This window comes from Marmota monax, unplaced genomic scaffold (genome assembly GCF_021218885.2).
Source record: "Marmota monax isolate L192 unplaced genomic scaffold, Marmota_monax_Labrador192_F-V1.1 WCK01_AAM20220418_F8-fsc00015, whole genome shotgun sequence".
NCBI classification, from domain to species: Eukaryota; Metazoa; Chordata; class Mammalia; order Rodentia; family Sciuridae; genus Marmota; species Marmota monax.
The window spans coordinates 7,176,130-7,464,487 of record NW_026692194.1 but is presented as its reverse complement, the minus strand read 5'-3'; the positions used below and the strand labels follow the sequence as shown (position 1 = coordinate 7,464,487).

The window sequence follows — 288,358 nt, the reverse complement described above, 5'->3', positions numbered from 1 at the left end:
GAAACATCTGAAAGAATGTGAGGGCAGGTGTTAACTTTATCTGTCTCAACCACAAAAAGTACCTGAATATAGAACAGAATTTATCAGCCCTGGCGCATATCAGAAGCACCTGGATGCCTGAGACCTATCCACAGCGGGTGTGATTAATATGGTCTGGGGAGACACACAGGCACAGGCATTTTTAAAAGCTCACCAGATTGGGTTGAGAAATCCTAATATGTTTGCCTTGGGGCAAGATGAATCTGGAGGAAAGATTTTTTTTTTTTAACAATACAAAACACCTATTCCCAGATTGGATCTCTCAAGTATTATTGGCCAAATTAGTTTCTTGCTATTCTTTAGAGTAGTGGTTTTCAAATGTCAGTATGAATCAGAATCACGTGGAAGTCTGGTTAAAGCAGATCAATGGGCCCACCCCTAGAGTGTCTAAGCCAGCATCAGGGGTGGCCTGAGAATTTGCATTTCTAATGAATTCCCACTCATGCAGACATCTCTGGCCCCTGGTGGTAGTTGCTTTGCCATTAAGATCTTAACTGCAATGTAGAGAAGGAAGCCTGTGTTTCATATTTTTTACTTTGTATTACCTCCCCACTCCCTCACCCCATGGAGGAAAAAAACAAAACAAAACTGAAAACATTAATAATGCAATAATAACCACAAAACAACTTTTTCCCAATACAGTAGATACATAAGTATACATATTTCCTTTCAGAAATTATAATAGTTATATGAAGAACATCTTTGGCACCTAGAAAAATATTTATACAATATTCAAGTATACAATAACTTTTTTTTATTATATTGAGGTGAAAGACCTAAGTAATCTCATTCTGCTTGGGACCTCATTTTGCTCTTAAACTTAACCTCTGACCTACTGTAGTCCTAAAGTCAGGAAAATACTACAGAAAAGCTCTGTGGAAACAGTTCTCGGAAAAGCCGAAGATGGTGATCACCAAAGATAGGCCAAGATAACCACATATCTGAAATTCCAGATGGCCCCCACCTAGGTGGGGTGACCAGTATCTAAACTAGAAGCCCTGCAGTTTGGCATGTACCCCCCTTGCGACATCCTCACGATTTAAACCAATCAATTTTAAGTGCGGCAACCCCTTGAACTAACCAATAATTCTTTCCAGATTCTTTCCTGCCACTTGATATACTAATCATGTTTTAGAGTTGTTATTTGATTTTCCCCCGGTGTGTGATGATTTTCTAAGAGATGCTATGATGTATGTGGGGGTCCCTGCCTTCTCCAAAGAATGTATAAACTGCTGCAAACCCTGAGCTCTGGGCCTCTTAGCGTCACCTGTTGCTGTGTGTGTGCGCGCGGAGGACCGAGCTAGCTCTCAATAAACACCTCTTTGCTGTTTACATCCATCTTGGTCTCTGGTGGTCTTTTGGGGGTCCCGAATTCGAGCATAACAGAGGATTGAACTCAGGGGTTCTTTACCACTTTATTTGTTTATGTATTACCAGGAATTGAACGCAGAGACACTCAACCACTGAGCCATATCCCAGGTCCTTTTTATTTTTTACTTTGAGACAGGGTCTCGCTAAGTTGCCCAGGCTCATCTCCAACTTGTAACTGATCCTCCTGCATCAGCCTCCTGAGTTCTTAGGATTATAGGCACATACCACCATGCCTAACTTATACAATAAATTTTGTTTTGAGCAAGAAAAATAAATAAAATAAAATAGAATGACTAAGGCATTCTTTTGATAATATTAAATATTATGTAATTAAAATAGCTTTCAGAAAACTAGACCTATTAAAATCAACTTAAAGAGGCTACAGTCCTGTTAAAATACTATTGAGGTTAAATTCTAGAGACATTATTTGGGTCAAGTCTCTGAAGAAGTGTTGAAAGTATAGTATCTCTATCAAGCTACATAGCTTGGCCCATAAGTGTTTTCTGTTTATGAAATCAGAACAGTGATTGAGAAATACAAAAGGTTCTTGGTGTTTATACCCCTTTTCCCAAGTGGGTTAAGCAAAGATTAAGAGTGGCATGTACTCAGAATTTGCTCATCTCTCACATGAGAAACAAAAGTTAGAAAACCAGCCCACACTACCTATCAGATGACGGCACAGCCATGGGATGTAGTTGTGCAGTGTGTGAACTAAAGAGTCATATGTTAAAAGGAAGACAGTAAAGAATTAAAATAACAACAACTGCCAGGCATGGTGGCACACACCAGTAATCCCAGCAACTCTAGAGCCTGAGGCAGGAGGATCTCAAGTTCGAGGCCACTCTCAGAAATTTCTCAAAGCCCTGAGCAACTTCGTGAGTCCCTGTCTCAAAATGAAAATTAAAAAGAGCTGGGGATGTGGCTCAGGGTGTTCAATCCCCAATACCAAACACAACAATTAGGCCACTACGGTAAAACACACAAAGAAAACATTCACACGGGGCAAGGCAAATAAAAATTACTAAACGCTGCTGTAACCATTTTGATAAGTGAGCTTGAAATTAATCTCAGGAATTGCTCCTTAAAAAGAGGTTGTTACAGGCTGGGGACTCCAGTGATAAGTCTTTGATTGGTGTTCCCAGGAAAGAAACTTGTCCTCACACTCAAAAGTGTGAACACAGGCAGGGGATTTAGCTCAGTTGGTAGAGTGTTTGCCTTGCATGCACAAGGCCTCTGGGTTCAATCTCCAGCACCACATACACACACAAAAAAACTGGCAAATCTTACTGTATGTTAATTGTACCTCAATAAAATTGGCAACAAAAATTGTTAAAAAAAAAAAAAAAGTGTGAACACCTGGGACATTCCTGCCCCTGGGCATTGGCCACAGGGTTCTTGAGCCTTCTTCTCTCCAAAATACAGCCCTGCTCCCCCAGCACCTTGAGGCACATCCAGCAGTGTCCATCCACACAGCCCTAGAGCCCCCCTCCTGGAGGGAAAGGTACCCACAGGTAGAGTGCAGTATTCTCAGTCCCAGCTGTCCTCCTGACAATGCCCAGGCTAGGAGCCCTGCCCCAGGGATTGGTCTGGACTGGAATCTAGGCAGCAGTTTTGTTTTTAATTGAAGTGAATACATAACCTGAAAAAGTGAATAAATTGTGTGCAGAGCCCAGTGAATTATCACAAAATGCATATTTTTAAAATATCTGTATAACAATCATTGAGGTAAACACATTCTCTGCAACCGCTCTATCCCAGGCAGATTGAGTTTTGGGCAATCCTGAAGAAAATACATAGGGCCATAGAGATCTCTGACATGCTTAATTCAATGGGTGGACAATTCACACAGCAGAAAGTCCAGGTTAGTTTATATGCTAAGTCAGTAGGGTGCCAAGCGTACCACAGGCTACATAAGATACACTGTTGTTCCTGACCTACAGAAAACATCTCAGTCACTGCTTCCCAGGTATCCTGGTGAGCTGACCAACTCCATTTTCCTTATGTTTCACCCCTTCAGGGTTCCTCCCCATACAATCTACGTGAAAGATGTCTTCTGCAAAGGTCCCTTGGTGAGGAGGACACAGCCCTGCACCCAAAATCCACAACAACAAGATCTCCTTGTGACACCATGCACAACCTGCAAATTTCCTGGCCAGGAAATGGGATACAGATCTTCAAGGGCACTTTTGTAAAGACAATATGTGGTACAACAGCAAATCACTAATACACCATGGGGTAGTCAGGGTAGCCCACCATTCTTATAGGGGTCTCCTGTTAAACACTCTACTTTTAGTAGAGTTTCAATGGCTAGGATTTGCAGCACCTGGCTCACATTATAGCTTCATTGAGGGTCAACCATATTTCATGTTTGCAACAAAGTCCAGTTAGAGGTTATTGCTGGATCAATTCATCGTGTAGGCCATTTGCAACACTCAGCCACAGCTGAGTGCATACCCAACATGCAGATGGATCGGCAATAGTGGATTGACCAGCACATTGGCCCACACACACCTAGGGGCAAAAAGATGAGGCAGTTACAGGTTTAAAAAGGCAAGTCCCATCCATCTGGGAGATGCGTGCCAGGTTTGAGTCTCGGGCAAAGCACAGTTACTGCCTGTGGTGGTTTCCCTGAGCAGTGGTACCACACTCATTCAGCTTGAGCCTGTCTCTTATCAGGCTCTGTGTGTACCGCACCAGGGAACTCAAAATTCACTAAAAGGAAATTACAAAAGTGCCCTTGAAGATCTGTGTCCCATCTGTAGGACCTGGCCAGGAAATGTGTACCCAGGGGGGCCATTCCCAGGTTACCCATGGTGTCACAAGGAGATCGCATTCCAAACTTATCCCCCATGGACAAATAGAACCACCCATTGGGGATGTACTTTATTGTCCAGAGCCATGTTCAAGCTACAGCTTCTCCTGATTGAATCCAGTGAGAGTGGGCAAGAGAACATTCCCTTGCTGCCTGAACCCAGGCGTAAGTATAATGTCCTTTGTTGTATTGGGACTGCTGTGCAGTGCAGCAAAGCCTCCCCAGGAGCTGGTCCCCCTCATTGGGGATGCTCATTAAGAGCTCACACGATTGTCCACAGATGCGGTGCCCACCCCTTCCTAGAAGTTGGTCTGGCCTCCACAGACACCAATGCCCTACCATTCCAATTATCTACCTACCACGTGGTAATCCACAAGGTTAACCCCTTAAAGACAGCCCAGTTGTCCATGCAGATGGTCAAGGGCTCTGGCTCCTGTAGCACTACCATCCACATGGTACATAACTCTTTGTCCACTGGTTCCTTATCTACATGGCTGCTCTGTCCCATCCCAGCCTGGGACAAGGGACTAATGGACAAAGCACTCCCATGTTCCAAATACACCCCCCACTTTGCTAGGGTAGGCATCTGGCCCACACCTATTCTTGGGGCAATTGCCTAATCCCGTACCCATCTCACCACAGGATGATTGGTGCACACCAATATTTCAGCAGTGCCTTCAATGGCCTCCTAGGCCATTAGAGTTGCATACACAGCTGCAAACTGCTTCTCTATTGGATACTTTTGCACCCTTCCAGGACTGTGACCAGAAGCCTCTGCAGCCACTTATGCTGCTGCCAAAGGGTCCAGCCAAAACCCTTCTTAGGTTATGTGCACATCTAATTCACAAGGTTATGCAGGGTCAATAACATGTAGCACATGGGGTCTCTTGGCCCCTAAGAGCTCTTGGCAGCCCTGGGGTCTCTTGGCCCCTTTAAATTCCTCCATGGCATTGACTATTTTGCAACCTCTGCTGTAAGAAGGGATGCTAACCTCACCATTTTTTAAAGCACTACACATAATGTTATCCACCCCTAAATCGCACAGGCATAACAACAAAGTGACCAGGGGTTCTCCTGGCCTCTGTCTAAACCACTTTCCCAAGTCCACCAACTCCACTTGAACATAGTGGAACATGGTGAACTCCAGTCCTGGGCCAGCCCTACCAGCTGCCCTGTGAGAGCCAATGGCTGCTGTCGTTGCATTTTCTGAATGACCATTGGTTGGGCTTGCGGGTGTTGATTCCCTTCCTCCGCCTCTTCTGACTCCATCAGCACTACAGTGAGACACAGGGGTGCTTTCAAGGTACAGAGATCCTCCTCTAGTAAGCATTCTAAGGCCTCTTCTTTATCTTGCAACTCCCTCACCTTGGCAGTCTCTCATAAAGCAGCATCAGTTTCTGCTCTAGGGGCTGTAAGAAACACCCACCCACAGCCCCAGGAGCCCACAGGCACCGTACTTTGCTTTCTTTTTTCTTTTCTTTTTTTTAAAAATATTTTTGGTTGTAGATGGACACAATACCTTTACTTTATTTCTTTCTTATTTTATGTGGTGCTGAGTATCGAACCCAGTGCCTCACATATGCTATGCAAGCGCTGTACCACTGAGCTACGACCCCAGCACTGCACTATGCTTTTCTAGACCCTCTCCCACTTGGCACACCTTTTCCAAATTCATGGGGGTACCACCAACCCCTGCCCATTCCTGGGGAGGAGCCCAGGTGGCTGGGAGGCTCGCAATCTTATACTACATACTCATGATTGGCCACCCCTCCATACCATACCAGGCTGCTGTGTATCCTGCCTCTATGCCAACTGTTCTGCAATCTCTATCCCAGGCAGGTTGACTCAAAATTTGGGCAACCTGAAGAAAATATGTGGGGCCATAGGGAGATCCAACATGTCTTTATTTAGTCCCAGTCAATTCGTATTCTAAATTGAAAGAAAGCCTGCCTCATGCACATATCACAAGTTACATGAGAGAGTGCACGCACTGCTATTCCTGACCTACAGATACAGAAAACATTGTAGTCATTGCTTCCCAGACATCTGGGTAAGGGAGCCTGACCAACTCCATCCGCCCCCCCCCCCATACACACACACACACAAAATGACAGCAACCAAGAAACCTTCTTTTGACTTCTCTATGTCTACCCCATTCCTTCTTCTCCACAGGTAATCTGTGTTCTGGGTTCTAGTACCCTAGGGTTTATGATTTTCCTGATTTGATATCTCGTGTTTTGATGAAAATCTTTTATGTCAGGTTTCTTTCACTGAATATGGTATCAGTGAGATTCAGCTATGTTGGCTGAATCTCCAGCATTGTAGCCATAGTTTGCAAATTTTCAATACTGTTCATTACATGGATATACCACAATTTATTTATTTATTGTTTTATTTTGTGGTGCTGATGATTGAGTCCAGGAAAGCATGCCAAGCATACCCTCCACCACTGAGCAACTTCCCAGCCACTATTTCTCTATTCTGTTAATGGACATTTGAGTTATTTCCAGTTGAGTAATTACAAATGACACAAACATTTTTTTGTGATGTCTTTTGGTGCACATGAGCATACATTCCTCTTGGGTATGAAATATAGGAGTGGAATTACTGAATTTCAGGGTAGATATTGGTTCAACTTTAATAGATGCTGCCAACTGCTTTCTGAAGCAACGTTGGTAAACTCTAGTTGTTCCACATCCTCGTAGGAGAGCAGTATTTGCAAAAAGCTCTCTAAGACATTCTAATGTTGAGAACTACCAGTGCCACCATATGTCATACACTTTGAAAATGGTGCAAATTCTCACATGTGGCTGGAGTTCTGGATAGACGGGGCATACAGTGTGATGTTTTCACAACCATTCAAGAAACAAACAGGGAAGATATTTTTATTCACCATTTGCTAATGAGGACTCTAAGTTAATTGACTTCCCAGGAATAACAGAGCCATATAGCAGCAGTCAGAATTAAAAACCATGATTCTTGATTCCCATTCTTTGCTTATTCAGACACACAACCTTAATCATTAGATGTCCAATATATAGAGATTTGGGGGAAACCAGATGTCAAGGCACCTTCTCTGTTGTTTGAGATTTCATGTCCCATGGCTTAAGAAAAATGATTCAGTCTTTTCCTTCTACCAACATCTCTGGTAATGGTTATGACAAGTGCACAGACCCTTCTTTTAGGCAAGGATGTAAGACAGTAAATGTGCCCCTTCATGGTAACTGCACACTCCACAACCAAAAAAGTGGTAGACACTCCCAGAAGCAGTATGACTCAAGCTGGGCTCAGATTCCCACCTTTTTCTTGTTCCTTAAACTTGCTACATAAACTTGGACACATAGCTCAATTTCCTCACCAGTAAAATGGAAATGATAATCTATATCTTATATTCTAAGAAACGAGTATTATCTGAAAAAGCAAACTTAATATTCAGCAGATATTCAATACAATGTAGACACTCTTAAACTCTTAGTATTACCAGAGGAAGCCACCCATTAGCCCTGCATCTTCTCCCCCCCCCCCACTCCCTACTGGACCTTTTCTATTAATAGACAAAGGCATTTATTTCTCCTATATTTAAAAAAAAAAAAAAACTCTTTCAATCCTTCTTCCTCTTCCAGTTGGACCACAATTTCTCTCTTCTACTTTACAGTCAATGGCCTTCAAAGAATTGTTTCAAATTCTTCCATTTGTTCTCTTTTTTTCATTCTCCAGCCTTTCTATTGAGATTGCACCCTTACCACTTCACTAGCACACCTCTTTACGTGGTCAACAATGACTTTGACTTTGCTGAAGATGACAGTTAAGTTTCAGCCCTCCTCTTCCTTGCTCTATCTATCAGCACTGGACATAGCAACCCTCTCTTTGATTTGTCTTCCTGGCCTGGCTTCCAGGACTCCACAGTGTCCTTATTCTCCTATCTCACTGTCTGGCCCTCTGGTCTTTTTTAATGTTCTCCTCTGCTCCCCAACCATAAACTCTAGACTACTCCAGGACTCAGCCTTGGACCTCTCTTTTCCATCTACTATCATTTCTTCAAAAATACCGTCTCTACCCTTTAAATGCTGTCTGCTCATTGAAGACTTCCTGAGATTTATCTCCAGCCCTGACCTCTCCTGAGTTCCCAACGCATTTATCTGAAGACTCGTGGCCTTTCCACTGGGATGTCTACCAGGGATTTAGAATGTAAATTGCCATCACTGGATTCCTAATCTTCCCCCAAACCTGGACCCCTGAACTCTTCCTTTTCAGTTCATAGCGACACCCTTTTTCTGGTTGCTCAGGTGAAAAACCTCGATGTTCTATTTGACTTCTTTCTTTTTCTCATAATCTGCAACCAATTCATTAGCACAACTTTTTCTACTCTGTTTCCAAATATGTCCAGAATCTCACCACTCCTCACCATCTCAATCACTACTACCCTGGTTTTACATACTTTCTTGGCTTCCCAGGATTACTGCAATATTCTCCCAACTGGTCTTGCCCTTGTCCTTCACAGTTTATTCTGAACACAGCAGCCAGAGTGATCCTATTAAAATGCAAATCAGATCCTGTCATTCCTCTGCTGAAATCCTACAGTTGCTTCCCATCTGCCCAAAATGAATCCAAGTCCTAACAAAAGACCTCCATGGTTCTGTTACCGTTGTTGACCGGTGACGAGTCCTTGCTTCCCCAATGTTGAAGAAGCAAGCTGAGGCAAGTTTGGAGTGGAAAATAGAAGTTTATTAAAGGACAGCAGAAAAGACTTCTCCCGGAGGAAGAAGGGGACCCAAGAGGTGGAATCCGTGGAAGTGCGGTTGTTTCCCCTTTTTATAGTTCTTTCAGTGATGGAATGTAGGTGGGAAGGCCCGAGGGGTGGGACACAGGTGGGCCAAAGAAGTAATCTGGGCAGGACAGACTTCATTAACACATCTTTGGGATGGACTTTGGGCCTAGGGCTTTTCTTGGGACTTCATTAACATTTCAAGAGTTGCTCAACTTTTCCGGAAATTCATTCTCAACATGGCCTCCATTTTAGATTTCACTCGATATTAGACCCGATTTACCTAACTACACTGACTACTTAATTTTAAATCTGGCTTCAGTTCCACACCCACCCACCTACATTCTTTTGTCCTCATCTTCTTCAACTCTTCCCATGTTCATCCTGTTCTTGATTTAGTCACATTGGCCTATGTATTGATCCCTAAGTTTGTCAGGCATGCTCCTGCCTCTGGGCTTTTCATTTGTAGTCTTTTGTGCTGAGAATGCTACTCCCTAGTATCCAAACCCCTTCTTCTCCCCATTCTTTATTTAAATGCCATCTTGGGGCGGGGAGAGGGGTTGTGGGGGGAGGCATTGGGGTTGAGGCTCAGCAGTAGATTGCTCACCTATTAGGCCCCAGGTTCAATCCTCAGCACTTCATAAAAATAAATAAATAAAATAAATGTATTGTGTCCAACTACAACCAAAAAATATATATTTTTTAAAAATTCCATCTTCTCTGATGACAGAGTGGCCTTCCCTGACCACTCTTTACTGTACCTTTATTTTCTCTTTAGCACTTTTCACCACCTAAATTCACACACATACACACACACACACACACACTTCTGTACACACAATTGTTGTTGTTATTTGTCTTGTTTATTGCTGTTTCCCCAGTGAAATGAACAGGGCATGAAAGCAAGGCTTTTTCATTGCAGTTGATTCCATTTTCCCCAGCACCTGAAGCAGTACTTGCTTATAATACAAGTTCAGGAAATGTTGGTTTATTGAATGAATTAGTCTTTCCTCACAAATTAAAAACAAAACAAACATCCTTGGAGAAAAAGAAATCCTGGGGAAAATCCCCAAGAGCTCTTTGGACTGAGAGAAACACAATTTATCTGAAGGGGGAAATAGTTCTGGTTTTCCCCTTCATTTCTGAAAGTTCCATTTAACAAAGACCAGCCATGCCTGGGTCCAGTAATCCCTTCCTAATCCTTAACGCATCTTCATGAGAACACAGAAAAGAATGGCAAATAGAAACCTGGGAGAAAGGGTAAGGAAAGGGGAAAGAGAAGAAAAGACAAATGAAGGTCAAGAGTTCCTTAGAACAGTTATCCACAGGAACCGGACTTGCCCTGGGTCTTTCCTGCCTCAGTTAGGTTCTGAAGCCGTTTTTCCACCTGTCTCTGTTCTCTGGTCCCTCCCAGATTCGTAATTTCTCGTATTAAAAAATCCTTCTACCTGGTCGCTTATTTTAGGTTGTATCATAGCATCCCCACCAAAAATTTCCATCAGCCAATAACTTGTCTCAAGAAAGAATACACTATTTCCAGCTAGTGTAAATACCATGTTTCCCATCAAAAGTGGGAGAAGGTGGAGGGAGTACTGGGTACCACAGTGTCTGATATTGAAGGGACAGTTTCTTTTCTTCATTTATATGCAGTAGTGACAATGGAATGACCAATCAGTTCTCTGGCCAGGACCAACTAACTGGCAAGGCACATGAGGCCGTCACTCATCTGGTGATTTGAAGGTCACCAAAGACTCTGTGTCACCACTCACCAGCCCAATATTTGCTATGCTCCAATCAAGACTGCTCTTCCATGGGTTAAAGTGCTGTATCCACTGGAAATCACCCACCAAAGCCCCAGATGTCCTTGTGGAAGGTAAAAAGTCTAATCCAAAATAGTTACTTCCACTTGCCAAGGTGAAGGTTCAAATGGTGGCCTACAAAATATGTGTCTGAATATTTGAATTTATAATCAAGCCAACAAACTTATAAAATACATTCTCCTCCCATGACAACCACCTGGAAGTCTGGGTTCAAACTGAGAATTCTCAAATTCCTTAGGCTTCTCTGCTAGAAGTGGTGGCACCTGGAGAGCCATTTCCTGCCCACATCCAGCCTCCCTTCTCCTCTAACCTTGGTTCCCCCTGATCCACACACACTGTAGGGGCCTCCTGCACATGTATGTGGACACCCAGTCAGCACCTCCAAAATGTACAGCTGCCTCTTTACCACCCTGGGCTTCCAGGTGTACACACCAGGAACAGAGTCTGCCCTTAAGAGGACCAACATGGTGAACACTCCTATAAAAAGCACTGGAGCTATTTGGGTCTCAGGTTCCCAGAATATAATTATAAAGAATAGTATAAGCTCAAGATGAGGAAGGGGACACATTCCTTGGAGAAAGGCTTGGCAAGAATAGAGACCTCTGAAGTTCAAGGCTCAGGCAAAGTTACCTCTGAGTTGGGCCTAGGGTCAGTGCTTGCCAGTTCTAGGGCATGAAACAGAGGGCAGAGAGGTATCAGGAGGGAAGAAGGAAGAAATGTGTGGACAGCATAGGATCATGACCCGGGGGAAGGGGCCCACAGCGGAAAGTCCCTAAGGAGATACACAAGCGTGGGTGAAAGGAAAATTAGGAAAACAGGAATGGGAAATAACCCTACTTGATAGCTAGATAACTAATCTCTCTCTCTCTCTCTCTCTCTCTCTCTCTCTCTCTCTCTCTGTGTGTGTGTGTGTATGTGTGTCTGTGCATATCTATCTAGATATTCCCCACTGCCCCCAGTGCTGGGGATTGAACCCAGGGCCTTGCATATGCTAGGCAGACACTCTACCACTGAGCTATATTCCAAAACTTTTTAAATTTAATTTTTAAACAGAATCTCACTAAGTTGCCCAGGCTGGTCTCAGAACTTGCAATCCTCCTATCTCAGCCTCCTGAGTAGCTAGGATTACTGGCATGCACTACTATGCCAAGCTTCCTTACATGTTTTATTACACAGGTTTGATGCTGTATTTTCAATTGAACAATTAATTCCTACTTACCCAGTTTATGGAATATTTTGTCATCATTATTATATCTTTGAGTGGTAAAAGGCCACTCTTTTTATGTATTTACTTTCTTCCATTTCCATTCCCCAGGTCTTACTCGCCTCCCCATCTCCATGGGTAACAATTGTAACATATTATTACATATATACCTAGGAGCCATTCTGATTGCCCTCCCTTCATTTCTAGATAGAGTAGCCCTGTCTGAACCAAGAGACCACTCCTGAGGATAGACCTATTATTTTTCTTTAAGGTGGTCATATGTTTACTATATTCAGTATGGGATATAGCTGGCTCTATCCTAGGCCTCACAGGAAGACTAGAACCACTTTTAAACTTAACAAGGCCCTATTAACCTTAGAATGGACTTTTGCAAAGATCACTCTGTCACTTCCTTTGGATCCCATACAAAGAAAGGGCCAAAATCTCATTAGAAATTATTTTATTCTATATGTAAGTTTCTGCCACATTTTGCTATGTTGTCTTGAAGCCTATTCTATTCTATCATCATATTTTATCTGCTAAAAATAGAGTTTGGGCCTGACACAGTGACACATGCCTATAATCCCAGGGGCTCAGGAGACTAAAACAGGAGGATTGTGAGTTCGAAGCCAGCCTCAGCAAAGGCGAGGCGCTAAGCAACTCAGTGAGACCCTGTCTCTAAATAAAATACAAAATAGGGCTGGGGATGTTGTTCAGTGGTTGAGTGAGTTCACTCCTGACAGGAGTAAACATCAAGGATGAACAAACAACATGAATCAGCAAAAGGACTTGTTTTGGACTTGTTTTGGACTTTGCAGTGACTAAGTGACTTTTTAGTTGTAAACATGTTTTTGGTTATAGGATGACTAGATAGTATGCCCATGTTAGATAAGTTGATGATGTAACTAGGTAGTGTGCTTATGTTAGATAAGTTAGACACAAACAAGTTTGTTGTAAACATATAGAGTATATAAGCGCGAGGGAAACTCCATGTATTTGCTCACAATCAACTCTCATCGCCTGAGAGTAAGATCGTGCAGTGTGAGCCAGTCACCTCGTGTATTGCTTTGTGTGGTGTGCGAATAAACCAGCATTTCAAAAGGCAATCGAGTTCGTGCTTGGTGTTCGCGTACGTCGCGGTCCGGGGTCCAGTGCAGATATCCGGAAGGGAACTCCTGGTAACCAGACAAGGCTGAGAAGCTGCTCGTGACAGTTGGCGTAGTCGGCAGGATACGGAAGAAGAGCTCCGGAGCAGGTAAATATAACCCACATGGCAATGCACAATTTCTTCTACTGAAAACCTAGAATGACCGTGATCGTCCGGCGTCTAGGCTGAAGGTGGAATGAAAGGGGAGTGCCCCCACCAAAATCCTTAGGAGGACGGTGGTCCCCGTGCATGGGGTGGCTTAAGGAAAGGATAGAAAATTGGGCACTATATAGCTGGCATCAGGGAATAAGTCAGATACCTTATAAGATAGAAACAAACGGGTTTATTGCTTGGAAAATTCATATAGCTAAACTGAGGATCCTCTTAAAAATAGCAACATGGGCTTCAAGGAAGTAATAAAAAGATTTAGGCAGAAATGTAGAATAGGAGAACTAAAGCTCGAGCAAAAAGAATTAAAATCTCAATCGCCATGGCGAGGTATTGAAAGAATTGTTCAGGCAAAGATGCCTGAGTTCCAGAAAGGAACCACAGTTGAGGTAACATTAAGTAATCCTCAGATCGTCAAGCCCATAATGGAACGGGCTGACAAGAAAGAAATCCCGGGAATATTATGTAAAATTATAGATGATATAGATGATGACAGGCTAAGAGGCAAAAGGTTAGTAAAAGAAGCCCTTAAAAATGGAAGTAATAACCCATTTTTGAAAGATATATTGAACCAACTGGAAGCTCCTGATAAGGCCAGCATGCCAGTTTCAGTAATTAAAACATCCACACCCGGACGGGGACGCCCAGATGGGTTGGAACAAGTTATTGAAACTAGGGACTTAACTAGACCTGAAATGGTTCAGTTAAGGCAAGATTTTTCACAGAAAGGTCAGACCGACGGAGACTTTTTGTTTACAATTCATAGTAAGGGAGGCGAGTCTATAAGACTCGCAGGCAAGGAGATGCAGGTGGTTAATATCCAGATAGACAATCCGAGTGTTGCGGACACTTTAGCAAAGATTATACAAAAGGAACCTGACAGGGTACGCACACTTTGGGATTGGATTGCAATAGCCTGGGCAGAGGCCATCCCACATATAGATTGGGGTGCCTTTGAAGGCCAGGTACAGTGGAAGAATCCCAGTGAAGGGATTAAGATAGTAAAGAAGTTAGCTATTTTTAGCAAAATTTATAATCAGTTTCAAGGATCCCCTTTAAGTGCTCACTTAACAGCCGCGCTTAGGAGAATAATTATAAAAGGGGCACCAGAACAGCATAGAATGATGTTGGCAACCATGCTAGCTGGAGCCAACACCCTATGGGATGTAGTTGAGTTCTTAAAGCAACATCGAGAATTACAACAAGAGCACAAAATGTCATTTCAAGCTGCAATGACATTTCAAGCTAAAGCCCGAAACCCAGTCTGTTTTCCAACAAATGGTAACGGAAATATTAAATGTTACCAGACAAAAAACTTCCGTTTGGGAGGCCCGCCTGGCCAGCGGAGCCTCCCAAGAAACAGAAATATGTTGGGAAATGGCAAAGACTGGAGAAAGGTGCGACCAGGACAAGCCTGGACACAAGGAAATGTTGCTGTAAACAACAGACAGATAGGAAGGAGAATGAACCCACAAAGGCCGGTACCGCGAGGAAGTCAGGTGCAGGGCCAAAGAAGAAGGTTTGGTTTAACAATGCAGAGGTTTGGAACACCCAGATGGCAAAACGGCCAGACACCCGGCCGTTCATACAATTAAAATTTATAGTTGATAATCAAGAATATACAGACTCCTTCCTGATAGATACGGGAAGCGAGGTAACAATAGTCAGAGATGATTTTGTAAATAATAAACCAGCTAAGGAAAAAGTTATAGTACAAGGAGTATCTGGACATAGTGCAGAAATGAGAAAAGAATGGGTAACATTTAAAATATATGATTTGGATTATACAATACAAGTATTGGTAGGCAAAGTTCCACATGGAGTATTAGGAATTCAGGAACTCAGGTTATTATATGGTGAATGGTTACCTTTGAAGAGATTGAAGTGTTTTGAAACAAAAATTTTAAGTCAAGTAAAGATTGATCCAGTAAAATTGCCCCATACTCCACCAGTATTTACTAAACAGTATCCTATTAAAGGAGGACATGAAGAGATTAGCACCACAATAAAGGAAATGTTGGAAAAAGATATAATAGAAAAGGCATCATCATTTAAATATAACAGTCCAGTATGGCCTGTTATGAAACCTAATGGCAAGTGGAGATTGACGGTAGACTATAGGAATATAAATAAAGTAACCCCCTCTATGCCAGGTACTCTCCCAGATGTAGAGTCCATTTATGCTCAAATTAGAAATTTTTCACCTACTTGTTTTTGTGCTATAGATTTGAGTGATATGTTTTTCGCTATCCCATTAGATATTAAGAGTAGAGAATTGACTACATTCACTTGGGAATCAGTACAATATAGGTTTAAGAGGTTACCACAAGGATATAAAAATAGCCCAATTATAGCACATGTAACTTTACAAGAAACGTTAAAGGATTTTCAAGATAAAGGAACTACTAAGTTATGGTCATATGTAGATGATATATTAATTGCTGGGAAAGATATGACCGAGTTAAATAAGGTAAAGGACGAGGTAGTTACATTATTGAAGTCAAAAGGATGGTCCATCAATCCTGATAAAATTCAGGGTCCAGCCACGTCAGTTAAGTATCTGGGGGTGGTGTGGACTACAGAAGGACCTAAGGTTCCGGATGCAGTGATAAATAAGATTTTGGCTTTACAGTCACCAAAAACCAAGACAGAGGCTCAGCAGGTGATGGGCATTTTGGGATATTGGAGATTACATATTCCATATTTGCAAATGATTCTGGCTCCAATACACAGGGTATGCAGGAAAGCTGCGGACTTTGTATGGGGACCGGAACAGAAAAAGTCATTAGAATTAGCTAAGGAATATGTTCAGACATATACCCAATTGTATGTACCTCAACCTGGTGAAGAAATTATAATTGATATAATATATGCCAATGACTTTGGAAATTGGGGCATATATACTAAAAGTAATAGTCAGACTAAACCAGTTGGGTTTTACTCCAAAAGATTTCCTTTTTCCGAAAACAAGTACTCTTTCTTTGAAAAAACAGTGTGGACAGCTTATACGGCGGTACAGAGTCTAGGTTTTGTTTTAACTAATAGAGTAGTTACATTAAGAACTCAGATACCAATTTTGGATTGGGTACGAACTAAGGAGGAAGATTTTAGAGGTTTACCCATGGAACAAAAAGTGTTGAAATGGAAATGGTATTTGTTAACTATAATTAATGATGCAACAGTGTCAGGGAATAATAAGACATTAAGGTTATCAGAATTAGTTTTTGCTCAGCCTATGGTAGAAGTACCGGTAGAGGTTAAACAACCAAAGACACAACCTATTGGAAGATGGGGGGCAGTTGCTTCTCATAAAAATGCATGGTTCACAGATGGATCAAGTAAAGTAGTAGGAAATATCACTAAATGGAAAGCTGTGGCATATCGACCAAGTGATAATAAGATCTTAGTGAAGGAAGGCTCGGATGCCTCAGCACAGTTAGCAGAACTCTGTGCAGTAAAATTGGCCGTTGAACAATCTATCCATGAAAAGAAAAAGTATATACACGTTTTTTCGGACTCATGGGCAGTTTGTAATGGTATTGCCATATGGTCTGCAAAGTGGAAGGAATCTGATTATAAAATTAATGGAAAAGATGTATGGGGAATACATATTTGGAAATTTCTTGCGGAGGCACCTATACATGTAAAGATAGCGCACGTTGATGCTCACACAGGACGTACAGATGAAATATCTAAATTTAATGATGTGGCAGACAAATTGAGTAAATTTGATTCCGAAGGGCTAAAATTGGTGAATAAGGCCCCTTGGAAAATATTAGATAAAACAGATACAAAGATTCGGTTGAAACGTGACCCAAATTGGCATATAAAACTTCCTGAATTGAATGCTGATATTTCGGAGGATGAGATCCGACAATTGCATAAGGAATTAGGACATATTGGAACACATGGAATGTTCCAGTGGTTTCAGGGCAGAAATATAAAAGTTACCTGGGGAGCATGTAAGCGTGCGATATCTGGATGTGAACTATGTGCATCCTCGGTGCAACGTTTCCGGAGAGATCCACCCCACAATAGACCATCCCCTAGAGGATTTAATGAGAAGGTACAAATTGATTATATTGGTCCTTTGCAGAATGGAAAATATGTGTGTACTATGGTAGATTGTAGTACCGGATTGGGACATGCATGTGCAAGTAGACATGCAGATCAAAGCTCTACTATGAAAACTATTTGGAGCTGGTGTGCAGCATATGGATGTCCTTGGAATGTGACTTCCGATCAGGGTTCTCATTTTACTGGTAGAAATGTTCAGAAATTAGCTGACGTTTTAGGAATTAATTGGGATTTTCATTTGGCCTATAATCCACAAGCAGCAGGAAATATTGAAAGGTTCAATGGATTATTAAAGACTAAATTGTGGCAGATAGGACAAGATGTGCCGTTTGACAAGGCAATACTGATTGCAGTTTTTGAACTTAATTCTAGGCAAAGACTGCACAGGAGATCACCCTTTGAGGAAACATTCCAAAAGGACATCGATGTGCAGGCAGACGGGGACCCAAACCCAGATAATATAAGACCATATAAGGTGTGGATACGTAACAGAAAAGATAACTCTGTGATTAAAGGTGAGATTGTATCACACGGACAAGGAAATACCCTATGGGTATCAACTGGAAAAGGGGACCTCAGATTAGTAAAAAGCCAAGATGTTGTCACTAGGTAAACGTTTGTGTGTTTGGTTTAACATATGCTTTATTATCCTGATTGTATATTCTTGCTTGTTTTTGGGTGGATATTTTTATTGTAACGAATGGCAGACAGCTCTTTTGAATGGTTCTACTTGTTTTATTAACGTGAATCATAAATTGTTGGCACGGGAGTTGCTACCCTGTTATGTACTTAATTATACACTGTGTTTCTGGTAATGGCACCTAGGACTTTGTTACTTTTGCTATTTTTGCTACTTTTGATAGCCCTGCAGTTCTATTCAGTAATGGGAAATCAAACTACAACTCCCACTACTTTTACTACTACAACTCCATATTATTTTGGTATCAGGAACATTAACCTGACCAAGCATTCTTACAAAGATTGGATCTTCAATTATATTAATTTCACTCATTCACTTCAAGAGTGTAATAATTCTTGTGCAGTAATACCACAATATTGGAGAAGTAACAAATTCCTACAAAATTTTACTGCTATTAGATACTTGTTTTATCATAATTATGCATTTTGCCACCATTATAACAAATACTCCGCACCTAAGGGGTGTGACCATTTTTGGGACATCAATACAGTTGGGGTATATAGCCCAATGTTTAGATCTAGTGCGGATGGAGGATATTCTAATAAATATGAAACTAACCCCCTCCGATGTCACCTGGTACCTGGGATTATGGATATGTGGTCTTATAAGCCACATTTTGTGTATTATTATAGGAAACTTGGAGGCAAACCTTTAGTTAAGAGCTATAATGCTACAGCAGCAGTGCTTAATAATCCAAACCTTACTGTATATACTTTTGAGGAGTCTACAGAAGAGAATGACTTTACATGTATAGAAGCAGCAGAAAAGGATGTTGCATCACTGCCTTTTCAGGTTTGGGTGTCCAACAAACAGAATGATTATAATTTATTCGATTATGAATATGAAGAATATGACTATTCTTCATATGATGATGGAGAGGAAGAAGGTTCTGATGAATTTACAACTACAACCCCACGAACAACTACGTTGGGGATAAATTTGTTGCCATATAATGATTCTAAGAAAATGTTGGATGAGTGGAAAGGATTGCCTAGACATTTACAAGGAGCTAGGCCATTGCCTAGATGGCCGCAAGTTTTAGTTGAACCCTACGGGACATGGTGTCCAAAAGAGTTACAGCAGTATCTAGATTCCATGAGCACTAAACAAAGGAATATGTCTATATATATTGAAGATGTGCAAAGCAGAACTCATTTGAATTATACCCATTATGTATCTTGTGTAGCGGATTTTCCTAATTTACCTATATATGGAAAGTTCGAGATTCTACAGAATCCTGATAGATCCTTAGAAATACGGAACCAATCTTATCTTACTATAGATAATTGGTGGAAAGTCAATACCTTAGGTACCGCCACTTGGCGATCACCTGTTGTGTTGACCGACCCTTTACCACAGCCATTTACCCATAACTTGGTTAAACCCGTGGCCACGCCTCCTAAAATAAAGGATAAAATCGGGTATGTTTGTATCCGTAGCATTTTTGGAGATATGCTTAACCGAACACAGGGACAAGCATTTATTGGTAGAGTTTGCTTCCCTGTTGATTCAACCTTCCTTAAGTGGTGCCAATATAGATATTATTATAAAATTGGTAATTATTCATCTGTAACTTATAAGATTCACACACAGGCCTGTAGGCTGGGTCCAGTTTACAGGACGACTGGGGTATTACATCCTGAATTTGGAATGTTTAATCACTCTGGATGGCTATTATTTGAAAACAAAACAAGGAGGTATGTCTTTAAAAATGCCAACAATGAATGGGACCTCTCAGAGATTGTGGATGGCCCGAAATTGGGACAGAGAGTGCATAGTCCAGGGTTACATGATTATAAATTCACCGTGGACGAATACATTGTTAACCAGACAGTGTGGAAAAACTACACACAATATTATAATATATTTAATTGGACATGGTGTTATAATTTTAGCAGACAAAATTGTGTACAGAATCCTCTTCATGCTGTATATTTGAATGCCTCTCATATGCATCTTGAGGTGAATAATACGTGGCATAGGTTTGATAATCAGTCCTGGCAACCTGTATTGGTTGTCACACCTAAGGATATTTTGGAAAAACACTTTTATAATGTTACATTTCTGCAGGTAGATTATACTTATAATGGATCCAAAGGAGAATCTTCAAAGTGGCCTTATTATAAATGCGAAGACTGTACCTTTAAGTTTTATGATAATTTCTTTGGGACTTTGATTCCCGTGTTTAATTTGAGTGATGACAAAATCAGAGTGAATGTCCATAATATGTCAATCCCGATGGGAGTTGATTCTAATTATGTGGACACTAAAAATGTTAGTTTAGCTATGGAAAGATCTATTTGCAGATGGTTTCCACATTCATGGCAATATGTGATTGGTATTCATAGGTCTATTATGCATAATGATTCCACGTACTATGATATTCCTCTTGATGTAAATATAACTGGAAATGTTTCCAAACATTATGAAGGTGGTAATGTTGTATTAGGCAATGAGGAAAAACAAACGAGGGATTATACTTTACATCCAACAGTATATTCTCTTGCATTTGTACCACCAGATTTGGATGAAGTTACTTTAGTGAATTACAAAACAGAAACTTACCTGGTAAATGCTGATGACTACTGGTCATTGAAGACTGGGTGCCCTAGAGCACAGCTCTGGGATACTATAATTAGATACCATGTGGATGTAGCAGATAGAAGAACTCTGAAATGGTGGTTGACACAAGGAATGGATTTCTCTACTTGGCCTAGTAAAATATATCCAGGAAAATTACCTTATTACTGGTATATGTTATTACCAGGAAGTGAAAATGAATGGAATCTTTATGATATTGTAACACATGATGTTTTACATAATAATACTGATGTGTTTGATGCACATGCAGGTAATCATATTATATATAGTACAAAGATGGATATGCAGAAATGCTACATGGAACCGACCTCTTTGAATCCTTGCTTAATTGATAGAGGAGGATTTAATGAAACCAAGGGATGGGTTACTGCCCATTTCCCAAGAGCGGTCCTCTTCCCACGCAAGGAAAAGGACGGTAATTTTATGAAGACTTTAGAGGCTCCAGGATTTTTACCTTTACTACATCAGCCAGTTAGATTTTTGATACAACCACAAGTACAGCCAATTGTGTTACGATTGTCTGTTAGTGATTTGTTGAAAGGTGAAACTGTATGTCCTTCTTTTGAGTCTACTGTGTTGCCAGATTTGTTTTATTCAGTTCAAAGAAATGCAGCAGGACGGAGACCTTTGCAGTTCGCAGCGATTGGCGCTTTCCTGGCCGGAGCAGCTTTGGGGGCAGCAATCGCTGGAGCAATGACGGAGGAACTTCGAGTGGAAATTTCAGCTCTGCGAGGACTTCAGAATAAACAGAACTTTGTTATCTCACAATTATCTAAAAATCTGCACTCCGCGTCCTTGCTTATGGAAAGACTTTCTGCAGAACAGGAACTTTTGAAACATCATGTTGATTCATTAAGTAAGGTGATCGAGACTATGGATGCATCGTGGAATGTACGCATGAAACAATTGGAGGCAACTCAGGAGTGTGAACATCTGCAGGCAATGATCACCGCGGGATTAGAAGAAATAAGACTGTTATTTAGAACTGGCATAGGCATGGAAACTGCATCAGCTATAACCATATTAGATCCTACAAAGGATTCTTGGTGTGAAACTGGTGTTTGCATGATTAATTTATGGCAAATGTCGACATCTAAGGTTGTAATAGGATATCCAACTAAGGCTATACCGAAGAAAATTGGTAAAGATTGGATAATACCATTTGATAAGTTTTATTGGTTGAAATGGAACAATATGTCATATTATGTGCCTAGTGAAGCCACTTATGCGATAGGTAAAACAACTGTTATAGCCTATGATCTTTTCTCAGATGAACCTAGGACTTCTGATATAACTATATCTATGCCTCAGGCTACTTTGTTAGATCTTGGGAATTTTAATATGTTGTCTTGTTATCCTGAACCGTACATGGTTCAACGATGGCAAAACATTTCTTATAGTGATTCTTTGAGTCTGAATGCTGGTTGCCATATACATACTAATGTCATGATGATGGAACATATGAATTTGACCGTTCAGAAACATCTGTTTAGGAGTTTGAATTTTACTAACACGAGAAATGTACGAGTCCTGACTCAGGTGGTTTATTTGTCTAATCATACTTTTGGGTTACATACTTTTGTGCCCCAGCCACCTCTGTCGGAAGAATATAAACATATGATGAAGGCGACGGAGGCAGCTAAGTCCATTTATGCTTCATTGGGAAAGGAAATTGAGACAGTACATAATCAAACTACTGAACTTCTCCAAAGATTCTCAGGAGAAACTCATAAAGTTAAAATGTTGGTTGATTCCGGATACTTGATTCCGCGTGACTTTCAGTATACTTATGATTGTAGTTTTGTAGGTTTCTTTAGAAAATTGGTTCATGCAGATGTTAGTTGCATTATGAGATGGAACCCTTTCCATTGGCTTAAGGAAGGATTGCTATATGTATGTTGTTTTGTATTATTTGTATTATGTATTAAGGTTTGTTTAAAGATCAATAAGTCTGCAGGAAAGAAAACTTACATTAAAATGGATAAACTTCAACATTACAGGGACCATGAAACGAAAGGCACTAAGAAAATCAAATCCAAGAAGGAGAAGGACGGAAAGATCGAGGAATTATTCTGAACAGTTGCACTATGCAAATTGTCATCTTTGCATCGAATTTCATGTAAATACATGGTTTTTATATAGTGCATATACACTGTTTGGGCAGGAACGTTTTTCTCTTTTATGTAGACTAGTAACCTTACGCAGTGGACCATGGTGTCCACTGGATAGGACCTTGGAAGGCCAAGTGCCCTCTTTGTGTGTGTTTTTGAATCATGTTTGGAATTGTATTTCTGATAATAATTTGCATTGTGATGTTTATTGTAGATATAATATACATTTGTGTGTTAAGACTTTATTTGGATTGTTCACTGAAGTGATGAAGTCTGATCATGATTTATTAACCTTACACTCTAATGCAGGTACTTTTTATGTTAATGGACTTATTTCACTTAACTATAATAGATCATTATTATTTGGTGATGCTGTATTGTGTAGAATCAATTCGCAATGCAGACAAAGGAATACATATGTTCCTAGATCTTTATTTGACATATGTTTAAGAAACATTTGTAAGCCTTACTTTATTAAATTATGGACTTATGTGGATTGTCATCAACACTTACCTAAGATTGGTTAATATTGTAGAATTTCTTGAGGAACTATGTCTGTGGACCAGATAATCATCAAACGGATATTAGGACGCAAGCTGAGGAACGACCTATTATTCAGGAAGGACCGGATGACTCCAATTCCGATGTTCTCTGAAAAAGATGTTAATTATCCATTTATGATAGTTCACAATTTGGTGATAGATTTGGATCTAGTAAAGGATTTGGATTTGGACCTTTATTTACGATTGAAACAACTTTTCGTTCCAAGAGTGAAAGCTCCCTTCTGCTGTGAGTTTCGTGCTATGCTTCAGCCTTTTCTGCACTCCTGTGTGGTCGGTGGCTGCATGGATGCCGTGGATTGCATCTTCCAATCTGAAGATTGGTTTGCAGGGCCGCGACAGCCCATACGTTTCCCCGAGGACGGGCAACTTCCGAATGGACGACCTAAGACAGGGGACCGTACTTGTCGCTTTGATACATCGGCACCATCAGTACCATCGGCGCCTCCGTATCAAGGGGGTGGAATGACAGGAGTAAACATCAAGGATGAACAAACAACATGAATCAGCAAAAGGACTTGTTTTGGACTTGTTTTGGACTTTGCAGTGACTAAGTGACTTTTTAGTTGTAAACATGTTTTTGGTTATAGGATGACTAGATAGTATGCCCATGTTAGATAAGTTGATGATGTAACTAGGTAGTGTGCTTATGTTAGATAAGTTAGACACAAACAAGTTTGTTGTAAACATATAGAGTATATAAGCGCGAGGGAAACTCCATGTATTTGCTCACAATCAACTCTCATCGCCTGAGAGTAAGATCGTGCAGTGTGAGCCAGTCACCTCGTGTATTGCTTTGTGTGGTGTGCGAATAAACCAGCATTTCAAAAGGCAATCGAGTTCGTGCTTGGTGTTCGCGTACGTCGCGGTCCGGGGTCCAGTGCAGATATCCGGAAGGGAACTCCTGGTAACCAGACAAGGCTGAGAAGCTGCTCGTGACAACTCCCCAGTACCCAAAAAAACTATAATAATAATAGGGTTTGGCATAAATATTATGTGGTTGATGGAATAATATGTCCATACAATTTTTTTTCTCAGACAACAGTCTTAAGTTTCTGGCTACCACATGCATTGTAATTTTGATTTTCGTATCTTCTCCTTCATATTGCAGTTATCTTTTAATCATTTCCTGATAATAAATCATTATATTTGTAATTTCAGTTACCTTTAAACACTAGAAAATGGGGAGAATTTTACGAACTCTATGGTGAAGTAATTGACTCCTGTAGCTATCTGGGTTCTGGCTGTTTGGTAAGGCTGTGTGTGTATGTGTTTAAAAAAATAATTTACATAGCTAAATTATCCTAAGGTCAATTTAAAATAAATTTTTAGCATCAATCCTGGTTTTTTTTTTCCTTCAGTAACACATTTAAATCCTAATGTAAAATGTGCTTTGGAAGTAATATAAGGCTTTATTTTTGAAAATTTGATTAATATTGCAAGAAAACAAATAACCTTAAGAAAACAAATACTGGGCTGGGGATGTGGCTCAAGCGGTAGAGCGCTCGCCTGGCATGCGTGTGGCCCGGGTTCGATCCTCAGCACCACATACAAACAAAGATGTTGTGTCCGCCGAAAACTAAAAAATAAATATTAAAAAATTCTCTCTCTCTCTCTCTCTCTCTCTCTCACTCTCTCTTTAAAAAAAAAAGAAAAGAAAACAAATACTAAGGGATCTATGAGATACTTAGAAAAATTACCCAACAATTTCTTCCTGGTTCATTTATTTTGGTTTTCCAGACATGTGAGCTTACAATAAATGGTTTAGGAACTTGGAAGAGGGTGGTGTCAGCAAGGGGAAGCTTATCATTAAAAATTTTCTAGTGGTGATATTTCTATGATCTCGTAGTTGGAAGTTATTTAAAAAGGTGGGATATTGTAAGTAAGAATTCAATCCATGGTTATAAAAACTGCCTGAAGACCAGCTCTTAGAGAAGATGGGCTCTGAGAATAGTGAGGGGAAAGAGACCACTAATTGGTCCAGGGAGACACTCTTCCATCCTGAGTCAGGGCTGCTGTTGCCATTGAAGTCACCTCACCATGAATCTAAAGGATGAGATCCTAGGGAGCTAATGGATTGTCACTAAGGGAGGGTTAAGACCATTGGATTCTGGCCATTTTCACCAGATTAGGACTTAAATACTTAGTCAGTTGGTGCTCAAATAATTAGGGCCTGCCAAAAAAATACAGGAATACAGGGAAATGTTTAAAGTGAAAAAACACTGACATTGCCTCTGCCCTTAATAGCCTTGGAAGCTTTTCTCTGAACTCAGAGCCAGGAGCTCTCGGTTTTGCAGATAACTGTGATCTACTCTCATTTATCCCCTATTTTGTGTGCCAAATCTTTCCCATTCAGGGCTGTGGTGAGTTCACACTATATCTTTGTGCAGATGAGGGAAAAGTATTTCAGACAGGTATTCACCCAAGGCACCTGGCCTGCAGCACAGGTCCTGGGACAAGTGCCCCCTTGAACCTTTCCAAACAAAGTCTGCTTTTCCTTCCCCATCAGTTTCCAAATAAGCATTAATCTCCCTCATTCTTTAAAAACCGTCTTCCAGGACACCACATGGACTTCCATCAATTACCCTAAAGCTCAGTTCCCCTTCCTGCTCTTCAATGAGATCACCAGTGGTTCCAGGTGGCTACACCCTAGGAATGCTTTTTGTTCTTCGTATGGCGCGCCCACAGAAGAAACCCTGACCCTGCTGATCACTCTCTCCTTCAAATGGTGTTCCCCTGGCCTCTGTGACACTAGACACTCCTGGATCCTTCCTCCCACTCTCTTGCCTCTCTTCTCAGTTTCTTTGGCTGGGGCTTCCTCCTTGAAACCAAGTTTAATGCGAGCTTTCTTCAAATCTCAGTCCTGACTTTCCTCTTTCTTATTCTGGACTTTTCCATTGACCTCAAATACTCTCCACACAGCCAGGGAAAGTGGATTCTTCCATCCTTGCGTCTATTCCAGGAGGGAATGGTCCTAGAGCACCTGCCCTGGTCATCTCTCCTTTCCTGGCTTACCACTCTTCTCCAAAGACAAAGTAAATGAGCCTGATGGGGGACATTGGGGGAGGCTGCACAGCTCTAGGGAGCCAAACTGGCCCACACATGTGGACCAGACTAGACCCTGCCTCTGTTGAGGGGGCCTTCAACTGGGCTTGGGAGATTCAATTCAGAGGGGGAGGTATTTAAAAATCCAGGGGTGGCTGCAGACTCCCAGCTCCTTTCCAGTTTCACTTTATCAGCAATGAAGTTGATATTTCGATCCCTATATTTCTCATTTTGTTTACACTCAGTGGAGGGTAGATGGTTTGTATCTCTACCACCACCCTCAAAAACCCCTGGGGTTGTGGCTCAGCAGTAGAGCGCTCACCTAGCAAGTGTGAGGTGCTGGTTTGATCCTCAGCACCACATAAAAATAAACAAGTAAAATAAAGGTAGGTATTGTGTCCAACAACACCATATATATATATATATATTTTTTTTTTCCACCCATGGCCCACAAAACAGGCACAAGGACAGGGCTTAGGGACTTAAGATCTGCCAAGAAAAATATGTTTCAGGGATAGCTGGGGCAGGAGGTCCCTGAACTTTAATAAGCACAGGACTTCCAGGTGTCAACTTCTTTAGCATAGAGCATTTTTTCTTTTCTTTTTAAGTTTGTTCTAATTAGTTATACACAACAGTAGAATGCATTTTGACCCATTGTATACAAATGGAGCACTTCTTCCTCTGGCTGAACATTGTGTAGAGTCACACCAGTAGTGTCATCATACATGTATATAGGGTAATAATGTCCATCTCATTCCACCATCCTTCCCAATTCCACACCCCCTACTCTCCCTTCACTCCCCTCCGCACAATCCAAAGTTCCTTCATTCTTCCCCAGCCCACCCCCATTATGGATTAGTATCCGATTATCAGAGAAAACATTCAGCCTTTGGTTTTTTAGGTTTGGCTTAGTTCACTTAGCATCATATTCCCCAGCTCCATCCATTTACATGCAAATGCCATAATTTCATTTTTCTTTAAGCCTGAGTAATATTCTATTGTTTATATGTACCAAGTTTTTTTCATCCATTCATATGTTGAATGGCATCTAGGTTGGTTCCATAGTTTAGCTATTGTGAATCGAGCTGCTATAAACATTGATGTGCCTGCATCACTGTAGTATGCTGTTTTTAAGTCCTTTAAGTATAAACCAAGGAATGGGATAATTGGGTCTAATGGTGATTCCATTCCAAATTTTCTGAGGAATCTCCATACTGTTTTCCATTTTAATAAGACTGATGTCACAGGAGCGTGGCAAACCCAAGCTTTTGCAACCTCAGTGTACTCAGGCCATACAGACTTTTGCAACTGATAAATCTAAGCAGGTATACCCAATATGGTGACACCCTTAAAATAGAATTTCTGTGATCAAGTTCTTTAAGTATTCGTGGTTGGGATCATTTTTTTACTGTTCCCACCATGTTTCTCAGGCAGGAAAAGGTCAAAGGAAACTACACTTCATGTGGGTTAGAATGGTGGTTTTTCAAATCCTAACATGTATTATAATCACCCAGTGAGCCTATTATAATATCCTGGGTTTCTACTTCTAAGTCAGTAGGTCTGGGTTAAAGCCTATGAATTTGAATTTCTAACAAGTCACCAAGTGATGCTGATGCTGTTGGTTTGAGGACTGTTTGAGAAAACTGGGTAAGAGTATACTAGCACGTGAGGTTCTAGCCTTAGGTGCATTAAGTCAACTGCCTCAAATTCTCTTCTTTATGCCATGATGAACTGTTTTAGGGCCAAGGAGAGACCCATGGTGGAATCAACCCCTGACTCCATATGACTTACCTACAGAGTCCTAGAATCATGCTCAATCTCGACCACATATATGCAAGTCCTCTCCTAAATTTGTTACTCAAACCAGGCCATGGTTTTAATCAGAGACTCTGATTTGGAGGTTCAGTCACAGAGGGTGGTAGATTTTTATCAGTGAACAGAAAGAAGAATAGGGACACCCCCCCACCCCCCCCCACCCCCCACACCCCCGCCGCTTTTTTGTGGTACTGGGAATTAAACCCAGAGCCTTGTGCATGCTAAGCAAGCACTCTACCAACTGAGCTATATCCCCAGCCAGAGACCTTTATTTTTATAGGTGGCAGGTCACCTTTTGGGGCACAATGAAACTATTAGTAAAATTGAAGACTAAGAAGGATAAAAAAAGGCCTGTGCCAGGAATGTGCTGTCTGTAGGAATCAAGAGGAGGTGGGTTGGTTTAGAAACTTTGAACTTGGAGATAGAATAAGAGCAGATAAAGAAGAAATAAATAAAGAAGCTGAGTTGGGATTGATAATGGGGGAAGGGAGGACAGCAAAGGAAGCTTGGGTTCAGCCAGAGACAAGTGCTGGTTGTTTGCAGCCAGTGTCTGATCTGGTTGGCTAGCAGTGGGCCTTACCACCACTGCTGTGGGGAGAGTAGGGTTTCCCTGGGAGAAAGGTTTTGCTGTTATTGTTTTTGTCTTGTTGTGCTTCTTTCAGTGGTTGGGATCAAACCCAAGGTCTCATACATACTAGGAAAGTTCTCTACCACTGAGCTATACCTCTAGCTCCAGGAGAAAGCTTTTGATCCTGGAGGTCAAGCTAGGCCCATGTGAAAGGACTAGGGAGAAGAGAAGGGAGATGTGCTTGGAGCTGACCACTCTCAAAGAAGGTACTAGAAACTCATTTGTTGTAGCTATTACTAGATCAGAAAGGCTGAGTGAAGTCCAAAGGGCTCTAGTAGAGGGAGGAGGAATTTCAAAGAACAGACCAGAGTAATCTACACACCCTCTCCCCATGCAACCAAGGAGTGTATTTCCAGGAAGCTCTTGAGAAGTGCCCTCTTAAAAGGTCAGACAATAGGTTTAATTGGGGGAATCACCCTTTAAAGACCATGACAGTTATACCAGGTAGTCACACAATCTCGGCCTAATTTGAGGCAGGATGTCTGGAAAGATGAGCATAGAACATTTCTAGTATTACCAGTGAGTTTCTAGGTGGCTCCATGATTACAGGTCAGAACACAGGCATGGCAGATGCCTTGAGGAAACATACCTGGTGAACTTGTGGAGGGGATTTTTCAGGGAAGGCAAAGCTTTGAAATGAGCTACAGGTGACCAGGCAGGACAGTGATAGAATCCAGGCCTGGTTCAATATTAGCCCAATACGACAACATCAAGCAGAAAAGAAAAAGGAGTATAAAATTTCTTTCACCAGCCATGTGTTTTGTCAGGCTCAAAATTTTATTTCATGGTGTTCACTGTGGTGGACCCCACAAGATAGATTCTAAGGTGTTTATCAGAAAAGCAATCATCTTGGCTAGAAAGGGAAATAAAAAGAAAAACACTACTAGTTACAATTAACAGTGTGGATTGACATGTGATGAAGAAGGAAATGATAAACTCAAGAAGCAAGGTAAGCCAGGCACAGTGGCACTTGCCTGTAATCCCAGTAGCTCAGGAGGCTGAGGCAGAAGAATCGTGAGTTCAAAGCCAACCTCAGCAAAAGTGAGGCCCTAAGCAACTCAGTGGGACCCTACCTCTAAATAAAATACAAAATAGGGCTGGGGAATGTGGCTCAGTGGTTGAGTGCACCTGAGTTCAATTCCCAGTGCCTAAAAATAAAAAAGAAGTAAGGTAAAATGTTAGAAACTTGGTTGAGTTTCCAGAAAAGAGAAGTGGAACAACAGGGACAAATAGATGATCAGAAGCAGGTTCCACTTCCCTGATAAACACAGGACATTAAGGAAACCTTTAATGCCAAGGCAGAGAAAGGCATTGCCCCGTGGATGGGCATATGAAAAAGGTGTTGGTCCTCACCAGGCTCCAGGGAAGAGCCTTAGAACCACCACCAAGACAAAGAGGTACTCGGGGGTCTTCCATGTGCCAGATAGTGTTCTAAGCACTGGGAATACAGCCATGAACAAATCAGAGGACTCTTCCCTAATGGAACATTATTCATTCTCCAGATTAAAGAACTGAGACAACTGCTTCAGGAGACAGATGTTACCAGCCTAAGAAATTCTAGGCAAAATATGATGTTTGCAGAGACCCAAAAGAGGCAATAAATGTTCAGAGATTTTTGCAAGTCACAACTTTGGCAGCTTGAAATCTTCCACCATGGGAATTGGCAAATGGTACAAATCATGACTAAAGAGAGCCAATTTACCAGCATACCAACTGTAATGGTGATTCACAAGAGGATGTGGGGATGTGTCCTTGACTTGACGGGGATATAGGGTGCTATGGTTTTGACTATGTCCCTGCAATTTTCATGTGTTGGAAATTTAACCCCCAAAGTTATATGTTACTGGTACTTGAGAGGTGGGACATTTAGGGGATAATTGGGTCATGAGGATTCTGCCCTCATGAATGAATTAACCCATTCATGGATTAATGGATGGATGAGTTATTACTGGAATGGTTTTGTTATAAAGGTGAGCTCCTCTGGCAAGCTTATTCTGTCTCACCATGTAATTCCCTGTGCCACCTTGCGACTCTGCCGAGTGTTCCCCACCAGCAAGAAGGCCCTTACCCAAAGTAGCCCCTCAACTTTGGGATTTGCCAGCTAAAGAACTGTAAAATATAAATTTCTCTTTATAAATTATACAGTCTGTGCTATTCAGTTATATAGCAATAGAAAACAGACTAAGAAATGGAAATTAAAGGATTTTAAATATACAGAATAGAAAAGCAGGGAGTCTTCAGTAAGATCTGGAACACCATTGAAAATTTCTCAATTTTGCAAGAGAATAGGAGGATTTCAATTTCCAGGTGTGATATGGTAAACTTAGGCAATAATTAACCTCTTAATGAAAGACTTCTTCCAACACAGTATAAAGTTCATAGGTCAAGAACTATGAAAAACCAACACAGATGATATCTTTCTTTTCTTTTCCCTTCCTTCCTTCCTTCCCTCCCTCCCTCCCTCCCTCCCTCCCTCCCTCCCTCCCTCCTTCCTTCCTTCCTTCCTTCCTTCCTTCCTTCCTTCCTTCCTTCCTCTTCTCCTTCCTTCAGATACTCCTGGGCTTCTGCTAGGGTCATTAGCTGGTGCCAGCACTATATGTACATTCTGAGATTTTGAGGACTTTGTTTTGATTGGTAAATTGGACATTCATGTGAGTTTTGTCTGTCCACCAACTAAACCTCTGCCCACTCCTTAAGAGTCTTTGTGTGAGGCAGAGATTGCCTCCTTTTATGGAAGCAAAAAATGTCACTCATTTTCCCAACTTCCCTTGCAGCCATGTGATCACGAGGCAGCCATGTGATCACGAGGCAGCCATGTGACCAAGGCTCAGCCAGTGAGATGAACCCACTCTCAACTGTGAGTCAGGAGTCAGGCCCAACGAGAACCTTTCATGATGGTGAGTCCACAGCTCAGGTCCCAACAGCAGTGTCTTCTCCAGCCTAATTTATAGGTCACACCACTCAAAGCCAGGGGTTCCAGTCTTCCCTGTAATTTCCCACTTACCTAGTGGGCTATGCATAAATTCCTTCTTTGCCTAACTCAATGGCTTCTGCAGTTCACAATCTAGAATCAGGACTGACACAACTGGTTTAACTGCTGTGAGGAGCAGCAGATTTGCTTAAGCTTTTAAGTTTCTTGGGTGTGAGGCTGGTGCTGGGATAATTATCCACATCCTGTTAACCCTTTGGGCTCTAAAAGTGGAATACACAGGAGACTTTGGCTGCAATCACTGCAAGAACCTCACTTTTCCCAGACACTGAGTGAAGACACTAGATTGTGATTAATTAGGATGGGAGTTTGTGCAGGAGATAATGGTGGACTATAATGTCTGTGGTCTTTACCGTATAAAAGTAAGGGAATTTTTGGTTTGGGAAGAATTCCTCATTGGATATGTAATACTGTATTTCACAACATCTAACATAGTACCAATAAGGGGAATAAAAGCTAACTAAACTTTGACAAGGTGATTTTCTTTGCCACCTAAAATGTTTATTTTATACTTAGTCAACAAGATTTTTTTGACTTAGTAGCAACAGATTTTCAATCACATGTTGATCTTCTACATCCATAAAAAGGAAAATATAAGCAAAACAACCTAAAATACTCTTAGAAGCTCTTTATATTAAAAATTCAAACATTCCGAATCATCTTTGCTTTCAAAATTGGAAAAATTTTTTATTGAATATCATTTTTCCTCACTAAGAAAGAGCTCACACAAGTCTATAACTACTCTGAATACAGATTTTTCTATACAAAACCTCAAGTTTGGATGGTATTCCCCAAAAGTATTTAATTTTTTAATGTGTTTTTAATACCTTTATTTTGTTTATTTATTTTTATGTGGTGCTGAGATTAAACCCAGTGCCTCACACGTGCGAGGCAAGCACTCTACTGCTGAGCTACAACCCCAGCCCCATTTGTTAAATTTTTTATTTTGAAATCATTTTAGAGGCAGATAAGTTGCAAAAATAGTAGAGTTCTCTATCAATAGTTCTTTCTTAAGTAGCTCTGAACTCAGAAGGTAAGATTTATTCACTGGTCCCTTTAAATCATAAATAGCTTCCCTTTATGTTCTTAATCCCTTTTTAAAAATTTGAGATATAATTCACCTACCATAAAATTTGCCCTTTTAAAGCAAAATAATTCAATGGTTTTTAGTGTATTTATAAAGTTATACAACCATCACTGCTACCTATCTCAGGACATTTCTATCACCCCCCACAAAGAAACCCAGTATCCAGTAGCTGCCACTCCCCCTTCCACTGCTCCTACTCCCTCAGCGCCTGCAACCACTAATTTACTTTCTGTGTCTATGACAAACTCACTTTTTAACTCAGAATGGACTGTGTGAATCTCAAATAGTGTCATCCTCTGTATCACCCAGAGCACTGGTGACAAAGCATTTTATAACAGTGCTCTGCCTATAGGACTTTCTTCCATGTTGCTGGTACCCATTGTGCCAGTTTTTATGCACATGCATGGGCAATGACAACTCTGTCGGAACTGCAGCTTGGCTAAGGAGACTGGAATATGAACCCCAATTTCAGAAAGGTTAAGGTGTGAAAGGGAACAAAAATCTATGCCTTAGAAACAGTGAACACTCTAATGAAAGGTTATTTGTGACATTTCAGTTTTATGGGCATCGTATCATTATCAAACATCATATCATCATACATTTCTATATCATCTGATCCCATTGCATATCTTCTGATGAGCCAGTTGAATAATACAGTTGAGAAAATGTGAGCTTATGAAATAGAATAGTACTGAGTTTCCATTCCAGGGCGCAGCAAACACTGATCATTTAATTAAAGAATTGTTTGGTTACTATTTCAGAGTCATCTTGGAGCAAAGGCTAATCTACCCAGTAGTAGTTGAAGGATGAACTCAAAGGAAGAGTTGATGTGAGGTGGAGGTGAGCTTCATAAAGGCAGGAGCAAGGCAGCATCCTTACCTCAAAGATGCTCACTGCCAAGACAGTAGAACCACACCTCTTGCCCTCTCCTCTAACCCCTGCCCATCTTGGTTATTTTCTGGTGGCCCATTTTCCACCCTTGTACCCTCGGATGACTGCTGCCAATGCATTCCTTGGTTGATACAGTCCTCTGGCTTCTAATGGGTTTGGTCAATGGGAGGAGTTCAGAAATGGAAAAAATGAGTAGGTAGGAATTTATCCCCCATCCTGCCGAACAGTGAGGGCCACAGTTTGGGCACTGGATTCTTTCCTCTGCCTCCTCACTGTCAGGCAGTGCCTCCGCCTCATCCACAGTTCTGGTAACAGCTCCCTCCCTTTGTTCCTACTGGAACCTCCCAGTACCTAGTTCCTGGATGCATTTACGTCCCTTGTTGGTAGCTTTGACCTTGCCCATAACTCTGCAAATCATCCCTGTGCTAACCTCTCATCAATTACAGCTTTAACTGCACCTGTTTCCTGCTAGAATCCATCATCCTTCTGACAGGGGTGACTCACTGACAGCTTGGGTACCTTTCCCTCCTTCTCTGGACCAGTGTCCTCTGGAGCAACACCCAGTTCTCCCTCCTACACCATGAACTCCGTTCTGAAATAAGCAGGGAGGTCTGAAATTTGGGGGCCAATAAGTGAAATTCAGGAAAAAAAGATTGAAAAGCTCAACTTTGTCTACAGATCAAAGCCATATTCCACACATCCAGTTTACACAATAAAGAAGTTGAGATTTTGATCCCTTAAGGACAGTATTTATTTTTCAATTGCCTCTGAACTCAGAAGGTAAGGAGATTTATTCACTGGTCCCTTCGAATCACAATAACCACCCTTAGATTTATATCTCCAGTTTCAGAGAGCCCTCTTGCCGTTTCGCTAGTTGCTCAGATTGAACATACTCATACCAAACTCATAATCTTCCTCTTTCTACTGCCAAACCTGGGGCTATTCCAGTGTTCCATATTTTGTTCCATGGTCCCACTCTCCACCCAGGTACTGATGGCAGAAACCTGAAAGCCATTCTTAACACTGTCTTCTTCACCCTTATATTCACAAATTTTCCAATACTGTAGATCTTGTCAAGAAGAAGAGATCATTAATCTACTTACTTCTCTCCATTAGCATGGCTAAACCTTGTACCAGTCACCTTCAGCTCTTGCCTGGATAATTGTTATAGCTTCAAGACATATGGCTTTACCTCACTTTTGCCCTGCTCTCTAAATCATTTGTTACTTAGCATCCAAGACTTTTTATGTTTTGAAATCAAATCAGATCATGATATTCTCCTGCATAGAAGCAATTAGGGGTCCTGGTATTCTTAGGACAAATTCCAAATCTCACCATGGTTTAAAAGGTCCTACAAGATCTGACCCCAGCTTGTCCTTTCTACCTTATCAAGAACTAAACTGTAGGGGGCTGGGGATATAGCTCAATTGGTAGAGTGCTTGCCTAGCATGCACAAGGCCCTGGGTTCAATCCCAACACCACCAAAAACAGAACTAAACTGTTGGCACACATGGCATTCCAAATATATTGACCTTCTCTGTGTTCCTTGAAAATGCTTTGATCTGCTCCATCTCAGAACATTGAACATTTGGTTCCATCTGCCCAAAGTGATCCTTCAGGCCCCACAGCTCCAGTCCAGCCTCTTCACTCTGTCTTTTCTTGCCCAGGGCCCAGCCCAGTGTGGCTTCTTCCAATGTGAACATGACTCTATAATATAAAGCACTGCTTTGTTTTAAGTCACCCAGCTTGAGGTACTTTGTTACAGAAGCCGCATAGAAACCAATACATCAACCTTCAAGAATTTATTCCTTTTAGAGGTTGGCCAACTATGATCCATAGGCCAAATACAGCCTGCTATTTGTTTTATATGACCCATGAGCTAAGAATTTTTTTAAGAAGGACATTTACAATCAATTTAATGATAGGGAATACTAACTTTGGATTTCAATTAAGCAAAATGTTATCTCCTAAAAAAAGAATTCCATTCTTCTCATGAGAAGACCTGTATTGTAAAAAAAAAAAAAAAAATGGTACTCAGTTATTATGGGGTATTTTTAATTCCATTAATTAACATCGTGCAAAAATTTATTCTTTCTTGGTATATGAATACCTATACCTATATAATGAATGCAATTCTGACTTTTAATCAACAAAGCCTAAAATTTTGTCTATCTGACCTATTATAGGAAAAGTTTGCTGAAGTCTGCTTTAGAAGAATCTCAGCATCACATTCTCTTTTTTACAAGGGAATTTCTAAGTATTGGTGAAAACATCTTAATTATGATAAAGAGGCTTAAGTTTTATCTGTTTTCATCTTACTTACACTTTTTCCCCATGTTATTTCTTTTCTAACAGCTTTATTTAGGAAATTGTATGATACAGCGTTCACATTTCACATGATTTACCCCTTTAAAGTATGATGCAATGGTTTTTGTTTTGTTTTTATGGTACTGGGGATCAAACACACAGACATTCTTCCACTCTACCACCAGTCCTTTTAATTTTTTTATTTTGAGATAGGGTCTCACTAAGTTGCCTAGGTTGTTCTGGAACTTGGATTTTCCTGTCTTGACCTACCAGTAGCTGGGGTTACAAGCATATGCTACCACACCTACTGTGCAGTGGTTCTTAATACAGGTTGAGTATCTCTTATCGGAAATTCTTGAGATCAGAAGTGTTTTGAATTTTGATTTTTTATATTGGGAATGTTTACATATTCATAATGATATCTTGGGGATGGGACCAAAGTCTAAATGTGAAATTTATTGTTTTATGTGTGTATTCTATATATGTGTATTCTATATATTACCTTCATATATATATGAAGGTAATTTTATAAAATATTTTTACTATCCCTCTGTTTTGACATGCGGCCAGGTGTGAAATTTTCACCTGTGGCAACAACCCAATGCTCAAAAGTTTCAGAATTTGGACCGTTTTGGATTTGGGATCTTCATATTAGGGATGCTCAACCCATCTACTTGGTTTTGCAACCATTACTTACAATCAATTTTAGAGGATTTTCAGCATTCCCTAAAGAAATCCTATACTCATGTTACTCATCAGTACCAATCCCTATGTGACCTCCAGTCCTAGGCAACCTCTAATCTGCTTCCTGTCTTTGTTAATTTTTCCTACTCTGAACATTTCATATGTGTTTTCCATGTTACTATTTTGCATTTTGTTTTGTTGATCTTTAAATTTTTTAATGTTTTTTTCAACACTTTAAAACAGAATGGGAAGAATTAATATGATAAGTGCAAGTCTTAGGAGCCTTTAACTTCTCTGACATCCATCTTTACCATCCTAAAATTTAGCCCACAGATTTGGCCAGACTGGCTATGTTTCCCTTTCAGAAATGTTAAATGACTGAATATCCTAAGGCAAACAAACTGGTCCCCAGTTCATATAAGTCTTAAACCTCCCAGTTTGGGGCTTTTTGAATTTTGAGATATGACATGTCAGGAATCAGCCCAAATATCTGTTGTAGTTTGTTGGTAAGATAAAATAGGAAGAAGCAGTGGTAAAAAGAAAATTATTCATACAAATTATCTCCGAGAAATATGACATCACATTTGAACATTTCATTTTAACTAACCATGTTTTAAAAACCATCCTGGACTCACCAACTAATTATTTGCTTTTATTATTGTCAATGGGTCCTCTGTCTGGAACCATCAATTCACCTTTCTTTGTCATAGTAATTAGATATAATGGCTTCTAATGGGCCCTTAGTTTCTTACTCTGCCTAATAAAGAATCACAGCATTTAAATCACCTCATCTATTTGTTCCAGTTAGCCATTGCTGCATAACAAACCACCCCAAAGCATACTGGATAAAAAGCAACAGTCCTTTTATGATCTCTTGTAATTTCTGTGGGTCAAGAATGCAGGAAGAGCTGTTGTGGATGTTTCTGGCTTAGGATCTCTTACGCAGTTGCAGCCAGCCAGTGGCAGGAAATGGAAGAGAAGCACTGGGAAAACATGGGGATGACTAGGCAACTCCCTTTTCCCAGGTCTACATGGATTAGTTGTGCTTCCTCACAGCATGGGGGTCTCAGGGTAGTAATGCTTCTTACACAGTGGCTCAAGGCTCTAAAGCAGGGTCTAGACAATGAGGGAGAATCTGTACCACTTTTTATAACCTGGCCTGGAAAAATCTCATAGCATCACTTCTGCCTTGATCTACAGGTCAGTCACTATAGTTTGTCCTAGGTTAAAAGAGAGGAGCCACAGAATTCATCTTGTCATAGGAGAACAGTCAAGGAATTTTCAGAAATGTTTTAAAACTGTCACTACCTGTACAGATGGTATTCTTTGGTTTGTGTAATAATTACTCCAGTAAGAAATATTATTGACTTCCTTTGTTTTCTCCCTCTCTCATGATCCCCATTAAATGTTTACAAATGGGAGATTTCAGTTCGGAATATTGTTTAGTATTATATGTTCTGTAGCTAGACAATTTTTTTGCAATAGGCTCAAATATTTCTGGCTGCTCTGCCTACTTCCTGTTTGGTTGACTTTTATTTCCTGTACTCTGTCAAGGGGCTTTGTCAAAGTTGTAAACTTCCATCATGACCTAAGCACTATGTCTTAGGTCTACCAGTTGTCTTGAGCAACAACAGGCATGAAGTAACAGTTAAATATAAAAAAGGAAGTGACTATTAAGATTTTATGGCTTAGCACGCCTATAATCCCAGTGGCTTGGGAGGCTGAGACAGAAGGATTGCAAGTTCAAAGACAGCCTCAGCAAAAGTGAGGCACTAAGAACTCAGCGAGACCCTGTCTCTAAATAAAATACAAAATAGTGCAAGGGATGCAGCTCAGTGGTTGAGTGCCCCTGAGTTCAATCCCCAGTACCAAAAAAAAAAAAAAAAAAAAAAGAAAAATAAATTTTATGCCTTAATATTGATAGAATTAAATGGCCAGTTTATAATAACACATAGTGGACACCATTTTCTAAGAGTTCAGATCTCAATCAGTTCACCTTCTCATGGTAAACTGCTCTGGGTCATTGGTTGGACCACTGAAAATCCAGTCCCCAAGGTCTTATTTCCAAGTGGCTATAGGCCTGGATAGGAATTTTAGGGATAGTCCTGTTCTGTATCTCTTGTTTTGGTATACATATAACAGGAACCTCACCTGGATTGAATCATATAGAAACATTTATTACCATAAAACAAGAAATCTCAGGCGAAATGGTCCCAGCTCAGCAACTAACTTTGCCCATCAAAAACTCAGATTCCTTCTAGATCTTTCTGCTCTGAGGTCATCAGCTCTAAGGTCATCACATGATCTTAAAATTGTGTCTACAGTTTACTTGTCACATGTAGACACAACAAAGTCCAATGAATTATTGGTTGTCTTTTTTTATGAGTGAAAAAAAAACTATCTTCCTCTGTGCTATTAGAATTAACTATCTGAGACAAGGTTTAAATATCTAAACAGAAATTTATTTTCTCCTAGTTATAGATGCCAGCTGGCATCTGGTGAGGGTCATCTTCTCCATTTTCATCTGGCAGAAGCTAAAAGGGCAACCTTAAGCCTTTTGAAAGTGTTTTAATCCCATCCACAAAGAGTTCCACCCCATGCTTAATCACCCTTTAAAGACCCCACCTCTTAACATTATCTTAACATTATTTTAATTAGATTCCAATACATGAAGTTTGGGGGACACATTCAAATCATAGAAAAAAATCTATTCCAGAAGCTCTACAGTAAATTTCACTTCATGTCTCATTTGTCCATTCCTAAACCAACTTCCAGCTCAAGAATGGGGTTAGCATGATTGACTTAGAGACATAAATGACATATGGCATTTATAGCAGGAAAAATTACTCAAACAAAATCAAGCTTCCATTAAAAAAAAAGAAAGAAAGGGAGAAAGAATAATAAGATATCTTGTAATACTCAAATTTACTCCAATGTAAAGGGAGAAATCCCTCAATTCTGGAATTCCTACATCACAGAATGTCACCACAGTCAAATACAACTGCCCAAAGAAGAAATCCAGAAGTTCTCTTTACCTTTTTCCCCAAGTACCTATTCCTCAAAGCAACCCTCTAAATGTAAGTAATTATATCTTCTCTCCCCTTCATTATTGCAATTATTTTCCCTACTAGTCAGCCTGTCTCTACTCTTGCTCTTCTCCCAATACATGTTCCACGCTGTTGAGAGGGTGAACTTTCTTTAATGGATTATCAGGATGTTCTCCTTAGGGTCAGATCCTGGAAAAAAGGAGTTAAGTATCACTATTACTGCTCTCCTTCATCTAGCATGAGTTAATTACATGGACAATAGTGATAAAGTGTGGAAGAGTTCTGGTGCAAGAAGCATTCAAGAGACAGATGGGACTTAGAGAGAACCTGTCTCAAAATAAAAATAAAAAGGGATAGGGATGTGACTCAGTGGTTAAGTGACTGACCCTGGGTTCAATCCCTGGTTCCAGAAAAATGTATTCAAAATATACCTTATAATATGTAAGTATAATTTTATCATTTATACTATCACTTTAAACACAGCACTAACTTAAAAATAAATGTGCATATGTTTACTGTGAAAATGAAAATGTTTTGCCTGGAATATCCAAAATTAGGTTTAATATATTCTGAAGCTCAGAGTTTTTGATAGTTTGCTTTGAATATTATTCTTGGATGAAAGTTATGCTTGTCCTCAATTTCAGTTGTTTGATATCTAAATATAAGCCTTTCCTTTTTATGCAATAACAGAAAATCCAACCTTCTGCTCATTGTTTCTTATTTTTCCAATTTTTCTACTTCATGGTCACACAAAATCTTTAATCTGATTAGGACCCACAAACCTTGAAACAATTCCCAGTTTCCTCACATATCCATTCACCAGGCAACTTTCTTCCTTAGAGAGCTTAGAATGAAATCCATGTGGCAACATGGCAAAAACACAAGATACCACATAGAGAAAAAAAGGGGGTCTATCAAATTTTATATAAACATGTATTCATGACTAGAGCTAAGTAAAATAGGCAATAAGTTACATGAGGATATACTCTAAATCATTACTGTTTGATATTTTTGGCACGGGAGGAGTAGGGGTGAGGTCACTTTAGTTGACTCATTTGACTTGCTTTCTCTGCTTTAATATTTTACCAGGATCAAGAAAGAACAGAAGAAATAAATCAAAGCCTACAGATGAAAAAGTTCTGGAAGGGAACAGATACACCCACACTTAGGCATGCGTGTAGATGATATCTGTATTAGGTAAAAATATAGGTGACTTTTACATGTGTATTTTTAGGATTTAAATTTAAAATAACTAACAATATCAGCAAAAAATTAATTATTCTAAACATTATTAAAGAAGTTGGTAACTAGTTGGCCCAAGTCACTTTCATGATATTTAATCCATGATTTCAGTTCTCACCTTTGTATAATTGCTATTTCACCCTCTGCAGGAATAGTCACAACTTTGGGCAGGAGTTAAGCCTTATGTCTCTTATTTTCTGTTTTATTTTATTTTTTGCAGGTTAGGGATCTAACTCAGAGTCTCCCACATGCTAGGCAAGTGCTCTCACACTGAGCTACATTCCGGCCCAGGCTTCTTTTCAACTCTTTGTTTTTCCTTAGTGGAAAATAATGCTGACACATTATCATTCAGATCAATAATGGTGCGATTCAATATGTAATAATTTATATTTCATTAGACACCTACTATACCAGGGCACTATAATCACTCTAAGGAATTAAGAGTGGATAAGATACACCCAATGTATTTCCTTTAAAAAGCAAAAGTTTTAAAGCCAAGCCTGGTGGCACACACCTGTAATCCCAGCTATTCAGGAGGCTGTGGCAGAAGGATCACAAGTTCAAGGCCAGCCTGGGCAATTGAGCGAGACTCTATCTCAAAATAAAAACAAAATTTTTTAAAATGGCTGGGGATGTAGCTCATTGGTAGAGTGTCCCTGGTTCGATCACTAGTACCAGATACGTGGAGAGATAAAAACTTTGAATTTTACTGTTCCTACAGAGGTGTTGAGTTGAGAATTTTGGGGGAAAGACCATGAGAGTCTTAAAAGATATAGTCCTTTTCAATGACACCAAGCCTCATATGTTCTCTTTTTTATAAGTAAGATTACAATGACTATCTTCTGACAAAGGATTAATATCCAGAATATATGGGCTGGGATGTGGCTCAAGCGGTAGCGCGCTTGCCTGGCATGCATGCGGCCCGGGTTCAATCCTCAGCACCACATACAAAGATGTTGTGTCCGCCGATAACTAAAAAATAAATATTAAAAAAAAATATCCAGAATATATAAAGAGCACAAAAAACTTTACATGAAAAAAATCAAATAGCTCAATTAATAAATGATCTAAACAGACACTTCTCAAAAGAAGAAACATAAATGGCCAACAAATATGTGAAAAAATGTTCTACATCATTAGTAATTAGGGAAATGCAAATCAAAACTACACTGATATTTTACCTCACACCAGTCAGAATGGCAATCATCAAGAATGTAAATAATAATAAATGCTGGAGAGGAGGTAAAGAAGTAGAAACACTTTTACACTGTTGGTGGGACTATACGACTACGGAAATCAGTTTGGAGGCTCCTCAAAAGAGTAGGCATGGAACCACCATATGACCCAGCTATACCACTTCTCAGTATTTACCCAGAAGTAAAGTCATCTTACTACAGTGATACATGCATACCCATATTGAGCTGATACAGAAGGAATTCCTGTCAAGAAAATGGAACTATAGGGGCTGGAGATGTGGCTCAAGCGGTGGCGCGCTCACCGGGCATGCGTGTGGCCTGGGTTCGATCCTCAGCACCACATACAAACAAAGATGTTGTGACCACCAAATACTAAAAAATAAATATTAAAAAAATGGAACTATATAGACTAATCTCAAAAATTCATAAATAATTTGCAGTGTGGCCCCAAAGGCAGATCCTGTCAGCAATTTTATCTTTTCACCCTACCATCCAACATGAGCCTCTATTACAGCTCAATTCACAATAGCCAAACTATGGAACCAGCCTGGGTGTCCATCAACAAATGAATGGATAAAGAAAATGTGGTATATATACATGTGGAATTTTATTCAGCTATAAATAAAAATGAAATCTTAGCATTTGCAGGAAAATGGATAGAACTAGAGACCATTGTGTTAAGTGAAATAAGTCAAACTCAGAAAGAAGGTTAAGGTCTTATGTTTTCTCTAATGTGCTACAGAGGAAAAAGGAAAACAAATGTGTGGGTAGATCTCCTAAAAATCAAAGGGAGATCAGTAGAAGGGATGAAGGGGTAGGAGACAAGGAGAGAGGGGAAATGCTGGGGAGTGATATTGGCCAAATTATATTGTTATATTGTTATATTGTGTGCTTGTACAAATATGTAACAATAAATCCCATCAACTATAATGCACCAATAAAAATGTGGAAAGAAAAGATTACTACTGCTAGTTAGCTAACAAATAATTTTATATTGCTTTTTGTTGTAGGTCATATTTTGAAAGGCAATTGTGAAATAGTGGAAACAGATCCAAGAATCTGGAAGTCTGGTTTCAAGTTCCACTCAGTAACTATCTGCATAGACATGGGCAAAGCGCCTAAAATCTTCAGTGCTTGTGTCCGCAAGTGTGAAGTGAGAATGTGATTTACAGAGTTCTTTCCAACCTAAACCTTCAGCTATTTTCTTTTGACACATATTAGAGACATCATATGACTTTAGGTAATAATGACTTTGTTACAACTTCTGAAAATGCTAATTCTAAATCTGAACAAGTAATTATTGGATCTCATGCTTGTGTCATACTTCCAAGAAGTGCTGTATATGCAAAACTAAGATATAATTCTATAAGGCCTGCCGATCATAAACATAAAAGAGAGAAGCTGTTTAAGAATGAATATTCTATGACTTCATTTTGAAGCTCTCATGTACTAAGATTTCATTTCTCTGGGAGTTCACTTACCCTACGTTTCAGTTCCTCATAAAGTGGGTGAGTGGGGCAGGTTTCTTTAGAGCTCTTCTTATTTTAGGGACTATCCCTTCCCCCTAGTTTGCTTTAAAAATGGCGGCATGCACACTCGCATTGGATGGTAGGGTGAAAAGACAAAATTGTTGACAGGATCTGCCTTTGGGGCCATACTGCAAATTATTTATGAATTTTTGAAGTTAGTCTATAGAGTTCCATTTTCTTGACAGGAATTCCTTCTGTATCAGAGCATTTTGGTTTAGAAACCAAAACTTGTCTTTGATTCCTGGTTCTCCTAAATCCAATTGGTCATCAAGGCCTGCAATATCTCTGTGATGTTTCTTGAATGTATTCCTTTCACTTTATTTTTACTTCATTTTCAGACTCCATATCCTGGTCTATTTGAGGCTCACATTTGTTTCACTGCAAAAACCTCTTAGTAGAAATATTTTGAGTGGTTCTGGTCTCATTTTCCTTGAACAGCCCCCACTACAACTCTCCCTAGTTTAAGAACTTGCCATGTTTTTCTCCATTGACTATGAGATAAACCAAAATACTCCACCTGGCGTTCTGACCCCCTACTACCAAATTATTTTCCTTTATGTCTTATGAATATCCACATTAGTTAATTAATATTAGCTGCTATAACAAATGCAATGACTTAAAAAAAAATCCAATGACTTAATTCATTTCTTAATCATCTGCATTCCCGGCCAATCTGTGCAGTCACTCAGGTTGCTTCCATCTTGTTTTGCAGCCATAAGCTCTAGGGTATTATCCTCAACAGTAGAGTTGAATATGGATCAGGGACTGGGAGACAGAGTGCAGTTGAGCAACCATCTGTCAGGCTACAATTAATAAAAGAAAAGAAGAGAAGTGAGCTGGACCTGTCATATGCCCTCCACTTTGATTGCCCTTGTCTCTCCAGCTCTCATTTTTTAAGTTGTTGTAATTAGTTGTACATGACGGTAGAATACATTTTGACACTGGAGTATAATTCCTCATTTGTCTGGTTGTCCATGATGTAGAGTTACACAGGTTATATAATCATATATGCATATAGGGTAATAATGTTCAATTCATTCTACTATCATTCTTACCCCCATACCCCCTCCTTTCCCTTTACTCCCCTCTGTTTAATCCAAAATACCACTATTCTCCCACCACCCTTATTGTGAATTAGCTTCTGAATAACAGAGGAAACATTCTGTCTTTGGTTCTTTGGGATTAGTTTATTTTGCTTAGCATAATATTCTCCAGTTCCATCCATTTACTGACAAATTCCATACTTTTGTTCTTCTATAAGGCCAAGTAACATTCTATTTTATATATATATATATATCACAGTTTCTTTATCCATTCATCTGTTGAAGGGCACCTAGGCTGATTCCATAGTTTAGCTATTGTGAATTGAGCTGATATAAACATTGATGTGGCTGCATGCGACAATCATTTTTTATTTCTCTCTTTCCTCTCCTTCTGTCCACTTAAACAAATGGCATCCATCATAAAGTGTTACCTCCTTCAGCTAGCATTGCAGACATTTTCAAAGACTATTTCTGTGTGTTCAAGAAAGTGGAAATGGTTCCAAGAGTGTAGAAAGACCTGAATTCCCATTCTTTTATTTTTTTTACTTTATTTTATTTAGTTATTTATTTTTATGTGGTGCTGAGGATGGAACCCAGTGCCTCACATATGCGAGGCACTCTATTCTGAGCCACAACCCCAGCCCTGAATTCCCATTCTTTATGAGGTATCCACCTTCCTTCTCTTACTTTTGTCTTTTACATCTCTTAAATTCATGGGAGTAAATTTCAGAGATCTCAAACAATATTCATGTAGCAAGTAAGTAAACAGGACAGCAGGAATAGGGGTGGTAAATGGCACAAATCCAGTAGTGGTGGTTGAGTCTGGCTACTGCAGTTATTTGTCCTGAGTAGTGGAGGGAACACAACAGCCAGTTGGGCAATACTTATAGAACTCCAATTGTTACCAAAGTGTAATTCTGATAAAGCCTTTTTTTTTCATATAAGAAACTTGTGGTTTAAATTGATGTAAAATATCTGCATAAAACTGAGTAACAAAGTTAACCCAGATGAAGAATGCATGAAAGAGAGGTAATGTGGCAGTGTCTATCTATAATGCTTTGAGGCAGAGACACAATAAATCTGATGAAAAGAATGAATTATTAGTGAAATGTAAGAATAACTATCTATACATGCTGAAATATTTAGGAGACAGTGTCCCAGTGTCTCCAATTAATTTTTAAATATATTTTTTAAAATCAGAGAGGTGAATTTGGTGGACAGAGTTGGAAAAATGACTAAGTGGGTGATAAGGTAAGTGTGGCAAAATATTAATGGTAGAATATAGTTGGTAGATACACAGATATTCCCAGCAAAATTCTTTCAATTTGGTTGAATGTTTGAAAATGTTTATAATAAAACAGAAAAAGAAAACACTACTAATATTTTTTAGTGCTTTTCATGTATTGGGCACTTTGCATTTGTGGTCTCATTCTTGTGATCACAATCTTGTGAAGTAAGTATTATTATTATTACTCCAAGTTTATACCTGGAGAGGGCAGGTGACTTTCCTACAGTAATTGTCCCACAGGTAATAATCTCAGCTGAGCTGAGATTGAAAGCCCGCTCTGTGTATTTGTAAAGCCCTTAGTTATGGGCCACAGGGATAATTCAACAGACTTTTTTTTCTACAACCTCCATTGAATATTATTCAAGACTCTCTTACTGTGCCTGACTATTTATTCAGAAACAACTTGCACAACAGGCTCAGTGGATAAACTACTTATTCTGTGTGCACGCACGTGTGCATACACACACAAAAGAGCCTCTGATCAGACATCAAAGGTGTGCTTGGTTCTCAACCCATAGTGAAAGATAGATGTCATCTGGTCGGGATGTCATGAAGGGTACCATTTCCTCTCTACTCTGCTGTCCATTTGGACTCGATAGGCTATGATTAACCTGGGGCTCCCTGTCACCTCAAGTACTTTCCCTAAACTCACTATTCACTATATTTTCTTTTCTTTTTCTTTCTTTTTTTTTTAGAGAGAGAGAGAGAGAGAGAGAGAGAGAGAGAGAGAGAGAATTTTTTTAATATTTATTTACTTTTTTTAAATTATCGGTGGACACAACGTCTTTGTTTGTATGTGGTGCTGAGGATCGAACCCGGGCCGCACGCATGCCAGGCAAGCGCGCTACCGCTTGAGCCACATCCCCAGCCCAATTCACTATATTTTCTGACCCTTGTCTTTTACTCTTCATTATCCCAATTTCCACTTATGTTTAAAATTTTTCTTCTGTGTTGTGTAGTTATTAGAGTGGCAAAAATTTACTCAATAGTATCATTACAATTCTCAACTACTAATAGAATTTTTTTGCCCTTGTCCAAAAGTGACAGCAATAAAATGTACTGCAATACTGCTGCTATAATTTTTATGGGCTTAAAACATAAATATACTAAACAAATAGCTCTAAATATAAAACTTCTTAAGAGTAAATTGGTCTCTGTTGAGATTATTTAGTATGGTAAGTTGAGAGTCATGGCTATAGTCTAGAGCAAAGCTTGTCAAGGTGAATTCTGAAGGATAGAACTCCTAGAGTAGTCAAAGAAAAAAATGTAGTGTTTTAGTCAACTTTTGTTTCGCTGTGACCAAAATAGCTGACAACAACAACTTAGAGGAGGAAAAGTTTATGTGGGGCTCACAGTTTCAGAGGTCTCAGTCCATCGACTGCTGACTCCATTGCTCTGGACCCAAGGTGAGGCAGCACATCATGGGGGAACTGCATGCCAGAAGGAATTTGCTCAGCTGGTAGCAGCATAGAAGCAGAGAGAGAGGAGGGTGGGACAGAGGCCCCAGGGAAGATACACCCTTCTATGGCATGCCCCAGTGACCCACCTCCTACAGCCATGCCCATCTGTCTACAGTTACCACTCAGTCTATTCAAACTAGGATGGAATGATTAGGTTACAGTTCTCATAATCTAATCATTTTACTTTTGATTATTCCTGCATTAACAGGAGGTTTGGGGGAACACCTCATATCCATTCTGTAAATGTAGATTCTAAGCCAGCCCCCTACATCTGATTCAGAATTCCTGAAAGAGAGGCCAAGAAATCTGCATTCCCAAATTATCACCCAAACTTAAGAACAACTGTTTCAAAACCGGATTATTTTGGAAATCTGTGACCACATTGGCTGGCACAATAATATGGGGGCACCACTAGCATTTACAGCTGGGGTGGTGAGGGATACTAGATGTCCTGCAAGGGATAATTCAGCAGAGTCAAAAACTGCCCCATTCTCACGATTTTCCCGTTTCACTATTTCCTTTCATCTAGGTAGAAAGCCTTTTATAATAATACAAGCCTGGAATAACACAACTTTCTTTTATACATAAACATAATATATTTTTGTGTATGGGTTTAATATAGACTGAATTTACCAGGAATGCAAATACTGTATTAAGTAAGGGAAGAAAATTTTTAAAAAAAAAAAAAATTTAAGAAAGAAAAAATCACAACTGATAGGTCACCAATACAACACAATAGTATCAGCCTGCAAATACATTACAGTTATTCTATATGTGGATGTAAACATCTGACAACTTCATTATGTCTTTTAATGTAGTCATGCCCAAGTATTTACATATTGAAGGCAATGTTGTCTTTTATAAATTGTTTTCTTTTTATTTCTTCTTCCTCTTCTTTTTTTTTGTTTGTACCAGGAATTAAACCCAGGGGCATTCAATCACTGAGCCACATCTCTAGCCCTTTTTATTTTTTGAGACAGGGTCTCACTAAATTGCATAGGGCCACACTAAGTTGCTGAGGCTGGCTTTGAACTCCTTGATCTTCCTGCTTCAGCCTCCCAAGCTGCTAGGATTACAGGCATGCACTACCACGCCCAGCTTTATTTCTTCTTGATATTGCTATTAGAATATTATTTGTATTTATTAGAATATATACATGTGTGTCTATATATATATATATAGAGAGAGAGAGAGAGACACACACACACACACACATATGTAAGTTAGGTTACATTTGTGAATTTCACTTTAGGCTAGTAAATAATGTTATACACATGTTACAAAACAGGGGGTACAGAAATAATAAGGTAGAGAAAGACTGCTTTCAAAATTATTATTATTATTACTTTTTACTTGTAGATAGACACAATACCTTTATTTATTTATTTTTATGTGGTGCTGAGAATTTAACCCAGTGCCTCACAGGTATTAGGCAAGAGCTCTATCACTGAGCTACAATCCCAGTCCCAAACTACTGCTTTTGATACTGAGGAAAATTTAAACAAATAAATTTCTTATCTTTTCTTTTTTTTTTTTTAGTAATGCAGCAATAAAGAAGTCACAATCATTCATAAAACTAAAAACCTGGACTAGCAAATTGATGCTTCCTGGGTCTATATTCCCAGAAAAATATGAGAAATTGAGAGTAAGAGATAAAAAGTAAAATTGCCCCAAGAGACTTTTGTTATTGAAAGAAGACATGCCTGTCATTAAACGGAATAGATGTTACAACAAAGTTTCAGAATAAAATTAAACATGATAATCCCCCCAAAGCTCAGAAGAGCCATCCAAATGCAAGGTATACAGTATACCAGACACTAAAGATCAGACATGGTGGGACATTAATAAACTAACCAGCCCTAAAGAACAAAGGTATTGATCTCGTGTCAGGTTAAATCTTTCAACCAATATTGAGCATCCCAGCCACTGGGAACAAGAGTTCCCCTGCTTTCAAGGACTTAAGTGGTTTAATTTAGTAGGTGAGTGAAGCACACGACCAGCTACCACAATGCAGTGTGTTAAGCAGGATAATAGACAATTTGCTGACTATTATGTTGCACAGAGAAGGAGCAGTCTACCTAGTCAGGGCAATCTATTAAGGCTTCCTGTAAATTGAGTAATAATGAACCTAGGGAAGAGGTGTGCTTTTAGGAGATAGAAAAAATGTAGGTAGGGAGCTGCACCTCAAAGTGAGTGGCCCTAGTCTTAAAGATCTTTCCAAACTTTTAAAAAATTATCTTAAAGTTCACAAGTCTTTGTACACTAGTAGAGCTCAATTAAGTCTTAAATATATGTAAACCATGTCAAAAACAAAGCCAGACACTAGTTAAAATAGTAACGACAGACTACTCAGTAACAACTATAGGAAAGAAAGCCCAGTGAAAGCTGAGCTCAACTTTGATTTATGCAGAGGTGACAAGGCATTTTAAATGGAGACTGAGGGAGTAGGGAGGGGGAACAGCAGTCAGGAGAGTAGAAATTTACAAATGTGGTTAGAGGAGTTGGTCAATGTGACTGGGCCAACTGGGTTTGTAGGGTCCTCCCCTCCTATATAGAGGGGTGGGAGGACGACTGGGTCCTGTCTTTAGATGTTGGCAGGAACAAACTACTTCCTTCTGGTAGCCTTGGGCTTTCCTGGGAAGGGACTTAAGAGGCCCTAAGTCATGGTCCTAGAGATGTGGTATTGAGCTGTGAGAAACTATTCCAGCATTGTTTGTGTCTCTTAGTAGGATGGGTGCAGTGAAATCATTTGTGCTCAGAGTCTGCAGTTGTTATAGGACAAGGCTGAGGCATGGCTGAGAAGAGACCTTAGAGGAGCCTGATCAAAGATAATAGTCTTTGTAACTCATCACCTATATCAAGATATATAAAGAACATTTCCAGCAACTCAAGAGGCTGGTCTATTGAACAACAGGTACTCAATATTCTGATCTATCTTACAGAATAAGTTATATCTGGTTTTGAATTGATATAAGTGAACTCATGCAGTATGTACTCTTTTTGTATAGTTTTTTCACTTTACCTGTACAAAGACAGGTGTGGCAATAATATATTATTATTGGGAGAAATCCATTGTAGGAATTTAGCCATTCTATTGTTGATGAATATTTAGATGTTTCCAATTTAGGGACAATATGAATAAAGATGTCTTAAGTAGTCTTGTTCATATTTTGGCAGATATAAGCAATTATTTATATTAAACAAATACCCCAAAGTAGTATGCTGGGTCATAGGTGTGTATTTCAGTTTTAGTAAGTTGTGCCAATTTTCCCAGATTGTTGGTCCAAATTATACAGCCACAAACAAATTTAAGAATTCCATTTTTTATACATCCTTACCAACACTCTATATTGTCCTTTTGAGTTTAGCCAACTCCTGATGGAATAGTAGCAATATCTCATTGTGGTTTTTATATACATTTCCCTGATAACTAGTAATGCTGAATGCTTTTTAAAATGCTTATTATTTGGCTAGTCCCCCTTGAAAAGTACCAGTTTGTCTTTTGCCTGTTTTAAAAAACTGGATTGTCCACATTTTTCTTACTGATCTATAGACATTCTTTATATATTCTGGATATGAGTGTACCAGTTGGGTCCTCCAGGAAGCAGATAACAGTATGAAGTTAACAGTGTACAAACTTTATTGGGGTAACACCTATGAAAGATAAAAGGTAAAGAAAGAAAGAATAGGCAGGGAAACTGTTAAGATGCAGGTCTGATACCCATGACAAGAAAGTTGGGAGAAAAGGAGAATTGAGTAGAAAGAGCATCAGACTGGAGTGTATCTCTGAGACAGTCTTAGCCAGTCCAGTGGGGTCTGACACAAACCTCGCACATAGAGAAGTCCTGTGCGGGCTGGAGATAGTGAGTCCTTGTGTCCCAGATGTGCTATAAGGAATTGTGTGGCTTTGCCTTGAAAGCTGAGGCAGGTCCTCTCTAGAAGACATCTGAGCAGAGTACCACATGGATGCTACAGAGTTCTTTATCAGATATATGTATTGTATTTTTCTCCCACTATGTGACTTGCCTTTTCATTATCTTAGGGGCATTTTTACCTAATTAAGTACAATTTTTCTTTCTTTTTTTTTTTTTTTTGCATAATGTTCAAGAACTCTTTGCCTATCCCAAGGTATGTTTTCTTCTATAAGTTTTATTAGTTTACTTTCACATTTAGGTTTATATGGTGTGAAGTTGGGGTCAGATTTCATTATTTTCCATATAGATATCAAATTTTTTCCAGAAATAGTTCTTTAAAATAGACATCTTCTTCCCCCGCCCCCTTATTGCAGTGGAGACTGTTGTAAACAAGTGACTATATGTGTGTGGGCCTATTTCTGCAATCTCTAACTCAGCCCATCATTCCATTTGTATAACTTTGTACCAATACCACACAATCTCAATTTCTGTAGTTTTATAACATATTTGGATGTCTGGTAGTATAGATTCTTGGCTTTATTCTTCAATATTTCCAGGGCTATTTGAGAACATTTGCATTTTTATATATACTTAATAATCACTCCCTTATATTTCACCAATAATACACTGTGATTTCAATTGGAATTCATTAGATCAACAGATCAGTTTGGAAAAACCTGACAATTTAATAATATTAAATCTTTTGATACACAAGCATGGCATGTCTCTGGGAAGGAGCATTCTAGGAAAAGGCAGAGAGACAAAAAAAAGACCTGCTTTTATAGATACGAGGAGCTCTGAAGCAGTTCAGCAAGGGGTAAAGTGCAAAGTGTGGAGTGCAAGAGGAGGCTGAGGAAAGGTAGTGGCCAGATTTTGGGGAGTAGTTTGTAGTTCATGTGTAAGTGAACTGGGCGCAACTGATGGTTTTAAGGCATAAGAGTGGTATGGCCTGATAAGCATTCATAAAGATGACTCTAGAAGCAATAAGTCTTAATGGTTTTTAAAGGGGACAAACTATAGATAGGCACAATAGTTAGGAGCCCATTCCAGTAATTTAGATGAATTATAATGAAGAGTTAACCAAGGGCAGTGGATGTCAAATGAAGAAGAGGGCTGGGGTGTAGCTCAGAGGTAGAATGGGTACTTATTTGATTGGCAAGATCAACAGGATATGGTGATTGGATGTTGTGGGACAGTGAGAAAGAGAATCAAAGATGGATCTCAAGTTTCTAGCCTGTGTCTGGATATATAGTGGTACAGAGAAATTGAGAGTAATATTAAATGTGGGAGAGAAGTTTTTATGTAGGTTAAGTCTGGGATGCTTAGGATGTCCCACTAGAGGTGGCTAGCAGACAACTAGATATATAAGTCTGAAGTCCTGTGAAAGATCCAAGCTAAATATGACCCTGGGATCATTGATAAAATAATGTGAATAGATGGGCTCATCCAGGAGGCTTAACAGATATTATGAATCTTTCCTGAACACTCTCATACTTAAATTTTATTAGATTATCTTCTTTTTAAGGATAGTATGGCCCATTGATATCCTTTGGCTAAAACCATATCAGAAATACTGTTTACTAGTCAACATTTTTGTGTAGGCCACAAATTTCATATAGGCAATCAGTCTAGTTGGATAAACCTTCTAAATTCTCTACTCTCAGATCTTGTCTTCAGTTTCTCCTCTTCCTCAAACCTTCTATTCCCTCTTCATCATCTACTCTCAGGTGGACTTTACTTCACTAAAAGCATTACAAAATGACAACTGATCACCTCATCTCTACCATCAAATCCACCAGGCTTGCTCCATCTACTCTGCCTTCCTTCTTGTTATTATTGAGATATCCCTATTCCAGTCTATGACCAACCCCACTGCTCTGGAGTCCTACCTTTCTCCCTTCTTCATTTGTATACTTACTCCCTTCTCTCCATTATCAATTTCTCCTTCACCACAGAGTTAGATATGTTAGATATGCCTTACTATCACCCCTCTAAAAATAAAAATTTTACGCAAGAAATTGCTAGTGTTCACTGATATCCATTTTTGTCTTTTTCTTGGTCGCACAGCTAAATCACATTTCTCAAATTATATTTCTCAGCCCCCCTTTGGAGGTCCTGTGAAAAACAGTCTGTGTTCAGAGGAATGTATTCCACCTTTAGGCCTGGTTCATACAAATCTCTTATTAGTGATGTACTCTTTCCCTTTGCAAGGCAGCTTGAAAGATGCTGGGGTCCCTGAGTCACTCCTGGAAGAAAACCATCCAGCTCACACTGGACTGTGAATCTATGTTAACCTGTTGCGATTGAGGTTCTTAGTGACAGCCCTTAGCATAATACAAATCCACATCCTCCTCCAGCTTTTGCCCCATTTCTTGTTTCCTTTAACACTCTTGAAAAAGTTGTTTATACTCATCATTTCCATCCATTTTTTTTTCTCTCAACCTGCTCCAATTCAGCTTTCATCTTCTCCCTTATACTGATGTGGTTCTTATCAAGGTCACTAATGACTTCCATTTTGCCAAATTCAAGGTCATGTTTTATACTCATCTTTTTCAATTTCATCTGAAAGTTCTCTCACCAAAATCTCACTGTATCTGACCCCCTTTTATCTTCTCTTCACGAAAACACTAGTCCAAACCTTTACTTCTCTGTCAGCAGCTTCCTAGCTGCTCTGTCTTTACTCCTGCCTTTAGTGAGCACATACTAACAGTTTAACACATCAGCCAGAATAAACATATTGTACCCATACATCAATTACTCACTTAAAAATTTCCGACAGGGTTCCAATGTGCAACTGAAATAAAATTCAATCCTGTGTACCATGCCCTGTAAGGCCCTTCATGATCTGGCCCCTACTTCCCTTTTCCATTTCATTCAGACTACTGTAGCCCTACTGCCTTCTTCCAGTCCCTCAGAAAGAGTGGTGCTTATTGTTTCCCTCCATTGGCATGTTCTTTGCCTGCATCTTCCTGTGGAGGCCTCTTTCTTACTGCTTGGATCTCAGCTCAAATGTCACCTCTAAAGTGCATCTATCTTCTTGACTTCTTACCCCCACCTCCTTATTTTCTTTATAGTAATAAAGTAACAAAATATTTTAATAATAGTATTTAAAATGGTCTTATTTGCTAATATACTTTATGTCTTTCATGTAGGACACAGCTACAGGAAGGCCATTTTTTTATCATGTTCATCTAATGTATACATCCACAACCTAGAAGGGCATCTGGCAAAGTAGATATTTGTTGAAGAAACACATCAAAGACTATAAGCCCTCAAGGAAAAATAACATGTGCCATTCTTCTCTATATAAACTGCAATGACCAGCTATTAGCTATAGAATAATAAACATTTTTTCCCAGTCTAAACCTTAAAAAAATCTCTAGGAGTTTTAAGCCTTGGCTCTTGGCTCCAAGATGTAACTTCCTATTTTATTTCTCTTGGATAAAGACAATCAACATTATTTTAACGGATTATTATTAAGGTTTGAGGTTTTCTATTTTTTTTTTTTTTGGTCTTTGCCATCTCTTTAGTGGATCAACTATGATGTGCACCACAATATGATTTAATTACCCAATTATAGAACTGTTACCTTTTCTGTACATTGTACATTTTTGTGGAGAGCTATTTGGGGAATGGCAAGGTTTTATTTCTAATGATTTCTTCCAGGGAGTCCTCCGGTTTGGGCCACTCATAAAGCAGGTTAATATTCCCCATTCCTTTCCTCTCCAAATAGTTATTTTTGGCACCACGGGACCAGAGAAAAGGCGTGGAGACTTGGAATCAGATAACTTTGGGTTTAAACTGTTTTCCCTTTAACCAGCGTTCTGAAGTACTTAATTTCTCCAAATCCTTATTAACTCGTTTACAAAATGAAGATATCAACACATACTAGACAAGGCAACAGGTGTTTATTAGCAAATGAAAAAAATAAAGTTATAATGGATCCTTTAATGCACTAAATGCTCGTTTCAGCGTCCCCTTCCTCATGGGTATCTGTCAAATCTCAAGATATAGTGTCCACTCACTGCGTAACGAGGAACTCGCAGTGCAGACCTTTTGAGTTTAAAAGGTTTTAGTACATAAAATACGTAGTTAACCAAGCCCTCAAAATGTAGATATAAAGAAGGAAAATCAGACTGCGGGGGTCCCCTATGCAAATACACGAATTACAAACGAACCTCGCCGACGGCCGCTTCCGCACTTCCCCTCGAGGGCACGCCGGGACGCCCGCGCTCCAACGCGCCCCGGCGCGGGGGTGGAGATTTGCATGTGCGAAATCGGGAAGAGGGGGAACTACCTATCGAAAACCCCGGGCCGTTCTCCACACCCCACCCCCCCCAGCCAGGAGGCCGCCCGGCCCGCCTCCAGGTGCTCCCGGGCGACCGACCCTCTCGACGTCACCTCACCCTCCCACCAGCTCCTGAACTTTAAACCACACTCCGAAGGACAACCCGGAGGAGGGGGATTTCTCGGGAGCCGGCGGCCTTCTCACGCTCAGAGCCGTCACCTCCGAGCTGCCGGAGCTCTTTACCGTCCCCACACTCCCGCAGACCCCGCGCTGCAGCATCTGCACCCGGACCCAATCACGCAGCAATTCTAGGGCGCGCGCGCGGGGGCGGGGAGCGCGCGGGGGCGGGGCCGGGACCGGGGCGGGTCGCGGGCTGCTCAGTGCGGGTGCGCGCGCCAGCCTCGAGAACGCTCCGCCCCCCGCCCCCGGGAAAGGCGATGGGGAGCGCTACGTCAGCCGCGGGAAATTCCCCTCCCTCCGGGCTGCCAGCTTCTTGGCCGGGCTAGCGCTCGGCTCTCGTCCCGCTCCGCCCCCTGCTCCTGTCTCCCGCTCGCTGGACGGGCGACAGTGGTGACCCTGAGCGCGAGAATTCAGGGGGTGGGAAGGTGTGAGCCGCAAGCCAAGGGGAGGGCGGGAAAGAGGAGGAGGCCCGGGGGTGGTCAGGGGGACTGGGGTCCCGACGGCAAAGGTCCCGCGGCCTCCTGACTTGACTGGCGGCTGTCTGGCTGACGGCCTCGGGCCCCGACGTTTGGAGCTGCCGGCCCGACTGCGCGGAGAGCGGAGCCATGGCCTCCGGTGAGTGCGCCCATCGCGGCTGGACGGGGAAGGAGCTCTTCTGCGGGGTGGTGCTGCCCTGGGATTCGGGATCTGTTTTGATGGCACATTCTGGCTTTGAAATCGCCTCACCTGGCAAATTGTCAGAAAAAGTTACCTGCTTGAAGGTTTGCGTGCGAAATCAAAGCCGCGCTGTGTAATCTGATGCTCTTGTAATAGCCGGAACTTTAGAAATTCCCAACAACTTGATTTGGGGATTAGGGAAGTAATTAAATAAGGGAGGACGAAGAGTTCTTGTATTTAAAGGTTGAATTGTATTGAAATGGTGGTTTTGTATTTTTGGACGAGAATGAGGAAGCTTCAGACCTCGGGCGAACTCTCTCCCTGTTTAGATTAATTTCATCAAGTTCCAAGTTCTTGTGCTGACAGTTGTGTAAAATGTGGCGCTGCCGTAAAGTTTCTTAGTGTTATTTTAACAGGTATTAAGTGGAAACGAAGTGGATGACTTTTACTGGGAACTCAAGCGCAGACTTTTCTAACTTACCGAGTAGAGACGTCGAGTTCCAAGTCCCCCTCTTGTTAGCAGCAACGGGGAAAGGATTTTGAAACTATTTGTGCTTTAAAATAATGGCTAGGCATGAAAACAACGGAATCCCCTAATGTAAATATTTCTTTTCGTCTATAAATGGTTGGATTTGTTGCTTTGCAGGGAAACAAGTTAAGAAACAGCTTGCAGGGAAAGGGCGGAAGAGTTGTATAGATAGCCATGATGTAGGGCTGCCTGTAACTCAAAGCGGGTAAGTCAAGTAGTCTAGGTTGGATCATTACCGGGATTTTGGCGGGGTGAGGGTGGGGGTGCTGCAGTTGCACTGCCCCAGCACCGGGTGCAGAGCAAGCAAAAGCCGGAAGCCTAAAATGACACCTTAAGGCTGTAGTAGGAGGCTGAATGAAGAAGGGTCTTGTTTATTCTTGACCCGCATGCTTCCTACTGCCTCCTGTAGTGACCCTCGGTAGAAAGCTGATGTCTGGTAGAGAAGAGGAAGTAGAAAGCAAAAAGAACCTCTTTAAAGGGTTGAGCAGAACAATACCATAGCTACTGCTGTAAGCTGAAAAGGAAATTGGGGTGTTTCACATGACATTTGATTTCAGTTTGTCTGTGGTTTTCGTGTGAGAAGACAAGTGTAGTTTAAAATATTTCAACTTTCCCTTTACTCACTTAAATGACCCCAGACTTTCAGAGAATCTTGAAAATATCAATTCAATAGATGTTTAGATTAAAAGTACAAGGATGACATCAAATGTTTAGTTTATTGGTTATCAGGAAGAGATGTTGTATGAAAGAACTAATGAATGGTGAGCATTTTAAGTAAAAAAAAAGTCCACTGTTGGCTATTTGACCAGACTAATCTTTCATATATGTAATACTTAAAACTTTTCTAAAATAGAAAAAAAAAAACAATCGTTTCTACATAGAGTATTGTAAGACCTACCTGATTTTAAAATGTGATGCAACTTAAACTTGTTTAATGACAGTATATTTTTGTTATGAGGACTGAGTCTCTAAATTGAAAGGGAAGTGTAAAGAAACTGAAAGTTCAAAGATTTGGAAGTTGTAGGGTGGTTATCTTTTTTGGTCTTTTCTAAAAAGTTGCATTAAATGGAACTATTTAAAATACAACAAGTTATTTAAATTGTAATTCAGTTATTTGCAACTACTAGGTAAAAAAAAAAACAAAAAAAATGTTTAAAGAAGTCAGGTTATACTTTTTTTTAATCAGATGTAAAGACCTTAAAGAGAGAAAAAGATTCATTAAATTATAAATTCCCATTCTGATTTGGAACTAATTTAGCTGAAAGAGTGACAGGAAAAAATTTGTTTAATGAGTTTATTATTTACTTTAGATTCTGTTTGTAGTAAGATAGTATTAAAAACCTCAAAAAGTACTTTTATTGATTACCAAGCATTTAAGACTATTTCTTCATTTCTCACCAGATGTTATATGTAAATAGGTATGTGTAGTTGAAGAGATGATCCCTATAATGTAAAAGTAACATAAGAGCATAATCATCATCAAAATTATATAAATTATATAAATGCTATGAGTAGCTGGTATTTTATATAATGATTCTAAATGTTGTAATATAAATTGACAGATTAGTTATTTAGGGTTTCATAACTTGGTCATTGTTTTTCATTGCCTCCCCCCTTTAAACAATACTCTTGATTCTAATTTCTTGACACAATTAATTAGAATAGGCAAAGTGAAAAAAATGTGTTCCCAAACCTATCAAAGCTGCATAGTTAAGTAGACATTACCTTTGTATATTTATAATTCTATTCTATTTAATGTAAGTATTTTATGTCTAAATTGGAAACTTTTCAGTAAAAAAAGCAAAATGTTCTTGTGTGGTATGTGACTATGTTTACTAATAATTAGTACTCTCTTTGGTTAAGTTATCTTAAAATTTAGATAATTTCTTTTTATGCACATTTTTCTGTAGTATGACTCTGCTATGTAACAGAATAGAAAGTACACAAAAAATTGTTTTTGTGAACCACAATACTTAACCACCTCTTTGTAGTATGAATTTCAAGAGAACTATTTTTCTCTTGAGTAAGGAGAAAAAAATGGATGTAAGTATATGGCAACTTACTCTTTAATAATAGAACTGGAAGTTAGGATGGATAGCTAAAGCAAATGACTTTTTTAAGTAAAAGATTGCACACAAACATGAATGTTCTTGAAAAAGAGATAACAGTGGTATAAAAATTGACGTGATATATAATAAACATAAGGAGAATGAGTGAATGAAATGAATCATAAGTAGCAACATCTAGGGGTATGTCCTATTGTTCTTTAATATAACAAGTCACTCAAATTTCTTTTGTTCCAACTCCTTCCCATTTGTGTTCTCTGTACATGATTGCGTTTGTAGGCACATGACCCAAATATTATATAGGATAGATTTACACTAAAAAAATTATTTGTTTACTTGAAATTCATATTTAACTCGCCCTCCTGTATTTTTAAGTCTAGAAATCTTAACAGATGATTTGGCCCTGCCATGTATGTTTTTTTTTTTTAAATTTAAATACCTGTATAATCTGGGACAGATTTTAAACGTTTCTCTACTTTTTCACCCGGTAGGTCAAAAGTTTTTCTCCCACCTCTATAGCAGTGGAATCTCTATTGCCAAAATCTATAATATCCTTTTTACCTTGTGGTGCATACATCAGTTGACTACTCATTTGAAAATTCCATTACCTGGATTCTTAAGGCCAATTCAAAGTCAATCTGTTGTATTGCAGTAAACTTTGATAGATCTTTTGGAGGAAAAAAGAATAGATCCTATTTTCTTTTCTTCCACCACGAGTAGAGGTGATATTTGGAAAAGTATGTATTCTTAGCCCCTTTTGCTCCTTTGGGTCCCAGGCAAAATGTCATCTAGGAGCTCTATGAGAGAGAGAGGCACTCTAGTCAGCTTTCTTAACTGTGGTGTTTTGACACATTGGCATTTCAAATATTTGTGTATTGTACTGCAAGAAGTATGTTAGAATATTTATTTTGTAAATGGTTTATTTTTAAAACAAATTAGAGCAGTTGAAGGCTATCCCTTTGTCTTTTTCTCTTGCTTACATTTTGAATAATCTGTTTTGATCAGGAGAGAAAAAGGAGTTACAACTAGTCAGAATTGCTCTGCCTTATTTATCCAGGAAGCAGACCTGAATTTGGGATTGCTGCTTCAGATATGTGCATCATTGTTTCTACTTCTTCAAGTTTTAGGGCTGTGGTTCTTGAATTAGGAATGTGTTAAACTGGCTTGAAAGGCTCTTTCAGAAACAGCTTTACCCTTGAAGAGTACTTCCTGTTGGGCTCTGAGATGGGGTCAGGGCATGTCCAATGTTTTGGAAAAGCTACTTAGGTGTTTCTGATGTACATCTCCAGTACAAACTTTGTTCTAAAGATTTTATTGACTCTTACACTTGCTTATACAAAGATGAATTATTTTATTAAACTACTTGCTTATACCAAGATGAATTATTTTATTAAACTAGAATATATTTATTTTAGATTGCAGGTATTTTTTTTAAAATGTGCTGAATCAGTTATTGTAATTTTACCCCTAGCTGCTTTTTATGTTTGTTGTTTCTTAAGTTTGGTATCCTGGAATCTGAGCTGTCACTGTAGCTAATGTCATTCATAATTTTTTTTCTCATTACTTTATTTAATTTTAAATTTTATAGTTTTATCACCCGTAAAATGGGATAAGTTCTTTCTTTATGAAGATTAAAGTTAGGATCAAATATATACAAAGTGCTTTAAAATTATATTAAATGTAATTAATATTTTTCACTGTATACTTAATACTGATTCCTAATGCTAGCAATAAGATTTTAATGAATATGGAACTGGTTATGTAGCTTGGTGGTAGAGCTCTTGCCTTGCATGTGCAAGGCCCTAGATTCAATCCCCAACACCACTGGGGGAAAAAAAAAAAGATTTTAGTGAATGTGTGTATTTCTGACAATTGGTAATCTATTTTTATCTTTTACTTCAATGTAATTTCTTTTTTTAATCAAAAACTAATACTTTATTGTGTGATTTTTATATAGCACTCTTTTTTTCCTTAGTGCAAATAAATCATAAATATACATTGCAAAAATTTGGGCTATATTTCAGATGTTCTGGTCTGCATTAGCATTTTACAATACTGTTCAAAACATAGGGACAATCCTAGTTTTACGCAGTATTGGTTAAAGAAAAATACAGTAATCAAATTGTTTAGAACTCATTTTGAAGACATTTCAGTGCTTTTCAAAACTGTAGTGACATTCAGTAATCTTAGTTAAGACTACTCATTTTTCCCTACAATTCCCTGATTTATATTTTACCTTCTTCTACTCCATATGTGACTACATTTCAGCACTTTTTATCTGTGGGAAGAGTGGCATTTGCAAAACCGTCCTGAGGAAGGAAATAACTGTTGCATTGTACTGATATATAATATAAATTATTTATAGCTAGGAAGTTTTAAAAATCACAGCCACAGATAAATAAATCAGCATATGAATGGGTGTGAGGAAGTAGGAAGGTATGGCAATTCTAGTACCTACAAAGCACTGCTTTTTTCATCATAGCAGAATATAATGAAGAAGATCTATTAATCATTAATGTAGTCCTTTCATGTTTGAGTAACTTGCACAAACAAAATATCTTCAGATTTTAAATCATTCACCCAATAGATATTTACTTAATATTTGTATATAAGGCACTTATGAATAATGTAATTTCTGCCTTCAAGTATCTAAAAGAAATAAAGCAGGTAGCTTTATTTCAAGAACAAATAAAATGAATCCTCCCTGAATTAAAGTTATTTGGAATAATTATTATAAACAAAAGTACTATTTTTATTTACAGGAAGAGGAAATTATTTTCAGCTGGGGAGGTATAGAATATTACAAAAAATTTGGTTACTTGGTTGTTAGTGAAACTTTTTACCAATTAAGAACTTCCGTAATAGAAAAAGTAAACTTCAAGAACTTTTCAGTACACAATATTATATGATAACTAATATTTATGTCATTTTCAGCATTTAAAAAAACTTTTAAAAAGTATTCTATTTAATCTTTTCAACAATTGCTTTTCTGTTCTTTTGTCTATAGACTTACTTCATTAACACACTAGATAGTTTTTTAAAATGTCAATAAATCACTGCTCACTTTGCTCACAATGAGCCTAGAATTTTTATTTATACTCCTCCTCCTCCAAAGAAGCTAACAGTTTACTATCAATGATGTAATTCTGTATCAGTTTCCCACCAAGACACCTTAAAGTAGTGTGCAGGGATTTATTTGACCTTTTGTTCAACCACATAAATTATTTAAGATGTCACTGAAAAATACTGTTGATTTTAACTATTGAGAGGGAAATGTACTTCTTTTAGATATACCTACAAGAATGTATAAAGATAGGAAATATTCAAAATTGTAATGTGATTTTGAAATATACAACGACATAAATTGTGGAAATATTCAAAATTGTAATGTGATTTTGAAATATACAACGACATAAATTGTGAAATACTCATTTGTATGCTTGCCTTGTGGTTTTTCAGTAAAATTGAAAAAAAGAGTTATGAACTTGATTGAGTTAGTTTTTCCTGGCCCTTTGTGTTTTGAATAAACAAATAGGTAGTAGCTTCAATACAAGAAGTCTGATTTAAGCTGAATAAAATTGAAGATAACAGTAGCAATTTATTCAGTGACCCAAAGTAGAAATGTGGTGTCATCAATACTTCTTTTAATTTTTCTTTTGATGCCTAATGCCTAGGCACCCCAAATACTGGCAGTTTTATCTTTTAAATGAACCTGGATTCCTATTATCACTGCCTTATTTTAGACACATGCTCATCATTGCCCACCTGACAGTAGTCTCCACTTATCCACAGTTTTGGTGTTGATAATTCAGTTACTTGTGGTCAGCCATAGTCCAAAAATAATAAGTGAAAATTTCCAGAAATAAGTAATAAGTTTTCAATAACTATTGTTAGAATATATCGTTCTATTTTTTTATTGTTGTTAATCTCTTATTGTGCCTAATTTATAAATTAAACTTTAGCATATATAGGTATGTATGTATAGGACAAACATGGTATATATAAAGTTCAGCACTGTCTGTAAAGTTTCAGGAACCCACTGGGGGGTCTTGGAACATATCCCCCATGGATAAGGGGGGAACTGTTGTATTTTAATGGACTCTAAATTGATCACCTTGCTTTTTACTTTCAATATGTCCAGTACCACCAGAGTTCTTATTCTCGAATGCTATTCTGATCTTATGATTTCCCTGCATAAAAATAATGATTCCTCATAACACATAAAATGAAATCTGTATTACTTTGTGTGCTCTGAGTTTTGGTTCTCTAAGAGTAGAAACATACTCTACTTCCATTGGTGATACCTAAATAAACTCTTCTATGGACACACTCTTCTTCCTTCTCCCTAGAATGCTTACCTTTTTTCTTTCCTCCTCTTTTCACCATGTCATATGTATAACAGTAAGAATTTTAACACATGTGATGTCTGATCCTCACACCAACACTATGAGGTAGTGCTGTTATGATTATCATTCCCATTTTACAGAGGAGACTAAGAGATTTTAATAACATTTCCAGGGACTTACTGTTAAAAAATGGCTAGGTGGGATTCAAAAGGCCTCTTCTTATACTTACCTAATAAGACCCACTGTTTTATCTTTTCTGAAATTGCTTGCATTCTAACAGGATAACCTCAGTGAAATGGATTTATAATTGTGGGAATTTAGAAATCACTAAATGGATTGGGGGAGAGTCTTTTTTTTTTTTTTTTTCTTTTTTGAATGGAAGATGTCTTCATACCCCTGAAATGAAAACACATTGTTAATTACCCCTTTTAAGCACAATTGAGTATCTTTATTGAACTTTTATTTCCATGATTTGGATAATAAGAAAGGGTAAAGATACATATGTTTTAAACAGCCTTATTAATGTATAATTAATGTATAACAAATTACACATTCTTAAAGTACACAATTTGGTAAGTTTTGACCTATGTGTACAACCTAAATCATCACCACAATCAAAATATTTAACATGTCCATCATCCCCTAAACTTTATCCCATTTTAGGCAACTAGTGATCTGCTTTCTTTCATTATAGTTTACTTAGTCTAGAGTTAGCTCTAAATGGACTTATACCATATGTGCTCTTTTGGTCTGGCTTTGTTCACTCAGCATAATTATTTTAAGAGTCATTCATTAAGTATGTGTATCAGTAGCTTATCCTACAGGTGCAATTTTGAATAATATTGCTATATAAAACAAATAGTTGCGGTTTCTTTTCCTCCATAGTGTCTTATATTGTAGAAAAAGTTTAGATGGGACTGCTTGAAAATTCTTTTGAGCCTGAAGTCTCTTCTGGGGCTTGTTTTAGTATACAATGTACAACATTGTATAACATTCCAAACTTATGCTTTTGCAAGAGTTTAAATTATTTTCATTTTTAGGGAATGATCTTTTCACCTACTTCCAAGAATCCAGTGTTAAGCCAAACAGTTAAATATGTTTACTCTCTTGGGAAGTATAATGTACTGCTGAATACTATCTTCTTCATCATTCTGGGGCATCTTGGGGAAAACCCTTCTGCTTGATCTCATGTGGAAAGTGAATATTTATGAAGTGGTTATTTTAGAACTTGATATTGGCATTAGCTGTGGATATTAAGCAATAAAGCATTAATTAATCAGTTGATTTGTATGACTTGTGTTAATACTATGAGCTCAATTTGAATGGGAACAAAAGATGTGTCTTCCAATCAATCTTGGATAATTACATTACAACCTTGTTAATGTTGGGAGGGAGAATCTTTGTTTTAGTCTGTTGTTTAAAAAAAAAAAAACCCAAATTGTTAGAAATCTATTATGATCCTATTGTAATCTCACTGAACCCTTCCCTTTTAAAATTTTCAGGTGGGTATAACCCATATATAAAGATAATTGAACAACCCAGGCAGAGGGGAATGCGTTTTAGGTACAAATGTGAAGGGCGATCAGCTGGCAGCATTCCAGGAGAGCACAGCACTGAGAACAATCGAACATTCCCATCTATCCAGGTAATAGATCCTTCTGTGTCTTTCTCACTTTTGGTTGATTGATATTTTAGCTATTGCAGTTATATTAAAGGCTCATTTTCTTTAATTACCTCCATAGTCTTTTTCCTTTATTCCCTTTTTTCTTTTAAATTAATCTGTATTAGATGGTAGAGACATTTCTTAATTATAATACAGTCTTCCCTGATGTAGATAATTACAATTATTTGTATATTAATCTATGTAGAGAGAATCACAGTGCTAAGTGTACATTGGCAGCTTTTGGATTATGATCCCTTTCATGGAACACAAAGCATTTAATGAGGAAAAAGTATTATGTTCATGTAGAGGTGAGGAAAATTACTGTGTAGATGAAACATGATTTTGAGAACTGAATCAGAATTCTTCCTGTAATGTCTTAGTCTAGGGCTTATCAAAAAGGAGAAGAACATTTTTTTTCCTTTTTCCTGATCTTTATTGCCTGCATCTGATACTCTGCATCATTGGCATCATTTAAAATAGTATAATTTTTAAAATATGGCTTTTTTCATATTAGCATAAGTTTCAAAAGTAGTTTTTAATTGACAATGACTTTGATAAATATACCAGTTTATTTTTATTTTTATTTTTTAGTTGCAGATGTACAAATTTATTTATTTATTTAATTTTTTAAAAGATTTTTACCATTCACTATTTAATACTGTCCAAAGTATTAAAAGCAAAATCATTCTTTAAAAAATAGAAAATCAATAATAATGAATTTGACACAGAGAAGAAAATAATTCTGAAAACTCAGCCCAGTTTCTTATCAGAATACAAATTCCTAAATTCCAATTCCAGCAAGTATCATAAAATAGCTTAAAAATTCTAATGTGGGAAACAATCACCTCTTTGCCATAAAATACAGCTGCAGAAATGATTCTACAGTTCTTCTCATTTAAGACATAATGGGTGGGAAAGAATAAGAGACATGGAACATGGAACAGAGTTCAGCTTTTGCAGCTCATAAAGGACAATTTTGATTCAACCTCCCACAGCTTCGTTTGCAATGCTTTCAAGACATCTTCCATCTGTTTTAGAGACTTTTCTATTTCAACTCGGCTTTATTTTTATGTGGTGTCGAGGATCGAACTCAGTGCCTCACATGTGCTAGGCAAGCGATCTACCACTGAGCCACAACCCCAGCCCCTGTACCAGTTTATTTTTGTAAATTATATTTCACTTACCTTTTAATTTTTTATCCTTTAAATGCCAATTTAAAAGCTTAATAGCAAGCTGGGCATAGTAGCACATGCTGTAGTCTCAGCTACTTGGGATACTGAGACAGGAGGATCACTTGAATCCTGAAGTTCAAGACCAGTCTGAGCAAATTAGCAGGATCTCATCTCAAAAAACAAAACAACAAAAACCTAATAGCAAATTGAATTTTGAAAAGTGGTATTTAATTTTTTTATCAACAGATCTTTATTCACTATTTTGGGGGAGGGGAGTACCAAGGATTGAATTCAGGGGCACTCAACCACTGAGCCACATCCCCAGCCCTATTTTGTATTCTATTTAGAGACAAGGTTTCACTGCGTAGCTTAGCACCTAGCTTTTGCTGAGTCTGGCTTTGAATTCGCAATTCTTCTGCCTCAGCCTCCTGAGCTGCTAGGATATCAGGCATACACCACTGTGCCCAGCTTAATTCACTATTTTATAACTGCTCTACTTACAGAGTTTATTCTGTTGAATTTAAAGAGAATTGTTAAATTATAGAATAAGGTAATGCCAACATTTTGTATTGAATTCCAAATTCCTATTTTCATTTATTTAACTAATACATAAAAACATAAAAATTATATATATGAATGGCATACCATGTAATGTTTGATATATGTATGCACTATATAAACTTTAAATAATGTTAAACATACTTATCTCCTCAAACATTTACCATGTCTATATGGTGAAATATTCAAACTCCTTTCTTCTAGCTTTTTTTTTTCTTGGTATGTGCTGATGATTGAACTCAGGGCCTTGTGCATGCAAGGCAAGCACTCTACTAACTGCTGAGCTGTATCCCTAGCCCTTTTCTAGCTTTTAAAATATACAGTACGTTATTGTTATATCTAATCACTATACTGTGCAATATTATACCAGAGCTTCTTGCTCCCATCTAACTGTAGCAACTTTCTAATTTTAAGTCACATTTTTGGTACAGTATGGATTTGGTTTATCCAAATCCTTTTATTTAAATGTTAAAGGTAAAACATAATAAGTAAATTTTAAAAATTCTATTTTCCAATCCTTTGAGTTAATTTTTTCTTCTCCATAATTCTATTTATTCATTATGTCTCTAAAATATTTCTATGATCTGTATCCTTACCATTCCAGAAGGTCCTAAACGCTTTCCAGCTTGAGTTCTATCTACTGTAAGCCTGTCCTAGAGTCTTGAGTGGTTACCTCTCTTCCACCCAGAAAGGCAACATATACTTCATGGTTACTGTTTAAATTATGTTTAAATTCAGATTTATGGATTTTAGTGCCCTCTACCTGGTACGCCACTCAGTCTACTTAACTACCTTACTCCCTTAGGGTATGCTGTTTTTTTTATCCCCTGCTCATTCGTGCAAATTTGCTAGCTTTGAAAGTAAACATTAGTTTCTCTCCATCTCATAGTGTCCTCCTGCCTCTCCCATGCTTACTCTCCTTTGTACTGGGAATGTTCCAGATTTGAGTGAAATTTCATATTATTAAACTCAGCTAGATTTACTGCTTATTACACCGGGAACACTTGAGATTTGTTTATATTATTTAATATAACTGATTAACGGTTACTTTGTGAAATTAAATCTTGCATGTTAAGTAAAATTATATTTATGTGCTATTATTTTGAGTGTGGTTTAACTATATATTTTCAAGGGATATTTATGGTATGATAGTACATCTAAGATAAAGGATTTAGTGTTCTAACATTTTAGTTCTTTCTCATGCTCTGTGATAAAAATTAAAGTGTAATATTACTTGTTTTAAAAGGAAATAAATAATCAGATGATATGATCAGTTGAAATTAGGGCAGAAAATAATATGTCCAGCAGCTGAGAGGTAAGTTCTTTCCTACTGGTATTCTCTGGAAAGTTTCATCTCTACTGCAGTTTCTGGTCAGTTGAACTTTATTTATTTAGAGCTAATTACATTATATAAATTGAACTGTCAATTTAGTAAATCAGTTCTTAATAAAATATATTTATGAATCATATATTTAATCCCCCCTTTTTCCAGATTATGAACTACTATGGAAAAGGAAAAGTAAGAATTACATTAGTTACAAAAAATGACCCCTATAAACCTCATCCTCATGATTTAGTTGGAAAAGACTGCAGAGATGGCTACTATGAAGCAGAATTTGGTCAAGAACGCAGGCCTTTATTGTAAGTACATAGTCACAAACATCTTTTTTTAATATATATATTTTTGTAATTGTAGATGGACAGAATGCCTTTATTTTAAAACAGAGTGGCAGGATCAAACCTAGTACCTATGCATGCTAGGCAAGCGCTCTGCCACTGAGCTACAGCCCCAGCCAATAGTCAAAAACATCTTTAGGAATAGGACAAGTATAGGATGTTCTATTTCCTGTCCATGATCATCTGTTACTTTTTAGCAGAATAAATTAATTTGTCATACTATTTACTATGTGTATACTTAAATTTTCTTACTATTTGCGTTAGAACTACATTTTCATTCTTCATTAGAACACACAGCACATCACATGATGGTTAGCATGAATATTTCTTTTAATCAGTAAAGGTAAAAACAAACTTTATGTTGTGATTTTCTTTCTCAGTTTGAACAATTCCTGAAATTTTTATTCTATTTTTTCATGTAGTTAACTTTTTAAAAAATGCCACATATGAGAAAATAAGTTGGAAAACTAGAATTTATTAAGAAAGTGGCAGATTACAAAATTAACATACAACAAAAGTTCTAAGATAAAAAAATTATGTAATAAGTTCATATGTTGGTGAGGCTACCAGAAGATGAGCCTGTTTAGTTAGTATAAGTTAATGAAAGCTTTCTGATAGGCAATTTAACAGCTACATAGCAAAAGCCTAAAAACTATGAAAGCACCTTGAGCCAGCAATTCTACTTCTAGGAATTTATTCCCAGGAAACTATTAAGCATTTTCAGACATTTAATGATGTTTACTGTAACTTTGTAATGGCAAAAAGTTATAAACAAGAAAGGATACAAGTTAAATAAAGTGGTACATTCACTTAGTGTACTTCTGAATAGTCATAAAACTAACATTGCAAATATGTCTGTTGATAAATAAAGAGATTCATAATAAGCTAGATAAATAAAATAGATTTTAAAACAAGGTATGTTTTAAAACAAGATATGAAGAATAATCTTATTTTTGTTTAAAAAGTTTATACATATACATGGTAGTATATATGCTAAGGTATTAATAGTGGTTGTTTTGGGATGGGTAGAATTGTAAGGTTTCTTTTTTCCTAACTTGTTCATTTTTGTAATGAGCATGTATTGCTCTTGGGGAAAAATGAAACTAATGACAACAGAAATATTAGTAGTTTCCTTATATATTGATAATAACTATTCAGAAAATGCGTCCTCTTATTAATAATAACAACACAAAACACAAAATGTTTGGTAATATACACTTTGCAAGAAATAAATCCTGTCTGTATTATTTGACTTTCCCAATAGCATTTTGAACCTGACCTCTCCTGTCTGGAAATATTCTCTTTTCTTAATTTCTATGAGAACAAACGTATTTTACTTCCTTCTTTTCTGGCCATTCCTTCTTTCTTATTGTAGCAGTTAAATTTTTGGATTACTTCATTTATCCCAGGAATGACCTTTGTGGTTGCCCAGTCTTTATCCCCAATCCAGGATCCCATTAAGGATTACTCATTATATTTAGGATTATATTTAACATGAGAAACATAACATGTTTCATGAAACACTGGGCAAGAAATCTACAGAGGTGATCCCTTCAGGACACATGTGATCTCAGTTTTTTCTTTTTATTCTTGGTGATATTAATTGGCATTCTATTGTAAAGAAAGGATCTTTCCTTCTTTCCCTTCCCCATTTAAAAAGTGTCACTGTCAACTTATATTCTTATAACAATGGTATTATAGACCATTAGTGGCATTATTTTGATTTTCAAATTGACCCAGATTTGATCAAAACAAACCCCTTCATACTGTCTCCTATATCCTTTCAGTATGTCCCCATGTTTCTTCATACACTTCTTCACTTTCTGATACAACAATGTGTTCAAGACTTGAACTTTTCTTGATTCAGACCTTATATCATCATTTTTTTTCCCAAGGATCCCTAGTTCTTTTCACTAGGGAATGGTATTTAGTCTGATTGCTCTTAATGTTCTTTTAAATGTCTCAAAAAAACCCCAATAGAATATGCCCCAAACCATGATCTTAACCATGATCACAGCTCTTTTCCCTCAAAATTGTTCTCCTTTCACTGTACCTTGTCTTAGTGGTTTCTATAAAACCCCCATAGACCCCTCACATGTGTGTGAATCATTAAGATACCTCCTAAATAGCTCTTGAATCTATCCATGTCATCTAGTGAACTCCCATGAACTACCTCAACAGTTTTAAATTGGAGTTGCTGGGATAGCCTTAACCCTGGTGGTCTTGCATCAACTCTTTTTTTGATCTCCTCCCCTTAGTTTTCCTTCACTTTAGCCAGAGATATCTTTTAAAATACAAATTGAATATTTCCCTGCTTAAGACATTTTAATGGCTTTCTGTGGCTCTTGGAATAGGGACAGCATTCCTTCTGTGGCCTACCAGCCCCCATAGTCCACTTGTTCTAGCCTTCTGTTGGATTGTGCTTCCTCTGCCTTATCTCTATGCTTTCATCACAAAAGCCTTCCTTTGGTTTCCTCTGCTCACAAGGTTCTTCTGTAGGGGCCATTGCATGGAAGTCTCTTTCCTCTCCTCTTCCCTTAGTTCAGTTCTATTCATATTAAGAATCACTTCCTTACAGGGGGCCTGTGTCCACCCTGAATTGATTGACTCTCCCATCATAGACTTCCATAAATCATGTATATCTCCTTCATAAAACTTGTCATGATTTCAGTTTAGCATTTTTTGTGTGATTATTTAATAGCTATCAGATTATCCAGAGTAGAGGTTAGCAGACTTTTTCTGTAAAAAGCTAGATAGTAAAGATTTTAGGCTTCGCAGGCTCTAGGGTCTGTGTTGCAATTACTGAACTCTAATGTTGCAGCTTGAAATTCATGAGTATGACTGTTCTGTTATAAACTTAATTTACAAAACCAGGCAGTATGCTGGATATGGCCAGGAGTTATAGTTTGCCAACTCTTGTATGCAACTATAAACTCCATGAAGGGAAGATTGTATGTCCTCATTACTTTCCAGAATTTTTTTTTTAATATTTATTTTTTAGTTCTCGGCGGACACAACATCTTTGTTTGTATGTGGTGCTGAGGATCGAACCCGGGCCGCACGCATGCCAGGCGAGTGTGCTACCGCTTGAGCCACATCCCCAGCCCCACTTTCCAGAATTTTTAAGGGATACTGGGAACTTCTAAACTTGTTGAATGTGAATGAACAAATTAATAATTGATTCATATAATCTTTGTAATCTTTGGTTTCTGCGTATCAGAAATTTCCTTTTCTTATTCTTTTGCCTTGCTGGGGATCAGACTCAGGGCCTTATACAAATATAGAAAGTGCTCTACCACTGAGCTACACCCTCAACCTTCAGAATTTCAGAAATCTTCATTACTTCTAATATTCTTAGCAATCATTATTCAGATGAAACAAAATCATGTAGTATAAAAGTATGAAGAATTCTTAAAGATCTTTTGTCAATGAAAAATTAAGAATCAAACAAAAAATATTTCACAGTGAAGGACTACTTTTGAGGAAGAGGATTGTAATTATAGAATTTTAAGAAAGGATTAAGAATTCATGACTTATGTTTTAGTATTGGAAGTAGAGGAATAAAATGCCAAAGATAATTTAGATTTTAACAATCAGAAGTCTGAATGTGCAGAGCATGAACATGAGACAGTAGAAGCATGGGGAGAGAGAAAAACAAGGCAGCCTCTGGTTGCAAGTGTCATATGAAGTTTGAATAAATGGTAATGTTACTATAATTGAGTTTTGCTTCCTTATTCACACCCACCCAACTTTAATGATGTCATGGTTTTTCCATGCGGGAACAAGTATGACTGAGTGGTGGTGGGGGAGTTCCCCTGACCATCATCTGTACTACACATATGCAAATTAGTAATATTTGTAGCTATTGAGAAGTTTTCCATAAATGACATTTTGAAACTTTTGTTAAATATTGTTGTTAGTATTAAACCTCTTTCTAATAAAATACATTTTAATACTTTTTTTTTTCAATACTTTCTTACAGTAACATCATGTAATATGGCACAAAACATTCTACTGGCAGGGCTGCGCAGCCAGCATAAATGAATGGAGCTGATTGTGTTTAAGAGGACTAGTAGGCATTACAGCAAACTGTAGAGTTCTGCATAAATGAGGTCCCCGATGCTCAGTCCCTACCAGTTGTTTCTGTGCCAACTTACATTACCAAACCTCTAAAATATTAAAGAGAATTCAGAATTTCCAATGTTTATATGCAGTTACTTGATTTTAAATGTAGACAACATTCCTACATCTAAAACAAACACACCTGTGGACTTGAGGCTGTGGGCATCTTTTTATACCTTTTCCTTTATATGATCAAATACATAGATTTTACTGATTTGATCATGAATTTGGGAAGCAACGTTTTGCTTTTTGGTGTTCCTTTCCAGTGAATCTGTGTCTACTTTGGTAAATTTGACATAGGCATATTGGTAAGGTATAATTATAATATATAAAAATTCTATATGTACATTTTTCTTGTAGCAGTTCTTTTAGAAATATAACACTACTCTTCAAAATTCTCCCATTTTGCGGCTGGGGATGTGGCTCAAGCGGTAGCGCGCTCACCTGGCATGCGTGCGGCCCGGGTTCGATCCTCAGCACCACATACAAAACAAAGATATTGTGTCCGATGATAACTAAAAAATAAATATTAAAAATTCTCTCTCTCTCTCTCTCTTTTAAAAAAAAAATTCTCCCATTTTTATCATAGCAATTAGAAATACAATTCATGCTTTAATATCTCCAGCCAACAAAATAATGTCTCCTCAGTGTGGGATATATGCTTGGTTTCTATAGTTTTTCTTTTTGTTAACTAGAATGCAGTTTTGAAAGTTTATTCTTTTCCTTCTAGTTTTCAAAATTTGGGTATCCGATGTGTTAAGAAAAAAGAAGTAAAGGAAGCCATTATTTCAAGAATAAGTTCAGGAATCAATCCTTTCAATGGTAAGTATCATTTCAATTATCAGTGGAGAATGTCATTTTTTTTCTGTAAGAAAACTGGTTCTCTTTAAATGTGGCCTTCCTTATGCCACTCTTCCAACAGACAATATACATTGTGAATGTTAGTAGGTAAGGTATTGGAGGTATAGTAGGGTTATAAGATATTGGAGTGCATTTAATTCATAGGCATAGACCACAGCAAAACTCATTCCCAAGCGTAGAAGTAGTAGTACATAAATGGGAAAATCCCACAAGACATTTTCATAGTATATTTGTTTATATTCCTACATATTTACTATTCAGTGGATTTTATTTAGATAGCATTTATTAAGCATTTATACTTATAGCATTATCCTGTTGTGGCTCCTGGTACTTTTTAGCACTCTATATTGTTTGAATGGGTAAATGGGTTTTGAACTAGATATTGGTTTCTATAATAATGGTATTCTTCCTTCTAACATGTTCTGCAGCTACTTAAATAGGCATGTCAGGAATTGAATGACTATACAATTTATGATAAATAGATATATTTGTCATATTTAAGACATACCTATATTGTTGGTTTGTTTTTCCTGAATGTGTAAAAATAATTTAAAGGAAATAATGATAATTTAAGGAATGTGCTTACAGACAAGTACTATTTTTATGGACCATAGGATGTGCATCTCTTTTGTTGTTGTTTGTTTGTTTTTAATAATTTTTTTTAGTTGTACATGGACACAATACCTTTATTTTATTTATTTATTTTTATGTGGTGCCAGGGATCAAACTCAATGCCTCACACATGATAGGCAAGCATTCTACCACAGAGCCACAGCCCAGCCTGTGCATTTCTTTTTTTCTAGGTCTTAAATTTTCATACTATTTAGTATAAAGGTGAAAGCAAAATCCCCCTACCTCTCCTTTTGTCTCACTTGCCAGAGAAGGCTACTATTAAGTTTGATGTATATTTTTTTAGAATTTCCTTTATACATGTATAGGCATAAACAGATGTACATTTTTATGTAAAGGGAGCGTTCTGTGCTTCATATTCTACTGCTTTAGTTTTTTCTACACAAGATTATATCTTAAACATCTTGTCAGTACTTACAGATCTATTTTTTTAACAGATTATTCTTTTGTTTGAATGGACTGTAATTTGTTTACCTAGTAATTGTAATGAACTTCTAGGTTATTTTCATTTCACTTAGAAACTCCATCAAATAGGCACTTTGAGCTCTTGTGTGAATATTTCCTTAGCATAAAATTTTCAGAACTGGTAAATTTATGGGTCAAGAGTATGCTCACTTAAAGCTTCAATTCAATGTCAAATTAAAAAACCAGATTTTTAAATTAAAGAGGCCATTCAAGTCTAGATGCAGTATAAAACAGGGAGATTGTTAATAGCTGTCATGTATTAAGGCCTTTTTGTATGTCAGGGAATAAATGTCATGAGCTTTATATACACTGTTTTATTGAATCATTAAAGCAACACTGCTTTAAAGAAGAGAAAACTAAAGCCTTGGTCATATAACTGTCCCAAATCATGCAGAAATTTATCTGCTACTTCTGTGGAAGGTTTTCTTTTGTTTGTTGGCAGTCCAGAACCAGGCATTATATTAATAACATTTGATAATGCTTAAAGTAATTCCTGATATAGTAAGTGCTTTACATATTTTACTTCATCTAATTCTTGTGACAACCTATGAGGTAGGTGTTATTCATCTCTCCTTTGTGTAAACAAGAAAATGGATGCATAGAAAAACTAATTTGCTCCAGGTCATATAAATAATGAGTGGTAAAGGCAAAATTTGAATACAGGTAGCCTGGCTCCAAGATTTATGGTCTTAACAAGTCTGTATAGATTTGGAAAAGGAATAATCCTGCAGTTGGTTTTTCACAGTATTTATGTTTTCTGTTGTTTAGATTGTTTTTTGTTTATGTGGTGTTAGGGATCTAACCCAGGGCATTGCACATGATGTGTAAGTGCTCTACTTCTAAGCTATAGCCCCAGCTACTTTTTGTTTTAACATCCATTCTTTCCTCCAGCCCTTTTGCCACTTCCCTTGTTTAGGAACTCATCATTTCATAATTTGAGTTGTAGCAGTTTTCCCCCAATCAAGTCACAGGTCTTTAGAATAATACTATGATATAAATCTTATAATGGCTTCTTATATAGTTTAAAAATTAAATGGCCCCTACATTCAAAGTCACCTACATAAAGCTCTGACATCTTTTCTATCTTCTCGTCAACTGCTTCTCTTCATGAACCCTTAACAATTCCAGAAAAACTATTTGTTTAGTTTACTCACTTTGACCATCTCAGTCCAGTGTCTCCAGTCTTTTCACTGACATTGTAGGAATGTAAGCTTACATCGTTTTTAATCTTGACAGTTGTTGACAGCCTCTGAACTTGCATTCTCACCTTTATCCTTGATATCCTTCTAAACATCCAAAAGATCCTCCTAAAATCACTATGATCATTTCAGAACTCTGCTAATTATCCTTCAGTGCCACTTCTGCAGTGGTTTTCAACTTGAATATTCACAGGAATCCCATAGTACTTGTTTAAAATACAGATTCCATGGAATTATCATTTGACCCAGCTATCCCACTCCTCAGTTTATACACAAAGGACTTAAAAACAGCATACTACAGTGACACAGCCACATCAATGTTTATAGCAGCACAATTCACAATAGCAGCACAATTCCACAATGTGGAACCAACCTAGATGCCCTTCAGTAGATGAATGGATAAAGAAACTGTGGTATATGTACACAATGGAATATTACTCAGCATTAAAAGAGAATAAAATCATGGCATTTGCAGGTAAATGGATGGAGCTGGAGAATATCATGCTAAGTGAAGTAAGCTAGTTCCAAAAAACCAAAGGCCAAATATTTTCTTAATATGTAGATGCTGATCCATAATGGGAGTAGCGGGGACATAGGAGGAATGGAGGAACTTTATAGATAGGGCAAAGGAGAGGGAGCAGGGCAAAGGGGAGGGAGCAGAAAGGAGGTGGCATGGGGGTAGGAAAGATGGTGGAATGAGATGGACATCATTACCCTAGGTACATGTATGAAGACACAAATGGTATGACTTTGTGTACACCCGGAGACATGAAAAATTGTGCTGTAAATGTATACTATGAATTGAAATGCATTCTGCTGTCAGGTATAACAAATTAGAATAAATAAATAAATTTAAAAAAATAAAATGTAGATTCAAGACCACATTTCTGGGTCTGGTGTGGGTCCTGGGAATCTGCATTTTAAAAGCACATTTAGGGGCTGGGGATGTGGCTCAAGCGGTAGCGCGCTCGCCTGGCATGCGTGCGGCCCGGGTTCGATCCTCAGCACCACATACAAACAAAGATGTTGTGTCCGCCAAATACTAAAAAATAAATATTTAAAAAAAAAAAAAAAATTCTCTCTCTCTACCTCTCTCTCACTCTCTCTTTTAAAAAAAAAAAAAAAAAAAAAAAAAGCACATTTAGTTCAATGTTTCTTCTTTGTGATTCACAGTAAGAAAGAGATTTTATTTCTCCACTCTTAATACATATACAAACATATGCAATACAATACATATGCAAACTCCACACCTTTACTACAGTACCCTTAATATAAGCATTAATGCTCCCTTCCTCTTTCCCTCCCTCCCTTCCTTCATTCCTATCTATGCTTGCCTGCCTTCCAGAAACTGCCTTTTCAATTTACTAAATTAATTTCAGTAGGTCCCAAACTACAATTAGACAATTTCTGCTCCTAAGTGATTCTGGTATGGGTAAACCATAACCACATTTTGAGAAACTAATCTGCTTGCTGAATTCAGCTTCTCAAGCATGACATTTGAAGCCCTTCATGATCCAGTTCTTTTTTCCATTCCACCTTTCCCCCTCTCTCCACTTCCTGCCCTTCTTTCCCTACCACTGATTGTACACATTTGCACTTTGGCTTTCCCATTCTGACCTGTTTGTACTATTGGGAGAGCCATATTCTTTCTTGCAACTAAACTGTTATATGTGCAGTTCCCTTGCATGGATTGCCTGATTTGCTTGATGAATTCTTCCTGGTCAGCCTTCATATTTAAGTGTAAAGATCACCCTCTTTAAACCTTTCCTACCTTCACTGACAGAGCTAAATATTCCCCCTGTTTGCAACAGGTTTTTTTTTTTCTTTTTTTTGAACCGGGGGTTGAACCCAGGGGTGCTTATCCACTGAGCTACATCCCAGCCCTTTTAAAATATTTTATTAGAGACAGGGTCTCACTTGGTTGCTAAGTGCCTCACTGATTTGCTGAGGATGGCTTTGAACTAACTTGCTATCCTCCTGCTGCAACCTCCTGAGCCTCTGGGATTACAGGAGTGTGCCACTGTGCCTGGCTCCAAAGTTCTTGTATATATTTCTAATATGGTTTGCTATAACTTTGTTTACATGTTTCTCCTTCACTAAATGGTGAAACTCTGGAGGATGGGGACTGTCTTCTGTATATTTCTGCCACCTGTTCTAGTGTCTGGCACATATAGTGACTTAATTAAAACTTCTTGAAAGACTAAATGAATAAATGAATGAGTAAACAGGACTTGTTTATACCTGTCTACCCAATATCTTCAAGTTGTTTTTCTTACCTGAAATCCCCTGAAAGCCTTCTCAGTTCTTTTAGGCCCAGGGTAATAGTCTGTTAATTATATAATTTGCTCAGCAGATTGAGTATAATTCCAAACAATCTCTTCTCTTCTCTTGCCTTTTTTTTTCCAGAATGCCAACCCTGAAACATGCTAGGCAAGTGTTTTACCACTGAGCTGCACCTTCCCATATCTTGACCCTCTGACTCTTCGTGATCTTGTTAGCTCTCTGATACCTTTAGAAGAATTTTGTTTCATATGTTATCCACCTTTTTTAGTTCTTACAGTAGAGTTGATTCCACTTACATGTCATCTGCCATTACCAAAAATAGAATCTCTTTTGTTAGCTTTTACTTAATAGTTTTCTTAAGCAGGTTATAAGATATCTAAATGATTATTCAACAAATTTTCAGTCATTCATTGAGGAAATGTGTAATATCCATTGAATGTAAACTACTATGTTCTCTGTTCTCTGTCAAGTGAAAATTTAAGGATGTTTCAGACACCTATTCTGACTCCTTGGAACTTTGTCGAATAGGATAAAAGAGGCATGCATAAATGATTATTATGTAAGAAAACTTTAACTGCATAAAAAAGCTAGAGGTCAACTACTGAGTTAGAATGAGTTTAGACTTTATAGAAGGAAGCTCTGAGCTGGGTCTTCATCCTCACACCAAATCCTATGTTGGGTAAAAACAAGTATTACTCATGATTCCTGTCAGTTGTTTTTAACCATTTTGTGCAGAAATGAAGTAATTTTGATGAAATAACTGTATTTGCACATATGGAGTAAAATTCAAAGCAAAATGGTATAGTGATCTTTTGAGATATAGGTATAATTTCTTCCCTTTGATAGAACCCAGTACATGATTAAATGTTTTTAATGTTTTTGTTTTGTTAACTAGTTTATTTTTTATATAGCATTTTAAAATATTTTAAGTAAACTTTATTGAGATATGAAATCCACTTAAATATATTCTCCCATGTAACCTCAAAATATAACCTCTCCATTATCCCCCAAAGTATCCTTCATCCCTTTCTCAGTTCCCTCCCCAGACTCTGGCCCAGTCACCTACTAATCTTCTCTGTCACCATATATTAAGTGTTTCTACAGTTTCATGCAAATTGAACCATGTAGTCTATTGCTCTTTCTTGTCTGGTTCTTCTTGCTCAGCATGGTGTTTTTGAAATATATCCAAGTTGGGGCAAAAATCCATAGTTGGTTCCTTTTTATTGCTGAGCATTACTGCATTGCATGGTTATGCCATAGTTTATTTATCCATTCGTATAGATTTGTTTTTAAACTTGTCAGGAGCACCTAGCTACAGATTATATGCGTGTGCATGTGTGTGTGTGTGTGTGTGAGTGTGTGTGTACTGATTACTCATCTTTGAAACTGAGAGACAGTGAGATCTTGAACTCCAAATTTACAATGCTATAAAACTTGGTTTTGAAGAAGGAAACCTCTTATTGCCTCCTTAATTAAGATGCCAGAAGAGTGTGCTACTATAATACATGTGTTGGCATCACAGCATTTTGACTTTTTATTATACAACTGTGTTCTTATAGACTCAAATGTTAGAGTCTATAAGACTCTAGCTTGAGAATGATGATATTGAGACAAATTTAAATGTTGTGATAATTACTGAGACTGTGTGAGTACAAATAAATTAAAACAGTATAAAACTGTTTTTATTAGTTATTGCCTGTAGTACTAAGGAATTTTTTTTCAAGGAATGTTTTTTCAAACTTAGTATTTTACATTTTAATATTTTATACAGTAAGTGTTAAAATATAAAATTTGTAAAATTTAATATATATATTTAAGCATTTAAAAATATAGCTGAATTGTTTATGATTTGTTATAGCTTATGGTATTCTTTGAAAATGCAGTAATATTTTTTTGTTGGAACTGGGTTTCTTTTCAAACATCAATATAAAAAACTGTTCTTACATTTTATTTTGTCATGAGTTTTTATTTTTTTCAGAACTGCAAAATTTTCCTACTGTAGGGTTTTTTGTTTTTGAGCAGACTTAATTTACAAATGAAGTATCTTATAGAAACTAGCTATCTTATATCATTTGGTATCTTCTTGGCACTTCATCCCTAAAATATAGATCTCAATTTTAATAGATATTCCTGTGTGTATGTCATTTTCATGTGGACTGTAAGTAAAATTTTCTAGTAGAGTTTAATTTTTAAAAGCATAAGCTCTGGAGTCAATGGCCTGGGTTCAGATTCCCACCCTACCACTTCCTAGTTGTAAAACTTTGGACAAATAATTTTGTCTCTTTAAAACTGGGGAAATAATTCCTGGAAGATTTAGAAGATAACTTAAACTAAACCAAATACAGATTTGTTGAATGAATATCTCTTCTCTGTTATGTATAACTTGCATCCATTTAAAAAAAAATCAAATTGTTATTAATTTCATTTTGGGGTTCTATTCTAAGTGTCAGCTTACTAGAATAGTTACTTCCTAAAAAGGCTATAATTTATCAAATACTGTTAGATAGTGACTACTTGATAATAATAAAAGGCATTCTTGAGACTGGGTACATTCTGTTTTTGTTAGTACAGATTTGGTTGCTATTCAAGCTTATTGGATATAATGGATGGGGAGTAAGACATAACAGGATTTTAGCTCTGTGTGACTATTCTGCATTTAAAAAAATATGTTTATACTTGTTCAGTCCCTGAGCAACAGCTGCTTGATATTGAAGATTGTGATCTCAATGTGGTGAGACTGTGTTTTCAAGTTTTCCTCCCTGATGAACTTGGTAATTTGACAACTGCTCTTCCTCCTGTTGTCTCTAACCCAATTTATGACAACCGTAAGTGCTTTATTTCCTTGTATTTGTAGTCTTAGCTTGTTTTTGTTTTTAAAGACTAGTTTAATTATTAAAAAATTTTTGGTATTTGGGAAAATAGTATATTCATCATAAGAAAAATTCAAATACTATAAAATACACAAAGAGTAAATCTCCTGCAATTTTATCCTCCAAAGATAATCACTGTCCTCAAACACATATTTTACCAGTTTTTTCTTTATACCAACAAATAAATCATCATCAGTCATATACACAATATAGTTTAAAAATATCATCATTGATCTTTCTAAAAACTTAATTTCTTTCTTAGTAATTTATCTTGAACCTCTTTTCCTCTTGGTTACATTATTCTTTCAATAACTGCATATTTCATGACATGCCTATATTGTAATTTTTTTATCTTTATTATTTTTATGTGGTGCTGAGGATCGAACCCAGTGCTTCACATGTGCGAGGCGTGTGCTCTACCACTGAGCTACAGCCCTAGCCCCCTATATTGTAATTTTATTAAATCATTATCCTTTCATGGGACATTTGGGTTTTTCTTTTCTTCTCATAGTTTTCCTTTTGCCCTAACAAATTTAATTGTGATAAGTATCCTTATATGTGAATATCTTGTATAAATATTACCCTGGCGTAAATTTTCAGAAGTAGAATGTTGACAGATGCTAGAACAAAAGATACAGAAATTTATCATTTGAAAAGACTGTGATGCTGCCGTCAAATATTTTAGCTGCACACACACAAAAAATATTTATTTACCAATGGTGTCTTATTATTACCTGTTTTGCATGTAGGTTAGTGAAACCTAGGTCTGTAAACGTAGATAATAGTATCCTTCTCATACAGAGCAGTGAATGTCAGCAAGAACTATTTAGTCATATTGTCCACATAAAAGAAAACATGGAAATTGTATTGCCCTAGGGACATGGATGAGATTTAAGATTAATCTAGCTGGCACAGTAGCACACACCTATAATCTTAGCAACTTAACAAGACTCTCAGCATTTAGCAAGACTCTATCTCAAGATAAAAAATAAGGGGACTAGGGATATAGCTCAGTGGTAAAGCACCTATGGGTTCAATGCCCAGTACCAGGAAAAAAAAATTAATCTGGTAACAGTATATAGGATGTATTGGAAGAATCAGAATTTAGAAGCAGGGAGATTTATTTAGAGAAAATGTCATTGCCCAGAAATGAGTCATTTGGCTCTAAACCAGATTATTTAAAGCAGCTAAAAAGAAAGGGACAGGTGTGAATGGTTAATGTATTTATTGTCATCTATCTGTACATACAAACTTTTATCTATTTTGTAAATGATTTCCCTCAAATCCTTCCCCTTACAACAGAATAATATGTATTATTAAGGTAGAGACACATTTTTAACAAATCCTTTATATTTAGGTGCCCCAAATACTGCAGAATTAAGGATTTGTCGTGTAAACAAGAACTGTGGAAGTGTCAGGGGAGGAGATGAAATATTTCTACTTTGTGACAAAGTTCAGAAAGGTATTTACTTATTTTGTTTCATTGAATTCAGAATGTATTTTAAATTAATAGATAAAATTTACTTTGTTTTTTCATTGTTGTTATTCATTTGGTTTCTTATTAACTAGATGACATAGAAGTTCGTTTTGTGTTGAATGATTGGGAAGCAAAGGGTAACTTTTCACAAGCTGATGTACACCGTCAAGTAGCCATTGTTTTTAAGACTCCTCCATATTGTAAAGCTATAACAGAACCAGTAACAGTAAAAATGCAGCTGCGGAGACCCTCTGACCAGGAAGTTAGTGAATCTATGGATTTTAGGTATCTGCCAGATGAAAAAGGTATGATACTTTGGTGTGGTATTGCTTTATATATGTCTTAATGTTGATCCTGCTACATGGTAAGATACATTTAGTCATTATATATATTCATAATTTATATATGTTTTCTGAACGTTTTCATTTTTTCCTTATGCTCTTTGCATCTCTTTCTTAGGAAGGTTTGATTAATCTGAAATAATTTCATATCATCTAAACTATTTATCAACATTTCTGTTTTAGCCAGGCATGGTGGTCCCCACCTACAATCCCAGTGACTAGGGAGGCTGAGGCAAGTTTGAACCCAGCCTCAACAATTTAAGTAACTTAGTAAGACCTTGTCTCAAGATATAAGAAAAATTGCTGGTGATATGGCTCAGTGGTAAAGTGCCCCTGATTTCAATCCCCTGTACACACATACAAACAAAAAAAAGACTTGGGATGTAGCTCAGTGGTAAAGAGCCCATGGGTTGAAGCCCCAGTACCAATACAAACAAATTATTTTTGATTTCGGAGTATCTATTTTTGTTCTTAGTATGCCCTTTTTATAGATGGAAAATTCACCACTTAGAAAGTGTTTGCTATTTTGATCCTTATCAGACCTTTCGTTAGTTGATATTGACTTACAGGTATTATAATGTACTTATTAAATCCAGATGCATATCTAGATGTAACAGATGTAAAATGTACGTCTATTTAAAGCTTTTTGTTTATTAATGGAGAGGAAATATAATTCCTTGATGATTCACCTACTTTCCTGGTTTCTTTTTAATCAGACACTTATGGCAATAAATCAAAGAAACAAAAAACAACTCTACTGTTCCAGAAACTGTGGCAGGATTGTGGTAAGAATATTTTGTATGATTCATATTTAAATAGATCTTGTTATTTGCTTTATTCAGTTTTTCAAGTTTTAATTGATAAATTATTTTTCAAATTGCATTTAATAATGGAAAAACTTTATCATAGCAGTCAATTTTCCTGAGAGACCAAGATCTGGTCCGGTAGGGTCAATCGAAGAAGGAAGATTCATCAAAAAAGGTATTTTATCCCCTGTGGAGTATTCCTTGCACAATGTAGTAGAATTCCATTTTTAAGAATAAGCCTTTCTTTGATATTTTCCTCTCCTATAAATTTTTTCAATATTTCAACATTGGATAATTTAGTTCTGCTTCTGTAGATTGTGTTGGAAACTGATTATGTTTGAAAAACTATATTTTTTTCATACAGTAGTAATTTTCCTAATTATAGTGTGTCATGGAAGAAATGGTTTAGGTCTGGCTAGTCACCTTTCTTATAAGTAAAGTTTTATTGGAACATAGCCATGCTCAGTTGATGACTTATCATCTCTGACTACCTCCCCTTCTCCACCCTGCCAGTACTAAACATCAACCCAGGGCCTCACGTATGCCAGGCAAGTGATCTATCACTGAGATAACATCTCCAGCCGCAGTTGCCTTTTCTATTTTTTTTTTTAAAACTACAACAGAAATTGGATGATTTTTAGCAGAGGTTATGTAGCTCACAAAGCATAAAATAAAATGCTATCTGGCCCTTTAGAGAAAAAAAATTGACAACTCCTTGGTTTATATAATTCAGCCAATGGTTAATTAGAATTTCTCTTATCTTTTTTTTTAATATTTTTTAGTTGTAGTTGGACACAATACCTTTGTTTTATTTATTTATTTTTATATGGTACTGAGGGTCAAACCCAGTGCCTTGCATGTGCTAGGTGAGCACTCTACTGCTGAGCCACAACCCCAGCTCCTTCTCTTACATCTTTTTTAAAAAAATTTATTTATTTTTATTTATATATAACAGCGGAATGTATCACAATTCTTATTACATATACAGAGCTCAATTTTTCATATTTCTGGTTGTATACATAGTATACTTATATTAGTACCTTTCAAAAACTGGACTGGAATTATATATCCCAAAATAACTTTAAAATTCATCTTAAATCCATTTATTAAAGTTACATGTTATAGAATTCAGTTTTGGACTTGTATAATAATTTTAGTGCTTTGAAAAACATTTTATTTAAAATGTTAAATCAGTTCTCTTGAAATTTCTCTTTAAGAATGTGTTTTTTATATTTTAATTTTGCAATAATGATTTTTATAACTTTGTTCATTTTAATTTTGTTAAATACATTTTCCCCCCACAGAATCAAACTTGTTTTCTCATGGTACAGTTTTGTCAGAAATGTCCAGATCTTCAGGAGTTTCTAGTCAAGGAGAATCCTACTATTCCTCATCTGTATCCATCTCCAGTGGATTGTCACATCATGCTTCAGCCATACCTTCAATGGTGCCTCAGCCTCCTTCAAGTTGGTCATCAATGGCCCATCCTACCTCACGTTCAGTCAATACAAATCCACTGAGTAGTTTTTCAACAGGGACACTTTCTGCTAATTCTCAAGGTGTATCATCATTCCTGGACATGTCTGTTGGTGATTTAAATGCTTCTAATGCTTGCATTTATAACAGTACTGATGACATAGGCAGAATGGAAACATCATCCATATCACCAGCTGACTTATATGGTATTTCTGATGCCAACATGCTGCCAAATTGCCCTGTGAATATGATGACAACCAGCAGTGATAGCATGGGGGAAACTGATAATCCAAGACTTGTGAGCATGAATCTTGAAAACCCCTCATGTAATTCAGTGTTAGATCCAAGAGACTTGAGACAGCTCCATCAGATGTCTTCTTCCAGTATGTCAGCAGGCACCAGTTCTAGTACTGTTTTTGTTTCACAATCAAATGCATTTGAGCGATCCGACTTCAGTTGTGCAGATAACAACCTGATAAATGAATCAGGACCATCAAATGGTACTAATCCGAACAATCATAATTTTGTTCAAAGTAGTCAGTATTCAAGCATTGGCACAATGCAAAATGAACAATTGAGTGACTCCTTTGCATATGATTTTTTTTAAGTTTATATTTCTTTTATGACATTATTAATGTATTCTTAAAAGAATTAACTAATATTTGCTTTCAAGCAAATATAAGGTAAAACCTGTAATGACTATGTCATTGGAAAAATATATTCTTGATTATTTTTGATGCCCATGGGCCAAAGTGACCCCTATGGGGTTTTCTGAAACTTCTTGAAGTTTCTTAAATTTATATGTACAGCAAAACTTCTTTAAAATGTTAAATTGGAGAAGCCAGTTGAAGTAAGCTTTCAAGGTATGGGAGGTTTTCTACCTTTTATAAGATTTACATCCATATCTTTAAAGTGACTTTCAATTTTAGTTCTACACCCATACTTTCAAGAGGAAGAAGTTTCCTTGGACCTTGCTTTTTTCCTTAGGTATCTTTATTCCATGTGATCTCAATAACTGCCTGTTTAACAGCTTTATCTATAAATTAATTAAAACTCAAACTCAACATATCCAAACCTGAGTTCTTGATTTTCCCTCCCAGACTTGCTTCTCCTTCAGTCTTCCCCAACTCAGTAAATGGCAATGCCATGCTTCTGGTTGCTCAGGCCAAAACCTTGGAATCATCCTTATCTTCTACTGTTAGCACCCTATTTCTAGCTGTCCTCATTGCTTGCCTGGATTAAAGCTGTAGCCTCCCAAACCTTCCTTACATCCTTGTTCCCCAGTAGCCTGTTGTCCATAAAGTAGTCAGAGTAATTATTTTTAAAACAAGTCAAATCATATTTGTCTGCTCAAAACCATCCAGTGGTTCCCCATCTCAAGAGAAGGGGTCCTAGTGCTTAAAATTAGCAGACCTGTGCACCCTTTCCTAACCCATGTATTACCATTTCCCCCTCTTCATGCAGCTCCAGGCACTCTGACCTTAATTCTCCTCCTCAGAGTACCAGGTACATTCCTGCCTGATATACTTTGTACTTGGTATTACTCTGCCTTAAATGTTCTCTCACTGTCACTGTCTAACTACTGAGCATTTGTTTACTATTTGTTTTCTTTACTAGTACGTAAGCTCCAGGAGGAGAGAAATTTTTGTATTTTGTTTACTGTTGAATCTCCAGTTTGTAGAACAGTCTGCCTCACATTAAGCACTCAGTAATATTTATTGAACATTTAGTGTATTCTTAGAACTTTTGTTTTTTGAAATAGCTTTTAATTTTACTAGATTTTTATAGTTTTTACATCTTGTTTGATGTTACATTGGGTTTTTATTAGAATCACTGAAGTCCAGTGTTAATAATGATATTCCAAATTGCTTAAAAGCAAAATAATCCCAATGGCAAAATGGTGACAGAATTTGGCCATTAATCTCAATTGTGATGGAATTACCATGATGCTAAGTAATTAATGTATTAAAGATCTAGTTTATCTTATAGCTAGGACCTACCCTAAATATTGAACATATTCCCATCTGGAAAGTGTGTATAATTTCACTTGTACAAAGTACAACCAAACCTTAAATTTAACATAAATTAATTCCATCAAAATGGGGTATGTGTGAATGACATATAAATAAAATTCTCAGTTGACTATTACTGGAAAATTGCCAGAAGAGCAAGGTGAGATTAGGGTCAGAATAGTCCAGAAAGCAAAATAAAAAGATTAGAAACCCATAAATACAATTAATATTTCTCAAGTTTTGATTTTAAAAGAAAATATTTGTCATATGATATAAATTCAAAAATCATAAGCACATAATAGTAGAAAATAAAATTTCTTTTCTGTTCAGAATATGAACCCAGGGTATCTCCAGATGGTGATTGTTAAGTGGTGATTTTTTTAAAAAAAAAATACAGTATCTTAATGTACAGTATTTTAGTGTATTAATTAGCACTGATCATTTTAAATACTTGACTGTTAGCTCAGTGAGTTTTAACCAAAAAAGCATTGAGTTGTTTTGCAGCTTTTTCCATTAAAAACTGAATTAGGGTACTTACTGCCTGCCACATCTATGTTTAGAGTATTCCAATTTTTCATTTTTCAAGTGCTTTTTACTGATCATAGAATTTGTAATTTAAAATGCATTTGGCTATAAGTTTCTTCTACTAAATGTGTTTGTACTTTGACCTTAGTTTTGTGGAGAAGGTACTCTTCTTATCTAATCTCCATTTGTTACACTGGATCCCTCTTCCTCTCTACTTCCCATCCCATTTCCTGTATCCTCACATCACCATTTAGTTCTTTTCTTTGTATATACATGGCAGGTGTCTTCTCCAGCCTAAAAATAAAAACCCCAAAAAACAAAATAGCAAAAACCTTTCCTACCACCCTGATATTCCTTCCCTCTTGATTTCAAAACTGTTTGCCTTTCCATTTCCTCACTTCAGTCTTTCCTTGTGTATCAATCTGTCTTTAGCTCCTACTATTTTCTGTGATATTCTGGGAAATGTGACCAGAGAGTAACCCCCTTGCCAAATCTAATGTCTTTTTAGCAGTCATTACTCTGCATATCCTTTTTTACAACTTACCTATTGACCATTCCTGCTATGGATACTCCTCTGGCATTTCTGTGGTGGACAGGATTTCTCTCTGAGGTCTGTTTTTTCCTTAGAGCCCCATCCCTAGTCTTCAGATGGTGCTGGTTTTTCCTCTGTGTAGTCTTAGTGCCCACAGCTTCAGCTTTCGATAACTGCCTGAATGCCCTTATAAACTGGTGTCTCCTCTTGCATTCTCTGCTTTTCTTAATGGCATTACCATTTACCCAATCACAAAAGCACATATTTCTTTTCTCTCTTACACTCATATTTAATCGAGTTCCTTTGAATATGCTATTGATGCAATTGTTTTCAATTGTTAAAATGCTTTTGATTGTACAGAATGTTTACCTTTGTAATAACTTTGTATACACTGATTTTTTTTCCTTCATAATAAAATGGAAAAAATTCTAAAACCCTTGCTAAAATTTTGTCATTTGACTTTAAAAAATATCATATTTTCTTAGTATTTATAGCATTTTCCGTACAGGGAAAGGTAATCTGGTTGCTTGGAAACTTTTGGCATTTTTATGAAATGCTCTAGCTAGATATTCTTCCATTTGTAACTATTCTTTGAAATTAGAATTTGGTAGAATACTAAGAGACCTGTCTTCCTGGCTTGCAGATGACTGCATTCTCTGTTCTCACGAGTGGGGGCCAGGAAGGAGGGAAAATAAGAGGAGGAGGTAGGGGAGGAACTGGGTCTCAATCAAAGTCTCTGGGACAGCTTTTTTAAAACTTTTTTAAAAACATTGACATGAAATTTTTATCCTTTTACCAATTTCTCTCCAAACCCCGCTGCTCCTAAGCCCAAGTAACCACTTCCATCCTCTGAGTTTTACCTTTTTCAGACCCCACATGTGAGTGAGATCATGTGTTATTTTCTTTTCTGTGCCTGACATATTCCATCTAATCTAAGTGTCCTCCAGGTTCATCCATGTTGTTGTGAATGATAGGATTTCTACCTTTTCTGTGGATGAATGCTCTTCCATTGTGTAGATGTATCACATTTTCTTTATTCATTGAGGTATACTGGATTCCTTTTACTGGCTGTTGTAAATGCTGCAATGAACATGGTAGTGTATATCTGAGTGCCTGCTTAGCATGTGTGAGGCTCTGAGTTCAATCACCAGCATTTAAAAAAAAAAGAAAAAGAAAAAAGGTAGCCACAAGTTCCCACAGTGAGAAATAAATTGAAAGGGAATACCAACCAATAAATGTATAGTACAAGTAATGATGGAATTTGAAAATCAGTATTTGGCAATCAGTGTGGTAATTATTGATTCAATTGAAAATCTTCAATGGATGCTAAAACTAATGAGTGAAAATTTGATGATCTCTTTATAAGATACTTAATTACAAAGGGAAAAAAGTTACTATAAAAGTGAAAGTTTGGTGAACCATACCATAATCAATTGATCAAAGCCCAGCCATCAGTAACTGGATATATAAAAACTGTTTGACACCTTAGATAATATAAGAACAATATATCTCTTCTGTGATTTCTTATCAAAAAACATAATGTGAATCTTAAGAGGTAAATTCAAAATAAAACAGTCCACAAAATAACTGGCCTGAAGTCTTCAAAACTCTTGAAATAATGAATGTCAAGGAACTTTCAGATTGGTAAGACATTAAGAGACAGTATGATCACTTGAAAAATACCAGTGTGATAGTAATGCAGTCAACATTTATAGCAGCTCAATTCACAATAGCTACACTGTGGAACCAACCTAGATGCCCTTCAATAGATGAATGGATAAAGAAACTGTGGTATATATATATACGTAATGGAATATTACTCAGCATTAAAAGAATAAAATCATGGCATTTGCAGGTAAATGGATGGAGTTTGAGAATATCATGCTAAGTAAGTATAAGCCAATCCCAAAAAACCAAAGGCCAAATGTTCTGATAAGTGGATGGTGATCCACAACAGGAGGGGTTCGGGGAGGGCATGGGAAGAGGGGGCATGGGAGCAGAAAAGATGGTGGAATGAGATGGACATCACTACCCTAGGTATACTTATTACTGCACATCACTACCCTAGGTATATTTATTACTGCACATATGGTGTGATGCTACATCATTTATAACCAGAGAAATGAAAAGTTGTGCTGCAACTGTGTACAATGAATCAAAATGCAATCTGCTGTCATATACCTAATTAAAATAAATTAATTAAAAAAAAAATTTAAATACTGGTGTGACAAATAGTGGCACTTGAATGGGGTCTTTGGATTAGACAATAGCAATCAGCAGTGTTAACTTCCTGATTTGGGTATTTGTATTGTGGTTAAGTATGTCTTTCTAGGAATTATATATCAATATATTTGAGTTTGAGAGGTGTAACTGGTTTAATGATTCAGGAAAGAGGGCCCTTTGTTCTGTTCTTCTACTTTCCTGTAAGTTTCATAATAAAATGGGTAGCACCATTTAAAAAAATTCAGACATTAAATCTCACATGTGTACTTAAAAATCAAAGAATAAAGCAACAAAAGAAAAGATCTGCTAAGGTAAAATTTTTTCTTTTATGAAGTGGAAATTTAGTTTCTGAATTTACTTCACTTAACTTGCAAATGTAACCAGTTATCTTACTTGAAAATTTTTCATTTTACGAATTCTATTTTTTCTTGACTCTTCCAGGTATTAAGAGTTGATGGTTTCCCTAAAACAAATCACATACTATATATGGGAAAGAGATATCAAGAAGAACAAAGCCCCCTTTAAATGTTATTTAAAAGATTTCTAATTTAAATAAAATTTAAAGAATGAAATAACTAATTTTAAAATATTTTATATAGGCCAAGATGGAAACTATAATATTCTCATTACTTCATGTACCCAGTTCTGCCTTAACAGACCTACATTAATTTTTAACAACTTGCCTCAAAATTATATGAACACATGGAGTAAGTATTTACAGCTAATGTTTATTCTGCTTGAAATTTTGCAAATTTAAGAAACGGAAACCTTCTAATTTAAATTCGTTAAGAAGGCTCTTGATTCTTCCAAATTGCCAATCCACTGGATTCAAAACTGAACCAAAAGTAACTAGCAAAAGACTTTTCCCTAAATTTAAATCTTTTTGAAGTCAAATTTCCCCAGAAACTGAGAAACATCCACACAAATGCTTTTTTTTATCAAAGTTTATTTCTGTGATCCTTTTCTCATTTTTTGGCATTGAGAATAGTGAAACATATACTTGCTACTATTCACATATGAGTAAATACATGGTTTCAAAGTGGTAGTCTTACTTTTTCATGTCAAAACCATTTTCCTGATATCTAAAGTGAATCTTGGTATCTATGAACTATGTTTAGTATAGAGATAAGAAACAGTCATACTGTCCAAGTCCTTAAAGCTCAAATCGTTAAATCAGGTGATGGAAATTACACTTAAATCTGAAATTTTAATGAGCTTCCTTTCTGAAACTATTAATGAGCCATCCATTTTCTTTAGGATGATTATATGGGACTATATGATATATATTTGGGCCATTTTTTGGTAAGTTTCTTGATTTGGTATCTAAATTCCAAAAGTCAGTTCTTACGGTTACATGAATTTATTTGGTACTCTCAGATGTCTCCTTCATAAAATAGGTGATAGATTAACAGGGTTTAATTATGAAAGACCCTAGGGACTAAGATACTTCAGTTCTAGTGTTGGATATCAAAGTAAAAATTTTAGATAAGTCATTTATTTAACTTTTATTCTTTGGTTTCCATAATTAAAAAATTAGAGGCAATATCCTATCTACCTTATTAAAATGTTTGAAATTGGATAATATATTGAAGAACTTTGAAATAGTATCAGTTTACTTTTAGCAATCTCAATTTTTCAAATTGTTAACCCTGGGATTGAAGTTATTAAAGGCACTTGTTTCTCTTTATTTAAAAGGTCTGTGAAAATCTCTTACCATGGTGTGCCTCAATTCCTAAAGTTTCACTTTCCTTCCACAGGGGACATGCACTAACAATTTTAGATTGTCAAAATAGTAATTTGAGGTCATTATGATTTGTCACAAATTACACCCAAAAGTACTTCCATTGATAATAGCTTGCTTGAGGCCTCCCAGGAAAAATATTAATGATGTCATATTTGCATTGATATCTTAGAATATTATAGGATACTATGCTGCATAAATCCAGTAGAACTTTTGTTCAGATAATTTAAAAATTTAGAACATGATTTTAAAGGTGACATGTCTCCTGCAGAAGAAATCTTGCTGAAAGAAATTACAGCTTCTTGAATTAACAGTTTTTCCTGTTTGTGCGCCTCTCTGAATGAAAGAATTAGGAAGAAGAATGGTTTCACTGTTCATAGTTTCACTGGGGAGAGTGAGAGAGGGAATGAGAAAAGTCATAAGACATTCTTAGAACAACTGAACACAAAATATACACACAGATCCTGAGATGTTATAACAAATTTAAAAATAGATCAACATGATCCAAATGGTTTCCAAGACACCGTTATGGTGAGTAAACAGCCATTTTACAGGGTATGTTGCATGGATGTCCACATCATGCCAAGAAAACCCTACTCTTTATCTCCAAATCTAAAAGCTAGTCATCCAGAGCAGGTGGCCAGTCAACGTCTACAGACTAAAAGGGAGAAAACAAGTTATTACTACAGATACTACTTTTCTGATAAGCATTTGCAGTAATAGTTTTAATATAATATAGAAGAAATAACATTTGAAGGAAAAGAGCAATTGAATACCAAAGTCTACTCTGGGGATTCTTAGGTCCAAAGTCTGTTTCTGAATTAACTGAATAGCAGTATTTGGTTACTTGGCTGGTTTATAATTGTACCTTTTGATGCATAAGACAAAAAAATTAAATTTAAAAATGTTTATGAGTGGGCTGGGGTTGTGGCTCAGCGATAGAGCACTCGCCTAGCACATGCAAGGCCCTGGGTTTGATCCTCAGCACCACATAAAAGTAAATAAAATAAACATATTGTGCCCAACTACAACTAAAAAACAAATATTTTTTAAAAAGTTTATGAGTAAAGTAGCAAACAAATTCAAATCCAGGTGGTTACACTAGTTTTCCCTCAAAAAGTCTCAGCAACTTTTATTCTTCTGATCATATTCATTCTGCCATCTTACATTTAATAGAATTACGTGTAGCTGAACTGTGGGGCCACATTCTAAATAAGAAATGCATCATTAGGTGATTTTGTCATCATGCAAATATCATAGAGTATATTTACTCAGACTAATACATCTATGATGTCACTAAGTGATACAATCTATGGGACTACCATCATATTTGCTGGCAATCACTACTTAGGTCACTGTACTGCACTCAAGTACTTGTCTATAAACTTATAGCCTTGTTTGTAATTTAGCAACTAGATGTGAAGTAAATAAATAGGAAAGATCACCTGGAACTAGGAAAAAATTAAGGATCTTTTTGTTTTACTTCACCAGAACTTATTTCTTTCAAAATCCAATTCATCTCTATCAACTTGCCTTCACTTTGCTCTTCTAGAACACCAACTCTGGCATTCTGGTAAGCAAAATATTTTGTCTCCACATAAACAATCACATTCCAGAAGTACAAAATACATCTTAATTACCCTAGAGGACCTATTTTTTAAAAAGGCTTTTTAAAAATCCATTATAACCATGTTTCTTTATTGACAAAGCTTAAAGTCTGAAATCATTTACTGAAAATTTTTTCATTAATTTTTGAGTCACTTCATATTCCAGATTCTAAAAAATTATTAGAAAAGCCCAAATAACTATTGTGTTTTTCCAAATCTCAAAAAGACATTTTGATAGTGCTTCAGAATATAGCCATAGTTTTTCAAACTGAAAATTAAAGATCACTGATCACAATTGTGTGTGTTGAGGGCAGAGAAGGGTAGGAATGCTGTAGTGTTGAAAAAGCTTCATGGGTGATTCCAATAGGCACTCAGGGCTAAGAAACCTGGAGCTATGGCTCTTGACACTCTTCAGCTGTTCTAAGAACAGTTGGCATTTTCTTTAACAAATGTTGTCTTTCTTAAAATGACAGCCCCTTTAAAGAGGCTCCCTGCAATCTTGAAGGGTGTCTCTGGCTGGTGTGTAGGAGATCTATAGAATTTAATCTGAGAGCACTTGAGAGGATTGCTGTAAGGTAATAATGATCATTTGATTACCATGCCAGGCAATATACCCACTTTTTAAAAAAAAATAACTTTGATTTTATTCTCAAATGCAAAATTCTAACCACTTCCTAGGATTTGGGGGGTGGGGTAGATGGGGTATGGTGGGAGGTAAAGAGGGACACTAATCCTAATTAAATTCTCATCAAGGAGCACAACTTGTGGCTCAAGTTCTATTGATGCTCAAATGAAAAAGAAAACGTTTGTGAAGAATTTCCTGAAAAATCCATTCTTGTAATTATTTTAGAATTTAACCTTGTTTCAATTACTATAAGAGTAGAGAATTACCTCATAGGTGTCCCTTATAGAACCACTTTTGAACCATATCACAGGAATCCCTTAGAGAATTATTTTTGTTAGTAACCATTGGCTCATCCCATTTTCTATCCCTGTCCTAAATATAGTTTCCAAACACTCTGCCTTAAAGTCTTTATAAATGAAACTGGTATAGGAAATAAACCCTGAGTCCCTAAGGACATTTGAAGGTCACTTATAATTTTATTCTCTCGTTTAAGAGTTTAATCTCATGCCAAATGTAAAGCACAGTTAGTAAATTAACTATATATCAGCCTCATATTTATAAAAATTCAGAAGATAGTCCCTTCTCTACTGTGAGGTTTTGCCACTTCCAAATAATTATGAAGGTGAGAAGTGCTATTTGGTTTAATGCCAAAAGGCATAACTTTGGCTGAATTCAATTTGCATGTATGCAAATGTTCCACAATAAACGGTTTACCTCCACATCCAGCTCAAGAATGTCAGCAGTCACATTCATCAGAGAGCCAATGTTTGGCCTGGTTCTCCCAAAGTCTCCATGTACAAACTCTTTAATGTAGCTGGAGTCTGTTTAAGGAAAAAATGAGGATAGCCATGCAATATCAACTGGTAAGATTTCACAGGTGAAAAGGAAATAATAAAAGTAGAAATGTTACAAAGGAGAGATCAGTCCTGGCTCTAACTTTAGATGTGTGTCTTAGGACAATTGATTCCTACTGGCATAGCAGCCAACATAAGTACCTGAGACCTGTGTTTACAACAAACTTAGCAGAAGTCATGACTTTCTTTTTTCTTTATAGCTCATCTCAAATTGCCAAGGTTTGAGAATGGATTTTTAAAATTAATTATAATTCAGTGCTTTTTAAAAAATATTTTTCGGGGCCGGGGATGTGGCTCAAGCAGTAGTGTGCTCGCCTGGCATGCGCAGGTTGCTGGATTCAATCCTTAGCACTACATAAAAATAAAATAAAGATGTTGTGTCCACCGAAAACTAAAAAATAAATATTAAAAAAACTTATCTCTCTTTCTCCCTCTCTCTTTTTTAAAAAAAAAATTTTTTTCTTTGCCAAAATTTTGACTCCCACCTTCCTGGTCCCATTTTTCAATAATGGCAACTGGCATCTGCCCAGACAGTAGGTTCCACAGAATCACACATACAATGACCTCAATGATGGATTTTCTTGTAACATGATCCAGTTATGGCAATATGATAGAAGAGACAGTGAAAATACCTAATCTTGATACAGATCCTTCATGAGAATTATGGAAGGCCTAGTTGTCTGCTAATATGGTTATTAGCAAAAAATTAAGTTTTGTTTTGTTTTTGTTTTAGAAATGACTTTGTATTTTTCCTTCATAAGTCTTTAAATTTGAAAGGCAATGACAAAATTCTGGAATTTGATCTTGGTAAGATTACATTAACGTTCCTCACACAGGACTCTACAGTAGCCTTGAAAATATTTATCTTTGAAAGATACAAGTTTATATCAGTGTTCAGTAAAAACCCAGCATCATGCTGAGTTATAGAAAGCAGTATTTAGGGCAAACCATTTAATAGAATTTGAACAGGAAAAACACATTTATTCTTAGAAGATAAATAAATCAATACTATAACATGCTGATATTATGTCCTCATTTCCTCAAAGCTTATTCACTCTTCCTTCACTTGAGTGTTTTGACTCATGTAAGACTTGTAATTATCTAGTGATGGCCATTTTTGCTAAACTCAACAATTGCCATTCTCTTTCTTTCATTTTCTTCAAAAAATCGCTATTTCTGATAGAAATAAGGAGATGACCAAAAAGCCCCAAAATAACCAGTTAAAAGATCGAGAGAGGTTATATTCACAGCCAGAAGAACGACATTTAAAGCAAACAAACTAGCTCAGTATACTGAGCAATATATGTACACAGAGTATACACAAAATAAATTTAGTACGTGGATAGCCATATGGTATCTAAAGCTTTGCTAGTCTTTCTTGGCAATGCCTTAAATACACGTATGTGGCTGGTTCTAAAAATATTTTAATAGGATTGAAAAGACATTAGTTTCTCCAAGACATTGCATTTCTCCTTGGCACCCAAAAACTAAAGCCAGAATTAGGTAGTAAGACTTTTTTTTTTTTTTTTTTTTAATCTGTGGTCGGAGGCAAAACTCAATGATGAAATAAGTGTGTGCTAACTGTGAGAAGCTCTGGGTTCAATACCCAGAATCAAAACATAAATAAAATGTAAACACCTGTGATTTCTTTGAAATTCCATCCACAATAGGGAAGTGTCCTCCAAACAACAAAGATACAAAGATCTACCCACTGCACCTAAATAAATCATCCCTACATCCAAATTGTAAACTTTATAAGATATTTGGAATAGACAACCTATCCCTGATTTGGCCAAGTAAATCCAGATCACTCCTGGAGCAGAGGTGAAGAGGTTGGTAGGAAAAGAGAAGCAGAGTAGTTAAAGCAGCAATGTAGTCAAAGTGCTATTTGATATATTTGTTATATACATGTTATTACTTTTATACCAGTTAAAAGGCATTTTATCACTTCATGCTATTGGATCACAAGGCTAGGACCACAGGAGCTCCCTGATACATGTGAATCACCACCTCAGTTCTGATACAAAAACACATAAGTCAGATTAAGTTATATAAAAAAATGACCAGCCCTGGACTGTGGAAATTTAAACTGAATTTCAACCTTTACTATTTATAACAGTCAAACTTTTAGGAGTCTGAAAATGGTGCTAAGTGCCAGCACAGCATTCCTGTCGACAAAGTTTATGTGGCTCAAATAAATGACATGTAATCTGAAATGCTTTGTTTTTGTTTTTTCACAAGACATGAAGAAAAAGAATATTTCTGTTGTTCTGGGCCAGCACCCAAATAAAGATCAATATGTGAAGTGTCACCTGGCATGATGGCACATGCCTGTTGTCCGAGCACTTTGAAGGGAGTCTAAGGCAGAAGGATTGCTTGAGTCCAGGAGTTCAAGACATGCCTGGGAAACATAGTGAGTGAGATTCTGTCTCTTAAAAAAAAAAAAAAAGTAAAGTAGCACTACCACTATGTTTAATCATCTGGGACAAATGCTTGAAATGCTAAAAAGACCCCAAAATGGTCATGAATACATTACTTGAAAAATATGTACAGACAGCAAATGAATCAATCAAAAGTATTTTCCAACTATTTACCATGTGCTAACCACTATGTAATACACTGTAATTAACTGAAATATAAAACTAACATTGGACTGCTACCTCATAGTTTAAAATATCCTCTTGAGAAATAAATTTAATGGGGGAAAAACCCCTCAAACAAAAAAATAATGAATTTCTTCCCAATGTAATACTTTCCCTAATGCCTCCCAGACCAAGCTAAACCTATTTTCTAGGGCAGCATAAACTCTCGTGGGGTTTTGACTAGATTATTGCAATACACAGGTGAAAGGATACGTTCCAGCTTGAGTCTTCAGATAAAGGCGGAAATGATGTTCATCCACATAGTGTGTCTCCATAGAGTGGATGACACGAGTTCTCAAAGCCAAGGGTCTTCGGTGAAGGACCCGTAGAGGGGTTTTCTGGTCAATCTTTAGGTCCTAAAGGAAGACAACACAATCACAGTGAAGCCTGTCCTAGCAATTCCTTTGTTACCCACAGCTCACCACAGTTGTTTCTTTGGAGGATTCCATCTATCATTGTCAAGAGTAAGAGGTAATCAAAACTGGAAAAAATTATGTCCCTTCTGGGACATATGCAGCATGTCTTATATCCTAGTTCATAATTACTCATTTTCTGGGCCCAACAACCCTCACCATAAAAAAGACTTGGGGACTGGTAGAGCACTAGCCTAGCATGCGTGAGGCCCTGGGTTCGATCCCCAGCATCACAACAAAACAAAAAAAGTGGGGTTTGGAAGTAAATGATCCTCCAGGTCTCTTCTGCTCTGAAATTTAACAAACTGATAGGACCCTGGAGTTTTATCCTGCCTTTTACTTCAGTAGGGCTCTTCTACAGGGCAATGTTGTTACAATAGTTTTCTTTTTCTTTCTTCTTCTTCTTCTTCTTCTTCTTCTTCTTTTTTTTTGTTTGTTGTTGTTACTTACTCTTTCTTCCTCCTCCCCTCCCCTCCCCTCCTCTTAATTTTATTTTTACAATTGTTTTCTAACCCAGTCAAGCAAGTGAGGATTTCAGTTGGGGTACAAAATGGTTGGTTGCAGAAGGCTGCAAATCAATGCACCTGTGTGTACGGGCAATGTGCATTCTTTAGGGAGAACCATATACAAATTTTCAGGGTTTTCTGTTTTGTTGGTTTGTTACACAAAAGTCTATAATTTGTAAGAGCTGAGTTATCATTTAGTGTGACATTTCAATATAGTAATTACAAATAAATATGTACAACAGAACAAGTCTGTTAATATTTATTAGCCCAGCTTGAGAAAAACAATATTTATGTCTATTAACAATTCAGACTTTCTTTAGAGACATAGGCTTACTTTTCTCATAATTAGTTCAAATTAGAGACTTTCCTTTATGTAAACATACAAATTAAGATGCAGACGTTAATACCATAAAAGGTCAACTAATTCCAAGTTTTAAAAATTTATTTATTGATTCTAATTTATTATACATGACACCAGAATGCATTTCAAAAGCACAATTTTTCATGTCTCTGTTTTTATATTTTTTTCCAATATATGTTGTACACAAAGTAGAGTCACACCATTTGTGTCTTCATACATATAGTTAGTGTAATGGTGCCTATCTCACTTCACTATCTTTCCTACTCCCTGCCACCTCCCTTCCCCTTTCTCCCTTTTGCTCTATTTAAAGTTCCTCCATTCTTCCCATGCTTCCTCCCCACCATTCTGGATCAGCATCTTTCCACATATCAGAGAAAACATTCTGCCTTTGGGTTTTTGGGATTGGCTTACTTCACTTAGCATGATATTCCCCAATTCCATCCATTTACCTGCAAATGCCATGATTTTATTCTCTTTTAATTTCATAGAAATAGAAAAAGCTGAGTAATATTTCACTGTGTACATATACCACAGTTTCTTTATCCATTCATCTATTGAAGCACATCTAGGTTGGTTCTACAATTAGCTATTGTGAACTGTGCTGCTATAAATATTGATGTGGCTGCATCACCATAGTATGCTGTTTTTAAGTCCTTTGGGTATAAATTGAGGAATGGGATAGCTGGTTCAAATGGTGGTTCCATTCCAAGTTTTCCAAGTAATCTCCACACCGCTTTCCAGATTGGTTGCACCAATTTGCAGTCCCACCAACAATGTATGAGTGTGCCTTTTTCCCCCAAATCCTTGGCTTTGTTATTCAATAAGTGTATTGTATATCATCTTCTAAGGACTGTCTGTCTAGTTCCTTGGCCAATTTAGTGATTGGGTTATTTGGGTTTTTTTTTTTTTTTTTTGGTGTTAAGATTTTTGAGTTCTGGGGCTGGGGTTGTGGCTCAGGGGTAGAACACTCGCCTGGTGCATGCAAGGCCCTGGGTTCGATTCTTAGCACCACATAAAAATAAATAAGTAAAAATAAAGGCATTGTGTACAACTAAAAGAAATATTTAAAAAAAAGATTTTTGAGTTCTTTATATATCCTAGAGATTAGTGCTCTGATGTGAGTGTGGTAAAAATTTGCTCCCATTCTGTAGGCTCTCTATTTACCTCACTGATTGTTTCTTTTGCTGAGAAGAAGCTTTTTAGTTTGAATCCATCCCATTTATTGATTCTTGATTTTACTTCTTGAGCTATAGGAGTCTTATTAAGGGGCCTAATCCGACATGATGGAGATTTGGGCCCACTTTTTCTTCTATTAGGAACAGAGTCTCTGATTTAATTCCTAGGTCCTTGATCCACTTTGAGTTTTGTGCATGGTGAGAGATAGGGGCTTAATTTCATTTTGATGCATATGGATTTCCAGTTTTCCCAGAACCATTTGTTGAAGAGGCTATCTTTTTTTTTTTTCCAATATATGTTTTTGGTGCCTTTGTCTAATATAAGATAACTGTATTTATGTGGGTTTGTCTCTAGTGTCCTCTATCCTGTACCATCAGTCTACAAGTCTATTTTGGTGCCAATACCAAGCTGGTTTTGTTACTTTTGCTCTGTAGTATAGTTTAAGGTGTGGTATAGCAATGCTACCTGCTTCACTCTTCTTACTAAGGATTGCTTTGGCTATTCTGGGTCTCTTATTTTTCCAGATGAATTTCATGATGCTTTTTCTATTTCTATGAGGAATGTCATTAGGATTTTGATTGGAATTGCATTAAATTTGTATAGTGTTTTTGGTAGTATGATCATTTTGACAATGTTAATTCTGCCAATTCAAGAACAAGGGTGATCTTTCCATCTTCTAAGGTCTTCTTTAATTTCTTTCTTTAGCATTCTATAGTTTTCATTGTAGAGGTCTTTCACCTGTCTCATTAAGTTGATTCCCAAGTATTTCTTCCTTTTTTTTTTTTTTTGAGGCTATTATAAATGGGGGTAGTTTTCCTAGTTTCTCTTTCAGAGGATTTGTCACTGATGTACAGCAATGCCTTTGATTTATGGGTGTTGATTTTATATCCTGCTACTTTGCTAAATTCATTTATTAGTTCTAGAAGTTTTCTGGTGGATTTTTTTTTTGATCCTCTAAGAATAGAATCATGTCATCGGCACATAGTGATAGTTTGAGTTCTTCTTTTCCTATCGGTAACCCTTTAATTTCTTTCATCTAATTGCTCTGGCTAGAGTTTCAAGAACTAGGTTACTAGAAGTTGTGAAACATGGCATCCCTGTCTTGTTCCAGTTTTTAGAGGGAATACTTTCAATTTTTCTCCATTTAGATTGATATTGGGGCTTAGCACCAATAGCTTTTACAATGTTGAGGTATGTTCCTGTTATCACTAGTTTTTCTAGTGTTTTAAACATGAAGGGGTGCTGTATTTTGTTGAATGCCTTTTCTGCATCTATAGAGATAATCATATGATTCTTATCTTTAAGTCTATTGATGTGATGAATTACATTTATTGATTTCCATATGTTGATCCAACCTTGCATCCCTAGGATGAACCCCACTTGTTCATGGTGCACTATCGTTTTTGTGTTTCTGTATTCAATTTGTCAGAATTTTATTGAGAGTTTTTGCATCTATGATCATTAGAGATATTGGTCTGAAGTTTTCTTGCTTTGATGTGTCTTTGTCTGGTTTTGGAATCAGGGTGATATTGGCCTCATAGAATGAGTTTGAAAGTGTTCCTTTTTTATATTTCATGAAACAATTTGAGGAATATTGGTATTAGTTCTTCTTTGAAGGTCTACAGAACTCACTGTATATCCATCTATCTTGGTCCTGAGCTTAGGCTTCTGATGGAATCTTCCTATTTCATTGCTTGAAATTGATCTGTTTAACTTGTGTATATCATCCTGATTCAGTTTGGGCAAATCATATGACTCTAGAAATTGTTCAATGCTTTTGATGTTTTCTATTTTATTGGAGTACAAATTTTCAAAATAATTTCTAATTATCTTCTGTACTTCTGTAGTATCCATCGTGATACTTCCTTTTTCATCATGGATGTTAGTAATTAAGTTTTCTCTCTCCTTCTCTTCATTAGCATGGCTAACGGTTTATCAATTTTGTTTATTTTTTCAAAGAATCAACTTTTTGTTTTGTCAATTTTTTCAATTATTTTTGTTTCAATTTCATTGATTTCAGCTCTGATTTTAATTATTTCCTGTCTTCTGCTGCTTTTGGTATTGATTTGTTCTTTTTCTAGGGCTTTGAGATGTAATGTTAAGTCATTTATTTGTTGACTTTTTTTCCTTCTAAGGAATGAACTCTAGGCAATGAACTTTCCTCTTAGAACTGCTTTCATAGTGTCCCAGAGATTTCGATACATTGTATCTGTGTTCTCACTCACCTCTAAAAATTCTTTAATCTCCTCCTTAACGTCTTCTGCAACCCATTGTTCATTCAGTAGCATATTATTTAGTGTCCAGGTTTTGGAGTGGATTTTATTTATTTTATCGTTGATTTCTAATTTCATTCCATTATGATCTGACAGAATGCAGGGTAGTATCTCTACTTTTCTATATTTGCTAAGAGTTGCTTTGTGGCATAGTATATGGTATATTTTAGAGAACGATCCATGTGCTGCTGAGAAGTGTATTCACTCATTGGATGAAATATTCTATATATGTCTGTTAAGTCTAAGTTATTGATAGTTATTGAGTTCTATAATTACTTTGTTCAGCTGTTGTTTGGAAGATCTATCCAGTGGTGAAAGAGGTGTATTAAAGTCACCCAGAATTATTGTGTTATGATATATTTGACTCTTAAACTTGAGAAGAGTTTGTTTGATGAACGCAGATGCTCCATTTGGAGCATATATATTTATAATTGTTAAGTCTTGTTGATGTATGGTTCCTTAAGCAGTATGAAATGTCCTTATCCCTTTTGATTAACTTTGGCTTGAAGTCTATTATAAGTGATATGAGGATGGAAACCCCATATTTGTTTTCACAGTCCATGTGAGTGGACTTGTATTTGCTTTCTTATATCATTCTTTAATTCATAGAACATTTTAATTATGTACATCCTGAACTACTTCTCTTTTTTTTCCCAACCTTTCACCTTCAGTCTGTGGATGTCTTTTCCTATAAGATGAGTCTCTTGAAGGCAGCATACTGTTGGGTCTTTTTTTTTTTTTAATCCAATCTACCAGTCTATGTCTTTTGATTGGTGAGTTTAAGCCATTACCATTCAAGGTTATTATTGAGAAATAATTTGTATTCCCGGTCATATTTGTTTATTTTTGGTATTTAACTTGACTTGGTTTCTCCTTTGACTGGTTTTTCCTTCAGTGTAATACTTTCCTTTGCTGATTTTCATTATTGTTTTTTATTTTCTCATGATAGAATATTTTGCCAAGGATGTTCTCTAGTGCAGGATTTTTAGTTGTAAATTCTTTTAACTTTTGTTTATCATGGAAGGTTTTTACTTCCTCATCCTATCTAAAGCTTAATTTTGCTGGATATAAGATTCTTGGTTGGTATCCATTTTCTTTCAGAGCTTGGTATATATATTGTTGTAGATTTTCTGACTTTCAGGGTCTGAGTTGAAAAATCTGCAGATATTCTAATTGGTTTCTCCCTGTATGTAATCTAATCCCTTTCTCTTGTGGCTTTTAAAATTTCTCTCCTTATTCTGTATGCTAGGCATTTTCATTGTAATGTGCCTTGGTGTGGATCTGTTGTGATTTTGTACATTTGGTGTCCTGTGAGCCTCCTGTATTTGATTTTCCAATTCATTCTTCACGTACGGAAAATTTTTCTGATATTGTTTCATTAAACAGATTGTTCATTCCTTTGGTTTGTAACTCTATGCCTTCCTCTATCCCAATAATTCTTAAATTTGATCTTTTTATGTTATCCCATAATTTTTGAATGTTCTGCTCATGGTTTCTTATTTTCACTGTGTGGTCAACATTCTTTTCAAAATTAAATGTTTTGTCTTCATTGTCTGAGGTTCTGTCTTCTAATCTGGTGGTGGTTGTTTCTATTGAGTTTTTAATTGGTTTACTGTTTCTTTCAGTTCAAAGATTTATTTTTTTTTTTTTCAGAACCTCTACCTCCTTATTGGAAGTACTAATCTTTTGCTTCCTTATTTGCTTATGTAGCTCTTTATAAAAATGATCTTTTGTTGCTTGTATTTGCTTTCTTATATCATTCTTTAATTCATAGAACATTTTAATTATGTACATCCTGAACTACTTCTCTGTAATTTCTTCTGTTGTGCTGGCCACGGATTCTAATAATGTAGTATCCCGATTCTTTCTTCCCTTGCTTTTTCATGTTGCTCATGTGTCTTCCCTTCTAGCACTGCAGATCTGAGGCTTTAATTTTTACACTATAGGCTTATAGTGAGTGACCCTGCAGGTTTACAATACCTTTCCTTTAGGGGGGAGAACAATATCAACAGATCCCAAAACAAACAATACACAACCTTAAACCAAATAGCTGCTATTAAGATGTTTGTGGTTTTGTCATAATATACAGAAATGGTGAGTTCAATTATTATCTACAATATAAACAGTAGGTTTGCAAAAGGATCTATAGTTTCTGATGGTGGGCAAATAGAGAATTGGGAGTGAGGTGTAGGATGACATGTTAAAGGGGTAGGAGGTGAGCATATAGTTATTAGATCTTAGAAAGTATGAAAGAGGTATCTAAAGATGGTTAATAGCAGAAGAGAAAGTGATTTTGGAGAGACAAGTAAGTGGGAAGACAATAGAGAGAGTACAAAAAACAAATATTAAGAAAAATAAAAATGTAAAAATAGGAGATAAAAGAATATACAACACATATGTAATATATTATTCAGACATCCCAGTCCTCGATAGCCTAATTCATGAAAAGCACTTGGTTTCACAAGTGTTGGGGATGTGAGGACAGGAGAAGAGAGAGCAAGAAAAGAGAGGCTGGGATTGTGGCTCAGCAGTAGAGCGCTCGCCTAGCATGGGCGCGACCTGGGTTCAATTCTCAGCACCACATAAAAATAAAGGCATTGTGTTGTGTCCATCTACAAAAAAAAAAAAGATATTCTCTCTCTCTCTCTCAAAAACAAACTAAAACAATATTATTAAAAAAAAAAAAAAAAGAAAAGAGGAAAAAAATCTCAAAGGAAGATACAAGGATTGATTTTGTTGGAGATCAGTATCTTTCCTGCTTCCCTTCTCATCCAATAGCTGGGGTTGTCTGTTGTTTGCTGGTATCTCCACCCTCAGGATGGTGAAGTTTATTAGGGTGGGATGGTCTTGGGAGCGGAGTTCCTGGAGGTGGGGTATTGCACTTACCTAACCCAATGGGAGATTGCACCCCAAGGATCTCCTTTGGGGCCCACTCGTGTGATGTGAGCATCCAGTCTTACCTCCTTATATCACCTGTAGACCTCACAATTCCTGGTCTTTAATTTAGTCTCTAAACTGTATCTCACTCACCCGCTCCCTTTGTTCTTCCCAATCAGGAACCTCTCTCTCCAGAGGTCTTGTGGGCTGTTCTCTGGGGACTGCACACTGGCTGCAGAGAGCTGTTTTGTATCAGGCAGTTCAGGACCAGCTGCATATCCGCAAGCACTGTGCCGGGACAGTAGCTTCCAGGGAGAGGGAAACTGGCGACTATAAGTACTTTGATATTGCTTTTAAGCCCCAGCAGGTGTTCCAAGCTGGGAGTAGCCCCAACTAAAATGGTAACAAAGGTGTCCCAAGATGGAGGCGGCTGCTTTCAGTGATGGGGTGTCGAGTTGGGTAGTACTGGGTGGTAGCATTGGGCAGCTATTCAGAAATGCAGTTCTGTGGCATGCAGTGTTGTGGTTGGCGCCTGTCTCCAGACCCTGTGCAGTATCCCCAGGTGGAGGCTACTGCATATAGGGTACTATGGTAGTGGCTGCAGTGTCCCAAGATAGAGGCGACTAGGGGAGCCCCACGTTGATAGACGGGGATCCACATGGGAGTAGCGGCTAGAGGTCCTGCATCTGGGTAGCAGCCGGGTGTCCTGTGTGGGAGCAGTAGCTGGGATTCGCAGGGATGCTGATGCCAGTGGTCCTGCTTGGGCATAGCAGCCACAGGTCCTGCGTGGGCAAGTGACTGGGAGTACTGCACTGACACTGAGGCCTAGAGACCTGCACAGCACAGCAGCTGTGATTCCTTGCAGGAGCAGCTGTTGGGGGTCCTCTAATCACTTGCAGAGAAATAGTATTCCCACCACTTGAATCCCAGGTCACAGAGTGACATAGAATGCAGACTCCCTCTAGCCTGCCATCTTGAAGCCCCCTTCCCTCAACTAATTCCAAGTTTTAAAAGCAGATATTTGAGCCAGGCATGGTGGCACATGCCTATAATCCCAGTGGCTTGGGAGGCTGAGACAGGAGGATCATGAGTTCAAAGCCAGCCTCAGCAATGGTGAGGCACTAAGAAACTCAGTAAGACCTGTCTCTAAATAAAATACAAAATAGGGATGGGGATGTGGCTTAGTGGTTGAGTCCCCTGAGTTTAATCCTCAGTACCACCCCACTCAAAAAAAGTAGATATTAGAATAAATGAAAATGTAGGTTCAGAAAAACATTCTCTGAGTTATCTTGTTGGAACAACTGCTCCAAATTTACATGATTAGTGTGGGCCTGAAGCCCTGCTAAAAAAAGAAAGGTTCCTGCCTGGCGTCCTCTCTATCAAGTTTTCTACCAAGAAAAAGCAAGCAAGTTCTGACAAAGACCACATTTAAAGGGTGTGAGCGCTTCTATCAGAGCAGTGAGTCAATGGTCCCTCCTAACACTGTGCATTTTAAGATTCTATAATTCTTTGCTTTCATAAGATTTTTGTTCTGATGAAATATTTCCATAAAGTTTGACTTTTCTCTAGTCAAAAGACCAAACAAGTAAAGGATAAGGCTGAAATGTTAACAAGTCTATAAAGATAGAGCCTCTGCTTCAGAGACAGAAACATCTAGCCTTTAAATCAGCAACTATCTAATGAGTGCTCTTCTCCTCTACTTCCTTTAACTTTCCAGTCACTCCCACTACTTTGGCCATAAGCCAGACAATTGAAACAACCAACAGAGCTGGTAGACCCACCACTCTTCCAACATAACATTCATGTTAACACAGGCTCAAGTGTCTCTTTTGGTCTGTTTTCAGTTGACAAAAGGAAAACACTTCACTTACTCTAATGTTGCACACCATTATCCAATGCTACTGAATTTTCAGAAACATGCACTTTTTTTCTTATAAGTTGCCCTTTAGAAAGGGACACAGGGCTGGGGTTGTGGCTCAGCAGTAGAGCACTTGCCTAACACTTGCCAGGCGCTACGTTCGATCCTCAGCACCACATAAAATAAATAAATAAGTAAATAATGAAGGTATTGTGTCCAACTACAAGAAAATATTCAAATAAATAAATAAAAGGGGAGGAAGGGACACAGGCAGGGGATGCAGCTCAGTGCACTGGATGTAGCTAGAGCACTTGCCTAGCAAGCCCTGGGTTTGATTCCCGGCACTTAAAAAAAAAAAAAATTTAAATAAATAAGTCAAAATAAAAAGAAGGGAAAAGTAGTAAATCTGATGTGACTTTTCTCAGAATGAGGAAGCACTCAGTGCTTATTATTTTTATGCCAATAGGAATAGTAGTCACATCAGTCTACTTGGGTGATAGACGATTAAAATAAAATCTTTCACCACTTAATCTGGACCTATAAAATCACTGTCAGCATTATTTCTGATTTAGCTAGATTGCCCCACACTATGAATCCCCAGGGTCTTGTGCATGCCGGCCCTGAATCTATCTTTTTAAATGAATTTATTTTTCCCACAGCATTCTGAATGACTTGTATACATGTGAAGGAATACAAAAGTTTAGAACTGAGCATGATGGTGCACACCAATAATCCCAGTGACTTGGAAGGCTGAGGCAGGAGTATTAACAAGGTTTTTTGTTTGTTTTCTTTTTGAGTACTGGGGATTGAACAAGGGCACTTGACCATTAAGCCACATCTCCAGCCCTATTTTATTTAGAGACAAGGTCTCATTGAGTTGCTTAGCATCTTATTTTTGCTGAGGCTGGCTCTGAACTCGCAATCCTCCTGCCTTAGCCTCCTGAGCCGCTGGGATTATAGGCGTGTGCCACCACGGCTGGCTGTATTACAAATTTAAAGCCAGTCTAAGCAACTTAGTGAGACCCTGCCTCAAAAAAGAAAAATGGCTGGGAATATGGCTCAGTGGTTTAAAAAACACACCACCACTGGGTTCAATCCCCCAGTACCAAAAAAAAAAAAAAAAAAGTTTAGAAATCTGTTTGGCAATCTTAAAAATAAAATATCTGTCTATATTACCTACTAACCTAAAGACCCTAGGTAGTAAGGCCAAAAGCCAAAGGGACTTAGATACAGAATTATAGAACCTGAGAATTTGAGTGGCCATTAGAGGTGATTCCAGAAGCCTATCCTCTTGTTTTATGGGTCAGCTTCTCTCAGTAAGTGAATGATACATGTTTTCAATAAAACCACTCACACTACAAACACTACTCTGCATTTCACTTTTTTTTTCCATAATGTCATGGGTGCTTCTACAAGTCATAGATCCAGATGTACTTTTATCTTTTTCCCCAACATTTTTAGGCATGTATACACACACACTAACTTAAATTAAATGGAAACATGTTGGTTTTGTTCTTTAATGGCTACATAATATTCCAATTTATCCCACCACTTTCAGTTTTATTATTGCTGATTTTACCACTCTGAAAAAAATCAGTAAACTTCCTCATGCACATATCTTCATGTGCTGGAGTTTCATTTCTATAAAAGATTGTCAGTAGAAGATGTTCTGGGTAGAAAACCAGTGTATTTTTAGTTTTTACAGTCATTTCCATGTTGCTTTCCAAAAAGGTTGAATACTTTACATTTTCACTAACAATATATGCAACTATTCTTCTCCTCAACCTACTGTTTCATGCTATTAGTTTAATGAGAATAAAGTGATGTCCTACTGTGACTTCATCCTGGAGACAGAGCATCTTTTCAAATGATTCTTGGCATTTGGAGTTGCTCTTTTCTTTAGCTGCTCTTTCCTTCTATTTCCTTCTATTTTTTTTTTAATGATTAAGTTTAAATCCTGTTTATGGTATCTTTTACCATATAATTTATTTCCTGTGTAGTCATATATAGACAAACACACACATTTGTGTGTGCCCAAATCACAATGTACCATATTATCTTATACCTTTTTTCCCCTTAACACTTATCAGGAACATTGTCCTATGCTAATAAATATCTACCACATAATTTTTTATATCCGGAGAGAAATAGAGTAATAGTTCATTATACAAAAAAGCCATAGTATTAAACCAGTCTCCTCTAGCAGGTCATGTATATTGTTACAAACTACTGCCCATTTAAACAATGTCCTGATTTTTTTTTTTTGGGGGGGGGGTGGGTACTGGGGATTGAACCCACAGGTGCTTTACCACTGGGTTACATCACTAGTCAATTTTATTTTTTATTTTGAGACAGGGTCTTGGTATTTCCCAGGCTGGCCTGGAATTTACAATCCTCCTACTTCAGCTACCTGAGTTGCTGGGATTATAGGAGTGTGCAACTGCACCTGTACTATATACTTCTTTGAGTCTATTTGTGCTCATTCCTTGCATTTGAAAGCCAATTATCTTCAAGGAAGAGGTGGGAGAAGGTGGAAAGAAATATTAAAAAGAACAGGGAGACCCTCTATTAGTGACATGCCCTTGAAGTTTTGTGTCAAAATGTATGTGCTTCACATATAGCTATATCCCCAGTCCTCATGTACTTAATCTTAATTATTAGTTCTGTTAGATATTTTTATTTCATGTAATCAAATACAAATAATAGCATTATTGAGCATTTTCTACATGCTAGGTACAATTCTGAGTTTTATATGATTAAATTCATTTAATTATTTAACTAATTTTACAGATGAAGAAATTGAAGCATGAGCTTAGGTAACTTGTCCAAAATCACACTAAGAAATGCAGATCAGGGTTTCACCCAAGAGATCTGTCTTCTGAGCAGGGCTCTTAATCGCTAGCAACAATGTCTATCCAACAGGTTAGATGAAGTGCCAAGTCATTCAGATAGTAAGTGGATTCAAAGCCAGGATTTGAATCCAGGTCTCACAGACCTCAAAGCCCATGCTCTATGACTTTCTGGTTATAAACTAGAAGACAACAGACAGTATATAGACAGTAGAAAAACAAAAGAACAGAACACTTAAACTACCTTTATATCATTCAGAAATTCGATGTCTTTCTTCTGTATTACTTTATTTGTCCATATTAAGGCACTATAGGTCTTAGTCTTTTCTTCTTCACCTTCTTTCATATGTCCTATTGCCTCTCTGAACAAAAACAATAAAAGAAAGTTTGCCTGAATATATATTGTACACACAAGCCTTGCCCCAAATTCCTCTTTTTAAAAATAGCTTTATTAAGATACAATTTCTGTACAATTCCCTTAGATTAACTGTACAAATTCAATGATTTTTAATATCTTTACAGAGTTGTGTGGCTACCACCACCTGCTAATTCTACAATGCAATCATCATCCCCCAAAAGAAATCACATACCCATTAGCAGGCACTTCCTATTCTTCCTCCACCTCAGCCCTAGGAAACTATTAATTGATTTTCTGTCTTATATAGAGTTCCCTATTCTGAACCTTTCATATAAAATGAAACCCTACAATATGTGGTGTTTGGTGACTACCTTCTTTCACTTCATAGTGCTATCAAGGCAGCTATGTTTCACACGTGTCAGTCTTTCATTCCTTTTTACTACTTAATAATATTCCATTATATGACATACAGTAGTCCCCCCTTATCTATGATTTCCCTTTTTCGCAGTTTCAGGTAAATTTTGGGCTGAAAATAATAAATGGAAAAATCCCAGAAATAAACAATTCACATTTTAAATAACTTATATTACACTATAAAGTTATAATTGTCCATTTTATTATTAGTTGTTATTGTTAATCTCTATTGTGCCTAATGTAGAAATGGCACACTTACAATTCTACCAGCAATGTAGGCTATAGTTTTTCTATATTCTTATCAACACTTGTTTGTTTGTTTTTTGTTTTTTGTTTTGTTTTTTTAAATAGTCAATCTAGTGAGTGTAAAGTAGGATTTCATTGTGGTTTTGATTTGCATTTCCCTAACAACTAATGATGTTGAGCATTTTTTCATTTTTCATTGACTATTCATATATTCTTCTTGGAGAAAAGTCTACTTAACCATTTGTCCATTTTTAATTAGAGTACATTATATATTCTGGATATAATTCCTTTTTCAGACATATAATTCACAACAAAAACTTCCCTTTTGAAATCATCTCCAGTAAGCCTACCCTTACCTTGAAACAAGCTGCAAGTCACGTACTTGGATTTTGTTAGATGACTTATTAATTTTCTATAGTAGCAGAAAAAGAAAAACAATGAGCAACTCTAGTTCAGTTACAGAGTTACAGAAACATGACGATTTCCATGTTATTAAGTGGTTTACCTGCTGAAGTTCCTTAATTTCTTGTGAAGTGAAATGTACTCTATGAGGATTCACCAGCTCAATTGCAAAGGGCCTTCCTGGCAGCACACACCCCGTCATGAAACAGAAACGTGTTGATGGAGTTAACATTTGGGCTAATGCAAGAGGGTTAGGAGGTGTGAAAAACAGGTTGAGTACTAGAGGACTGAAAGTTTAGTGACATGACTATATCTGGGGGAGGGAAAGAATGTGTGAAAAGAATCAAGGGGCTTTTGAGGGGGTGAGGGCTGCTAAACTCCAGCAGAGGCATTATGTGAAAATGACTGCTTTCCCGAAGGTCCACAAACAAGGCTGTGTTAATCACAAAATAAAATTCAAACAACCACTACTTAAATTGGTTACTCTAGCATAATGTTTTCACATGCAGGAATGCTCAAGTATACCAAGTTGAAATTCACTCTCCCAGCCTAATCCACTAGGGAAATACAAAAGCTATGATTCCATGAGACAAAAGGACTACAGATCTAAATTTGGGATTAATACTCATCATTTTTCTTCTAATTCAACAAGATAAAATGAAAAAAAAAAGGAAAGTCTACGATAGCAGAATCATTTTTTAAGTGAAGATGATCATTTTTGAAAACTACTGCTGATTCTGAAGCATTTTTACGTGGAATAACTAATAATCAAATTTAGGGGAGAAAAAATCAGGTACCTTCTTTTTAATGCACATAAAAGTCCCTTACAACCTACAGGTATGAAATAAGGATGGGCCCTGAAGAAATGATTCCTGTAAAGACATACATAATATAATTTACAAAGGCTGCTCCATAATCCACAAGGCTTCCCCCCTTGGAGAAGCTCTGAGCTCTGCCCACTTTGGTTCTGACTAAGTGACTATGGAAAGCCTGCTGTTTGGGAAGGCTGACCATAGAAAAGTTACTTTTAATCAGGTGATGCTGATGCAATCTTACCATTTCCTAATGTTCTCACATCTACATCTTCTCTTCCAGAGGATGAGAAATTAAAACCTTTGGAAAGCATATCAAGAAAAAAATATCAGAGACATAATAACCCTGAGACATTCATTTCCAACCTCTAGTAGAAATCCAATTTAAGCTCCTGAACAGTGGTACTAGATAGTTATCATCCCATCTCTAACCCCAATCTCTGTTGAAAATAGTAATGATAATAACAAGCAACACTTATTGAGCACATTTAATATCATTATTAAATGCCAGGCACCAGGGTAAAAATCATGCACACATTATTATATTTAATCTTTATAACTTTATAAAGTAAGCAGTAAATAAATAAAAAGAACACCAAGCTTTAAAAATTCAGGTAATTTCCCCAAGTCACACAATTAAATTGCAGAGCTAGGTCAAAAACCCATGGGAAAGCCAAACACAGAGCACTATTTGAAGGAAGGCCCCACCACCTTCCTGGTGACCAGCTTATGGTAAAACTTCTATCATGTTTTTTTACTTTCCTTAAAATAAATACATTTATTTAAGAATTAAACTCTAAGAGGTGGCAAGGGGAGGTTTAACTCTTTAAAAAATTCATTATATAATGAAACCTAGGCTGAAACCATGATAAAACTAGCATACATTCTTCAATTAAGTAGATCATTGTAGACTAAAAGCCATAAATACTGGATGGGGAAATGGCGCTTTTTTTTTTTTTTAAGATAGAGAACTGATAAATTATTTAATAAGTTGCTACCAATTTGCTACCAACCCAGTAGCAAATACTACCATTGAGAAGGCATTATTCTAAATGCTTTGTGCATGTTAACACTGTCATTATCATCATTTTACTTATGAGGAAGGTGAGACAGAGACATGATGCTTAAGGTCCTATCATTCTAAGAATTGCAGATCCATTGGCAGGGTTAAGTATGAAACAGGTAATCTGGCACCCATTTCTTAACCACCCAACAATAACTGCATCACCAAAGACATGGCCAGAGGAACTCAGACTTGTACTCAGGGGGACAGAAAGGACCAGTCATCTTTGACCAAGGACTAGGAAAGGTTGGGATATTTAGTCAAAAAAGTGGTAAAGTTTAAGGTCTCTGAACACAGAGGTTGAAGGCTAGGAGAACTTTATTCATTTAGTAAACAAATACCTATAGAGTACCTACAATGTACAAGGCCCTGTGCTTGATGCAGAGAGATAAACACAGTCCTAGTTACTATTGGTGGAGGGATATGTACTATAATATGGAAAAGTAAGCATGGGACAGGATATGCACAGGAACATTATTACACTAAGAGCACAATTTTAATATATGTTATGAGAGTTTGAATTTATTCCTCAATATTCCAGTCACTTTGGGGAGCACAAGATGAGGAAGAACAAGACTTCTAAGAAGAGTAGATAGGGAAAATAGGAGGGGAAGAAGAACTGTATCCTTTATTTATTTATTTATTTTTTGGTTCTTTTTAGCTATACATAAGATTCATTTTGACATAATTATAAAAGCACGAAATGTAATTTGTTCTAATTCAGTACTTAGTAGTTCTCCTTTCCTTTTCCTGCTCCATTCCCTCTACTCTACTGATCTTTCTGCTCTTTATATATATTTTTAAATTTATTGTATGTAGATACACATGATGGTAAGTTCACTGTGGTATATTCATATATGTACATAGGAAATTCAGGTCAGATTCATTCTACTGTCTTTCCCTATCCTATCCTTCCTCCCTTCCCCTTCATTCCACTTTGTTTACTCCAGCGACCTTTCTTCTCTTTTTCTTTTATCCTCCCCACCTTAATTTGGATTACCTTCCACATATCAGAGAAAACATTATACCTTTGATTTCTGGGGACTGGCTTATTTCACTTAGCATGATAGTTTCCAGTTCCATCCATTTACCAGCAAATGTCATAAAGTCATTCTTCTTTATGGCTGAGTAATACTCAATTGTGTATATATACCACAATTTATCTATTCATCTGTTGATGGGCACCAAATTGGCTCCCTAGCTTGGCTATTGTTAATTGTGCTGCTATAAACACTGATGTGGCTACATCACTATAGTATGCTGATTTTAAGTTCTTAATATATACTGAGGAGTGGGATAGCTGGGTCAGGTCATACATTGGTTCCATTCCTTGTTTTCTGAGGAATCTCCATACTGCTTTCCAGAGTGATTGCATTAATTTGCAGTCTCACCAATAATGTATGAGTGTACTTTTCCCCCACATCCTCACCAACATTTATTGTTACTTGTATTCTTGATAATTGCCATTCTAACTAGAGTGAGATGAAATCTCAGTATAGTTTTTTAAAAATATTTTTTAAATAATGTTATTGGGGCTGGGGTTATAGCTCAGCGGTAGAGCGCCTGCCTCACACACATGAGGCAAGATAAATAAATAAATAGGCAGATAAATAAATAAATATATTGTGTTAATCTTTAAAAAATAATGCTATTGTATTTTTTATGCCTTTATATTATTTATTTATTTTTATGTGGTGCAGAGGATCGAACCCAGTGCCTTACATGTGCTGGACAAGCACTCTACCACTGGGCCACAACCACAGCCCCTAGTATAGTTTTAATTTGCATTTCTCTAATTGCTAGAAATGTTGAACACTTATTCATACATCTGTTGACCACTGTATTTCTTCTTTTGAGAAGTTTCTCTTTAGTTCCTTTTCCATTTATTGATCGGGCTGTTTTTTGGTGTTACGTTTTGAGGGGTTTTGGTTTTTGGTTTTTGTTTTTTTTGGTATATCCTGGATATTAATGCTCTGAGGAACAGGTGGCAAACATTTTTTACAATTCTGTAGGCCCTCTCTTCATGCTTGTTTTCTTTGTTGTGAAGAAGCTTTTTAATTTGATGCCATATCACTTATTGATTTTTAATTTTACTTCTTGTATTTTAGGAGTTTTGTTAAAGATGTCAGTTCCTGAGCTGACATGCTGGATTGTTGGGCCTACATTTTCTTCTAGCAGTTGCAAGTTTTCTGGTCTAACTCTTAAGTCTCTGATCCACTTTGAGTTGACTTCTGTGCAGGGTGAGTGATAAGGGTCTAGTTTCATTCTTCTACATATGGATAATCAATATTCCCAGCACCATTTGTTTAAAAGGCTATCTTTTCTCCAACATATGATCTTGGCACTTTTGTCAAGTATCAGATAACTGTAATGTATGTGGGTTTGTCTCTATGTCTTCTATTTCATTGATCTTCATGCCTTTTTTGGTGTCAGGACTATGCTGTTTTTGTTACTATAGCTCTGTAGTTCAATATTGTGATACCACCTGCTTGACTTTTCTTACTAAGGATTGCTTTGGCTATTGCGAGTCTCATTTTTCCAAATAAATTTCATAACTGCTTTTTCTAGATCTGTGAACATAAGAATTGCATTGAATCTGTATAGTGCTTTTGGTAGTATGGTCATTTTGACAATATTCATTCTGTCTATCCAAGTACATGGGAGGTCTTTCCATCTTCTAAGGTCTTCTTCAATTTCTTTCTTTAGTGTTCTATAGTTTTCACTGTAGACGTCCTTCACCTCTTCTGTTAGATTGATTCCCAGATTTATTTGTTTGTTTGTTTTTTAAAGACTACTGTGAATGGGATTGTTTTCCTAATTTCTTTTGAGAAGATTCATCATTGGAGTGTAGCAACATGATTTATTATTGAATGTTATTCTTGCTACACTGCTGAATTAATTTATTAGCTCTAGAAGTCTTCTGGTAGAGGTTTGTGGGTCTTCTAAACATAGGATCATGTAAACAGTAAACACAGATAACTTAAGCTCTTCTGAAAAGAAGGAGAAAACTATTTGAATCCCTTTAATCCCCTTTTCTTGCCTGATTGCTCTGTATATAGTTTCAAGGACTATGTTGAAAGTGGGCATCCTTGTCTTGTTCCTGTTTTTAGAGGAAATGCTTTCAGTTTTTTTCCTAGAGTAACGATGCTTTAGGTTTGTCATATACAGCCTTCACAATGTTGAAGTAAGTTCCTTCTACCCCTAGTTTTTACAGTGTTTTAAACATAAATGGGTGCTATACTTGGTCAAATGCTTTTTTCTTTTTACATCTATTGAGATAATAATATGATTCTTGTCCTTAAGCCTATTTATGTGGTGAATTACATCTGTACTTGAAACCCACTTGATCATAGTACACTATCTCTTTAGTGTGTTTTTGTAGGTGGTTTTCCAATATTTTATTAAGAATTTTTACATCTATATTTATCAAGGATGTTGGTCTGAAGTTTTCTTTCCTTGACATGTTCTTGTCTCTTTTGATAACAGAGTGATACTGGCTTCGTAAAATAAGTTTGGCAGTGTTCCCTCCTTTTCTATTTCATGGAATAATTTGAGGAGGATTGGTATTCTTTTTTTAAAAATATTTATTTTTTAGTTTTAGGTGGACACACAATATCTTTATTTTTTATGTGGTGTTGAGGATCGAACCCAGAGCCCCGCGCATGCCAGGTGAGCACACTATTACTTGAGCCACATCCCCAGCCCTGGTATTAATTCTTCTTAATGGTCTAGTAGAACTTGGGCTGAGAATCCATTTGGTCCTGGGCTTTTCTTTGTTGGAAGGCTTTTTTTTTTTTTTTTAAGAGAGAGAGAGAGAGAATTTTTAATATTTATTTTTTAGTTTTCGGCGGACTCAACATCTTTGTTTGTATGTGGTGCTGAGGATCGAACCCGGGCCGCACGCGTGCTAGGCCAGCGCACTACCGCTTGAGCCACATCCCCAGCCCTGTTGGAAGGCTTTTGATAACTGCTTCAATTTCATTACATGAAATTGATCTGTTTAAGTTTTCTATGTCCTCATGGTTCAATTTGGGTAGGTCATATGTCTCTAGGAATTTGTCAGTATCCTCAAGATTTTCTAGCTTGTTAGAGTATAAATTTTCAAAATAGTTTCTGGTGATCCTCTGGATTTCAGTAGCATCTGTGGTAATATTTCCTTTTTCATCTTGGATTTTGATAATTTGAGTTTTTCCCTCTGTTTTGGTTAGTTTGGCTAAGGGTTTATCAACTTTAAACTTTCAAAAACACCAACTGTTTCATTGATCTCTTGTATTTTTAAAATCTCAATTTCATTAATTTTAGCTCTGATTTTAATTACTTCCCCTCTTCTACTTACTTGGGTGTTGGTTTATTCTTCTTTTTCTAAGGCTTTCAGATGTAATATTAGATTATTTATTTGATAGCTTTCTATTCTTGTAATGTATGAGTTCAATGCTATGAATTTTCCTTTTAGAACTGCCTTCATACTGTCCTAGAGATTTTGATATGTTGAATCACCTTATTTACCTCTAAGAATTTGTGTGTGTGATTTTTTTTCTGCTATCCATTCATCATTCAAAAGTGTATTATCTAACCTCCAAGTGTTACAGTAGTTTCTGTTTTGTAACCTATTGTTGATTTCTAATTTCATTCCATTATGATCTGATAGAATACAAGGTATTATCTCTATATTTTTGTATTTGCTAAGATTTGCTTTGTAACTTAAAATATGATCTATTGTAGAAAATGTTCCATGTACTGCTGAGAAGAAAGTGAATTCCGTTGTTGATGTATTAAATATTCTATATCTTTCTGTTAGGTCCATATTATTAATTGTATTTTTAGTTCTGTAGAGTATTTACTTAGTTTTTAATTGGATGATCTATCCAGTTGTGAGAGAGGTATGTTAAAGTCACACAGTGTTACTGTATTATGGTCTGTTTGATTCTTCATATGAAGAAGGGTTTTTGTGATGTACATAGATACTCCATTGTTTGGGGCATAAATATTTACAATCATTATATCTTGTTGATGTATTATTTATCCCTTATGCATTATGAAGTAATCTTTGTCTCTTCGGATTAATCTTGGCTTGAAGTCTACTTTATCTGATATAAGACTAGTTAACATTGCATGTTTAAAAGTCCCATGGTATGTTTTTTCCCGTCCTTTCACCTTCAGTCTGGGAATGTCTTTGCTTATGAGGTGAGTCTCTTAGAAAGCATATTGTTGGGTCTTGTTTTTTAACCTGCCAGCCTATGTCTTTTAACTGAAAAGTTCAGACCATTTATATTCAATGTTATTATTGAGATTATTTTTTTCCTGCCATTTTATTTCTTCCATTTAAATTGCATTTTATTCACTTTAATTGACTACTCTTCTAGTGTAACTCCTCCCTATTCTGATTTTCATTTTTATTTTTCATTTCTTCTTCATGAAATATTTTATCAAGTATGTTTTATAGTGTAGGTATTCTAGCTCTAAATTCTTTTAGCTTCTGTTTATCATGGAAGGTTTTTATTTCATTTTCAATTCTGAAGCTTAGTTTTTCTAGGTTTAGTATTCTTGGTTGGTATCCATTTTCTTTCAAATCTTGGTATATATTATCCCAAGCCCTCCTCACTTTTAGTGTCTTGGTTGAGAAATCACTTGAAATCCTCTGAGTTGGGTTATCTGTAAATGTGACCAGTCATTTTTCTCTTGCAGCTTTAAAATTCTAACCTTATTTTCTGTGTTAGGCATTTTCATTATAATGTGCCTTGAAATGGTTAAAATGGATCTATTGTAATTTTATATATTTGGAGTCCTATATGCCTCTTGTATTTGAATTTCCATCTCATTCTTAAGGTTTGGAAATTTTTCTGATATTATTTCATTGAAAAGATTGTACATTTCTTTAACTTATATTTCAGAGCTTTACCTATCCCAATGAATTTTTTAATAATATTGTTGTAGTTATAGATCAACATGATACCTTCATTTATTTTTATGTGGTGTTGAGGATCAAATCTAGGGCTTTACACATGCAAGGCGAGTGCTCTACCACTGAGCCACAACCCCAGCCCTCAACGAATCTTAAATTTGGTCTTTTAATGTTATCCCAGATTTCCTGAATATTTTCATGGTCTAGTAATATCTTTTCTTTATGGTTGACTTTATTTTCAAATCATATACTTTGTCTTCAAGGCCTGGAAATCTATCTTCAAAGTGTTCTAATCAATTTGTGATAATTTCCATAGAATTTTTAATTTGGTTTATTTATTCTTTCATTTCCAGGATTTCCATTTGGTTCTTTTTCAGAATCTTAACCTCTTTATTGAAATGATCATTCACTACCTGTATTTTCCCTCTGACTTCATACCTTATATACTTTATTTTAGCTCATATAACATTTTAACTATGAATTTTTCTGACTTCCTTCACTAACATTTCCTCCACTGCAGAATCAATGGAGTCAGTTGCTAAAGCATTATGGGCTGTTTAGGATGGTTTGTTTCCATGCTTTTGGTATTATTTGCATATCTACTCATCTATCGTTGCATAGTTCTCACTTTTCCTTTTAAGCAAAGGACTACTTTGCGGGCTTCTTTCTCTTGAGGGTCCACTCACTAGCTTTCAGGGTACCTGGTGTTCTCCCTAAGGATCTTCCAGCACTTGAATGGCAAGCAACCTGGGCCTCCTGAGAACAGGAGAGGGACAAGATATGCAGGACTATATCATTTTGATAAGCATTTTCTCTCAGGAAGGATTTTATATGCAAAGTTTTCATGCAAATTTTAGAAAAAGGAAAGTTAATGGTAATTTTCTATAAGCCCAGCTTTCAGGAAGTAGAGGCAGGAGGATCTCTTGAATCTAGGCAACATAGGGATACCCTGTCTTTTAAAAAGAGAAAAAAAAAAAAAAAAGAAAACAGAAGCCAGAAGTTTAAAAAGTCCCATGAAAACAACAATGAAGATTAGCCCTCCTTTCTGGGATGTTTAGCTATACAGAAAGTAAGATTTTTTTCTTCCCTTCCCTTTAAAAAATTCCTTTAGCCATCCAAGGCCAACACCTTTTTGGAAACAGGCTCTGGGCTGTTGTATGTGCCATGTAGCACCTGGTAAAGTGGATTTCTCCTGACCCACAAGACCCAAAGCTGTGCGTTCAACCTGCAGCTATTTGGATAAGGTCTAGATATCAAAGGCAGGTCTACAATTCAAGCTGCTTGCAAGGCTCAGAAGTCTAGGTGACCTGCGGTTTGCTAACACCTGAGGTCAGGCCAAGTGGGCATCCTTAAGAGGCATGAGGTCCGGTTCTTTTCCAGGTGAAGAAAGTAGACAGGGAGTAGGATTCTGTATACATGTCAGGGAATCAAGGGGTACACAGCAACTGAATCAGAACTCAAGACTAGCAGGGGTGGAAAGAATGAACAGGACTCAGAGATAAGTCCAACAGTTACTGCTAACTCAGAACGGAAATTATAGATTCATATGTCATCCCATAACACTTCCCACAAACTCAAGAAGAAAGGATGTGTAGAAAGCTAGGCTCTTGAGAAGGCCAGAGAAGCATTAAATCCAGAACAAAGGAGAAGTATATATATTATAGTTTTTTGAAAATATTTCAAAATTGAGAACTAAGAAAATATTGTTGGACTCTAGACTGGGAGAAACTTGTACAGACAAACCCTGAAACTTTATTAGTGTACAATCAGAAATAATAGCTAACAAAAAAGGAAAGGGAGCCACTGCCTTAAGTATTAAAAAATACATACTAAGACTTAGTTGAGCTTTCTAAACTCACATTATGCCTTGCTTTATCCCCCTAATTCTGTGGGTTTTGTCTTCTGCTCAAAGGAAAGAATGTTAAAAAAAAATCAATAGCAAAAATGATCAGGAGCTATAAATAGTTCAACTAATCTGTAATGGTCTTCATAACCAGGGACAGACAGACAAGACTGAAAGATAGGCAGAAGCCAGCTAATGAAGGCCTTGGAACATTAAGTTAAATAGTTTGAAACTAAGCTTTATCTTAAAGCTCATCACTGACCAGTTTTCAGCAGGGAGCTGACATGACAAATATTTATTCAATAAGTAAGGTAATAAGTATAGTACTGGGGAAAACTGCTTAGACTCTGAATTTAAGAGCATGTCAAAATTTATTACTCATTACCTAGGGAATTAGCAAGCAGATAACGGCACATGCCAGTTGGAAGTGAAGGAACAAGTTTGTGTATCCCACATAGGAGTAAGAACTATCATGTGAATAGCTAGGGTGCCCCATGTAATACCAGTTTAATTCATAGAACTATAAAACTTAGGGTTACAACAATTAGAATCATCTTTTCAGATATGAACCATTAATCAGAAATAACAGGTAATATAGCTTAGAAATTGATTAATTTAGAAAACTGATGCTATTTATCAGGGATTTCAAACAACAAGGTTTTATCCCCTAACAAGGAGCCATCAGCACAGAGGTCCAGAGGTCTGCTTTTTCTCATATGGCTCTTAATAAAGTTCTTCAACACTCTGAACACACAATTCGCTTTACTTTCAGTCTGGGGGTAATAGTTCCTCCTTCAAATAGAAAATGACAACAAATCACCTTCATAAAAACTGAGGGGGGAAAGCACAGCTGTTTCAGAGCTCTCCAACAGCCCTAAGGATGACAGAGGTTTCCTTGGGACCTAAGTAATTAGAACTGAAGATTTCTTAAATCTTTTTACAGAAAGGGAATAAGGTAGCTCTCAAAAGTGTTGAAGACATTTAATGCTAAGTTTTATTTTCACTTTTTCATTACTTTGTAAATCTTATGAGATAACCAGTTGTAAATATTAAATTAATAGGTAAAAGCTTATGGCAATAGCCCAGAGTTTTTTACTCCTAAGATTTTGGAAAATATTAGATCACTGGGATACTTTCTTCTCCATTCAGTAAAAAAATTCTTAAAGAGCCTTAAAAAAAAAGGAAGGTGCCCAACCAACCTGACAGGCAACAAATTATAAGAAGGATATGGTTTGAAATGCTTCATTTTCTTCTTAACAAATTAGAGCTAGAAGGGACAACTGTACCTTATCTAGATCATCTGCCTTCCTTCTCAAAGCACATTCTTCTTAGATTTTTCAGAGAGAAAAACAGATATCTAGCTGGTTCCTGATAAAAAGGTCTTCTACTCAGGCTAGGAGCCCCATTCTAAAAAGTTACATTCTAAAAAGTGACATAACTCATTGCCTGCAGTTTTTCCTGACATGTAACATGATTTCCTGTGATTGAAATCTTACTCCTTGTTCTCTTATCTAACCCCAGGGTGAAATCACAGGACTTCATGCTGCCTTTGACCTGACAGACTTGTTGAGACAAGGATAACATAAGCCTAACAGGATCTGACTCATTCCACACACTTTGGGTACACTAATATTTAAGAAATTAAAACAATACACTGCCATGAAGTCCTTGTAAAATGGCTACTGTTGATCTATTTTCTCAAGGCCTCAACTTCATCCCAACATACTTTATAGGTTAATATAGAAGCCAGATATTTGCCAATGACAACTCTTGAACAAGCACTGGATGTGGAAGCTGTGTTTTAATTTCCTCATATTCCCCAAAAGAAGCTAAGGCTAAGGTATGCTGAGGCCAGGGCTTAACTGCATTCATTGAAAAGTAGTTTCATCTGTTTTGAGTTTCCCAGAAGGGAGCAGTGATTTTGAGAAGGAAGAGCCCTGGACATAACAATCCCTGTTCATGGGAAGCCCAGAGCCAAGAGGACCAGACCCGGTAATGATAAATAAAATTTAGAAATCTTTCCTGCCGCTCCCAAGAAATCTATTCATAAATAACAATGTGTTTAAAATAATAATATCATAACACTTACTCTCTGCTTTGAATACTGTCAGCAGATGATCTGAAATTAATTCTTCCACTGAAGATTCCAGCTTCCTTTCTCCATCAATTATCCAAGGAGTTTGTGGTAGATTCCTGGAATATTTATTGTATCTCCCTGCCAAAGAAATATCAGGTAGCCTCAATGGAACAGTGTGATGAACACAATAGGATAAAGAGAAGCAACAACTACTTACTGAGTGCCAATATCCTAGGTACTATGATGCAGAACAAGGCCTAGCCTTTAACTAATTCACTTGTTTTCCATGTATTGGGGGGCCAGCACACAGAAATGAAGATAATTAAAAATATTTAAAGTAACAATAGAGTAGACTGCTAAAGACATGATATGAATGGTGTATTAAGTAAGTTTGAAAGGAATGCTCAGTATATTTTATAATATGACTGGCTGATTGAACAAGTTATATAATATTATGGAACATACCAAGGATCATTAAGAAAAGAAAAATTATTGCTTTTATATGTGACTAATAATACTTTCAAAATAATAGTCACTGGTGACAACATATTCCAAAGAACTCAAATATAGGAAATTTTGAAGTTTTTCTAAGTTAAAACAAAAAACAAAACACCCCAACAGAGTATGACTCACTGTTTTATGAATAAAGCTATACTAAGCCGGTAGATTTTACTGCCCTAGGGCAGGCTAAGAGCAATTTCATTTCACCTATTACTATGAAGGAGCTATAACTGACTTTCTCTTTTTCTCTCTTTCTTTCTTCCTTTTTTCTCGGTACTGGAGATGTAACCCAGGGGTACTCTAACACTGAGCTACATCTGCAGTCCTTTCTACTTTTTATTTTGAGACAGGATCTCACTAAGTTGCCCAGGTAGGCCTTGAATTTGTGATCCTCCTGCCTTAGCCTCCTGAGTATGTGGGAATATAGGTGTGAATCATCGAAGCAGTTAAAACTGTCTGCTATCTAACCACTTGGGAAAGTCAATACAACAATTATTTTTTCAGGTGAAGGCCAAGTGTTTGGTCATTTGGACATAATAATATCATTTTTTCAAGTTTGCTTTCCATGTTATAAAATATCTTCAATGCTGTAGTCTTTGATCACTTTGGGTCTCCACATCTGTCTATATTTCTACCCACCTATGATGTAAACTACTAAAACCTGGAAAGTTGTCACTTCCATTTGGCATAACATTTGAAATAACAGCTCTCCTAAGGATTTTTTTAAACTATATTCCCTAAGGATCTTTAGGACAGCCTACAGAATCTAAAAAAAAGATTGGGTATTAGTGTTACATATCAAAAGAGTAAACTAACCAGAACATCATAACAACAATAAAAATAAAACAGAAAAGGAGTCAACTGAGTTGTTCAGAAAGGACAACAGTAGGTTGACAGTATACATATATTCTAGACAAAATATTTTACCAGCCACAAAAACAGCACCATGAGCACATTCAATTTCAAGAACAGTGCAAACAGCCTTTGGTGAGTTTGGAGGACAAGGAAACTGCCTGTAAAACAAAATAAATTTTACAGCTACTATTTTCCAGACATGATATTGAATTACAAAACTAAGATGAATCAGCATTGTCTGAGACACAAACAGAACCTGAGGTTCTCAAGGACTATACACCTCTCCCTAACTTTTAGTTTTGAAACAATAAAGTTATTTTAGGCCTCTGGAGTAACACTTCTAATTTATGAGAGTGGCACTAAGTTTATGAGAGTTCTGATGCTACCTTTTATGCTCAGGAGGTCTCATTTTCCCAAATGAATTTCACAGCCTTGAGATTTGGGGATGGGGGAATCCATATCTATGAAGTGGAAGCCTCTCCAGGCTCTTCAATCGTTTTGCTCTCCCTGTCACTTGCTGCTGGCTTACCTACATGATACTCAGTTATTTGGATAAAGCTAATATGCAGTAAGTGGTCCCACTTACGAAGTGCATCCCACCTGTGGGAAATAAGTCCCAACTGTCGGGGAGGGCGCTTGACCACTTTTCCTTTTGCTTTCTTCTCATTCCAAATAGACCTTGGGAATTAGATTACATGGGGGGGGGGGGGGATGTGGTTGACACTGTCCTCTTAGCTAAGAAACTTTAAACCTACTGAGGACAGACAGGAAAAAACAACATATAGCTTTATTCTCTATCCATCGTCTAGAAATTTGCAAGTTCAAAACTGGAAACTACCTGTAAATAAGATATAGATTTAACCCCCAAATGCATGGTTTGGAAATTTCCTGTGTATAAAGTAAAATTTACTCTCTAAAATTTAATAAAAATATTTTCCATTCTGAGACTCTGTCAGAGATATAAAACCCTCCTTATAATATCATTGCTTGAAATTTATTCAAGTATCTTCTGGAAGAATAACCACAATAATATTTTATTTATAAATACACTGAGAATTATAATGTAAGGTTTATTGTATTTTAGCATATTTTAACAATTTATATTTTAGAAGAGGGCACTGATTTCCAAAGAGCTGGTTGACTTGCCTAAGATTTCAACTGGGGAAACAGAGTGGACTTGATTAAAATCAAGTTTCCTGACTTCCTAGTCAGTGCTATTCCCATTACAAGTAAGAAAATTCCCCAGTCTTCTCCCTCCTCTGGAGATGGGCCAAGCTAGGACATATAGGATTAGTTAAGTAATAGAAATGGCACTGGGCCTGAGGTCCACCCTTTGTTACCCAGTTGAAAACATAAGCAAGTCAATTCCTCTTCGGATCTCAATATCCTCTTCTAAAATATAAAGAAGTTAGACTTGACTCATAATTTAAATATTAGCTTAACAAACATTTACTGAACACCACTACATGCCAGTTACTATATCAGGAACTGGGAATATAAAGATGACTAAAATGCAGTCCTGGTCCCTGAAATACATCCAGTCTTGTCTTAGAGATAATCTGAATTATCTCTAACATTCCCTTTATTCTAAAATTCCATGATACTTCTACTTACTTGCGGAAATCCTCTTCTTTTATCTTATTCAAAGCTTTCATAACTGCCATTCTAGTGAATACCGACTATATAGGGTAAAAGGAAAATTTTAAAAGACATTTTATTACCTAGACAAAAAAAAAAATCAGAGCTGAAACACAGAACATAATTGGAGAAATTATGTCATTTTACATACATAAAGGGGAAAATACTTACTATTTTCAAGAAAATAAGTAAAACTTAAGCAGTCATAATGTCAGTTCTGAAACTGGTATACCTCTACTCTTCTCTTCAATTTGATCTATTTCTGCACTACAAGGCAGACCAACAAAACATGTGTTTTTGATGGCACTGTCTCACTCCTCTCAAAATATGGCATTCTTCAAATATAAAAATGACAACATTGTAGGAAATGTTGCTTGATTTTTTTCCCCCCAAACCTCAATTCCATTTGTTAATCTCGAGGTATTGAATCAACATGGTAAAGCTCCAGGTGTGAGGGACTGGGGTTGTGGCTCAGTGGTAGAGCACTTGCCTACCATGTGTGAGGCACAGGGTTCGATCCTTAGCACTACATAAAAATAAACAAAGGTATTCTGACCATCTACAACTAAAAAAAAAAAAAAAAAAAAAGTTTAGATTGTTTCCCTCTAAAAAAAGAAAAGTAAGGAGACAATGCTTTAGACTTACTCTGCATTTCTAATTATTTCCATACACAGTATTTGACAAGTTATTAACTTCTTCCCCTAGTTCTAAATAAGCCAATTAGTAGTCAAATCAAGAAGAAAGACCCAGATATCTTTGAAAATAAACATATTATTTTTAACAACCACAGAACAAAATGGATGTTAGTAAAATTGTAGGAATGCTTAACTACAAAATACCAGCTAAGTAATGGGAGCATGAAAGATTGCCCCAACAGCATGCCATGCTATCCTATCCTGGCATAATATGAACTAAAAGAATATGATAACTAATTTGTTCACTGACATGAAAACCAGCTAACATTAGACAACAAAGGAGAATCTGAATAAAATATCCTTTTTGCGAATGTGGCCTGAAATATCTACAAAGGTTGAGTATCTCTAATCTGAAAATCTAAATTCCAGGTTAGGGATGCCTAACCAGTAAAGTATACACAAATATTCTGAAATTCAAACAATTTCCAAATCTGAAACATTTATGAACTAAGCACTGTTGAATAAGGTACACTCAATCTGTATTAATTTATGACTATCCTAATAAATAAAATAACTTAGCTTGGATTAGATTTTTTTTAAAACTAATTTCTGGAAAGTATGTATTAGACAAAAGTTTGGGACACTGCTGATACTTGCCATGGATTTTCCCTGATGGTGTAATTTGGTGGATTAAAAACTGAAAGCTGTATTTCCCCAAATGGTTAATAATAATATCATTGAAATACTGGTTCTAAATTTAAGGAACCAGTGGAACAACCCAGACGCAGGCACAAATATGGATATGTATGTGCAATGACTTCACAGATGAAGACAAAGGTGCTAAGAATTGAAAAAACTAAATGTAGCAAATGAAAATATTTAAAGATTAATTTTGGCATAAGAGAGTTGCCACATTTCCAATGCATTTTCATTTTATTGTTACCTTCATATTCAGCTCAAAAGAATCCTTACCTGCTTATTTTTGGCTGGCTTGAAACAGTCTGGTAAAATTTTACCTCTGAAATAAAATTCAAGTGAATATAAAAAGTTAATTAGTTTATTTGGGGGTAGATATAAGTCAATTAAATACATTTTACACAACATGATTGTTAAACTCAAGATATCAGAAGTAGACAAAATTAATCTCTTACATGAGCTACCCTGGTTTACCTAGAAACCTTAAGTTAGAAGGCACACTTTTAATGTACTAAAATATGACAAGTTCTGAAATGTTAATTAGAAAGAGAAACATTACTATTTCAATGAAAACCAAAAGCATTAACAATTTTACAAAATTTGACACTGTCGTTTACATGGCAACTTACAGGAAGTGGCAATCCCCAACTGTTTCTGGGTGAGCAAAGACCACACTCACTTCAAACAAGCTCTAAAAATTATAAAGACAGTTTTAAAATGAGCAAAAGGAAACTAACATCTTACAACTTATGACTGGATATAGAAATTAACTCTCAAAGATTGGCCCAGAAAAAGTGACAAGGAAAACTAGAAATATTACTACTACTCTCAAATCAGCTTGTTCACAGGGCAGCTGTAAAGGAAAATTTTAGATTGTATTTTTGTTGTTGTTCTTTCTTTTTTTTTAAACTTGTAAACCTCAGTCACTAGAGATACTACCAAGAAAGTTTTAAAGTAAAATCAAAACAAATTTGTGTAATTTTTTAGACAAATATACAAACTAGGTACAAAGATGAATCGGAATTCAATCAGAATTCAGGGAACCAGAAAGAGAGAATAACTAAAAGAAACAACTTATTCTGTCAATACTATGATTAGAATTATTAATAGGGCAAAACACATTTTATTTGCATCTTTAAAAATTCTGTATGAAGTATACATATATATGTATGTGGATATATATATAGAGAGAGAGAGTGTGTGTGTGTGTGTGTATATATATACATACATATATATATATATATATTGTGTGTGTGTGTGTTTGTGTGTGTGTGGTGCTGGGGATTGAACTCAAGGCCTTGTGCATGCAAGACAAGCACTCTACCAACAGAGCTATATCCCCAGCCCTTGTATGAAGCATATTTTAAGTGCTCAAATTTCTAATGGATTTGAGATAGATAGATCTTAATTTTTTTGTATTGTTACAAAAGTAACACCTACAAATTATAAAATAATCAAATACAGGATGGTTTTTCACTTCCACTCCACAGAAATAGAACTATTAACAATTTAATTTGTTTCTAGACATATTTGTGAATATAAACATATATATGTACATTTTAAAATATTAAACATGCTTTTGGAAAATTGCTTTATTTAATCTATTTTTCATAAACATTTTTGAATTTTAAGTGTCAGACATTTAAGTTATAGAAAATTATTCTAAAATTTAAAAAATGCTATATTCTTTTACATGCACATCTTGTACATAAAACAGCACAATTTCATATTCTATATACTTTTATCTCCACAGAGAATATATAAAATTTCACATTAAAAAAGATATGTTATACTTTGTTACAATTTGTCTTTTTTACTGAGTTACAATTTCTTGTTTTTTTATTTAGTTCTGTATTTACTGATTTCTATATGTACTAAGTTCATTGGATTGCTAATAAGCCTATTAGTTACTCTAGAATTACAATAATGAAAGAACTTTTTTTGCTCCTTATCCAAATAAAATTAAATTGAACCACGTTTTCTATTAAAGAAAATTTCACTCAGTCTGACTCTATTAAAACATTATTACATCTTTTGTTTTTTATTTTCTGTTTTCACTGATTCAACATGTAAAAGTATTTGTGCTCCCAAACTGAAATTCGAGATAAAAATATTTTGCATTCATGACTTCTCTTTATCTCATTTCCTCTTCATACTATTTATGGTTTTATTTTCTGTTCTCTCAGTATTCAGTTTAAAGGACAGTCATATGTGTTCTAATAGAAGCATAAACAGTATATAATTTAGGATTTTTTTTTTTAAAAAAACTAGCTTTGTAAGATGGTTTTGTGATTTTATCTGAATAGGGGTGTATCTGATATTCCAGGAATTTCCTTCAAGCAAAATGATGATGCAATAAAGCTATACTATTAAAATCTAATTTAAGATGAGCTAGGAATATGTTCTGTTTTCACATCCAGAAACCTATCAGGCTCTTCTCTGAAATTCAGTATTCCAGAGATTGAGGCAGTCTTCTCTGAAATTATCAAAAAGGTGACAAAGGGCTCTCAATTCAAAAGCAGCCTCTGTCTCAAAATAAACAGAAGGAACTGAATGCCAACAAAGTGGGATAGATTGAGCCCAAGCTCACTATAGTTGAATCAGTACTGCCTGTATATTTGGAGACAATATTAGCCACAGATTAACCAAAATTAAATAGTCTAGAGTTGACTCAGTACTTGTCAGTTATTTATATATTGCTTAATATCAGTAAATCTGCCCCACTCCCATGAAACTATGAATACATCAGAGGAAAAGATTCATTTCTAACTTTTTAAGGTCAATTAAGGTACATATTACTTGTTATACTCATAAGTGTCTTGGATCACAAAGAACTCTTTAGGGAATAAAAACAAAAGAGGCTTTATCTTCAATGTATGACTGTTAGAAATCAACATTTTTAAATGCTTGGAAATCCTTTACTGAATTATTTAAGCAGAAAATTCCTCTGGCTAATCCAAACCCTGCCACAGAATAAAGTAAAACTAATAAAACCACAGAATGAAATTAACAATGCTGATGACCCCGATACCTTTCCATCAATGGGAACACCCAGTTCCTCTGAAAACAGGGGGTATGTTATCCATTTGTAGGCTTCTTTTAGCTGAACTATATCATTTCTTCCCAGTGACAGACTCTGTTTTCTGAGAAATAAAAAATAATTCACTGACATCAAAAACTTCACTTTTTCTGTTAAAGGCAAGTATTTATATAATTATACTTACTATATTACACATTATATAGAAAGCAGAGAATAAAGTGAACAAAAATTCCTTACCTCATGCAACTATATTCTAGTGAAATAAAGGAAGCAATTTTTAAAGCTTTATTGACAAAAGTACACTAATCTGTTTTTCTGGGCTGGAATTGCCAGATTCTAGGATTTATACATTCTGGAAAGGTAGAAAAGAGATGATTGTTTACTGCTCATATCCCTGTTTAAAAATACTTGCATCTAGCTAGGCATGGAGGTTAACACTTGTGATCCCAGAGACTTGGGAAATTGAGGCAGAAGGATTTCAAGTTCTAGGCCAGCCTCAGCAATTTAGTGAGGCCCTGAGTGACTTAGCGAGACTCTGTCTCAAAATTTAAAAAAGGGACTGGGGATATGACTTAGTGATAAAGTACCCTGTGTTCAATCCTCAGTACTAAAACAAAAACAAAAACAAAAAAGCTTGCATCTTCTGTCTTGCTAAAAATGGGACTTAATTTTGGGAAATCAATGTAAAATCTCTCCTATTTTTCTTTGCTACTGAAAATATTAAATCCTGAAGTATTAATGTTCTGAAATGCTCATCAATGTACTTCCAGATTCTTGTCTGAAAAAAAACTTCACATTCCCCCCAAATTGACTCATGAGTCAAAAGAGATGTTCAGAGGAACTTGTGAATCATCCCTTTTAATGTCTAATTTTCAGTGATAAAAATTAGATTTATATCCATTGCAATATCCATTGTATTTTAATTCTGTAAGAATTAAAGACATTACTAACTGCAGGTAGGAAACAAAAGTAATTTAGCTAATGGTTAAACTGAATTTATCAGGGTGGGGGAAGAATATAAAGACACCACTGTTTTCTAAAAATACAAATTAAAAAATAATCTATCTACTCATTCTGTACCTAGCAGAGATTCTAACTGGTTACAGAAATGTTTTAATATGCTTTGGGATTATGGTTTAAATACCCAGATAAGCCCTATGACAATTAATCAAATTACTCCTCTACATTCAAGGATTTATTCAAATATGAAGCTTCACAAACTGTTTCTAATTCTTTGAATATCAAAAACATTCAGGCATTTAAAAGACTATCTTGATACTGTATCAACAGTTTAATGATATATACATAAACTAACATCACAGCTGAAAGTGTGTAATTAATGTGTGTGGATACATTTTTAAGAATACAATTTAAAGGATAAAATATGTAACAAAAACACAAGAATGGCTATTTTAAAAATTATTTAGATTCCAATTATTTAAAGTGCAAAGGGTTGCAGTAATTTAAGTCAATCCTAAAAATGAGTTAAAACATTATTCATTACATATTTAAGAAAATTGTTTTTTAAATCCTTCACAATACTTTGAAATATATTTAGAGCATCTTAGTTAGTCCAGTGGAGAAAATTGTCTCAAATTTTAAAACTTAAAAGGGACTAAGTATGTAGCTCAGTGGTAAAGCCCTAGCCTAGAATGTATGAGGCTCTGGGTTCAATCCCCAATATCATTAAAAAACACAAACAAACCAACCCACTCAGTTGGCAATCACATTCCAACTGGAACACAAGACTATTTACTTTGCTTACCAAGCTTAGTGTGAATATTCTTGTTTATTGAAGAAATATTAATGTTTGATTATATAGTACCACCCCAAGAAAGGAGTGTATTATATATTATATTTAGCACTGAATTTCCTCCCTAATATCCAAAAATTCTAAAACTCCAATACATTTGGTCTCTAAGAATTTCAAAAAAAGACTGTACAGGGCTGGGGCTATAGCTCAGTGGTGGAGTGCCTACCTTGCACGTGTGAGGCACTGGGTTCGTTCCTCAGCACCGTATAAAAATAAATAAAGATACTGTGTCTATCTACAACTACAAAAACTTTTTTAAAAAAAGGCTGTACACTTATGTTTTCTATGTGTTAGCAGTGTATAAATTCATTCTGACTTAGCTAGAATTTTACAATTTATTTTTTATGTCCTAGTTTTATAATTTATTTTCTAAGACCAACATAAAAGTTATTATTTTAATTTCCCAAATTACATAAGTGCCTAATACATATAAAATATGTATTTATGTATATACATTCACATTAATATACACATACAAAAAATAAACCTACTTTAATAGATTACTAATAGGCTATGCAAGTAAACTAACTAAATAAGGTTGATATAATAAAAAATTGCTTCTTTGTGCCAATTTCCCACTCTTAAAGAAAGAGAGAGAGAGAGGCAGTAGCAGTAAAAGTATTTAAGAATTGGATAGCTTGTATTTAAACGGTGGTTAAAAACTCCCTACCTAAATTACTTACCCCATTTCCTGTTTTACCAGCAACCATGCAGCATGCTGTAGGCAATTTAGTCACACCCAGAAAGAAGAGAAAAGGGGAAAAGTTAAGAAATTAAGTTCCAATATCATTACTGAAGTGCTTAACTAATTTGCTAATCTAACTTCCCTTGTTAGGAGAGGAGTTGAGTTTAAAAATTTTGCAGTGACCTCAGTCTTGTTTAAAATCAGAAATGGGGTAAGATTTCTTTGCAGTGCTGAGCTGCTGTGGCCTATGAATTCAGGGGTATCCCCCTCCTTTTACATGTTTCTATTTCTCATTAATGAAGTATGAGTGATTTTTAACATGGGTAGATTACATTTTTTCTTAAAATACCTTATTATTTCATGGGAGAAAGCTCAAAGGGACTGAATACATAGTTCCCAAAACACAGAACTGAAGGTTCCAGTTTTTTGTTTTTGTTTGTTCAGTTAAGGAAAACATTTTTAACTCTATCTACTTCATGATAGTCACACTTATATGTTCAGGAGTTAAATGTAGTAACGTCTGCAACTCACTAAGAAATACAACAAAAACTAAGATGGATTTATGGGTAGATAAATGGATGGCCAGATATATAATAAAGCAAATATATATAAAAAAGTAACAATTGTAGAATCCAATTGGCCTTGGGATGTTAACAATTCTTTAAACTTTTCTATACATTTAAAAATTCTCATAATAAAGTGTTAGGCGAATGTTCTAGGAAGGATTAATAAAAAAAAAACTGAAAAAACTGTTAAAAATGAAGATAACATTTATAACCACTGAAGTTATAAGGAGTAAATAAAATTCATGTAAAATGCTTTGCATAGTAAATATGTGCCACTGAGATTTCCCAGTTTTCCGTTAGATTCCCACAGCTTTCACTTCAGTAAAAGGTAATGACATGGCCTGCCCACAGTGTATGGCATCTTGTGAACAAGTCAATAATATTAATACCATAGTCTCTGCTTTCACAGGTCACAAAAATGGCCAGTCATTAGCATTCACATTTACTTCATGACATGGCAATACACACACACACACACACACACACAGATACATATGTACAGCCCCTCTCCTTTTCAATAAACAGGTCTTCCCTCAAATGACTGGAAGAACACCAGACACTTCTAAAGACCTGTGATCATTGAAAATATGAGGTACATTAATACGTTCAGACTTGAGTCAAGGAGAATGAACTAATCACCAGCTAAGTAAGAACTCTTCCCAGTGCCTGATTTATTGTTTTTACTCTGCATGCTACCTCAGCCTAATACCATTTAAAGTACTACAAGACCCCTTATTTCCTTCCATTTATTGAACCCCTATTTCAAAGTGTATGGGCATATACAACTCCTAGATTACTAGGAATTAGAAAACCTAGTTTTATGCTCCACTTAATTTCTGGAATTCAATTTCCTAACATGTAAAATTATAGAGTTGGACTAAGATTATTAAAATTTAAACTTTTCTGAAGGGGCTGAATGTTATCATTAGTAGACATCAGTTAATATACTGCTTTATAGTAAATGCTATTAAGATTGATAGGATTGTGAACCAGGCATGGTAGTGCACACCTGTAATCTCAGTGGCTCATGAGATTAAGGCAGGAGGATCAAAAGTTCAAAGCTAGCCTCAGTAATTTAGCAAGGCCCTAAGTAACTTAGTAAGACCCTGTCTCTAAATACAAGATTTTTAAAGAGTTGGGGATATGGCTCAATGGTTAAGCATCCCTAGGTTCGAGCCCTGGCAAAAAGAGGGGGGAGAGGAAGGGGGGAAGGAAGGAAGGAAGGAAGAAAGAAAAGAAGGAAGGACTGATAGGATTTTAAGATTTTTAAGATGATAGAAAAAAATAAATGGTCTCCAAAACTGAAATCATGTTGTCTCACACTTCCTCCAGCCTCGTACTTTAAGAGATCAATAAACAATTATTTCTTCATCTATTCAGGGATATTAATAATTCCTTTGCAGGAATATTGTGAGAATTCAATGAAATCATGTATGGAAATTACCAAAGATTCCTATCATGTACTTATTAAATGGTAACTATTATTGTTGTTAAAATGAAAACTCATCTCTAATTTGTAAATATAACTCTTTTACCCCTTAAAAGATTTATAGAATTAGGTCTCATTCCTTCATCTCCCCAAACTGCAATAGATAGTTCTAGAATCTCTCTCATCAATGAAATCTACAGAGAACCATCTGTTTCTTTCTGAAGGTATATCAGACTCCTCTGTTCTTTTTAGTAACCTTTTTGTCTCTTCTTTTGAGACAAATTTTGTTCTCTACACTCCCTTTCCAGGTGATGACAAGTGTGCAATGTATCCTGCCATCCTCTGATTATAAAGTAGGGCAGAACTGGAGGTTGCCAAGGGAAACCATATAACCATGTGTAATGTGAAATTAAATCAAATGTCTTTAGTACCTGAGACTTGCTAAAGGGTTTTTCCTTTCTAATCCTCTGCAGGCTCCCTGCTCAAGCACGCCAGCAGGTTGGACAGAACTAATCACACAGCAGAGGCTAAAAGGCTGAATCCCAAAGAAGTCAGTATTGCCCAATTATTCAATTTTTACCACATGCTAAAAATGCCCTGGACGTGCTTCTGTTAAGGAAAAAGAAGTACATTTCTCCCTTTCAGGTCACAAAGATAATCTTAATAAATGTTCTATTCCTTAGTCAGTGGGGAAAAAATCCATTCTCTAGAGTAAGCAATTAAATTCTTTCTCCCCAATAGAACCAAATGGCATTAAAGTTATCAAGTTTAATCAAATTGATACCAGAGGCAGTATGTCATTGCCTGAAAATTCAGGAACTACACAATTTAATCCTGGAATCCAACTTTATGCAAGAATTCTAGGTAAGTCCTAAACGGAGCAGTTGAATGACCATCTGCTAAAGTGCTTATGTGTGCTCTGGTAAAACACACACATATGCGTGTACATGCAACATTCTATGCCCAGGAATGGCACTTGAGTTTAGAGTTCTGTGCTGAGGTTTATCTAGCACCAAACAGAATGGATGACAGTGAGACCAGGGATTGAGGTTGATTTAACCACAGTTGGCAGGAAGGAAGGACAGATGGGGAAGCATTAAAAAAGGCATGTTGGGGAAATATAATTCAGTAAAGTTGAAGTTTAATATATGAACATGTGTGCAAAATTGAGGGAAGAGGTTCAATGATTAGAGATGTAACTGGAACAGTCAGAATGTTTTGAGTATCACACAAGGGCATGAACCCAAAGACCAAAACCATGCCATACGAAATGCGATATCTGGGCTGGGGATGTAGCTCTACTACTGTAGAATATCTGCCTAATATGTAGGAAGCCCTAAGTTCAATACCCAGCACCATACCACAAAGCAAAGACACATTTATGTATATATAAAGTCCTGTGGTAGCAGAGAGAAAGTATATTTGATCCTTGAATCTTCTATAATTCATCACACAATAGAGCCATTTTCATACTATTGTTTTTCTTATGTGGTAGTTTAAGAGGAAAATAAAGAATTACTTATACCAAAACATTTTTTTATACATGGTAAAACATTGTAGGAGAGTCATGTGTTCCAGAAAAAATGAAGAGGATAAGAAGAGTTCACTTTTCACATTTTTATTACCTATTTGAATCTTATAAACACATCTGAGTCAGTAATTCCTGATAAAGGGAAACCAACACTTGATCAAAAGGTAAGTTCTGCCCTTTTATATATAATCTCTTGCAAGGTGGCTTATCTCTGTAGGCCTTGGTTTCTCAACCATAAGATGAAGGGATTCAATATTTAAATATTTGGGGGGTACCTCCTATGTGGTGAAATCTTTACTAAGAATAAAGAGAGGAAAGGCCAGTCTCAGACCATGAGCAAACCCATGAACTAAGAGGGAAAACTTATAATAAGCACTAATAATATTAGTAATTAATAACATCCATGAAAATAATTAAAATACAAAGTAGTAGGAGCTATGACAGGGATACAGTTGAGGGAACATGGAAAGGAATCTTAGTCTTATAGGGAAAAGAAATGACACTTATTCTGAGCTTTGAAGGATCAATTGCTCAGAATTAACTGGGGAAAGTATATTCCAAATAAAAAATTCCTAAAATGCAAAGGTCAGAGAATGCTAGGAAGGTTCTGGGAACTAACTACAAAAAGCTAAGGATGGGGCTGGGGATGTGGCTCAAGCGGTAGTGCGCTTGCCTGCCATGCGTGTGGCCTGGGTTCAATCCTCAGCACCACATACAAATAAAGATGTTGTGTCTGCCAAAAACTAAAAATAAATATTAAAATTCTCTCTCTCTCAAAAAAAAAATTAACTAATTTAAAAAAAAAGTTAAGGATGTGTGGCTGGATAATGCAAAGAAAGAAGCAGGAATGCAGATTATAGAGACATCAAATCCATATTAAGAAGTTTACATTTTACACTTAAGGCATTATGGTGCTTAGGATTTTAATCAGTGGAGTGGCACAAACCTATTTGTCTTCAGGAATGTTCACTCTGGTTGAGAATATGAGGAGGAGGATGGGAACTAAGGAATGAAGACACTTGATAAAGTAAAGCAGTGATTCAAGCAAGAAGTAGTACATTGTGGCAAAGTGGGCACAGTGGCATGTCTGTTATTCCAGTTATCAGAGAAGCTAAGGCTCCAGGATAGATGAAACAAAACAGACATGCTTCAGTCTTGACTTCCAGTGTCATAGGATAATGAGTAATAACCCACCAACTGAATTTCAGGTAGCTCTAGAGCTAATCCAACAGTGAAGCAAAAATTTCTCAATTAACATCTATATTTCCCCCTTAAGTCTGATTTTAGAAAACCAGTACCCTCACAGAACATTCATAGTGTCCAGACCTTTGTACAATGAAGTCTCAGCCTAGGAGTGCTTCTGAATTGCTGCCTGGGGCACAATATAGATTTCAAGAAATCCAGTGCCCCATCATAGAATGAGGCTGGCCTATAACAACAACTTCCTTGGAGAAACCCCGATTCTTCATGCCTAGGGATACAGAACTCTATGACTTTCATTCAGGTTTATCATCAGAAGTCCACTAACTCACACATGCAAAGCACTAGGCCTACCGATAAAAATCAGCCACAAGAACGATCCCAAGAACCAAGTTTATAGGCCAATGTTTCCATACAAGTTGCAGTTATGCTCATAAACACAAACATAATATGTATTTTACAATAAATATGTAAAAACAAAATGCAGTCACATATGTAGGTATATATGCAAATGCATATAAATCATGGTCAGTAGAATATTCTATATTAAAAAGTTTGAAGAACTTTTTAGAAGATGAATCCGTGAACCTTCAAATAAATTAAATTGTTATATCTAGATCAGTAGTTCTTCAATAGTTTAGTAAAGGAACTGTTACGTTCTTTAAAACTTTTGATATAAGAATGGGGAGTTATATTCCATGAATGTATAATATGTCAAAATATATTCTATTATCATGTATATCTAAAAAAGAACAAATTTTTAAAAATATTAATTAAAAAATTTTTTCAGGACCCCAAGTACCTTTTATTTACACTAGTTACAGCTATCAATATTTAACATATTCACAAAATAAAAACAATAAAATTTGAAAATACAACAAAACTTTAAGAAACATCTTTGTTGTTAAATTTTTCTGAGTACATAAAGTTGGTAAATCTCACAATCCATTCCATAAGGTTTACATTATCTAACTGCATAATTCAATACTCAAACTAAACATGTATATGTAATGAATATCCTAAGTAAAATATTAACAAGTCAAATTTTAAATTTAATTAAATGAGACTGAAAAGGATTTATCTCAGGAAAACAACAAAAGTTCAACAAATGGAAAATTATTAATTTACTCGACTACAAAATAGTTCAAAAGAGAAAATGATTACAAATGTCCATTTCTGATTTAAAATACACACATAACACACAAAACTAGGAATCCAAGCAAATTTCTTTAAACAGTAAAAAGGTATCTATTAAAAAGAACTTAACAATATACTCAGAGTATATGTGTGTGATGCATATAAAATATAAAATAATAGAAAAGACAAAATTATCACTACTTACAAATAAAGTAACTGTATATCCAGAAAATTGGCTAACCTTAATAACAGAGACTAGTCAGTTATAAGATAAATAGTAAGCACACACACATTCATATTGCTTTCCTACAGGAAATTAAAAAATTGAAAACATATACCTACACATAGAAATAAATATACAAAAATTGAGACCTAAACAAAAAATGGAAGAAACATGGAGAAATTTATTTCTAAATGAAAAGCTCCATAAAAATTAGAAATTATATTTGTTGGATGACCATAAACAAAGGTAAACGATGAGTGACAGACTAGAAGAAATAACACAAAAGATTAATAACCATTATGTCCAAAGAGCTCTTGCTAATTAATTTTTAAAAGTCAGATGAAAAGATAAAATTGATAAAAAATCTAATCATTATTAAACAAAGATATAAAACTTCACTCAAAAATCAAACAAATGCAAATTAAAATAAGATAACTTTTGCAGATAGATTAGAATATTTAAGAGTATGATAATTCCCTCTTTGGCAAAAGATTGGGGTTGCAATACACTGTTTTAAACTTGAACCACCTTTTGGGAGGGCAATTTGTGAACATCTATCACAAATTGAAATGCATATTCCATTCAATTCAGCATTTCCAATTATAAGAATTTATTGAACAAAAATATAGATATATTAGCTCTATATACAAAAATGTTCATTGCAAATTTCACTTGTAATAAAAACTGAAGGTGATATAACTACTCATCAATTGGTTACATGAATTAAGAAAACATGATTTAACTATCATGTGAGTTCTATTAAGTTCAAACATTGAAGAGTGTCCATCACATGTTGTTTCAAGAAAAAAAGTTTTTAGAACATGTATGACCCATCAAAACCCAAACCATGTGCAGTACACGTTATGTATCTGTTTAACTGTATACCACCAAAAGGCCTAGAACAAGATATAGTAAAATGTTACTCTAGAAAATGAGACGTAAGAAAAAGTAGAGAAAGAAACTAGTTTTAACTTTATGTTACACTTTTAAGTTATTTGGTTTTGGTTCAATCAGTATGTACTACTTTTATAATCTAAAAAAGAAAAAATTTAATGTAATCTTGTTAATCTTTTCCAGAAATTTAATAATTATTTTATGAACTCATTACCAATCATCTAAGTTATCTTTTGTATAGCAGTAAGTTTCCTAAAATGAATTACATGTCAAATTATCAATTTGCTAAACAAGAAATTAAAAATAACACTAGATTATAAAATGTTTAAGTGTTATATAGTATATTTGCTTGTATGATATTAGAATTTTTTAAATTAAATTATATTTATTTATCTATTTATTTATTTATTTTGGTGCTAGGGATTGAACCCAAGGGCACTCAACAACTGAGCCACATCCCCAGCCCTTTTCATATTTTATTTCTGAGACAGGGTCTTGCTAAGTTGTTTAGAGTCTAAGTTGCTGAGGCTGGCTTTGAACTTGTTATCCTCATACTTCAGCCTCCCAAACCCCTGGGATTATAGGTGTATGCCACCATATCAAGCAAAATTAAGTTTATTTTTAACTAATATCTAAAAATACAAAAATTGCACATATTAATGTTATAATTAGAATAATCAATTTAATTACTATCTAATAGGTTGTGATTTATTTTATTTTAAAACACATTATATTTCTTTTTTTGGTACTGGGGATTGAACCGCAGGGCACTTTACTACTGAGATACACCCCCAATTCTTTTTTATATTTTGAGACAGGGTCTCACTAAGTTGCTGAGGGCCTTATTAAGTAGCTGAGGCTGGCCTGGAACTTCGAAATCCTCCTGCCTCAGCCTCCTGAGCTGCTGGGATTATAGGTGTGAGCCACTGTGTCCAGCCAAATATACTGTATTTCTAGGAAACTTGTTTCACTATTACTTGACTCATAGCAATGAGAGAGAATGAGAGAGAGAAAGAGAAATAGTATAGTTTCCATCTTTGAACTGAGAATAAATTTTTATTTTAGAAAAAAATTGTAGGCTTTTTGAGATCTAATGTTTCTATGGGGAACTTGTGCTAAATATATTTCTTGGGTTTTTATTCTCTTCCTCTTTATTCTTCAGTGCCTTGTTTGGATGGAGCCACAACTAGGATATTAACTCTAGATTGTGTCTACAATCCTTTAGAAATATGCCAGAGGATTAGAACACCTGTTGCAGGAGAAACCAGACTTTTGCAATAAAAATGTTATTTGTGCTTTTATTTGCATCAAGGAAACCAAATGAAAATCCATTAATTCAGAATATGTAATGTTTCAAGTAAGAATTGAGGGACCTTACCTTTACTTTTTATTATTAATACATATTAATGGAGTTCAATGTGATATTCCCATATATGCATTAGTGTGCATTGATCAAATTCAACCTCCTTTTTTTAATCTCCTACCCCAAAAACCCTTTCAAAGAAATTTATCTTTCTTGAGCAAATGTTTCCTTCATAGATAGAATAATCACACAAACCAGACTTTTAGGGGCAATGTTTTAAAGATATACGAAAACAGTTTTAAAGGACTCTCAAGTACATTTAAAAAGACTACATAATTAATATGCTAATTACAAATTTGGTTTTAACTATTCATTAAAAGATATCCCTAAGGATTCTTTCAAGCTACAATTTGAAAGAAGAATATGTTGACCTAGTTTAAAATCACTGCATGTATTTCAAGGCAAAAAAGCAGATGGAAATTAAAAATATCATACATTTTATTTCAACTCAAAGATAACGGTTACCAATTATTTGAATATAAACTTCATTTCCCATAACTGCAGTAGCTTACTTTGTTGTTTGGGGTTTTTTGTTGTTGTTGTTGTTGTTTTTGTGTTTGGGGTTTTTCTTTTTTTGGGGGGGAGGGGTACTAAGGATTGAACCCAGGGGCACTTTACCACTAAGCCACTTCCCCAGCCCTTTTTATTTTTTATTTTGAGACAGGGTCTCACTAAGTTGATTAGGGCCTCACCAAGTTGCTGAGGCTGGCTTTGAAGTTGTGATCCTGTCTCAGCCTCCCGAGTGCTGGTATTACAGGTGTGCACCACACACCCAGCTGTAATAGCCAACTTTAGAGGTAGTGTGATCAGAGAATGAATGTTTTCTACACTAAAATGCATACCACTCCCACTTATCTTGATCTTATTTTTAAAGAAAGTCCTCCAAATTAGTGAATTTTATTATAATGTGAGAATAGGTTATGTCAAACTACTGATATTTTAGTCTTTCCAAATTTAATAAGGCAACGTACTAAAAACTTCAAACAAAATCTTTTCAATATAAATGATAAATTTTCTAGTCTGTTAAGGTTTAGTGTGCCTTTCTTTCCAGGAACTTGCCTAAATAATATCAAAACCAGGAAGTCATAAACTATCTTGGAAAAGCATGTGATTCCCAAACAGAAAATAACCAAGCTCAAGTTCTGTTTCCTACTTTAGCAGCAAGTGATTTGGGGCAAATTAATTGCCCTCTTGGTACTTCCTTCCTCTTCTATAAAACAGGGAGGATGAGGATTCTTGTATGATTGAAGGTTATAAATGAAACTGTCTACAAAAATGTTAATTGTTACAGGGACATAGCCACATCAATGTTAACAGCAGCACAATTCACAATAGCTAAACTGTGGAACCCACCTAGGTGCCCTTCAATAGGTGAATGGATTTAAAAAAATGTGGCATATATGTGTGTGTGTGTGTGTGTGTACACACACACAATGGAATATTACTCAGCAATAAAAGAGAATAAAATCATGGCATTTTCAGGTTAATGGATGGAGTTAGAGAAGATAATACTAAGTGTGCTCTGCATGTGTAATAAGAATTGTAATGCATTTTGCTGTCATATATAAATTTTTAAAAAAAGAATCAAGGTGAAATAAAGACATCTTCAGATAGAAAAATATGTTAATTGTTTTTATAATACAGGTCTACTGACTAATAACTCAAAATTAAATCAAGCTGCTTCTTGAAGCACATTAAATTTTAACAAGGGGATTTCCTTAAGGTTTGTCCCTAACCAAACCTTCAGTTCTAGTTTTAGTCTAAAACTTTAGGGAAGATGATATTTATTAAATTTTGACATGAGTCTGAGAATGGAACAGCATCTGCAGTGGGCTAGTTTCTAGCTATGAATGCTTGTTAGCAGGTGCACAAGACATAAAGGCAAATGACAAAAGCAAGTCTAACCACACCCTCAACAACAAAATACAATAAGACATTAAGAAAGGTAGAAACGTAGGGGCCATGAACCTTAAATTTGGTCTAGTTAACATCTACCCATATCTTAATTGGAAACCTTGATGTAATATTTTGAAGGGAAAAAAAAGGAAGGGAAGGGAGGGAGGGAAGAGAAAGAAAATGAGAGAAAGTGAGAGAGAGAAGGAAGAAGAAAAAGAAAGAAAGAAAAAACCCCACAGATTCCTAAGAATAATTTGGTGAAGACCTGTCTAAAGGCAAGGTCTAAAGACAGAACTCTGGTGTGTGGAAATTTTAAGTACATTTCTGGAGAATGGAAATATGATGAGCTATTCATACATCACTACTAATTCTGTACAATATGATATAAAAGTGGTAAAGTGACCCTTTTTGGGGCTCAAAAAAAGTAAGGTAAAATAACTAAACAAAAATTTCAAAAGGCCTAGACTCATAGGATGTCAAAAGTGATTAAATTAAATAATTAGTAGTAAAATATTTTTGTATCTTTCTCTTCCATCCAGCACTCCTCCATTACATAACCTTAAAAGTTGTAAATATTCTAAGGGTCATGACTGGTGTAAATTCCATCAACTCCCAAAAAGAATACAAACTCTAAATAAATTTTTCACATTTTCTCTTCATATTGCTAAAATAATTAATTTCTAATATAAAAACTAGAGTCATCTCCTGTAAATAGAGAACAGAATAGTGCTTGCCAGAGTTGAGGAAGATAGAGGGAAGAGGAGATGGAAAGAGGCTGGTCAGTGGGTACTAAGTTATAGTTAAGAAGAATAAATTTTAACGTTCTATTGCACAAAAGGATGAATACAGGTAACAGTAATATATATTTCAAAATAGCTAGGAGGATTTAAAATATTTTTACCAGAAAAAAATGATAAATGTTTGAGGTGATATATATGCTAAGTACACTGATTTGCTCATTAAACATGTATACATGTAATCAAAACATCACATTCTGCCTGATAAATATGTACAATTATGTGTCAATTGAAAATAAACTGAAAAAAGAAAACAGCACAAAATTGAGTGTTTATGAGTTTAAAACCTAGGTTGAAGGCTGGGGTTGTGGCTCAGTGGTAGAGCACCTGCCTAGCATGTGTGAGGCACTGGGTTCAATTCTCAGCACCACATAAAAATAAATAAATAAAGTAAAGGTCTATCAACAATTAAAAAAAAAAACAAGGTTGATAGATTTCTAGTAGGGCTGATATAATGCAAGAAAGTATTTCTAACCTCACAAATAAAAGAAACAAGACTTTGTAATTTGTTTTAATTAAGTAAATAAAAATAATGTAATTATAAATAAATATTAAAACGAGACAAATGCAAAATATTAGGTACTAGAAGTCAACAAATATATTTGGACCTCTTGGTGAAGAGAGATAATCAAACTCAAGCATACACTTTTGCTAATCCTCTAAAGCATGAGTGAAGAGATTTTTTAGAAGTGCCTAAAATCCAAGGGGATGATGGGAACAGGGAAAGTGTAGGAAAGAACAACAATTTGAAAACTGAATAGCAGATGAAAAATGGTAAAGGGCTTAGCAGAACTCCAAAAATCAAAATTCTAAATTGACAGCAGGGAAACATACTTCACAATCAGCAAAAGTTTAAGCAATAAATAACGCCAAGGAATTCTGGAAAGCGGGTGGGGGGGATAATAAGTAAGAGTGACTGAAACTCTGTTTTCAAAAAAGGCAGATCTTCAGATCACCTATCCTACTCCATATAGTTAAGGGAAAGTCACCCCCCCCCCCCCCCCCCCCGTCCCCCAGTACTAGGGATTGAATCCAGGGCTCTAGGCAAGTTAGGCAAGAGCTCTAACACTGAGATACAGCCCATTCCGAAAGCCTCTCTTTACCCTAATGAAAGACCATAGCTTTATTTTCTGGAGATGGCAAAGTGAGGGTCTTTTGATTAAGAGTCATGTAATAGTTAACTGAGTAAACAGAGACACAAAGATGATGACATATATCCACAATCCCTCTCTATACCCAGTTTCTATACCCTGGGCAGATCTCTGGATGCAAGATGATTGCATCTTCTATGAGGAATGTCACCTGCTCAAGAGGAAAGACCTAAAAATAATGATATGGAAGAAAGATTACTCACTGTTCAGTAAAATTCACAGTCAATTATCCTTATTTACCCAATTGTATCTTATTTTATATTCTTAAATCTGACCAGTCAACCAGGGATGAGCAGGCAACTGAGGAAAGCCTCCAACACAGAAGAAGCGTAACAAATAAACTAAAAAAAAAGCAACTTTAAGAAACTAGAGACAAGGGGCTGGGATTGTGGCTTGGAGGTAGCACACTTGCCTAGCATGCATGAGGCACTGGGTTGAATTCTCAGCACCATATACAAATAAATAAAATAAAGGTTCATCGACAACTAGAAAATATTAAAAAACACTAGAAACAAGAAAAATTTTCAATCACAGCAACATATACAAATTTCTCAGATAAACAAAATATGTTTATCAAACCAGAATACAATCCTATTTTTCTAAAACACACATATCTAAAATGGGAAAACAGAAAAAGATCTTGGAAATTAATTAAATTAATTAAATGTTATATATGAAAAGCTCGACAAAAATGTTGGAAAACAAAGAAATTTTGTTACTAGTAGGCCAATCTTCCGGTTTAGGACAATGAGAAAATTTAGACAATTAAGTCTGCTTGAGCCAGGTGTGGTGGCACAACTATAATCCCAGCAACACAGAGGTTGAGGCAGAAGATCATGAGTTCAAAGGCAGCCTCAGCGAAAGCGAGGCACTAAGTAACTCAGTGAGATCTTGTCTCTACATAAAATACAAAATAGAGCTGGGGATGTGGGTGAGTGCCCTGAGTTCTATCCCCGGTACTGGGAAAAAAAGGCACCAGAAAATTAAGGCAGCAAAGAATAACAAGGCCAAAATCCCTAAGAAGGATACCAGAGATGAACCAGGCATTCTGAGCAGCCTTTCCCCATGGAGCACTTGTCAATCAAGAGAAGGTAACTGAGCACTTCAAGATGATCAAAAATTAAGAGAGTCTACCAACAAAAGGGGGCAATCCTGATAAACCCTACACTTTCACTTACACCAGAAGGATTATAATCTAGAAGTAAGGGTAAATAGGAAATATAACAGCCATTAAAAATGCTGAAGATCAGTTTCAAATCACTGCAATCTCTGTAATTAGATTAATGAGATTCAGAATTGCTAATGCCCCTAGCCAGAACCTAGAAGAAAATAAAAAACCTCTCTGGAGGAGAACTTTAGTCTAGGCTTCGAAAGATTATTTTCATGCTCAGTGTCCCACCATTTTAAAAAATAAGGTAAATAAGGAGATAAGAGGTAATTTTTAAATAAGCAATAGAAACAAATTCACAGGTAATCTAGAGAATGAAGTTATTTGGTACAAACTGTTGAGAGCCATAGCCAAGTCGGGGTGGCACCTGGCATTTTGCCAGAGGGAGTGGTTGAGAGGTGAGCCATTGAGATGATGATGGTTAAGTTAAGCTGTGTATTCAGTTTTATATAGACCTTTGCTGTCCGGCAACAGGGTGGCTCCTGATGCTTCAGGCACCCGCTACTTTGGAGTTCTCGTTGCGTTCTCGTGGGGTTCCGAGAGAGTGCGCGCAGAGCCCAGTGGAGGGTGAGAGTGTTCCCGGGGAGCATGTGTGGAGTGCCAGTGAGAGTTCAGGAATACAGAGTTGCTGTTTGAACCTACAAGTGCTTCGTGTGGCGGCTCAGTTATTTGTGTCCAGCCAGACTGCCGCAACAAACTTTAAAATTTAAGCAATGCTAAATATATACAGGAAAAATAACAGAATATTGAACACTTTGGCAGAGAACTATTAATGGAAACTGCATAAATCAAACAAATGAAAAAACTAAACAACTGCAGCCAGGTGTGGTAGCGCACACCTGTAACCCCAGTAACTCAGGAGGCTGAGGCAGAAGGATCACAAGTTCGAGGCCAGCCTCAGCAACTTTGTGAGGCCCTAAGCAACTCAGCAAGACCCTGTCTCAAAAAAAAAAAAAAAAAAAAAAAAAAAGGTTGAGGAATGTAGCTCAGTGGTAAAGTCCCCTGGGTTCAATCCCCAGTACCAAAAACAAAACAAAACAATTGTGATTACAAACACAGTAGACAGGGAATGATACTGGCCAAATTATATTCTTGTATTGTGTACATGTATAATATGTAAAAACAGATTCCCACCATTATATATAATTATAATGCACACACACACACACAAAAAAAAATCACAACTCAGTACTTAGGATTAATAGCATATTATATACAGCTGAAAAGATAATCAATGAACTGGAAGATAGGTTAAAGATAATATACAGCACGATGCATAGTATCAAAAGGATGACACAAGAGGGGAGAGGAAGGAAAGAAAAGGAAGAATCATAGTAGATTTAGTGGAAGGCCTAAGATGTGTAATTAAAATCTCAGGAGGTGAGAAAAGACAGAATAGATGAGAAACATATTTGAAGATGCAATAAGTGAAAATTTTCTAAAACTGGGGAAATTGAAGCAGAGTTGAGAAATCTTATGAATTCAAGCAGTATAAATATAAAGAAAACATACTTAGTTACCTCAGGATAAAGTTGCTTGAAAATAAAAACAAAGAGATCTCAAATATAGCAAGAGAAAAAGGGCAGCTTATCTTCAAAGGAGACAAACACCAATTTCTCAAGAACCAAAAAATAAAATAAAATTAAGTGCTGAAAAAAAGTATCAAATTAGATCATTATTATCTAATGAAAATATTCTTTAAGAATAAAGATGAAGCTGAGTGATTCACACTTATATCTCAGCAACTGAGGTGGCTGAAGCAGGAGGATTAAAAATTTGAGGTCAACCTGGGCAACTTAGCAAGACCCCGTCTTAAAATAGAAACAATAGGGCTGGGGTTGTAGCTCAGTGGTAGAACACTTGCCTAGCATATGTGAGGCACTGAGTTTGATCAAACTCAGTGCCTCACATATGCTAGGCAAGTGTTTATAAAAATAAATAAATAAAATAGAGGTATTATGTTGTCTATCTACAAATAAACATACTTATAAAAAAAATAAAAACAATTAAGCAGTGGAATGTAGTGCAGTGGGATGTAGCTCACTGGTAGACCAACCCTGGGTTCAATCCCCACTACCACACACACATACACACACAAAAAGAATAAAAATGAAATTAAGAGATTTTTCACAAATGATAACTGAGAGAATATCCTGTTAGCAGGGAAAGAAAGAAAGGAAGGAAGGAAGGAAGGAAGGAAGGGAGGGAAGGAGGAAGGGAGGGAGGGAGAAAATATATTTATCACATAAAAGAAAATAATCCCAGATGACAGCTAAAATGAAGGATGATATGCTGGATAAATATATGGGTAAATATAAATGAATACTGACTGAATGTATAGAATACTGTCAGCATAAATAATAATAATGTCATATTGAATTTAAATATGTATAAAATTAAAATACACACAATGGCATATAAATAAAGAAGGCATAAATAGAGTGTAAGTATGCTGGGATGCCTTCATTCTCTGGGAAAGGTAAATGTAGCAATTTAATCAGACATTAAATCAAGGGTAATTACTAAAGGAAAAAAATTTAAATGCATAATTTCTAAGCTAATGATGGGTGGGGTGAGATGAAATTAAACACAAACAATGTAAAAGAATGCTCATTATGTACAATTCTACTCAATATTGTACTGGAGATCTTAGTAATTGCAATAAGGCAAGAGAAAGAAATAAATGTTATAAAGACTGGGGAATCAAAAGACATTGTGCACAGACCATATGATCTTAAATTTCATGGGGATAAAGGAGACTTCCATAAAGTCAGACCATTAAAAAGTAACTGAAATATCAGCTGTTTCATGCCATCTAAGAAACAAGATTACAGATCAAACCCAGGCAAGTTAACAGCCTAGAACCATAAAACAACAATCAGAACAACAAAACAGATTCCAGATTTGCTAAATATATTATATGAGATCAACCAAAAATTACTAGGCATGCAAAGAAATAGGAGAATAACTCATTTTCAAGAAACATCAAAGAAACTAATTTTGGGTCCAAAAATTCAATTTAGCAGACAGAGGTGGCAAAACAGCTATAAACAAACAAAAATAACAAAAAATACTTGAAAACAGCCAGAGAAAACATGTTACATAAAGGAGAACAACAATACAATTAATAAGCTTCACATCGGAAGAAAACAAAGACAATAGATATTGCAACAACATATTCAAAGGATCAAAAAAAATTGTCAACCTAAGATTCTATATCCAGTGAAATTATATATAAAATTGAAAAAAAAAAAGACATTTCAAAGAAGCAAAAACTGAGATAATTCATTACCACCATCAGATCTAGCTTTTAAAAAACTGTTTTTCTTCAGACTAAAGGGAAGCAATGCCTGGTGACACGTAGGATCTATAGGAAAGAATGAAAGAGTACTAGAAATAGTAAAATTTGGGGTAAAAACAAGGGACATATATATTATTTTCTTCTCTTTAAAATAGGCTTAGGACTTTTTAGAGCAAATATTACAACACTGTATTATTGGTTATAACATACAAATACAAAATATAACAACAATTATTACACTAAGGGAAGTAAAAAAATTATTCCAAGATTATTATATTTTACCTAATTTACAATAAAGATGCTTATTATAGTTTTTGAAGCAGGAATTAGTAAATTTTTTTCTGTAAAGGTCAAAATAGTATATATATCTTAGGCTTTGTAAGTCAGAAGGTCTTTATCACAGCTACTCAAATTTGCTATTTTAGTGCAAAAAAAGAAAAAAGTCTCAAGTAAACAGATCTAAATTCCCTATTAAGAAAATTTTTAAAAAGAGAAAATTAAAGCCAAAATAAAAAAAAGGAAGGAAATAATAAAGAATAGAAATCAATGAAATACAGAAAAAAAAAACCACATCCAAGGTAAATCAGAGAAACCAAATGCTGGTTCTTTGAAAAGACTGTAAGTAACATTGCTAAACCTTCAGCTAGACTGATCACAGCAAAAAAGAAGACACAAATTAACAGTATCAGAGATTAAGATATAAAGCATAATTAAAGAATATTATGAAAAACTCCACATCCGTAAATTTGACAACTTCGATGAAATAAATTCCTTAAAAGGCACAAATTAGCAAAATTGACACAAGAAGCAATAGAAAATTTGAATAACCCAACATCAACCTCAAGAAATTGAAATTGTAATTTAAAATATGATCATGTAAAAAAATCTAAGGAATCTACAAGTGCTGTATCATAAAAATACATTTAGTAAGACTATAAATTAGAAGTTTATAAAAATCAACCATATTTCTATAGATGAGCAATGAAAAATTGGGAAATAAAATACAATTCTATTTACAATAGCACTCAAAACATGCAATTCTTAACTTAACAAAATAGGTGTGAGACCTATACCATGAAAACTATAAGCCATTACTGTAAGAAATTTAAGAAAATCAAAATAAGTGAAGAAATGTACCTCAGTTATGGAGTGGAAAATACAATTATTGTCAAAATATTAATCCTTTTCAAGTTGAATTATAAAAATTCAGTGTAATCCCAGTCAAATTTTAAGCAAGTTTATTTTGTTTTAGAAATTGATAAGCTGATTCTAAAATGTATATGAAGATATAAAGGACCTAAAATAGCCAAGAAGAATTTTGAAAGAACAAAGTTCAAAGACTTATGCTTCCTGTTTTGGGGACTTATTATGATGCTACAGTAATTAAGATGATGCAGCATTTATATTAAAAAAATGGGTAAATATGTTAATGCAAAAGCAAAGGGAGTATAGACAAATATACATGCATATAGTCCATTTATTAACATTTTATTTAAAACTGTTTAATTTTGACATGATTTTATAAATAATAATTCAGAGAACTACGGATGAACTACTACATAAATGAATTTACTAAGGTTGCTAGATACAAAGCATTATTTTCTAAAATAATTACATTTTGATACATAATCAATAGATAGAAAATGAAATTTTAAAGAGATACAATATACAACAGCATAAACACCTACAAATTCTTAGAAATGAACCAGATGAATAATGACAATTTCTTAAGTAAAAACTTATGAACAAAAAAAATCAGTAAAGATTCAAATAAGGAATATATCATGTTTCATAGATAGAAACATTCAATGCTGTAAAGATGTCAGATTTCTCTAAGTTGATCAATAAATCCAAAGCAATCCAAATCAAAAATTTCATTGCTTTTTAAAATGCAAATTGACAAACTAAAATGTATAAATCAAAGGTAAACTTGAAGAACAAGAAAGACAGTTCTTGTACTGATATCAAGACTTAGTATAAAGCTATAGTGATTAAGACAGTTGCACAAGTAATTAAGGAAAATTAGCAACTCATGAAAAAGAAGAGTCTATAATAAGACCAACACTGACTAATTTTTCTTCTTCCTGAATCCACCTCTGTTCATCTCCACCTCTAAATGTTCATCTCTTTCCTGACTCATTTTCCTTTAACATAGACTTTATTAGTCTTAATCCTCTACTAGTGTAATCTCCTAAAGAGAAAGAAACAAATCTATTATTCTTTATAGACAGTAAATGCTAACTGCCTTTATAATTTCACTCACAGAAAGGAGGCCCTGTAGAGAACTTTTTAGATGTGATCCAACTCCCACATCTTATTAGAAAGCAAACTTCAACACAGAAAGATGGAGAGACTTGGTAGACTACAAATAGAATAAAATATCTAATTAATTAACCAGAGGAACCAAGGAATCAAACCTAGAATCTAGGTAAGAAAAATTCTGAGTCAGGAAATTATTTTCTTCTTCTTCTTCTTCTTCTTTTTTTTTTTTTTTTTTTTTTTGTCTTTTTTTGGTACTGGGAATTGAAATCAAGGTGTGCTTTACCACTAAGCTACATCCCCAGACCTTTTTATTTTTTTACTTTAAGACAGGGTCTAAGTTGCCAGCAAACTTGTTATCTTCCTACCTCAGCCTCCTGAGTCACAAAAAATGGAATTCTACACATCAATAAAAGGAATTACTGATAGAGGCTGGATGCAGATGTGGCTCAGCGGTAAAGTACTCACCTAGCACGTGTGAGGCACGTTGGTTGGATCCTCAGTTGGATCCACAAATAAATAAATAAATAAATATGTTGTGTCCAGCTACAATTAAAAAAAAAAACCTGGGAAAAAAGGAATTACTGATATACATAACAACATGAATGGATTTTAAGTCATGCTGTGTGAAAGAAGACAGAAAAGGATATGAAATGTATAATTCCACTTGCATGAAGTTCCATAAAAACACAGACTAATCTATAATAACTGATATCAGATTAGCAGTCTGCTAGTCTAGGAGTGGAAAAACTGTGGGAGGCACAATAAATGTTTGAAGGTAATAAAATTTTCTATTATTTTTAAATTAAAATTGTCACACATATTAATTATACAAATTGCAGGGAGTGGTAGTGCACACCTGTAATTCCAGCAACTCAGGAACCCAAAACAGGAGGATTATAAATTCAAGGTTAGCCTCAGCAACTTAGGGAGGCTCTAAGCAACTCAGCAAGACCCTATCTCAAAAATAAAAAGGCCCAGTGGTTAAGCACCCTTGAGTTCAAACCCACCCCCCAAATTGTATAAATTAATAGGTTTCACTGCAGCATTTCCACACATGCATATATCAAGCTAAATAAATCATGATATATATCACATATACCATGTTCCTCCTCCTTCTACCCTTCCCCTACACACTTCCCCCTGGTGCCCTTTCCAGATCCTAATAGTTCCTTTTCTAAATGTTCTATATCTTGATCACAGTAATGGTTATTTGGGCATTAAGTGTTCATCAAAACTCAATACAAACCTTGAAATGATACAGTTGATAAATTGTGACTTATGAAGTTAAAATACAATGAGATACTAAAATTAAGAAGACTGTCAATATTAAGAGTCAGTGATGATGTCAAATAGCTACAACTCTCATACACAGCCAAAGGGAATATAAACTGGTCCAATCACTGGAAAACACTTTGGCATAATCAAATGAAGTTGAAGAATTATATTCCTTAGGACTCAGCAATTCTACTCTTAAGTATAAAAGCTAGGTAAACTCAAGTACATGTGTACTAGGATGCAACTTATAAGAATGTCTATGGCTTTCCTGTTGAAAGGATGGTTCCATTTTTATATAAAGTTCAAATCAGGCCCATCTAAATTCTAGTCTTAGAAGTAAAGATAACAATTACCTATGAGAAGGAAGAAGTTTTCTGTTAATGAGTATAAAAATTAAAACTTATTTAAAAGAAAATGAAGGTATTTCTATTCTAGGATAGATTCCAACTTCAAGGATTCACATTATATTATCTGTGTTTTCTTTTATAAGAAAGTTAACTAAAATGTAAGAAATATGAAGGATTAAACATTGACTTTACCTAAATGTCCAACAAACTAAACAAGAGATAGACTGAATCACAAACTCACCAAAAAGAAATGTTTGTCAGCTAATGGAATATTGTTTATTTGAACACTCATAGTGAGAGTTATTAAAAGCTCTTCAGAAAATGTATATGGTGCATCTTATTTGCAAAATTATCTGGGTTAAATCATAAATACAATTTATTCAACAGAAGTTTCCTGTATATATATCTGCATTAAAAAAACTCTTTTTGGGGGGGGGGGAAGGAAGATGGCAGCGAGGGGAGTGCATTACCCCCGTGTGCTGCTTCACTGTGTGGGAGTATGACAAGTCAGGACGGCTAAAGGATATCTTATTAGGAATTTCCAGCAATAGTGGGGTGCGCCGGAACCTGGAGGAAGGATTTCCATCGCACGAGGATCGGCTACGGGGACTCAAACGCGAGAGGTTTGTCGCACGGAGGGTAACACTGCTTATTCAGCAAATCGCCCCGCGGCTAGAGTCTGCAACGCGCGCTGGGATAGAGACGCAGGGTTACAGTGCTGCAGTTTCTGCCAGCCGCGCAAGCACCGCACTCAGGGCTGAATTCTGGGTTCGAGACAGGGGAAGGAAGCGGTCCATCTCGGTTCTCCACACCGGTCAGACCACAGAGGAGGCCAGCAGCCACCATGTTGGTAAACTGACGTCACCATACCTGTTTTCGACTGACCGCAGCTCATTTAGCCATAGAACAGGTAATTTCAGGCTGCAATTCGCCTGCGGCTTGCAGACAGATTGCTAGGGTTCAGCGCCTGGGTGCTTCTTAGAATCTGATCTTATCGGAGTGAACACCGAGCGCGGGGCGGCCGAGTTCCGGCTCCCGGAACCGTCCCGGAACCGCCCTGGCTCAGGGCTGCGGAGCCTGCGGAGGCTGCTTCTTGGACCCTGCTACTTTCAGAGCATACACCAAGCACTAAGCAGCCGAATTCCGGCTCCCGGAACTGAGCCCGCGGGGACTGCTTCTTGGAGCGTACACTTATAGGAGCTTACACCGAGCACGGAGCGGCCGAGTTCCGGCTCCCGGAACCGTCCCGGAACCGCCCTGGCTCAGGGCTGCGGAGCCTGCGGAGGCTGCTTCTTGGACCCTGCTACTATCAGAGCAAACACCAAGCACTAAGCAGCCGAATTCCGGCTCCCGGAACTGAGCCAGCGGGGACGGCTTCTTGGAGCTTACACTTATAGGAGCTTACACCGAGCACGGAGCGGCCGAGTTCCGGCTCCCGGAACTTCCCTGGACCGGGGCTAGGAGCCCGCGGAAACTGCGTCTCGGTCCGGGTCCTGCTGAGGGCCGGTCAGGACTCACCCGTTGCTTGGGTTGCCCGGCAAGGGGAACGAAATGCTGCCATTCGCATAGGATACCAACATGGCAGAGATCTGATGTCAGCAGAAAGCGGTGGAGGAGAGATCTTCATCAATACCAGCGGTGACATAAGCAGTTGGTCTCCTGGTAAGGGGGGTGAGTCTCAGTCACCCGAGTCTCCTCAATTTGTCCTCGAGCCAGAGGGGAGGAGCCGGGCCGCCGCCAGCCCCCGGAGCAGGCCCAGCGGCTCGCCAGCGTGGTGACCGCGTGACCCCAATTGGAGAGGGGGCGGAGCGGAGCCGCCACCCACACCCGCCAGGTGGGCAGACCCACGACCCAGTAGTACATGGGCGTGGTAGGAGGGGCAGGGCAGAGCCGCCCTTCGCGCTTGCAAGGTAAACAGACCTGTGACAGCCTGGCGGGTCAGGCCCAGTGGCCTGCCAGTGTGGTACACACGCCACCCCAACTGGAGTAGGGGCAGAGCAGATCCTTCTCCCACGCCCGGATCAGGCCCTGCCGGTGTGGTGGTCACGTGACCCCAATTGGAGTGGGGGCGGAGCGGAACCGCCACCCGTGCCCGCAGGGTGAGCAGACCAGTGATCAACCTGCAGATCAGGCCCAGGGGTCCGCAGGCGTGGTAGGAGGGGCAGGGCAGATCCGCCGCCCGCGCCTTCAAGGTAGGCAGACCTACAACAGACCGGCGGATCAGGCCCAGGAGCCTGCCGGCGTGTTACAAACACCACCCTAATTGGAGTAGTGACAGAGCAGAGTCGCCTCCCTTGCCAGGAACAGGCCCAGCGTCCTGCAGGCGGGGTAGTCACGACACCCCAATTGGAGTAGGGACAGAGCAGAGCCTCCACCCGTGCCCGAAAGGTGGGCAGATCTGCGACCGACCAGCGGGACAGCCCCAGTGGCCTGCCGGTACGACAGACACGTCACCCCATTTGGAGTAGGGGCAGAGTAGAGCTGCCGCCCGCACCTGCAGTGTAGGCAAACCTGCAACCGACCGGCGGATCAGGCCCGGTGGCCTGCCGGCGTGGTACACTCGTCACCCCAATTGGAGTAGGGGCAGAACAGAGCCGCCGCCAGCTCCCAGAACAGGCCCAGTGACCTGCTGGCGTGGTAGCCACGACACCCCAATTGGAATAAGGAGAGAGCAGAGCCGCCACCCGCACCTGCAGGAAAGATACGCAAGCAGTATGAAAAGACAAGGAAAGAAAGGACCACAAGCAATGCAGGTCAACGCAACTTTAGAAGAGGTAACAGCTGCAGCAGATGGAATGTCAGATAAAGAATTCAGGATATACATGCTTCAGATGATCTGGAGTATCAAGGAAGACATTAAACAGCAAAATCAGACAATGAAAGATCACTTCGACAACGAATTACGCAAACAAATCCAGGAAGCAAAGGATCAACTATACAGGGAGATAGAGGTTATAAAAAACAAGCAATCAGAAATCCTAGAAATGCAGGAAGCAATAAACCAACTTAAAAACTCAATGGAGAATACTACCAGCAGAGTAGAACACTTAGAAGATAGAACATCAGACAATGAAGACAAAGTATTTCAACTGGAAAAGAACGTAGACAGCTCAGCAAGACTGTTAAGAAACCATGAGCAGAACATCCAAGAAATATGGGATAACATTAAGAGACCAAACTTAAGAGTCATTGGGATACAGGAAGGTACAGAGCACCAAACCAAAGGAATGAGCAGTCTATTCAATGAAATAATACAAGAAAACTTCCCAGACTTGAAGAATGAGACAGAATCCCAAATCCTAGAAGCCTACAGGACGCCGAATGTGCAAAATCATAAGAGATCCACACCTAGACACATTATAATGAAGATGCCCAACATACAGAATAAGGAGAGAATTTTAAAAGCTACAAGAGAAAGGAAGCAGATTACATTTAGGGGTAAGCCAATCAGGATAACAGCTGATCTTTCAACACAGACTCTGAAAGCTAGAAGATCCTGGAATAACATATTTCAAACACTGAAAGAAAATGGGTTCCAACCAAGAATTGTGTATCCAGCGAAATTAAGCTTCAGGATGGAGGATGAAATTAAAACCTTCCACGATAAACAAAAGTTTAAAGAATTCGCAGCTAGAAAACCATCTCTTCAAAACATCCTCGCCAAAGCATTACAGGAAGAGGAAATGGAAAATAACAATGAAAACCAACAGTGGGAGGTAGGACAGTAAAGGGGGGGGAAATAATCAAAGAGGAAAACAAACAATGTTTAGTAACAGAAATAAACAAATATGGCTGGAACAACAACCCATATCTCAATAATAACCCTAAATGTTAATGGCTTAAACTCACCAATTAAGAGACACAGGCTAGTAGAATGGATCACAAAACAAGACCTAACAATATGCTGCCTACAGGAGACGCATTTGATAGGAAAAGACATACATAGGCTGAAGGTGAAAGGTTGGGAAAAATCATATCACTCATATGGACTTCGGAAACAAGCAGGCGTGTCCGTACTCATACCAAATAAAATAGATTTCAAGCCAAAGTTAATCAAAAGAGATAAAGAGGGACACTACATACTGCTTAAGGGAACCATACACCAACAAGACATAACAATCATAACTATTTATGCCCCAAACAATGGTGCAGCTATGTTCGTCAAACAAACTCTTCTCAAGTTCAAGAGTCTAATAGACCACCACACCATAATCATGGGAGACTTCAACACACCTCTCTCGCCACTGGACAGATCTTCCAAACAAAAGTTGAATAAGGAAACTATAGAACTCAATAACACTATTAATAACCTAGACCTAATTGACATATATAGAGTATACCACCCAACATCAAGCAGTTACACTTTTTTCTCAGCAGCACATGGATCCTTCTGAAAAATAGATCATATATTATGTCACAGGGCAACTCTTAGACAATATAAAGGAGTAGAGATAATACCATGCATCTTATCTGATCATAATGGAATGAAACTGAAAATCAACGATAAAAGAAGGAAGGAAAAAGCATACATCAATTGGAGAATGAACAATAGGTTACTGAATGATCAATGGGTTATAGAAGACATCAAGGAGGAAATTAAAAAATTCTTAGAGATAAATGAAAACACAGACACAACATATCGGAATCTATGGGACACATTGAAAGCAGTTCTAAGAGGAAAATTCATTGCTTGGAGTTCATTCCTTAAGAAAAGAAAAAACCAACAAATAAATGATCTCATACTTCATCTCAAAATCCTTGAAAAAGAAGAGCAAAACAACAGCAAAAGAAGTAGAAGGCAAGAAATAATTAAAATCAGAGCTGAAATTAATGAAATCGAAACAAAAGAAACAATTGAAAAAATTGACAAAACTAAAAGTTGGTTCTTTGAAAAAATAAACAAAATCGACAGACCCTTATCGATGCTAGCGAAGAGAAGAAGAGAGAGAACTCAAATTACTAGCATATGGGATGAAAAAGGCAATATCACAACAGACACTTCAGAAATACAGAAGATAATCAAAAACTACTTTGAATCCTTATACTCCAATAAATTAGAAGATAGTGAAGGCATAGATAAATTTCTTAAGTCATATGATCTGCCCAGATTGAGTCAGGAGGATATAGAAAACCTAAACAGACCAATATCAATTGAGGAAATAGAAGAAACCATAAAAAGACTACCAACTAAGAAAAGCCCAGGTCTGGATGGGTATACAGCAGAATTTTACAAAACCTTTAAAGAAGAACTAATACCAATACTTTTCAAGCTACTTCAGGAAATAGAAAAGGAGGGAGAACTTCCAAATTCATTCTATGAGGCCAACATCACCCTGATACCTAAACCAGACAAAGACACTTCAAAGAAAGAAAACTACAGACCAATATCTCTAATGAACCTAGATGCAAAAATCCTCAATAAAATTCTGGCGAATCGGATACAAAAACATATCAAAAAAATTGTACACCATGATCAAGTAGGATTCATCCCTGGGATGCAAGGCTGGTTCAATATACGGAAATCAATAAATGTTGTTCACCACATCAATAGACTTAAAAATAAGAACCATATGATCATCTCGATAGATGCGGAAAAAGCATTCGACAAAGTACAGCATCCCTTTCTGTTCAAAACTCTAGAAAAACTAGGGATAACAGGAACATACCTCAATATTGTAAAAGCAATCTATGCTAAGCCTCAGGCTAGCATCATTCTGAATGGAGAAAAACTGAAGGCATTCCCTCTAAAATCTGGAACAAGACAGGGATGCCCTCTCTCTCCACTTCTCTTCAACATAGTTCTCGAAACACTGGCCAGAGCAATTAGACAGATGAAAGAAATTAAAGGCATAAAAATAGGAAAAGAAGAACTTAAATTATCACTATTTGCAGATGATATGATTCTATACCTAGCAGACCCAAAAGGCTCTACAAAGAAACTATTAGAGCTAATAAATGAATTCAGCAAAGTGGCAGGATTTAAAATCAACACGCATAAATCAAAGGCATTCCTGTATATCAGCGACAAATCCTCTGAAATGGAAATGAGGACAACCACTCCATTCAAAATATCTCCAAAAAAAATAAAATACTTGGGAATCAACCTAACAAAAGAGGTGAAAGACTTATACAATGAAAACTACAGAACCCTAAAGAGAGAAATAGAAGAAGATCTTAGAAGATGGAAAAATATACCCTGTTCATGGATAGGCAGAACTAACATCATCAAAATGGCGATATTACCAAAAGTTCTCTATAGGTTTAATGCAATGCCAATCAAAATCTCAACGGCATTTCTTGTAGAAATAGAGAAAGCAATCATGAAATTCATATGGAAAAATAAAAGACCCAGAATAGCAAAAACAATGCTAAGCAAGAAGTGTGAATCAGGCGGTATAGTGATACCAGACTTCAAACTATACTACAGAGCAATAGTAACAAAAACAGCATGGTACTGGTACCAAAACAGGCGGGTGGACCAATGGTACAGAATAGAGGACACAGAAACCAATCCACAAAATTACAACTATCTTATATTCGATAAAGGGGCTAAAAGCATGCAATGGAGGAAGGATAGCATCTTCAACAAATGGTTCTGAGAAAACTGGAAAGCTATATGCAACAAAATGAAACTGAATCCCTTTCTCTCACCATGCACAAAAGTTAACTCAAAATGGATCAAGGAGCTTGATATCAAATCAGAGACACGCCGTCTGATAGAAGAAAAAGTTGGCTCCGATCTACATATTGTGGGGTAGGGCTCCAAATTCCTTAATAGGACACCCATAGCACAAGAGTTAATAACAAGAATCAACAAATGGGACTTACTCAAACTAAAAAGTTTTTTCTCAGCAAAAGAAACAATAAGAGAGGTAAATAGGGAGCCTACACCCTGGGAACAAATCTTTACTCCTCACACTTCAGATAGAGCCCTAATATCCAGAGTATACAAAGAACTCCAAAAATTAGACAATAAGAGAACAAACAACCCAATCAACAAATGGGCCAAGGACCTGAACAGACACTTCTCAGAGGAGGACATACAGTCAATCAACAAGTACATGAAAAAATGCTCAACATCTCTAGCTGTCAGAGAAATGCAAATCAAAACCACCCTAAGATACCATCTCACTCCAGTAAGATTGGCAGCCATTATGAAGTCAAACAACAACAAGTGCTGGCGAGGATGTGGGGAAAAGGGTACACTTGTACATTGCTGGTGGGACTGCACATTGGTGCAGCCAATTTGGAAAGCAGTATGGAGATTTCTTGGAAAGCTGGGAATGGAGCCACCATTTGACCCAGCTATTCCCCTTCCTGGTCTATTCCCTAAAGACCTAAAAAGAGCATGCTACAGGGACACTGCTACATCGATGTTCATAGCAGCACAGTTCACAATAGCAAGACTGTGGAACCAACCTAGATGCCCTTCAATAGATGAATGGATAAAAAAAATGTGGCATTTATACACAATGGAGTATTACTCTGCATTAAAAAATGACAAAATCATAGAATTTACAGGGAAATGGATGGCATTAGAGCAGATTATGCTAAGTGAAGCTAGCCAATCCCTAAAAAACAAATGCCAAATGTCTTCTTTGATATAAGGAAAGTAACTAAGAACAGAGTAGGGACGAAGAGCAGGAGAAGAAGATTAACATTTAACAGGGATGAGAGGTGGGAGGGAAAGGGAGAGAGAAGGGAAATTGCACGGTAATGGAAGGAGACCCTCAGGGTTATACAGTGGAGGGGGTAGAGAGAGAGGAGGGGAGGGGAGGGGAGGGGAGAGGTGGGGAGGGGGGAGGGTGGAGGATGGGAAAGGCAGCGGAGCACAACAGACACTAGTATGGCAATTTGTAAATCAATGGATGTGTAACTGATGTGATTCTGCAATCTGTGTATGGGGTGAAGGTGGGAGTTCATAACCCACTTGAATCAAAGTGTGGAATATGATATGTCAAGAAATTTGTAATGTTTTGAACAACCCACAATAAAAAATTAAAAAAAAAAAAAAAAACTCTTTTGGAATCAATTCAGCATTCATACCTGGTTACTGATTTCCTCCCTAGAGCTTAATTGTACATGCCTATTTCTTTGATAGACAAATGGTTTCTGTGATGCTTTCAGAAATAAGAAAGTCTCACCCAAACACTGACGCATGACTTCTAATATCAATTTCTAATGACTATATACCAAATGCATATGAGATAATCAATATACATCATAATATCCTAGTTTTCACAGAAAGTTTAGCTCCTGGATATGAACTCAATTCTAAATATAAGCCATTTAACTTTACGATTCTCTATGCAAGAATAAAAGGGCTATCCTTGCTGACAGTTCTGCATCTATTTCATCGTTCCATTTCCTTTTGTATGCTTCATGACCACATTTAAATAAAAATCATTTTATTTTTCCCCACTCAAACTAGTTCCTCTCACATTTTCTGGGCTACTCTCAGTAACACATTAACAATCACTTCAGAGATTAAACTGAGATTTACACCAGAAAAAAAAAATCAAGAGTTTCAACCAGACCCAATATTTCAACAGGTATTTATGTGTAGCTTGTAAATTATGATTTAATGAAAACAATATGGCTCTTTCATTTGCCACATACAGAAATATATATAATTTTTTAAAAAATAAAAACTGTCCTCTTCCTTCTGCAAGTACCTGCTCTGAGTGCTCTTGCTGTAGTTGCAGAGACTGCCATACTACCAGTTATCTCCCATTAATTGTTGAACAAAAGCTATAAGCAGAAAAAGGAAGCAGCACTGTGAAATGACCACCCAATATACAACTAAGGTCTTGCACATAAGTTTTATAAATGAGAGTGCCCAAATTAGTTGAAAAGTATTTGTCTCATTTAAAAAAAAAAAACTGGATGACTTTGTATAATAAGTATAAGAACAAGAAGAAAGAGGCTTAGATTTTCTTAAGAAAAATGTCCCAGCTAAACATTTCCACCTGGAATGGGCTCTTATCTGGAAAACAGATCTCATCAGTTTGATACTATGTTAATATTAGTGAAGGAAAACAGATTCGGTTTTATTTAAAAGGAAAGATTTGTAAAAATAACTTTCAATACCAGAAACAAAACAAGCTAATTTTAAAAAGGAATAGCAGCTGAGCACTGAGATTATTCAACACTTATTAACAAACCTGATCTAAAACTATTTTGCTGATCCTGTCTTTTTTTAAAAGGAAGAAGTACTAGGATTATTTTTTAATAAAGAGTTTTCTGAGAAGTCAATAATGAGGTTAAATGTGTATAAATTTAGGCTAGCACTTGCCACCAGTCTCCTCCTCTTAAACATATCCATGACAAAAGGACATAGTTGAAAGCCTTATTGTACTCCCATCTCCAATTAAGGGACTTTATATCAAAATTCACACACACACACACACACACACCACAAACCCCAATCTTCCTAAGTTTCACACAGAAATGACTGGCAATTTCTGTATTTTAAGGTATATTCTCTAATATGGTATTTGACCCGAACTCTTCTGCAATGACAGTGGTCTATTAACAAAACCTGAACACAAATGTAGCAGGCAAGAGCAAAAAATATCATTTTAATTTTATTTGCAAAGTTATAATAAAGAATCACATGGGGCTGGGGTTGTGGCTCAGTGGTAGAACATTTGCCTAGCACATGTCGGGCGCTGGGTTCGATCCACAGCACCACATAAAAATAAAATAAAGGTACTATGTCTAACTACAACTATTATTTTTTTAAAAGGATCACAAAATAAACTGATGGTTTATCATCACTCTTGTTAAATTATTGTTCTTGTTAAAATATTACAAGAATTCTGGTTCTTTTTTTAAATCAAGGATCATTTTCCCAAGTTTGAGGATATTGCATCATTTGGAGACAGAGAAAAACAGTGAAGGTCAGAACCTGGGCTAAGTCTTTGATATAAACACAGAAACACAATAACCCACTTCTGAGAATTCAAATCCTGCCTCTGCTAGCTTTCAGCAATGTGACCTTGAACTTGAATTTCATCTCTAAAATGGGAATAAAAACACCATCTACTTCCAGGGGTTGTGAGGATTAAATTAGAGAGCACTGCAGCATTCTATGTCATGCAAATACCCAACATATGGTGGTGGCTTGTTTTCCTGAAAAAGGATGTAGTTGTTTTTTTTGGGTTTTTTTTGGTGGGTGGAGGGAATAGGACTTGAACTCAGAGGTACTAAACCACTGAGCCACCTCCCCAGCCCTATTTTGTATTTTATTTAGACACAGGGTTCTCACTGAGTTGCGTAGGGCCTTACTAAGTAGCAGAGGATGGCTTTGAACTTCAAGTCCTCCTGCCTCAGCATCCCAAACTGCTGGGATTACACCAATGTGCCGAGATGAAAAAGGGTTTTATTTTGCTGCTCCTAAAACACAATGGTTATGTGGCTGTTCCATATAAAACCTAGCACTTTTTATATACATACACACATGTACATTTGCTATCATTAGTATATACGATTGAAAGCAATCATAATTTGGTAGGTTAGAATTACTAAGTCTAAAACACAGTGGTAATATCAGAGAAAATAATGGTTGTTATGACTTCTCTAGGTGACAAGAAAAAAGAAAAAAAACCTGAAACACAAGAACCTAAATTAAAAGCTCACTTTTTTGAAATTTAGTCTACTAAGTCATAATACTAAAAATTAATGAGGAAAAAATGTTATAAAAGGCTCTCCACAGTTGGTAAACAGGAATGTGCTAATATGTTGCATTTAGTGGAGAAATATTTCTTTGTGGTTGTTGTTGTTGGGGGGTGCTGTTGTTGTTTTGTTTTTTTGGTACTGGGGTTTGAACCTAGGGGTGCATCCCCATCACTTCTTAGTTTTAAACTTTAAACAGGGTCTTGCTAAATTGCTTAGGGACTCACTAGATTGCTATGGCTGGCCTTGAAATTGTGAGCCTCCTACCTCAGCCTCCTAAATCCCTGGGATTACAAGCATGCACTAATATACCCAGTGCAAGAAGTTTTTAAGAAAAAAGATTTGTAGACAGGCATGGTGGCACATGCTTATAATCCTGGTGACTCAGTGACTGAGACAGGAGGATCCCAATCCCAATCCCAATCTCCACAATTTAGCAAAACCCTGTCTCAAAAAATAAAAATAACTGAGGATGTAGCTCAGTGGTAAAGTGCCCCTGGGTTCAATCTGTACAATCTGTAGTATTGTAAAGAATAAAAAGGATTTGTTTCAGCTTCTATTCTATTTATTCATATGCGGTGCTGAGGATTGATTCCCAGCACCTCACATGTGCTAGGTCTACCACTGAGCCCCAGTCCCTCTATTCTCTTTAATTCTGTTGTTACATTACCACTTCTTTTCCCTAGCCCCTTTTTGTATTTTATTTAGAGACAGGGTCTCACTGAGTTACTTAGGGCTTCATTAAATTGCTGAGGCTGGCTTTGAACTCATGATCCTCCTGCTTTGAACTCATGATCCTCCTGCTTCAAGCCTCCCAAGCCTCTGGGATTGCAGGCATGCAGCACTGTGCCCAGCCACATTACCATTTCTTACTATAAATTTTAAGGATGCCAAATGTTTTATCACAAGAATAAGAGCATATAAATTAAAACAAAAAAAAAAATCAAGTTTTTAAGACTACCTCACGTTCCTAACGTACTCTGCCAACACTGATGGACAAATGACAGCAACCTCTTTGCTTCCTTGCTCTTTCCTCCACCGTACTTAGCTGGGCTCAGGCCCCCCCAAAATGGCAAAATTAGAAAGTAAATGTATGCATCTTTATGTATTTAAATATATGTCTGAATGCCCTGACAAATACATTCCTAGAATCCAATATACATTACTGTGGTAGTTTTAGAATTAGTCTTGCTTTGAGCCCTGCTTGACCTCAGCAACTCACTTCCAGAAACAAAAATCCTTGTTGCATGCTACAATGACCTCAAGAATTGGTTTCTTGTTTTTGTTGGGCTCCCTGTACCTGTACCCTGACAATGAGTTATTAGTTACTAGCAAGTTATTACTTGTTCTGGTTCCACAATAGCTGGACTTCTGATTGCCCATCTTAACCAGGTCTTGCATTTTACTTAGACTTTGACTCACTACATGATACTCATCCTTTCTCACTTGGTACTTACCAGATGTGTATCAAATAATAAAGTTCTGAATTTACACCCATGTCTAATCCCATGTTTCCTTTGACATAGCAGAGTTGCCTGTATTCATCATTCTGGGACCTCTGGGCCCTCAGTTTTGTTCATAAATGTGTAGGTGAGTAGTTAAGAAAAGGTAATGCCCTAGAAATAAATCAAAATGGCAAGAAATAATAAATACCTCTCTACAATAACACTGAATGGAAATGTCTTCAACTTTCCAATTAAAAGACATAGACTGGCAGACTGGATTAAAAAGCAAGACTTAACCATATGTTGTCTACAAGAAACTCACGTCTCAGGTAAAGACATCCACAGGCTAGAAGTTAAAGGATGGAAAATGATATTCCATGCAAATGAAGTACAAAAGCAAACAAAAGTAGATGCCCTCATATCCAACAAAGTAGACTTCAAGCCAAAACTAATCAGAAGAGACAAAGACAGTCACTACATACTGGTAAAGGGAATAATCCAACATGAAAATATGCTGATGTGCTTATTACATAAACCAAACATTTCTCAACACACCTTTGTCATCAATAGATAGGTCATTGAGACATAACATCAGCAAAGATTCTTCAGACCTAAAAAACACTATAAATCATATATGGAATATACACTTTCTTCTCAACTGCTCATGAAACTTTCTCCAAAATAGACTATATGTTAGGACACAAAGCAAATCTTAGCAAATATAAATTTTTTTTATATAATTCCTTGCATCTTATCTCATAACGGAATGAAACTTGAAATCAACAGCAAGAAAATCTATGTAAATACATGGACACTGAACAATGCACTTTTGAATGATGAATGAGCCACAGAAGAAATCAAGGTAGAAATTTAAAAATTTTTAGGAGCAAATAAGAATAGAGATACAACATATCAGAATCTCTGAGACACTATGAAGAAGAAAGTTTATAGCTATGAATTGCTACATTAAAAATCAGAAAGATCCCAGTGGCTCGAGAGGCTGAGGCAAGAGGATTTTGAGTTCAGCAATGGTGAGGCACTAAGCAACTCAGTGATACCCTATCTCTAAATAAAATATAAAATAGAACCAGGGATGTGGATCAGCAGTTGAGTGCCCCTGCGTTCAATCCTCAGAATTCCACCCCCCCACCAAAAAAAAATCAGAAAGAGACCAAATAAGCAACCTAATCATGCAGCTCAAGACCCTAGGAAAACACGAGTAAGCCAATTCCAAAATAAGTAGAAGGAAGGAAATAATTGAGAGCCAAAATGAAATAAATAAAGAATTAGATAGATAGATAGAGGATCAATATAACAAAGAGTTACACTGAGAATCGCTTAACCAAACTAACCAAAAGAGAGGGAAGACCTAAATTAATAAAATTAGAGATGAAAAAGGAGATATCACCACAGATATCACTGAAATCCAGAGGTTCACTAGGAATTCCTTTGAAAACTTATATTCCAATAAATTAGAAAATCTTGAAGAAATGAGTAAATTTATGGACACAAATGACCTACCAAAATTCAACCAAGAGGTGGACTGGGGCTGTGGCTCAGCGGTAACGCACTTGCCTGGCATGTGTGAGGCACTGGGTTCAATTCTCAGCACCACATATGAATAAATAAAATAAAGGTTTATCAACAACTAAAAATATATTTTAAAAAAAATTCAACCAAGAGGTCTAAACAGACCAATAACAATGAGATTAAAAACCCTTAAAACAAAGAAAAGCCCAGGACCAGATGAATTCTGAGCTGAATTCCACTAGATCTTTAAAGAAGAATTAATCCCAATGCTCCTCAAATTATTTCATGAAAGAGAAAGAGGTAGAATACTTCTAATTCATTCTATGATATTAACATCATCCTGATACCAAAATCAGATAAGGACACATCAAGGAAAGAAAACCACAGACCAATATCCTTGATGAACATAAATGTAAAGATCTTTTATAAAATATTAGCAAATCATATTCAATAATACATTAAGACTATATATCATGATCAAGTTGGTTTCATTCCAGACATGCAAGGGTGATTCAACATACACAAATCAATAAATGTAATTCACCATATAAATAGAATCAAGGACAAAAATTATATGATCATCTCAAAAGATGCAGAAAAAGTCTTCAACAAAATTCAGCATCCATTCATGTTATACACAATGAAGAAACTAGGGATAGAAGGAGCCTACCTAATCATCAATCATAAAGCCTATATATGACAAACCCATGGCAAACATCATATTGAATGGGGGAAAATCTAAAGCATTTCCTCTATAATCAGGAATAAGACAAAGATATCCACTCTCACTACCCCTATTCAGTACTTAAATTTTTATCTAGAGCAATTAGGCAATAGAAGGACATAAAAGGGATACAAATAGGAAAAAAGAAGTAAAATTATCACTGTTTGCAGATACTATGATCCAATACTTAAAAGATCCAAAAAACTCCACCAGAAGACTGCTAGAGCTAATAAGCAAATTCAGCAAATAACAGGATATAAAAATCAATGCATTTTTCTATTCATAAATAATTAATCCACAAAAAGGCAGGAAAACAACTCCATTCACATAGTTTCAAAAATAAATAAAATACTGAGGAATAAATATACCCAAGAAGGTAAAAGACCCCTACAATGAAAATTATAGAACAAATTGAAAAAGACATTAGAAAATGCAAGGACCTACCATGTACAAAGATATGCAAAATTATTGTTAAATTTCCTCTGTAGAATTCCTAAAGCTCAGGAAATAATGCCAAGAATTAATAAATGGGATAACATCAAATTAAAAAGCTTCTACTCGGCAATGGAAACAATTAAGAGCCTGAACAGAGAACATAGATTCAGAATGGGTGAAAATCTTTGCCAGCTATTCTTCCATCAGGATTAATATCCAAAATATATTTTAAAAACTCAAAAAACTTAACACAAAATAAAACAAATAACCCAATCAACAAATGAGCATCTAAACAAATATTTCTATTGGTCAACAGACACATGAAAAAAATGATGGAAATGCAAAACAAAAAAACTATGCTAAGATTTCAACTTATTCCAGTTAGAATGGCAATCATCAAGAAAATAAATAGTAACAAACACTGGCAAGGAAAAAGGAACTCATACACTGATGGTATGATTTTAAATTAGTATAACCATTATGGAAATCAGCATGGAGATTCCTCAAAAGACTCCAAAGGGAACCACCATATGACCTTATACCACTCCTTAATATTTATCCAAAAGAATTAAAGTCAGCATACAATAGCAATACATAAATACCCATGTTTACAGCAGTGCAATTCACAAATTATGGAACCAGCCAAGGTGCCCATCAACAGATAAATAGATAAAGAGAATGTGGCATATATACACAATGGAGTTTTACTCAATTATTTAAAAAAAATGTCATTAGCAGGAAAATGGATACAACATGAGAGGAAGACAGAATCGGAAAGTTAAGGGTCATATGTTTTCTCTCACATGTGGAAGCTAGAGGGAGAAAAAAAAAAAATCTCATGAAAACAGAAGGGATGCACACAGAGAAAGGGGACCAGGGAGAGGAGGAAGAAAGAAAGGAAAAAGGGAGGTTCTGGGAAATTAAAAGGATCAAATTATGCCATACACTGGTACGAATATATCACAATAAATTCCACTATTATATATAATTATAATGCAGCAATACATTTTTAAATAAATAATTTTTAAAAAGAATCCATGGAGTAGGAAAGATAATGCCCATGAAGCCAAGGTAGTTACATAAACAAAATACAGATGGAGAGATGGTACAGTTTAAAAAAAAAAAAAAAAAGGAGCAGGAAGGCATACCTAAATTCCAATAAATGTGACACACTGGGCAAATCCCATAGCATCTATGAACTTTGGTTTCCTGGTCTTCAACTGGAGATGAATGAAATGATTAGACGAAGTGGTTCCTCTACATGAGGATTAAAAACATTTACCCACGTGTATCTTTCCAATCCACAGGTACCAGGGACCCATTAAACTTTCAGAAATTAAAAAGGGGTCAACTTAAACATAAAAGTTAGGAATTTCCAGACTCTCCCTCAGGCATTCTTGATAGGTATGAATGGCTTTACACTCAAAGTGGTGGCCTAACTAGGGCTCCAAGAAGTCATAACCATGTGGATATCATCAGTTTTTAAATAAGTTCCATAAAAAAGGTAGGGAGCCATCTTCTACATGATCACCAGGGTCTCCTAAAGATCTGTGATTTCCTGGTTCTAATAATGCAGACTTTCATGCACTGATACAGTCACGGGGCAAGCTCCTGGAGTTACTTTTCATAAAGAAGAAAGGCTTGGATTGCTGCATGGACACACTCATGTCCTGTGAAGCGTTTCAAAAGTTGCAGCTTGTGTGCTTAAAACATACTAAGATTACTATCCACACTGGACTTACTTATGTAGAATCTATTGAAAGATCCTTAAAGGAGCAGAGATAGTAATTTCTATAATTATGCATGTTTTTCGGTGCTTCATTCAACAATCTTGGAAAAATGCTTCGCATGGATAAATGGGTCATATAAAAATTAAAGTAAGTTCTAGACAAATAATCCAACCAAACATAGGGGTATAAATTCTGAAAACTCCTTAGTTAACTAGCTCAGAAAAGGCTTATACAATGAATAGAATGTGGATTGGTCTTAAATGGCAAGTGAGAGCCACAAGACTTAAGAAGGGTGCCTGTCAAGCAAAATAAAAATTGAGAATCCAAGGATATGGAGAAAAAACACACGTACCAAATCAAAGCGTTGGGTTAATGAATGAAGACAGATAGCTCAGTCCTCATAAAACATAAACTCAAATGTGTTGCTCTATTTCTAGTCAAATTCTGATCAATGGAATAAAAACAGAAAAAAGTCCTTTAGAAAAAATAAGTCCATCAATTTATAACAGGACAAATTTTACTGGATTATTCAATTAAGAAAAAAAATCTAAAATTAACGGCTGTAAAATCAAGAGATCTCTAAGTACGTGCAAAATTTTGAATATGTATATTCTTAGGACAAGCAAACTCATCACTTTCTTCAGATTCTAAATGAGATCAATGATCCCAAACTGGTTAAGAACCTACAGATTTAATCCAAGTTTTTTGAGTACTCATTCGTCAGAAATTTTAAAGATAATTTCTTAAGTAAAAAATGTTACCACAAGGGTTGGGGTTGTGGCTCAGCAGTAGAGCACTCGTCTACACGTGCAAGGCCCTGGGTTCGATCCTCAGCACTCGTCTACACGTGCAAGGCCCTGGGTTCGATCCTCAGCATCACATAAAAAATAAATAAAATAAAGGTATTGTGTCCAACTACTTCTAAAAAATAAATATTTTTTTTAAAAAGTTACAACAGAAATGACACTATATTTTTAGCTACTTTTCTAGGACTTTGTATAATTTGTAGTACTTAGTGCAAAACATGGATATATAAAATTATAATAAATGAAAGAAGAAAAGTTTGGATTTGACAACTAAAACTTCAACCATATCATATTGCATACTGAGAAGCAGGGTGTTTCATATAAGCAACATCTAAAAGACAGTACATCCATTTAAAGTCATTAGTCTGAGCAAAATATTTCCCACAGGCTACCCATGAAAGGCCAATAAACCAAACTGATAGTACAATATTGCCCTCTACTGGATTTAACTAGTAAGAATTAAGTCTCTAAAGCATTTAAGGACTTAATGGAATGCTCTTTTCCCACAAATGTGAATTTAGCCTAATATTAGCATAAGTCTGTGACATTCATTCTATAGTAATTTTTGTGTTGTGCTATGGTGTAGAAGTTTAGGGAAATCAACCATGAGTACACAAGGTAACAAAAAAAAATTATACATTTTTTTCTACATAGGATTTTGGAGTTCAAAAAACTTAACATATATCTCTACAGAATAGTTTCTGTATAATTCCTTATAGATAAAAATTATTTCCCTCTCGATTCTATCCCAACAAGGAAAGAGAGAATTTATTGGGGGAAGGGGTGCTGGGAATTAATCTCAATGGCACTCAACAACTGAGCCACATCTCTAGCCCTATTTTGTATTTTCTTTAGAGACAGGGTCTCACCAAGTTGTTAAATGCTTTGCTTTTGCTGAGGCTGGCTTTGAACTCTCAATCCTCCTACCTCAGCCTCCTGAACCACTAGGATTACAGGTGTGCACACAGCGGAAAGAGGGATTTTAAGGAAATCCACTCCTCTACTCATCCTTGTTTCTCTCTCCTTTTAATCTCCATTTGATAATGTTCAGCAACATTTCACTCTCATCATACATCTTAACATAGGTATATAACTTCTTGCCATATCATATATTACAGCTTTCCTTCTCACAAATATGGGCCTTATAAAGACTTATCCTTCCACTGTCACATTCAAAAGGTTAGCTCAAACCCAGAAAGTTACCATGACAGTCATGAGATATCTGCTTTTCTCCATTATAATTTCAACTTTATCATTTAAATTTTGTGTGCCATTATAAACTTTGGAGACACTAAGCATAAGGTCTGGATACTTTCCACACTGTTGTATTCTGTGACCTCTAAATACTGCCTCTGTTTATTTTGCTTACCATGGCTTACTTGCTGTCTTATAGTGTTTCATCAAATTATTTGCTTATTTTTCTCCTCTTAAGCAGTTTTCAGTTTAAAGCTGTCCTGACCACATCGCTTATTCCTGAGAAAACACTTTGAGGAGATGTACTCTAAATCTCCTTCCATATTCTTCCAAACTCAGTGAAAAAATAATGATAATTACACTAACTGCTGTCTTTTTCCTTAAACTTTTAAATTAATGTTTAAATGAAGATAAATAAAAACTATGGCTTATAATCAGAAATAGGATTGTTAAGAGTTTTATATTTTAAAAATATTTTACTTGGGGCTGGGGATGTGGCTCAAGCGGTGGCGCGCTCGCCTGGCATGCGTGCGGCCCGGGTTCGATCCTCAGCACCACATACAAAGATGTTGTGTCTGCCAAAAACTAAAAAAAAATAAATAAATATTAAAAAAATTCTCTCTCTCTCACTCTCTCTCACTCTCACTTAAAAAAAAAAATTTAAAAAAATATTTTACTTGAGGTCACTCCTTTCCTTGGTCCTTCTGTAAGCAGAAATAAAACAAATACTACCATATTGATAAAATTTTTGCTTTCAAATCAATATATCAGTGATCATAATTTAGTTCTTAGAAATGGAAAAAATCAAATCTTTAAATTGACTCAATTGTATATTCCACACTGAATGATGAGATAACGGCACCAATCAATTTCATGTATATTGACATGTTTATTCTATATAAAACAAGCAAGTTCTAAGTTAAAATATTTAAAAGATCTAAGCTCAAAGCCATAATATAGAATAAAGAAGTCACAGAATTTATATTCAAAATGCAAGACTATTCTGAGGACATGAATAATTAAATTGGGATATGTAAAAAATTAAATATAAATTTTATATATAATTTTATAATTTTATATAAATTAAATATAAAATTAAATATAAATTAAATTTTTATTTTTAATAAAAAATATTAAAAAGCCGGGAGCAGTGACGCAAGCCTGTAATCCCAGGAGCTCGGGATACTGGGGCAGGAAGATCGAAAGTTTAAAGCCAGTCTCAGTAAAAGCAAGGTGCTTAGCAGCTCAGTGAGATCCTGTCTCTAAATAAAAATACAAAATAGGGCTGGGATGGGGCTCAGTGGCCGAGTGCACCTGAGTTCAATTCCCAGTACTCAAAAAAAAAATATTTTAAAGAGTAATTTATTTTAAGTCTGGCTTGCACAGCATATCTGAACTCCAAAGAAGTATAAAAGATGGCAAGAAAAGAAAATAACAGCCAGGCCAGGTGGTGCATGCCCATAATTCCAGCGGCTCAGGAGGCTAAGGCAGGAGGATCGAGAGTTCAAAGCTAGTGAGACCCTGTCTCTAAATAAAATACAAAATAGGGCCTGGGATATAGCTCAGGGGTTGAGTGCCCCTGAGTTTAATCCCCGATACAACCCAAAAAATCCAGTAACAACATATAATAATAAAAGAAAATTCAAAAATGAACCATGAAACATAATTTTCTGAAGAAATATGAGACACAAAGAGTACATTGCATTTAAAGCCTTATACTTCGAAATAATGGTTATTCTTAAACGAATAGATAAAATGTTACCTAGTAACAGAAATGAAAACACTTCATACAAAGTTATAGAAACATATTAATTCTCCAATAAATGGAATAGTCAGGTTTCTGCTAAACAGTTTATTGGCTAAAATCAGTTACAAAAAGTAAGCAGAATAATTCTGTTTTTTAAGGACAGCATCTCTTATTTTTTTCAATATTTATTTTTTTAATTGTAGTTGGACACAATACCTTTATTTTAATATGGTGCTGAGGATTGAACCCAGGGCATCTCATGCCCTAAGCAAGCACTCTACTGCTGAGCCACAACCCCAGGCCAGCATCATCTTCTATTTTTAATATGAAACATAAATACCTCACAAGTATTTGATAAATATTAAATTAATATTGTTCAAATGATAAATGGATACCCATGATTTTAATGTACAAATATAAACCTTAAGAAGTTTATATTTTGTAGTAAAATACATAACCACATATGGAAAATATACTTCATATTCCTATTTTTGTTCTGCAAACACTACAACTTTTGTGAGTCACTTTGCTTTTGGAAGTCTGTTTCTCTCTACCAAAACTGGACCTGAGTTGTCTATCACTGAGAAATACTTAAACGACTGGCAAGAAAATAATTCTGTTTATAAACCTCAGGAAATCGTCATCAACCCCTTTGTTCTTCCATTTGCTAAGTTATCTTGTCATCAAGATATACTACTTAAAATTATTCTCTTCTTTCTCACTTCCCAGCTCTTATCATTCTATCCATCCTAAATAAGTCTTAATTTAATCTTTGGCCTTTTTGTGACTAACAAACATGCTCAAAGAAAGTGATATAGTATAAGATGTAATATTTTGGTGACACTTTGGGATTCTTAGGGAAAGACACTTCAAAAATGTAAATGGGTATGTTTAGAAACTCATTACAGAAATCTTTATACAATATTTAATAGTATTAACAAAGACAGGTTTTTTGCTAACAAAGAAAAAAGTTTATATATGAAGCTATTTTTCTCCTTTTCATCAATGACTATATAAGGTGCTACCTTTTTATATTTTTAGACTCCAGAGAATAAGAAAATTCATCATAATTGAAATGACCCTTACCCTAAGAATATTATAACATTCTTATATCTACCTTAAAGAATCTCTGGAGTCCAGGGTCAAATGTCTTTCTCTATTTTGCCTCACACAAACTTAATGCTCAATAAATATTTATTTTTGAATAAGGATCTTTAAAAATATAAAGTACAGGGGGGCTGTGGGTGTAGCTCTGTGATAGAGCATGTGCTTAGCATGCATAAGGCCCTGGGTTCCATCCTCAGCTTTAAAAAAAAAAAAGGCAGTCTTGGCATTAATAAACTAAATTAAATCAATAAATTCTTTTTTATTTATCTATTCAACAAATATAAAATCTTTCAATCATTCAAGAAGTACACAAAATTTGTTAAACATAATAGGGTAAGGAATATTTTCACATTCCTATTTTAAGAAATTCCTAGCATGCATTTTACATGTAGTATTATGTATGAAAAAGAACTTACCTCTCTTACAGAGAGCTGTGGTGGGAAGGAGACTGAAAATACCAAGTTTGTGAATTCAAACCCAGAGGCCTCAACCTTTTGACACACCTAAAAAAGTATTACATTTATGTAAATTCCCAAGAATAGCTAAAAATTTTAAATTTCATAACATGAATTTCTAGTCTAGGAAAAGACACTGCAAAATTTCAAAACTCACACTTTGGGGCTGGGGATTTAGGTTGAGTGGTAGAGGACCTTTCCTAGCATGCACCAGGGCCTGGTTAAATGCTTAGCACCACAAAAGAAAAAAACATACATCTCTCTCTCTCTCTCTCTCTCTCTCTCTCTCTCTCTCTCTCTCACACACACACACACACACAGAGTGGGGAACTCTTATAAACCTTCTGAAATTAAATATTTGCTATCACCCTCAAGATAAGTGTCATAAAGTACCAAAACAGCCAGGAGTGACGCCTGCAGAACAATCCGATGAATGTCAAAATAGTTTTCTGTTAGGTCATCTCATAATTTTAAATATTTTCAAATAAAATAAAGCCAACTATAGTGCTCTTGACAGCAAGAAACAAAAGGCAACCCCACATCCAGTAATTAATCATTTTCAAGGCTGTAACACTTGTTTTTTCTAGGTAATGTTAGCTATGACTAAGAAAGAACTTTTCTCCAACTCCTGAACTATGTTAAAAGCAAAGGAAAACAAAATGCTATATTTTTCTTCAATTGAATATCACTAATGACTGAAAAATAAGGATATAAATTCCATTAATTTTCAAATATGTTGATGCAAAGGAATGTCAGAATAGCAGGCTTTTCTTTTTCTATTTTAATACCAGAGATTGAACCCAGGATGCTTACCCACTGAGCCACATTTTCAGCTCTTTTTATTATTTTGAGATAGGGTCTCACTAAGTAGCTTAGGGCTTGGCTAAGTTGCTGAGGCTGGCTTTGAACTTGCAATTCTCCTGCCTCAGCCTCCCAAAAGACAAGGGATTACAGGCCTATACCAGCAAGTATAGTAGGCTCTTCCAAAAAAAAAAATTTTTTTTAAATATTTTAGTGGTTCATTCATGTGAAACAAGTTAAAATAACAGCACCATTCCTTTCCATACAAGAATTCTAAGCTTAGGGGCTGGGGTTGTGGCTCAGCGGTAGAGCACTCGCCTAGCACGTGCTAGGCGCTGGGTTCAATCCTCAGCACCACATAACAATAAATAAAATAAAGATATTGTGACCAACTACAAAAAAAAAAAAAAAAAAAAAGAATTCTAAGCCTTAAAACTGAAAATCTACATAATTATCCCTATAATAAGAAACAAATCATTTACCTTTTTAATGAACTCTTTCTCACAGAATTCTTGAAGAATTCCTAGGCAAACATTGCATACATTTACATTTAAATTTGAGTTTGGGGAAGCAATGCTCCCATCTTCAATAACAGAGATCTTGTTCTCCCCATTTTGACTCGGATTATCAATCCCATCTTCCAGTTCTTGAAGCCGAATTTTCTTGAGAGGTGGGTTTGGAACTTCCAAAATTAATTCATCTTTTTCAGCTTTCAGAAATTTCTGTATATCATTAAGCAACTCCTGAAAAGTTAATAAAATAAAATAAAGGAATGACCCTTTTATGATGTCCTTAAGGAGTTCTGGATAAGATGAAGCAAGAAAACGTAAGTGAAAATTATAGCAGATCAAGTTATATAGATCAAATTATAGCAGTGTACATAGATTGTACACTGTTGATTTACATCAATTCTAAAGCAATTATTTTATTAACCAGCATTGGCTTTCTAAGGAATTTAAGAAAAACTTATATATAATTTATATATTTATATGTGTAAATATCAAGAGTCCCATATATCAGATAACCTAAAACCCTAAATCTTAGGCAAAAAGGCTCCATTAACAAATTTACTAATTTGGTCAGTAGTTCTTTCTTGTAAGAGTATTCACTACCTAATTTCAATAAAAACAAACTTGAATTCTAATTATTAATATTACATAAAAATACAAACAGAGCTGGGGATGTAGCTGAGTGGTAGAGTACCTCCTCAGCATGTAGAAGGCCCTAGGTTTGAATCCCAACACTTCATCTTCAAATAAAAAGAAGAAAATACAAAGTGAGTTTCCATCTTCCATAATCTCACAAACATGAAAACCTCACAAGTACAATATTTGTTTAATATGAAATTTGATCATTTAGACATAGAAGTCTATTAATTAAAAAAAAAAGAAGAACAATTTTGAGACAACTTACTAACAAAGGACAGAGATGCTGGCAGTGCTGAAATTAGGCACCATAATTTCAAACCATACGTAAACATTAATTGAAAGAAACCCTCTCTATATTCTGGTTTGCTTAATTTCGTGTATTAGAATGTAAAAACTAGCATTCCTTTTAAAATATTCTCATACTTCAGATAGTCTACTCATGTAAATAATCAGAGAATGTTTACTATTTCTTCATTAGGTTTTATTATTTAGTTGTTGAAGAATATCTTTCTGAAATTCATTCAGATTACACTACTGACTCTAAAGGGAAAAATCTTTCAAATTAATTGATTTCATTGCAACATTAGTTATTCTGTTTCAACATGGAAATACTCATATATACAGCACACATAAGTATATTATGACCCACAAAAATGTTTATTACTTACTATCTATAATGTCAGCATAACATAGTACATGTATATGTACACAGGCCTATATACCTATGAATGTAACAAATCAAAATTTAAAAACACTTAAAAATAGTTTTCAAATGTTTTGTATATTTACATAAAATGATATGAGCAAAAGTTGGCAACACTTGGTATCTTCATATAATATACATTGTGAATCTTATGACATGTATAATGTGTCTGAAAAAAATGTATACAGAAGGTTACCCAAAACCAGTCACCTTGTATATAAATGAATATATGCATATATATTGATCATCACAGAATATGTGCCACTTTCAGTTTTCAAAGTTTTTTCACATACTTTATTAGATATTGTCCCTTAATATCCTGTGAGGTAGATGTTATCATCATTCCCATTTACAGAAGAGTAAAGTGAAGCTGGAAAGCAGTGGAACTGGGATTCAAATCCATTTCTTCTAGCTCCAAATCCTAGGCTTTGGACTCTGACACAGACTGTTCAAATCCTAGCTTGCTCACTTAATAGCTGTGTAACTTTGGACAGGTTGTTTAACCTCTCTGTGCCTCAGTTTCTTCATCTGAAAATAGAGACAATCATAGTATGTACTTACCTAATAAGTTATTACTGGGATTACGTAAGAACTTGATATATAGTAATGCTAAGTGAATAATGAGCATTATATTTTCTAAAATAATAGGAACAACAAATATAGAAGAAAAATGAAGGTGATTGTTAATTGCTGGACAGGTTTTTAAATTTTAAGAAACTGAGGATGTATGTATATGAGTGTGTGTGTATATTTACACACATACTGTTACTATCTCCGAAAAGAATGTCAAAATATATTCGTCAAACATATTTCACAAACATATTTTATGTGAAAGTATCCCATTAAATGACAAAGTTCTGCTTATTACCATAAATGTCAAAGATCTCTACACATTACTTTTGTTGTAATTAATAGAATAATGATGACAACAAGCATTTACTTCTACAGTGTTCAAATACAGTCATACACCATAGAATGTTTCCATCAACAAAGGATTGCATATACAAATGATTGTCCCTGAAGACTGTGTTGCCTAGTGATATCATAGCCATCTTAGTTTGTAAGAGTATACTCTAAATATTTGTACAAGCACAAAATCACCTAAGGTCACATCTCTCAGAATGCATCCCCTTTGTTAGGCAATATAAGATTTCAGCTATTTAGAAATATGACTGGAAATATTGATAAAAGGCAAAAAAAAAATGCTTCCACTTAAGAGAAGTCTGAACTACAATCCTTTCATGTCACATCTTACTAATACCTGGTGAGAAGCAATATTTTGTGATATTATATTGAGATAACTTTTAGGAAAGGTGTACATAAACACTCAGTGTACCAGAGTATTCCTCCACAAAGATCCCTCTACACTAAATGTTAAATAATCACTCAAGAAGCAATTCCTAGGGAACAAAAATTCCTATAATTGCTTAAGAAAAAAATCCTAGACTAATTTTTAAGGTAATGACAAGTCCAAAATTATAATTATCAGTCGTTATTTTATTAGCAAATTTTTATTTAATGAAGAATTATGGATACTTTCCCTCAAAGGTATCGGCATTCCTTTTAAAATACAGAAAATCTTTCTTATCTTAAAAAAAATGGAAATACCTCATATGAATGTTTGTATGGTGCATGAAAATCCACGCCACAGAATCTGAAGATACATCTTGGACAGGTGCCAGTACCGAACAACAACTGAGCCACATGCTTATTTTCCTCAGTCAGTGGAAACATGCTTAATTATAACTGGAAAGAAAGAAAAGAAAAAATAACAAGCAGTTTCAGTATTTTACTGTCACAGACAAGTATGCTATCACCCTTAGAAATTAAAACTATTTTTTATGTGTTTTATGCTCTCCCTTTTCATTATATGTAAATTCTAAAATACTAACTTGAAGGAAATTTGTAAGATGGCAAGAAGCCCAATGTGATGGCTCTTGCCTAGTCCTAGCTACTGTAAAGGCTGAAAAAGGAGGATCCGTTGAGTTCATGAGTTCAAGGCCAGCCTGGGAAATATAGCAAGACCCCACGCAAAAAAAAAAAAAAAAAAAAAAAGGATCAAATATGTTTCTAATTGTCAAGAAATTTGGGGTTAGCATTCTGGATTATGATAAAGTGTGTCATTATAAGTAAGTCAATCAAAAAAAAACTAAGAATAACTGTTTCCTTTTTTTTTTTTTTTTTTTTTTATGCTTCTGGGGATTGAACTCAGGTCCTGGTGCATGCTAGGCAAGCACTCTACCACTGAGCTACATGCCCCACCACCACCACTCTTTTTATTTTGAGACAAGGTATCACCAAGTTACCAAGGCTAGCCTCTGACTTTAGATCCTCTTGCCTCAGCCTCCTGAGTCGCTGGGATTACAGGCATGTACCACTCAGTACTATTTGAGAACAAAGTAGCTAATTCATTAAACTTTTAAATTAAAAATGAGTTTGCTAGGAAAAAATTCAGATCAGTCTACATTATATATATTTGGCTACCCTTAATGATAGTTTAGCAATCAAGTATTAAGACAAATTGATCAGGATGTCCAAAAACATCAACTTTATTTTGATGCTATAACAGCTAAATGTCAACTAGTGGTCAGCAAAATGAAAACAAATTCCTCCTTTCATCCATAAGTAAAACCTCCAAGGGGTACCAAAAATGCAAAATTACCTAATCACTGTATGTTTGGTAAAAATAAATATGATTAGTGAATCAGTCTATATCACTTTTAAAATGATGAACTAGTTAGCAGGGCATGGTCACACACACCTGTACTCTCAGGGATTTGGGAGGCTGAGGTAGGAATATCCCAAGTTTGAAGCCAGCCTCAGCAATTTAGCAAGACTGTCTCAAAATAATAATAAAAAGAACCTAGATTGCAGCTCAGTAGTAAAGCACCCCTGGATTCAATCCACATACGCAGGGCTTTGCACATACCATGCAAGTGCTCTACCAATGCGCTATATTCCCAGCCCATGAACTAGTGATATTTTATGATATAATGAATTTATGGCAATGTGGAATGGTATAACTACGGTCATTTAGATAAGACCACAGTACCTTTTGATTTGTATAATTTTGTAGTTCAAATAAACTTGATAAAAATATGTAGGAGAATGAAGTACTTACCAACAACATACTATGGAGATACAAGACTTATAATTAGTGCGCTTTACAACCCTTTAAAACTCACTACTTATTTACAAGTCTCTAAATGTTTGTGGCTACTAATCAAGAGAAGTTGATTCTTAACATAAAATAACAAGGGAAACAGTTATATAATTCTGAAGATCTCTTCACTATAAAAAGCAGTTCAGCAGCCACATTACAAAAAACATATTGCTTCTGCATAGGTTCTAACTCATGAATATGTGAGTTTTCAGGAAGAAGACGAGAAGACAGGCTTGTCTGGACACATGATTGAAAACTTTCAGACATCAGGACTGGTAAATACTTATTCAGGGTTACCTAAGTAAATCTGAGCTCCAGGGTACTTTCAAGAAAGTACTTCAAATGTGGGGAGAACAGCCTCTTAAAAAAATGAAACTGTGGGGGCTGGGGTCGTGGCTCAAATGGTAGAGTACTGGCCTCGCATGTATGAGGCACTGGGTTCGAGGCACTGGGTTCAATCCTCAGCACCACATAAAAACAAATAAAATAAAGATATTGTATCCACCTAAAAATAAAAAATAAAAATAAAATTTTAAAAAAGAAACTGTGTAGTTAAATCAATATTCTTTACAAGGATCAGAATCCCTTACCCCAGCCCACTGAGTCTGTTTGATGCTAAGAAGGGACTGGGATTCTGTGAGGGCCTGAATATAAACATTTAAAGTGCATCCCTCAGGCTACCCTCACAGAGAAACTGTTTCTGTCTAACCCATTATTTTTTTTCTCCTCTTTTCCATTAATTCAAAAAGAGAAACAAATACACTTTCTTCAATAGGTGCTTTATAAAGACACGTCCTACTGAAGCTTTTCTTGGGCACTCACATAGCTACATTTAGATTTTTTCTCTCTCCTTTTGGCTTAAAGACTGAATGTTATTTCTCCAATAAGTTCACTTAGAATAAAGGTATCATGCTGTCAGCAAATGACACATTACGATCACCTGGCTCTAGAAGTTCCCAAACCTGTTTAGAATTACAAAACCTCCTGTCCTGAATAATTTGAAGTCTAAAAACGCTCAAGAAAAAAACTCGAGTATATGTTAATAATTAAGCTATGATTTACAAACCTCTTAACAACATTCTCATCTAGCAATATCTAACGACTTCTCGAGCCCATTAAAAGAAGGAAATATGCCTTAAATTTGGTTATTTCTTCTTAATATAATGAAATGATAGGATTTCAAAAGAAACCAGTTGTGCTATATTAGATTATTTTTGAAAACAAGCCCGGAAGAAAGCGTCTCACGCTGAAAGTTTTCCAGTATTAGTTGCCGGTGTTAGGATTCTTGCTTTTTGTTTACCTATTTGTTTTACAGGGAAAGGGGAAGGGGGAATAAAACCCCTCTGGAACAAGTTGCAACAGAACCGCCTCCCACGTGTCAGAATCCCTTCTCCACCAGCCAACCATAACCAGACCAGTCTCTAATTTAATAAAGAGACTTTCTTCTCATCTCTTGGACGATTACAAAAACCTTTTACCGAACAGGAGGGAAGGAACAGGATATGAGAAAACCTACCAAAATGATCAGACCTGTCTTACACCGCGAGATCTTTTAAAATTAGTTTCCATACACACAAATGTCACTCCTCTGTGGTGTGGGGATGCGGATTTCTAGGGAAGGAGGTGCTCAAGACTTCAGTGAGCAGCAGACAAACTCAGCTATGGACTCTAACTTGGGATACTGGAAATTTCACCCCCACGGTCCTGGAGTCTGTTTTGGCCAACTAAGCCCTTACCCTCTTCGCTCAGGTCCAAGAAACTTCCATTCACCCTTCCCAATAAAGCCACTCAAACGGTAGGGAAACGAGCCCTTCTAGGGACACCTCTCTAGCACCGGGTCCGCAGCCCCTCACCTCAGACCTCCCCGCCTTACCTTCTCCCAAGATCCTGGAGCCTAATATTTAACCCCTTCCGGCCCTCAGAGGGAACCGGGAAGACTAAAGACAACGCACCTATTGCGCTTTAGCAATTCTGTTCCCCGAGGAAACCAGAGCTTTAGAACGAAAGTACCAGGCCTCTCTGGAGAGGAATGAGTGAACTTCTCCCCCGTTTGTTTATAGGGAAATCTGCAACACTGCTGGCTTACAGCCTCACACCCTACCTCCCTCACTACTGCAAAAGTGCGTGGGACTTCACACCCAGCGGGAGAGGTCCAGTCCCAGAGAAGCTTTCGTGGGACTTTGCATCTAGAACAGTGTAGCCGCTACCAGAAATATCGATGAACACTTACTCCTCAATTTTAGAACAGAAACTCTTTGTAGGGTAAACAAAAAGATGGTGTTTCTTCCCATGATCTAGTGGTATCCGCCTGCCCTCTAGTCGCACCTGGCGAAGTACCACGAGCCTGCCCTGACTTGCAGGAGTGGGAGGGGCAGAGAGTTCGGCTTTCTGCCTATAATGCCTGACGCTCGAGGTGCTGGTGTACCAGGGCCTGCACAGTCCCGGTGCGGAGCGGGAGCCGAGCGGAGGGGGAGAGATGGCGTCTCAGCCTCCTCCTCCCCCGAAACCCTGGGAGACCCGCCGGATTCCAGGAGCTGGGCCGGGACCGGGACCCGGCCCCACTTTCCAGTGAGTGTGGGACTCTTTCGGGATCGAGCTTGGTGGGCCGGAGCGAGGATTGGGCTGGCGGCAGTTGAGGCCGTTATTAGGGGGAGATACCTCCCCACCGCCTTCTCCCGGCCTCCTACTTTGGGAGGGTGGAGGGGTAGAGTTAGGACCGGGGCGCTTCCGGAGAGGGTTTCGAGGTCTGACAGCTGTTTCCTATCCGACAGCAACCTTTTTCCTAGAGTTCTTCGGCGTCTCGCTGGGTGCCACAGCTTGTAAGAAAAGGGGGCGGCTTCCTGCCTTTTTGTTTTTGCAGGACGGGGGCTATACTGCTTGACCCCCTTTAAAGCGTCAGATTTTGGTACCGTAGCAGTTGAGAGCGGCGTTTGCGCAGCCCCCGCAACGATAGAGAGCAAAAGTCATTAGTGAAAAGCTATTTACAACCTCAGGAGAAGTTGGTGAAAGCCCAAAAGGTCACTTTTACGCAACTGGAATCCAACTTGGCGTTCTTTTCCAGCATAACTCAGCTAATGTTTCGAACTGAGATTTGGAGACAGAACTTTAAAGCAGGAATTCTAAATCTGTGGATGGTCTGGGCGTGGCCTTTCTGTACAGAAAGGTATTTTTCTAGGGCCTATAGGTTTTTGTTTTGTTTTGGTTTTAGTTACACCAAATCGGTCTGCAACTTTTAAAAAGTTGAAACATACAGAATTAGAAGTTTCACGATCGAATTTTTTTTTCTGCTGGGTAAATGGACATCTTAATTCGAGTGGCGTGATTCCTGTATACTCTTGTAGGTTGTCCTAACTCATACAAATCCCTAATGTATTGAAATGTGTTTATTCTATGTTCTGAAATCTTGTAATGTTTTATTTACACGCTAAAGTGCTTGAATACAATATCTAATGATAGATGCATAACAAGTAATAGCTTTAATTATTTCTGTTAAGTAAGGTCAACACTTTTGCCATATTTTTAATGAGTGATTCTTTTTTCTCATTTAGACTGCTTGTTGGAAGATACAGGTTTCATTTTTGCATGTTAAGGTTCTGTTGATATAAAATTAACGATTTCCCCTTTTTCTTTAATATGAAATGTTTTAAAAAACACAAAGACTGGTCAGGTGTAAGGTAATGCTTGTGTATTCACCACCCAGCCTTGAGAAGTGTTAATATTTGCCAGATTTTTAAAAATTTTTTTTAGTTGTAGATGGACACAATACCTTTATTTTATTTGTTTATTTTATGTGGTGCTTCACGCAGCCACAACCCCAGCCCTACCAGATTTTTTAAAAATAAAAGATAAACTATGCCATTCTTCTTTTCAATAGTAACTATTGTCTCTATTTTGTGTTTAGTGTATCGAAAAATGTTTTTAAACTTTAGTACTTAGGTTCATTTTATTTCATATATATGTGTACATATTATCATCTAAAGCTTAAAAACATATAAGCAGTAATATTTTTTTAAATGAAAATATTTTTTCATTTTATTTTTTCTGTTGTCTTTGTTTATCAGTTTGTGAGAGTACATCATTGTGTTTTGCTAATCTTTCAGTCTGTGGCTTGTCTTTATATTTGTGCTTACTTTTGTACAGATTTTTAATTTTAATATAGCCCAAATTGTCATATTGTTTGTGTTTTTGTCATAGATAAACCACTTCTACCTAGATTAGGAAACTTTTCTCTATATTTTCTTTGAAACGTTCTGATTTTCACATTCTGATCTTTAATCCACCTAGAACTGGCTTTGATGTACAGAAATCAGTGTAAAGTACGAAATCTGTTTTGTTTTGTTTTGTTTTTTTCCTATGTGCATAACTAATCACCCCAGCATTGTTTACTGGATATATTCCATCTTAGTTTATAATGCCATCTGTCTCATACCAGGTTTTCTAAACTGTGTAGTTCTTTGGGGGAAACTATCTTACTTGTTCTAGTGATCTATTTGTTCTTTTGCTAGCACTACACTGTCCTAATTAGAGCTTCATACACGCACATATGCACCAGGCTCCTGGTCTTAAGTCATTCTCCTTCCTCAGACTCCCAAGTAGCTGGGACTACCTGTGTGCCCGGCTGCAACTAACTAGTTTTAATATGTATTTATGTCAAGAGGCTCCACACATTGCTGTTCTTCAAAATTGCCTTAATTACACTTAATCTTCATGAAAAGACTTACTGGAAGTTTTCTTGAATTTATACATCAAATAAGTCTCTCCTTTATTGTGTGTGTAAGGTACAGTTGGTGAGAATTTTGTTCTTTTTTTTTTTTTGCCTTTATTAATGTCATAAAGATCTCCATGATGCCCTTTCTCTTATATTTTATTCCTAGATTTTATATGTGTGTATATATGTTGCTGTTGTAATGTGATCTTTTCTTTTATACTTTCCATTTGGTTATTAACTGGTGTGTCAGAGTACTAAATTTTTTTTTCTTTTTTTGGTATTGGGGATTGAACCCAGGGGCACTTTACACTAAGCTACATCCTCAGTCCTTTTTATTTTTATTTATTTTATCTTATAAATATATAGACAGGGTCTTGCTAAGTTGCTGAGGCTGGCCTTGAACTTGCAATACTCCTGCCTCAACCTCTCAAGTCACAGGGATTACAGGCATGCATCACCAAGCCCAGCTTGATATTTTTTAAGTATAAATATGAATAATGTCAAACTCTTTAATTCGTTTTAATGGTTTGGTTGAAATTGTCTCATTCCGTATAAATGATTCTGTTATTTACAGCTAAACCAAGAGTTAGCCAGCATTGTTGTATTGGTACTGACTTCCATTGGAATGGTTACATTTTGTTTTTGATAGATCCCTGTCTAGATTCTCACTACCTTACTCAGATTTTTTTAAATATTTTTTTTTGTAGTTTGTACACAATAACTTATTTATTTTTATGTGGTGCTGAGGATCGAACCCAGGGCCTTGCACATGCGAGGCGAGCGCTCTACCGCTGAGCCATAACTCCAGTCCCACTCAGATTTTTATTATGAAGAGTATTAAATTTTATGAATGCTTTTCTGTATCGGTTAAGATTATATGCATTTTTTAAATATAAAAATATTGCTTACTGTACTTACTTTCTAAAACTGAATTATCTTGCATTTTTGGATGAATTCTGATTAGTTGTTGTTTTATATGCAATCCTGAATTCTGTTATTTTAAGACTTTTGTATATATGTTTGTAGGTGAAATTGAAATATTGTTTCTTTGTACTACTCTAGTTTCATTTCAGAATCTTACAGCCTGAGAAATGTATTCCTAATTTGTCTTTTTTTTAATAGATAGATTATCTTCCCCTTTGTAGCTTTTAAGATTTCATATGCTAACTCTGACATTATTATGCTGTATTGGGTAATAATATATAGACATATTTTTTCCTCCTCTACAGTGTTTAATCTTATTCATGTTTTTCTTTAATTCAGGAAAATTCTCATAAGTTATATCTTTAAATATTGTTTAGGCACAGTTTTTCCCCCATTTATTCTCCCATTAGACACTTATATCAGAAATAGTTTCTGCTAAAAGTAACAATATCTTACTGTGCTTTGAACAATTAAAGACACTGTTTGGTTAGCAAGAAGCCTAGAGATCTGCTGTCTCAACATTGTCACCAAGGGAACTGAACTTTTCCTGGCTTCCTTCTTTTCTGTCTGCTTTTTCTTGCTCCTTTAAAAAGAACCCAACTCCCCCACCCCACCCCCGGCAGCTTTCAAGATTTTTCTGTTTTGGGTTTTCAATTATACTTTATTGGGTTTCGGTATGGTTTTTCTTTGTATTATTCTGAGTGGTATTCATAGGGACGCTTAAATCTGACTTTGATATTTTTCGTTAATTTGAGAGAAGTTTCACCCATTGTCCCTTCAAATATTGCTTCTGTCTATTCTCTCTTTACTCCTTTAAATCAAATTACATATATATACACCCTGTATTTCTTTATATACCTTGTAGGCTATTAAGCTAGTCACTGAGTTCATGTTTCAGAGGGTTTTTTTGTTTGAGTTAGGTTTGGTTTTGGGGAGTGTTGTGTGTGTGTGTATGTATATATGGTGTTTAGTTTTAGATCCATTTGATCTGGCTTTATGGTTTCTATTCTCTGCTGAAAAATCCCAATATTGTCAGTTTTTTTATTAAACAGTTGTTTAAAGTCTCTAATAACTCCATTTTCTAGATCTCCTATAGAGCTCTTTGTATTATCTGATAATTCTCTTCTAAAAAAAAAACATGATTTTATCATAATGTAGGCCCAATTATTTTTTAATGGGAGATGGACATCACATATAGATGGTTTTAAGTTATTGGAGGACTAGTAATAGTATCTTCCTTCAGAGATTTTTATTTTTGACCAGAATGGCTAGTCACTAGCAATCTAGAATTAATTTAATCCAATTAGGATTGAGCTGATTTGAAACTGGTTTTCTTACCAAGGCTAGTTTATTTTCTGTTAGCCTTTTCACCCTTACTTCAACCATATAGCCCTTTAAGGTCCCAGTCTGAAGTGTGAGAGTACTGTAGGTCTCCTCTTTTAGAGTTCTAAACTCTAGTTTATCCTCTTAACCCAGGGATTCTATCTGACACTGCCCAGTTTCTCATCCTATCAGCCATCTTCCTGAATTAGCCTTGGTCCCTGGAGAAACATCTCAAAATGTTGTTCTTTCTGGGTCTTTTCTTGTGGATCTTGACTCTAAAACTCCTCAGTGCCTGTTCACTAACACTTTAAACACACATTTTTCTTTTTCCTAGCTTTTCTACTTTTTTTCGGTTGTAGGGTTAGTCTAATTACCTAGACTACCATTACTTCAAGTGAAATTCCCAAATTCTATAATTCTACTCTACTCCTTACAACTTTGTTTTTATAGCAACTAAACTTTTTTCTTGTTTCATAGTTGCAAGATAGCTGCTGTTGCTGTGGATATCATGTCTTAGATTTTTTTTCATTATTAAGATGCTTTTAATTCATATGAGTTTTTTCACAGATGATATTGCTTGCAGTGTTTATCTCTGTGATATTTTTAAACATATCTAGAATCTTTGCCGAACTGTTAGTTTTTCCTTGAATGAATTTTTATTCTTGTTGATTTTTGTTGGCCTGATTTCTTGATTTTTTTAATCTCTTCATGTCTGTAGCATTTTTGATAAGCTCATTTTGAGTAGAATTTTAGAGTTCTGTTTTTTCTCTTTCTTCACATTTCCCTCTCTTGTCTAAATTTCTTGTTCCATCTACCTGTTCCATTAGCACCCACCCCCACAAAAATCTCAGGTTTGAAAACAGTGGATTAGATTAAGAGTTAATAGTAGTTAACATGTTTCATATTCTCACTTGAGGATGTATCAGAGTCACTTTTTCTTAGGTCCATAACTTTCTAAAAATTTTAAACTGTTCGCAGCAAATATTATGACCTCTTTTTAGAAATGAAGGTGACATGTCTTATCTCCCAAGCCTCAGACAGTAAACTAGTTCCATTTGAGTGGAGTGTTTTTCTTTTTTTATTATTTCCTAATAACTGGAATTCTGTCACTGATTCCAGACCCAGAACTGAGTAGGCCTGTTGCTTTATCCTTCTTTCCTATATGCATTTCTGTTGAGTTTCTGTTTCATAGACACATTTATCTTGTATTAAATCTAGATATGTCTGTTTTTCTATTTTCTTTATTATGGCTTCTAGTTTGGAGCAAAACTGTTAATTAAAGTCTGAATATACTGTTTGGCGTCCACTGATCTTTTTTAAGTTTTGCTCCATTTTTTAAATGTTGAATTCAGTAAAAGAAAAAAAAAGTTAAGAGTTCTATTAGTTTGTTTACAATATCATTCAAGGCTGTTAATACATTAGCCTGGACTAGAAAATTACCATTTTGGAGTTACACATATAATTTTTACTTAGGCAAAAATCATGAGTGGATGCTAAACCATCAGATGAACAATTGTTGGGGAATAGGATATTTGTGTGGAACCAAAGTGTCATCCCATAGATTATATACTAATTAGAAAAGGAAAAATGTATTTTCATGGGAAAAGGTGATAGTTATCACCTTAAGCAGACAATCAAACTTAGTCTCACAAATAAGGAGGCAATCTGGCATTATGTGCCTCCTAATATGGTATAATATGAAGTAAACATCACCCATGAATTATTCTTGCCAAAAATTTTGAACTTGGTTGTAATCAAACCCTTGGGTATAACCTTAGTCTAATAGAAATTATAGAGGGTAGAGGTACATGTTAACATTTTTGAGGAAACACAAATCTAGAATGGTAGGACATTCTAGGAAAAAAACTGGGTAGACTTCAAAAAAGTTAGGGACTTTCTAAAAAAAATATTCTAGTTTACAAGAGAATGAGAAGACAAAACCAAATACAGTGTATAAACTTTAACTGAATTTTTGTTCATGAAAATAGTAAGAGACATTTCAATTCTTGCAGTTCGATAATAAAATAATAAGGCAAAAATAAAAAGGATAATTTAGGCCAGGTGCACTGGCAGTTACCTGCAGCTTGGGAGGCTGAGGCAAGAGGATCTCAAGGCCAAAGCCAGCCTCAGCAATTTAGCAGACCCTAAACAACTTAGTGTGACCCTGTCTCAAAATAAAAAGGGCTGGAGGTGTACTCAAGTGGGTAATCACCCCTAGGTTCATTCCTCAGTACCAAATATAAAAAATAAAAAGGTTAATTTAAAATTAGGGGAAAAAATTGGGCAAAGTGTCTGATTAGATACTATTAGATATTATTTTTCCAAGTAAGATTTTTAAATGGCCAGTAAACAGCTGAGCACAGTGGTGTATGCCTGTAATCCCAACTGCTTGGGAGGTTAAGATGGGAGGATCTTGAGTTTGAGGCTAGCCTTGGCAACATGGTGAGACTCCTTCTTGATAAATAAAAAATAAAATAGTCAGTAAACCCTGAAAAGGTGCTCAGCACCATTAGCTATCACAGTGAGATACCATTTCTCACCCACTAGAATGGCAGTAATAATAAAAATAATAATAATAAAAAGTTTTGGCAAGGATAGAAAAGTTGGAACCATCATACACTGTAAACAGTACAGTTTCTTGGGAACATAATCTGGCAGATCTTCCAAAGAGTAAACACAGTGTTTACTCTAAGACCCAGAAATTTACTCCCAAGTATATGTACCCAAGTGGTATGAGAACATGTGTCCATACAAATCTCATATAGAAATGAACAGAGTGTCATTATTCATGATAGTACAAATGTCCATCAACTCATGGATAATTATAATTTGGAAATAAAGAATAATGAGGTACAGATTGAATATCCCAAATCTATAGTTGAAAATAATGCAAAATCCAACTTTTTGAGTGCCGACATGATGCCACAAGTAGAAAATTCCACACTTCCTCATATGATTGGTCACAGTCAAAATGCAGGTGCATTTGAAAAGTGTATAAAGTGCATATGAAACATAAGTGAATTTCATGTTCAGACCTTAATCCCATTCCCAAGAAATCTCATTACATGTAGCAAGTATTCCAAACTCCTCTGGTAAGGGATACTCAACTTGAAACTGATATAGGCTTTAATATGATTGAAGCTTGGGAACATGATAAGTGAAAAAAGCCATTCACAAAATACTACATGATACGTGAGTCCATTTACCATAGATCCTCATTATTTGTAGATCCCATATTTGCAACTTGTCCTAATCAGTGAAATTTATTTGTAAAGCCCACATTAATACTCTCAACACTCTGACAATCATTTGTCAACATGCTTAGAGCAGAAAAAGACCTGAGTTATCATTTAAATGAAGTGAAACAAAGCATCTTTCCAGTTCTTGTTTCAACCCTCATGGTGTAAACAGTGTCCATTTCACAGTCTGCTTAGTATGGGTTTTTCTTATTTTTTATGGTGATTTCACTGTTTAAAGTGCCCCAGAAGCATAGTCCTGTCTAGTGTTCAAAGCACAAGAATACTGTGATATGCTAATGAAGAAATTACATGTGTTAAGAAAGCTTCATTCAGGCATGAGTTTACAGATATTGGTTATGAGTTCTTAATGAGTTGACAATATATATTAAGATGCCTTTAAACAGAAGTACACTTAAAACAAGTATATGTTTTGATTGGTTGATAAAAATGTGACCTGAAATTTTCTGTAACCCCAAACTTTTGTTTCTCCTATAAGTAGTGATTTGGTATTGAATAATTCTGAAAAACTTTATAGGATGTCAGTACCTTGAATAACAAGAATCAACTATTGTGAAATATGATATATCAAGAAATTTGTAATGTTTTGAACAACCAACAATAAAAAATATAAAAAAAAAAGAATCAACTATGTATGAAATAACCAGAATAGACAAGTTAATATAGACAGACAGTAGATTAGTCATTACCAAAGATAGGAAATGGGGAATGAGTGCTGATGAACACAGAATTTCTTTTTAATGTAATGAAAATGTTCCAGAAGTAAATATGATAGTATATTCACAAAGGTGTGCAACTAAAAACCATTGGACTTTATGCTTTAGAATTTTATGATAAGTGAATTTAATCTCAAAGTTCTTTATTATAAATAAAGACATTTGGAAGAAATGGATAAATTTTTACTGTAATTGGATAATAGATGATATAAAATTATTGTTAATGTGTGTGATATAAAACTATGGTTAATTTTCAATGACAGGATGGTAATAGTATGATTTTTGTATAAAATGTCTTTCTTTATTAGGAAATGTTTGTTGAGGTATTGGGAAATGTATCAAGTCTCGAATTTCAAATGATTCCAGAATTTGTTTAAGACAAGAATGAGAGAGAAGTAAATATGGCAAAATCATAGAAATTACATAGAAAATTTTTTGTGTGTATGTATTCTTTAAAATTTTTAAATAAGAAGTTGAGTGGAGAAGACTTTGAACACTCAGCATTGAAAACATATCATTTGTTCTTCTAAGTCATAGACCTGCTTAGTGTTATTGTGCTGGTTATAAGAGAAAACAAGAATGTACCATGAATACTAAATGCACTTATTATGCTATAAAAAGAACATTAAAGCCAGGAAAAAGCAAGAGAAAAAGCTTTTTTTTTCCCCTTATTGAATGTTTAAATTTAATTTCCTATTATTTTTAAATAAGATTTATTGAAAATTATGAAACAGTACAAGACTGTGAGAAAAAAATCTATATCAATAGTCTATGTGATATGTGCATTAAGTATTACTAATGAGAAAACCACCATAATTTTTGTCAGTGTCTATTATATCCTAATCAGATAATAAACAATATTTAGAATGAAACACATTTGGAGGAAAAGAACATCATCCAGAACCTAAAATTATTGCTATAATTCCTCACATACATCTGACAGACAAGCAAAATGGAGCCTCACACACAAAGACATTAGATTACATAAATGGAAAGAAAACAGATTCATAATGATTCTAAATAATGGGATTTCTATACAGACTTTAAAGTAAATATGTTTAATATATTAAAGACAATGAAAAGAAAGGATCTTAGGAGAGAATTAGAAGTTATTAAACAGAAAAGGATATTCTAGAACAAAAAAATATAAACAAAATTAAAATTCAAAATTAAACTTACTGGGTTTGACAACAGATTAGATACTACTATAGAGAAAATTAGTAACATCGAACACTGCTGCTTCATATGTGTTCTGTGCTACAGAGAGTCTGTGGACTTGCTGCTGTTTCCCAAAGGACATACTAGCAGTTCACAATAAGATATGAAACTTGTTTCAGAATGTAGCTTTAATATTAAGCCCTCTATTTAGTTCAACTAGCATTTTCTTAATAGCAAAACTATCTGTGAAAAAAGGATTTGTTGATTTACATTTTGTTGTAAACTCTTTATCTTATTGAAGATTGACCCTGGAAGTAACAATGGACTAGAGTATAGTTGGAAAGAGAATATCTAGAATGAAGCACAAAGAGACAGAAGAATGGAAACATAGAAAAGAAGGAAAGAGATTTGGGGTGTTAGTGAAGGTATAATTTAGAAAAAAATAAAAGTATTTTTATAACTATTAAAGCAGTTTTTCTCACAGTATATGGATTGCCAATCATTACTTTTATGAAACACACCAAAAAATAGCACTGTTAAATTATTTAAACAATCTTATTTTCCATATTTTTCTCATTATAGATTCACACAACTGGTTCACAAACTTAAAACTGGTCTACAGACTATAGTTTGAATGGCGTGGTACTAAAAGAATTGAATTCATGATTTAAATCTTTCCCACAAAGAAAATTGTAAATCTAGAAGACTTCGCTGATGAAGTTTACAAACTTTTCTGCAATATTAAAAAAGGAAATATTTAACTCCCCAACTTTTTTATTTTTTTAAATATTTATTTTTTAGTTGTAGGTGGACACAATATCTTTATTTCATTTTTTTAATTTGGTGCTGAGGTTTGAACCCAGTGCCTCTCATGTGCTAGGCAAGCACTCTACCACTGAGCCACACACCAGCACTCAACTCTTTTTTTTTTTTTAAGAAGCCAGTATAACCCTAATACCCAAATTGTACAAAAATATTACAACAAAAGAAAATTATAGGATATTGGACTTCAAGCCAAAATTAATCAGAACAGACAAAAAAGTTTATACTGAGAAAGAGAACAATTCAACAAGAAGATAGAACAGTAGTTTTAGGTCCCAAACGTTGGTGGACCTAATCACATAAAAAAGACACTACTTGAATTAAAGACCCAGATAGACCCCAGGGCAGTAATACTGTGTAATTTCAACACACCTTTCACCAATAAATAGATCATGCATACATATTATTCAATACAGAGTTAGGTATTAAGACCTAAAAATTACTATGAATCAAATTGACTTAATAGACATCTGTAGAATATTTCATCTAACAACAGCTGAATACACTTTCTTCTCAGCTGCTTGTGGAACTTTCTCCAAAATAGATCATATTTTAGGCCACAAAGCAAGTTTTAGAAAATATTTTAAAAATGTTATACTCCCTTGCATCTTATCTGATCATAATGCAATGAAATTAGAAATAAATACCAGGAAAAAACGTGCAGAAATCTTGAAAACATAGAGATTGAACAGTATCCTTTTGGATAAATGATGAATGGGTGATAGAAGAAATCAGGGAAGAGATTATAAATTCTTCACATCAAAGAAGAATAGTGGTAAAACATACCAGAATCCCTGGCACTCATGAAGGCACTTCTGAGAGGAAAATTTATAGCTATGAGTGTATATATGAGAAAATTAGAAATATGTCAAATAAACAACCTAATGACGAATCTCAAGGTCATTGAAAAACAAGCACAAACCAATTGCAAAACCAGTTAAAGGAAGGAAATATCAAAGGTCAGAGCCAGAATCAGTGAAATAGAGGATTAAAAAAAGTATGCAAAGGAGCAGTGAAACAAAGAGTTCGTTCTTTGGAAGGATAAATAAGATTAATAAGCCCTTGGCCAAAAGAAAAAAGACCAAAATTAATAAAATTAGAAATGAAAAAGGAGAAATCACCACAGACATACAGAAATCCAGAGGATCATTAGGAACTAGTTTGAAAACTTACACTCCAGTTAATTGGAAAGCCTACAAGAAACGGATACATTTCTAGACGTGTATAACCTTGCCAAAATTGAATCAAGAGGACATTGAAAGCCTAAACAGACCAATAACTAGCAGTGAGATAGAAATAGTAATAAAGAGCTTCCAAAATACAAGAGCCCAGGACCAGATGAATTCTCAGTATAATTCTACAGATTTTAACTAAGAATTAATTCCAATTTTTCTTGAATTATTCCATGAACTAGAAAGGGATGGAATACTTCCAGTATTACCCTTATACCAAACTACATAAGGACACATAGAAGAAAACTACCAACAATATCCCTCATGAACTTAGATGCAAGAATTCTTAATAAATATTAATTAGCAAATCGTATTCAACAAATAATATGATTGTACATCATGATCATGCATCGTGATCATGTTGGTTTTATCCCAAGGATGCAAGAATGGTTTAACATATAAAAATCAATAAATGTAATTCACCATATAAATAGAATCACCATCATCTTAATGGTACAGAGAAAGCCTTTGACAAAATTCAATTCCCATTCATGATTTAAAAAATCAGAAACTAGGGATGAAAGTAACTTATTTCAACATCATAAAGCTAAATACAGCATACCTACATTGAATATCATACTAAATGGGAAAAAAACTGAAAGAATTTCCTTTAAAATTTGGAACATATCTTGTTCCAAATAAGGATGTCCACTCTCACCACTCCTATTCAATATAGTATAAGAAATATTAGCCAGAGCAAATTAGACAAAAGAAGCAAATTTTAAGAAACAAAAATGGGAAAGGAGGAAGTCAAATTATCACTATTTGCAGATGAGTCTCTACTTAAAGGAACTAAAAAGTTCCATCAGAAGACTGCTAGAGTTAATAAATCAGCAAAGTGGCAGATTACAAAATTAACATACAAAACTCATAAGCTTCCCTAAATAATAAGGAATCTGCTGAGAAGGAAAATAATCCCATTTACAGTAGCCTCAAAAAATAAATAAAATACCCAGAAATAAAATTAACCAAGTAAGTGAAACATCTCTATAATGAAAACTATAGAACATTGAAGAAAGAAATTGAAGACAACACAAGAAGATAGAAAGACTTCCTCTGTTCATGAACAGGCAGAATTAATATTGCTAAAATGGACACATTACTAAAAACACTATACAGATTAAATGCAGTCCCCATCAAAATGCCAATGGTATTCTTCACAGAACTTGGAAAAAGTCCTAATATTTATTTGGAAGAATAAAAGAATCCTAGCCAAAGCAGTTCTCAGCCAATAAACAATGCTGGAAGCATCACAATATCTGATTTCAAATTACACTACAGAGCTATACTAACAAAAAACTGCATGGCACTGGCATAAAAACAGACACTGGTTCAGAATAAAAGACATAGACAAATGCACATATCTACAGGCATTTGATCTTTCACAAAGGTGCCAAAGGCCTTTTAAACAAATAATACTAGGAAAACTGGTTATCCCTATGTAGAAGAATGAGACTAGATCCTTATCTCTCACCCTGCACAATAGTTAACTCAAAGTGGACCAGGGACCTCAGAATTAGGCCATAAACCATGCAGCTGCTGGAGAAAACATAGTGTCAATACCCTAACATAAGGGCAGGCAATGACTTTCTCAGACCGCTAAAGCTGAGGAAATAATTTTAAGAGTTAAGAAGTGGATTGGCATAAAATTTAAAGGTTTCTGCACAGCAAAGGAAACAAGAATGTGAAGAGAGAACTTACAAAATGGGAGAAAATCCTGCTAGCTACTATTCTAAAGAATTAGTAAACTATAGCAATACATGCGTATCCAAGTGTATAGCAACACAGTTCACAATAGCCAAGCTATGGAACGAGCCTCTGTGTCTGTCCAGGTCCAAACAAAGTCCAGCAATACAGTGTGGCCCATTTGGTTTTACTTCAGGAACATAGGGTGCCTTTTACATTTGTATAGTAATGTAATTTACCATGTTAGGAGAATAAAAGCTAAACATCACATAATCATCTTGAGAGATGCTGGGAAATCATCTCTCATTAAATCATTAAATGATTTCCCAGCATCTCTCAAGATGACTATGGTGATCCTTATACAAAATACATGTATGAAGATTTGAATTTGGGACCAACATACCTTATAAACAAACAGAGATATGAAAATTTGTGGTATATATGTGTATTAAGAATTGTAATGCAAAAAAAGAGTACATGTATAATGGCAAAAAAATAGTGTTCATTCATAGTAAAAAAAAAAAACAAATAGCAATAGAAAACTACTAAATTTCTTTTTAAAAAAACTACAGCAGACATCATAATTTATGGTAACATTGAAAACTCTCCCTTTGAAGTCAGAATGAAGCAAGGATGTAAGTCAAACCTGTAAAATTGAAAGCCAGGTACAGTGGTACATGCCTAAACTCCAAGCTACTTGGGAGGCTAAAACAGGAAAATTGCAAGTTTGAGGCCAATCTGAGTAACCTAGCCAAGCCCCTGTCTCAAAATAAAATAAAGGAGCCTAGAGATGTACATGTAGCTCTGTGGTAGAGACTTGCCTGTCATGCACTAAGCCAGGCAACCCCCAGTACAAAAATAAATAGATAGATAAATAGATAGATAGGCAGACACGTGTGTGTGTGTGTGTGTGTGTGTGTATATATATATATATATATATATAATAAAAAAGGAAATTATAAATCTGTCATTATTCATATGTGATGTGACTTCAGATATTCTAGAAAATATAAAAGGATCCAAAACAAAGGTGCTAGATATAAGGACCATATATTTGAAAATTCATTTTTCTATCTAACAGCAACTAAATGATTTTAGAAAGATACCATTTATAACAGCATCAAAAAAGCAAATATATAGAAATAAATCTTTAAAAACTTTTACATAGTAAACAATAAAATATTATTGAGACTTAAAGTTATTTTTAAAACATTGAGAAACATCTTTTAAAAACTTCAGTAATATAGTTTTCATTATATTTGTGGTTGAAACATTTAATATTATAAAGATGTTGAATTCATCTCAGATTAACCTGTTGATTCCATATAATCTCAAACAGCATCTCAATAGGCTTTGGTGGGAGAGATGTAGAACTTGAAGCTCTGATTGTAAAATTTATATGGAAGTGCAAAGGCTCAAATGGCCAAAACAATTCTGGAGATGAACAATGTGGGAGACGTTCTTTTATTGGATATTAAAACCTATTATTAAGGGCTGGGATTATGGCTCAGTGGGAGAGCACTCGTGCGAGGACCTGAGTTCGATCCTCATCACCACATAAAAATAATAAAGATATTGTGTCCAACTACAACTAAAAAAATAAATATTTTTTAAAACCTATTATTAAACTATAATAGTTAAGATAGTATCATTTTGGTGCAAGGATGGACAAATATTTGCTTGTAACTAATCTTAAGAAATGGGTAAGAGTCTTAAGAAGGCACAGATTGAAGATAATAATGTCAGAATAACAGAACAGAAAAATAAAGTTTGGTCAGCTTCTTTTAAATTTGTTTTGGCAATTAGATTCTTAGCATCTGGCTGTTAGAGACTAATCCTTAAATTCGTCCCCCTACTTTGCATTCCAAGACTATCAATGGACAACCTATAGTCACAAATAGTACCAAATCCTATACATACCTATGATAAAGTTAAATTTATAAATTAAGGACAGTAAGGGCTTAACAATAACTAATAATTAAAAGAGGAATTTTAACAATATATTGTGAATGTGGTCTCTTTCTTTGTTTCTCAAAATATTGTACTGTGCTGATCACCATTGACTGCTGATAACTGAAACTATAGACAGCAAAATCACAGATAAAGGGTAACTACTCCCTAAAACATCCTCACATAGAATCTGTCATAACACTGCTTATTAAACAAATATATAGAAGATGTTTAATAGTTACTTTGAATCGAATTTATTGAGTGCTTAAGTAACTGTTTTCAATAATTTTTGGTTTTAGATCTGCTGACTTGGGTCCTGCTTTATTGACAAGGCCTGGACAACCAACACTTACCAGAGTGCCCCCACCTATTCTTCCAAGGCCATCACAGCAGACAGGAAGCAGCAGTGTGAACACTTTCAGACCTGCATATAGTTCATTTTCGTCTGGATATGGCACCTATGGAAATTCATTTTATGGAAGCTATAGTCCTTATAGTTATGGATATAATGGGTTGGGCTATAACCGCCTCCGTGTAGATGATCTTCCACCCAGTAGATTTGTTCAGCAAGCTGAAGAAAGCAGCAGAGGTGCATTTCAGTCCATTGAAAGTATTGTACATGCCTTTGCCTCTGTCAGTATGATGATGGATGCTACTTTTTCAGCTGTTTATAACAGTTTTAGGGCTGTATTGGATGTAGCAAATCACTTCTCCCGATTAAAAATACACTTTACAAAGGTTTTTTCAGCTTTTGCATTAGTTAGGACTATAAGATATCTTTATAGACGGTTACAGTGGATGATGGGTTTAAGAAGAGGCTCTGAGAATGAGGACCTGTGGGCAGAAAGTGAAGGAACTGTGGCTTGTCTTGGTGCGGAGGACCAAGCAGCTAACTCAGCAAAATCTTGGCCAATATTTTTGTTTTTTGCTGTTATCCTCGGAGGTCCTTATCTCATCTGGAAACTTTTATCTACCCACAGTGATGAAGTAACAGGTAAGAATAAGGGAACAGGTTCAGACAACCATATAATTTAGATTTGTTAAATTAACATTCTTTTTATTCATTTGTATTTACTTTTTGATCTAGTTATTTTCCATTAAGAACTTCAAAATTAGAAAAGGAATGTCACAAAGACGAATTTGCCGATTTAGTATTAGTTCAGTTTAACATACATTTCCTAAATACTATTTACAAGGAACTGAACTTGGTACTGTGGAGGATACAAAAGATGCATAGGGCATAATCCCTATTTTTCTAAAACTTTTTGGGAGGGAAGTGATTAAGATACATATACAGTGACTGGGGTTGTGGCTCAGTGGTAGAGCTCGCCTTGCATGTGACAGACCCTGGGTTCGATCCTCGGTACCACATAAATAAATAAAATAGAGATATTGTGTTCAAATACAACTAAAAAAAATTTTTAAAAAAGATATATATACAGGTAATTATAATGAGACAAAGTGTAGTAGGGATTAGGACAGTTAAGGAGACACAAAGTTTCTCGAGCCTCTTTTTATATGCAGCATACTGTGTTAGGTATTTTCTGTACTATAATCTCATTATTTCACAAATCCAAAAGTAAGACTTATTCTCATTTTACAAGTGGCAAAACAGGTTCAGAGAAATCACCTGTCCAAGGTCACATCTTTAATAAGGCAGAACCAGAAACAAAACCCAAGCTGCTTGACTATTAAGTCCATGTTCTATGAACCGTTACAAAGTGCTAGAAAAGTGAAGCTAATATTTTTGGCCCTACTATCCAGGAAGAAATGTCATTTGCCTTAGGTTTTTGAAAGATAGATAACATTTCATCCACTAGTAAGGAAATGGGGAAAGGAGGTCAGCAGATATAGCTCAGTGAGAGAGTGCATGCCTAGCTTGCATGAGGACCTGGATTCAATCCCCATTACCACACACACACAAAATAGGTGGGGTTAAAATACTATCAAGCAGATGGAACAGCTTGTAAAAGGCTGAAAATAAGAGATTTGTTATGCAGCTGTCGTATATTAGCTGTCCTATTCATCCTTGAATAGAAGGATGTTAAGAAATAAGGTTGAGAAATTATGTTGAAGCTTAATAGTGGAAGATCTTACTTCATTTGGGGTTTATTGGTAGTTTTTTGTTTCTTTGTTTTTTGTTTTATTTTGTTGGTTCAAGTCTAAACTGAGCAACTTATAGCAAGGCCCTGTCTCAAAATAAAAAATAAAAGAAGGGCTGGGGATGTGGTTTAGTGGAAGAGCACTTGCCTGGCATTTTCAAGGCTCTGGATTCAATCCCAGTGCCACTAAAAAATAAAAGATGAATTTTTGAAAAATCCTGTCCTTGTGGCAATCTAATGATAGGAGACAGTAAACAAATAAAATTTAGAGTAAACTGGAAGGTAATAAGTGCTATAGGAAAAAATAATAATTATAAAGCAGGCAAGAATGTTAGGGAGTATCAGGAGGAAGAAGAGGGGTTACATTGCTACATATAGTCAGAAAAGGGCTCCCTGAAGGAGGTGAGGGAAAAAGTCCTACAGCTATTAGAGAGAAAAGTGTTTGAGGCATAGTGAGCAGCAAAATTGCAAAGGTATTTAAGTGACAGTGTGCCTAGCCCATCAAGTGAACAGTAAGGTCAGCATAGTGGCAACAAAATGAGAGTCGCAAGAGGCAAGGGGGGAAGAATACAGGGGTTGGACTTAATGAGTTTGATGTGTCAATGGAACATTTAAGTGGAACTTGAGAAAGTTTCAGAGAGCAGTTTAAAAGGCAGGATAGGATCTTAGGAAAGAAGTAAAAAATAAGATATATGAGTCATGTACATAGAAGTGATAGAAGAAGGGGCTGGAGTTGTGGCTCAGTGGTAGAGCGCTCACCTAGTACATGTGAGGTGCTGGGTTCCATCCTCAGTACCACAGAAAAATAAATTAAAAAATAAAGATACGATATCTTTGTGTACAACTAAAAAATAAATATTTTTTAAAAAGAAATGATAGAAGAAATAGTAAGTGGATTATATTACAATGGTAAAGAAATAGGAAAGAAGAGAGGATGTTTTAGTGAGCTTTTTTGCTATTGTGACCAAGATACCTGACAAGAACAATTTTAGAGGAGGAAAAGTTTATTTGGTGCCCATGTCCATAGATGGTCAGCTCCATAGCTCTGGGCCAAAGAAGAGACAACACATCATGGCAGACGAGTGTGGTGGAGGAAAGCAGCTCAGGATATGTTACCTTTCCTCACCAGGACAAAACATAAACTCTAAAGCCATGCCCCCAATGACCTACTTCCTTAGCCATACCCTTGCCCACCTGCAGTTACCACCCAGTTAATCCTTATCAGTGGATTAATGAATTGATTAAGTTAAGGCTGTTATAACCCAAACATTTCACCTTTTAATCCTTTTGCATTGTCTCACATATGAGCTTTTGGGAGACACCTCATACCTAAACCATAACTGAGGATAAGATGGAAATCACCAAGAACAAAATTAGAACCATGTTTTTGCTGCATTATAAAACCAAAAGTGGAAGGAGGAAGTTTTAAGATCAGGAAGAAAGATCATGAATGATATCAAGTGCTATAATAAGAATGAGAACTGAAAAAAGATCATTAGATTTGGTAGTTGGAGGACATCAAGCTCCAGCAGGTAGTTTTGGTAGAGTGGAAAAAATGGAAACTTTTTTTTATTTTATATATATGTATAGATAGATAGGGTTTTCTCTTTAGTTGTCAGTGGACCTTTATTTTATTTATATGCAATGCTGAGAATCGAACCCAGTGCCTCAAACATGCTAGGTCCAAGATGGAAACTTTTGAAGGGCGGAAGGGGTAAATAAACTCAGCAGGCACGATGGCCCAAACCTGTAATCCCAATGGCTCAGGAGGCTGAAACAGGAGGATCGTAAATTCAAAGCCAGCCTCAGCAAAAGTGAGGCACTAAGCAACTCAGTAAGACCCTGTCTCTAAAATACAAAATAGGACTAGAGATGTGGCTCAGTGGTTGAGTGCCCCTGAGTTCAATTCCCAGTACCCAAAATAAATAAACTCAAATTTTAAAAGGAAAGATGAACAGTGAATAGAAGAGAAGAAGAATAGTTTGTCAGTGTAGTTATTTTCAGCTTTTTGTTTTGTCTTTTAAGAAGTTAGATCTGAAGTATGTTTTTAGGGTAAAAGAAGTCGTAGAGAAGGAGTGATTAGAGATCAGGAAGAGACAGAGGATGAAAAAGCCTTTTACGGGCTGGAGATGTGGCTCAAGAGGTAGCGCGCTCGCCTGGCTGCGTGCGGCCTGGGTTCGATCCTCAGCACCACATACAAACAAAGATGTTGTGTCCGCCGAAAACTGAAAAATAAATATTAAAATTCTCTCTCTAAAAAAAAAAAAATGAGTGAGATTGTTTAAAAAAAAAAAGAAAGAAAAAGCCTTTTATAGGAGGTAGAAGAGAATATGATCTAAGGAAACAGGTAAAAAGCAGGGTCAAAAGAAGAGGAAATGGGTCATGATACAAAGAGATTTTTGTAAATGAAATGGAGGAAACTTGGGTCTTATGACTTTGCCTACTTAGAAGAGGGGTCTGCAAATTATGGCCTATGGACCAAATCTTGCCTGCTCCTGTTTTTGTATAACACATAAGTTAAGAATTTTTTTATATTTTTTCAATAATTGGAAGAAATTTAAAGATATATTTTTAAATCAGAAAAATTTCTGATTTGACAATGATTTGAAATTCAAATCTTAGCACATGTTGAGTAAAGTTTTATCGTAACAGCCATACTCATTGTATATATTGTTATGGCTGCTTTTTGTGTTATATGAGCAGAGTTGAGTACTCTCATTGCTTCATATTCTTTTCTGTACATTACAGATCTTCCTAATTAGTTACAACTTGATAGCATGTAGAGTGCCACATACATTGTTACAACACAAAATTTTTTCACAAGTGCTTACTTGACACATGAGAAAAGCAGATTTTGAATGTCATATGTATAGTATGGATTGTTTTGTTATTGAATTAGATGGTAAAGCACTACTTACTATGCAGTGACACTCTAGCTTTTTAAAATAAATATAATGTACATCATTACCAGACTGAGCACTATTCACAAAATCAATGCTCAGAAACAGTAGGAACTTTACAAATAGAAATCTGTTATCATAGCAAATTTCCTTACCCTCCCCCACAAAAAAGGAAAAGGAAAATGAGGCTGCAATTAAAATAACTTTCTGAAAAGTTCATTTGTTAGCCAATCAGGGAAAGCTGTTTACTGATGGTGATTGCAACTGCCAAGAAATATGTCCAGAAAAAGTTAACGTTAAAGACTTACTAGCTTTCAGTAGGAACAACTTCTTGAAGAGTTAATAGCATTTGGAACAGCATAGCCAACTTAAAGCAAATGAAGGACTGAGGCTATAGCTCAGTAGTAGAGTATGTGCTTAGCATGTACAAGGCCCTGGGTCTAATCCCCAGCACTTAGAAAACAAGAAAGTGCAAGTTATTTGAATATTTTTCCTAAACTTGTAATGACCGGATAGATGCTGATAGTGCTGAGTTTTTTGTTATTTTGTTTTTCTTGTTTGTTTGTTTGTTTGTTTTGAGGAATATGGATGAATTTGAAGTGACTTAGCCTCAGTGAATATTATGTGGTGTAACTACAGGCAAAAATAGTTGAATTGAAACACTAATTCAACTGAGGTGGAATCTACTAAGATGTATTGCACCTGATGGTGTGAAAATATAGGTAGAGCAGAAGGCAGATTAGTTGGACAAAATTTACAGCAGGGATATTGCAGAAAATATTTGAACTTATCAGGTATTATTGAATAAATAGTATCAAGTTAAAATTTATTTACTTTTATGATATAACTATTATTAGTTATGTGAGTTTTTCATATGTAGAAACTGAAGATTCTGACTTTACCTACTATACAGCAGTTCAGGAGCTTAACAGGGGTTGTTTTATTTACTTATTTTTTAATTGAGGCCAAGGTTGAAATTTTCCTAAACAAAACCATCCTCAGTCACCATTATTAAACATAAATGGCTTTAACAATAAACTTTTGCTATTAACTTATATAATATCCTTAATGAATTAAACATAAACCATAAAATAGAATAGTACCTGTGTGTAAAAACTTACACTGGAGTAAAGTTATTTTGACAGTGCTCACATTATTTGAATTACAAATAATGTCACTGCTTTATACATCTCCCAGACTGTCAGAAATTAAAATAAGAAGTGATATCTCAAGTCCCACACAAATTTGCAGCAGATAGATTTTCCAAACTCAAACTACAATGCCAGAAGTAACTTTTAGACTTCTAATGCAAAGAAAAATTCCATATTTAGGAATCCATTTAACTGTGTAATTGAGGAGCTTGCACTTAGTCTTTATTCAAAAGTGATTAATCTGCAATGTAATGACTTGGTAAAAGGCAAAATCAAGGGAAGAATTTGACAGAATTATATTCTAGACTATTAATCTCCCAAGTAATGCATATGTTTAATTAACACCACATGCTCATGAATGAATTGGTATCAGGATTTGGCAGTACTTATTGTGTGAAAAGACACTGACAAAGATGAAATACCTAAAATATCATTTAATTTAGCATTAACAAATGAATATTGCAGTCTAGTCCAAATGAAGCAAAATACTACCCTCACCCCAAAATATTCCATCTGTCTTAGTAGTAGAATTATATTACCCCCTTCCAAAAAGAAAGAAAACTCATTATTACAATTTTGGATTTCATCATAACATTCTATATTTTCCTTTTGGCCTGCAAAATCTAAAATACTTAAAGCAAGGGGGCTAGAATTTTTAGCTCAACAAAAAGGATAAAGTTCATAAGAAATAGCCTTGTGAATACACTGTTTACTTAACATAGCATTCACTATAAAATTTATTTGGGAATGAAAGACTTTTTTCTTGGTAAATGAATTTATGCAATTTATATTTATGCAATTATAAGCCATAGACAGTAAAAGATCTATATTTTCCTTTTGCATGTTTTACTAACTTAAATTCTTAATTTGGCTTATAGACAACATCAACTGGGCAAATGGTGAGGATGACCATGTAGTTGCTAGAGCAGAATATGATTTTGCTGCTGTATCTGAAGAAGAAATTTCTTTCCGTGCTGGTGATATGCTAAACTTAGCTCTCAAAGGTAACAAATCATGAATGAATTGGAATCACATCTGAATTTTTAGTATTTATAAATATAGTATTAGAAACAGCAACAAAGGATCTTGTTCATGTTAGTTAATTTTGAGGTAGCTACTGGAATTTCTCTTTTGTATTATTTTTTCACCTTCCAAATCTGAAGAAGTCAGGAGAAATGCCCCACCACTCTGTTCCAATAATATTTCATTGACATGGTTTTTTGTAAACTCAAAACACTTGAATTACAAATTCTTTTAATCCCCACACAACAGTATGAATTAAGGACTAAATGTAGCAAATCCAGTAAGCCAAAGGAATTATTTAATATCTTTTAAGGGTCTCTGTCCTTTGGCTTTCATTATTTGAATAGTGTTTAATTCAGAAACTCCATTATGAGTTGGGCATGGTGGTGCGTGCCTACAATCTCAGCCACTCGAGAGGCTAAGCCAAAGGATCACAAATTCAAGGCCAACCAGCACAACTTATCAAGACCCTGTCTCAAAACTTTTTAATAAAAAGAGCGGGGTTCTAGTTTAGTGGTAGAGTGCTTGCATAGAATGTATAAGACATTGGGATCAATCCCCAGTACCACAAAAAAAGGAAAAAGAAACTCTATCATGAGTATCCTAAGAATTATCATTATAAAGTATTTGAGAACCTTAGCAAGAAATTCATACATATCTCAGATTTATTTTTGGACCAGGTCACTAATAGTTTTTAATGACTTCAGACAAAATGATCTTTTCATTCACTTTTCTTCAGGAAGAACAACCAGGATTTTCGTGAATTTATTTCTTAAAAATGTGTGTGTTTGGGGCTGGGGTTGTGGCTCAGCAGTAGAGAGCTCGCCTAGCACATATGAGGCACTGTGTTTGATCCTCAGTACCACATAGAAATTAATAAATAAAGGTATTGGGTACAACTACAACTAAAAAATTTAAAAAAAAAAATGTGTTTGTGGGGACTTCACGATTATTACAGAAAGTCACCTTTTATTATCCTAACCCTATTTTACAAGTGAGGAAACATAGAATGAGTTAATTGTCCAGTACAGAAAGCTAAAATTTGGTAGAGCTGGACTATGAGTCTGAGTTTGTCGGACTTCAGAGCCTATGCTTTTAACCACTCTGGCTAACTTTTCCATGGGAGTATATATTAAGGGAAACTTTCTTTGCTGCTTACTAGTTTTAGTCACTCTTTACATAGGAAAAAAAAATACCTTCAATGTTCAAATTTTTCCCATCTTTAAAATTAATTTTCACTATCTTCAGGATTAGTTATCACAATCACATGGAATGAGTTTATATTTGAGCCAAAAGTTACATAAGGAAAACTGACTGCATAAAATTGTATGTGTCTTTAAAAACCAGTGTTGTTGGCATGTCCCTGAATTACTAGCTACTCAGGAGACTGAAGCAGGAGGGTCACTTGGTCACTTGAGACTAGAAGTTTAGGACCAGCCTGGCCAACATAGTGCAATCCTATCTCTTTAAAAGAGAGAAAGTATACATTTACTTTCTAATCTTGCCCCTAACTTACCCAAATGAGTAAAAGTATTAGATATTCCTTAGATTCAAATTTAATAAAAAAGACACTGATGTTTTTAGATTTTTGAGAGAACTGAATCTGCTTACACTATAAGTGGACCTGCTGAGGTTAACTTTTACTGTTTTATTCTTCAAGTCAAAAAGAAATAGTAGAAAATAAAAAAATACAAAATATAGGAATGGACTTAAAGTGAGGCATAGTGATGTGTGCCTGTAGGCCCAGTCGGAAACCTAAGGCAAGAGGATTGCTTGAGCCTGAAGTTTGAGGCCAGCCTAGGTAACATAGTGAGACCCTGTCTTGGGGAAGAAAAAAAAAAATCCTGAACTGTTAAGCCTACTCAGCATTTGATTTTGAATATACATGCATGTACTATTTGTTCAGATGTTATTTATAAAATTGCAATATAGATTTTACTTAACATTTACCATTAATATTGTTGGATATCCAAAGTATAATTACAAAATTGTCTTTTTTCCATCAGAACAACAACCCAAAGTGCGTGGTTGGCTTCTGGCTAGTCTTGATGGTCAAACAACAGGACTTATACCTGCGAATTATGTCAAAATTCTTGGTAAAAGAAGAGGTAGAAAAACGGTGGAATCAAGTAAAATTTCTAAGCAGCAACAATCTTTTACCAACCCAACACTAATTAAAGGAGCCACGGCTGCCAATTCTTTGGATGAACAGGAAGCTGCCTTTGAATCTGTTTTTGTTGAAACTAATAAGGTTCCGAGTGCACCTGATTCCTCAGGGAAAAGTGGAGATAAACAAGATCTTTGATATCTTTCATATTTGAGTGCAGTTGAACAATACTTTGGAATTCTTTTTAAAATTATTTCTTAAAAAAATTAATCTTCAATTGAAGGAAAATATTTGTTATTATCTATTCCAGGTGTTTTGCTGCTAGAAATTATTAAAGTTCTAAATGGGAATTATTAAAGTTCTATGTATTTTACACTAGTTGGTCGAGTGACCTGGTTATACTTTACAATTTATTGGACCATGAGGTGGGCTTTTAAGATTATGGAAAGCTGTCATTTTCATCATATTTAAATCCTAAATTTATTTGAAAAATAAGACTGATGAATTGTAGAATGCATGGTTTACAACATAAGGAATCATTAGTGCTTCTAAAAGTTCTAGATTAATTGAAATCTTTAGAAATTGGGTGATAACAAATATGAAAACAGGCAAAAAGGCTAATGGTTTATACTCTTAAGTAAACTGAATAATAAAAATTTTCTGATCTGTGTTTTATCCAGTGTTAGGTTTACTTTATGTAGTAGTATGTTTTTACCCACAGTTGACGTTATCTTTTCTTGTATTTATAAAAATTCAACTTGAAAAGGTCATTAGAAGCTTAATGAAGGAAATGGTTCTAGAATGATAGAGTATAATTCTTTATCCTTTGCAATACAACTAGTTTTCATTCTGGACAAATCAGAAGATATGAAAGATTTACATTTTTCTCCAACAAAGACTCAAGTCTTTTGAGTTTGTACTTAATAATATGATCAGTTCTAATAGTAATGATTTTTAATCTTTTCATATAGTCTCTGCTTCTACCTAGGGCAGAAATTTCATATTCTGGATGTTCATTAACACTGAAAATGTGTCATATTGACTATGCATTTCTTTTAGATTTAGTTTTTACTCCTGAAACTATAAATAAAATATTCATTTGCCATTTAGAATGTAATAGTACTATTTGTTTGTTTTATGCTTAATAATGATCTTAAACAAGTTTTAGTACACTGAATATTTCCCCATAAAATTGGAAAATTCATACACTTGCTGTGATCATACTACAGATTAATACTATCAGGAATATAGGTATGCAAGAATACATTTATAAATATTGTCAAAAATTTTTATAAAAATTGTGATTTAGTATTTTTATCTTTCTTATAGATTTGTGTTTTTCAAACAAGTAACTCAAGAATAGTTCAGATTAAACTATATCTATATACCCAGAATACAACTTTGCTAACAGCTTCTTAGGAAGCCCTTTTTTGAAATGACAATATGGTAACAAACATATTATTTAAAATGGAAATCTTTACCCTGTGCAGAAAAAAATAAGTACATGTAGTAAAATTTATTATCTTATACCTATTTTTCTAATATATACATATTAGCCCTCAAATTAAAAAGGTAAAAGTTTCTCATTGTTTTTCATTTGTTTTACAATTAAAGATTCTTCTTTGAATTGTTAAAGACTAATTTATGGAAATTTTGTTCTTGAAGCACATTTTTAATAAAACAAATTATTAACATTTGGTCTTGAGATATCTAAATTGAATGCTAGAAATAAATAAATGTTTTGTCAGCATTACTTAGGTTAGAAAAGTTGAGGAATTAAGATAATATTTGTGACAGCTGTTAAAGATGTATAAGGAAAGGAGTATAGTACAAAATGAAGGAAAACAATTTCACCTTTCTTTGGTTAAGTACGCTATACAGCAGGTGATATCTAACTTCTAACTTTGTTTAACAGTTCTCTTTCTATTAAAACTCTAGAAGAGTGCTACTTTATAGAAACCAAATTTTAAGTTAAATAAATCATAAGTCATAGTAAGGAAACAATTTTCTAATTTATCTGATGACATTTTATTTATTCGAGAAAGAAAAAAGTAACAAGGACTATAAATTTTCATGTCATTTAGGTATTTGATTTAGTCTGTCAGTGTAGCAATTAAACATTAACTTGAAGAGAGCTATCCTTATTTGGTGCTTTCTTTAATGGAAAAAAGAGCAAATTGCAGTTAAATCTTTATTTTACAGACTGTGAACTTTTACTAGAGAAATAAAAATATATTAAGCTTGATTGACTTTTTTTATTGGTTGTTCAAAACATTACAAAGCTCTTGACATATCATATTTCATACATTAGATTCAAGTGGGTTATGAACTCCCATTTTTACCCCAAATACAGATTGCAGAATCACATCGGTTACACATCCACATTTTTACATAATGCCATATTAGTAACTGTTGTATTCTGCTACCTTTCCTATCCTCTACTATCCCCCCTCCCCTCCCCTCCCATCTTCTCTCTCTCTACCCCATCTGCTGTAATTTAATTCTCTCCCTTGTTTTTTTTTCCCCCTTTCCCCTCACAACCTCTTATATGTAATTTTGTATAACAATGAGGGTCTCCTTCCATTTCCATGCAATTTCCCTTTTCTCTCCCACCTCATGTCTCTGTTTAATGTTAATCTTGATTGACTTTTTAAAAGATAAACTCTAGCTGGGCACGGTGGCCCAAGCCTGTAATCCCAGCAGCTCAGGAGGCTGAAGCAGGAGGATTGTGAGTTCAAAGCCAGCCTCAGCAATGGCAAGGCACTAAGCAACTCAGTGAGACCCTGTCTTTAAATACAAAATAGGGCTGGGGATGTGGCTCAGTGGTGAAGTACCTCTGAGTTCAATCTCCGGTACTCAAAAAAAAAAAAAAAAGATAGGCTCTTAACTCTTGAAGTTTGGAAGGTCTCCATTTTTCTTCATATCATTGTGTATATTACCTACTTACTGCCCACCAGCGTAACTATTCTATTTCTTTGTGATGTAAAGAAAAATGCTAGATTTATATTTATATAAAAATTACCTAGGGGCTAGGATTGGCTCAGCGGTAAAGCACTCGCCTAGTGCAGGCGGGACCCGGGTTCCATCCTCAGCACCACATAAAAATAAAGGCATCTAAAAAAATAAATAAATATTTTTAAAAATTACCTACAGGAAACTTAAATAAGACCTTGAATTTAGATTTTGGGAAACCTAGATTCTAGTTTGGGCAGCACTAATTCCAAAGTTTGTTTATTTTGCAGTTTCTTCATTGATAATATTGAGGATAGGTGCTATACCTGCTTCATGAAAGTTTTGTTTTCTTGGTTTTTGGTTGGGGTAGGGGGTGTGAGGGATTGAATGAACCCAGGAGTACTTAACCACTGAGCCACTCTTTTTTTTTTTTATTTTGAAACAGAGTCTGCTTAAATTGATGAGGCTAGCCTTGAACTTTGGATCCTCCTACCTCAGTCTCCCAAGTCACTGGGATTATAGGAATGTGCCACCACTCCCAGCTACATGAGAGCATTATTTAAAAAATAAATAAATATAAATATATATATTCACACACACATACATAGCACAATCAGAAGTGAAATGTTATGGTAATTACATGTTTTGTAAGTTTTAATGTATTTTTAAACTTCTTTAATCCTATGAAAGTGTCAGAGTATTTCAGATGCATACATATTTAACTAAAATTACATCTAATTAAAAACTAAAAGTAGATAATAACTTTGCCAAAAATGTAATTTTAAATTATTTTTTAATACCAAAATAGCCTAGCTTAGAAAAACACAGTAGTATACTTGTTCAACACAAGAAATTTTGTTTTCTCAGTATTGCCTTGAAATGTCCTTTCATATTATGTAATTTTTAACTTTTTCTTATCAGAGAAGATTAACTGTTTTAAGATCAAGGAACTCATGAATCCTGTGGGGTATGAACTATGTTATGCCCTATAATAATGTTTGATCTAACTTAAGTCTTAAAATTGAGTTTCTGCTTGGGTAAAATAAGTGTTTTTGAAGGACCTCAGGTGCTCAGAATTGAGTCATTTTTTATCATACTCTTCATTAGCTTTTCTGTACTAGATATGTTGTTTTATTTTACCTTGACAGTTTTTATCCTCCGCCTACAATTCTATGCTCTCATTCCATACTTTATTTAGCATTTTTCTTCCAAAACATCTTCAATATTTTGGATGTATTTTCTTGAAAAGCTACATAATAATCCTTATGTTTTTAAATTTTATGTAAATGAAACTATGGTATAAATTTGATTCTATAACTCATAAAATAGTAGATTTTCAAAACCTATTCATGTTACTTATATTTAACATGCTTCTAACTAGTATACATTATTGTATTGTGTTTACATGTTATACCTCAAGTACTTAAGTTGTACCTATCTGTTCGCACATCTGCAGACTTATACATGTGTTCCTATGAGCCTGCCCTGTAGTTTCTTTGGTATATATATGGTATATATTTGAGTATATGAATATTTAATTTCACTAAGTACTTCTGAATTATCCTTGGGAATGGTTGTACCAGTTTTCCTTCTACCAGCAAGACATAAGGCTTTATTTTCTCTACATCTTCAGCAGCACTTGATACTTTGATTTTTCGCTAATCTGATGTGTATGAATAGTACTTTTTCTTAATATGCATAATCTGATTACTCAGGGTAAATTATGCTTTTTAATCATTCTGAGTTTCCATTCTGTGCATTGCCTATACTTAGAATTTGTCCACTTTCTATTAGGTTTTTCTCTTTCTTGCTGACTACAATATAAAAAATTATATATCCTCAATATTATTCCCTGTCAGATTGAGATGATGGAAATAACTTATTCTTTTGTTAATTCTCATCTTTAGTATCTTTCATGAAACAGAAATCCCCACCATCACCAATTTTTTGTGTTTTCTAGATCTTGTTTTTCTGTCTGTTTATAGTTTACCTTGTACCTTTAGGTCTTTAATTGGAATTATTTTTCCCTATAGTATGAGATGCAAATTCAGTTTTTTCTACATCTGTTCATTAGGGGGAAAGGAATTAACAAAACCCCTTCTCTCTCCCTCTCTCTGAAAAAATTGTCTTGAGTTTATATTTTCATACCACTGTTTCCTTGGAAATCTACTGGGTTAAAATAAACGTGGAATATTAGCAGTTTACCAGCAACATTTTAGCTCTAAAAAGAAAAGGAGGGGCTGGGGTTGTGGCTCAGTGGTCGAGCACTTGCCTCACACGTGTGAGGCATTGGGTTCGATCCTCAGCACCACATAAAAATTAATAAAGATATTGTGTCCATCTACAACTAAAAAGTAAGTTATAACTCTGCTAACTGAGCTTATTCCTTATAGCAGAGACTTGGAACATATCTGCAAGGATTTTTACAAGGCAGTGTTTCCTGCTGCATGGGAGGCTTATTCCTATGTAGTAAGATACTCTTCTCTACATGCTTTTGTTTAGTGTGCTATATCCTTCCAGCTTTAAATATCCTTGGTAAAAATTATATTGTTTTGGGTCTTTCAGTATGTGTCTTCTGAGTATGCTGAACAGAATTGCAGTCAGTTTTCCCAAAAACAAAACTTCTACTGGTATATGTCAGTTCCTTTCCCAGGCCAACATTGTCTTAATATTAACTTTGTAAGATTTTTTCCTATCAAATGGGTGAATAACTTTTGTCTTATTCTGTTAAAAATAGATACTTATATTCCATATAAATTTTAGTATCATTTTATTAAGTTACCTAAAATAAACTGCTGAAGTTTTTATTAGAGTTGGGTTGAATTCATATAATATAGACAGAATTGGCATATTTACAAGATAAAATCATCCCATTCATGAATGTAAATCTCTCCATTTATTCATAGTATCCCATTTTATTTATTTGGCTAATAATTGTTATCACCATCAAAATAATATCCTATTATTCTAGTGCAGAGAAATAGATTATACATAATATACTGATCTCATGTTTACAGTTTTGATGAATACTGAGTTTCTAATATTGATTTTCTTGAGTTGTCTTTCTATATGCAAATAATGATAGTTTTTCTCATCCTCTTTGGTTCTCATTCTTTTCATTCCCTTTTATTGATATGCCTCAATTGTCGTCTGTATTTCGCAGCTGTGGTAGCAGGCATTTTTTTCATATTTCTGCTTCAGAGTCTAAAGTTGCTCTATTAAATGTGGTACTTGCTATGAGTTTTATGCTAGTTGGATTTTATTAGAAATTCCTTTTGATTGCTACTTTAAATCATTTGTCTAGATCATCTGTTTTTTCACCTTTAGTAATAGTAATTAATGATGAAAGAAATTTATGTTCTGACATTGAGTCATTCTTGCATTCTTTATACAATTTCTTCAGTGAAATAATTTGATTTATTAAAAAGTACACATAAATGAGTAGCATGGAGAAACCTGGCTGTATTAAGGAAAGACAGTATTGCCACTATTTGATGAAGTATCCTTAGAGAAGTTAACCTGAATAGAGGAACTGGGTCATAGTCTGGCTTCATTTTCTCAAGAAATTTATTAATGCCTTTTCTGTGGAAGTCACTGGGAAAGGCCCTCAGCAAACCTTGGGAAACATAGGGTTATCCATGATTAGTGTATTTTGAAAGATACACTAGCTGCTGAAACTGGATATCTGCCTATAACAAAGTTAGGGAGTGCAGGCCACTTAGGGTTTTCCACTTTTAAGCTCTCTGCAGCTCTCAGGAGTAAATCAAAGCAGAACACTTGTGGGTTCTCAAACACTCTAAGGAGCAATGTTTGAAGGAAAAAAGGACTTCATTAGCACAAGGTTCAGGAAACCAAATATTGATAAAAATTTAGGCCAGGCTCACCTAAGCATCATCAGATTAAAATATGTGACAACAGAAGGTAGAATGTTGAAGATAGCTTTCAGTATGTTTTGTATCATTTGTACACTTAAGAACTGGTTGCTCTTTGATGCACAACTGTTATGCTGGGTTCTCACTTCATTTTCTTGAGGTCCTCTGATCTTTCTTGTTTTCATACCCACATTTACCTCTTTGATTTAGTTGGAGACAGTACATTTTCTAAAAGTTCCTGAGAAAGGCTTTCATGGAAGGTAAAGTTTGAGATATTTTTGCAGTGTTGGGCATTGAACCCAGGGCCTCGTGCATGCCAGGCAAGTGTTCTACCACTGAGTCACTTCCCCAGAAAAAGTTTAAGACCTATATGCCTGAAATGTCTGTAATTCTTTCAATTTGAATAGAAATTTGAGTACAGAATTCCAAGTTGACTTGTTTTTCTTTAAAATTTTCAATGGATTTCTTTGTTGTCTTCTGGCTTATAGCTTAGAAATCTGTCTGAAGCCATTCTAATTCTTGATTTTTTTTGTATGGGACCTATTTTGTTTGTTTCTATTTTTCCTTCTCTCTGGAAGCTTGTAGAATCTTGTTTGACTTTAAGCATTTGTAAATTTTATAATGTCCCTTGGTATGGATATATTTCAATACATTGTGAAGAGTATGTAATAAGCCCATTCAGTTTAGAAATATGTATCCTTCAGTTCTGAAAATTTCTTGATATGAATCTTTCCCCTCTTAAAGACTTTTTTAATAGCATCTTTTGCTAGTCTAACAGAATCAATCTGAGGATATTAATGACTGAATTATTTTGTTTTGAAGTTTCCATTTTCCTAAGTGTCTCTCTCTCTCTCTCTCTCTCTCTCTCTCTCTCTCTCTCTCTGTGTGTGTGTGTGTGTGTGTGTGTGTGTGATCAATCTCTGTTTTTTCATGATAGAGGCTGTCCTTGTTTTTATGGTGATTGCTTGTTGCTTGCTTACACTTAAGAGATTGAAAAGTTAGTTGAACGCTTTGAGAAGACAGGTGGGACTTGCTGGCAGTGAACTTTGTTAGTGTTAAATCTAGTTCATAGGGGCTGTTATAAGGTTTGCTAATATTTCCCTGAATTCATGTATGCAACCTCGGGTAGAGGTGGCCCTTCAAACATACATAATGACTAGGAAAACAGACCAAAAATATCCTTTAGTGTAGGTCAGCAGATCCAATGAGAGTACAGAGGGACTGAAAAACCTAATGTTATAGTTTCTTCTTCCAAATATACCAACTCACTCTTCTAAGAAACAGAAAGGGAAGGAAGGAAGTAGAAAGCAGCAGCACAAATGATATTCTAGGGAAATAACTGCCATAAGGAAACATGGAATAGAAAATTATGTTATATTGAAGAGTCTGTTAGCTTTTCAGTTTGCCTTTTATAATTGCTTATTTTTTGTCTCTAACAACTTTTTGTTAAAAAGTTCTACTTATTGGTAGTTTCCCATCAATTGTTTTATCAATTATTACTTCATATACTTCTGCCATCTTTCTATAAGTTTTTGTATTAATCATATTTTTTAATATTTTATTAGTTGTTGATGGACGTTTATTAATTTATATGTGGTGCTGAGGATCAAACCCAGTGCCTCACACATGCTAGGCAAGTGCTATACCACTGAGCCACAACCCCAGCCTCCTAATCATATGTTTTAGTCAGCTTTTTCCCTGCTATGACCAAAAAGATCTGACAAGCACAATATTGCAAAGAAAAAGTTTATTTGGGGCTAGTGGTTTCAAAGATCTCAGTACATAGATGTCTGACTCCATTCTCAGGGCCTAAGGTAAGGCAGAACATCATGGCAGAAATGTGAGGCAGAGGAAAGCAGCTGGGGACATGGCTCCAGGAAGCAGAGAGTGCTCCACTTACCAAGAACAAAATATATACCCCAAAGGCTCATCCCCATGATGCATCTCCTCCAGCCACATTTAACTGCCAACAGTTACTACCCAGTTAATCCCTATTAGGGGAATAATATAATGATTAGGTCAAAACTCTCTTAACCTAATCAATTGACCTCTAAACTTTCTTGCGTTGTCTCACACATGAGCTTTTGGGAGACACCTCATCTAAACCATAACATTTCTGCCCCTGGCCCCCAAAGCTCATGCCCATCTCATAATGCAAAATACCTTTGGCCCCCATAATATACATTTTCAAGTGTCCCTATAGTCTCAGCAATACAAGTCCAATGTCTCCTCTGAGACTCAAGGCAAATTCTTAGTGTTAGCCACTGTAAAAATCAGAAGCAAGTTACATATTTTCAATATTTAAAGGTACAGACTAAATATTATCATTCCACAAGGGAGAAACAGGAGCACAGAAAGAAGGGATGGGACCAAAATAAGACCAAAATCGAGCTGTGTAGAACAAGTCCTTTATTTCCACATTCAACATCTAGGGCACATGGCATCATGATATTCTCTCCAAAGGACTTGTAGAGCTAGCTCTGCTCTTATGATCTTGCTTGTTGCAGCCCACATGGCCTCTCTGTTGGCTTATTTCTGCTGAATTCCTACAGCCTTCCTCGGCAGATGTTCCATAGTATTGGCCTCTCTTAATCTCAGGAGTCTCCGTTGCAACTTTGGCTTCCGTCTCATATATTCATGCATCACCCTCTTAGGGCAGCCTGCAGGGACTAGTACCCTGCTGCACTTGGCCTGGCCTCTAAGGCCTTCCTTTGAAATCTTGGTGGGAACCTCTATGACTCCCTATCTCCAGCATCCTGCAGTCCTGCAGAATGTGGTTGACTCCAAGGTCTGCCACCATCTCCAGCAGTAGCAAGCCCCAAGGAACCATGACTGCTACAGTTTCTAAGTACCTAGGTGGCTAAACATAGTGAACCAATTCCTAGGTCCTCCTTTGCAAGCCAGGTGCTTCCCTGATCTCTTCTCAAAGGAGTTTGTAGTGTTACAAGCTTGAGCCTGCCAATTCCTGAGATATCTTTTTTTTTTAAAGAGAGAGAGAGAGAGAGAATTTTAATATTTTATTTTTTAGTTTTCGGCGGACACAATATCTTTGTATGTGGTGCTGAGGATCGAACCCGGGCCGCACGCATGCCAGGTGAGCGTGCTACCGCTTGAGCCACATCCCCAGCCCCTCCTGAGGTATCTTAAGACCATTTTTCCTATTGTTTCTTGGTAAAGTATCTAATGTTTCTTTAGTGGCTATAATGTCTTAACAACCACAACTTCCTTAGCCCCAGTGTTACAGTTTTCTGGCCAAACTGCAAGGTTTTGTTTGTTTTGGTACCAGGGACTCTTATCCACTAAGCCACATCCCCAGCGTTTTTTTAAAATATTTTATTTAGAGACAGGGTCTCCCTAAGTTGCTGAGACTAACTTTGAACTCGCAATCCTCCTGCCTCAGCCTCCGGAGCTACTGGGATTACAGATGTACACCACCATGCCCAGCTCAAATCTTTTTGCTCTGCTTTCTGCCTCTAATAATCACAATAAATTTAGATAAAAGTTGCCAGCAATATCCATGCCACCATCTGAATGTTGTGCTGCCTTGAAATTTCCTCTGCCAGATTAAGGCATCTACAGAATTTGGCTTCACAGAAAGTCTTTAAATTTGGCTTCACAGAAAGTCTCAGGCCATAGGAAAGTATAGACAACTAATTAGCCAGAACATAATATGAATGACCTCTAGTGCAATTTCTAATAGAGCCCTCCTTATCCTCTGAAACCTCATAAGCCCAGTCTTTACTGTCCATAGTCCTATTAGCATTCTTATCTTCTGAACTCCACCATTAAGTTTTACTTATAACATTCTAGTGCTTTTCCAGGTTGCATCACTAAACTTTCCAAAATTCCTTCCACAAATTCCACAAAGCTTCTAAATCACATGGTTAGGTTAGTCACAGCAACAGCCCCACTCCTAGTACTAATTTTTTTTTATTTTGTGAACAAAGGAACTGATAAGAACAATGTCACAGAGGAAATGTTTATTTGGCACTCACCGTTTAGAGTTCTTAGTCCACAGATAACTGACTCCATTCCTCAGGGCCTAAAGTGAGGCAGAACATTCATGGCAGAAGAGTGTGGCAGAGGAAAGCAGCTGGGGATGTGGCACCAGGAAGCAGAGAGAAATTTCCACTCACCAAGAACAAAATATGTACCCCAAAGGCTCATCCCCCATGACATACCTCTTCCAGCCACATCCTACCTGCCTACAGTTACCACCCAGTTAATCACTACTAGAGGACTAATGCACTGTTTAGACTAAGGCTTTCATAACCCAATCATTTTGCCTTTAAACTTTCTTATATATGTCTCACACATGAGCTTTTGGAGAACACCTAAAACATATCTAAACCATAACATCATACTTTTTTTCAGTACTGAGTATTAAAGCAAGAGCCCAGTATGTGCTTGGCAAGCACTCTACCACTGATCTAGATTCCCCAGCTTTTAAAATTTTTTTTGTTTCTTTTTACCCATTCTTTAGTATTTACCTTATTCTAAATAATATCCTTATTCTGCTATTTCTTGATTTATCAATTTTAGATATTATCAGTCAACACACTTCCCTACAGGAAGACCTTGACTACATTAGACTACCACCCCACATCCTCTTATCTCATCTTCCTAATACACTATTTCAACTTTCAAGTTAGTAAAAGTGTTTCATTGTGATCATGTAAATACTGTTTCGTCCCTCTCTTGTTCATTTATTATAAAGCATTCTGGTTTTCCTTGCATTGAAATTGCCCTGTTTTTATTTTTTCATTTGCCAAGTTTCTACATATTTACACGGCTGTAAAGAATGGTACCTGATGTGGTCTTAGTTGTTAAAATCACTCTTAAATGTGATTTCATCTGTTCTTCTAAATTAATTATCTCCCACCATTTGCTTTCTGACTTCTAAAAGTTTCATTTTTTTAATATTTATTTTTTAGTTATAGGTGGACACAATATCCTTATTCTACCTCTATGTGGTGCTGAGGATTGAACCCGTTGCCTCATGCATGGTAGGCAAGTGCTCTATCTCTGAACCAAAATCCCAGCCCCACAAAAGTCTCATATTTTATTGTCTTCATTTTCATTCTTTATCCTTGTTATTTAATAACTCTCATTTTTTATTATAATTTTAGGGGAGATTTTTGAGGAGAAAGGAGATAAAGGTGAAACTGGTTTTCGATAGCCATATACCCTTGAGAGAGTTGTCACTGTGCTGCAGAATGCACTCCCTCTCTTCTGTCTTGAACTTACTTCAGCAGGTTTTTGCTCTCACCAATGGAAAGAATGGATAACTCTTGAGGTAACCAGTGACCACTGCACTGCAATCCAATGGAAGTTCTGTCTTCATTCTATTTGACTTATTTTATTCCTTCTTCCTTGAAATTATTTTTTCAGAGGATCACATTCTCCTGGTTTCCCTGAATTTTTTATTTTTTATTTTTTAGTTGTAGTCGGTCACAATATCTTTAATTTATTTATTTATTTTTATGTGGTGCTGACTATCCAACCCAGGGTCTCACATGTGCTAGGCATGCACTCTACCACTGAGCCACAACCCCAGCCCTGTTTCCCTGAAATTTTGTTGACCTCTTATTTTTAGTCTTCATTTCTGGTTCCTCTTCATCTCTCCACTCTTAAATGCTGGAGGGCCCCAGGGTTTAGTCCTTGCATTTGATTGATTATCTCATCCAATCTAATGACTTAGAATACCATATGTTCTTAATTGCAAAATTTTTATATCCAGTTCCAATCCTTTATCTGAACTCCAGAATCATCATATAGTCACCTGCCAGTTCACTATCTCTGCTTGGCATTCACACTTGATATGCCTAAAACTAATTCTTCCTGACTTTCCCTTCAAAACCTGTTCCTTCCTCTCATCCTATATCAGTAAATGGCAACTGTATCTTTATTTTTACTTGTTCATGCCAGAGACTTTGGAATCATTTCTCTTTGTCATGTATCCTCTGTATATATCAAGAAATGCCTTTGACCACTCCTCATCATCTCTACTACCTCTTCCCCAGTGCAAGCCACATCATTGCTCACCTAGACTATTGTAATAGGCTTCTCACTTATCTCTCTGCTTCTGCCCTTACTTCACCAAACCTACAATCTGTTGTCAAGACAAGAGCAGAGAGTTGGACACAATGGCACACACCTATAATCCCAGTGACTCCGGAGGCTGAGGCAGGAGGATTACAAGTTCAAAGCCAGCCTAAACAACTTAGCAAGACCCTGTCTCAAAATAAAAAAGATGGGGATGTGGCTCAGTGGTTAAGCATCCCTGGGTTCAATCCCCAGTAACAAAAAGAAAACAAAAAATAACACAGAATAATCAGGGTCTGTTTTTTCTTTTTGATCTAAATCAGATCACAATAATCCTCTGGTTTCCATTTGACTCAGCAAAATATTTTGCCATCACGAAAACAAAGTCACTCTTCTTGAGGTTATCAGTGACCACCACACTGCAATCCAGGAGACAGTTCTCAGTCTTCAAGTGGCTTCCTATTTGATTCAGTAAAACTTCAGTTCTTTCAGTTTTATGTCAGACCATCTTATCCCATTCTACTCAAACTACCGCTCTCTTCCCAGGTATCAAACTTCCTTACTATTACTTGAGTATTTTAGGCGTATTTCCAACTGAGGACCTTCACAGATGTTTTCCTAGATCTGGAACACTCTTTTGCCAGACACCCTTATAGCTTTCTTCTGCACCTTTCTAGTCATTGGTTAAGAATCATGTCAGTGATTTCTTCATGTCACCCTGTTTTAAACTATACCTTTTTTTCTTCTCTCTCTGCATTATATTTTCATCCTTTTTCCCCCTTTGTAGCATATATTGTTTTGCCTCCTAATACTGTCATTAGTACCAAAAGATTTCATTCTGAAAAGAATATATGGATGTCATTATGAAATTACAACTAACAACGATAAATGACATTGGTATGATATAAAGTAATACCTTTACTTCACAACTACAAGCTATAGTATGCACCCGTTCCCTAGACATTCATAACTAATGCACGAGTGTCATGTTTTGTCATTTGCACTATTAGTAGATTTAAGAAGTTGAGATTAATTTGTTAAAAAAATCATACAGTATGTCCTTGATCATTTAAATTTTAAGTCATTTAAACATATGTATATTTTTTTTCATAATCCAGCACACTGAAGAAGTTTTAGTTTAAAGACAATAGGTAGGCTTCAGTTGGAAAATAAGCCCCAGGGGAAAAAGGCAAGTCATATAGGGAATATTCCCTTTATTTTTAATTTTTTATTGGCACATTATAATTATACATTATAACAGGGTTCATTTTGATATATTCATACCTGCACATAACATACATAACTTGGTCAATTTCATTCCCCCAGTACCTCACCTTTTCCTCCTCTTCTCCCTCCCACTAACCCTATTCTTCTACTTTGCTGATTTGCCTTCTATTTTTATGAAATCCATCCTCCTCCCCTTTTTTTGAGGAGGGGTTGTTTTGTTTTGTTTTTCCTTTTTTCTCTCTAGCTTCCACAGATAAAACATAATGACTGGACTTTCTGAGACTGGCTTGTTTCACTTAACGTGTTTTTTCCAGTTCCATCCATTTTCCTGCAAGTGACGTAACTTCATTCTTCTTTTTAGCTGAGTAAAACTCCATTGTATCTATTTACCATATTTTCTTTATCCATTCATCTGTTGACAGGACACCTAGGCTGGTTCAGTAACCTATTGTGAATTTGAAAGCATGCCTTTTAGATGGAATAATTAGAATTGATACTTTGCCTCCTATCAATTTCATCTTATCTATTCTGTTTCTAATGCATTTGCTTCTAGGATCTGTGGATTTTTAGATTCATCTTTCTAATCAAGTCAGGAAATTCACAACTATTATATTCATTCTGTGTGTTCTTTTGGGAACTTAAAATTAGACCTATATTAGACCTCACTTTGTCTTCCCTTTTCTTAATTTCCATCTCTTTGTCTCTGTGCTCTAATCTGAATACTTATTTAATGTATATTATGTATTACTCAGCTATTCACTCAGCTGTGTCTAATTTATCATTTAATTCATTCACTGAGGTTTAAGTTTCCATAATTACATTTTAATACTTATATTTTAAATTTTAAAAATTATATCTCAACAATTATGTTTTATCTAGAATTTGTCTTTTTTTTTTTTTTTTTTGGTAGGGGGGCGGGTACCGGGGATTGAACTCAGGGGCACTCAACCACTGAACCACATCCCCAGCCCTATTTCGTATTTTATTTAGAAACAGGGTCTCACTGAGTTGCTTAGCACCTGGCTTTTGCTGAGGCTGGCTTTGAACTCATAATCCTCTTGCCTCAGCTTCCCAAGCCAGTAGGATTACAAACAAGTGTGTGCCACTACACCCAGCTAGAATTCATCTTTTAATCTGCTGTTCATTCCTGTTAATTTATTGTGGCCTTTATTTAAGCACACTATGTTATGTCTCTAAGAATTCCATTATCTGCAATCCTTGGGAGTAAAATGTTTGTTGTTTTGTCTGACTCTCAGTGTCTGGCCTCTTCACATATATAGTGATATTTAGTAGTTCTTTGCTTGCTAATATATATGAATTCTACAGGCCAATACTGGGGAAGTCTTGACTCCACAGAAGATTTGCTTCTGCCCATGCTGGTAAGTACTGTGGGAGTATCACCATTATGGAACCATGTTAGACCTCCCTTAAAGATCTTACATAAGAGTAAGAAACCAGGATCACCTTCTCCCACTTTATTTACTGGCCTAAAGCTTTATATCCTGACAGCTAGGCTACTTATAAGGCTGTCTACCCACAAGGAACCCACATTCCTCCCTTCTGCCTAGTTTTTCAGCTCATCAGTTTTGATTAGTTATTGCCTTCTCCCCCACTTCCTTGGAGATCAACAGTGCTTGAATGTGTGAATCTTAGCCAAGGCCTGTCTTGATAACCAGGAGAGTCTCACATATAGTCCTCTCCCAGAACTCCAATTTCCATACTCTAATAACCAATTATTACAATTTAACCTTTTGAGAAATTAATGATATGTGATGGGTTTGTTTCTTTGGGATGACTGGGTTTTTTAACTATTAAAGGTATTTATTTTCTAAAAACTAATCCTTAGTTTGAAATTAGGAAATATATTCTCAAGGGGATATGAGGAGAAAAAAGGAATGAAGGATATCAATACTAAAAAGTAGAAAAGGTATCATTTTGGGGAAAAAAAGTGTTAGCAAACTTAATAAACCAGCAACATAACAATTTCACTTATTTTTCGCATTTTGCCACAGATCTTCGCAGGGCCCTAAATTGAAATGAGTATTTGAAAACTTCTGCTTTAAGATCTAGAAAATAACTAAGTGCTTTCTGGCTTATGAGAGGAAAGATACATTTATAATGTTTAGTTTTGAGTGTATTTTGTAATCAATAATAACATTCTTTGAAACTCTTTGTAAACCATGTGCAGTGATTTTCAGCAACCAAACTCATAATTAATTGGAAAAAATCAACTCTTCAACCACTGTATTAAATTATTAAATATGTTTTTCCATTTGTATGTTAAAATGCAAACTTAAAAAACAACCAAAATGGCACCGGGTATGGTGACGCACGTCTGTAATCCCAGCAGCTCAGGAGGCTGAGATAGGAAGATCATAAGTTTAAAGCCAGTCTCAGCAAAAAAGCAAGGCACTAAGCACCTTAGTGAAACCCTGTCTGTAAATAAAATACAAAAAAAAAATGAATATCTTAATATGAATGGTTAACACATTTTCCATTTGAAGCTTACTAATATTCTATAAGTTGAAAATGGATCAAGTTCTTTCATACATTTCTAGGACTGGAAGATGAGAAGATTAAGTAAGATGCCTACCTAACTAATAAAAATTATTGTGGACACCAGTTAGAGGAATCTGTGCATTTTTAAGGGCAGAATATATCATTTCTGATCAAAATTTTTAAAAGGGTCAAGCCTTATGTTTAAGTTCCAGCTCTGTCAAATTGCTAGTTAGCTTTCTAAGAGAACTTAACCTCCGAATCTCACTTTCCTTATCTACAAAATTTCCTCATCTATAAAAATCGTAACTACTTCATGGAGTTGTTGAGAGGACTAAAGGATTCTGTTTCATGCACTTAGCAGAGCACCTGACATATAGTAAAGACTTGGTATGTATTAACGCTTGCTGTTAATAGCCATTTGTTAATTTCCATGTTATCAATATGTGATTTTGAATCAGACACTAAGGAATCCTGCTAATGAGATCAAGTGAAAAAAAATATATTTTAGGAACAGGAATATTCTTGAGTACTACTCTATTAGAAGAATGGGATATTCTCTCTGTTTTCCAGTACAGGTATTAAAAGACCACGGGGGAGGGACTGGGGTTGTGGCTCAGCGTTAGAGTGCTTGCCCTGCACGCATGAGACCCTGGGTTCGATCCTCAGCACCACATAAAAATAAATAAGTGAAATAAAGGTGTTGTGTCCAACTACAACTAAAAAATAAATATTTAAAAAAACAAAGGGGAAAATACTGTTAAGCAATAAGCAATCAGGATTCTGCAATGTTGGGCACACATGTGTGATGATGCCATGTAGGACTTGTAGTCTCAACACTTGGAATCTCAAGTGGGTATTATAAATAGGGACCTCCATTTTCTGGTAGTTAAGAAAGCTCTCTACTCAGATATAACCATCAGAAATACATGAGAAATGAACATGGCCCCCAACACGCACTTTTTAATTTTTTAGAGACTTTGAAGCAGATGAAAGGAATATGTAAATACCTTTTGTTTACCTTCTCACATTAATTTTGGTTTTGTGCAAACTTTTGCCTTGTATGGAGAAAAAAATAAAGTCTTGTTCTCAGCAATGCTTGTTCTTGTTGGAGTCCCAAAGCCATTTGCATTATTTTTATTGCCTTTTACTCATAAACATTCTGGGCTTTTTTTCAGTACAAATGGAGTTCCTTTTTAGTTTTACACTTTACCATGGTTAAAAATGTTTTTAAAATAATTTGTTTTAATGGAGTCAATAATAGATGTCTGTGTAGCTTATCCCTGAGGTGGAGTTATTGGTGTAGAAACTAATTGACCACCAATATTCACACTCCGTACTTTATAAGTAGAATTCCCACATTTTAGTTGGCTAGAAAGAGTTTATATTTTCTAGCCACCTCTTTCAAAGTTAAGTTCCAATGGGATGTAGGAGAAAGTGATGATGGATGTGACTTCTGGATTGTATCATGTAACAAGTAAATATATGAAAAATGCCCAACATCTAATTATTAGGGAAATGAAAATCAAAGGCACAAGGCATAATCCCAGCTACTCAGGAGTCTAAGCAAGAGCATTGCAAACTCGAGGTTACTCTCAGTAACTTAGAAAGACCCGGTCTCAAAAAATAAGAGGTGGGGGCATAGCTCAATAGTGAAGCACCTCTGGGTTCAATCCCTGCTACAAAAAAAAAAAAAAAGTTGCATTGAGATACTGTCTCACACCTATTAGAATGGATAGCATAAAAAATAAATAAATAAAGCAAAGGTGACAACTGTTGGCAAGGATGTAGAGAAAAAATTCTCCTTGCATACTATTGGTGGGACTGAAATTAGTATAGCTGTTATGGGAGTTTATGGAGGTTCCTCAAAATATTAAAAATAGAGCTATCATACAATCCAGCAATCCCTCTACTGTATATAATTCCAAGGAAATGAAAACAATGTCAAAGAGATGTCTCCAACCCCGTGTTCATCAATGGATGAATGCATAAAGAAAATATGGTATGCATTCAAAAATGGAAAATTGTACAGTCTTTAAAAAAGAAGAAAGTCCTATAATTTGTGACAACGTGGATGAACCTGGAGGACCTTATGCCAAGTGAAATATTAATATACAAGCACAGAAAGACACATACTGCATGATCTCACTTATAAGTGAAATCTAAAGCCAAATGTAAAGAGTAAAATGATAGTTACCAGGGGCTTGGAGTGGTGTTGGCACTGTAGAGATGTTAATCAAAGGATACAAAATTTCAATTAGGTATTGAATAACATGGTAACTATAATTAATAACAATGTATTATACACTTAAAAATTACTAAGAGTAGATTTTAAGTGTTCACCAAAATAATTATATAAATAATGCACAAATAAATATGTGAGACTGTATACAATAACTTGATTTTTGCCATTCTACAATGGATATATATTTGAAAACAGTATGTTGTATACCATTAATATACATAATTTTTATCAGTCAAAATATATTTTTTAAAAGTACTGGGGTGTGTATTTCTCTTGCCCTGTCCCTGCATTCCTTCTCTGCAGTGGAAGTAGAAGTAAGAGTTCCTTAACCATTTAGATGCTGACATAACTATATGTCAAAGATGACAAACCAGCCCTACGAATCCTGGACCACCCACCTCTACCATAATTTGAAAGAAATAACCTTTTATTGTTTTTCAGACACTGTGCTGGGGATCTCCTTATTTAAACAACTTGGATTGTACTAAAATCAATAGAGGCATAAATGATCTAATGCATAAAAAAATTACACTTGATGAGGAAGGTGAATTGGGTGGAAGCCTTAGATGAAATTGCCCATTCTGCATTAAAGGGTCAAGAAGAAATATCTGTACAAATGCCAAAAATTCTCCCTTGGCCAATGTAACTGAATCTGATGAGTTAGACATTTGACCTTGGGTAAACCACTTACCTTTATCCACATTTAAGCTTTAAATTGAGAAGATTGAAGTTAATCTCTCAAGGATCCTTTCTAGCTCTGTTGGTCTGTAAATATGTGTTGTCCTAGAAAAGATGAGTGATGAGAAAATGCTTGAGATACTAAGTATCCAAACTGACCACTGGAGACTCTAAGTAGCATGTGCACGGACAACAAGGGTTCCAGCAGAATAGTTCTATTTTCTTCAATCTGTTTGCAAACTGGTTCTTAATTGACATCTCTTGGTTGAATCTTGCTTTTGCAAAAAGTGATAGCCAACATACATTCTTTCTCTGAACCACTTCCCTTAGAGCTATAAGATTGTTAATTGGCCTTTCAAATTAACACAGGTGACATTTTCTCCAATACATATATCTATAATCCATTATGGATTGTTCTTGTTCTCATGGTTTAAGACGGTTTACCACCCTCACAACTGAGTATCAACCTGTGTGGAAGAAAAAAGGAAGCAGATAGCAGGTAGTTTCTCTGTAAGCATTTATCTAACCTAACTTCATCTAACTTTAATGTATTTGTGGAACAAAAAAAATAATAGTAAAAGGGCTGGAGATATAGCTCAGTTTGTAGAGTGCTTGCCTCACATGCACAAGGCCCTGGGTTCAATCCCCAGCACCAATAATAGATTTCAAGTCACCAGTGATACAATTTTAAGAAAAGTGACATTCTGTACAGTGAACCACTTAATCTCTGTTTAATCATCAAGTTTTATTACAATATTCATTTGGATAAGGTTTTACTTTTTTAATATTTATTTTTTAGTTTTAGGTGGACACAATACCTCTATTTTATTTTTACGTGGTATTGAGGATCAAACCCAGTGCCCCAAGCATGCCAGGCGAGCGCACTACCACTTGAGCCACATCCCCAGCCCAAGACTTTACTTTTTCCGTCTTTTCTGATCTAACAATTTGGCTTCACAGAATAAACACATTCTAACTGCATTTTCCCTACAATATTGAGCCTTGTACATTTTACTAGATTCCCAGTCGTGGTATTCACCACAGTTAACACAGCCTTGCCAAATCTATTAATGTATGAAAACCGAATTTATAATTCAGAACTATTTAAATTCCTTAAGTGATGCCTTCTGATACAGACAATGCTACACGCAAGACACCCTTAGTGTCCGGTTACCTAAGCAGATATACCACAATGACCGGTACCGTGAACCATTTCACTCATTCTTTAATTCCAGTTCCTTTATCTTCCACATATCCCCTTTTCTTCTAGACTCAATTTTGATCACCTACGAGGACCTGGTTGCTAAGAGACAAGACGCTGGGAGGGTGGGGACGCTGCACTGCGACAAGTCAGGGAGCTAAATGCAGGGAGGGGGGCCGCCGCGCGTCCCGCGGCCTCCAGCCTCGCAGGAGCTCGTCGCTCATTGGCTCCGCCACTGCGGCGCTGGCCCACGATTGGCCGGGCAGCTTCGGGCCCAGCGCTCCCCCGCCCCTCGGCGCTGGTGCCAGGCTGCCGCCTGCGAGCAGCCAGGGCCGGTGCGTGAGGGCGACGCGGCCCGGTTTGCGGGCTGGGTCGTGGGGGCCTCTTGGCGCGAGCGCGGGCTGCGCCAGCCACTGCAGGTGAGCCGCGGCCTGTGGAGGTGAGCTAGACGCCCGAGGGCTCTGGCGCCCGCCGAGAGCAGGAAGTAGGGCGAAGGGCGGTACCGCTCGCCGCCAGCGGGTACCGTCGCTGTCCCCACCCCGGTGGGGTGAGCTGGGCCGGAGTCCCTCTCTCCCAGACGCACCCGAACGCCCTCACGCGCAGCCCTCCGCGCCCCGCGCAGCCAGCCGACCAGACTCCCGCCACCCGCCTGCTCTCTTTCCTGCAGCGGGTCCCGCCCGCGCACCAGCTGAGGGAGTCCCAGCTTCTGTCCCGCATCTGTCCCCGCCTCGCCCCGCTGCCCGGCGCCTTTGTCTGCTCCTCACCCACCCCGCTCCCGAGACTGCGCCCACACCGGGTGGAGCCGAACCTCGAGGGTCCTAGGGGGTGCCCCGAGGACTCGCCGCGCTGGGAGCCTGCGGGCCGAGGTTTGAAGGGCTTTGACCCACTCAGCCTGGGTGTGGGATGTGATTTTACTTTCTCCCTCTGGATCAAGGCCAACTCCCTTGGTCAGGGTTCAGGAAATCCTGCTCCAGGCTTCTCTCTGGTCCAGGGTTACTGCCCCTGTTACACCAAAGGCCTCGGACCTGCCCCACTGGGCACTCTCTTACCATCCTGTCTCTGCCTTGCGGGGAAAATTCTCTTGTCTACAAGAACCTTTTCTATTTGAAAAAAAGAAAGAAAAAAAAATAGATACTTGTCATGGTCCTGTATGTGGTAGATTGAATCTAATATGTATACATAAACCAAGATATGAGAATGAGGGAGGGGATAGGGGGACCGTCCTTTAACAAGTGTGAACTATTCAATAATAGAATTTTGATTTTTGGCAAATAATGTTTTACTTTAAATGTTTTAAAATTTTGATATTTTATGAATGGGAGTGGATTTAGTAGTAGGGTAATTTGACTTTTATTGTCACACTCAGTTATTAAACTAATTCGTGGGAAATTTTTATGCCAATAATGGCCAAAGTAGGAAGAAGGGATATAATGATAGCAGTAAATTACTTCGCACAATTTGTATGCCAGAAGATGTGCTGGTGCTTCATAATGTTATTTAATTCTCACAATAATCCTAAAGGTAGCTATTTTTTTTCATATAAGTGAGACAATTGAAGCTCCAGGTTGCACTACTAGTGGTAAAGCTGGATTAACATCTACAACTCACTCAATTTTACTTCATTAGGATATTACTATCTTTCCTTTTATCCATCATATTAATCTTTATGAATCTGTTTAATCCAAAAATCTCAGAAATGGTAATGCTACTCCTACAAACATAGTCCTCACTGTGTGTCAGGTAGTACTTTTCATCAAAAGTGTATGTGAACTAGCTACTATTATTTTCTTTGTTTTAGAGATGTGGAAATTAAGGCACAGAAATTATCTGAACCAGATAATACCTTAAGTTGTAGATCCAGGATGCAAACTTGGACAATCTAACTCCAGAATCTACACTCATAATCACTACATTATACTGGCCCTTCAATAAGGTACATCTCTGGTTGGTAGGAAGATTAATATTTTTCTTTATGTGTTTCTTTTTTAATGTCCATGTAAATACATATAGGATAGCTATGATGCCTGCCACCTCATATCTTATACCAGTGTCTTATTTAATAGTTATGTAGTACTAGTCATAGTTACATTGTAAGCTTACTATAATCCAACACCTGTGAACACAGTCTTAGGAAGTAGTTGCTGTTATTGCATGCTGCATCTCATTTGTGATGTGCTTTAACTTCAAAGTACTTTCACAAAACAATCCCTTTGAATCTCTTCACTGTTGGAGGTGTTTTCATCACCTAATTTTACAACTGCAGTTCAATAAGAGTCAATAACATACCATTGACTCTAGAAATCAATCCAGAGCTTCAGACTCTTGTGTACACTGCTTTTTCCACTGTTTTGGTCTGTCAGTGGAAGCTTTGCTTTGTACTTCTTATACTGAAATAGGCTGTATTTTCCCATAGAAACAGCTAATATTCAGAGATTGTGTTTTCAACCTAGAATCCAATGTCAGATAAACCATATATATGAGTAGCCATAGACCTTTGTCATTATTTTCATCTGTAAATTCATGATCCAAGTTCATATACAGTGCCTGGCACATAGTGGGGGCTTAGTAATATTTTTATTTTATTGTTTTATTTATTGGTTGTTTTTGTTGTTTTAAAACTGGGTATAACCAAGGGGCATTTTATCCCTGAATTACATCCACAGCTCTTTTTTATTTTTATTTATTTATTTATTTATTTATTTATTTATTTTGTGTGTGTGTGTGTGGTACTGGGGATCAAACCCAGGGTCTGTGCATGCAAAGCAAGCACTCTACCAACTGAGCTATATCCCCAGCCCCATTATTTTTAATTTTGAGGTCTCAAATTGCAAGTTTGAGATTTCAAACTTGCAATTCCCCTGTCTCAGCCTCTCCCAAGTTACTGGGATTTCAAGCATGCACCACTGAGCCCCTCTCCTTAGTAAATGTTTGAATAAAATAAGTGCCTCAGAGACACATTAACATAAAAAGTCTCCTAAAATGTTTAGATTTGAATGGGTAACTTTTTTAGTTTCCAAGCCAACAGCCTTTTTCCCCATTCACCTCACAAGCAAAAGCTTTCAAAGTTGTTTAATTAAACATAATTAGCTTCGTAATGAATTAGCATCTGTATCTCCTTACCCTAAACACCATCATTCCCATCTCAGTGCCTCCCCTCTTATATAGACTGGAAAGAACATGGATTTGAGAGTCAGTTTTACCTAAGGTTGAATCCTTGGTGTGTGTGTTACTAGCTCTTTGACCTTATACAAGTCACTAAACTTTGAGCTTATTTCCTAATCTTTTAAAATTGGAAAGAACCTGCCTTATAGGGATGAGGATTTATTGAAATAACATGCAAAAGACTTAACACAGTTCCATGGCTCCTGGTGGATACATAGTAGATAACAGCCATAATGTGTTCCTCCTCTGCTGTTCCATGGCTTCCCTCTGCTTTGATTCTTGTACAAAATAATATTAATATGATGTTTAAAATGTACTCTTCTACTAATATCCCTCACCAAAGCATAAACTCCTTGAAGACTGGGACCACATGGCATGGTCATAGAAGGGACTTTTATATCTAATACATGGCAGAGGTGGACCCACTAAATGTATGTTGAATTACATCCATGTGGAAAGCCATCTAGAGCCTTTTACTTGGTGATATTATTGTCTGAAAACTTGGACCCCCTTGATTTAGATATAAGGCACTAGATAAAGGTCTCCTGGGTTAAGTAGAGATTGTGATGGAAGAGAAATGGGTAGGAACCCTGGGAATTCTCCACTCTGCAGGAGTGTATGTTTGAGGGGGTTATTGGCCACTTATACAAGTGGCAGTGTGTCTGTTTGTGTGTAAGAATTGAACCTTATCAGTCCAATTGTCGCCTTTGCTTCTGAAGACAAGAAGGATGGAGAATTTTCCAAAGAAAAGTTGTTTCAAAATGTAAAAATAATTATAGTTGTTGATATAATTCCTCTACCATTTTTATAAGTAATAATCACAAGGCACAATGACTGTAATGCTTAGCCTAAATTTTAAGTTTCATTGTACCTTCATCTTTTGTAGAATGGATATTCAGTCATAGAAAAACTAAGGGAATATTGCTTAGGAATAGAATGAAATTATAATTCTTAATTTTAACAAGCTATGTATTTGGGTTTTTCACAGTTTAGTTATATCATCTATGGATTGCTAATAAGTATAAATTAGGCACACTTAACAGATTTTTTAAGGAAAATAAATTATATCCCATCCCCCCCAGCATTTTACTGTGAAAAATTTTGAATATACAGCAGTCTAAAAGAATTTTATAGTAAACACTCATAAATCCATTACCTAGATTCTACCATTAATATTCTGTTATGCATTTACTGAATATTTATCCATCTGTTCATCCTATGTATCCATTTATGAAATAATAATATTCAGATGCTTTTATATTTGAAGAGATTTGGGCTAAATAATCTGAGTTTATTTTAAGTAAATTTTATTTTTCCTTTATATAGTAGCAGTTTTTATTTTGTTTTGGGGTTTTTTGTTTGTTTGTTTGTTTTGTAGTACTAGGAATTGAACCCAGGGGAGCTATACCACCAAGCTACATCTCTAGTCCCTTTTTATTTTTGTATTTTGAGATAGTCTCACTAAGCTACCCAGGCTGGCCCCAAATTTGTGATCATCTTGACTCAGCCTCCTGAATACCTGAGATTACAGGTGTGCACTGCTGTACCCAACTAGATAATTTTTAGAAATGCATTACAACTAATTTATAATTTTCTGAAAACATTGAAATTTCAGATATAAATAAAGCTGCTTGTCCTCCTTATCCCTAGTTCCAAAAGATGAGTCGTGGATATTCAGAAAACAACAATTTCCTGAACAATAACAACCAAATGGTATTGGACATGATCCTTTATCCATTAATTGGAATCCCTCAGACCATCAACTGGGAAACTGTGGCAAGGCTTGTACCTGGATTAACACCCAAAGAGGTAAATAACATTCCCCCAGATATCTCCTGGGTAAAAAAAAAAAAAAAATCAGAAAAAAAAAATGAGCAGTTTAAAGAAACAACCAATAAGTAAGAGAAAGCAATTCAAATTTTATAGATACATATACATTTATAAACACTGTATGCACATATTTATATGACTGACTGGATATAAACTGTAAAAATTATGTATTAACCCACTTGATATGTTTGAATTCAACTTTTCTCTTTAACCTACTGGGAAGTCTTGTGATACATCATGACATTATTTACCTTCACTTGGCACTGATGCATCTCTTCTATGCCCCCCTTGACCATAGACAATTGAAATATTTATTGGTACCAATTTAATTGTAAACAGAAAAGCAAATAGGCCTCAAAATATTCTATCATCCTGATAATCTAGATGATCTTATTAAAGTTATCCTCAGAATCAAAACTTAAAATGAAAAATTCTTAGAGGAAACACATATATTTCTATAATTCAACCATGAACACTAGTTTGAGAAACACCTCAGAACTTTAGCTGGTACAAGGAATGCTTAGAATTACACAAGTGGAAATGATAGTAATTTTCTCCAATAAATTTAAAGCATATTACTCAACTGCCTGGCCCATCATATATACTCAAAATATAGGTGTCAAATCAGTGAATGAATGAAGTTTCAACCTATGCTGTTACAACTGAGAAAACCAGTCCCCACAGAGATAACTTGCTCTCAGCTATATTTAGGTAATTGTGAAATCATGAGGGAATTTATTTTTTAATGTATATCATTGCTTCCTAATTTATATATTACCTTTTTGATTTTTACATTAGGTTTTAAAACAGGAGAAACTATTGAATTCATCTGTTATTCCAACTTTTTATTATAAATGCCTTCAAACATACAGAAGAGTTTAAAGAATAGTATAGTAGTCTGATTTCCTTTAAATGGGTCCAGCAATTCTAGGTATTTTCTTTATCTCTTTGTATAATTTTTTTTCTAGGACTTATAAGTTTTAGACACCATGATACTTCATCCCTATAGATTGTGGCTTGCATCTCCTTAGAATAAGAACATTATTACATAATCACAGTATCATTATCAACCCTGAGAAAATTAATAGTTCTATCACTCCATAATATTTACTCTTTTTTTTTAATTTTAGTTGGACACAATATCTTTATTTTACATTTATGTGGTGCTGAGGATCGAACCCAGTGCCTCATGCATGCTAGGCAAGCACTCTACCACTGAGTCACAACCCCAGCCCCACTATCTTTAAATTTACTGAGAAATTTTTTTAACTAAAATCCAACTGAATGTGAATCACAGTATTTTTAGTACTACTAAATTTTAAATGTTTATTTAAGTATATATCAGAATAACATTAATAACTTTAAATGAAACATATCATTAAAGAATACATACACAGCTATACTGAGAATGTTGCCTAGCATACTCTTGAGTTCAAACCTCAGCACCACAATGGAAAATGAATACATACACCAAAATCAACATGCAAAAAATAAGAATTATAGTCAGAAAAATCTGACCTTACCTAAATCAAGCGGTTGACACCTATATATTTTCTTCCCAATTCTTTTCTGTACCTGTATGAATTCTAAAAATGGGCATACAACAAATGTACTATTTCAGGACTTGCTTTTTTAAAAACATCATGTTGTAAATATCTTTATATGCCAATAATAGAATTCTGTAACATTTAATGGCTTTTGTTTGAGCCATATCATAATTATTGAGCCAACATTCACCCCTCCTTTTCCCCCTCTCACCACCTGATACTGGGAATTGAACCCAGGCCCTTGCACATGCTAGGGAAGTGCTTTACTACTTAACCTCCCTCCCAGCCCTTTTTATTTTTTTTATTTTGAGACAGAATCTTACTAAGTTGCTGAAGCTGGCCTCTAACTTGAGATCCTCCTGCCTTAGCCTCCAGGTCTCCTAGGATTATAGGCATGCTTCACCAAGCCCAGCAAATCAGTTCCTTTTGTTGGATATTTAGGGCATTTTTTTCTAATTTTTGTCTACTATGGTACCACTATAACAAATATCTTAGTTTCATTTTCTTGGGGATTATCACAAAAGCAGAATATCTGGATCAGAAGGCACATGCATTTTTAAGGCATTTGTTAATACTGTCATATTGCCCACTAGAAAGTCATTTATGTTATATTCTCCTATCAAAATACCTGTCTGCCTGATCCTTACACTTTCTATATCAAGTATTACTCTAATCCATTGATCTCTTTATCTAATAACCCACTACATTTTCATGTTGACTTACTTAATTTTGGTATTATTTTGATATTTGGTAGACAAGAAAATTCTATTATTTTTAAGTTTCTTGAACATTCTCTTATTAATTCCCTGTATTATAATTTTTTTTCCATTTCAGAGATGATTTGTTGATGATTTGAAAGTAGAGAAAGTATAAATTATTTTTAAAAATTTTAGATAAGTGTTTAGCTTAGCTGAAATAATCTTATCTAGTTTTTCCAAAGTAGCTGTACTATTTTACATTCCCACCAAAAATAGATGAGACTTCTAATTTCGCTACATCTTTTCAATTTTATTATCTGTCTTTGATTATAGCCATCCTAGCATGTGTGAAGTGAAACATTGCAGTTTTGATTTGCACTTTCCTGATTACTAATGATGTGGAGCATCTTTTCATGTGTTTATTAACCAATTATACATCTTCTTTAGAGAAATGTCTGTTTAAATCCTTTGGCCATGTTTTAAATTTTTAATTTTTGCTAGTAAGAGTTTTTTATATATTCTGTATTACGAATCCCTTGTCATATATATGACTTGGAAATATTTTTCTCCTATTTTGTGGATTGTCTTTTCATTTTCTTGAATTAAAAGTTTTTAATTCTAATAAAATCCAGTTTAGGTAGCATTTATTCCTTTTGCTTTTAGTGTCATGGCTAAGAAAACACTACCTTATCCAAGGTTACAAATATTTTTAACTGTTTTATAAATGTTTATAACTAAGCATTTTATAGCTTTGGCTTTTTAATTTATCTTTTGATCTGTTTTGAGTTAATTTTTGTATAAGATGTGAAGTAGTAGGTCCAACCTCATTCTTTTGTTTATAGATACCCCATAGTTTTTCTTAAACATGAAAGAATATCTAACAATATAATTAATTATTTATAGTTCATGTGCTTTTTTATGCAGTCATGTATCAATTTCAAATATTAAGAATTCATAAATTTCTCACTTAAGTATTATTAATGACTGTAAATTATGGCAAATAAGATAAATCTTCATGCTATCTCCAATATGACTGTAAACTTTACTTGATTTCAAAAGAATCCCTGTTTTAAAAGCTTAGTTACCAAAAAATAAAATAAAATAAATATACAAAGACAAGGTCTTCATCGCAGTTGGGGGGAAAAATGTTTACCTACCACTTTCTCTGTGTTGCAAAGAATAATCTCATTTTGTAGGAAAAGTGGATTTAGTTAAACAATTTCTCTTTTGATCCTGTACATGTACATTTGTACCTGTACATTTTTGTAATGATGTTATAGCATTTGTTTTATTTCTTTGCCCTGATTTCATCTCTATGTTTGTTTGTTTTTTAACCAGGGATTGAATTCAGGATTATTTACAACTAAGCTACATTAGCCCTTTTTTTTTTTATTTTAAGACAGAGAGACGTCTCACTAAGTTGCTGAGGCTGGCCTCAAACTTGTGCTCCTCTTGCCTCAGCCTCCCAAGCCTCTGGGATTGATTATAGGCATGTGCTACCATACCCAGCACATTTCTACTACTTTTGTCTTCACACAAAAAATATTTTCTATGCTTCTCACTTATCATACTAATTATTTTATTCAACTTAATTTAAGATTTTGTAAAAGCCTTTTAAAAAGTTAATTGGCACATTATAATTATATATAATAATGGAATTTGTTGTTACATATTTGTTTATGCACAAAATATACTTTGGTCAATTTTATCCCTCAGTATCTCACCTTTCCCTTCTCACTTCCATTCCCCTAGTTCTTTTCCAGTTGTCCACTGGCTGGTCTCCCCCTTCTCTTTTCATGAGATTCATGCACTTCAAATGTCTTTCTTAAAACTTCACTTTTCAAAGGACTAAGCCTTGGATAGATATTTCTTTGTAGTAATAGTAACCATGTAAACAGTCATTACCTAAAGTAATGCTTGATATTTTGATATCTTGTGGGTACTTGTTAAATACTTGGATAATAAATGAATGATTTGCACTTTCCTAATTACTAATGCATATTATTCATTTAATATATATATATATATATATATATATATATATACACACATATATGTAGTATACATTTTTCTCCTTTTGCACCCCTCAGATTACTTGATCTGCTATCTAACTTGCCATCCACATTGATGTTGATGGAGATTTAAAAATGGATGCTTTAACAGTGTTTGACGAAGACTTACAGTAAGGAAGGCATTTTATATTTGTGACCTAGTAAACACGTAAAAACAACATTTTCATGAAGGACTACTTAGCCTTAGCTCAATGCACTCTTGATATTTTCTAATCTATTGTACTCTTGTATTTTTTTTCCCAAAATACTAACCTGAACCTTCTAAACTGATTTCGTGAACAATTAATCCGTTAAGTAAAATACCCTAGAGCAGACTGTGCCCAATAGGTGGCGAAGAAGTGTTACTACAAATTGTTTTAGTCAAGAGAAAACTTACTGTAGGTAAAAAACAAAGACTATTATATTAATAAAGAAAATCTAGTGTCACAAATCAGATACTCTTTGATTTGCTTTCCATTAAAGGTTAGAATTTGATCTTATTCCTAGTGGAAACTCGTTTAAAAATAAAAGGCAAGTATTTAACTAAATAGTTAATATTTTCAACTGATAATATATGCATATCAAAAAGAAATATGGCGAATAAAGACAGTTTTCATTTTTCTACATGAGTTTAAACATTTTTTTTCCTTTGGGTTAATGCATATTTAAAAAGAATTCTACCCTGAATTTTAAAAGAGAAAAAAGTCATAGGCCTTTGTTTATTGAAACACATATAAACGTTGTAGATGTCACCAATAGATCAATACTCACTTACAAAAAATGATTAAAGGAAAATATCTTCAAATAGTAGGCAAGAAAATATCTTTTTAAGTTTCATTTATTTCCCTTTATATCATGACAGTGTGCAAAAAGGTTTGATGAATTGAAGAGCAGTGGCAACTCACCTGTTGACAACCAGTATTATCCCTTAATGGCTGGTGGAGAGAGTCCTGTTGAAACTTTAGCTACATATATCAAAACCTCACTTCTTGACACACAGGGAGATTTTCAGGAGACTACAGTTGGTCAGGATGCAGTTTCCAAGGCAGGTAAGATTTTAAAACAAAATACAGTACTCTGTAGAATTTTATGTTCCAATCAAGTTTTCTTTGTTTAAAGGCTAATATAAACATCTATTAGTGTTTGTATTTTCTCGTATTTTAATAATTATAATTGTCCTCTCTGTTTTAAGAACTTCTTAATTGTTGCTATATAAGTCAAACACTATTTCCAAAACAAAATCTTAACTATATCAAAATTTTTTACTACAGTGGTTGGGCTAGTTATTTCATACATTGTATATTATTCATTATGAATATTCTTTTACTTTATTTTAAAGAAATTTGACCTATTTTTTTACTTCTGTTTTTTTCCTACTGAGAGAATCTTGCTTGTCTCTCACATAATCTTTTTTACAACTACTTTTTACTGCAGTTAACAGGAGATTCAAATGATACAGTGGTAAGATAGAAGAGATATTTCCTGGAAATAATTAATATCAGAAATTCTCAGAGTGTACTGAGTTGATCTCAGCAGCAGTAGTCAGAGAGTATTGATATAAGAATTTGCTTCAGGAAGAGAAAACTATGCTGTTGGCTTTGAGACATTTGACCCCTATTTGTACTTATTATTATTACACCAGTATTTTTTGAAAATTTCATGGTAACTTTAGCAATTTTGTGCTTCACTTTTTGTACTATTTCTTCCATATGCCTTTAAAAATATTAATATAATGAAAAATGCCACCTGACAAATACCATCTTTAAGTAGCCTTGGAAACCATGCATTTACAGTATTACCATTCAGTAAGTAAAAATCCATTCTCAGCTAGAAACACTAACCCCCCACCGTTTTCTTTTGTATGTGTCTGTTTCTGTATTTAAGGAAGACATAGTATAGCTTCCACAAGGAATTGTTCTTCAGAAAGTGAAAATTGTACTACTCGTAATGGTGGAGGAAAGACTGAAGAATCTGAAGGGTAGGAGGCTGGTTATTTGCTAGATAAGATTTAATATTAATATCAACTTTAAATTATAAAATATACAATTAGTGATAATATGCATCAGTTACCATAATTCAGAAATTTTACATTACACAATTGCTAAAATAGTTGAAATTAGCTTAGTTTACATGTTGAGTTGTAAACAATTGCTTAATACTAAACATATGACTTGTTCCTGTTATTTATAAATTAGACTATAGTTTGCCATTTTTAAAAAGTTATTTTCATATTTGTAAAATTACAAATAACATTTATTAACGTAAAACTTTGGAAATTAAATTTTTATATCTAAAGAACAGTCTGTGCCATTAGTAGTCCAACTTTATTTAAAGAAACTAACTCTATTTTAGAACTATTTGACTATAATTACTCATTATATAAACATTTAGTATTAGACTGTTTTTCAATTATTGCAAGTTTTGATATTTTATAGTGTTGTAAAATGCATGTATTTTAAATGTTTACTTTGAGTTTTGACAAATAGGTACACCGTATAACTATCCTAAATCAAGATACAGAACATTTTTATCATCCTTGAGAGTTCCTTCATGAATCTTTAGTTTTGATAGATTTTTAATAACAACTTCATTAATACATAATTCGTATATCATTAAATTCACCTTTTCTTAAGAAGTTCTAGAAGTGGGTAGCGGTGATGATAAACACAACAGTGTGGATGTACTTGGTGCCACGAAACCATACACTTAAAAGTGGGTAAAATGGTGAATTTGGGCCTGGGGTGAATTTGGGCTCAGTAGTAGAGCACTCGCCTAGCGCATGCAAGGCCCTGGTTTCGATCTTCAGCACCACATAAAAATAAATAAATAAACAAAGGTATTGTGTCCAAGTACAAGTAAAAAAATAAATAAATAAATACTTTTTTAAAAAAGGTGAATTTTATGGTATGTATATTTTACCACAATTTAAAAAAAAAAACTTAAAAGTACACAGTTCCATGATTATTGGTTTATTCACATAGATTTTTTAAGTTGATAAGTTTCTTCCTATGATACAAACATTTTCCAGGTACTTTTTTTTTTAAATATTTTTTTTTAAGTGGAGATGGACACAATACCTTTATTTTATTTATTTTTATGTGGTGCTGAGGATCAAACCCAGTGCCTCACAAGTGCTAGGCAAGCTCTCTACCATTGAGCTACAACCCCAGTCCCAGGTACTTTTTTTTTTTACTGGAATTATCTAATATTTTATATTGTGGTCCAAAAAGCCACAGAAATTTTATGTTTAATTATAATAGTATTATCTATTTATATTTTGACCATAATTTCTTTGGAAGAGCTATTTATTTTAATTCTTATAACTGATAGAGCATTGATTATAATCCTTTTTTCTGATAGCCCGGTCCAATTTTACATAAAATGTAATTTTTTTCTATCCAATTTTGTGAAGTTCAATTAAATACAATAAGTTCATATTGTAGTACAGTGCTTTCTTCCTATTTATTCTGTTCTCTTTGTAATGACATGAAGGCAGATTTGGATCACACTGATTTTTTTTTTTTAAGTGATATGATTTTCAAAGAAAATAAAATCAAAATATATATAATTATTGAAGCTAAGTTTCTGTTGCTTTATCTGAACTTATTAAAGTATTTTAAATATGTAAATACACTGTAGTCTTAAGAATCTTTTTAACTACATTTATTAATGTACATTTCATGAATGCCTAGAAGTACACTTTCTTGCTATTAAAAATAACTAAGTAAGGGGCTGGGTTTGTAGCTCAGTGGTAGAGTTCTCATCTAGCATGTGTGAGGCCCTGGGTTCAATCTTCAGCACCACATAAAGATAAATAAATAAATAAAGGTATTGTGTCCATCTACAACTAAAAATATATATATATTTAAAAAAAACAAAACTAAGCAAGCCATCGTAATTTGTAATTTGATTCTTCAATGAATACTTTTAGCTGCTTTTCCTTTTTCAAAAGTATGAAAATTTTAATATTTAATTATTATTTCCCTAGCACACTCATAACCATGTAAAAGAACTATTTTAAGTTTCTCACAAGAATTAAAACATATTACTTAATTTTTCTTTGGGAATTGATATGATTTTTATAAACATTGTTATGTAATATATAATTTGAAATAAAATTTAAAATTATTGGTCCCTTAGTAACAATATTTTTGTTTTATTAAATCAGTAGCCTACTAAAATTAGTTTTAATCTGATACAACCAGGTTAACAAGACATTTTTTTTAAATTCTGAATGTCAAAACACTAAAAAAACTAATTTGTGGTCACAGTCTTCAAAAAATCCTGTTCTCATACCTCCACTAAATGTCAATATTCTTGGATCCTCTTCTAAAATTCTAATAATTTCATTTCTGTGTAACATTTTTTATGAAGGCCAAACATGGTGATCCATGTATGTGATGAAGGAAAAAACTTGAAAGAAGATTTTATTTGCCCACGAGATCTTTTGATATCAGAAATGAAGTACTTTGCTGAATATTTATCTATGGATGCCCAGCGCTGGGAAGAGGTGGACATTTCAGTTCATTGTGACGTTCATATTTTCAACTGGTTGATAAAATATGTTAAAAGAAACACTAAGGAGAATAAAGGTTGTGAGATGCCCACTTTAGGTAAAAGAAAATTGTTGTTTATTTTTATAGTGAAATTTGTGTGTCACCTGGTAGTTCTTTCAGGCCAAAAGTGAAATGTAGAAAATTGTTTGAATATTAATATTTATGCTTTTATTATAGCAGCCTTTGGGTAAATTGATACCTCATATCTTTTTTTAGAAATTTAGTTAAATTATAGTAAATTCTTGGCAAATTAATAGGTCTGTAGGTCAGCAGTTCTTAATATATGATTTGTGGACAGTTGGGGTCCTGGAGACCCTTTTAAAAGATCCACAAGATCAAAACATAAGAATACCAAGGTGTTATTTATCTTTGTGTGTGTGTGTGTGTGTGTGTGTGTGAGAGAGAGAGAGAGAGAGAAAGGATTGCTCAAATGGTACAAAAGCAATGGTGAGCAAAACTGTTGGACCTTTATGCCAAATCAAGATACAAGAACGAAACTGTAGTAGTAGTCATTGTTTTTAACCCCATACACTCATAGTTGAGCAAGGAAAAAAGCCCGGGTATGGTGGCACACGCATGTAATCCCAGTGCTCTGAAGGCTGAGGCAGGAGGATTGCGAGTTCAAAGCCAGCCTCAGCAAAATCGGGGTGCTAAACAACTCAGTGAGATCCTGTCTCTAAATAAAATACAAAAAAGGACTGGGGATGTGGCTCAGTGGTTGAGTGCTCCTGAGTTCGATTAATGGTACCAAAAAAAGCGGGGGGGGGGGGGCAGGGGAGAAAAAATGTAGATTCACTTAAGAATGTTCTTGATGAAGCAATAAAAATTATTTATTTTGTTAAATCTCAACCCTTAACACACACCTTCTTTAATATTCTGTGTGGCTGGGTACAGTGAGGCACACCTGTAATCCCCACTACTCAGGAGGCTAAGGCAGGAGATTGCAAGTTTGAGGCCAACCTGGGCAACTTAACAAGACCCTGTCTCAAAAAATAAAAAGAACTTGAGATGTAGTTCAGTAGTAGAGTGCTTCCATTGCACAAGGCCTTGGGTTCAATCCCTAGTGCTATTAAAAAAAAAAAAAATGTGTGATAGAAAAGGAAGTGTTCTCCTACACCCCAGGGTATGATGATTGTCTTTAGGAAAAATACTTGTGCAGTTCAGTCGTGAGCTAAACCAACTGCTTTTTAAAAGCAGAAAACCATTTTTAATTGAAAAAGCAACTGACAGAAATCATGATTATTTAGACTTAGGTATTTGGCAGATATTTTCTTGAGAATTAGCTAATTGCTTAAAGGAAAACAAGTGTTTGTTGTCAGTGATAAAATCCAAACTTTCAAGCTGCGAATTAGAATTTAGGAAAGTTTATCTGTTTCTGTGTGCCTGACAGCTTCTCGATATTCAAAGACGTTTCTGATGAGATATGATTGGTGGTTATATTAATGAATGTGATTTTTTTAAATACATATTATATAGTGAAATGTCTCACCAGTTAGCTAATATTTTCCGGTGTCTACTACACAGTGTATTAAAAAAATCATTCATGGGTTTATGATCCAGTCAGAGTACTAGATAATTTTTTTTTTTAAAGAGAGAGAGAAAGAGAGAGAGAGAGAATTTTTTAAAATATTTATTTCTTTTTTAGTTCTCGGCAGACACAACATCTTTGTTTGTATGTGGAGCTGAGGATCGAACTCGGGCCGCACGCATGCCAGGCAAGCGCGCTACCGCTTGAGCCACATCCCCAGCCCTAGATAAATTGTTTAACAGAGCAGAAAAAATTCGTTGATATGGTTTCAGATTCCATTGCAACTAACCCAGTAGATATTGGTGTGACATCAAAGAAGGTTACCCACAGAATGAATGAAGAAATATATATGAGAATCTAGCTATCTTCTATTAAGTCAGACATTGAAGAGATTTGTAAAAATGTCAAACAGTGAAGCTCATCTCACTACTTTTTTTATTTTGAAAAGTATAGTTATCTTTCACAAAAATATGTTAACATGTAATAGATTTATAGTACTGCTGTTTTTAAATGAATAAAATAAATTTGTTAAAATTTTCTGTTTTCATAGTTTCTAATATGTGGAATACTGATGAATATAACCCACATAAACAGAAGCTCTTTATTTAGTATTGTGTTTTTGAGATCATAAAGGGGTTCTGAGACAGAAAATTTGAGACCCAATGTCCTAAATAATAGCAAAAATAACAATCTTTAATGGGCACATAGACTTGTGTAGGAAATCACACTTGCAATTTAATAAAGTATTTCTGTATACTAGAGTTGCTATTTACAGCAGTATCATTTTTAAGCTCTTTTTATATTTTTTTTAGTTGTTGATCGACTTTTATGTATTTATTTATATGTAGTGCTGAGAATCGAACCCAGTGCCTCACACATAGCTAGGCAAGTGCTCTACCACTGAGCCACCACTTCATTATTAGAAAATAAGTCTATACTGACAGTATAAAATACAAGATTGCTAAATCAGAACCTTCAGCCAGAGTATAGAGATTCTAAACTATTCAGCTATGTATTTATGTATATGTGTATGAAATTAAAAAAAATATGTAGAGAAAAAAATGCTGTTTGAGCCTGGCGTGGTGGTGCACACTTGTAATCCCAGCAGATGGGAGGCTGAGGCAGGAAAATTGTAAGTTCACAGCCAGCCTCAGTAACTTAGCAAGATCCTGAGCAACTCAGCAAGACCCTGTCTCTAAATAAAATACTAAAGAGGGCTGGGGATGTGGGTCAGTGGTTAAGGCCCTCTGGGTTCAATCCCTGGTACCAAAAAAAAAAAAAAAAATGCTGTTTGTTCCAGCATATGTGTGAAAGAAACAGTGCAAAGCTAGTCACTCTGTTATCTTTGACTTTCAGTAAGTGGCTACAAATGTAAACTTTTATAAAAGCAGTTTTCATTATCATCATCAGGAAAAGTACTACATCTTAATACTTAAAAAGTACTTAAATCTCTAATAATCCAGCCACTGGTTCTTAACTGGAATGGTGTACATTACAATTTCCTGAATTTTTTACATTACAATTTTCACCAGCTGCTTCCTCCTTTCACCATTTCCATTTGAGAACCATTAACCAGACTTCTTATTTAGGAAAAGATTGGAATGCTTACTTTAGTTATTGCCTAATACAAGAATGTTTTCTGGCACAAAAGAATTTAGAAGGATTGTTATAGTACTAGAATGGTAGCAAATCAGTTTTTCTTCTTAAATATACTTCATGGGGGATGGCAGATTTATTGAAATTGTGTCAGGCAGCATCCCCATTTCCTTATCTGTATGCCCGAAGGCTCATTTAGTATGCCTCTAGGAAGTAACTTGAGTATTTCTGGAGTAGTAAATTTTTTATTAGCTTTCAGAATTCTTTTTTTTTTTTTTTGGCAGGGGTAGGGGTGGGAGTAGGAGTGGGGGTACCTGGGATTGAACTCAGCACTTAACCACTGAGCCATATCCCTAGTCCTATTTTGTATTTTATTTAGAGACAGGGTCTCACTGTTGCTGAGGCTGGTTTTGAATTCAAGATCCTCCTGCCTCAGCCTCCTGAGCCACTGTGATTACAGGCATGCACCACCATACCCAGCTTCAGAATTTTTTAAATTAAATATTCATTTATAACCAGCACTGAACTTCTTTTTTAAATAACTTCATAAATACCAAATGCTCTCATTAATTATTTTAAATATTTTCTCACTCTGACTTTTGCTTATGTCGTATCTTTAGTTAGAATCTTTGTACTTAATACAAATCTAATTCCAGGACAAAAATTACTGTGCATTTTCTGTATACTGTAAGTATTAACATTGAATTTTCTTTATTTTATGTACTTAAGCCTTATAGCGTAAGAAATGTTATATTAAATTGTTCTTACTAAAGTAACATCTTCTTTTAAGGAGAGAAGGAGCCTATTTTGAGGATACCGAGATACAAATCAAAAGGAAATTTTAATTTTTTTTCTTTTCTTTTTCTTTAGAGCCAGGAAATGTCATTTCAATTCTTATTTCCTCCGAGTTTTTGAAAATGGATTCATTAGTAAGTATTAATTTTAAAAACTTCAAGAACTTCCCTTGAGGCTTTCCCCTCACCCCTATCTCTTCAAATGTCTGGAAAATTTTAGGACCTCTTACTAAAATAGTTGTTAATTCAAAAGTGTAATTTTTAAAAAATTTTTTAAGCTATTGATGGACCTTTATTTATTTATTAATTTATATGTGGTGCTGAGGATCGAACCCAGTGCCTCACACATGCTAGGCAAGCACTCTACCACTGAGCCACAATCTCAGCCCACGAGTGTAATTTCATTAGAATAAATTGCACGTTCGGAGATACTTTGTTCTGTTGGGAAAGGTTAAGACAACTAGGTTTTTATGTGTTATGCTTATAAAGCAAGCAATTAATCCTCAAGAAGTAGCTCACTGTTTTATTAGATGAAACTTTACCCCCAAAGGGGTTTGCCCTACCACCAAATTAAATGAAGCTTAATTGGAATATATTTGTTTTGCTATTGAAGTAATTTCATGTTTTGCTTATGTGTCTTTCATTTATGAAAGTGAATGAAGGGGCTGGGGTTGTGGCTCAGTGGTAGAGCGCTCGCCTAGCATGAGTGAGGCCCTGGGTTCAATCCTCAGCACCACATAAAAATAAATAAAATAAAGATATTTCTCCCAACTACAACTAAAAAAATAAATATATACTTTAAAAAAAAAGTGAATGAAGAACAATATCCGACTATTAAGTGCTGTGATTTTCTGTATCACAGGAGCTCATGACTATTGCTTAAGAGTAACTGGTGAAAGATAAAAATACTATATGTGTACATACATATTTCAAGTTCTAATGTTAAATATATTTGTTTAATACATTTCTTTTTCTTTCAAATAATTTTATGTGTTTGTGGTTGATATTTTGTGGTTAATTTTTAAATAAATATTTGCTTTTAGCTTCTGGTAAAACTATATAGGGCAGAATACTCCTTTGCTATGGTTGGCAGAAGAGAAGTTTGATTGATTACTTGGAGTTTTACTGATTTTATTAGTTATAGTGTTCTTTCTACTTCTTAGCCTCTCCCTGTTTAACCAATTGGTATTATTTCAGAGAAGAGCTCCAGAAAAAAAGTGAAGACTAACAGAGTCCTTACACTGAGTTTTGAAATAAAAATCCTAAAATATAATTTTTATGCTATTGGTAAAATATTTCAAAGAATAAGTAACTACTTCTCTTTGCTTTTAAAGTAAATAAATACACTTTAGGTTGTAAGGAGGGGAAGGAAGTCAGAGAGCAAATCTAACACAAGTAAGAAAGCCCTTAAGTGACTGAAGGTTTGGTTCTACTACCCCAATAAATGGAGGCTTACAATTATAATGAAGTTTAATTAGGAAGTCACTTGTATATATTTTACTCAAAGGTACAGAATTAAAGTTTATACCATACCTGCCACAACCATAAAAGGTACATTATTGTTTGAAATAGAAAAGGTTGAAAATAATTTTGCTAGGTTTGTCTGTGTATTTACAAATTAAACCTGCTGGACCACATTGCAAGGGTAGATTAAACCAAATAGTTAAACCCAGTTAGTAAATAGCAATACATGGATTAGGGTTTTGATGAATTTTATGTTTGAAAGGTATGACATTATCATTTGTTCTATTCTATGTTTTTTAGGTTGAACAGTGTATTCAATATTGCCACAAAAACATGAATGCCATAGTAGCTACCCCATGCAACATGAACTGTATTAATGCAAATCTTCTTACACGTATAGCTGATCTGTTCACACATGATGAAATTGATGATTTAAAAGACAAAAAAGATAAGTTTAGAAGGTAAATTTAATTTTAAATCTAATATTCCTATTAAATGAAATAGTCTGTTTAATTTTGGTGAAATTCTATTTTTAGAATATATTTTAAAATATATTTTTGTTTTAAGAGCCAGTGGCTTATAATTTAAAAAATTAGTAATTATTTTGTATAATGAACATATAAACATATAGTTGTATTGAATTATGTTAAAATTTTTAAGACAGGCTCTAGTATAAAAGGGGAAAGTGGTATGAGATGAGATCTGCAGTAGCCATAGTATTTAAGAGCTGTTGAGGTCATAGCAAGGAAGATATGCCTTGTTCTAGGTATGAATAGAAGTAAGGGAATGACATGATCTAATTTGTCTTAAGGGATCATTCTGGTTGCTATATGGAGATAGACTTTAGGGATATAAGAAGCAGTAGAATGCCTGCCTTGCATGCACAAGGCCCTGGGTTCAATCCCCAGCACCACACACACACACACACACACACATACCAAAAAAAAAAAAAAAACAGGAGTCCCATTAGAAGGTTAGTGCAGTAGTCTGGCGAAAAAATGAAAGAATTTGACTAGGGTAGAAGCAATGAAACTAGAAAGAAGTAGATTGGTTCAGTGTATGTTATTAGAAAGATTTGACATATTTGTGAATTGGATGATGTGGGAAGAAAGAGAGATTTCCAGGATAATTAATAGGTTTTACCTTGAGCAACTACATGGATAGTAGTGCCATTAATGGAGAAAGGAAAGATTGGGGTAAGAGAAATCAAGAGTTAGATTTGGATTTTGAGGCTGTTTAATATACTTCTTGAACATTCAGATGGCATACAGGTGGATATTGAATTCATTAGTCTATATTTTAGGTCAGAGTTTAGGGCTTAAAATAGAAATTTAAAAGTATATGAGATTTAAATAACAGAACTGAATGAGATTTCCTAGCAAGAGACCACAATTAGTGTTTTTTGTACCCTGCTCAAGAACTCTTTGCCTACATGAAAGTGGTAAAGATAGCCTGTTTTTTCCGTTATTTGTCCTGAATTAGTTTTTTGTGTGTGTGGTATGAAATGGGGGTCAAGGTTCAATTTTTGCTCAACTAGATATTTAGTTGACAGACCACCAGAAAAGACCTTTTTTTCCTCACTGAATTGCAGTGTCACCTATACTATAAATCAGGTTACTATTCATAAGGTCCATTTATAAGTTATCTATTTTGTTCTATTGATCTGCCTGTCCTCTTGAATTAATTACAGTAGCCTTATAATAATTTTTGGTATTTTCCAGCTTTACCTTTCTTTAGATTGCTGTCTGGCTATTTTAAGTCCTTTGCATTGCTATATAAATTTTATAATTAGCTTGTGTTTTTCATATATGCACAAATCTGCTAGAATTTGGGGATTAATATTGAAACTGTAGATGAATTGGGAAGAATTTAACATCTTAATATTAAGCCTTTTGGTCCATGAATATGATATAACCCTCTATTGAGTCTTCTTTAACTTAATTCAGTAATGTCTTATTATCTTTGATGTAGAGAAATTTCCCTTCTTAATTAAAAGTTCCAAATTATTTAATTTTTGATGCTATTATAAATGCTGTTTTTACTTATTAATTGTTAACAAGAGAGTGTTAATTAGAATACTCAGTATTTAGAGGTTCAACAGAGGAGAAGTAGCCTGTGAGGGACCTGAGAAGGAACCAGTGAAATAGAAGGAAAGGCAGAAGGAAAGAAAGTTTCAAAAGGAGGTACCAATTAAGTGACCAAATGTGTGGGAATGCTACTTTGAGGTAGAGTAAGATAGAAACAGAAATGTGACCAATTAGATTTAGAAAAAAATTTTGCAGATATTTTGCTCTGAATGGCTGCTAAAAAAAATCAGCAGCATGGGATCCAACATGGCGGCGAGAGGGGAGGCAGCGCTTTCAGTACCTCCTCAACAACGGGGTCAGAGAGACGCATGGATACGCTTAGATTCGACCTGCTGAGAAACTCCTAGCAAAATTCCACTAAAGAGAGACCGGCCGGGAATCAGTAGGATTTTTGGAGGTGACAGTTTGCGCTAGACGAGTGAATCTCCGCCACGCAGCGCAGAGGTCCAGACCCGCCAGCCACTGCCCGCGCGACTCGGCGACTGTCGGCTGCCTGCACACCGCCCCCGCGTCAGGGCGGATAGCCTCCGAGGCGCAGCGCAGCAGGAGCGGTGCAGGGACTCTAGGAAGAGGTCTCTCGCCAAGCCTTCATGAAATAGCGAACCGGGAGCTGAAACCAACCAGAGACAGACCAGTCCCACCCCTCCCTTCGGACACTCCGGCAAGGAGCCTGGGGCCCGCCATAGCAGAGAGGTGACATCACCAGAGTTCCGCCGACAGAATTCCTTCCCAGCGGAATCCACGTTAGCAGGTGTGTGACTCCCACCCCCTCCAGATACAAGCAGCCAGGAAACCTCGGGAATCTCTCCGGGGGCGTGTCTGTAGGGAAGCAGAGGGGATTCCAGATCCCCACCTCCCCTTAACACCAGCAGCGACACCCAAGATCTTAGCCGCCAGTTTCTGGGGGCGTGCCCACCAAAGGGGTCCGGAAAAATTAAACTGCTGGTTCCCAGATCACCCCACCACAGCACTGGGGCTTAGATGAATGACAGAGAGGGTGTTCATCTTTCAGGATATAGGACACGCGGTGGGGCTGCAAGTGTAATCAGATCCTTGGGGAACCGCCTCTGGTGAACAGGACCTGGCTGGCTGGCTGGGAGGAGGAACAGGGGGAGAGGCCGGATAAGTGAAAGGGCTCTGGACTAACAGGATTGAGAGACTCCCAGGAGCCACCCTACAAGGATTTCTGTCAGCACATAGAGGGCAGAAGCTCGGCTCAGAGGGCGCAGCTCCGCCTATTGGAAGAGAAGAAAATGGGATTCAGCCATAGAACAGGGGATGCCAGCATGGCAGAGATCTGATGTCATCGGAGAGCGGCCGAGGAGAGAATTTCATCGGTGCCAGCGGCGATGGAAACAGTTGGTCCCCTGGTAGGGAGGGTGAGTCACAGATACCCGAGTCTCTCTCGCTTTGTCGTCGAGCCAGAGGGGAGGAGCGGGGCCTCCGCCTGCACCTGCAAGGTAGGCAGACCTGCGACCAACCTGCAGATCAGGCCCAGCGGTCTGCAGGTGTGGTAGGAGGGGCAGGGCAGAGCCGCCGCCCGCGCCGGCAAGGTAAGCAGACCTGCGACAGACCGGCGGATCAGGCCCAGCGGCCTGCCAGCGTGGTACACACTTCACCCCAACTGGAGTAGGGGCAGAGCAGAGCCTTCGCCCGCGCCCAGATCAGGCCCAGCGGCCCGCCTGTGTGGTGGTCAAGTGACCCCAATTGGAGTGGGGGCAGAGCGGAACTGACACCCGTGCCCGCAAGGTGGGCAGACCTGCGACCAACCTGCAGATCAGGCCTAGCGGTCCCCGGGCGTGGTAGGAGGGGCAGGGCAGAGCCTTCGCCCCCACCTGCAAGGTAGGCAGACCTGCGACAGAACGGCGGGTCAGGCCCAGGGGTCCGCGGGCGTGGTAGACACCTCACACCAATTGGAGGAGGGGCAGAGCAGAGCCCCCGCCCGCACCTGCAAGGGAGACTTTTCAACTATACAAGAGCAATATAAATATATAGGGGGGGGGGAATTTCAAAAACACAACAGTTTCACCAAGAAGAAAGAAACGCAAGCAGTATGAAAAGACAAGGAAAGAAAGGACTACAAGCAATGCAGGTCAACTCAACTTTAGAAGAGGTAACAGCTGCAGCAGATGGAATGTCAGATAAAGAATTCAGGATATATATGCTTCAGATGATCTGGAGTATCAAGGAAGACATTAGACAGCAAAATCAGACAATGAAAGATCACTTCGACAAGGAATTACACAAACAAATCCAGGAAGCAAAGGATCAACTATACAGGGAGATAGAGGTTATAAAAAACAAACAAACAGAAATCCTAGAAATGCAGGAAGCAATAAACCAACTTAAAAACTCAATTGAGAATACTACCAGCAGAGTAGAACACTTAGAAGATAGAACATCAGACAATGAAGACAAAGTATTTCAACTTGAAAAGAACATAGACAGCTCAGCAAGACTGTTAAGAAACCATGAGCAGAACATCCAAGAAATATGGGATAACATTAAGAGACCAAACTTAAGAGTCATTGGGATACAGGAAGGTATAGAACTCCATACCAAAGGAATGAGCAATTTATTCAATGAAATAATACGAGAAAACTTCCCAGACTTGAAGAATGAGACAGAATCCCAAATTCTAGAAGCCTACAGGATGCTGAATGTGCAAAATTATAAGAGATCCACACCTAGACACATTATAATGAAGATGCCCAACATACAGAATAAGGAGAGAATTTTAAAAGCTACAAGAGAAAGGAAGCAGATTACATTTAGGGGCAAGCCAATCAGGATAACAGCTGATCTTTCAACACAGACTCTGAAAGCTAGACGATCCTGGAATAACATATTTCAAACACTGAAAGAAAATGGGTTCCAACCAAGAATTGTGTATCCAGCGAAATTAAGCTTCAGGATGGAAGATGAAATTAAAACCTTCCACGACAAACAAAAGTTAAAAGAATATGCAGCTAGAAAACCATCTCTTCAAAACATCCTCGGCAAAACATTACAGGAAGAGGAAATGGAAAATAACAATGAAAACCAACAGTGGGAGGTAGGACAGTAAAGGGGGGGGGGATAATCAAAGAGGAAAACAAACCATGTTTAGTAACATAAATAAACAAATATGGCTGGAACAACAACCCATATCTCAATAATAACCCTAAATGTTAATGGCTTAAACTCACCAATTAAGAGACACAGGCTAGTAGAATGGATCTCAAAACAAGACCCAACAATATGCTGCCTACAGGAGACGCATTTGATAGGAAAAGACATACATAGGCTGAAGGTGAAAGGTTGGGAAAAATCATATCACTCATATGGACTTCGGAAACAAGCAGGAGTGTCCATACTCATATCAAATAAAATAGATTTCAAGCCAAAGTTAATCAAAAGGGATAAAGAGGGACACTACATACTGCTTAAGAGAACCATACATCAACAAGACATAACAATCATAAATATATATGCCCCAAACAATGGTGCAGCTATGTTCATCAAACAAACTCTTCTCAAGTTCAAGAGTCTAATAGACCACCATACAATAATCATGGGAGACTTCAACACACCTCTCTCGCCACTGGACAGATCTTCCAAACAAAAGTTGAATAAGGAAACTATAGAACTCAATAACACAATTAATAACCTAGACTTAATTGACATATATAGAATATACCACCCAACATCAAGCAGTTACACTTTTTTCTCAGCAGCACATGGATCCTTCTGAAAAATAGATCATATATTATGTCACAGGGCAACTCTTAGACAATATAAAGGAGTAGAGATAATACCATGCATCCTATCTAATCATAATGGAATGAAACTGAAAATCAACGATAAAAGAAGGAAGGAAAAAGCATACATCACTTGGAGAATGAACAATAGGTTACTGAATGATCAATGGGTTATAGAAGACATCAAGGAGGAAATTAAAAAATTCTTAGAGATTAATGAAAACACAGACACAACATATCGGAATCTATGGGACACATTGAAAGCAGTTCTAAGAGGAAAATTCATTGCTTGGAGTTCATTCCTTAAGAAAAGAAAAAACCAACAAATAAATGATCTCATACTTCATCTCAAAATCCTTGAAAAAGAAGAGCAAAACAACAGCAAAAGAAGTAGAAGGCAAGAAATAATTAAAATCAGAGCTGAAATTAATGAAATCGAAACAAAAGAAACAATTGAAAAAATTGACAAAACTAAAAGTTGGTTCTTTGAAAAAATAAACAAAATCGACAGACCCTTAGCCATGCTAGCGAAGAGAAGAAGAGAGAGAACTCAAATTACTAGCATACGGGATGAAAAGGGCAATATCACAACAGACACTTCAGAAATACAGAAGATAATCAGAAATTATTTTGAATCCTTATACTCCAATAAATTAGAAGATAGTGAAGGCATAGATAAATTTCTTAAGTCATATGATCTGCCCAGATTGAGTCAGGAGGATATAGACAACCTAAACAGACCAATATCAATCGAGGAAATAGAAGAAACCATCAAAAGACTACCAACTAAGAAAAGCCCAGGACCGGATGGGTATACAGCAGAATTTTACAAAACCTTTAAAGAGGAACTAATACCAATACTTTTCAAGCTACTTCAGGAAATAGAAAAAGAGGGAGAACTTCCAAATTCATTCTATGAGGCCAACATCACCCTGATACCTAAACCAGACAAAGACACTTCAAAGAAAGAAAACTTCAGACCAATATCTCTAATGAACCTAGATGCAAAAATCCTCAATAAAATTCTGGCGAATCGGATACAAAAACATATCCAAAAAATTGTGCACCATGATCAAGTAGGATTCATCCCTGGGATGCAAGGCTGGTTCAATATACAGAAATCAATAAATGTTATTCACCACATCAATAGACTTAAAAATAAGAACCATATGATCATCTCGATAGATGCGGAAAAAGCATTCGACAAAGTACAGCATCCCTTTCTGTTCAAAACTCTAGAAAAACTAGGGATAACAGGAACATACCTCAATATTGTAAAAGCAATCTGTGCTAAGCCTCAGGCTAGCATCATTCTGAATGGAGAAAAATTGAAGGCATTCCCTCTAAAATCTGGAACAAGACAGGGATGCCCTCTTTCACCACTTCTGTTCAACATAGTTCTCGAAACGCTGGCCAGAGCAATTAGACAGACGAAAGAAATTAAAGGCATAAAAATAGGAAAAGAAGAACTTAAATTATCACTATTTGCAGATGATATGATTCTATACCTAGCAGACCCAAAAGGCTCTACAAAGAAACTATTAGAGCTAATAAATGAATTCAGCAAAGTGGCAGGATATAAAATCAACACGCATAAATCAAAGGCATTCCTGTATATCAGCGACAAATCCTCTGAAATGGAAATGAGGACAACCACTCCATTCACAATATCTTCAAAAAAAATAAAATACTTGGGAATCAACCTAACAAAAGAGGTGAAAGACTTATACAATGAAAACTACAGAACCCTAAAGAGAGAAATAGAAGAAGATCTTAGAAGATGGAAAAATATACCCTGTTCATGGATAGGCAGAACTAACATCATCAAAATGGCGATATTACCAAAAGTTCTCTATAGGTTTAATGCAATGCCAATCAAAATCCCAACGGCATTTCTTGTAGAAATAGAGAAAGCAATCATGAAATTCATATGGAAAAATAAAAGACCCAGAATAGCAAAAACAATGCTAAGCAGGAAGTGTGAATCAGGCGGTATAGCGATACCAGACTTCAAACTATACTACAGAGCAATAGTAACAAAAACAGCATGGTACTGGTACCAAAACAGGCAGGTGGACCAATGGTACAGAATAGAGGACACAGAAACCAATCCACAAAACTACAACTATCTTATATTTGATAAAGGGGCTAAAAGCATGCAATGGAGGAAGGATAGCATCTTCAACAAATGGTGCTGGGAAAACTGGAAATCCATATGCAACAAAATGAAACTGAATCCCTTTCTCTCGCCATGCACAAAAGTTAATTCAAAATGGATCAAGGAGCTTGATATCAAATCAGAGACACGCTGTCTGATAGAAGAAAAAGTTGGCTACGATCTACATACTGTGGGGTCGGGCTCCAAATTCCTCAATAGGACACCCATAGCACAAAAGTTAATAACTAGAATCAACAAATGGGACTTCCTCAAACTAAAAAGTTTTTTCTCAGCTAAAGAAACAATAAGAGAGGAAAATAGAGAGCCTACATCCTGGGAACAAATCTTTACTCCTCACACTTCAGATAGAGCCCTAATATCCAGAGTATATAAAGAACTCCAAAAATTAGACAATAAGATAACAAACAACCCAATCAACAAATGGGCCAAGGACCTGAACAGACACTTCTCAGAGGAGGACATACAATCAATCAACAAGTACATGAAAAAATGCTCACCATCTCTAGCAGTCAGAGAAATGCAAATCAAAACCACCCTAAGATACCATCTCACTCCAGTAAGATTGGCAGCCATTATGAAGTCAAACAACAACAAGTGCTGGCGAGGATGTTGGGAAAAGGGTACACTTGTACATTGCTGGTGGGACTGCAAATTGGTGCAGCCAATTTGGAAAGCAGTATGGAGATTTCTTGGAAAGCTGGGAATGGAGCCACCATTTGACCCAGCTATTCCCCTTCCTGGTCTATTCCCTAAAGACCTAAAAAGAGCATGCTACAGGGACACTGCTACATCGATGTTCATAGCAGCTCAATTCACAATAGCAAGACTGTGGAACCAACCCAGATGCCCTTCAATAGAGGAATGGATTAAAAAAATGTGGCATTTATACACAATGGAGTATTACTCTGCATTAAAAAATGACAAAATCATAGAATTTGCAGGGAAATGGATGGCACTAGAGCAGATTATGCTAAGTGAAGCTAGCCAATCCCTAAAAAACAAATGCCAAATGTCTTCTTTGATATAAGGAGAGTAACTAAGAACAGAGTAGGGACGAAGAGCATGAGAAGAAGATTAACATTAAACAGAGATGAGAGGTGGGAGGAAAAGGGAGAGAAAAGGGAAATTGCATGGAAATGGAAGGAGACCCTCAGGGTTATACAAAAGAACATACAAGAGGAAATGAGGGGAAAGGGAAAAATAATACAAGGGGGAGAAATGAAGGTCAGTAGAGGGGGTAGAGAGAGAAGAGGGGAGGGGAGGGGAGGGGAGGGGAGGGGGGATAGTAGAGGATAGGAAAGGTAGCAGAACACGACAGTCACTAGTATGGCAATATGTAAATCAATGGATGTGTAATTGATGTGATTCTGCAATCTGTATATGGGCTAAAAATGGGAGTTCATAACCCACTTGAAGCAAAGTGTGAAAGATGATATATCAAGAACTATGTAATGTTTTGAACAACCAACAATAAAAAAAAATCAGCAGCAGATATTATAAATAGGTAGGCTGAAGAGAGAATATTTTTAAAGAAGGGACATACTGAACTTGTCATAGTGTGCATGCATGCCTTTAATCACTGCTACTTGGGAAGCTGAAGCAAGAGAATCACAAGTTCAGGGCCAGCCTCAACAACTTAGTGAGAGCCTCAGCAACTTAACAAGACCTTGTCTCAAAGAAAAAATAAAATAAAAAGGACTGGGGATGATGTAACTAAGTGTAAAGCACCACTGGGTTCGATCCTTAGTACAAAATAAAGAGGAGCGGGTACTGAATCATGTTTATGTGCTGATCAGGATGATCCATTAAAGAGGAAGAAATGGATAATGCAGAAGATTATCCAAGAATTCAGTCCTTAAGGAGAATGATATAGAGTAAAATTATCTAAGAGCTAAATACTTTAAAATGGAATTAGAATCTTAAAGGCCATATGTCTTTAAGAGCAGCAGGCATTACATGAGGGAAATGGAGACTGGCAGGGCATGTCTTTCAAGTCATGACACACTTAGGAGACTGCAAATTTAGTTATATTACACATAATAATAAAGTAATTAACATTTATTTAATTCTTAACACTATACCTAGAACTCTTTAAAAACTATATCATTTAATCTTTTTTTTTTAGAAGTAGTTGGACATAATACCTTTATTTATTTATTTTTATGTGGTGCTGAGGATCGAACCCAGGGCCTTGCACGTCATAGACAAGCGCTCTACCTCTGAGCCACAATTCCAGCCCCTCATTTAATCTTTATAAAGTCTTATGAATTTGGAATTATTAACCACATTTTATAGATAAGAAAAAAAAAGGTTCAGCAAAAGGAAGTTGCTAAAGATCATATACCTACCTGGGCACTATGGCACACACCTATGATCCCAGTGACTCTTGGAGGCTGAGACAGGAGAATCACAAATTCAAAGCCAGCCTCAGCAATGGTAAGGCACTAAGCAACTCAGTGAGACCCTGTCTTTAAGTAAAATCCAAAAAAAGGGCTGGGGATGTGGCTCAGTGGTTGATTGCCCCTAAGTTCAATCCCAGTACCAAAAAAAAAAAAAGGATCAAATACCTAGTTATTGATAGACTTGGATTGTTAAATTCTCAAAATATTTAATTTTGAATATTCTAATAACAAAGGAGAGAAGGAGAGGCACATATTTACCATCAGTCTTATTTTCAGATGAAAATAGATTCTTGATCAGGCAGTTGTCATTGTTAGGTTTATTTACTTAGAATACCAAAAATGTACTATAAACTCCCAGAGAGAGAGCAGCTCTAGAAACTTATTAATGTTATTTTATATATATATATATGTGTGTGTGTGTGTGTGTAAAACAGTGTTTATTTTTCTCACTATAAAATATTTTTAATAAAGTAAATATAGATAATTAATTTTTGGTAATTTATTATTAATAGTAAACTTTTTTGTAAGAAGATTGAGAGACTGTTTGATCCTGAGTACTTGAATCCAGATTCTCGGAGTAATGCTGCAACATTATATAGGTAATGTTTTTCCTTTAGTATGATATATAATACAGCTATATTTCTTAATTTACTGTTTTTGAAAATAATTTTTCTGTCTTCTTTGTGTTATAGATGCTGTTTGTGTAAAAAACTTTTAACAAAAGAAACAGAAAGAAGAATTTCTTGTGTTCCTGGAAAAATTAATGTCGATCAACATGGAAATATTATCTATGTTCACATAAGGTGCAGTGAAGATAAAATGCAGCTTTTCTGTGTGAATTTCTAGTATATTTATAAAAGTATAACTTCTTTCATAAGGAATAGGATAGTGTCTTTTCTGCATATGATACAACTTTGATTTAGAAAACAAAACAAAGTTGTTGTAAAAACTACATTTTTATTTTATTTTATTTTTAGTTTTCGGTGGACACAACATCTTTTATTTTTATGTAGTGCTGAGGATCGAACCCAGTGCCCATGCATGCCAGGCGAGTGCGCTACTGCTTGAGCCACATCCTCAGCCCAAAGCTACATTTTATTTACTGGGCAAATTATATAGTGTCTTCAAACTTCAAAATGATAAAAACTTATTAATCTTTTTTTAATATCTTTGTTTATTCATTTTTTTATGATGCTGAGGATCGAACCCAGTGCCTCACATGTGCAAGGCAAGCGCTCTGCCACTGAGCCACAATCCCAGCCCCAAATTATATTAATCTTGAAAGATATTCTGGTCAATGCCATTAAAATGATTTAGTTATCTGTATAAGTGTTATGTTTTGCCTTCAAGTGAATTTTGGTGAATGAGAAAAATTAAGATCAGAGTTTCCATAATCTATTTATTCTTCATAATTGGTCAGTATTCTATTAATATATATTTCATTAATGCATAATACCTATTGTCCTTTTTAAATTTAACACAAGTTCTTCATTCTGAGTTGGAAGGGGGGTTGGTTGTAATTTGCTATAATCTCTTGGAAAAGCAGAAACTTCACAATGTATGTATTCTTTGACAACATCCTGCTGTTAGGAATTTATCTAATGTTGGCTTTGTGAAAGCATTTGATGAGAACACTTATTGCTGTACGAAGTATTTTAGCTAGCCAAAAAAAAAAAAACACCCAAATTATTAAAAAAAAAAAAATATATATATATATATATATATATATATATATATACACACACACACACCATACTATAGTGTAGTATATAAGACATATCAATTCTTTCTTTTTTTCTTTTTTTTTTTTTTCTTTCTATGCTGGAGATGGAACCCAGGGCCTTACACAATCTAGGTAATTGCTCTAAGCTACATTCCCAACCCCTCTAGTCAATTGTTAATGTGCAGACTTTAAGAATGTTGCAGAGCTGGGCATGGTGGTGCATGCCTGTAATCTCAACAGTTCAGGAGGCAGAGACAGGAGGATCGTGAGCTCAAAGCCAGCCTCAGCAAAAGTGAGGTGCTAAGCAACTCAGTGAGACTCTGTCTCTAAATAAAATACAAAAATAGAGCTGGGGATGTGGTTCAGAGGTCAAGTGCCCCTGAGTTAAATCCCTGGTACCAAAAAGAAAGAATAGTGTTGCAAAAATATATATACTTGCATAGAAAGTCATTAATGGTAAATTTTTGAAAATAGGGGAAAATAAAACTGCAAACATGTTCACTAAAATATTAACTGTGGTGTTATCTTTGAATGATAGTATTATGAATGACTTTAATTTTCTTTTTGCTTGTTCTTTTTCTGTATTAAAAATGTATAGCCTGGAGCTGGGGTGGTGGCTCAGTGGTCAAATGCATGCCTGGCATGTGTGAGGTACTGGGTTCGATCCTCAGCACTACATAAGAATAAGTAAACAAAATAAAGGTATTGTGTCCATCTACAACTTAAAAATATATATATAAGTCCTGCCAGGCAGAGTGGCACACACCTGTAATCCCAGCAGCTTGGGAGGCTGAGATGAAAGGATCACAAGCTCAAAGGCAGCTTCAGCAAAAGTGAGGTGCTAAGCAACTCAGTGAGACCCTGTCTCTAAATAAAAATACGAAATAGGACTGAGGATGTGGCTCAGTGGTCGAGTGCCCCTGAGTTCAAACCCTGGTACGCCCCCCCCCCCCAAAAAAAAATGGATAGCCTTTTTATTTAAAAAAAAAACTGTATTACATTGTATATCTTAAACATTAAAACAGAAATACTGGGCAACACTTAATTTAACCTTAGTATTAGTAGCACAGTCAACTTTAAAATGTTTCCTTTTCTTTCAATACAATAATCAGGGAATCTTCACTAGTTATTATCATAAGCACCTAGAATTTTATACTTTTTTGTCTGAGATTTGATTCACTTTTTGAAAATTATTTTCATGTAGTTGATACATTTATAAGTTGATACATTTTATTTTATTTTCTTTCAGTACTGTTATTGAAGTCAGGGGTATTCTACTACTAATCTATAACCCTATCCCTTTTAATTTTTTAAATTTTGAGATAAGGTCTCACTAAATTGCTAGAACTGTCCTTGAACTTGTAATCCTTCTGCCTCAGCCTCCTGAGTTTCTGGTATTACAGGGATGGAACACCACACTTGGCCATGTATACATTTTAAAAATAGTCTTTAAGGGGCTGGGGTCATAGCTCAGTGGTAGAGTGCTTGCCTCACATGGGTGAGGCTCTGGGTTCAATCCTCAGCACCATAAAAATAGATGAAAAATAAAGGCATTGTGTCCATCCTCAACTAAAAATATTTTTAAAAAATAGTCTTTAGGTGCTGGGGCTGTAGCTCAGTGGCAGAGAGCTTGCCTTAGACGTGGGAGGCATTGGGTTCCATTCTCAACACTACATAAAAAAATACACAAATAAAATAAAGGCATGCTGTCAATCTACACTACAAAAAAAATTATTTTTAAATAGTCTTTAAATAACTTTTTAAAACAAATGTGCCTATTCAATCTGTAATAACATGATGGCATTTTGATATTTATTGAACTTAGCAAAAAAAAATAGCAAAAAATTAAATTAGAATAAAGACTTAAAAAGAACTTGAGATACATGTGGCCATAGCAAATAGAGTTTTAAGCCTTTGCTATATTTAATTTTAAAATGTATATTAATAAGACCTAGTTGTATATAGCTATATTCCTCAATTATAAGAAAATGCTGTTTGAAAATAATGTAAAGAACCAACACATTAATATGGCCTTTTATTTTTATTGATACATTGTAATTATACATACCTGTAGATTTAACTGTTATATATTCATACATGCACACAATAGAACAATATAATTTGATGAATTTTGTTCCCCAGTGTCTTCCTTTCCCTCCTGTCCTCCCTTCCTCTGGTCTATCAGATCTCCCTTCTATTTTCATGACATCCCCTTCCCCTTTTTTTGCCCTTTTCCATATAACTTCCACATGTAACAGAAAACATATGACCCTCAGCTTTCTGAGTTTGACTTATTTTACTTATAATGTTCTCAAGTTCCATTCATTTTACTGCAAATATATATAACAAATGACATAGTTTTTTTGAATCATGAGTTATTAATAACATTTCTTTGAACAAATGCAGTTAGAATAAAGGTTTCTTTAACAACATATGCCTAAGTCCCAAGTTTGGCCTGTTTATACTACTTAATTAATAATACTTCTTCTAGCTTAGCAAAACAATTTGACATTCAACCTTTCATACTATCTTCTGTTGTCCACAGAATAATCAAACTTCCAAGTGAAATTTTATCTACCTATCAATGTAGTCCATATCATACCTGAGGAGTATTCTGGAAACAAGCTACAAATCTAAAACTATTTATTTAGAACAAATTGGTTATGGGGCTTGCCTTATAATAATATATAACAATTGAGGCTCTTTCTCCAGAGATAAGACTTGGGATGTTCATGAGTATTTGAATACCCTTTTTGAAGAACTAAAATCTTGGAGAGATGTGTATTGGCGATTGTGGGGAACAGTCAACTGGCTGACTTGTTCAAGATGTTATCAGGTGAGTTATTTTTTTTAAAATCCTGCTCTGCAAATGTTAAGGGCAAGTCTCTTTTGATATCTTGTGTTTAATTTGTTAAGTTTGGATGTGTTTGGACAATATCCAACATTTCTTTTAAAGAAATAGTGGCTGCTGGGTGCGGTGGCACATGCCTTTAATCCCAGCAACTTGGGAGGCTGAGACAAGATGATCACAAATTCAAGGCCAACCTCAGCAATTGAGTAGGGCCCTAAGCAAGTTGGTGAGACCCTGTCTCAAAATAAATAAAAAGAGCTGGGAATGTAGCTCAGTGGTAAAGTACCCCTGGGTTCAATCCCAGTTTAAAACAAAAAACAAACAAACAAAAAAACTAGTGGCAAAAGCAGTGGTGCCATTAAACATTTCTTGTATCTGGCTTCATTTCTCTTGCCATTTTTCCCCCTCTATTTTATTTTTATTGATGAAATAATCAGTTTCTGGGCTGGGGATGCGGCTCAAGCAGTAGTGCGCTTGCCTGGCATGCATGGGACGCTGGGTTCGATCCTCAATACCACATAAGAATAAAAAATAAAGATATTGTGTCCACCTAAAACTAAAAAAATAAATATTTTTTTTAAAAAGAAATAATCAGTTCCTGACTGGATTTTAGAAAAGCAACAGGTTTTAAGTGCCTAATATCCTTGTCATCCCAATGATTTCAGAGACTGAGGCAGGAAGATCAAAAATGTTTGAAGCCATCCTTGGCAATTTAGCCAAGACCCTATTTCAATAAAAATCTGGGGATGTAGAGATGTATCTCAGTGGTAGAGTGTCCCTGAGCTCAATCCCCAGTATTGGGGCAGTGGGGAGGGAGTGACCAAATTTATTGTTTTAATGTTAAAAAAAAAATCCTTACTTCCTCTAATTATTCTTAATCAAAATATTTCCATGTTGGCCAGTAAATTTCTGTGGAAATTCAGAAGCACTTTTCGGATAGGGTGCTATTGGGATGTGTTTGTGCAACAGTGTGTTTTAATTATAATTGTTTTTGTTAAAACAATTGTGTTCCCAAAAAGGTTTGGGTTTTTGGTTTTTTATGGCACTGGAAATCAAGCCCAGGACCTCAGACATGCTAGACAAGCACTATACCACTGAGCTATATCCCTAGCCCTGTTCATTTTTTTTTTAACTTTATTTTATTTATTTATATGTGGTGCTGAGGTTCAGACCCAGGGCCTCGCACAAGCTAGGTGAGTGTTTTTACTGCTGAGCCACTGAACAGCCCCTAGCCCTGTTCATTTTTATGAGTGAAGACTATAATAAAATTACAAGAAATCTTGCTGTTTTGAAATAAAATTTTATAGGATGAAATAGGGCTGGGGCTATAGCTCAGTGGCAGAGCGCTTGCCTCTCACATGTGAGGCACTGGGTTCGATCCTCAGCACCACATAAAAATAAACAAAGGCATTCTGTCCATCTACAACTACAAAAAAAATTTAAAATAGGCCTTTAGAAAAGTTAATCCCTAATTAATCTTATTATAAATCAAGTTTTCTACATATAATTTCTTTTTTTTAATTTATTTTTTAGTTTAGATGGACACAATATCTTTATTTTATTTCTGTGTGGTACTGAGGATCGAACCCAGGTGCCTCATGCATGCTAGGCAGGCACTCAACCACTGAGCCACAACCCCAGTCCTAAGTTTTCTACATATAATTTCTTATGAATTTTTAAAGTCTTCCTCCCCCGATAGAAGTTCTTCCTCTTTCACTTTGGTAATAATTTTCAATAGAGGGAAGAAAATCAGTTTATCAAAACTATCAGAGTGGGATTTCCAAACATATAAGTTCCCACTTAATGAGCTCTCTATGTTTCCAGGATTTTATTTTATTTTTACAGTGCTAAGGTTTTTTTATTTTATTTTATTTTTACAGTGCTAGGGTTTTTTAATTTTATTTTGTTTTTACAGTGCTAGGGTTCAAACCCAGGGCTTCACAAATGCTAGACAAGTGTTCTACCACTGAGCCACATCCCTAGCCCTTCCCACAATTTTTTAAATCAAATTTACTGAATCATATTCTATGTATAATAAAATCCATCCATATCGAGGTTGGTAAATACACATAGTAATATTACTGCCATTACCATCAAAGCACAGAATACTTCCATCACTCTAAAAAGCTTTCATTTGCCCTTTTTCAGTTAACTTCTTCTTCCCAGGAAGAAGTGATTCCAGTCACTCTGAACTGGAATCTGATCTGTTTTCTGTCTATAGTTTTGCCATTTCCAGGATATCATCTAAATAAAACCATACAGTATTTAACTATTCAACTATAACTTCTTTCATTCAGCAAAATGGAATTGAAATTTTTCCCTTGTTGCATGTATTGGTTTGTTTCTTTTTATTGCCAGGTAGAGTCGTTATATGAATATAGCACAATACGTTATTACATTTGCCAGCTGAAGGACATTTGTAGTGATTCTAGATGAGGACCATTATGAAGAAAGTTGCTATAAACATTTCCTTACAGGTTTTCCTATGAATATAGGTTTTTACTTTTCTTGATTAATTTCCTAGAAGTAAGATTATAGGATTCTATAGTAAATATAAAATTTACCATTTACCTAGCAGTTTTCTAAAGTTCCTCAACCTTTTTGCATTCCTACTAGGTATGTGTCAGAGTTTTTATTTCTCTATATCTCACTAACATTTGATATTGTCAGGTTTGTTTGATTTATTGTGGGGTGTGTGTTAATTTGTTGATGGTGGGGGCTTTGTGTTTGTTGTTTTGTTTTGTTTTGGTACTGGGGATTGAACCTAGGGGCTCTCAACCACTGAGACATATCCCCATCCCTTTTTTTTTTTTCTATTTTTTGTAGGTGTAGATGGACAGAATGCCTTTATTTTATTTGTTTATTTTTATGTGGTGCTAAGGATTGAACCCAGTGCATAACACATGCTAGGCAAGCACTCTGCCACTGAGCTACAGCCCCAGTCCCTCCAGCCCTTTTTAATTTTTTAAATTTTTGAGACAGGGTCTCGCTAAGTTGCTTGGACCTCACTAAGTTGCTGAGGCTGGTCTTGAACTTGTGATCTTCCTGCCTCAGCCCTAACTGCTGGGATTACAGGTGTGAGCCACTCTGCCCAGCTAATTTTGTTTTTGTCTTTGAATTTTTGCCAATTTATATACACATTTGAAATCTGATTATTTAATCTATAATTAAACCTTGATAAGGTCTTTTCTCTAATAACTCAAAAGGACAATTTTCATTAATACTGATGATAAATATTTATCTCAAAAATATGTCACAGAAAAAATTATCAAGGAGCCAGGCACAGTGGTGCACATATGTAATCCCAGAGACTCAGGAGGCTGAGGCAGGAAGATCACAAGTTCAAGGACAGCATCAGAAATTTAGCAAGAGCCTGTCTCAAAATAATAAAATTCCAGTTTTCTGTTAGTTTTCTAACGGTACATAAATAAGTATAAGAAGAAATAGAAGTCCTTCTTAACACCATTCTCCTTGTCTCCATTTCCTTAGGGTGTGGTAAAGCACCCCTGGGTTCAATTCCCATACCACCAAGAAATATATATGTGTATATGTGTCAAGGAATAATAAAGTAAGGCAAATTTTTATTGCATGTTTCATTGGAAATTTTCTGAGTAAATATCAGTTTAATTCATTAGAATTTTGAATAAAGTGGTTTTTCTTTTTCATAACTTTATTGAGGTACACTACATGCTGTAAAATTCACTCATCACAAGTACGTAATTTTTGGTAAATTTACAGTTATACAATAATCACCACAAACTGATTATAGTACATTTTCATCACCCAGAAAGGTCCCATTTGCCCATTTGCTTCCACTCCCTGTGACAATTATTAATCTACTTTGATTATCTATAAATCTGCCTTTCTGGTACATTTCATATAAGTGAGACACACAACACATGTTTTTCAGTATAGTATTTTTGAAATGTATAATTTTTAAAAATATTTTTTTAGTTGTTGATGGACCTTTATTTTATTTATTTATTTTTATGTGATGCTGAGGATTGAACCCAGTGCCTCACACATGCCAGGCAAGCGCTCCACCACTGAGCCACAACCCCAACCCCTGAGATGTATAATTTCATTGTGGGAATAATCATTGATTTTATATATTTCTTTTTCTCAGGCTTTTCTCTGTATTGAACTTTCACATTGTCAGTACCACTCAGAAACAGTAGTTTATTCTACTGCAGCAAACTCACTGAACACTGTTGGCACTGGAATTTATCCCTGCTGCAATCAAAAGGTTCTTCGATTTGATCCCACTCAGCTTACAAAGGTAAATTTTGAATATTGCGCTTTTATAGTAACACATTCCCTAACACTTTTATGTAAACCCTTTCTCCTCATATTGTTTTTAAAGTATAAAAGTAATATATTCATGTAGAAAAGTTTTTTAACAGTACATAAATAAGTACTAGAAGAAATAAAGTCCCTCTTAACACCATTCTCTTAGTCTCCATTTCCTTATAGGTAACTATGTTTAATAGTTTCCTTTTGGAACTTTAAATACATTTTAGGCACAAATGATTTGTATTGTTTTGTTTTGTTTTGTTTCAGATATGGAATTATACTACTCATATTATTCTGAAACTTGCACTTTTCCACTCAACAACATACCTAGGTTATCTCTCTATGACAGTTCATTTAACTGCTGTGTGATAGTCCAAACTATGCATATATCACAATTTCTTTAACCATTATCCTGTTGATGAACATTTATGTTGTTTCCACATTGATGGTATTACAAGTGTTGTAATGAACATCCTTGCACATATATCTTGGTGCTGTATGTGTATACTAGTATAGATTATATTCCGTGATCGCAACACTATTGAAATGTTATATAATTAAATTTCATGAGTGGGTGAAAGGAACTTAAAGCTTTTCATCACCATCATCCATACAAAAAAATATTTATAAAGCACCAAAGATGAACCACTCCCTATATATAGGTATGAGTTGAGAAGTGAGTACCTAGATTTATTCCTAACAAAATATATGCAAGAACTCTATGCAGAAAACAAACTATTATTTAATGAGAGAAAATAAGGAGACTTTAAAAACGGATAGTTATACCATGTTCATAAATTGGAACACTCAACATTATAAAGATGTAAATGTTCCCCAAACTCACCTTATAGATATGAATCCTACAAATCAGTACCCAAAAAAAAGACAATATGCCAGGCATACATACTTGTAATCCAGCAATTTAAGAGGCTGAAGCAAGAGAATCACAAGCCTTGGCAATTTAGCAAGACACTGTCTCAAAATTTTAAAAAAGGGCTGGGAATGTACCATACAATTGGGATAGAGGATAGAAATTATCTTTTGGGAGAAGGGAAGCAGTTAAATGATCAGGAATGGACCCATGGGTGTTTGATTCCTGGAGTGTGTATGCGCGTGCGCGTGCGTGTGCACAGGTTCATATGTGCATTTGTGTTTTCCTTTTTTTAAGGTGGGTGGTGGTTAAATGGATATTCTTGGGTATTTGTGAAACTGTACACTTATGTTTCAATCTTTTTACTGTTTTTTTTTTCAAGAAATGTTTTTAAATATGATTTGACTAAGCAAAGAAGAATAAGAACAGTGATCTTTAAAAAAATGTTTTTATTAATGAATCAACCCCTCTAATTTAGTATCTCTTACATGACAGGGCTGTAAAGTGAAGGACCACATGGTTATGCTTCATGATCAAGGTGAAGGTGGAGATTTGCTGTCCGTTCCAACTACTAGAATACTGGATGATCTAAATAAGCACAAAGATGTCATTGTTGTGCCTTTTTCTAAAGATTTGGTTAGGTGAGGAGGAAAAAAATCCAACAACACTGAATTACAGCCTTATTCAGTGGGGGAATTCAGTGAAGGTTCCCATTTCAGAATTCCCTGATATCTAGTGCTTTCCCAAATCAATAATGTCAGTCCTTAAGTAGTTTTCATTGTTTCAGATAATTTAGCTGAAATTATGTTAGCTTACAATAAGTGTAAGCAGATATTTATTTGGTAGGCAAAATACTTAAAAATATCTGAGATCCAAGAGAAAAAAAAAAAACTAATGAAGAGTTCTTGGTGATTAAAAAAGTTGGGATTCTAAATCCAATTTTTTGAGGATTTTTAATTTTTTTCCACATTTGCTTGAGCATTCCTACTTCACCTCCTCATTATTCCTTCCCCTTCTCTCCCTCCTCCTCTTCCTCCTCCACTTCCTCTCCCATTTTTTTGTTGTTACTAGGGATGAATCCTAGAACTTCATAGGTACTAGGCAAATACTCTACCTCCAAGCTATACCCCTAGCCCAAGCCCTTTTTAATTGCTTAATTGATACAGCTAGAAAAAGTTTTGATGGTTGAGGTCATCTTTCCATAAAGGGGAATTGCTAGATGAATTAAGAAATGAAAATGTTGAAATGGCATCCTTATATTCAGAAACTGTATTCCTTTCTTTTTTGTGGTGTGAGAATTTAATCCAAACCATTTTTCTTAGAATTGACAATAAAATATTTGCAGTTAAAATATATTCTCATTTAAATTTTTAAGAATTTTCACAATTCACAAAAATGTGTTTTCTTTCAAGTGATCCTGCAGTTGGCTCCTCTGATGAAAAGGGTCTAGAATGTGATGTTTTACTGGAGCCACATACACCATGGGGCCCCAAAACTGGAGAGCTCAATGCTGTGAGTAACTAATTTTACTTATTCTCCATATGAGCAATTGATGAGGTTTCATGTTTGACAGGAACTTAGTCAGTTTAAGTTAAAATTGAACTATCTAATCATAACAAGGTATTATGCTGACTTGATATGATTATAAGAGTGCTAGGATATGTTCCTTGCCCTCAAAGAACTAAGAACTACCAAGAAATGAAGATAGTATGAATGAATATTTTGTCTCCTCTATTTCTATAACATTTGGTATGAAATTTTTTATTAAATCAGAAATATATTTAGTTTTTCAAATACATTCAATTTTTTAAAATTGTTCAAAAATAACAAAAAGTATGTTATCTTTACATGTGACTTACTTATCATTTGGAAATGAAGCTGGAAAAGTGTCAATTTTTTTCTTTTTCTTTTTTGTTTTTCCTGTAGTTCTGGGAATTAAACCAAGACTCTGTTGTGTGTTAGGCAAGCACTCTACCACTGAACTACATGCCCAGGCCTTTTTGCTTTTTTTAAACATTCACATTCTTCTCTTAACAGAAGATTTAAAAGACAGATATATTAACTTAATATATCAGTTTCAACCTGAATTTTAAGTTGTTTCAACTGGGAAAGGAACTTGTTTTAACTCTTCTGTAATATCCATGTGAAAATAAGGAGGTGCAATGTGAGTGGGTGCAGATTTAGTAATCTCTTCTTCCTCTTTTTACAGTTCTTGTCCCTAAAAAACTGGACTCTGCAACTGGTAAGTAAGCAATTATATTCAGCTTTTATGGCTCTCTTTCTTCCTAAATTAAAGTTTAATTTAATAGAATATTGTCAGTGACTTACTTTGTAAGTTTTAGTGAAATGTATATCTACTTTTTCAACTTCTTCAATTTTGCACATACTAAAAATGTTGTTAGATTGTTTAAGAGGGACATATCATCTCCATTATCTGATTGCATAAGCCATCGATCTTGTTAGAAGACTTTTTAAAGTCACTTTAAATCACATATAGAACATTAAACAAATAAAAAATCTACTAAGGTCTCATTATTTGATTGTTTAATTAGTTCTTTTTAAATCTGCTTACTCAGTATTTATAAAAATAGGATAGAAATTTGGGTTAGGGATAGCAAATAGGACTAATAGGTACAGAAAAGTTTAAGTAATAAAGACCACATTCATTGAGAGAGTGTACACATGTACTTGTTTAACAACTTTAATGCCAACCTTTGTGTTTTAATTTAATCTTAACATCAAGTAACATGTTGAGTGACAAAAGTTCAACAAATACTGATTATCGGTCTATCACTTTTCTAGATTCTGTGAAGGAAATAAATTTTAAAATATTAGATGTAGGTGCTGGGGTTGTAGCTCAGTGGTGGAACACTTGCCTAGCATGTGTGAGGCACTGGATTTGATTCTCAGCACCACATATAAATAAATGAATAAAATAAAGTTCCATCAACATCTTTAAAAAATGTTTTTTAAAAATATTAGATGTAATGCAATCCAGAATATAGAAATTCTCAGTGCTGGGGATCAAACTTGTAAACTCACTCTGCTTGGCAAGTGTTCTACCACTGAGCTACATCACCAGCCCTAAACATAGAAATTCCTATGACCATATCCTAAATGTTGTGCTAGGTAGACAGGATTCATTTTATCAGCTCTTGTTCAACTAATTCATCCAAAATAAGTATAGTTAAATGTGTTTTAAGGAATTCATTACAGAGTTGATAATAATATATTTGTAATAGATGTGTTTGTTAATTTAGAAACAACAGTCATTATTTTCAGAAGAAGAAGAATATACCACTGGATCTGAGGTCACTGAAGATGAAGTTGGTGATGAAGAAGAAGTATCCAAGAAACAAAGTATTGACTTCTAAATTAAAATTAAATCACATTCTTTATGAAGAAGTTATATTCTGAAGCTTGATGCAAGCAAGGATTGGGAAATTGTCTTTAAAATGTTTCTATGTGGCAGGTTATAACATTGGGAGTAAAAGAAAGAAAGGATGCTCCTTTAAGATTCCCATAAAGTTGTAAAGTACAGTGTACTGAGAAATAAATCTGCCAATTTCCACTTCCAGTGTAATCTGTGACTCAGATTAGGCGAAATGTGATCAGAGACACGAACCTGAGATGATTTGAAGTGGAACTCAAATAAGCCGTTCAATAAGTATGATTTTTTTTAAATATTAAAAGCATGTTTATGGGCTAGGGTTATAGCTCAGCGGTAGAGCACTTGCCTTGCAAGCATGAGGTACTGAGTTCAATCCTTAGCACCACATAAAAATAAAGAAAGAAGAAAAGAAAGAAAGATATTGTGTACATCTACAACTAAAATTTTTTTTAAAAAAGCATGTTTATTATACAACTATAATATGAAGTTGGGTCAAAACTTTTCAACTCCTTGGTTTCAAGAAACAGCAGGTAAAATTGGTTCAAAACAGCCTTTTAAAGACTCACGTGTTATAGGTATTTGTTTTTTTGGGTTTTTGTGGGGGTTTGGGGGGTGAGTGGGGAGTACCCGGGATTGAGCTCAGGGGCACTCGGCCATTGAGCCACATCCCCAGCCATATTTTGTATTTTATTTAGAGACAGGGTCTCACTGAGTTGCTTAGCACCACCTCGCTTTTGCTAAGGCTGGTTTTGAACTTGAGATCCTCCTGCCTCAGCCTCCAGAGCTGCTGGGATTACAGGTGTGGGCCACTGCACCCTGCTATTTATAGGTATTTGAAAAAAGAATGCTAAAAAAAGATTGTAAGTCAGATTTTTATAAAGTTAAACAAAGTTTATAAAGTTTACCAAAATGATTAATGTCCTACAAAGCAATAAATAAATAAACTTTGAGGTTATATTTTCTATTAGATAGAAATAATTTCCAATTCTGTTAGGAAAACAAGATAACATGTATCTTTACTATATCTGGACTTCAACCAGTAGATAGTTGAGATTATGGTTGTAGCTCAGTTGATAGAGCACATATTTAGCATGCACAAGGCTCTGAGTTTGGTCTCCAGCATCAAAATTTTTAAAAAATAAAAATAATAGCAAAAGGAGCTTTTTTAGAGAATTAAATAATTATTGAGTGGGCCTGTTAAATGATCCTTTATATGACATTAAAAAGACAATGTGGGGGAGCTGGAGTTGTGGCTTAGTGGCAGAGCACTTGCCTAGCATGTGTGAGGCACTGGGTTCCATCCTCAGCACCACATAAAATAAATAAGTAAATAAAGGTACATTAACAACAACAACAAAAAAAATGTGGCCCTCTCTTTGTCTTATCTTTGTTTTACTTAATTTTCCTTAACATGTTGAATCCCCTAATGAAAAAAAAAAATGTTGTTGTTGTTTTTTATTTTGTGGGAGTACCAGAGATTGAACCCCAAACTGGTATTTTATCATTTTTTTTTTCATTTCTCATTCGTCAAGGAGAAATTGCTAATATGTTCATGTTTTTCAACTATTTGAGGTATAATTTACATTTAATAAAACACACCCATTTTTGCATTGGTGAGTTTTGGCACACAGGTCTAGCATATCATTCCAAAATATTCTATCCTGCCCTTTACATTAATTTCCCTTTCAATTCTGAGGCAACCGTTTTTTGTCACTATGGTTACTTTTTGTAGGATTTCATATGAATGGAATCATGAGCAGTCTTTTGTCTTTGTCTTCTTTCACATAGTTTATTTCTGAGATTCACCCATATTGTTGCATATGTCTGTAGTTTTTTCATTTTTTTTGCAGAGTAGTATTACTTTATAAGAGTATGCCTTATTTATCCACAATTTCATGGACATTTAGGTTGCTTCCAATTGTTGGTTATTATGAATAATGCTGCTGTGAATATTTGCTTACAAATTACTGTGGACATGTTTTCATTTTTCTTGAAGAGACACCTAAAATAGAATTTCTGGGTCACACAGTAAATGTATTTAACTTTATAAAAATCTGAAAAATTGTTTTTGCAAAGTGACTGGGGTTAAAATATTTTTTTTAGTTGTAGATGGACACAAATACTATTTAAATAATTATTATACTATATTGTTTTATCTTAATGACAAGAAAAAAGTTTGTACATTTTCAGTACAGACAGTTTTTCCCCCCAATATTTTCAATCTGCAGTTGATTGAATCCACAGATGTAGAACACAAATATGTAGGGTCAACTGTATATACATTGTAAACGCAACAATGTTATGATTTTTGCTTTAAATGATTGCACGTCACTTAAGAATGTAAAAGGCTAGCCAGGAGTGGTGGTACATACCTGTAATTCCAGCAGCTCAGGAGGCTAAGGCAGGAGGATTCCTCCTTCAAAGCCAGCCTCAGTGAGGCACTAAGCAACTCAGTGAGACCCTGTCTCTAAATAAAATACAAAACAGGGCTGGGGATGTGGCTCAGTGATTGAGTACCCCTGAGTTTAATCCCCAGTACAAAAAAAAAAAGAATGTAAAAGACTAGACATGGTGGCATGCATCTGTAATCCTCAGCTACTCAGTAACTGAGACTCTGTTTTCTGGCTTGCACTGTTTCTGACAAGAAGTCAGCCATCAATAGTGTCATTTTATCTTGCTGTTGTGTCATTTTATCTTGTCTGTTTATCTTGCTGTTTTCAAGATTTTATCATTATCTTTTAGAAATTTGACTATGTTGTGCCTAGGCATAGTTTTCTTTTCCGTTATCATGCTTAAGGTCTATTGAGCTTCTTAGATCTATAAATTGATGTTTTTCACAAATTTTGGGGAGCTTACAGTCATTGTTTCTTTAAATATCTTCCCCTCATCTTCTGGAATTTCAGTTGCACATGTAGTAGATGAGCTGGGTACAGTGGTACAAGTCTATAATCCTAGCTACTCTGAGGTAGTAGAATTGTAAGATCAAGGCCAGCCTGGGCAATTTAGCAAGACCCTGTCTAAAAATAACAAGGGTTGGGATATAGCTTAGTGGTGGGTGCTCCTGCATTTGACCCCTTATTCCACCAAAAGAATTTTAAAAATAAATTGATACTGTCCCACAGACTTTAAGACTTTGTTTCTTTTCATTTAACTTCTCTTTGCCCTTTGTTCTTTAGATTGGATAATTTCTAATACTTTATCTTCATTTTTACTGATTCATTCTTCTGCTATTTCAAAATTTTTTGAGCTTATATAGGAAAGTTTTTTATTTTAATTATTGTTGAAAAGAGCTCAGAATTTGTTCAGTTCTTGTTTATGGTTTCTACTTCTTGCTTGACATTTTGTGTTCACTAAATAAAACAATTTTTTCTCTATTAACATTTGTTTTGAAGTATCTGCTAAACCCAATATGTAGGCCCTCTCTGAGTCAGTTTCTGTTAACTGTTTCTTTTCTAAGAGGGTCAGAATTTCTATTTTGGAACTTTTGGCTGAAAAATGAAGGTTTTCCTTATGCAACTCTGAAATCTGGTTTGTTCTTCTGAGGATTGTTGATTTTTGTTGTTGTTGTTCTAGTATGTGGTTAATTTACCTGATTCAAATTGCAGACTGTCTCACCTATGATATGCAGTAGATGATTGTCTCTGCACAGGTGTTTTAACTGCTAACTGCACAGGTAGGCTATCGCTTTAGCCTACCTCACCCTCATCCCCAGTCATACCATCCTGTGTAGCTTAGGAGTCAGCCAAGGATATAGATAGAGATTACATTCAGATATTGGGGCTCACCTACTTAGTGGATCCCGTGGTTTACAAATGCCACCTGAATTTTTAGTAGTTTTTCCAGATCCAAGTCTATACTCTGATACATCAAGCCAGTAAGATGTCTTGCTGTCAGAAGCTTGAGATATGTGCAGTTTGGGGAAAGAATCCATTCAAAAGCACAAAAAATCTCCCATATCTCACTAAGAGCAGTTCTGTTTTGCAGAGTGGATGGTCCAACATAGTTTCTACCTGCCTTTTACCTGGGCTTCCTAGAATCTCTCATACAGTTTCCAAGTTTAATACTTGACTAAGAATATGGACAGTTTGTACTCACATTTTAGATTTTAGGTCTTGTGTGACTTTCTTGCTTCCAAAATTTCTTCTTTACAATTGTAGCTTCTCTATTACTTTGAACACTTGTCATCCTCTGCCTGGACTCATAAGGCTGCAGTTTCCCTCCCTGAGCCAGGAAGTACATTCAGGCAAGAAGGCCACAAACTCAGTTTTACTTCATGCATTTTTATAGTGTAAATGCTCAATTTTCAGCCTATCTTTGACTATTTACTATTACCTTCAGATGGTTGTTTATAATTTTTTGTTCTGTTTTTATGGCTGTTTTATTAGTAAGGAATTGTTCAGCCCCTTCATATTGTCATTACCATATGTCCTACCCTACCATATTTTTTAGCAACTTTATAAAACTTGTTACCCAGTTTAACAGAGAGAGGTGTTAGGGGGTCAGGGCATGTCAGCAAGCAAGTAAATCTATCTAGATTATTAATTTTTTGTTACAGCATCTTCAAGGTTATTGTCTATGTAGCATGGGTTTTCCACTTATCATTTTGATAGTTTCCTTCTTAAACAATATAGCAAGACTTCTGGAGAAGGTAAACAAATAATTTAATTTGGGAAACAGTTATTCAGTATAGTCCTTACCTTCATATATTGTTTTTATGGAATGCTTCTTCCCCCTCCTTGTATTTTTTCCCCTCCTTTGTCCACTTCATAGTCAGCCAGGATAGATTCAGAATATTGACTCCAAGAATGACTTAGTCCAGAATATAATTTATCTAAACTCAGCATCTTCCCAAGATCATTACTGTCCTACCTCCTTCCTGAGCAAAAAACATTTTAAAGATTTTGTATGTGGGGGCTGAGGTTGTGGCTCAGTGGTAGAGTGCTCGCCTAGCATGTGTGAGGCCCTGGGTTTAATCCTCAGCACCGCATATAAATAAATTAAATAAAAGTATTATGTCCATCTACAACTAAAAAAAAAAAAGATTTTGTATGTGTATGACTACTCCCCCCATTCTCAAATTGTATTTTTCTACATTACAGTAATTTTAAGTAAAAATTTTGGAATTAGAAAATGATTCCATTGTCAAATTCAGAAAATAAATATGTAATTTCTCCATCATTTTTCCTATTTCATATAAGTGGGACTTCATATTTTTTTTCCTCCCAAAATTTTTTTCCCCAAAAAAATTTCACCAAATAGAAGGAAAAATGTAATTAAAATGAACTCATGTAAGGCAGTTTCAGTTTAATTTCTCTGTATTTTTGGGTTTTGTCCAAAGGTAGTTTTTAGATTTTTAGGGTTTTTTAAAAATGATTTTATTGTTTAAAAGTAGCAAGTAAGGGGCTGGGGTTGTGGCTCAGTGGTAGAGCACTTGCCTAGCATGTGTGAGGCACTGAATAACTGAATAAACAAAATAAAGGTATTTTTTAAAAAGTAGCAAGTAAATTGGAGAGGTCTGAGACTTATACTCATAACATTGACCTTCCATAATCAGGGAAAAAGGAGAAACCAAAGAAGTTCACTAAACCACCAAAAAAGCAGATGTCTTCACCCTGTGCACAAAAGAAAGAAAAGGCATTGGAGAAGGTAACTGATCATTTTTTTATTCTAAAGTTCATATGAAGAAATAAGCAAGTATATTCAGGAAAAATAAAACATAGAAGTGTAATGAGTGTCTCATGGAATGCTAGTAATGTAAAAATGAATGATATTCTTTATAGATTGAGATTAAAGATCTTTAAGATATATTGACAAATGAAAAAACAGAAGGTGCAAAACAATGTGCACAGTGTAAAGGAGATGGGGAAATATGTATGAATTTCCTTATATATACATAAACTATCTCTAGAAAGCTACATAAGAAATTGATAAGATTGATTGGCCCTAAGGAAAGGAACTGAATGTGGAGAGGATAAAGGTAAGAGGCTTTCAGGGCTGGGTTTGCTGCTCTGTGGTAGAACACTTGCCTGGCATGTGTGAGGCACTGGGTTCAATACTTAGCACTATGTATAAAAATAAAGGTCCATTGACAACTAAAAAATATTTTTAAAAAATGTAAGAGGCTTTCTATTATGTTTGCTATTTGAACCTTTTGGATTTTAAACCAATATCACTTATTCAAAAAATAAGAGGGAAGTAGACTTTTAAAATTAAAAATAAGCTGGGCACAGTGATACATGCCTGTAATCCCAGCAGCTCAGGAGGCTGAGGCAGGAGGATCTGAAGTCCAAAGCCAGCCTCAACAAAAACGAGGTGCTAAGCAACTCAGTGGGACCCCTGTCTCTAAATAACATACAAAATAGGGCTGGGGATGTGGCTCAGTGGCCAAGTATCCCTGAGTTTAATCCCTGGTACCCAAAATTAATTAATTAATTAAAAACAAATTATATTTTATGGCCTTTCAAGTGATTTTTATTTCCCTATGCCATTAAAGGAAGGAGTAAAAAAACAGATAGGACTAAGGACAGTAATAGCTGCAGTTGACTAAAAACAGAAATTATGAGTTCCAAAAATACGTGAAAGGCTGGGGCTGAGATTGGACAGGTTGTACCTTCATCTTTGTGTTAGGTAGCACAGGCTCACAAATTAGATTTAATTCAAACCCAATTTAAATGTTCATAACTGACAAAGTAGATTCAAATTCTAGGTCTATATCTCTTTGGAGAACTTTCTTAACTTCTCTCAGCCTATTTTATTATGAAGATCATAAAATATTGCCTGCTGCACATGGTTGTTGCAAGGTTTAAATGAAATACACTTGTAAATGTTCTTGGTGCTGTAGATGCACTTGGTATTTATTGAATGCTTTTGGCTCAATAAATGTAAACTGTTTTTATAATTAGCTATAAAACTAATTTGTAAATATGTTCTAATTGGGGCTTAATGTTGTCTAATTTTTTAGTCAGCTTCTAGAGATGTGTCTCCTTTCATGTAAGTATTATTCTTTAATCTAATTAAAATATCTACTCTTAAAGAAGCATCAATGCTAATTTTTTTAAAATGTTTTCAATAGTGTGAGTATGCAGAAGAATAAATGGGATGCCACAAGGTCCTTGAGATTCAACCAAGATGCACAAAGAGAAGATGGTAAAATTTATTATGTGGATAAGAACATCTTTTATTTTATGAAGTATGCTGAATAACTTCAAAGGTTTTATATGGTATAAGTCCCCAAACTTGCACATTATCTTAAGTCACCAACCAGGATTTCATTACTAGATAATTCAATGAAAAATGTATTGTTTAATGAGTCTATAATTTTGAGACCTTTTAGACTGACTTTTGCCCCCTACTTTTTCTGTAAAAAATGACTGAATATGTTTTAGGCTATGTCTTAGTCTATTTTCTGTTGTTACAACAAAATGTTTGGTCTGGTGAAGGCCTTCTGGCTACATCACCACATGGCAAATGGCATCGTGGTGGGAGCATATGCAAGAGAGAGAGATTACATAGCAAAGCAGGAAGAGAAAGAGATTTGGGGGTCAGGCTTATTCTTTTCATAATAATTTGCTCTTGTAGGAATTAAGCACAGTCCCACAAGGACTACATTAAACTCTTCCAAAGATGGTGTTCCCAGTGACCTAACTACATTCCACTAGGCCCCGTCTCTTAAAGGTGCTACCACCTCTTAAAGGTTCTACCACCTCTGAAAGGTTCCACGGCCTCTGAGAATCACCACACTGAAGGCCAAGCATGGTGACACACACCTGTCATCTCAGCAACTTGGGAGGCTGAGACAGGATAATCACAAGTTTGAGGCAAGCCTCAGCAACTTAGCAAGACCGGGTTTTAAAATAAAAATGAAAAATAAAGTGTTGGGGATATAATCAGTGGTAGAGTGCCCCTGATTTCAATCCCCAATTTAAAAAAATAAAAATCACTACGCTGGACATCAGGCTTCTAGCACATAAACCTTTGGGGGACATACTCAAATCATATCCAAATCATAGGTTTATAGTAACCTAAAAATCAGCACAATTATCAAAATACAAGTCATTTTTCCACTTGCCTTAAATTCTTCATAGAAGTATGCATCTGAAAAATAATAGCACAAGATACATTTGTAAACCCTTGCTGATTACAGTCTTCTTTAAGAAATAAAAATTATAAGTCATCCTCATGAGAAATAATACTTATCATTTTTTACCTTCAGATCAGCGGCGGATGTCTGAAATTACAGGGCATCTAATAAAAATGAGATTGGGTGATCTGGACCGAGTCAAGTCAAAGGAAACAAAAGAAGTAAGAACTGTTCACTATTATATTATACTTACATGAACATTCCTCCATAATTTTATTTTTAACATAAAGAGTATAAAGATGTTTTAAGAAGAATTTTAAAAGAACAATTTAGGTAATTTTGTGTTCTGTACCATTTAGCCACAATTCACATAAGTTTTCTATTATCTGTGGTCCAGGGGTCCTTTATATCATACATAATGAACTATAATGTCACTGAAGTGTGATGTCACACCAAAAGTAGAATAACTGTTCTTCTTAACCAAATGCTAACTATCCAGAGGGCAGCTTTTCTGAATGTGCTAATTTTGATCAACTTTGTGTGTGTCATTTAGATGTTATCTCTAAAATAAGATGAGATCTTGCTGAAAATGATGACTAGAAATGCCTGCATTCTAACTAGAATTACATATGAGTCACAGTATCATGTATTATCATAAGTATTTATGTTTTGTATGTACTATAACTCTTGCCCTAATCCTTTTATTTAAATTTTACTTTCCTGCTAAGGGTATAGCTCACTGGTAAAAAATGTGCTTAGCATGCATGAGGCCCAGCATCAAAAATAAAATAAAATACATATAGGAGAAAATATCTGTAACCACGGGATAGACAAATATTTCTTAGCTACAACACCAATTACAAAAGATACATATATAAATTCTTGTTGATTGCATTCTTTTTTCACTAACATAAAAGAAAAAATTGACAAATCATATTCATCCCAATTTAAAGTTATTTTTCAATAACACTGTTAAGAGAATGAAAAGACAAGCTGTGTAAACTAATAGAAAATAGATACAAAACAGTTATTTGTAAAGAACTCTCCAAACTCAGTAATAACTCAATTAAAATAAATAGGCAAAGGATTAATCAAACACTTTGAAAGAAGGGAGTCAGATGGCAAATAAACAGATGAAAAGATGCAACATAATTAGTCATTAGGGAAATACAAATTAAAACCTCAATGCCATACCACTATACACTAACTAAAAGTGTCTGAAATTTTAAAAAAGTACCAAGTGCTAATGAGTATGTAAAGCAACTAACTCTCATATAAGAGCTAGTAGGAATGAAAAAATTGGCCATTTGGAAAATAGTGTAGCAATTTCTAAACACTCACCATATAAATTAGTTTATACAATTATAGTGGTTTTACTAATAAATACCAAAAATTAGTTACACTCCCAAATGATGTCCTTTTCCTGGTAAATGTGACAAGAATAAAATTACAAGATATGGTAAATTAAGAAGGGCTGGAAGCCAGCAGAATGGTGCATGACCATAATTCTAGCCACTCCAGAGGCTGAGGCAGTAAGATCACAAGATCAAGGCCAGCCTGGGCAACTTATCGAGACCCTATCTCAAAACAAAATAAAAAGGTAAAAAGGGCTGAGGATGTAGCTCAGAAGTATAGTGCCTGCCTAGCATGCTTGAGGCTCTGGGTGCTGCCAAAAAAAAAAAAAAAAAGCCAAAAGATGAATAGGAAAAAGAAAAGAGAGGAAGTAATATAGGAATATATGTTGAAAGCTTGACTTACACCCCAGTTTACTGAATGTCAGATGCAGTCAGCTCATAAAACAATTTTCTCAACTATGAACCTCAACCAATCCTCAAATATCAAATACTTCTCTGTGGTAGACTGTCCTCCCACCCCAAAGCTTCCCCTGCTTCATCATACCCTGCCACTTTTATCAGTAACTAATGTAAATTTGATGTAAGCAACTTATTGCCTTAATTTTCCAATTTTCATTGTAAGAATACTCCCAGTCTCCAGGTTGAATAAGCTCAACTGCTATCTAATCTTGCTAGTAGCTAGATAAGTTGTCCCAGAACCTGGTCCTTTCTTTGTTCTGTTTTAATTTCTGTAATGCCTCAATAAGCCCCTTTATTCAGAGAATTCTTATCATCAAAAGTTTTACATTTAACAAATGGATACGTACATACAAAAGACAACAAACTCCAAATGTATACAACAACGTGTATAAATCCCCTGTACATTATATGCTAAGTGAGAGAAATGGGCTGTATGTACTATATGATACACACACACACACACACAAAAAAAATGTTCTGGAAAATACAAAGCTGTAGAAACAGAAAACAGATGAGTGGTTGCCAGGAATTTATAGTGGTAGATGGATAATTTAAAAGGGACACAGGATTTTTTGGGGGGTGATAGAATTATCCTGTATCTTCATTGTGACAGTAGTTACAAAACTATATGCATTTGTCAAAACCCCAAAATGTAGGCTAAAAGGGTGAATTTTACTGTATGTAAATTATACCCCTCAAAAAGTCTGAATTTTAAGGACTAAAAATACCATAATTTATTAATTTAAGAATATGCTATTTTAGTAAAACAGAGCTTCTGTTTATTCCTTGAAAAATAACTTAATTTTGCTTCTTTATTTTGTAGTTCGCAGGAGGTATTTATTCCAGGCTCGAAGCACAAATCAAAGCCTCCGTACCAGTCAGTGCACGGCAAAACAGCTCAGAGAAAAACACAAGGTAAATTAGCAGAAACTAATTCAGAAGGCCATGATTTTGAAGTGATTTTTTTTTTAAAGCCAAAAACACTAGAAGCACATTATTTATGTTTGGTTTTATGTCTTGCTTCAAGGATTAACCATCAATCAGAACCAGATTTTAACCCCAAAACTAAGAAAAGTTCATGAACACAAAATTTAATGAAAGAATAAGGTTTTATTTTGTTTTTGTTTTAGTTTTTCACTTATTGGGCCGGCTTCATAAACCAATGCTGATAAAAATGAAAGCTACAATGCAACTGTGAATTAGCAAAATTTTTGTAGTCTTTGTAGATTATATATTATTACTTCATATAAATCCATGAAGTCTTTCCCATTTCTTGTTTTATTATTTTGTTTTTCTTAATAAAATATAACTTATAAATCTTATGTCATTTTATATCACAAATTTTCTTTTAAAGATTGAGATTTGAATATTAATATATTATACATTCTAATATCTTATCTATAATTTTGAAATAGAGAAAGCTCAGAAAGTCAAAGGTTTTTTGGTGGGTGAGTCAGTTTGTACATTTGTGTCAATTCAACCTTTAACTGAGGCCAGGTGCAGTGGTCCATGCCTGTAATCCCATCTACTTGAGATCACAGGATCAAAGACTGCCTAAACAATTTACTAAAATCCTATCTCAAAATTGCTTAAAAAGGGATTGGGGATTATAGCTCTGTGACAAAGTGCTTCTCTATCCCTGGGTTCAGTCTCCAGTACTGGGAGAAAATAAAAAAACAAACTTGAACTAATCTGCTCTGATATTTGTAGTCTTCACTTTTCTCACTTAATATAAATGTTCATTTGTTTCACTGAAGAAACAATGTGTACAGGACCCTGCTCCTATACATTATGCATACCATATGATCTCTTAATATGAATTCCAAAATATATCTTACTCCAAGGGGTTTTAAAAATTAATTATGGAGCTATATGAAATTTCATTAAACTTTGAATATTGTCAAGCAAACAATCTTAAAAGCAGCGGCAACTTCCTATTATTCTAGAAGCAACTCTGACCTTCTTTTCTGTTTAAAAAAAATCTAGGTCTAAAAGTCGTTTTGGTCCAGGGCGTCCTGTATAAAGCACCTTAAAATATAAAAAGACAGAAGATAACTTCCTGGACATCTGAAATTGCTTGCTTCTTGAAGATCTTCAGAATGATAACTTCTCAATGTTCTATTTATTAATTGTTCTTGCAAGACACATAAATCACAATGCTAAGAGACATATATAGTTAGGTTTTATGAAAATCTAATTGTAAATATGAAACTTCCAATTTTCTTTTAGTATAATTCTAGGCTATGTAGAAAACAATTTACAAATTTTGCATAGTTAAGATTCCTAATATTTGTTATTATTTATTTGAAGAGAAGAGGCCTAAATGGTCAAGTGGCTAAGGGTCTTAAGACCTTAAATAATAAGGGAACACAACTGGTAGTGTTACTGTACATGTGCACTGATCGTAGTATGTCTTTTGGGCTGTAAATCTTGGGTATAGCATTGAGAACTGCAGTTTGTATGATGAAATTTCCAGTGATACTGATTATAAATCTGCATGAATATTAAGGAGCAACAGATCTCAAAACTGCATTAATAAAGTTTCAAGGTGAGGTAGGTATTTAAATACTGTGTTGGGCAGAAGGGTTAGTTTCTTTTTCAGCATTATTTCATAGAAAATAGAATGCTAATGCAACTTTGGTTTTCAGTTTTCGATGCTTATCCTTTGATCATCTGAGCTGGAATCACTAATGATTACTTTTTTTTCTCTATGAACTAGTGCCATTCTGAATTTGTTAAAATAACTATTGATAGTTTTAGGATAACAAATTACTTCAGTTGTGTGAGACACTCATTGTACAGTTCTCAGGGCTTCAAGACCCATCTATATTTCTGTAGCCATTCAAATAGCCCTTTAAAACAGTTATGATTGCTGGTTACCTTACAGATGTCTAAAAACTTCCCAAATATATCAGATGGGCAAGAAATTACATACTTCAAGAAAAATTAAAATAAAATTCTGTTTTATAAATCATGTTTTAATTTTTCTAACCAGACAGAAAGTGCTCAGGGAAAATTTGTTTCAAACAATAGCACACAATAAATTATGTGTTTGAAAATTACTGATATGTAAGTCTGAAAAACTTTGAGATGCACTGTTTCTATTTTTAGTCTGTATTTGCCTTTTAGTAGAAATGTCTTCAAATTATTCAGAGGATAGACTTTGATAATGTGTAACAGAACATCAATTTCTTTTTAAATGTTCAAGTGGTATACTTAGTTTACACATTCAGAAATCATTTTTAGTGAATGTTTAGTTTACATATATAAAACTAGATGTTATTTGATGTTATATATATGGCTTTGTATGTATATAAATTTTTAAACTGTTTGGAAATTTTGTTCCAGTATGTATTTGTTTCAATTGTTTGATGCTTGGAAATAGATTATACAGTACTTATTTTCAAAAGAAAATGTTTTGTAGTACATTATATGTAAGCCCTGTTTAACTAAGAGTCTTGTGGTTTACTGTATTCTCTGATAAAAAGAATTTGGGTTTGTTGTACTTTAGTACAAACTGTACTGCACTTTGTACAGTGCTGTGATGGTCACAATTAGAAGAGAAAAATATGCTCTTTTCATTTTTAACTGATGGTGAAAATGCAAATTACTTCTCCTGGGGGAACTGAATTTATTTTTACAAACCAGAATTTGTCCAAATTTGATTATCTTCAGAATGTGCTTCTTATTTTGTTAATGTCTGTCTATATACATGCACAAGTACCACAAAAATTTTTTTTTCTTTTCAGGAATTGGACACAGGGCCTTGTACATGCTCAGCAAGTGCTTTAGCACTGAGCTACATTCCCAGCCCTTTTAAAAAAAAAAAAAATATTGAGACAGGGTCTCACTAAGTTGCCCATGCTATCATCAAACTTGCCTCTGCCTCCCAAGTAGCAGGGATTACAGGTGTGCAACACCACACCTGGCTCCATCAAGATTTTACCCAAACCCTTAATAGCAGTTCTTTTGCCACAAACTTTGAGATTTACATTACACTAATTCTGAATTCACATTTCTTAAATTGAAATAAACCTTAGTAACAAAAGTTGTTTGGAAAGTCTCTTCATCTGAATTATTTCATACTCTCTGAAAAAGTCCTCATTGTTCTAGATTCCATGGGTTTTCATGGAAAATTAGTGTTTCAAGGTGAATTCTTTTAAGTTTTGAAAGTATTTTGAATGAAGGTACCCTGGTAAGGATTTAGCAAAATATTCAGGGGTAAAATATTGCTGAAGGTCTGGGGTGTAGCTCAGCCCTGGGCGCCTTCCATGGCTCTTCAAAAATAAACAAGCAAATGAGTAAAAGCAGTGCAGGAAAGATGATCTGATAACAATGCTGATTGCACAGAATGCCATTGTTTTGCCTGTTGTTTTCTGCTTAGGCAAATATTGTAAAATGTGTTAATTGCTTTGGAAGCTGAGGCTGAATCTCTGTCATGTTTATCTGCTAATGGTAAATTTTAATAAATATAAAAAGGCATTTGTCTCCAATATCTAGGAATAATTCTTCAGCCAACTTTTGACTATCATTGAACAGGTTGCACAACTCCCAGGAAAAAGGCACTGGGCTACTCAGCCAGTCCAGTTCTCATAGGCTAACTTTCCCACTCATCAAAAGATGATCTGCTGGGGAAGAAGACAGGATAATATTCTTCTCACCCTTATTGGATTGTTGGAGGGATTGAGTTAATCTAAATAATTAGTCCAGTATTTTCTGGTTTTATGGTAAGCCCTCCATAGAGGTCAACTATAATTGTTACATTGTTATGTTAACATTTAGAAGGTTCCTTTATGAAAGTTTGATATCCCTCTTCCTAGAATTTGAATTGCTAATACTGGTGTGTGTGCACTGACAAAAAGTCTTCTTGGCCAAATTTAGTCAAACCCTTCTAGGCCCCTCTGCACTTCTAGGCCCATAGCTAAAAACCGCTATGTCATTTTGGCAAGAACACTGTATCCTCAATACCTGATTATCCTTGGCATTTGATCAGGTTCCTCTTGCACTATGCGATGTTGGATCACCTGGCCTGTCACCAAGAATCTTGTTTAGATGGTTTATCAGAATCTTCCCCCTGATGTTTCCTCTTAGTAATTTCCATCCAGTGACCCCCCCACACTGCTCTTTAGCTATGCCCTACATCTTACTATACCCTCTACATACCCTGTATCTACTCTCTTCTCTCCATCTTCATTATCACCACTCCCAATCATTAACATCTTTTGCACAAAGTACTACAAAAGCCTAAATTATTTCCTGGTTTCCAGTCCAACCTCTGTATAATTTGTTATATACAAAACAATTATATTGATTTTAAAATGCAAATCAGATCATACCACTACCTTTTTTAATTCCAATTGCATCCCATCAAACCTAGAATAAAATACAACCTCTATAACTTGGGTTTGCAAATTTTTACATGGCTAGGCCCTGGCTGCCCCTTGGATCTCCTTTTTCCTCTTATTTCAACATTCGAGCACAGCCTACCTGATCCTCCCAACAAGGAAGCTTATTTCCACCTTTAGTTCTTCAGATTACCTATTCCCACTGCCTAGGATCTATTACCAGAGGTTAGCTTAGATGTCACTTCCTCACATGAAGCCTTTCCTGTGTGCCAAATATAAAAAAAGCCACCCCCAAGTCACTCTGATCATCATTTGATTTCTATGTGTTATGACTTTACTACTCTGACATATTCCTTTTGTTTTTGATTTGCAGTCTGTCTCCCTTGCTAGAATCTATGAGCTCTACTGTGTCCCCAGAGCCTACAGCAGTGAGAACAGCTGGCACCAACAAACATTTGGGAGTTCACCCTTAATGATAGCTCCAAAGTCTGATCTGTCCCCTCCTGGCATTTTAATTTCAACAAGTGGAGGCCTTGGGACAAATACTTCATTATGGTTCTCAAGACCAGTCTGTCTGTCATCCTGTAAAAAGATATACTAGTTTGGGTTGATGTAGACATGAACCCACATGAGTTCTGCCAAAATGGGCAGCTTCACATTCTGAGTAGAGTAAAAATTTAAATAAGCTGAACTCTTGACTATGTTTTCTTTCAACAGTGTATTAAACATCTTAATCAAGGGGCTAAAGTTGTGGCTCAGTGATAGAGTGCTCACCTAGCATGTATGAGGCACTGGGTTTCATCCTCAGCACCACATAAAAATAAAAGATACGGTGTCCACCTAAAAAACTGAAAAATAAATATTAAAAAAAAATCTTAATCAAAATCAACTAATGTAAGGGCTAGGGATATAGATCAGTTGGTAGAGTGCTTGCCTTGCATGCACAAGGCCCTGGTTCAATCCTCCACACAATCAATCAATCAGTCAATCAATAAACTAATGTGAACACTTTCAGGTTTGCTTCATATATTTTATTTTATTTTTTTAGTTTTATTTTTTAGTTGTTGATAGACCTTTTTTTATATGTGGTGCTGAGAATCAAACCCAGTGCCTCCC

General features: G+C 35.8%; 5 protein-coding genes and 1 long non-coding RNA gene across 24 annotated transcripts; 4 read left to right on the top strand and 2 right to left on the bottom strand.

Moving 5' to 3' along the window:
* The first annotated feature begins 12,753 nt into the window (after positions 1-12,753).
* LOC124078610 (uncharacterized) lies at positions 12,754-24,210 on the top strand. Of its 2 annotated transcripts, XM_046423480.2 has the most exons (3): positions 12,754-13,266; positions 17,776-22,823; positions 23,351-24,210. In XM_046423480.2, exon 2 carries the CDS (start codon positions 18,218-18,220, stop codon positions 22,778-22,780), a length of 4,563 nt encoding a protein of 1,520 aa, XP_046279436.1. In that variant the 5' UTR covers positions 12,754-13,266; positions 17,776-18,217; the 3' UTR covers positions 22,781-22,823; positions 23,351-24,210. The 2 variants fall into 2 exon arrangements, with proteins under 2 accessions (XP_046279436.1, XP_058428915.1); XM_058572932.1 differs by having other exon boundaries at positions 17,776-24,210.
* A 32,038-nt stretch (positions 24,211-56,248) lies between these two features.
* On the top strand, positions 56,249-87,596 carry Rel (REL proto-oncogene, NF-kB subunit). Of its 2 annotated transcripts, none has more exons than XM_046423472.2 (10): positions 56,249-56,623; positions 65,109-65,251; positions 68,492-68,640; positions 73,529-73,620; positions 80,921-81,061; positions 82,464-82,568; positions 82,676-82,888; positions 83,641-83,709; positions 83,837-83,905; positions 85,035-87,596. In XM_046423472.2, exons 1-10 carry the CDS (start codon positions 56,614-56,616, stop codon positions 85,811-85,813), a joined length of 1,770 nt encoding a protein of 589 aa, XP_046279428.1. In that variant the 5' UTR covers positions 56,249-56,613; the 3' UTR covers positions 85,814-87,596. The 2 variants fall into 2 exon arrangements, with proteins under 2 accessions (XP_046279428.1, XP_046279419.1); XM_046423463.2 differs by having other exon boundaries at positions 56,250-56,623; positions 83,834-83,905.
* On the bottom strand, positions 85,550-183,762 carry Pus10 (pseudouridine synthase 10). Of its 12 annotated transcripts, none has more exons than XM_058572912.1 (19): positions 183,696-183,762; positions 179,911-180,048; positions 176,934-177,194; positions 175,612-175,698; positions 172,822-172,926; positions 133,259-133,293; positions 130,754-130,865; positions 128,352-128,413; positions 127,999-128,044; positions 126,368-126,432; positions 124,826-124,911; positions 123,410-123,535; positions 112,757-112,813; positions 111,804-111,937; positions 111,655-111,710; positions 110,525-110,642; positions 98,181-98,323; positions 95,186-95,285; positions 85,550-85,678 (listed from the first exon to the last, which is right to left on the bottom strand). In XM_058572912.1, the coding sequence occupies exons 2-19, from the start codon at positions 180,034-180,036 to the stop codon at positions 85,634-85,636; spliced, it is 1,764 nt and encodes a 587-aa protein (XP_058428895.1). In that variant the 5' UTR covers positions 180,037-180,048; positions 183,696-183,762; the 3' UTR covers positions 85,550-85,633. The 12 variants fall into 12 exon arrangements, with proteins under 12 accessions (XP_058428895.1, XP_058428890.1, XP_058428889.1 ...); XM_058572907.1 differs by lacking the exon at positions 183,696-183,762 and adding an exon at positions 183,339-183,629; XM_058572906.1 differs by lacking the exon at positions 183,696-183,762 and adding an exon at positions 183,418-183,628.
* A 97-nt stretch (positions 183,763-183,859) lies between these two features.
* Pex13 (peroxisomal biogenesis factor 13) lies at positions 183,860-210,769 on the top strand. The gene is made up of 4 exons (XM_046423453.2): positions 183,860-184,033; positions 199,541-200,235; positions 206,273-206,398; positions 208,424-210,769. The coding sequence occupies exons 1-4, from the start codon at positions 183,942-183,944 to the stop codon at positions 208,720-208,722; spliced, it is 1,212 nt and encodes a 403-aa protein (XP_046279409.1). The 5' UTR covers positions 183,860-183,941; the 3' UTR covers positions 208,723-210,769.
* An 11,809-nt stretch (positions 210,770-222,578) lies between these two features.
* On the bottom strand, positions 222,579-229,325 carry LOC124079934 (uncharacterized). The gene is made up of 3 exons (XR_006847534.2): positions 229,214-229,325; positions 228,053-228,144; positions 222,579-223,065 (listed from the first exon to the last, which is right to left on the bottom strand). It is a non-coding gene; the product is annotated as an uncharacterized LOC124079934 (long non-coding RNA).
* On the top strand, positions 223,977-286,390 carry Sanbr (SANT and BTB domain regulator of CSR). 6 transcript variants are annotated; one of them, XM_046423368.2, is made up of 22 exons: positions 229,544-229,659; positions 231,039-231,173; positions 234,053-234,211; positions 239,391-239,577; positions 240,413-240,506; positions 242,903-243,141; positions 247,079-247,137; positions 248,767-248,927; positions 259,387-259,473; positions 259,567-259,677; positions 263,310-263,433; positions 267,575-267,727; positions 269,108-269,253; positions 270,025-270,124; positions 270,822-270,854; positions 271,873-271,972; positions 277,558-277,649; positions 278,965-278,993; positions 279,076-279,149; positions 280,216-280,304; positions 282,721-282,812; positions 283,884-286,390. In XM_046423368.2, the coding sequence occupies exons 3-22, from the start codon at positions 234,062-234,064 to the stop codon at positions 283,918-283,920; spliced, it is 2,157 nt and encodes a 718-aa protein (XP_046279324.1). In that variant the 5' UTR covers positions 229,544-229,659; positions 231,039-231,173; positions 234,053-234,061; the 3' UTR covers positions 283,921-286,390. The 6 variants fall into 6 exon arrangements, with proteins under 6 accessions (XP_058428872.1, XP_046279324.1, XP_046279315.1 ...); XM_058572889.1 differs by lacking the exons at positions 229,544-229,659; positions 231,039-231,173 and adding an exon at positions 223,977-223,999; XM_046423359.2 differs by lacking the exon at positions 231,039-231,173 and having other exon boundaries at positions 229,550-229,659.
* The last annotated feature ends 1,968 nt before the right edge of the window (positions 286,391-288,358 follow it).

Coding starts and splice junctions, on each gene's coding strand:
- Pex13 (XM_046423453.2), top strand. CDS start 183,942: ATGGCGTCTCAGCCTCCTCCTCCCCCGAAACCCTGGGAGACCCGCCGG. Junction 184,034..199,540: donor GGACCCGGCCCCACTTTCCA/GTGAGTGTGGGA, acceptor TTTTGGTTTTAG/ATCTGCTGACTTGGGTCCTG. Junction 206,399..208,423: donor GCTAAACTTAGCTCTCAAAG/GTAACAAATCAT, acceptor TTTTTCCATCAG/AACAACAACCCAAAGTGCGT.
- LOC124078610 (XM_046423480.2), top strand. CDS start 18,218: ATGGCACCTAGGACTTTGTTACTTTTGCTATTTTTGCTACTTTTGATA.
- Sanbr (XM_058572889.1), top strand. Junction 263,434..267,574: donor CTTGTTCAAGATGTTATCAG/GTGAGTTATTTT, acceptor TCTTTTTCTCAG/GCTTTTCTCTGTATTGAACT. Junction 270,125..270,821: donor AAACTGGAGAGCTCAATGCT/GTGAGTAACTAA, acceptor CTCTTTTTACAG/TTCTTGTCCCTAAAAAACTG.
- Rel (XM_046423463.2), top strand. Junction 65,252..68,491: donor GAACATTCCCATCTATCCAG/GTAATAGATCCT, acceptor CCCTTTTTCCAG/ATTATGAACTACTATGGAAA. Junction 83,906..85,034: donor AGGAAGATTCATCAAAAAAG/GTATTTTATCCC, acceptor TTCCCCCCACAG/AATCAAACTTGTTTTCTCAT.
- Pus10 (XM_058572912.1), bottom strand. CDS start 180,036: ATGTTTCCACTGACTGAGGAAAATAAGCATGTGGCTCAGTTGTTGTTC. Junction 111,938..112,756: donor TGTGAGAACATTAGGAAATG/GTAAGATTGCAT, acceptor CTCTTGCATTAG/CCCAAATGTTAACTCCATCA. Junction 95,286..98,180: donor CTGAAGACTCAAGCTGGAAC/GTATCCTTTCAC, acceptor AACAGACTCCAG/CTACATTAAAGAGTTTGTAC.